The sequence below is a fragment of the Ovis canadensis genome, chromosome 8 (assembly GCF_042477335.2).
Source record: "Ovis canadensis isolate MfBH-ARS-UI-01 breed Bighorn chromosome 8, ARS-UI_OviCan_v2, whole genome shotgun sequence".
NCBI lineage: Eukaryota > Metazoa > Chordata > Mammalia > Artiodactyla > Bovidae > Ovis > Ovis canadensis.
This window is the reverse complement of record NC_091252.1, coordinates 12033423-12277215: the sequence shown is the minus strand read 5'-3', so window position 1 is coordinate 12277215 and position 243793 is coordinate 12033423. Positions and strand designations below refer to the sequence as shown.

General features: G+C 40.2%; 1 protein-coding gene and 2 long non-coding RNA genes across 7 annotated transcripts; 1 reads left to right on the top strand and 2 right to left on the bottom strand.

Moving 5' to 3' along the window:
* The first annotated feature begins 18107 nt into the window (after nucleotides 1–18107).
* Nucleotides 18108–140137, top strand: COL12A1 (collagen type XII alpha 1 chain). 5 transcript variants are annotated; one of them, XM_069598943.1, is made up of 66 exons: nucleotides 18108–18288; nucleotides 23228–23335; nucleotides 30310–30426; nucleotides 32204–32347; nucleotides 32791–32850; nucleotides 35101–35364; nucleotides 35554–35718; nucleotides 37027–37200; nucleotides 39296–39586; nucleotides 40034–40636; nucleotides 42981–43253; nucleotides 46010–46282; nucleotides 48334–48606; nucleotides 58200–58472; nucleotides 64436–64702; nucleotides 65152–65344; nucleotides 66741–66862; nucleotides 68568–68717; nucleotides 68799–68918; nucleotides 69016–69180; nucleotides 69782–69928; nucleotides 72593–72732; nucleotides 73267–73396; nucleotides 75268–75410; nucleotides 75716–75845; nucleotides 77679–77819; nucleotides 78890–79015; nucleotides 81539–81678; nucleotides 81890–82022; nucleotides 82128–82154; nucleotides 82488–82630; nucleotides 85161–85290; nucleotides 86286–86425; nucleotides 86848–86977; nucleotides 88390–88532; nucleotides 89875–90004; nucleotides 90305–90447; nucleotides 93273–93402; nucleotides 95887–96006; nucleotides 97084–97230; nucleotides 98962–99078; nucleotides 99225–99371; nucleotides 99862–99936; nucleotides 101744–101883; nucleotides 103536–103659; nucleotides 103825–103968; nucleotides 105432–105596; nucleotides 106892–106930; nucleotides 107027–107165; nucleotides 109727–109869; nucleotides 110170–110279; nucleotides 115497–115646; nucleotides 117543–117620; nucleotides 118965–119051; nucleotides 120463–120516; nucleotides 121592–121687; nucleotides 122938–122991; nucleotides 123342–123395; nucleotides 127502–127555; nucleotides 129190–129261; nucleotides 133456–133491; nucleotides 133600–133666; nucleotides 134760–134948; nucleotides 135895–135963; nucleotides 136724–136894; nucleotides 139087–140137. In XM_069598943.1, exons 2-66 carry the CDS (start codon nucleotides 23263–23265, stop codon nucleotides 139260–139262), a joined length of 9363 nt encoding a protein of 3120 aa, XP_069455044.1. In that variant the 5' UTR covers nucleotides 18108–18288; nucleotides 23228–23262; the 3' UTR covers nucleotides 139263–140137. The 5 variants fall into 5 exon arrangements, with proteins under 5 accessions (XP_069455044.1, XP_069455042.1, XP_069455041.1 ...); XM_069598941.1 differs by lacking the exon at nucleotides 18108–18288 and adding an exon at nucleotides 19527–20306 and having other exon boundaries at nucleotides 77679–77815; nucleotides 78886–79015; XM_069598940.1 differs by lacking the exon at nucleotides 18108–18288 and adding an exon at nucleotides 19527–20306.
* On the bottom strand, nucleotides 22479–23378 carry LOC138445201 (uncharacterized). The gene is made up of 2 exons (XR_011258748.1): nucleotides 23172–23378; nucleotides 22479–22708 (listed from the first exon to the last, which is right to left on the bottom strand). It is a non-coding gene; the product is annotated as an uncharacterized lncRNA (long non-coding RNA).
* Nucleotides 140138–166820: 26683 nt separating the features above from the next.
* Nucleotides 166821–196579, bottom strand: LOC138445199 (uncharacterized). The gene is made up of 3 exons (XR_011258747.1): nucleotides 196448–196579; nucleotides 194334–194490; nucleotides 166821–169353 (listed from the first exon to the last, which is right to left on the bottom strand). It is a non-coding gene; the product is annotated as an uncharacterized lncRNA (long non-coding RNA).
* Between the last annotated feature and the right edge of the window lie 47214 nt (nucleotides 196580–243793).

Sequence of the window (243793 nt, the reverse complement as noted above, 5' to 3'; positions counted from 1 at the left end):
GTACAACAAAATGGCGCTTCTTGAGCTGCAGTTCCCAGAAGGAGAGGTACAGAAATCTGGACATTTTTTAGTGTGTTCTTGCCCAGTTTTCAGTGATATTCTAGCACTTACTCTGCCAAGCACTGTCCTTAGTGCTTTGTAATCTGTGAAGCTCCAGGTAATGCTAGGTGAAAAAGCAAATAGTGCCCAATCAGGAGAAAATTTTGACAATTAAATTCTAGAGTCCATGTTTTAAAATGCATTATCTCTGTGAGCCCAGTATTCTGAGGGATAAGGGGATCTCCTTTTTGATTCAGGGACCACTGGTTATCCTGTAATACCCTTCCTTTTCATTTCTAGCAGCTGGCTCACGACTTCTTGGAATAAAGACTGTATTTCTCATCATCCCTTCCCACTAGGCATGGCCATGTGACTACATCCTGACCAGTGGAATAGATCTGGGAGTATTTGGGGGTAACAAGCAGTAACCTGCTTTATGAGACTATGTATATGCTTTACTTAGGTCATTCAGTTCAGTTCAACTGCTCAGTCATGTCTGACTCTTTGTGATCCCATGGACTGCAGCACACCAGGCCTCCCTGTCCATCACCAGCTCCCAGAGCTTGCTCAAACTCATGTCCATCGAGTCGGTGATGCCATCCAACCACCTCACCCTCTGGCATCCCCTTCTCCTCCCACCTTCAATCTTTCCCAGCATCAGGGTCTTTTCCAAAGAGTCAGCTCTTTGTATCATCAGGTGGCCAAAGTATTGCAGTTTCAGCTTCAACATCAGTCCTTCCAGTGAATATTCAGGACTCATTTCCTTTCGGATGGACTGGTTGGATCTCCTTGCAGCAGTCCAAGGGACTCTCAAGAGTCTTCTCCAGCACCACAGTTCAAAAGCATCAGTTGTTTGGTGCTCAGGTTTCTTTATGGTCCAACTCTCACATCCATACCTGACTACTGGAAAAACCATAGCTTTGACGAGACAGACCTTTGTTGGCCAAGTAATGTCTCTGCTTTTTACCTTATGTCATTAGATTCTACTGTTTTTGTTGCCTCTTAACACACAGTGCTAAACGAGTCCTGTGTGTCCCACAGCGATGCAGCATGGCAGTCAACTAGGTTTTTGTGCACTTAACTTTTTATTTAAATGAAAACAATAGGAAGATGAAAGTCAAAGTCAAGCTGTTAAATCCACAAACTGGAGTAAACGGGACAGAAAGTGGTGAAGTAGTGGATGTTAGAAATGGAACAATCAGTCCTTGTGCTGATCCTTGAGTCGGTGAGCAACTGACAGCTCATGATGCTAAAGCTAAGGACCCTTATTCTTACTGTGGCACAGCCCTGCTTATTTATGAACTTGGTTTTCTGGATGCTCAAGATCATCTACCGCTTCCTCGGAAAGAACAAGTCACATTTCACTATATCTCACTGCCATGGAATTTTTTTTCTGGCATGTTGTCTGAATTATCTCCTATTCATTCATTACAGTATTCATTTTGGCAGTTTTCAAAAGTGGAGCTGATCCATGAAAACTTTCTGTCTCTCTCTATTTTTGTATTTTTACTTCCTTAGCTAAGGATGTCCTCTTCTGTTATCTGGCTGACTAACTCCTGCACTGTCTTGGTGCCATCATTTCCAGAAGTCTGATTTAGACACCCTACTGTGTCCTTCTGGCTCGCCTGGTGGTTCAGAGGTAAGGAATCCGCCTGCAATGTAGGAGACTTGGGTTCCATCCCTGGATCAGGAAGATCTCCTGGAGAAGGAAATGGCAACCCACTCCAGTATTCTTGCCTGGAAAATCCCATGGACAGAGGAGCCTGGCAGATTAGAGTCCGTGGGGTCTCTAAGAGGCAGACAAGACTCAGAGGCTAAACAATACTGTCTGTGTGCTCCAGCCTGCTCTGTGAGTCTCCACCAAGGCACTTATTGCCCAGTGTCATGCTCTCCTCCACTGGACTATAAACTCCCTAAAGTCATCAACTAGGTCTTCTTGTATTCCTAGATCCCAGCAAGCACATAACTTAGAGCAAATATGCACTATATTCTTTTTTTAAACATATTTTTCTCAGATCTGAAATTCAAAAAAATCTCAACCACCACATCCTGACGAGGATATATGACATTTCTATCACTCCCCCAAAGTTCTGTTTGTTTCTTTGTAGTCAATCCCCCACCCCTACCTTCCTGGAAATCTCTGTTCTGAGTTCTGTCTCTGTAGTTTTACTAGTACTATGCTGCCATACAAATGAAATCATACGTAGCTTGTATTCCTTTGTGCCTGACATTTTACATTGGGTCTAATGAGTTTGAGATCCATCCATGTTGCCAACAGTAGTTTGTTCGTTTTTGTATCTAAGTCATATCTCTTCTATGCATGGTCTAACTGTCTTTATCCACCAGATGATACTAAAGTTGTTTTCAGTTTTTATTGTTGTGGATAATACACCTATTGACATTCACACACCGGTCTTTATGTAGACATATATTTCCATTTCTTTTGGGTAAGTACATAGGATAAGGATTTCTGGGTCATATGGTAACCGTGTGTTTAACCTTCTAGTAATAAATGCTGAGTTTTCCCGAGGCACTTGCACCAATTTACATGTCTACCAGCAGTATACGCAGTGTTCATTTCTCTAGCACTTTGGAAGTAAATCTTGTAAGTGTACTTGTACTAGATTTTTGGTTTTAGAGTTATAAGATTTTACTGAGTTTCAAAAAAAAAAAATTGTCAAAGTGGATGGATAGATGTGCTGAGGTCTAAATTTTTTGGTTGCCAGGGGAGAAAGATATTGAAGAAGACCAATCCCTCCCCCAATAATTCCTCCACTGTTTTGGTTAGCAATACTTGAAATTCCTTCTTTGCAGTGTCATTTTTCCTCCTCAATTTTTCATTAGAATTTGGCCTTCAGGAAGCTGATCTGCAGGATCACCCCATCAGGGTTTATCAGGATCACTTTCCAAAGGCTTGGCAAGAGTTGAGTGGTGACAGCCATTCCCAGAATGGAGAGTCTGAGTCTGGACAAGAGACCAAAGTGGGGAGTGGGGTGACGGCACGAGGGAGACAGAGCAAACCACCAAGAGCCAGGCTGCAAGGAGTCCGGGCTGGAAGCCTGTTTCCCTCTCTCGCAGCTGTGGCAGATTCGGAGTCAAGAACTGGCTGTGCCACTTTCTAGTGAGGTGGCTTTCAGCAAATCATGTCATCTCCCTGGTAGCTCGGTTGGTAAAGAGTCCACCTGCAATGCAGGACACCCCGGTTTGACTCCTGGGTCAGGAAGATCCACTGGAGAAGGGATAGGCTACCCACTCCAGCATCCTTGGGCTTCTCTTGTGGTTCAGCTGGTAGAGAATCTGCCTGCAATGTGGGGGACCTGGGTTTGATCCCTGAGTTGAGAAGACTCCTTGGAGAAGACAAAGGCTACCCACTCCAGTATTCTGGCCTGGAGAATCCCATGGACAGTACAGTCCATGGGGTCGCAAAGAGTTGGACAGGACTGAGTGACTTTCACCTATTTAAACATTAGATTTATTATTATTATTTTTCCATATGCATGGCATGACTGTTGTTGTGGGCACTGCACTGAGATGTAAGGGTAAGTGTGATGTCTACTTCATGGGTGTCTTTTGTTTGGTCAGTTTTGAACCTGCTTGCCCTCCTTTAATTCTCTTCTGTTGAATCTTCTTTTGACTTTTACCCCTTGCCTACCATATCCATGGTGTTTCACTTCAGATTCATTGACTCTCTTTTCCTGCCCCCACTGAAACATCCTACACATTTAGGAAGCAACCAGCAGCCTTTGCATAAGTTTCCTTTGACTTGAGCCCATCTCAGACCCAGAGAACAAAACTGTGAGGTTTGAGATACGACTGGAGTGTGCCCTTCAGTTTCACGGTCCATGATCAAAGAATACTCCAGTTACGTTTCAATCAACCTGCGGTGGGATTCAGATTGATCTGAAATGCTAGAAGGCAGCATCTTAATTTCTGAGGGTATACAGGTATCCTTCTGTGACTTTTCTGTGGCTTCTAAGGCAAACACAAGCTTTTTTTATTTTTTAAACAAAAGACGCTAAGTCATAGTCATTTATAAAATGCCTACATTTTCCTGGAAGTTTTCCTATATTCCCTTTCTATTTATAACTGCATTTGTTTTGCCTTTTTGTGTGTTCCAGAATAATGTTTATAAAAGCAATGTCGTGTAATCCTTTCAATGCCCTCTATGATAGGAAAGATGAAATGAAGTTTTAATGGAGTAAATGACTCGCTGGGGAAAACACATGTCTGTGCCGTGATGTCACCAGTGATGACTCCACGGCCTCATTGTTCTCTGGGGACCTGCTGTTTCCATAGACTGTCTAGCTCACAGGATGCTTTTGCTCTCAAGTAAAGCCAATTCTCCAAATTATGCTAAGTGTGAGGGCCAAAACTTAGTAGGAGTTAAGGAATTTCTGAAGACAATAGTGCAAAGGAGATTCCTCTGTACTTGGCAGCTAGTTCTCCAGACTGAGTGGAACAAGTCCAAATTTTGAATATAGTCTTGTTAAACTTGATATCAGTGACCAGGACTGTTTGCTGCCTTGGATAGGGCTTGGCCTAGCTTACTTATTGGCTACCAAGTGGCCAGTGCTGATGATCACAGATGGTGGACATTCAACACCGGATTGCTGTCTAGCAGCGGTCAGCCCCACCCCATTATCTGTTTTCTCTTTCTTCCCTAATAATACTCAGAGGCGTGACGTTGCTCAGTTGTGTATGACTCTCTGCGATCCCATTGACTATAGTCTACCAGGCTCCTCCGTCCATGGCATTTTCTAGGCAAGAGTACTGGAGTGGGTTGCCTTTTCCTTCTCCAGGGTATCTTCCTGACCTGAGGATTGAACCCAGGTCTCTCGCATTGCAGGCAGACGCTTTACCCTCTGAGCCACCAGGGAAGCCCCTCAGAGTTTTATTCCTTTTTTTTTTTTTTTTTGCCAAGCCAGGTGGCATGTGGGATCTTAGTTTCCCCACCAGGGATCAAACCCAAGCCATCTGCTGTGGAGTCTGGAGTCTTAACCACTGGACCTTCAAACGTTTCCCAGTAGAACCTCAGAGTTTTAAATGGGTACCTGGATGATCAGAATAAACTACACCATCAAGCCTTGCTTGCAGCTTGATGTAACCGAGGGACTAAGTTCTGGCCAATGAGATATAATCACAATCATCAAAGAGCAGCTTATGGGAAGCTTCTTCAGAAGACTGCACAGACCACCTTGTGACTCCTCCCACTTTTTATTGCCCTTTGTCTTTACCTTCTGGCTAAAATGTGTGTTTCATGTCTTGTATGTATTTATTTTGACACAGCGGACTCATCTGTGGTGTCATAAGATGAGAGGAACCCAGGTATCTGAAACTCCATAGAGCCAAATCCACATCTCAGCCGTGGACTGCCGACCTCTTGCTTTCATGAGTGTTTTAATCCCTGTTATTTCTGTTCTCTATTGCCAGCAGCAACCCCACCCTCCCCGCATGCAATAGAGGGCCAGCTGTAAAGAGACTCACAGACATAGAAAACAAGTCATTGTTTACGAAAGGTGAAGGGGTTGGGGAAGGGACAAATTAGGAGGTTGCAACTAACAGTTTCATCAAATAAGGACCTACTGTAGAGCATTGGGAACTATACGCAATATTTTGTAATACCTTATAAAGGAGAGTCTAAATAATACATATGTGTCAGTTATACAAAATATATATGTATTACATGTACATCAGTTCAGTTCAGTCACTCAGTTGTGTCCGACTCTTTGCGACCCCATGAATCGCAGCACCCCAGGCCTCCCTGTCCATCACCAACTCCTGGAGTTCACCCAAACTCATGTGCATCGAGTCAGTGATGCCATCCAGCCATCTCATCCTCTGTCGTCCCCTTCTCCTCCTGCCCTCAATCCCTCCCAGCATCAGGGTCTTTTCCAATGAGTCAACTCTTCCCATGAAGTGGCCAAACTACTGGAGTTTCAGCCTCAGCATCAGTCCTTCCAATGAACACTCAGGACTGGTCTCCTTTCTAAAACCAGCTTGAACATCTGGAAGTTCACGGTTCACGTATTGCTGAAGCCTGGCTTGGAGACTTTTGAGCATTACTTTACTAGCATGTGAGATGAGTGCAATTGTGTGATAGTTTGAGCATTCTTTTGCATTGCCTTTCTTTGGGATTGGAATGAAAACTGACCTTTTCCAGTCCTGCGGCCACTGCTGAGTTTTCCAAATTTGCTGGCATATTGAGTGCAGCACTTTCACAGCATCATCTTTCAGGATTTGAAATAGCTCAACTGGAATTCCATCAGCTCCACTAGCTTTGTTTGTAGTGATGCTTTCTAAGGCCCCCTTGAATTCACATTCCAGGATGTCTGGCTCTAGGTGAGTGATCACACCATAGTCATTATCTGGGTTGTGAAGATCTTTTTGTACAGTTCTTCTGTGTATTCTTGCCACCTCTTCTTAATATCTTCTGCTTCTGTTAGGTCCATACCATTTCTGTCCTTTATCGAGCCCATCTTTGCATGAAATGTTCCCTTGGTATCTCTAATTTTCTTGAAGAGATCTCTAGTCTTTCCCATTCTGTTGTTTTCCTCCATTCCTTTGCATGGATCGCTGAGGAAGGCTTTCTTATCTCTCCTTGCTATTCTTTGGATCTTTGCATTCAAATGGGAATATCTTTCCTTTTCTCCTTTGCTTTTCTCTTCTCTTCTTTTCACAGCTATATGTAAGGCCTCCTTTGACACCCATTTTGCTTTTTTTCATTTCTTTTTCATGGGGATAGTTTTGATCCCTGTCTCCCGTACAATGTCACAAACTTCCGTCCATAGTTCATCAGGCACTCTATCAGATCTAGTTCCTTAAATATATTTCTCACTTCCACTGTATAATCATAAGGGATTTGATCTAGGTCATACCTGGGTGGTCTAGTGGCTTTCCCTACTTTCTTCAATTTAAGTCTGAATTTGGCAATAAGGAGACCAGTATATATAATAACATATGGAGCTTCCCTGATGGCTCAGATGGTAAAGAATCCACCTACAATGCAGGAGATCCAGGTTCCATTCCTGGGTCAGAAAGATCCCCAGGAGAAAGGAATGGCTACCCACTCCGGTATTCTTGCCTAGAGAATTCCATGGACAGAGGAGCCAGGCAGGCTACAGTCCATGGAGTTGCAGAGAGTTGGGCACATGGATGGAGGAGCCTGGTGGGCTGCAGTCCAAGGGGTCGCACAGAGTCGGACACGACTGAGCAACTTCACTTTGACTTTCCACTTTCATGCATTGGAGAAGGAAATGGCAAGCCACTCCAGTGTTCTTGCCTGGAGAATCCCAGGGATGGAGGAGCCTGGTGGGCTGCCGTCTATGGTGTTGCACAGAGTCGGACATGACTGAAGCGACTTAGCAGCAGCAGAGTGACTCAAACACACATAACAACACACACACACATATATATATAACTGAATTGCTGTGCTGTACACTTGAAACTAACATATTATAAATCAACCACAAATCAATTAAAAAAATTTTTTTTAAATGGGTGTGGCAATGTTCTCAAGGATTCCCAGAAGAGGATCCTCGCAGGAAGAAAGCAGACGTTGGCTGTCACGGGACACGAGTCACCGCGCTGGGCCTGTCTGTTCACCTGCACTCAGAACACACACAGACTGCTCAGGCGCTGAGCAGCATGTCTGCAGCAAGGAGGGAGCTACCTCCCCTGTCGCTCTGGGAGCAGACTCACGGCCCCAGGCATCTGATCTCCTTCAGCTGGACCGCTGAGCCCTGGGTGGGCCAGGCACATCTCATTGCAGATGTCACTGTCTATTCGTGGCAAGTTTTGTTTTGCTTTAACTTTAAAAGATTGCAGATGCAGATATGTTGTGATAGGCGGTGGGCAGCTTTCCACTGCTCTAGTCCAGCCTGTTCTCGAGACAGTGAGGTGATGAGTCCCAACATGTTTTGCAAAATTAATGACATGCCCAAGAATAGGGTACCCAGAGGAATGGAAAGAAGACCAACCAGGCAGCTGACACCTGGATTCCAGTCCTGTTACCACTGATCCTCTGGGATGAGCATAACCTTGAGCCAGCTGCTTAGCCTCTCTGGTTCCCAGGTTTTGCACGTGTGAAATGAGGGAGTGGGTTACAGGATTTCTAAGATCCCTTTGCTCGCATCACTCTGTGATAATCCCACCGTCATCTGGGTCCACCGTACAGTTTCATGTGTGTGTGTGTGTGTGTGTGTGTTAGTCAGTCAGTTGTGTGTGACTCTTTGTGACCCCACGGACTGTAGCCGGCCAGGCTCCTCTGTCCATGGAATTCTCCAGGCGAGAATACTGGAGTGGGTTGCCATTCCCTTCTCCATACAGTTTCATGGGTTTCTCTGCTGCTGCTGCGCTGCTAAGTCGCTTCAGTTGTGTCCGACCCTGTGCGACCCCAGAGACGGCAGCCCACTAGGCTCCCCCGCCCCTGGGATTCTCCAGGCAAGACCACTGGAGTGGGTTGCCATTTCCTTCTCCAATGCATCAAAGGAAAAGTGAAAGTGAAATCACTCAGTCATGTCTGACTCTGTGCGACCCCATGGACTGCAGGCTACCAGGCTCCTCCGTCCATGGGATTTTCCAGGCGAGAGTTGCCATTGCTTTCTCCAAACTATTCAGTTAAACAGTTGAGTACATTATTTATCTTTTAAAACTGACATATAGTGAATTTACAATGTTGTGTTAATTACCGATGTACAGCAGAGTGACTGAGTTGTACAGCTACGTACAAAAACTTCTTTTCATACTCCCTTCCATCATGGTTTAGCACAGGAAATGGCATATAGTTCCCTATGCTCTACAGTAGGACCGTGTTGCTTCTGCGCTCCATACACACCCGCTCGCTGCTGCTGCTGCTCCCAAGCTTCCGATCCGTCCCTCTGCCGCCCCTCCCCCTTGGCAACCGCAAGTCTATTCTCTAGGCCCCATATCGTTTCTGTTTGCCAGCTAGTTTCATTTGTGTCCTATTTTAGACCATCCAGTATGAAAACAGGAAAAAAAAAAATGTTACCAATAGTTTCATCGGAAGAAATAAAATGCAGATTCTCACCTTTGGACATTTACTTTAGCATCGGCATCAGCAAGAACAAGAGATACATAACATCTTGAATATCCTTCAGCAAATGATGTTGGACCATGTTTTTGTCTGATTTAGACTTTGGAGCCACTGACAGATTCTCTGCAGCTGTGATGTGGAGCGGGGGCTTGTGGAGACTTGTGAAGCTGGTAGGCTGGGTCTGATTCGATGCCCCACTTTCCAGCTCTGGCCCATCAATGTTTCCTCTATTTGCTGCTTTCATCATGACACTTTTTCTAACTGCTACTTTCAACACTGAACCCAAATTTAAACATCCCCATGGGCCTTGGTGGCTCAGACGGTAAAGAATATGCCTGCAATGCAGGAGACCCAGGTTTGATCCCTGGGGCAGGAAGATTTCCTAGAGAAGGGAAAGACTACCCACTCCAGTATTCTTGCCTGGAGAATTCCACGGACAGAGGAGCCTACCCTCTGTTGAACATGACTGAGCAGCTAATACTGTCACTTTCTTGTGAGTGGTTAGTCCTCCTTACCTGCCAGTTCTAGGTGATGACTCTCTATCTTCTGCTGCTCTTTGAGTTCCCAGTATTTCCTTAACACGAAGGGGGCTTGGCTTAGACAGATGTGTGTAAACTCTCATTGACCATCGGAATTACCCAGGTAGTTTCAAAAACATGCAGATGCCCAGACCCTAGTCTGGATCAGTTAACTGGCGTAAGGGTGGTGCTCAGACATCAGTATAGAGATGGACAGAAATTGGTCGGTCTCTAAGAGTGATTAACTCGTGCAGGCAGACTTGAGACCTATTGGCTTAGACGCCCCGGGGCCACCTCCAGCCACGTGGTGGCCATGCAGTGTGGCAGCAGTGGAAGGAGTATGGCTGAGCCAACCACTGAGCCCACGCCGTGACCACCCTGTGAAAGCCCATGATCCTTGTGCCAAGATCCTCACCTCAGCTGCCAGCACTTAAACAGTATTGGAGCCTGCTCGGAAATGCAGAACCAGACACGGCAACTTCACTTTCATAGCTCGTAATCAAAATAGTAAGAGTCCAAGACTTCATTTCAGAAACATGATAATAAAAACACATGCATGCAATCCGAAATCCTTAGTGTTTTAATTACATCCCTGTTTCAAACACAAGTCTTCAGTGTTCTAACACCAGAATCTTTTATTTTGGGTGCAATTTGTGGTTTTGCTCCAAAGCTGCTACCAGAAAAGAAAACCCCAAAATTGCAAAAAAAAGAAGCCACTCAATAAATAAAACTATAGTTTCTTTTTTAAAGGCAAAGCTAGGCCATATGTGAGTTTGAAGTGATTATTTTCTCGATTTAAACAAGAAGTGAAAACTTCACTTTCAGCTTGATGAGTCCAATACTCAGGCAGCAGATAGACAGGGGGAGGATGGAGAAATTGTTTCAGCATTTTCCAGATGCTTTTGTGTCACAAGCAGTGTTCTGCGTTTGCCCACCCATGAACAAGCTTGCAGGAGGCCAAGGCCCAACAATGCCGTTCTTTTCCTTTTGAATGACTGCCTGTCTCAGAGTGCAAATGTGACTCCTAGTTTTTCACAGTTTGCAAAATCCCGAAAAAAGAGAGAAGGATACACCTCTATCTTAAAAAATAAAAAAAAGGATTCATGTTTGTATCTGAGATACTGTGCTGTGCTGTGTAGAGTTGCTCAGTCACGCCCCACTCTTTATGACACAATGGACTGTAGCCCACCAGGCTCCTCTGTCCATGGGGATTCTCCAGGCAAGAATACTGAAGTGCGTTGCCATGTCCTCCTCCAGGGGATCTTCCCAACACAGGGATCAAACCCAGGTCTCCCACATTACAGGCTGATTCTTTACCATCTGAGCCACCAGGGAAGCTCAAAAATACTGGAATGGGTAGCCTATCCTTTCTCTAGGGGAACTTCCTGACCCAGGAATTGAATCAGGGTCTCCTGCATTTCAGGCAGATTCTTTACCAGCTGAGCTACCAGAGAAATCCTTTTAATCTTATTAATACAATAGAAAGTTACCTGCTGCTGCTGCTAAGTCACTCCAGTCGTGTCCGACTCTGTGCAACCCCATAGATGGCAGCCCACCAGGCTCCCCCGTCCCTGGGATTCTCCAGGCAGGACCACTGGAGTGGGTTGCCATTTCCTTCTCCAATACATGAAAGTGAAAAGTGAAAGTGAAGTCGCTCAGTCGTGTCTGACTCTTAGCGACCTCATGGACTGCAGCCCACCAGGCTCCTTCGTCCACGGGATTTTCCAGGCAAGAGTACTGGAGTGGGGTGCCATTGCCTTCTCTGAGAAAGTTACCAATAAACATTATTAGGAAAAAACCTACAAGGATTTTGATTATATAGAAGGCACGTCTAATCCATGTGTCCTGTCCTCCTGAAGCTAGCTTGTCTGCCTCACTTCCCTAATTTTCCCAGGTTTCATCGTTTTTCCAGTCATCTGATTTTGCCTGGAGGAACTGCTTTTCCCATCCTTACTTCCTCCAGCCAGTCGTCTTCCTCTTTGCCCACCACTGCTGTGAGCACCGTGATGGAGACCCTCTGCTTCTCCTACCCGGCCTCTAACATGGACCCTCCTCCCCCAACTGGTCTCCTGGCTTGAGGCTGTCTTCCCAGCAAGTTACCATAAGCTCCATTGCCAGATTAAGCTTTTTTTATAATACATTTTTTCTTTAACAAGCATTGATTTTCATATAATAGAAAAGACCATAAGCTTAGATATCAGAGAACTGAATTTAGATCCTGGGGTTCCAAAATTGGCTAGCAAATCACTCGACTCTTCTGAGCCTCAATTTCTCATCTACAACATAGACAGAAAACTCAGATTTCGGGGACTAATATGTTCAAAATGTTTTGTGCATTGTCTGGAATACACTCTGTAAACGATTACATTTAAAGGATTAAATGCAGAATCACAGCTACTTCCAAGTTCCACTGCTATTCCAAATTGCGTTCACACACTTTGTGCTAAAACAACTCAGCTTTATTTATTGCCCAAGTCGTTTTCTGACCTTGCCTCATTTTTCAGCTTCTCGTTTTGAATCTGGTGCTAGGAAGGCTCAGTTCTAGTCCTTTAAAGTCTCCTCCTCCAGAAATTCTTCAGAGACTGTCTTGACACAGGGCTTTCTCCCTTCCATGAACTCCCAATAGTTCTTACTGCTGAGCCATTTCTCCGTGGGTCTCTCCTGTGTCTTGCGTGTCTTTTGAGCAGAGGCACCAGGAGGGGGACTGCTTTTGTTCCAGATGAGGAACACCCTTCTAGGGTGTTTGTACACTAGCAGCTTTGGAAGAGCAAAGGGCAAGTTTGTTTACTGTCCAGAATAACAAATATAATGTCTCTTTTCAAGGCAAAAGTCAAACAGGCTTACTGTCCTTGTAAAAGTCTTGGGTTCCCCATGCTCAGATTTGGGTTCTGCAATGCAGTTACTGTGAATGTGAGGTTGCTGGCTCTCCTTGCATCACCCAGTGGGAACCGGAGCTTAGGGAACCTTGCGAAGCACCCTATTCTGGCTACTGCTGCTGCTGTGAGTAATATATTCCTTTGTCTGGTTCCTTGGGTTTTCTGCCAGCACCCATGAAACTGCAGCTGGGTAACTGGTTAGCCTGCAAGTAAGATAAAACTCCAGACCCTTCCCATTTCTTGCCAACTATTGTTGTCATTGTTATTGTTACTTTTAGTATTAGAAAAAGTATCCTAAATACTTTTTCATAACAATCCACTCTTTCCTCCCCATTTTTCTTGTCTTTGGTTTGTGGAAAGATTGATTTATAGAGAAACTGGTTTGCGCAAAAAAATTTCTTTTCTTGTGGAATATTCTGAATCATGGATTGAGTTGATTGTTTCCTGTGATGTCAGTTATCTTGTTTCTCTGTACTATGTATTTCTACCCAAAATATTTTTCATATTGGTCTTTTAGCTTCCAATGACAGAATCTCCAGACCTCTCTTGAAGCATTTGACTGTTGGTTATGTTTGTTTCTAGTCTCTGTTACTACATTAAATTTTTTGTTTTATTTATGGACAAGACTTCTTTTGATTTGTCTTAAGGAAAAAATTCTCCCACCCTTCCCAGTGAACATCATGGCTAGAGCAACAGCAATTGCTGAGTGAAAGTTCACGGTAAAATGATTGAAGGATGCGTCTGATCAGACAGGGCTTCCTGAGCGACACAGTGGTAAAGAACCTGCCTGCCAGTGCAGGAGACGCAGGGGACTCAGGTTCGATCCTTGGGTTGGGGCCATCCTATGGAGGAGGAAATGGCAAACCAGTCCAGTATTCTTGCCTAAAATGGACAGAGGGGCCTGGTGGTCTCCAGTCCATGCGGTTGCAGAGTTGCACGGGTCTCGGGGCCTGAGCACACGCTCACTGATCAGCAATAGCCGCCTTTTCCCCTCTCTCCACCAGGGGGCGCATTCCACAGCAGGACCATCCTAAATTTGAGCTCTTGGCTTTGAATACCTGGTGTCTGTGCACCATACATTTAGCTAAGTGAATTAGTAGGTGTATAAAATGTATTATCAAGTGGAGCCTTCGTCTGGCTACACTTCTTTCTGCACAGGAGCTCCAACTGAACCTGAAGTTGCTCAGTCGTGTCTGACTCTCTGACCCCCTGGACCGTAGCCTACCAGGCTCCTCTGACCATGGGATTTTCCAGCTAAGAGTGCTGGAGTGGGTTGCCATTTCCTTCTCCAGGGGATCTTCCTGACCTAGGGATCCCACACTGCAGGCAGACGACTTTACTGTCTGGGCCACCAGGGAAGCGAGGCCAATGAAACCTCTCTTTCGACTGTGATTTTGTTAGGGGAAGCACACTGATTGACATTGCCCACTCTGGCCAGGCACCATAGCAACCATCTGCATGAGCTGTTATAGGACAGGAGGTCTTGGTAAGGAACATGGAACTAACAAGCCACCACCAACCGGGAGAGTTCAGGAAAGGTCAAAAAAGTGACACCGCATGTCCAGCTGCCTCCCAGAATCCTCCTCCCGGGCATCCATCTTGGCTGAACAAGGCGTGCACCACCAACCAAGAAGGACCGAGTCAGAATGATTGGCTAAAGACAACCCGGAAACTAATCCCGTCACCATAAAACCCGAGACTGCGAGCCACGTGGTGGAGCAGATCTCATGGGTTCCTTTACCCTGCTGCTCTCCACCCAGGTGCCCCTTCCCAGTAAAATCTCTTGCTTTGTCAGCACGTGTGTCTCCTCCGACAATTCACTTCCGAGTGTTCTAGAGCCCACTTTCGGGCGCTGGAAGGGGTCCCCCTTCCTGCAACAATCTCATCATCACTGCATGTCACTCTACTGTGCAGTGCATTTGAAGGCCGAGACCAAATCTTGAGCATTGGGTTCCTATGATTTTTCACACTTTTCCACTAATCTGAAAGTATGTCAAGCACACAGTCCTCACTGCTGACACACAGTTCAGTGACCTGGCTAGAAGTTCTGGACCTTCTGTTACTTGGACAGTTGCAAGCTAAATAGATTCCCAGTCCCTTGAGGTCTAAAGATGACTCAAACAGTGTTGAGTCTTATGGAAATGAAAAAGCGAGTGGGAGAATGTTGCTTTCTGAACGCTTAAGAGAATGTATTGTCTTCCATCTTTTACACTTTGTTTAACGAGTTTAGAGCTAACCAAATAATCCACTTCCCGCAGCACTTGACTTTCATTAAAGCTAAAGGGTTCATCCCAAACAGACGCTGTATTTGGATACACTGGTTTTTTGGTTTCACAGCTTTCCATACAACGCAACTTTTTGAGGTCATGTGACATTGACCTTGTGACATTGAATATAATGAATAAGATGAGTTACTGTTTTCTGCTCCAGAGTTGCTCATCCTCTGATGGAGGTGGCGGGGCAGGGTGGGGGTGGGGGTTCTGTAATGAAAGTGAGAAGCAGCACCAAGCCTGTGGGCTCCCCTGAAATAGTCCTTTGTGAGGAAGCAAAGCCTTTCAGGATGGCACGAAGACATGGCTTCCCTCTTCCTTCCTTCAGGAATGCCTTTGGTCTCTGATCCTTCAGCTTTCCTTCCTCCTGGTATGGGTCTGTCTGCTGCGTCATGCTTTTTTTTTTTTTTCTTTTGCATAATGTTCACCACATAAGGGAGAGGGATCTGGGTAAGACCCCCAGGCCATTGGGTCTGAGGCCATTACCTGCAGGATCCTTACCCAGATCCAGCGATTGGTGTATCCCTTTAAGTCACTGCAAATTTCCATTGTTATGGCCCCACTGAACACCTATCCTTAGTATAGGTGAACTGTCAGTGTGAAACCCAGCTTTGTGTTAAATCCTCAGTCCTGAGAGGAAGTGCTGCCTTTAGGGCTGTTTTAGCAGGCCTTTGTTAGACAGTGAACCTCTCCAATTACTGGTGCCTCCTGCCTTTGTCTTCCAAAGCACCTGCCTGCGGAACAACTGCTTAATGAAGTGAAAGTTCTCTATGAGATCAGCTATTCAGTAACTCACTCAACTTATGCCCACAGCTTTAGGCACACGGAGACTCAGTTGATATACTGCTGCTTTGCAATTTTAATGTTAAAACATTTTGGAGGCAAAATCTCTTGGGAGATTTGAGGGGACGGATGGCCACACAAGGATTTTTCAAGTGCCCCAGGTATTGCCTGATAGAGTTTTGAGGGGTAAGCCTCTGTGTAGTTATCTTGTATCCACTACTGTGAGCTTGCCTCTATAGACACATGCAAGGCTCTGCTTGGTGTGATTCAACTTGCCTGCTGCTGCTGCTAAGTCGCTTCAGTCATGTCCGACTCTGTGCGACCGCATAGACGGCAGCCCACCAGGCTCCCCCGTTCCTGGGATTCTCCAGGCAAGAACGCTGGAGTGGGTTGCCATTTCCTTCTCCAATGCATGAAAGTGAAAAGTGAAAGTGAAGTCACTCAGTCGCGACCCCATGGACTGCAGCCCACCAGGCTCCTCTGTCCATGGGATTTTCCAGGCAAGAGTACTGGAGTGGGGTGCTATTGCCTTCTCTGCAACTTGCCTAGAGAACCCCAATCTAAGGGAGAGGATTTGGATACCTTTTTTTAAGAATCCATGCAGGTGCCTCCTCTCTTTACACCCTTGGTGATTGTGGTGGCTTATTCACTAAGTCCTATCCAACTTTTGTGACCCCATGGACTGCAGCCTGCCAGGCTCCTCTGTCTATGGGATTTTCCAGGCAAGAATAGTGGAGTGAGTTGCCATTTTCTTCTCCAGGGGTCTTCCTACCCAGAGATAGAACCCGTGTCTCCTTCATTGCAGGCGGATTCGTTACAGACTGATCCACCAGGGAAGCTCTTTCCCAAAGGAATTGCAAGGGCTTTCTTCACCAAGACCCTTAAAGGCTCACTCTGGGGACAGCTTGCACACAGCTTAAGAGCTGGAGCATCCGTGCTGGCTGAGCCCAGGTCTCTCCTTCCCACAAAGGAAGTCATCAAGAACTTGCGAGGGAGACAACTCTAGCCTACGGCCGGGAATTCCGGCTGTGCTGACCTCAAGCAAATCACCGAGGAGGCCGCTTTTGTGCTTTTATAAATTAAGAATGGAGCTGTACTCTGCTCTTCTTCCTGAAATTAGCACCTCCTCTTTTGCCTTCCACTGACCTGAACCTCTCAGCAGCTTGGGAGGCAAGAATTTCTAAAGACGATTACTTCATGGGCGCACAGAAAATTTATGTCACCTCCACAGACGTTCCTCCGTCCTGTCGCTTCGCTTCTCAGTCAATCCTGGGAGTCTGATCCATGGATGACACATTTTCCCAAAACTCGCCGATACCCGTCAACTTGCAGCCTGTATGTGTCTACGTTCTGGAATTTAGACGGCAGGGACCGCGCTGACCGCTAGACGGCGCTGTCGGACAAGAAATCTGAACCTCGGGACCCGCCAGGAACCCAGGAGTCGAAGGGAGAAGAGGTGGGAGCAGTGGATGGGAAGAGTGAGGTGAGGGAGATTCCGGGATGCAGCCCGAGGAATAAAAGCCAGGGGGAAAAAACAAAGCAAGCACGATAAATCCAACCGGCGCTGCCTCAGTTGATAAATATCATTCAGTTCAGTTCAGTTCAGTCGTTCAGTTGTGTCCGACTGTTGGCGACCCCCATGAATCGCACTCCAGGCCTCCCTGTCCATCACCAACTCCCGGAGTTTACTCAAACTCATGTCCACCGAGTCGGTGATGCCATCCAGCCATCTCATCCATAAATATCATCAATTTATTGCAAAAACTAACAGGTTCCAAGGCGGGTATTAAGAACTGGACGCACTACTGAAGGGGAAGATGGTTTACAAGTTTTTTTTTTTTTTTTTAACATTTGTCAGCTCACCATACTGGGAGCCCAGCAAAAGGGCACCCTGGGGCCAAACAGTGCAGACCGCCCGCGGGGATCAACCCTCCCCCTTCTCCCCAAGAGCGCCTTTGGATACATTTGAATTGCACTCGTGTCCCCAGGTGTGCGTGTGCTTGGATTAGTTTATGGATGCGCGTTTGTGCACTTCCCGACCCGGGTGTCCCCAACCTTCTCCTCAAGGGGAGAGAGGACTTTTGCAGCCGGTGGTTTCCATTACCTATACTTCTTTGCAGCAACTATTCTCGAGTGTATTAAACCTAAATTTGGGAACGAGACTGCTTTGAGCCAGCGAGGACTGCCTTGAGGGTCCCCAGCCGCCGACAGGAGCGTGGTCTTGGGCGGACGCCCCTTCCACAGACCCTGCCGCCTCCAGCCTCCAGAAGGGGAAGCCCGCCTCTGCGCTCCGCTCCCCGGCTCGATCCGCGGGCTGCTAGATGCATTTGCAGCTCTGAGTCAAATCAACAGCGGAGAACTCTTGTTTAATCCCCAAATATCAACACCTAGGTTAAGTAGCTTCCTAGGCAACCTCGCCATCACAACTTTAAGAAGGTACGCAATGAAAAAGAGCGCGCTCGAATGCACGCGCGCGCGCGCGCGCACACACACACACACACACACACACACACACACACACACATTCCACCCGGGCGAAATGAAAACTCCAGCCAGCCTGGGCTAACTTGCAAGAGAGCAGTTTTCCTTTTCTAGACAGAGGTGTGGACTTCCCAGGGGCATCCCCGGCAGTTCCAGGCCACCGGCAGCACCGCTGGGTGCCCGGAGCCGTGGGTGCCGGGGCTTGTCTGCTTCCCCGCTCTATCCCCAAGGCTGCCACCCGCCTAGGAGCGGAGTGAGACAGAGTGAGGGTAAGGGCTGCTTCCCTGGCGATCACCGCGCACTGGGGTGTTCACGTTGGGTTATTCACGCCTGGGGCGCTGGAGGTTTGTGCCAGACACTTGGGCTGTGAGAGTTTGAAGGGGAAAAGGCCTGCGCACTGTGCATGTGTGGGCTCTTTGTGTGAGCTCCCAGCTGGACTTCCAGTGGGCTGTGTGTGTTCGGGGAATGTGCAGAGGTGGCGATTCCCATTTTCCTCCATCCCCGCGCCCCCCTCCCGTCTTCCCTCGCCCCAGTCTTCTCTCTGGCTTCCTCTAGAGCAGCCTGTGCGTGGGGCGGAGTGCAGGGGACCGCTCGCCCTGAGAGTTCTTGCCATTCTGAAGGCAAGTTCGGAGGCTATGGAGCCCGGTTGGCGGGGCATGGGGGGGGGGGGGCGAGAGACAAATTTACAGGGAGAAGAGGTTATATTGGCCACTCAGCCTCCTCCTCTACTGCGGGCGGTGAATTCAGGGACAGCGCTGCGGCGTTCCCCTCCGCGCTCTCTTTCCATCCCCGGTAGCTTAAATGAGGCAGACTAACCCCTGGGCTCCTAGAGGCCAAAAGGCGCAGGGCTTGCGCTGAGCGCACTGACGTGTGTAACTCGAACGTTTCCCGAAGCGCTTTTCGGATGCCACAGTGTAAGAGTGTCTCACCTCCTCCCGTGCGTCTAATACGGTTTGGCAGCCCTCAGTGCCAGGCGCCCCGCTCGGGGCCAAGAGGTGGCGCAGAGCGGGGAGGGGGCGGCCAAACCTGGAGAAGGCGCTGGCAGAACACGAGCGCCCATGTGGCCGCCAGCTCCCAGCAGTGGGGGTTGGGGGGGGAACTCACTTCCCTCCGTCTCCTTGACCCCGCGGGGTTTGAAAGGCAGAGCTTTTTTTTCCGAAGCCTCGACTCGGAATCAAGTTTTGTTCTGGCTCAAGTGAGACATTTCGACGGCGGATGGAACTTGTTCCCGAGCCGGCTTCCAGTTCGGAGGATCCCTAGGTTTCATAGCATTCCTTCGCCCTCTCTTTTGGCTCAGATGAAGCCTCCCAGTTCCGTCCCGGAGCACCGGAGGGGGGAGACAGAGACAGGACTGGGAAAGCCATCCCACCGCTGAGCCCGGCGCAGGCGGCCATCCGGGTTTCCAATCGCCCGAGATTGAAAAAGACAGAAGGCGCGCCGCGTGCGCAGACAGTTAGTTAATGGAAACGCTGTAAATCGGTTTTAAGTGCACCCCAGGACGGATGGGGAGAAAGGTGCGGGTGGCGATGGTGGGGGATGGGGCTAGCAGTGGGGCGGGGTCGGTCACATTCTTGCAGTTCTATACAGGAGAGTCGCTACTTCCCTCTTCCCTCCTTAATTTAGAAAAACAAATTTATTAAAGAAGATCGCCCGGAGAGGGAAACCCGAGCTTCGCAGCCCGCCGCAAGCGGAGGAGTGAGCGGATTCCCTTGGCAGGGAACGCGGCCGCGGCTGTCGTCTCCCCTCCCGCCCCTCCCTGCTTCCTCGGCTTCGCCCCTGCCCCCTCCCCTTCTCCCCTCCCCGCCGGGGCGCTGCTACTACGGCGATCGCCACCTCACGCCGCAGGAATGCTCGAAGTATGCACACGTTCCCAAAAGTAGACCTCCACCGCCGGAGGAGCATACATCACCCCGTGGCAGCCGTCCACCTTCTCAGGCGTTTCGTAACCGAGTAAACTGAGAGCTGGGAACAGCCCTCTATTAAGGAGCCCGCGGCGCGGAGCCTCTTCCCACTCGACCGAGGCGAGCCGACCCAGACGCGTCCGCGCGCCGGCAGCTGCGGTCCCGGGCCGTCTCCGCCCGTCCGGCCGCGCTCGCCGCTCCGCCCGGGCTCCACCGCCTCCGGCTCCCCGGCGGCCCCGCGGCCGCTCCCCCTCTCCGCGGCCGCCAGGTGCGCCCGGAGCGCAGCGCCGACCGCCCGGGCGTGCGCGGGGGTCACACCGAGCGCCGGCTTCCGCGACGCCGGGAAGCCGCTGTCGCCGCCGCTACCTCGGTCACCACCGCCTCAGGTCGGTCTGGCTGCTAGCCTCCCCGCCTCGCCTCGTCCCTTCCAAAGAGATCTGGGGAAACTCGCTTCGAGCCCCTTCCTCGCTCGGCTCTGAGCCATTCAGGAGCCCGAGCGGGGGCCGTTGGAACGTGCGCCTGGGCTACTCGGAGATATTTTTGGGGGTTCATGTGTAACATGAAGGGGGAAAGAAATGTAGTTTTTTTCTCAAGAGAGGATGCCGGGCGGCTGTGCGTGAGTAAAGCACCCCTTCACTGTTCCAGCTGGGGGAGGCATTTCGTCTATAGATGCTTGGTTGAAATTGACGAGGGGTGCGCGGGGTCCTGGAGCCTCTGGCCTCGCGGCTGCCGGCGTGCAGGAAAGGTGACTCCCGGGGCGGAATTCTTTAGAGCGCCCGCCGACCCTTCTTCGAGGCTGCGCTGGCGCGTTTGGCATCTGGAGACAGATTCCGGGGCTGGTGTTCCAGCTCCTTCCTCCGCGTTTCAAAGCATCCCGCCGTTGGGGGTGGGTGGGCGCTAGTTCAGCTCTTGGGGACTTGGCTTTGGCCCGACGTTACCCAGCTTCTCCCCCAGGCTAGACGGGGTGGCCCTCCTCAGGGTCGTGGAACCTTTGCGCGAGTTTCCATCCTCTGTCCTAGACAGTGTAGGAGTCGCAGAGGGTTTTAGGGAGCGGGGAGTGTAGCCAGGGAGCAGAAGAGGTACACCGCGCCAGGCACCCTTAGGGGCCGCAGGTGGTTCTTGCGGGGCTTGCCGGGGACCCCTTTCCCTTTCCCTCAACCCGATTCTGTGGCCTTCTAAAGCGTGCTGGCGCGCCGGGGAGGGATGGGGCAGAAAGGAAATGACCGCTAAACTTGGTGGTCCTTGGGTAACTAATGTCGAGGATTCAGTGGGTTAGGTCGGCGGTAGGTGACGCGCAGGCAATCTGGAGGGACCCCTCGGGGTGGGGGTGGGGGTGCAATTGCCTTTTTAAACTTGGCAATAATTGGGCTCTTCCAGCGGAGTGGGGGGAAGGGACTAGTTGGCCCAAGGAGATGAATCCAAGTTTCCAGCCCCCCGCCCCCGCCCGCCCTACTGGTTTTCATTCATGAGTATGTGAAAAGGCCCCGCTGCCACGTAGGGGCGGCCGATTTCAGACTTTTTGTGTCTGAGAATGCTCAATGAAGTGTTGCTGAACATTCAGATAAATGTTTGGGCTAAAAGGAGAGAGAACTTTTCTTTCTTCTTCTTTTTTTTAAACATGGGTGTAATGCCTGCCTGGCTGGCTGAACTGACTTTATGTTCAGATACCGCGACGAGATAGGATCCATTGTGCCGCTGAGTTAAGACAGCCGATAAGTGGCGCTCTAGATCCGCAATAGCCCTGCCACAACTTTTACAGCGAGTTCAGCGGTTTAAAAAAAAAAAAAAATCTGCACACAGTTTTTCGGTGGGTCGATTGTCAGCCTTTAACTTTTCGTGAGCACGACTGCCAACTGAGTTGGAAATTATTATAGCGAAGTTAAGGCCAGATGATGGGAACAATGGACCGGTCTCACCTCTTGCCTTTTACTGATGTAGAAGAGGGTTAGACATGTCAGACTGTTAAGCAGGAAGAAAGAAATTGCTAGAGTCCTTGGATCTCCAGAGCAGCGGGAAAATTTTAATCTTGGCTTATAAAAAGGAGCTCCGGGCAATCTGGCAAGCCTGTTCATCAGACATTTAAAATGCAATTTACACTCGGGCCCAGGAAAGCTGCCCTGATACATCATGCCAATAATTTGGAAAGACACGGTTGGAGCTTGTCAGTTTCTTTTCTCAAAGAGGGCTCAACCTTTGGCTTCTTTTTGGGTTCCCAAGCATGACTTCGTTTTTCAAGAGGCCTGGTCTGTTGCCTTACAATAATTTATGTATCTCAGAATCAACTCTTTTTATGTTTGCCTCTGGCAGTCTCCCACTTTTAAATTCATCGCTGGTAGCTTTTGTTCCTGAGTTGGACCTTAGAATAGTTCAGATTTCCTTCTACCAACATGGATTAGGCACCTACTTACTATGTGTTATTTGCCACAAAAGGTGAATAAGTTTCCTTGTCTTGAAGGAATTAATAGCCTAGTTAACAGAATCAGGAAAAATCAGAGTAGGATATATTCTCCTCTGGAGCATGTAAACCTGTAATCTTCTGGAATAAATGAACAGTTAAGTGAGAAGAGTAATCATCACTGAGAATTTTATTTAAAAAAATCTTGGGAAAACAGACAAGAGTGCTTTGTCCCTTCGATTGCCTTTCCCTTTTATTATGTATTTCAGAGTTGTTTTTTCCTCATCTTGAGTGAAAGATTTATCAGATGTGAAGACAACACAGCTAGCAGGAGGGTCAAGTTTCTCTTGGGCTGTACATGTTTCTGTATAATCCATTTCAGACCTTCAAGGGCTGCATATTTGTAGGCAGAACAAAATGAAGAAAAAAAGAGAGTAAAAGAGGTTTATTATACTTTTCCAAATTACCCTGAGACCACTAAAATACAGTTACCTAAAGAGTTCCGCAGCTAGGAAAAAAAAAAAAAAACCTGGCCAAATAAAAACCCCAGCTGGAAGAGACATTTAGTTGACTTAGGGATAAGATGATCTCTGAATTAGCCATCACCCAGGCAGGATGAAGTCATGTGGGGCCTGGTAAGGCCCTTCACCGGGGATGCTAAGCAGGTCCGGCCTCCAGGCAAACAGGACCCTCTTTAAACTTCAACTCGCTCTCAGTGCCCCGACTGAACTGCTGCAGACGAACTTGACTTCTTCCACTGCTCCACAATAGGGCCCATTCTTTGCCCGGCTGGGCCCTGTGGTTATTAAGGCAGAGCGGGTCGGGTCCTGGCCCGGGTCCAGGCTCCAGTTCTAACCTGGTTCCAGGCCCGCCCGGACCCGGTTCTGATGCGGTCACTGTTTCCTCCGGCAGATCCCTTCATGTGGCTGTGAGCCCCGAGGCGGAGCATGCGGACCAGGCTTCCCCCAGCGCTCGCCGCCCTGGGCGCGGCCCTGCTCCTGTCTTCCATCGAGGCAGAAGGTAAAAGGCTTTTCCCTCCTTCTCCCCGTGACAAGGTAGAAGTCTAGAAAGGAAAGAAAAAAAAGCAAACCTTTCTTGCCACTGTTGCTCCATCTGTTTCCCCTGCACTTCGTGTGTTTTCTCCCGGGGTTTCTCTGCTTCGGAGAAACGCCCCCTTCTCTGAGGTTCGTCCACCTCCCAGCTCTCAGGTCCAGCTCTTTCCCGTCCTCCGCTTCCTCTGCTCCGTACAGTGCTGTGTGCTCTCCTTGCGCTTGTCTCTGCGGTGTGCTGTCCACACCGCCACCGCCGCTGCCGCCTTCGGAGCGAGGACCAGCCGTCCGGGAGGGGGCGACGGCTGCACCCGGCTCTACGGACCGGACGCCCCGAGGGTGGTACCCAGGAGCCCCGGAGCGCGCGGCGCGCTCGCTCGTGCGCGTGGCTGGGGGAGCCCCTGGCTCGGGGCCGCGGCCTCGGTGACAGCACCAAATAAAAGACTCCAACAGCGCCGGCTCTGCGCCTCTGTGTGTTTTGTGGGGAGTCCGGTGGGCGAGGCGGGCGGTGCGGGCACGTGAGCAGGCAGATCGCCCCGGGAGTGGGTGGTCGGTAGCGATCCGGGACCCGCGGTGTGTTGGCAGTGGCCGGGTTGGTGGGGGTGGGGTGGGGTGGGGTGCGGTGGGGTGGCTGCTGTCCCTGTTTGGTTCGCTGCGCCCGGGGACGCCTGGCCCAAGCCCAGCCCCAGCCCCTCAAGCACAGGTTGGGTCTGGGCCAAGGTTCTCAACCCAGGGAGCTGGTGGGAGCCTGGCACACCCGGCATCACCTCCTCCAACCCTCCTTCTCCCAGCATCATCCCTGGGCGCTCAGTCTTCTGAGCCTCAGAGATGGGCTCAGGGCCCAAGGGTCTGGAAAAGCTCTATAGGCTCCACCCCTTAGAAAATGTTAAAAGTTTTCAACCTTATTTCATTCTTACTGTTGTGTGCATTTGATGCCTTCGTTTGTCAGGATTGGTGGAACAAGCCCTTTCTGGATATTAACCCAGTAGAGGCTCCTCTGTTTCCTCAGTTATCATGGGAGATCTGACACACTAGATTTATTGTTCTGCAAGGTAAATGGGGTACTACCATAAAAGACAACTTAAAAATATGCTCTCTCTCTTTCTCTCTCTTTTTTTTTTTCCAGTAAAGAAATGCTCCTGATGGAGTTGAGGGAGAAAAGCAATATTTCTGGGTGGGGCAGTGTGGAAGTTGGGGATGGGGTTCAGAGGGTGAGGATTATTTAGAGGTTGTGGTGAAGTAGAAGGGTTTCAAGACAACAGTGAGATTTTCCAAAAACTTTCTGTTGTGTTCGATTCTCTGGTTCAAGACCGCAAGGACAAAAAATTAAGATTAGGAAAAGCAGAGTCTTCAAAATGTACAGCATGTTCATAAAAGTAAGGGAAACTTGCTGGCTCTGCTTATCTGATGAATACTTCATGGATGTAGAGGCTTTTCAGAGTGGCTTCTGTGAAGTAATATTCAGATGAGAGTGCTTTTAATGTTCCTTTCTATGTCGTTATTAGGAAGGAATTTCACTGGAGGAACTTCTGGAAGCCCCACTCAAGATATTTTTAGATAATTCACTAAAGTGGCCTATTTATTGCTCATTAAGAAAATAGTTATTTGAAAATCAGAAAGAGTTGTGAATTCTTAGGACAAGAATTGGATTGGAAATGATGTAAGTGGAAAAAAATCAGTTCTCAATTGGATAATAGATAGTTAGCAAAGTGCAGTTGAAAAGAACATTTTGCTATCTACATTACTGATTATTTCCGTATTTCTCATAAATTATCTTTTAAGTTTGTATTTATTTCCACATGGTATAGCTCTTTCTTTTGCTTTCTTAAGCTTCTGGTCTCTCACCCGCTTAGGTCAGCATTTAATAATGATATTTTAATAAGATTTTTTATTTGAAGGGGACCTCATTCTCTGGTTTGGCACTGTCAGATAGAAATATATTGTGAGCAACAAATGCAAGCCACACATGCAACTTAAAATATTCTGATTATGACATTAAAAAGGGAAAAAGAAACAGGAGAAATTAGTCTTTGCAACATATTTCACTTAACCTAATATATCCACTGTGTTGCCATTTTAACATGTAATCAAATAAAAATTATTAGTGAGACATTTTGCATTTTTGTATTTAGTCTTTGAAATTGGGTGTGTATTTTACACTGCAGTGCGTCTCATCCAGACTGGCCACATTTCAAGTGCTTGATAGCCGCATGCGGCTTGTGGCTCCAGGGTTGGACAGGCCTGGTCCAGTGTTAATTACCAACTAAGTGGCCCCAGGAGGCTGGGAAGGGCTAACAAAATTTGTAGCCAAGGCGTTTCTGGGGACAATGGGCTGCAAACAGAAGTTCTCTGAATCATTTCTGTTGATGCATTTCAAAACTTCAGCTGGCAAGCCCTGCTTCTTGAGATGTCATTTTGACCTTAATTTTAAAGTAGCCATTGTAACTTTTCTTTCCCTTTTCCAACTTGTACTCTTGTCTTCATACTATTTTCCAATCAATTTCTACTGAATTTTTTTTTTATGTATAGAAAGTTCCATACCTTTAATTAAAAGATTTTGACATTCACTTTTTGCATTTATCCTTTTTTTAAAATATAGGGAGTACCACCTTTGTCATGTTATTTTATTCTACTTACTTATACAAGAAACTTTATTTTTCATAATTAGTATTTTCTCGCATAGAAATAAGAGTGAAATGATTTTTTCTTTTATTTATTTCTTTTTGATTTTTTCTTTTAATACTTTTTAGCTGCAGCATAGACTTTATTAACCTTATAACTTGGCCAGCTCTCTGTAAGATCTAAAATGTGTGAGTTATTTTTGGTTCCTGTATCATACTGTACATTAATTGCCATTTAGGAAATTTAACACTTAACATTTAAAGGTCAATGGCCAGTGTTCCCTGAGAATTGGACACCTTTCTAATTAATCTAAATTTGAGGTGATTGTATGTTTTATGAAAAACAGTTGTAATTTTAGTAACTCTGATTTGTAGTTCATAATACATAATGAAATATTGGGTATTTTTAATTCAGAACTGAGTAGATGCTATAAGATTTAATTATCTTGTGTCTAGGTTAAGAGGCAAGTTAATGCATATTTCTATAATCCTGTGTCTAACTTGCAGCAGAAATTTCAAACTAGATGGGAATGTATAGTTATCTATTCTAGTTTTTCTCATTCTCCAAATGAGAAAATGAGGACCAGAGAGGCTGAACGGCTCAGTTAACGAACGTGATACCTAGGGGCAAGGCACAGGCAAGACCCAGGTCTAGTCCAGGGCCGTGCTAGCCTGCGCCCATTGCTCTGGTTTCTTGCTTGGCAGTGGGTCAACCCAGCCAGTGTAATGAAAGAATGCATTTGGTAATCTGCACAGAATAATTTATTACTTGTCTGAAACATGAACTTTTCAACTGCTTATTTTTGGTATCTTATAAACACAAATGAAATAAATATCTGTATCATGGCAAAGGTCATTTAATTTATACTAGCTTTGGACAGAAAATAAAAATTAGTGCCTACTGAATATAGTCAAACTACACTTTGCTCGCTTCTCAAAGTTTCTACCATTAAAGTAGTACCCTTCTCAGTATTGCTATCACAAACATTAGACTAAAGGTCTTACTGGTTCATCAAGATGATATTTTAGCAGTTTGTTCTTGGTTTTCCTTATCTTTAATACACTTCATACACTTACCAAATCTTATTAAACTAATCTCCTCCCACCTGTCCATCCATCCTTGCACTGTTTTAAACTCTTGGACATATCTTCCTTTTGAGTGCCATAATGAATAACAATGATTTGTACAAACTATATATCAAGATAGACACTTTGGTTTTAAAAGTGCTTAAACAAGTTGTAAAGTTAATATACCAAACTTTATCTGTATCTGAATTGGAGATGTCTGAATAGCACATATTTATTGTTGATGAGGCATGAAATAAAGGTTTTTCATAGAGTGAGTAAAATACTTATGTATATTTTAATAGCCAAATTCATATCAATATTGGTTTCTAAAGTTAATCTTTCATGCAAATATTTCTTATCGAATAAGCCAGTATGGTAGAAAACTGTATGCTCTGGAGTCAGACTATGGGGGTCAAAGTTTGGCTGCTTATTTGCTGCTGTGTTAACCCTTCTGAATATCACTGATTCATCTGTGAATCAGATAATAAGGCCACTCTGCTGGGTGGTCATGAGAGGAGAGAGAGACAATATATAAAGTGACCAACTCTGCCTGTCATAGAAAAGACACTCAGCAAAAGCTGGCTATTATTATCATTGCTAAAAAGTCCCAAATCCTGCCAATTTATGTGAAAAGATATATCAGAATGTAGCTTTGATAGCATAGCCTTTTGATAACAAAGAGCATTATTCATAAATATGAACTTAAACTGTTAGTGTTATGAATATTTAAAACTTTAGTTTCTTCACTATCAGAACTTAGTTTTATGAATGTAGTAATATACCTGATTTCTACCTTATTCATTTATAATTACACTTCTGTTTATCTTCGTTCCCGTTCATATTCTACACGACTAAGACTGTCTACAATCACAGTCCCTATGTGGGTAGTTTTCTTAGAGCTCTTCTGGCATCTGCATTCACTGTGTATAATGATGCAAAGGCAGTTGTGAATTACTTTTATATAAAATAGAAGACTTTTGAAGTTAATGAAAATATATTTTGCATTGATTCAAGTCAACGGGGGTCCACACTCACACCTGCTTTATTATGTTTTTTTCATGAAAAAACAAACAAACAAAGTACACAGAATGGCAAGCCTAAAAGATTTTGCAAGTGGTAAAGGCGGCAAAAAGGAAAGTGCAAAGGGCTGTCTGTTGTACACATGCTGGTCAACCGTCCTTTATTACTTCTGATCCCCAAGTACCACATCTGAGTTTCTATGAACACCTTAAAATCCAATTGTTAAAGACTTTTCCCAACAGTCAATTTTTCAGTTTTTCTGGAATCCTGGTCATTTGGAAATCAACAAGGTGGGCTGCTGCTGCCCTTCAGCAGTTTTAACCTAGTGTCTGCTGCTTCAGGTCAATTTCCTTGCAAGGTTGGTGGTACTGTTTTTCCATGTACTGATTTTTCAAAAGCATGCTCAGGCCAGTTGCGTCTGCCTTTGCATTAAATTTGTCCTGAGCCATTGCTACTGAAATAATATTTTATAATGATATTCTTAATACCTGTTGTCCTATTAACATCTGTTGCATGCTTGTTATACTAAGTGATGGCTACCGGGAAACCTCGCAATACGGTTACAGACAGCAGAATGTTGAATAATTAAACTATGCATGTAGATTAATAGTCTAATCTCACTGCCTGTGTATGGATAGTAGGAAAATAACATCCATTCCATGACTAGTGTATACAGTAGAAATAAAAAGCCATCTCCTACAGCTGGAAACAGCAGTTCCTTAAAGCAAATGGTTGCTTAATTTGTATAATTTCCATTAAAATGTGCTATTAATATTACATAAATCCCTAACCCCAGTTAAATTCTATGACTCATGTCTCCAAGCTACTACTACAGTTCAATTGACCTTTAGGAAAACCTGAAAGGAGAGTGTAATCTCTCAAAACAGAAAATTCTGACTCACAAGGAATACGTTCACTCTTAAAACGCAGAAGAATATGGCAGAAAGTCATTTTATTGTGTTGACCCGCTTCCAGAGTCATCATTTTGATGCATCGACCATGCACTGACAGTGAGTCAGTCAATGCTGCATGATGAGGCATGAGCCCTGCAGGGAGAATATCATTATAAAATACTTCTGGACCGTCTTTGTGTAATGACTACTGTACATGGAGGCTTTCGTTCATTGTGGGAAACTAAAAACCAGCCAACATTTCATTGACATGTGCATGATGCTGAACAGTTTTGTATGTAAACTATTGCTTTCTGTACTTTTCAATTATTCCTGTCATTGACTTCTCCAAGATTTATGCGGTCATGTCTTCAGATTGCTTTACTAGTTTCTTTAAGTTCTGTAAATAAATGTCCATAAATATACATTGATGTTGTCTTTTCATAATTAACCATTGTTTTTGTAAAAGGACCATACTGGCATTTTAACTTAAAATGCCACTTCTAGTATGGAATATACCTGCTGCAAAGGAAAATAAGTGTTGGTTTACACCTTGCAAACATACAGAAAATTGGTGTAAACAGGCAGAATATTAATTTTATAAACACCTGTATATCATTCTTATACATTTATAAACGATTGACATTCCTTATGACTATTTTTGAGTATTGGTCCATTTGAATACAAATATACATTTAAATGTATATTTCCTTGTAAAACGCAACAGTGCTAAGTTTCCCAACAGTGCTTCTTCCTTTTTATTAAAATACATTTCTCATCTCTGCCACAGACTGAGAATTACCCAACAAAAATTACTAACAAGGCAATGATGCAGAGAATGAACCAAGATATCATTGATTCTTTCCATATTATGAAAAAAAAAGTGTTTTGTCAGTGTTCTAACTTAACTTCTGTGGTTGTAAGCAGGTTGTGATTTGGCATGCTTATTCAAAATCCACTCAGCATGTATTGAAATTTCCTTAATTGTTATGTGAATTGTTTGCATATGTGGTTATTATATGTGATTTCATTGTACCTGTATGTACTTGTATCCAAATTTGTTTCTATTATGCTTGATTTTGCTGGCCATTCTTGGATGACCTAGCAACTCAAGAATCCAAAGCGTTTTGTGCTGTCTTCTGTAATATGTATACTCTCTGATGTTTCGTCATACCGTGTCAGCTTTTAATTTTATTCTTGTCCAACAAGATATCTTTTATATTTGTTGGAAACAAATTTATGCAAAGACAATTTTAGTAAGCTTTGCTCAACACAATTCTTTATTAATTAAATTGACCATTTTGTGACATTGGAAAGTGTAACATACCAACTCTCTCTTTTTGCAGTTGAACCTCCTTCAGACTTGAATTTTAAAATTATAGATGAAAATACTGTTCATATGTCATGGGCAATACCACCTGATCCAATTGTGGGTTTCAAAATAACAGTGGACCCTACAACGGGTAAGTTTTGGGATGTTGGGGTTTTCGGACAGACATCCAAGATGATATAATCTGATCCTTCCCCCACCTTCTGCTTCATTATGAGGAAACCAAGATTTAGAAAACCAGAGGGGTTTACCTAATGTCACAAGATATTTGGTGGACTCAGGTCTCCAGATTTCCAGCTCAGAACCCACTCTTATATTTTTATAGTGTTAGCTTTATTAACTTGGTTTGCTGTGTAAAGCTGTTAGACTTTATCCCCTGATCGGAATATTGCTGGTAATCTTTGATTTTATAAAATAGAACGATCACTGCTTGACATTCTTCTTGAATCACTTAATCTGTCCAACACTTCAGTGACAAGTGATGAAGTGAGGTGTTTCGCTTTGCCCAGTGTCCTGCGTACTTCGGTGCTCAGGACACAGTCTTCTGGGATCGTGGTGAGCTGCCATGATGGAAGACAAGGATTTACTGGGTAAATTCTGTATCCTAAGGCTGAGAGTCAGTATCCTTGATGTTGTTTGAGTAGGGAGAACCAATCTCTCTTGACTAACTTTTATTTCTAACATGGAATGGGAAGAAAACCATTTTTATGAGCACTGGCCAAGTGGTAGGGAGGGGTCTTGATTGGCTGATGGAAGAGATAGATAATGTCAACATAACTTATCACCAGAGCTGTGTTTGCATACTTATGGCCTTTAAAAATGCCAATGATTTTAAATGCTGATGTATCAGGGGATTGAGAAACTGTTATCTGTTTTTAATATGATCCAAGAGCTTAAAAAGGGGTCAGGCATTTACTTTTTCTTCCTTGAATCTTCTCTTCCCAAATATATGTACAGTTAACTGTTTCATTGATTCCAAAGCCAAAAAGCAGTTGAAAAAGAGTTCATCTGGTTTCCAGATGTTGGAAATGACTGGCTGTAGAAACGAACACTGGGACCCTCCATACCCGCAGAGCCCTGGGGTCTTATTTTCCCATGGTGGGCCCTGGTTGGTTCTGCAATGGTCCACATATTAACCTGGAGCATTTCTCAGGGTTCTGTCATGCTTGTTGCTTTTCTTGATTATGTTTTGATGAAAATTAATATGGTTAAGAATTTTAAAAGTCATTTAGTCTCTAACAACTACTGTTTCCTGTTGAATTGAGCATTAACATAATCTAAAAGGAAATACATAATTGTCAGCAAGTAAGGAAATGCTCAGTACACTGTGCTTCGAAATATTTGATAGTTAAGTCAGATCAGAGGACCATGGTTACCCTTTAGAGTATGCCTCACCCCTCACTGGAATATGGAGGATACACCTCTCCTATAAAAGTGAATGCTGTTTCCCAGTAGACATTCATTTTAGCCAATGGGGTTTGTTGTCTTTGAGTTGATTTTTAGCCCTTCCTTTTCTTTTGGTACTCTCTGATACATAATTTAAAATTAAATTGTTTTCTGCTTTATGTCTCACTTATAAAAATTTTGTTATCTACCATTAGTATTCAAACACAATGAAAGATTGTTTTTGATATTCTGATATATCTTTAATCTAGAGGCATACTTGAGTCCTCAAACAAATATGGAATATGATTGTAACAGGTAAAGGCAATGCCAGTTCATTTATTGAATTTCTAGAATTCAAAGTGTTAGTTTTGGAGGACAGTAAAAACAATAATGCTTGGCTATTCTGAGAAAAATGTATTTTGAATTTTCAGGTTTTGAGTATATCTGGGAATTACATTCTATTGTATTATGTTAAATGTGAAAAAAGTTTTGTTGCATTGATATTTTCCTTTCTATATTTCCAGATGGGCCCACTAAAGAATTTACCCTTTCAGCTAGTACCACTGAAACTTTATTAACAGAGCTTATACCTGAAATAGAGTATGTGGTGACAATCACTTCATATGATGAAGTAGAAGAAAGTGTACCAGTTATAGGCCAATTAACAAGTAAGCGCACATATACAGTACTTTTATACCTTATATTTTGCAGAAGGTTTCTCCAACTTTCAATTTAATTTGTTGTTATGCAGAGTTAATTTACATCAGCACTAAATATTCTTGCTCTGATCCTAGTTATTAGTAGATGTGAATAATTTACTCACATTTATAAGCTTGGACTCTGCAAGCAGCAGGAATGTTATGAATGAAAACTATTAAAAAGCATTAGACTTTGCCAAGCTACAGAGTTAATATCTTTTTTTGAAATATATCTGAAGCCTCACTGAAAATAATTTATTTGCAAGGGAATGCTTATTTGGCTGTATTCTCTGACAAGCTGGGAATACACCACACACTGGAAAGACAATGGTGAAAGACAATATGCTTATTTTCTTCTTAGGAAGTATTTGTATGGGTTCATTTCCCCTTGTAATAATCAAGTTTTGACTCAGTTCAAACAGGTGGCCCGACAAAGCCAGGGGAGAAGAAACCCGGAAAAACAGAGATACAAAGTAAGCATTTTCCTTAATATTTGTATGTGGTTTTGCAGAAGTAAGTTATACATGTAATATATAAAGGAGATGTTCCAATTGGATCCATAGTTTGATCTCACTCCTATATTAATTTCTATAAGTTTTATCCACAAGTATAGGCAGTATAATAGTAATGTATGCCTAAGTGCTTATAACACCTCCGTTCTTACTTTCTAACCATTCTAGGTACTCAATCTTCTTTTTACTGGGGGTGTATTAAATTTGTGTATGTTCAGGTTTCCCTACAGTATTCTGGCAGTAGGTGAAAAACAAAGCTCATCACTGGACTTAAATTGTAGAAACAGATGGTAGCTTAGGAACACGTGGGAGATAGAAGGTTGGACCACAAGGGAGATGGCCTCGTGGTGTCTTTAGCAGTTCCATTTCCATGAAAATCGCTGTATATATTCTGGTCATCTCTAGGGTGTTTACGTGGGCTTACTTGGTGTGACTGTAAACATTTCCAGAGTCTCTGTAGGATGTCTCTGATGAATTGATGCATTTGTAATCAAATGAAAGCAATTTTATGGTCTGGTTTTGTGGTTTCTAGGCCCTTTTTGTCCTACACTGCTCTGACTTACTGGGATGAAGCCTTAAGTGGTTGGACTTCTAATTTTGCCACCTTATAAGTGGGATTTATGACTCAGGATAACAATAAAAATATTGTGAACACAAAGTTCCCTTTATCTGGAATTTTCCCCTCCAAATCACTGTTTATAATTCTTTCTAATGTCTAATAATCTGAAGTGAAGTTTATAGCATGCAGTTACAATGCAAATATTTTCCCTGAATCATCAATATTTATTCTAAAGCAAAGTATTATTCCAGACATTGACTTTCAGTAGACTTATGTTGGCCCATTAAATAGTATGCAAAAATTATTTAGGCAGGCAACTTGTATTGGCTTGCAAATTTTTCCAGGACCCTTTCCTTCTTTTCTGAGCCAAATACTTCTCTTATTATCCACCAACTGACTGCAGGGACAAAAATATCTTCAGAAAATTTACTCCGTTTTGCCTTACGAATACAGATTTTCATAAAAACCAACCTGTTTCCTACTCACCAACTGACCACAGAAAGAAGAAAAAATGTTTGATTACAAACACCAGTTGTTGTATTTTGGGGGATTTAAAGATACCACATGTGTTTTTACTTTTGAATTAAAATAGTTTCCCTGCCTTTTCTTTAGTGAAAGTAGATTTAGTTGTGAAATTTAAATACATTGATGATTAGGACAAGATGTTATGAGTATTTTGCATTGTATTTATGATAGTTGTTACTTCTGTTAAGATTTCATTAACCCTCTGGACTAACCAGCTGCCAACTTTAGACCATTACATTGTCAAGTGCAGGAGAATGTTAAAAGATTTGCTTTTTTCTTCAGCTCTATTGCATTTGCTTAAATGGCACAGCAGTTGTTCTGTAATTTTAAAAAATATTTATTTGACTGCACCAGATCTTAGTTGCGGCATGTGCGATCTAGTCCTGATCAGAGATGGAACCCAGGCCCCTGCACTGGGAATGCAGAGTCTTAGCCACTGGAGCACCTGGGAAGTTCCTGTTTTGTATTTATTGATCTAAAAGTACCAAGAATGAAAACACTTTGCTTATATTTCTTTTGTATGTCTCCTAGATAGTTTATATAATTTTTACTTGGAGAAAAGAGTGAGGATATAGTTACAAAAATAGATAAGTCAATGGCACAAATGCTTGGGTCATAGGCTCTTGGAGAATCAGTCATATATCTTTTCATCTTGTCTTGCGCAATGTCTTCTATGACAATTTAAAGACACAGCTGCAGAAATGCATCTTCATGAAGGTACTGAAAATACTTCTGTGTGTGTGTGTTAAGTTGCTTCAGAAGTATCTGACTCTCTGTGACCCAAGGGGCTGTAGCCTGCCAGACCAGCCAAGAATACTGAAGTGGGTTGCCATGCCCTCCTCCAGGGGATCTTCCCAACCCAGGGCTTGAACCCATGTCTCTTATTCTCCTGCCTTGGCAGGCGGGTTCTTTACCATTAGCGCCATCTGGGAACCTGCCCGAAAATGTGTGCCAATAAAATGTTGTGTTCTTTTGTGCATGTCACTTGTGGGGGAAGAACGATATGAAATGTTCTAAAGAACAAAATGATTTTAGGAGCCAACATTTTTGCAATGTTAGTTTGTATTCCTTAATGCTAGATAAATTTAATAGCGTGTCATTTAAAAATTGTATCACATATATTTCAGAATGTTCTGTCAGTGCCTGGACCGATTTAGTTTTCCTTGTGGATGGCTCATGGAGTGTGGGAAGAAACAATTTCAAGTACATCTTAGACTTCATTGCTGCTCTCGTGTCTGCTTTTGACATTGGGGAAGAGAAGACAAGGGTTGGAGTTGTTCAGTACAGCTCTGACACCAGGACGGAATTTAACTTAAATCAGTACTACCAACAGGAAGAGCTGCTTGCTGCAATTAAAAAAATCCCATACAAAGGTGGCAACACAATGACAGGTATTTATTATTATTATTTTTTACAAATTTTGATATTGTTTAAGATAAATGAAGTGTCTGTTTGGGAAAGGAATGATGGATTGCACAAATGATCATATGTTAAATAATTTTGAAAGTAATCTTGTAGTTTTTGATTTTAGTGAAACTGTATAGTGCGGAGTGACTGGACGTATCTCTTTTTCATTTCAGGGGAAGCCATTGATTACTTAATTAAAAATACCTTCACGGAATCTGCTGGGGCAAGAGTTGGCTTTCCCAAAGTGGCGATTATTATTACAGATGGCAAGTCCCAGGACGAAGTGGAAATTCCAGCAAGAGAGCTTCGAAATATTGGGGTTGAAGTTTTCTCTTTGGGTAGGTCACGTTTGGTGAAGTGTTTTCCTTTTAGAACCACTGTACTACTTCATGCTCCGAAGATGAAGGCTTGATTCCTCAAAAAGGATCCTTCCTCAAGGAAGGAAAGCAAGGTTTGCTGCACCTTATAGTGTAGTGTTACTCCAAATCATTTTGGAGGACAGTTTTGCTTGTCTATTTCTTTCATGTAGCTCCTCCCTTTTTTAAAAAACTTTTTTATTGGTGTAGTTTCAGGTGGATAGTAAAGGGATTCAGCCATACATGTACATGTATCCATTCTCCCCCAAATTTCCCTTCCATCCAGTCTGCCATATAACTGAGCAGAGTTCCATGTACCATACAGGAGGTCCCCATGTCCCCCTCCCCTCTTTTTAAAAGAGGCATTAGAGTTGCATATGTATTAAGTAAGGCGATATTCACATTCCTGGTCAACCCTCTGCTTTTCAAAGAATTCTGAGCCTCTGGTTCTCATAAAGGTCCTCCTTGTATTATCATTAAGTGTTTTATATGTGTTTCCTCTATTATGTAACACTTGAAGAATTCAGAGAGCTCCAGCTCATTCAGGACTCTGGAAGAAAAAAGTATTATCGACACAGATGGCAGCAGGGACGAATGATGGCGTGGTTGGCATGAGAGCCTACTCTGTTTTACCAACCACTCATTTGCCTCTGTGGCCACATTATGTGAAATGAGAAAATGTCATTCAACCGTTTTTGTCCTTTCAACAGTTGCACATTCGTTAGGAAACAAAGCAATTCAGTTTATGACTGAATAAGGATTCGAAAATGTCTTCACTTGGGAAAGACTAAGAAAGCAAAGAACTTCCTTGATGTGACCCATTTCCCTTTTCAAAGATCCTGTGTGTATGTGTTAGTGGCCCAGTCGGGTCCTACTCTTTGTGACTCAGTGGACTGTAGCCCACCAGGCTCCTCTGACCATGGGATTCTGTGAGCAAGAATACTGCAGTGGGTTGTCATTCCCTTCTCCAGGGGACCTTCCCAGCCCAGGATTGAGCCTGGGTCTCCTGCATTGCAGATGGATTATTTAATGTTTGAGCCGCTTTTGAAGGGAAGCCCCTTCAAATATCCTACTCCCATTTTTTTAAACTTTATTTTGTATTGGGGTATTGCTGATTAACAATGTTGTGATAGTTTCAGGTGAATAGTAAAGGGATTCAACCATATACTTACGTGTATCCATTCTCCCCCAAACTCCCCTTCCATCCAGGCTGCCATATAACATTGAGCAGAGTTCCATGTACCATATAGGAGGTCCCCATTGGTTATCCATGTCTCTTCTGTTTTAAAGGCATTAAAGCTGCAGATGCAAAAGAACTCAAACAAATTGCCTCCACACCTTCACTCAATCATGTGTTCAACGTGGCCAACTTCGATGCAATTGTGGATATTCAGAATGAGATCATCTCCCAGGTGTGCTCAGGTGTGGATGAACAGCTCGGTGAACTGGTCAGTGGAGAAGAAGGTGAGTGAATTGTTGGGCGTTCCCATGTGTTCACCTTTTCCATTATTTGAGAACATCTATGGTTTTTCAAACAGGGGGACATTTAGCTTAGTGCTCTGCAACTTAAACTCATCACAGCGCTGTTTCTATTCAGTGGCAAAGAGTTTTCTGTCACCATAAACTGTGTAGCGTTTTCAAAGCTCTTAAGATTATTTCAAAGAGCAGTCAGTTTGATCCTCCCACTTTTGCAAAATGTTCCCATTTATCAGTAATTGCTTTTAAATACATGGGAGAGAGAAAAAAAACATTTTATAAACATCCTTTGGGGCGTTAAAAAAAATCACAGTTTCCACGATTGTTCTCTCAGTCTGAGAATTGACAACTGCTTAAAGATAAGTTCTAAATAACTCCATCTTCAATCATGTAGAATCTTTCATCTCCAAACCCCAAGCATTTTGGCAGTGTTCATGGGCTGTAATCCAGTTTCAGAGCTCCTTCTTATTACCTCACGGGCTCTGAATCTCTTTCTTTGTTTTATTGCCTAGTGTCTGATTTTTCGCTCGGCACTGTTACAAAATGCACCCCCGTCTGACTTTCCCCTGGTCATCTTCTCTTACTCAGCCTTTTAAAACATTTGAGTTTTCATCCTCACTAGGGTGCATGTTCGAGGTTAGGCCAACTTTGGTTCTGCCCCTGTTCGCACTCTCCCTGGCAGGGGACATGGGCTTCATCCCAGGTGTCCACAGTCTTAACTTTGGGGTCTCCTCTCTGTGGCTGGCGATTACCTGCGACTTCTGTCCCCTAGGCTGCCCGTTGGTGCGTCCACTCCTGTCCTCCCATTATTTCTCATTTCTTTAGGCATCGCTTTTATGGACTGTGTCTGATAGCCTTTCAGAGAAGACAGTGAGTAACCCTGTGCATGTTCTATCACCCAGTGTCTCAGGCTGACTTACAGAAACGTAGAACCATATCTTCTGGGAAATAGGTTCCATCGACAGATCTAAAACGTCGAAGATTTGGTCTGAAATAGCTTGAGATGCTTTGGTATTAGCTGAGTACATGACTTTGTTCTACATTGACTAAGGACAGAACAGTTTTAGATGATGAGTATTTGCTTATCAATCTGCATGTTATACACCGTGGTTTCACCTGTTTGGTGGTATTCTGAACAAAGCTGAGCTTTTTCTTCTAAACCTTTGATGAAGTAAAAATACAATTATTTAGAATTATAAGAACCTGTCATTTAAGAACGGCCGACTTCTTATCTTTCTTGGCATACTATAAAGTATCTTTAAAATATTATATTATTATGTTTAAAGTTTTATGAAAAGGGGAAAAATTATTTCTAAAATACTGAGTAAGCCATTGATTTAGCAAATATTTATCAAGTCCTTCTTTGGCACCTGAATAAAGGCCATGACATGCAGGCATGCTAAGTCGCTTCAGTTGTGTCCAACTCTTTGTGACCCCATGGACTGTAGCCCTCCAGGCTCCTCATGTCATGGGATTTTCCAGGCAAGAATACTGGAGTGGGTTGTCCTGCCCTCCTCCAGGGTGAGAGCCCATGAATGTAATGCCAAAACCAAAATGGAAAATCTTGGTCCCAGAAATGAATTAGGCATCTGAGGTCCTATTGTTAATTTTTTCAAGGATTTCTTTGCTCTGAACTTCTCATCTCCTGGATTAAAATTCAGGTACTGAATCTCTGGTTTGGTGGGTACAAGTGGAAGTGGGTGTCTGTGACTGGAAACTTTTTCTGATACGTGCACGTGACGTGTGTGTGCTAAGTTGCTACAGTCGTGTCTGACTCTTTGCAACCCTATGGACTGTAGCCCGCCAGGCTGCTCTATCCATGGGATTCTGCAGGCAAGAATACTGGAGTGGGTTGCGATGCCCTCCTCCAGGGGATCTTCCCAACCCAGGGATTGAACCTGCGTCTCTTAAGATCCTGCATTGGCAGGTGGGTTCTTTTACTGCTTGTGCCACCTGGGAAGCCCTTTTCCTGATTCGATCATGATTCATTTGAATAAGGAAAACTGAGGTGTAACAGTAAAGACCTCATTAATGGGGCTGCATCTCACTGTTTTTAATCACTCTTCTGCGTGTTGTTTTGCAGTTGTTGAGCCTCCTTCAAATTTGATTGCCACGGAAGTCTCGTCGAAATACGTTAAGCTAAGCTGGAGTCCATCTCCTAGCGCAGTGACTGGCTATAAAGTTCTCCTTATACCCATGACCACGGGAAGCCGACAGCATGCTCTGAGTGTGGGGCCTCAGACGACCACGCTCAGCGTCCGTGACCTCTCAGCAGACACAGAATACCAGATCAGTGTTTCTGCCATGAAGGGGTTGACATCCAGTGAACCTGTTTCAATAATGGAGAAGACTCAACCAATGAAAGTCCAAGTGGGTGAGTTAATAGGGTTTGAAATATGTGGAGGCCCATTTGGTAGTAGACCTTTCTGGTTCAGACTTACTTTTAAACAAAACAGTTGTGATAAGTTTCCTTTAGAGAAGCCTGCTTACTAAGAAAACCAGATGTCTTTGGCTGTCTATGTGCATGGGTTCTATATGCACAGATTCAACCACCTGTATTGTCTGACATGGGTCGAACCTGCAGATGTAGAAATCTGCGAATCTGGAGGGCCAACCTCCTTGTGCTGTTTTATAGAGTGGGCTTGAGCATCCACAGAGTTTGGAATGGAAAAGGAGGTTCTGGAACCACTCCCACCCCTAGGATGCAGAGAAACTGCTGTATTTATATTTTTATGATTAATTGATACTTGTTTATAAATTTGTTTATTTCCTATGATTAATTGATGCTTGAACTTTAATGGGCTTTCTTTCTTTTTTACAGAATGCTCACGTGGTGTGGATATAAAAGCCGATATTGTGTTTTTGGTTGATGGTTCCTATAGCATTGGGATTGCAAACTTTGTTAAAGTTAGGGCCTTTTTGGAAGTTCTTGTAAAAAGTTTTGAGATTTCACCAAATAGGGTGCAGATAAGTCTTGTCCAGTACAGCCGGGATCCTCATACTGAATTCACATTGAAAAAATTCACCAAAGTTGAAGATATAATTGAAGCAATAAACACTTTCCCTTACCGAGGAGGGTCTACCAACACTGGGAAAGCAATGACTTATGTCAGAGAGAAAATATTTGTGCCGAGCAAGGGTTCAAGAAGCAATGTCCCAAAGGTCATGATTCTTATCACAGATGGAAAATCCTCAGATGCTTTCAGAGACCCGGCTATAAAACTGAGGAATTCAGATGTTGAAATCTTTGCCGTTGGTGTGAAGGATGCTGTTCGCTCAGAGCTGGAAGCCATTGCCTCTCCTCCTGCCGAGACCCATGTGTTCACAGTGGAAGATTTTGATGCTTTTCAGAGGATATCATTTGAACTCACACAGTCTATCTGCCTGAGAATTGAGCAAGAATTGGCAGCCATAAAGAAAAAAGGTTAGTAGGCTCTGTAAAGTAAAAGTTATCCCTTCATGAACAAAGCATTTTTGGTTCTAAAATAGAGGATAATCTGCTCTGTCAATTCTATCTGTAGGAAAAGTAACTTTCCTGTGTTATTGAAAACTACTGGGTTTAGCTCATTTACCTTTGCTACATGGCTTTCTCCTGCTATGGGTCAGATGTTTATTGGCGAAAAAGCTGTTTATCTTAAGAGTCATGCAGGACTGGGAACCAGCTTTATCCCTCCCATTTGTCATGTCCAATTAAATAACTGGGAATTGAGTGTCTGGAGGGCTGAGCTAGTTCCTTTGAATCAAAGGTAACTGGAGTATAGTCCTGGATCTTTGAATTCTTTTTCCTGAACCATTTTTGGGCATCATTCCTCACAAATGAATTCCCTATTCTCTTCTCTTCATTTGCTCAAATTCTGTTTTTCAACGTTTGATTAAAAGTCCCATCTCTTGCATCAAGCCTCATAACTGTTCTCCTGCTCTCATGCTGATCACTTGTAGTCATTTGGCATTCAAATAGACTACATTTTTGTTGATAACCTTGCACTCTCTTTTCACTCCAGTTTCATTGTATGTCCCCCAAGGATAGGGAGTTTGCCTTAAACATTGTGTCTTCCTATGATTTGGTTTAATAAATATTCTTTTGTTCAGTTCAGTTCAGTTCAGTTAAGTTGCTCAGTCGTGTTCGACTCTTTGCGACCCCATGAATCGCAGCACGCCAGGCCTCCCTGTCCATCACCATCTCCCGGAGTTCACTCAGACTCACGTCCATCAAGTCAGTGATGCCATCCAGCCATCTCATCCTCTGTCGTCCCCTTCTCCTCCTGCCCCCAGTCGCTCCCAGCATCAGAGTCTTTTCCAATGAGTCAACTCTTCGCATGAGGTGGCCAAAATACTAGAGTTTCAGCTTTAGCATCATTCCTTCCAAAGAAATCCCAGGGCTGATCTCCTTCAGAATGGACTGGTTGGATCTCCTTGCAGTCCAAGGGACTCTCAGGAGTCTTCTCCAACACCACAGTTCAAAAGCATCAATTCTTCAGCGCTCAGCCTTCTTCACAGTCCAACTCTCACATCCATGCATGACTACCGGAAAAACCATAGCCTTGACTAGACGGACCTTTGTTGGCAAAGTAACATCTCTGCTTTTGAATATACTATCTAGGTTGGTCATAACCTTTCTTCCAAGGAGTAAGCACCTTTTAATTTCATGGCTGCAGGCACCATCTGCAGTGATTTTGGAGCCCCCCAAAATAAAGTCTGACACTGTTTCCACTGTTTCCCCATCTATTTCCCATGAAGTGATGGGACCAGATGCCATGATCTTTGTTTTCTGAATGTTGAGTTTTAAGCCAGCTTTTTCACTCTCCTCTTTCACTTTCATCAAGAGGCTTTTTAGTTCCTCTTCATTTTCTGCCATAAGGGTAGTGTCATCTGCATATCTGAGGTTATTGATATTTCTCCCAGAAATCTTGATTCCAGCTTGTGTTTCTTCCAGCCCAGCGTTTCTCATGATGCACTCTGCATAGAAGTTGAATAAGCAGGATGACAATATACAGACTTGACGTACTCCTTTTCCTATTTGGAATCAGTCTGTTGTTCCATGTCCAGTTCTAACTGTTGCTTCCTGACCTGCATATAGGTTTCTCAAGAGGCAGGTCAGGTGGTCTGGTATTCCCATCTGTTTCAGAATTTTCCACAGTTGATTGTCATCCACACAGTCAAAGGCTTTGGCATAGTCAAGAAAGCAGAAATAGATGTTTTTCTGGAACTCTCTTGCTTTTTCGATGTTCCAGTGGATGTTGGCAATTTGATCTCTGGTTCCTCTGCCTTTTCTAAAATCAGCTTGGACATCTGGAAGTTCACAGTTCATGTTCTTTTGTTAGGAAAACATTTTGAATTATTACTTTGAAATATCTACTTATGGTATGACAGAAATATCCGTCAAACCATTTGCTTGATGGTTCATTTTAGATCTGATACTGTTTAAATATTCAGAGTTGTAGGAATGACCGTTCTGTTACTGCGTTGCCTTATGAAGCTGAAAACTCTAATTCAGTTTTTTTTTTAACTAGTTACTTTTACTTAAACAACATAACTTAGTGTTATGAATGATCAAGACAAATGCTCAAGACTGTGATCATTCGCAGGGCTGTGAGTGAGTGGCTTTCTCTCACTGGTCTTGTGTGGACTGCTCACTCAGTGCATTGGCCTCAGTGACCACTCTCCCAATAGAACGGAAGCCATTTCAGAAAACGTGTAGCCGTTGGGTCCGTGTGTGCTTTGTAGATTTAAAAATGATTTTAACTATGTTCTTCTTTTTCTCTTAACAGCTTATGTGCCTCCAAAGGATATTAATTTCTCTGAGGTGACTTCCAACAGTTTCAAAACCAGCTGGTCTCCTGCTGGAGAAAACGTTTTTTCGTACCACATCACCTACAAAGAAGCTGCTGGGGATGATGAAGTGACGTTGGTGGAGCCAGCCTCGAGCAGCAGTGTGGTCCTCAGCAACCTGAAACCAGAGACCCTGTACCTGGTCAATGTGACTGCAGAGTACGAGGATGGCTTCAGCATCCCCTTAGCTGGAGAGGAGACCACTGCAGAAGGTGTGAGGAGGGTTCCCCACCGTTTCCCCCAAACTAGTGGTCTATGATAAAACAGAGTCACCATGGGAAATGACCATCTGCTTTATAGTTTAGCACTGTGAACGCCCTTGTAAGAGTCAGTTCCTTTAAAATACAGCTACTCATAAATCTTTTTCAAAAAGGAAAAAACTTTGAAGTGAAAGATCCTATGTTTATTTTGATGAATTTGAGGTTGAGACATAGAGAACCATTAACAATTATGGAATTAGCTCTTGAAATACTGCTTATCTAGCATTTTCTGTCCCATGTTTCAAATACTTCTGAGCTACCAAACCTCTGATGACAGATATATATTACCAGTTTTTTCTCTTTTTAAAATTGTGGTAAGATATACCTGTAAGTAACATTATAGCGACCATTTTAACCCTTTTAAAGTGTGCATTTCAGGGGCAGTTAGTGCATTCATATTGTTGTGCTAACATCACCACATTCGTCTCCAGAACATTTTTATCTTGAAAACCTGGAATTCTACTTGTTAAACAACAACTTATCATTCCCACTGCTACTCCTAAACAACTCCCCCTTTCTCCCTGGCAACAGCCATTCTACTCTCTGTCTCTATGAATTTGATGACCCTAGGTTCCCATGTGACTAGAATCATACAGTATTTGTCATTTTGTGACTGGCTTCTTTCACTTGGTTTAGTGTCCTCAGGGTTCATCTGTGCTCGAAGCGTGTGTCAGAATGTCCTTTCTTCTATGATTGAATGATATTCCAGTGTATGTATAGACCAACTCTTCTTTATCCATTCACCCATCAGTAAGCACTTGGATTGCTTCCATCCTTTAGCTACTGTAGATAAACTGCTAAAAACCTAGCTGTGCAAAGTTTACCAGATGTTTCACGTGATACTTGTTTAGATGTGTCTACTTTACTGGAAAGAGGTGAATACTTTCTGATACATTTTTCTTCATCTGATATTGACAGTATTCTGAAGAACCTTGTTAGAAGACTAGCACCAGATATTTACTCTTTAAGATAAATACAGTGAATATGATAAGAGGTATCAGTTGTTCTCCATTTTTATTGGGTATAGAAAAGGCTGAAACAACAGCATGAGGAATTTAAGATAGTTACAAACAAAGTCGTGTTTGCTGACAGGGAAGGCATGTGCAGGCCTACTTGCTGATAAACGCTAGAGAATCTTTGAGTTTTTCGAATATGATTGATTTTTCTGTTGTGCATGGTTTAGGTATATTCCTTTCTGAAGGTTAGTAGATACACTAAATGGCCTAAGTTGTCTTGTCTTATGATTTTTGTGATGGTATAACCTAGCAGGCCACACTTAGCTATTTCTGACTTTCTGCTGATTTCTCTCTAATGTCAAATTGTGGTTTGATGAGCCTGGCCCTTTTTCTTCAGCACTTTGAGATGGAGATGGAACTTTGTCTCAAAAGGAAATTGAAATCTAAAGGGTTTTCGAGTACAGTCAACTATATTTGTATACACTCTAATTTTTCCTCAGTGAGCTACTACAATAGAATTTGGTAATGCCTTTCCAGTTCTGTTGTTTGTAGTGAAATCTGAGATTTGAACTTTTTTCTGTATAAGGAAGTGTCTGACTTAATATCTTTATTAAACTAGCAGTTATTAAGCTTCTGCTATATGTCAGGTACTATGATAATTGTTTCCAAGGATTATCTCATTTCACCACCTCAATAACCCTACAAATAGTCACGTTTTCGCTGTTGGCTAAGCTGAGACTCAGAAGTACATCTTAATTAAATTTCAGAGCCAGTATTCAGATCCATCAGTTTTGTTTGCTCGGACCAATGTAGCCTTTTTCCTTGCCATATGAAATGAATCATGGATATAGGTCTGCCAAATTGCAAATTAATTTGCAATTTGCTTTGTTTTCTTGAGATATGCAATTCCTTTTCCTTGCTGGAGTGGTCTATTGATATGTTGGACATTTAGATAAACTTCTCATTGTGTGAAAGGTCCATGCAGATATAGTGCACTGTGGTTTTACCGTAGTGGATTTAGTTCATCTTTCCTGACCATGTTGTCCATATGAACAATTCGCTTCTCAGACAAAAAGGTCGTTAAACCACAAAACCAAGTGATGTTCTCATTTGGACTTAATGAAAATTTCATTTAAGACGTAATGAAAATTTCATTTCATTTAAATTACATTGCAATTTAACTTCAAGATTTAGATTCAGCTAGTATGGTGCGGCAGCAGTATTCATTAAATACCTACAAATGTCTTTGGTTTAATACATGTGTGGTCTAATTATTCTCAAGTCAAATGATTGTGCAGATAAAAAAGTTAATGGTGTGACTGATTGGATAAGACAGTTTGTTCAAGTGGGTAAATATGGTAGACCTCAGTGTTAGTATTACTTTCCTGCTTTTTTGAGAAAATCTTTAAGAGTGAAAGTCTTGTTACTTGTACTTGAAGAAACAGATTGTCTTTATTTTTGTTTTTATGTCAATATTAATTTGAATTTTATAGAGTATGAATTTAAAGGTTTACTGATATATGCCTCTTTATCTGATTAAACAGTTGACAGTACTCAGTTTCCTTCTGGGTATTGTAGTATGTTTGCCATTTCAGAATGTAGTTAATATCTGGCCAAATATGTTCAGGAACCAGGATGTCTGTCAAAAAATGCTCATGGATTTGCTTAGAAAAATGCTGTAATTTAGTGATCAAAAACTGGCTTTTTATTCTTCACATATAATACATCAACTTATTATTTTTAAAATTTTAGTGAAAGGAGCACCTCGAAACCTAAAGGTGACGGATGAGACTACGGATAGCTTTAAAATTACCTGGACTCAAGCTCCGGGGAGAGTCTTAAGGTACCGAATTATTTATAGACCTGTTGCTGGTGGAGAAAGCAAAGAAGTTACCACTCCAGCCAATCAGAGGAGGAGAACGCTGGAGAGCCTGACTCCAGACACAAAATATGAAGTCTCTGTAATTCCTGAATATTTCTCAGGACCTGGGTCTCCGTTGACTGGAAACGCAGCCACTGAAGAAGGTAGAAGAAATATGCTCACTCTCTGGTGACAACTGAAACCTTAGGCTGGGAGAAGCTTTGCACAGCTATTCAGACACTAGAAGCCGTGAGACACTCTGTCTCAATTACTGGAGTGTCTAAGAAGTTAGTCCTGTTAGATTTGGTTTACTCAAATATTTGACTTACTTGTGACCCCATTTATTGGGCTTTCCTGGTAGCTCTGATGGTAAAGAATCTGCCTGCAACACAGGAGACCTAGATTTGATCCCTGGGTTCGAAAGATCCCCTGGAGGAGGGTATGGCAACCCACTCCAGTGTTCTTGCCTGGAGAATCCCATGGACAGAGGAGCCTGGCGGGCTACAGTCCACGGGGTTGCAAAGAGGCAGACATCACTGAGCGGCTAAGCACAGCACAGACCTCATTTATTGGTATCAGCAGAAACTTGAGTTGTATGATATGGTCTAAATATTCTTTTAGAATAATATTATTAAATATTCTAATATAAATTGAAGAATGACTAGGGATTAAAAATCATATTATGCACCATTGAGATAGATTACCTGTTATTTCTTCAGGAAGATTTAAAAATACTCACCTGTTTTTATTTAAATGGAATGATTAGGCTTTCTGGACAGATTCTGATATTAGTTGCAAGTTATTAATATTTAATGTATCATTTCATGAATGCAAATTAAGGCATTCATATTTTTCATTTTATTCCTTGTCTTTAAAGTTTTAAAAACATAATAATAATTCCATGTCAGCAATAATGAGCATTTATTAAGTACCTGGAGTAGGAAATGGCAACCCACTCCAGTATTCTTGCCTGGGAAATCCCACGGACAGAGGAGCGTGCTGGCCTATAGGCCATGGTTCACAAGAATGGGACTCAACTGAGACACTAAACCAGCACCACCATTAAGCACCTATTCGCATCAGCTTCTGTGCAAAGAGCTTTTCATGTATTAGCTCACTTAATCCCTGCAAAAGACCTAGAATATAGTGTTGCAAAAATGTTGGGGCTAAGGAAACTGAGTGTTGCTAATAAGCAGTGAATGTGAGTTTGTTGCCCTCCTGTAGATACTGATTGCTCCATGACTCCCATCCTGGTGCAGCCTAGCTAATTAGTCTCTCCTGCAAAGACCCTCTCCACCTGCCCTCTTCTTTTCTTCCACTGGAGAAGTCACTACCCTTATTCTTTCCAGTTGGAGGTCTAAGGTTCTTTGTACTGGGCACCAAAAAAAAAAAAAAAAAAGACCCAGTGATGCTTCATCCTTCTGTTTTTTTGAGTTAAAGCTGGGGGATGTGTGCCTGGTGAGGAGAGTGATAGAGTTGGGAGCCTTGAGACCCTTCAGAGACTACATGGCCCCGTTACCAGGAAAGGCGTGAAAAGCCAGACATCACAGTTGCAAAGCGATGGGCGGCCCCTGAGTGGAACCGAGGCTCATTTCCTCTCATATATATTTTTCTAGAGACAGCACTATTTATCATTTTTATCAATTAACATAATTCATGGGCATCACATTTCAATGTTCTTAGCTTTCCTCCAATAAAGTCTTTTTATTGACTGTTTCTTAGAGGAATTAAAAATCTTCATTGTGTTACTAATCAGCATATATACATTTTATAGTACTTTGTTCCAGTTTTAGAGAAAATGTAGGTTTTTTACATGAAAGATTCTAACATGGAAGACTTTAACCTGTGTGACTACTGTACAGAAGAGAAATTGGATGGGTTTTGTTTTGTTTCTACTAACACATAGGGCCCGATTTAGAAACGCTTAAACTCTGTTGACTAGTCAGCAGTTACAATAGTCATAATCTCACCTGGGATGCAAATTTGATTACATATCTATCTAATAGATAGATAGATACGGGTTTCCCAGGTGGCACTACTGTAAGGAGCCTGCGTGCCAGTGCAGGAGGTATGAGAGACGCGGGTTTGATCTCTGGGTGGGGAAGATCTCCTGAAGGAGGGCATGGCAATTGATTATATATATATAAAGCAGCAAAATGTTTTTAAGTCATTTTATTAAATACTGAGTTTTGATGTTGTTGTTTCTTTAATGAAGTTAGAGGGAACCCAAGGGATTTACGAGTTTCTGACCCTACGACATCAACTATGAAACTGTCTTGGACGGGGGCACCAGGAAAGGTGAAACAGTATCTCATCACATACACACCGGTGGCAGGAGGTGACACCCAAGAGGTCACTGTGAAGGGAGACACAGCAAGCACCGTCCTGAGAGGGTTAAACGAAGGGACGCAATATGCCTTATCTGTGACTGCCTTGTACGCCTCTGGAGCTGGAGATGCCCTTTTTGGAGAAGGGACAACACTTGAAGGTAATTGCTGTCATATTTTATAGAAATCTCTGAGCTTGCTTGTGATTGCACTTAGGAAGCTTAAAATGTTTTCAGAGAATGAAATCTGAGTGTGTGCCATCGTCTCTCTTAAAAGGAATTTATATTAAAAAATAAGTAGTCATAAAACTGCTTCTTATTCAGAGATGTAGGCTACCAAAAAAATTAAATTTGATTGGGAAGCAGTGTACTGGGGAGCTGAGTGTGTAGTAAGGCTGTAGGAATGTGCCTATTGTGCCATGGGTTGGTTAAATGGAGAATAGGTGTGTGACTCTCGGAATGGACAGGGGGAAACATTAATGGAGCAAGAGGGTTTGGTGTGCCTGAGATAATGTGGTTGGTCTGTCACCCAGGAGCAGAAAAGAGCCCTTTTCTGACTAATAGCCTCTTCTCCTGCACCGTGCCTATCAGTATCAGTATCAGTTCAGTCGCTCAGTCATGTCCGACTCTGTGTGACCCCATGGACAGCAGCCCACCAGGCTCCCCCGTCCCTGGGATTCTCCAGGCAAGAACACTGGAGTGGGTTGCCATTTCCTTCTCCAGTGCATGAAAGTGAAAAGTGAAAGGGAAGTCGCTCAGTTGTGTCCAACTTTCAGCGACCCCACGGTCTGCAGCCTACCTGGCTCCTCCGTCCATGGGATTTTCCAGGCAAGAGTACTGGAAGGGGGTAGCCTCCCTGCCCATCACCAATTCCCGGAGTTTACTCAAGCTCATGTCCATTGAGTTGGTGATGCCATCCAACCATCTCATTCTCTGTTGTCCCTTTCTCCTCCCACCTTCAATCTTTCCCAGAATCAGGGTCTTTTCCAATGAGTCAGTTCTTCATATCAGGTGGCCAGAGTATTGGAGTTTCAGCTTCAGCATCAGTCCTTCCAATGAATATTCAGGACTGATTTCCTTTAGGATGGACTGATTGGATCTCCTTGCAGTCCGAGGGACCCTCAAGAGTCTTCTCCGACTGTGCCTACAAGCATTTATAAAAGCTTGAGAAATATGAGAGTCCAAGTTACTGTTTGTTTTCTGAATGACTTCTAACATTCAGTTCTGTGTTAGAAGTTCAAAGTTAATGCAGTACTTAGTAAGAACCATCAACAAGACTGAATCTGTTTCCTTGGTTCTCTAGAGTTCATTGTCAGAGGGCTTCATATTTCTTAGGCTCTTTTGAACTGTAATGGAAGCTTAGATTTAACTCCACAGCCGGAAAGTAAGTCATACAAGAGAGAGAAAGCACAAATTTAATGTAACTACAATGAGAATGGATTGTAGTGTTGAAAAGCAGTATCAGTGCATGTTTAAAATGATGATGCATTTCCGTAGCTGGGGCCTAAATGGGAGGTTGGGTTTCCTTTTGTTATCACCACCTTTTCTATGCCTTATTTGAAATAATTGTAGGAAGAAAATAAATCTAAAGTATCTTTTGTCGTGTGAGATCACAGTGATATTCGGGAAATATCCATATCAGATTTAATGGGTCCAAGAGCTTGGAGGACGATAGATGTTGTAATTCACAAGGATGAGATCTACAAGAGGCAGTTTTGATTAAAACTTTGACTTAGGTAAGAAATAAAAGCTGATTGACGAAAACAGTCTAATCAAAGTTCTGTCTCTAATAGTGATTAAGGGTTTAATCCAATACTCTGTGAAATTTATTATTAGAAGAGGGTTTAAATTAAAGTTTAAATCCCAGTGTGCAAAGTACTGATTATTCGAAGAGTCCTGGTTTGGCTACCATGTGACTTTGAAATAACCTTTTAACCCCTCTGAACCTCAGTTTATCCATCTATAAAGAAGGGATGACCATTTTCCCTCCTTCCTCCCAGACTTACTGTGGAGATCAAATGGTAGAGTGTTAAGTGAAATGCTTCAGGATCTGGAAAATATTCCACATATATGAAATTCATCAAGGGGAAACAACATTCAGTTTAGAACTGATATCTAAAGATACAGCTTTTGTAAGTATATCAAAGATGTTGACTGGTTACTCTAAAATTTTGAAAATAATAAGAGATGGAAATGGAAATTGCCTTAATTAGGAAGACACAGTCCAAACAATGGAAGCATGTGATCTTTATACCTAGAGCAACATTCAAAATTTCTGAGAAATTTGTCCTTTTTTTTTTTTTTTTGACCTTTAAGTTCTTTCTCATGTGCTCTCTATAGGCTTTCAACATAGGTTGCTCCTCTAGGATTTTTAAAGGATCGGCTTTGAAGCTTTTGTTTTTTTATAGAATAGTTGTAGATTGTTTATATTTGCAAACATTTCTCCCTTATAAGGGATATCTTGGAAATAATAGGTTTACTTGTGCTTATACTTTTTAAACTTCTTATATTCTTTTGCATTTCTTACTTTATAAATACACTTAACATTTTATCAAAACGTTGCCTCTAAAGATTAATGCATTTTTACTAAGAATAATATATTATCAATTTTTAGAAAATAAAATGCACATTTTAACATCACAGCAAACATTCTATTGGGTAGTGACTTTTCTAGGCCAAGTGTGTAGCTAAATTCTTTATAATTTTATGGGTTTGCACAGGAGGTATAGAAAATCTACAAATCTGAATGTGTGTGTTAGTGTGCACACCCATATATCTGGTCAGAAATAATCTCCAAGGGAGATACACAGATAGTAAAATAAATGAAAAAAATTACTATTTCCCATTCCCTAAGATGGAGGAAAGCTAGATGATTTGCAACTTCACTTTAAAAATATAGTTAATTCATAACTAGATTGTAATAGTAGATTTTTTTTCCCATTGACACCAAATCTTTTCACTTTAGTGAAGGATTAGAGAATATGCTGCCAGCCTGATTTTGTTAACATATTTATCTCATTGCATGATGTGTGGTAAACTTATCAAGTATGTGAAAGCATAGTTGTGACTAAATTAAAATAATAGATATTTTTTGCTTATGGTTATTCCATTTCATTTTATTATATTAACTCAGCCAAATCCACATACCATATACAGGAATAGGATATGATGGTAAATGCAGAGAATGGAAAGCCCAGAAACACAGCCAGCCAACTGCTCTTGAGGGTTGCTGTTTTTCTAATTTGTTTTTCTCTTGGGAGAGGAGGTGGTTAGAGCAGACCTTGAAGGGATGTTTCTTCCATCCAGAGGCATGGCTCAGCCAGCCAGGGCATTCTGTGGCTTGAAAATTTTATAGATGGACTGAAGTGCATTCTATTCAATTAAAAAAGAATTAAAAAAATATTTAGCATGGGCTATAACCATCCCTAACTTGAATCTGTTTCCTAGTGCTTTCTTGAAATGCAGCCAATGATCAGAAAATTCCCCTGTCCCTGGAAGAGAGATTTATTAGCATTGGCGTTGGGGAGGTTCATGGTTGGCCCTAGTACTGTATGAAATAGAATCACAAAGGCTGAGTTTATTACTATTTCAGATCCAAACTTCAGAGGAATCTGAGCACAAGCTATTAGGTTTGATTTACATTGTTTTTTTCTCCTGTTGTTGTTAAAGTAGATTTAATGTAATTACTAAAACACTGCTGTGCATGTAAATGAACTTCAAATCTTGAATTCTTAGTTGTCACTGCTGCTGTTTACAGAGGGAAACCTGCTCTTTTAAACTAAGAAATGAATTCCCACTTTAATTCAGAGATTTACTGCAAATGAATGCAAATTTCAGCATTGGAATAATACAGTACTTTTATTTTTGAATGTGTTTGTTGGCTGTGGGAAAGATGATTTTTCAGAATTTCTATTGTTTCAGTTGCTATAGCAACCCTCTGGTGTCCTAAACATGAAAGGCTTCCTATACATCAAACCAAGCTAACTCAGCTGACATTTGGTTACCATGAGGTTTTTAGCACATCACAGGAATTCTTCTGCAAGATGTTGAGTAACATGGGGTGCCTCCAAGATGGAATAAATAAGGCCTCTGTGTGTTCCTAGATTTACTGCTGTCTCATAATTCGAAAAATCATTCATTCTGTGCATAACAATTCTGATGTTTCCAGGGAACTTTAGTCCAATCCCACAAATTGATGGCTTATCAGAGAAAAATCTAAACTATGTTGGAGAGGTGACAATTATGGCAGAAATCTCATCCAGGCTTTGAGGTTGAAGGGCAATTTGCTTTTTAAGAACTATGTGTTACTTAAAGTAAGTTAACTGATCAATAGTGAACTTTGTCCTTTGGAATGGTGATTTCAAGTCGTTGCTTGTAAATCAAGTGTGTTTCCACATGAACATTATCCAGAGCAGGTCTTCCTTATTCTGCTGTGGAAAGTTGGATGACTTTGAGTTGAGCTCTATCGGAAAAGACAAATTGATTTAGAAGGGGGTTACATTACATTTTCAATTTAATTTCTATTTTTGAAAGTGGTATGTGAAACTCAATGAAAGCCGGCTGGAACAATCTATAAGATGAAAATAGAGTTTCATTTCATAATGATTAATTTTTCAGTTATCACTGGCTAATTTGTGTTATAATTATATTTGAATTGGATGATGGTCTGCTTTTCAGAAAGCAAATGGAAAACGGCTAAGGAAATGTAGGAAAGTTACTTAAATGAGGCCTCAGTTCTTTGGCCTCGTGTGTGGAAAAAGTAGAATCAACCCCGTGTGGATCTTCAGATCATGAGAAATGCACCTGTCTAATTACTTGCCTCAGCAGCAGCACAGGGATGCATGCACGCAGGCCCCAGCAATGCTGCCTTTTGATATATGTGACTGTGCTTTGTAATCCGATCAGAAATACTGAGTATCAAAATTTCAAAAACTGATGAATTTTGTTTGTTTAAATTTCTGACAGAAAAGCTTTGTTATTTCTTATACTTACCCTAGTACTACACTGGAGAGAGCAGAGCAGAAGGGAAAACTATTGAGAGGGATTCAGAGGAATAGAGATGAAGGCTTACCATCGTTACAGAAGATGATGGTATGACTTGTTTGAAATGATTGCCAGCAATTCCATTCCCAGAGGTAAAAGTAACATGCAGAGTACAGGCATGTGGTTCAAAATGGCAGAAAACAAGTACAGTGAGATTATATGTATTGAAAACCACATCACTTATGTGAAAAACGTGAACAAGCCCAAACATCATGAAACATGCATTTGTGAGTCTTGCAGGCAGACAGAGAGGAGGAGCCCAAGATGGGGGACCCTTTGCTAGAGCAGAAGTGGGTCCATATTTAGGGACACGTGGACTTCCCTGGTGGCTCAGACGGTAAAGCATCTGTCTACAATGTGAGAGACCTGGGTTCGATCCCTGGGTTGGGAAGATTCCCTGGAGAAGGAAATTGCAACCCACTCCAGTACTCTTGCCTTGAAAATCCCATGGATGGAGGAGCTTGGTGCAGGCTACTATCCATGGGGTCACAAAGAGTCGGGCACGACTGCTCGACTTCACTTTCACTTTCTGAGACAAGGTGGCAAGAAGTCTGCTGGAATTGGTTTCCGCGCATGCCGCTGTTCCTATGGCTTTCTCTTTTGAAGAACAGTAACCTTTGTGGTCTTTCCTTAGCTCAAACAGTATAGAATCCTCCTGCTTGCAGGAGACCCAGGTCTGATCCCTGGGTCTGGAAGATCTTCTGGAGATGGGAATGGCAACCCGCTCCAGTATTCTGGCATGGAGTATCCACGGACAGAGGAGCCTGGTGGGCTACAGTCCATGGGGTCACAGAGAGTCAGATGCACTGAGTGACTAATACTAACCTTTGCTGGATAGAGGCTCTATATTTCTTATATACTGGTCTTATATTTCTTTCTTTTTCCTCTCTCTGTCCTCTTCCTTCCCAGGTATATTAGAAATAGACTCTCCCAAAACCAGTCCAAGCCAAATAATTTCTTTCAGTAGCTACTGATGTCTGAACTTCTGTAGTTTGAGAAAACCTGAAATTCAATATATTAAACTAAAGCAAATGGCTGGCTGGGTAACACTAGAGTGGAATCTCATTCACAGGAAACTGTGATCAATGCTTGAAGAAGCATTGAAAAGCCATTTCCTTTCGACACAGGATGGAGGGGAAGAGAGAATGGGGAGTATCCCACTCATGCAATGGGATGGAAAGGATGTGATGAGAACTTCTCAGTTCTCTGTGGGTCGGCCTTGGGCTTACACCGCTACTACCGAAAGGGTGACTTGTGTGTGGCCATAGACCCATGTGATATAGAGAAACCATCACACCATGCTACCCAGCGTCCCCATTTCCGCCAGTTTTGACCAATTTCGCTTTCACCCCTCGGGGTTTTACTTCACCACACCTGTCTCTCATTTCTGAATGAAAGCAAGGGTGAGGGTTCCCTCCCACGCTGACCAAACACAGCTTCCAAATAAATAAATGTCCCCTAAATGAGAAAAGAGGCCAGAATCGTGGAGGAATCCGTATCACAGAGGAGGCTGAAATGATTTTTAGAAAGCATCAGGGCTCAGGCGCGTCTTCAGACTCCAGTTTAATTGATCTGGGATGGGTGGGTTTTTAGTCCTCCAGATGATTCCTGTATCTGACCAGGTCCAGTCCCGGTTTTATTCCTGAGGGTCCCAGGGCTCCAGGAGGTAGCGGCATGCTCATCCTGTTGCACACCTAGTCCCCAGGCCAGCGTGGCCCCTTGGCAGACTGCCAGTTACATCACAGGGTGCAATTCAACTGCTTTTTTGGGTGACTTAACATTTGGCCAAGCCAAGATTCTATTTTTAAAAACTTCAAGGGTTATAAGTCTGATAAAATATACTTGTCATGAGAACATCATAGTCTCAAGATTCTTGGATGTAATGCAACAGCTTGAAAACCCAACCCTCCTAATTTTTGGAGAAAAAAGGTGTTTCAATGTGTTTGACAACAGTGTACACTTAATATTTCAGTTTGGTTCAGTTCAGTCACTCAGTCATGTCCACTCTGCAACCCCATGGACTGCAGCATGCCAGGCTTCCCTGTCCATCACCAACTCCCAGAGCTTACTGAAACTCATGTCCATCGAGTTGGTGATACCATCCAACTATCTCAACTTCTGTCGTCCCCTTTTCCTCCTGCCTTTAATCTTTCCCAGCATCAGGGTCTTTTCAGATGAGTCAGTTCTTTGCATCAGGTGGCCAAAGTATTGGAGTTTCAGCTTCAGCGTCAGTCCTTCCAATGAATATTCAGGACTGATTTCCTTTAGGATGGACTGGTTGGATCTCCTTATATTTAGGATTATTCTTATCAAACTGACTGACATATAAGAAACCCACTGAAGCAGTTTATATTTTCAATCTTGGCTTCTGGTTTGAGGTGTCTCTTCTTTCTCTGGATTTCACATTTCTTTGTCACAAACATGGAATGTTGCAGTGCCAGTACCTACAAGTAATGCCTTTCTGTGCCAGGCAGAAATTATCAGTTTTTTGAGGACCTTTTTCTTCTGTAATTGAGAATATAATTAATATTCACTTAAATTAGTACTGTCATGCCATTAATGGGAACTCAGGAATATTTTTTAGTTAGTATTGTATTTGGATCTTAAAAAGTGTTTTTACAGATTCTTTCCAGGACATTGACCAGTCTTACAGAGGTCTTCATTACAATTTTATTAATATTTTGTTCTAGCTTTCCAGGTCTTGAGGGTGTTAATGTAGTTGATTAAAATCCATGGGAATACATATCTAATGAGCTCTTTTTGTTTGTAGATCAGAAATATCTTTGTGAATGTATTTTTGCTTCAACCACAAATTTCATTCCTATTATTTTCTCACAGTGAAACCATTAGCCTGTGTTTGTGAGACTGATGTCTGTTGCCATGGAAATAAACAATGTCACAAATTCAGAACTATAGAAAGTAGGCAGAAAAATAGGCTGAGGAGCACAATCTTTGGGAAAACTAGAAACTGAAATTATTATTTGTAAATCTCTCCAGTATTAATTTGGAAGATTACCCCTATGTTGTAGCTAACTTTGTCTTATACTTTTGGGGAATGTTCTTAATGTAGCTTTTAAGCTTATTTAAATTCTGAATCCCTTTCAAGTACTTTCAAGTATTATTTCACAAAAGCTGTTGCTAACTGCAGCCTGGGAAATTTAAGAGAAGTGCACATGAAAAAAGGATGTAGTATATATTAAGCAAACGAAATATGCTGCGTATTTAAAACTTAGAGATGAGTAGTTGGAATATCAACCATCAAAACAAAATAAAAATCAAAAAAACAACAGGCAAGTCAAACCCAACCAACAGCCCAACCCAACCAACTCAGCCCAACCTAACCAAAGAAACAGTTTGTTTAATTCCTGTAAGTAGAAAAGATACAAAGATGTGTGACCTTAGTAGAAATACAATTAAAGAAGAGCTTCAATTGAAGATGAGCCTCAGGAACTGAGGGAAAGAAGTCAGTATGTTCTTGAAAATAAATATTCTTGGTTGCAGTGAAATATGTAACTAATTTCCCTCTAGAGATGAGATGTCCTGTCAGCAGTTAAACTTATTTATAATAGAGTTAAAAATTTCCATTTGGTTTTGGGGTCTGGTAGTATGCCCAGCTTCCATTTTATTTTTTCCTCTATAATCTGACATATATGATAGGGTTTTGTCCACCAAGATTTCTTTGTCATTTATTGTCATCTTTATGTACTTGAAATTTAAATAATTATGAGTATTTTTAAGATACTAATTTTTACTCTGATTCAAGTAGAATAGCAGCCTTCAGCATTCTTGTAGCAGCACTGTATATCATTTTCTTGAATACACAATAATTACTGGTAAAATGTATGCTGGAGAGGCAGATAGTTTTATATTTATGTCATATTGTGGCATAAACCCTAGTAAAGGTAGCCAGTATAAAATGACTTGTATATTTATCTTACATTTAAATTATGGAAAGTTAGGGTTTTATTGGTAGACATCTGTGCCTCCTATTAAGTCGGGGTTTCCATATTTTTTCCACTTGAGTTGTGTTTTTATTTTGAATGAGAGAGCCAAAATTTAGTAGCAGACATTTTTAATCAGTTAGAGCAAGTGGTGTGTTTTATTTTGATGACTAATCATTTTTAGGTTTTCCAGAAGAATTGTTGGTTTTTATTTTCCTTAGGGTTAAGCCATAATTGAAATTTTGCATTTCTGGATTTTTAGCTTTTTGAACAAATAGACTGTGAAAAAAAGACTGTTGAAATTAAGATTTGCAAGTGATATAAGATTGTTGAAGTAACTGGAAGTGGTACATTGAAACTGAGCTTATTTAAAGCAGATAAGAGAGGAAAAGATGATGGTGAGGAAATAGAGATCTTTATGAATAATGGATGAAGGGAACTGAGTAAAACTGGGGGATTTAGATGCTTTTTTTTTTCTCTTTGAAATTTTCTTTAGGCATTTACTTCTTTGTATTTGAATGTCATTCTTGTCCTGAAGGACACTTCAATCTGACTGGACATACGGGGCAAGGGTGATAGGCAGGAATCAGGCATAATTATTCAGTTTAATCCCATCTTCTATTCCCCTGACAGAATAGGACAGACAGCTCAGAAAGAAGAAATGGGTAAGTCAGACAAATTGAGTCCACGTCAGGGTGTCTGCCAGGATGAAGGAGTATTTACATATCTAATAGACATAAAAAAATTATCCCCCTTTCTTTTCTTTTCTAGAGCGCGGTTCCCCTGGAGATTTGGTTACTAAAGATATCACGGACACATCGATTGGGGCTTATTGGACGTCGGCTCCAGGAATGGTTCGCGGTTACAGGGTCTCTTGGCAATCACTTTACGATGATATAGAGGCTGGAGAAAAGAGTCTTCCTGCAGATGTAATTCATACTGTGATAGAAAACCTGCAGCCAGAGACCAAATACAGAGTCTCCGTATTTGCAACTTACAGTAGTGGAGAAGGGGAGCCCTTGAGTGGAGAAGCCATCACTGAATGTAGGTAACATTCTGCGGGGGGTTGGCAGTGTGTTGGTGCTACCTAATAGCTATCAGCTCATGATAACCTCTTGCATTTTTTTTTTTATGCGACGGACGAGGACTAAAAACTTATGACCTTTAATGAATGTGCTTTAAAATCAAGTTCATTGTGTATCTAAACTTGTATCAAATTTTGAAATATCGAATCCCTGCCAACTACCTACACAGTTTACCCTTGAAAATGTGGGGGTTAATCTGAGTATAATTTATAGGCAACCATTCTTATCTGAGGTTCCTCTGCATCCCAGGATAAAACCAACCTCAGGTCATGTAGTCCTGCAGCATTTGATAGTGAAAAAGAAAATCCATGTATAAGTGGACCTTCAAAGTTCAAACCTTCGTTGTTCAAGGATGAACTGTGTTTCTCTCTGTCTGTCTCTCTCGCTTCTTCTTTTCTGGTGGAAAGATCAACTAGATAAGAGACTCAACTAGTTAAGAGACTCAACTAGTAAAGAGACAGGAAGCTATGGAAACAGAATTCAGGGGCATTTATAACTACATGGCCTTGGGCAAGTTCTTGAAACTTCTTTGAGCTTCAGTTTCCTAATATGTAGAATGCAGCGTCAGATTGTGTTGAGCATTAAATAAAATAACAATGGGCAAAGCACCAAGCATAACGCCTAGCCACTCAGAGAAGACTGATGTATCATGCAGCTGTTGAGACAATGTATGTTGGACAACCAGGACTTATCCTAAATTATTTTTACTATGTTTGGGGAGGCTAATTCAAGTCTACTCAGTTTTCTGATGGCTAAAATTTACCTTAATCTCATTAATATTCTTTCCTGTGAAAAGTTTTGAATGACTTCTCATCATTTATTATCAGGTGGCTAGGGAGAAATGTGTCTGTATTTCATAAGTGTCTTTCCTAAAAAGCAATTTATTAAAAATGGGCATTTCTAAGAATTCATAGGAAAGTTTATTCTTTTTGTTTGGGAGGATTTAGGAAAAGGGGAAAGAGTGGGGGTATTCTTGCACTTCTTTCTTTAGGAAGAAGTGGAGGAATTGGGTAACACTTAGGCCACATATTGGGTGATTTTTCTGTCAAAAGAAGAGAGGAAAACGCCAAGGGCAATTTCTGTGAAGTCCTGTATCCTGATTTTAAGTTGTCCTTAAATTAAAATCTTCTGGTCTGAGTTCTCATTTGGATATGTCTGAGCTTAAGTCTGTATCAAAATTAACAGATTCAAAAAAATCTAACTCCTTATAGGAGATTAAAATACATGAAAAGGCATATTTCTCAGATTTTGACATGATAGGTTTCCATGATAGTGAATGAAATCTTGTGTCTGAATATATTGACTGACATAGTTTAAGAACTTGGCAGAAATTCACCTCTATTTCCGGCAGTTATTCATTTGTTGTAAAGAGAAGTCATGTTGTAAATTTAGGCCACATATGACACATCTAGCTAAATTTATTTGTAGGCGTAAAGATACAATTCACATGGCTGAGAAATGATCAAAAAATACATATTTAGAGGGAAACTTTTTCAAAAATTCTCCTCCATCCTTTCTCCTTCTGAAAAGATTGAATCCTCAGATATTTATTTGGGATTTAAAATCTCCACAAGGGACATGTTTTAGCTCAAAGCAAGTATGTTAGTAGAAATTCTAAATAAAATTTCTAAAAGCTGAGCATCTAAGACATTTTCCATATTTCTTGGCCAATTGATTGGTTTAAAGCTTAGTAAATGGAAAGGCCTCTTTTGAACCATGAGCAGAGTAGGTAGGAAAGAAAGGCACATTGGCTAGAGGGTATAAGTCACCTGCTCAAACTGCTCAGCAAATGAGATGAAAGACAAGAACCCTTCTTTGCTCTGCTACCATTTTTTAAAACTTTTATTTGGAGGACAATTGCTTTACAGTGTTGTGTTGGTTTCTGCCTTAGAGCAACACAAATCAGCCACAAGTGTATATACATTGCCTCCCTCTGGAGCCTCCCTCCCCACCCCCCATCTGCTACCATTTTTAGCTGTGTTTTAGTTTGCTCTCTTTGTGGAAAGTAAGGTAGTTTCGAAAATACTTTGAGAAATCTGAGCCACATGTAGTGTCTTTGGCTGGTGGACAAGTCCAAAATGGTGTGTATAACTGGGCCATGCTCTTAGAGTATCTTATCAACTTCCAAGGGGGACATTTTGGAAGTATTTTCTGCTTTCACCTGATGTTCAGAGACATGGTATGCAGACTGTCGATACAATGACAACCATGAATTGTGGCTAAAAAGCCAGCAGGTGGGAAACTCTCCTGGCCCTCCAATTATGGCAGCTAATTTAGCCGAGGTACAGCGAGTTTTGGAGAGATCCTGTGAAAGGCACTAACACTTGAAAAGAACTTAGAATGGCAGTGTTACAGCATTTTATAGCATGTGCAGACCAATGAATGGAGTGACAGATCTTGCCTTTTACTTATGGGAAGCCAACAAGGAAGGATTTCTTTTCCCACCTTAAAATCCAGAGTTTCCCATTAAAGCTAGGATGAGATATGTCATACCTTATTTAACTTCAATTCCTTTATTTTAAAGAGTTAATTATAAAGCAGGAAAACAATTGAAATCCTTGAAGCATTTCAAAGTATGAAGTACAGTATTTGAAAGTTATTAACATATTTAAATTTGGGAATATTTTCAAGTTTGTGATCCCACTTTTTGGGGACATAGGCTTCGTTTTAGACCAATACTCATAATATTTAAATGTCCATTTTTCTCAATTCTAAGTGGTATGAAATGGGTTTGAGAATTTTGTGTAAGGAAGAAATGTCTTGTTCTACTGAACAAGAGTTGAAGAGATGGAAACAAGAGGTCACTAAACATATTTAGCAGAACTTTTTCTAAAAAAGTGTTAGAGACACATGGATTTACTAAACACTTGTGATAGATTGTTCTGTGTACTATTCTTTCTCATATTCTTTCAAAAATCCTATGTAAGGTCTTTACATTTTTTTCTTTTTGGAAAATATGTATTTTTTTGTTTTAACAGTTCACTTACCTAGAGAATAGTAATGGAGGACTGGAGATTAATTAAACACATTTTAATATTCCAGAAACTAATGGAATTGGCTGAGATTTCTCTTACTTTCTTAGCCTAAATTGAAAAAATGCAACCAATATACTCTTAGTTGAAATTATAGTTGCATCTTTCAGAGACATAATTCATAACCATATATTGATTTTCTTTACCTGTTTTGTCATTCTTAGCTTTGTCCTCTATACGTAATGTATCTTTTGCTTATATGGCTGCTGTCAAGATTTTCTTTTTATGCTGATTTTAAGTAATTTGGTAATAATATGCCTGGGCGTAGTTTTTTCGTGTTTCTTGTGCTTAGAACTATTGAGATTGCTGGATCTGTGGGTTTATAATTTTATAAAGTTTGAAAATATTTAGGCCGTTGTTTCTAAAATATTTTATCTAGTGTTCTTGACTTTCTTCAGGCATTCTGGTTCCACATGTGTTAGCCTGGTTGCAGTTGTCACATGGCTCACTTCTGTGCTTTGTAGGTTTTCAGTCTTGTTTCTTTTATTATGTTTCAATTTGGGTAGTTTTTTTCTCATGTCATCTAGTTCGCTAGTATTTTTTTTTTTTTTTGCAGTTTCTGATTCGATGTTAATATCACCCTGTGTGTTTCTTGTGTCAGGCACTGTACTTTTCACTTCTAGAGGTTTGGTTTGAGTCTTTCTTGTATATTCTATGTGCTTACCTAACATGCTTAATATTTCTTGTACCATCATTAACATATGGAATATGGTGCATATAATAGTAATAATAGCTATTTTGATGTCCCCTTTGTCCCCCTTTGTTCTGTCATATGTGTTATTTCCAGTTCTATTTCTGCTTGCAGAACTTGATTTCTGGGGAGAGCTCTCTTCCTGGTTTGCAGATGGCCGTGTTCTTCCTATGTCCTCACGTAGCCTTTCCTCAGTCTGTGCATGTTAAGGGTAGGGAGGGGAGAGAGAGAGAGAGGAAATGAGCTCTCTGGTGTCTCCTTGTCCTCTTATAAGGATTCCAGTTCCATCAGATTAGGGCCTTACCTGTAGAATCTCATTTAATCCTAATTACCTCTCTGCATGCTAAGTCACTTCCGTTGTGTCCAACTCTTTGCGACTGTAGCACTCCAGGCTCCTCTGTCCACGGGATTCTCCAAGCAAGAAATAATTGAGTGGGTTGCCATTTCCTCCTCCAATTACTTCCTAAAGGTCCAAATACTATCACATTGGAGATTAAGGCATTAACATATGAATATAGGGAGGCACAATCATTCAGTCCATGATACAGGTTATTATTTTTTTCTTTATTTGCATTTCTGGTAATCTTTATCAGAAGCCAGACTATGAACTTTACCATTTTGGATGTCAGATATTTTTATGTTCTTACAAATATCCTTTAAAGGTTTGTTCTGGGATGTAGTAAACTCACCTGGAAACAGTTTAATATTTTTGAAGCTTTCACTAACATTGTGTTAAAGCTAGACCAGAGAAACCTTTAGTTCAGGGCTTTTTTTACTCCACTGCCGGGGCAGTAACTCCTTCTTAGTACTCTATATGATGTTCAGCGAATTTTGAGATTTTCTACTCTGAAGAGGGGGAATATTTCTGGCCCCACATGAACTCTAGGAACTTTTTTCTCTCTATTCCTTCTAGGTGGTTCTTTCTCTGGTTCTGAGTAGTTTCCTTATTCATATACACTGAGTAGTACTGGGTTGAAGACCCAAGTAGGACCTTTTGCAGATTTTTGGAGCTTTTTCTCCACCAAACTATCTCCAGGACTTTCTCTGCAAGTTCTAAGTGCCTTGGACTCCCCGAACTGACAAAAGTACCTCCTCAATTAAGGGAGACCACCAGGCTCCATCTGGGTTCCCCTTTCCTGTACTGGTGCTGGAAACTCTCTCCAAGCAGTAAGTCAGGGCAATGATCAAGCTCCTTCTCATTTGTTTCTCTCAGGAATCATGGTCCTATGCTGCCTAATGTCCAGTGTCTGAAAAATGTTGCTACGTCTGTGTGTGTGTGTGTGTGTATTTTTTAAAGCTTTCCCAGGTGTTTTTTTTTTTTTTAGTTTTTTCAGGTGGTCCTTGCCTGTTTGAACATGAAAATTTCTTTTAGAATAAAAAAATATTGTCTGCAGTGTTTCCTTCAGCTTTGTCCCTCTTTTTAGAAGATGCTTATGATTTTTGAATGCTGAGATTACTGAACTGAGTGAAATGATCCTGATTATAAGCTCTAATTATATATAAAAAGAGGACTGTATTGGCTATTTGTGGATGTTAGGTGACTAGTTTCTGATATAGTTATTACTAAGACATAATTTAATAAAGTTTGTTGTATATTAGTCAAACCCTTCTTACATACAGTTTTTTCTAAAACCACCCAGTGTATACTGGTTTATCTCCAGAGCCCGAGATATTTTTGTGTGTCAGAGTTTCCTGTTCCGTTGTGTTGATGGTCTTATGTGTTCACGGCAATCACAAAGGACGGTGTTAACTATAGTCACTCTGGCTAGCACTGTACTTTTTTCTGAAAGGACTCAAGGAATATATCTGACCCTGTATTTATGATTTTTCATATTCTGCACACTGTAATTTCTACAGGAATTCTTTACAGATGGAAATATAATAAGAATTCTAAAAACTCATCTCCGGAAATGGATGTTTTCTTTACTAAAGTCTCTGGAATGCAAATAGGAAATCCTTGCAATATGAACTTCCATTTTTTTTAGTTATAAGCCAGATAAAGAGAAAACATGTCACTATAACCTCACTGAGATTAGGTTCACACGCCATCCTGAATTTAAGCGAGATCGCAATGCGAAGTAAAGGAAGGGTGTACGTATTTAAGAAACCACACCTAGTGTCTTTCATACAAATGCAGTGGTGGACATAAGCATTTTCTTCCAGTGTGATATACACTGTAATCTTCTTTTCATCTCACAGTGTCTGAAGACTCGAAAACCTTGAAAGTGGATGAAGAAACAGAAAACACAATGAGAGTTACCTGGAAACCAGCACCTGGGAAAGTTGTCAACTACCGTGTTGTGTATCGCCCCCGCGGGGGTGGGAGGCAGATGGTTGCCAAAGTGTCACCCACAGTCACCTCAACAGTGTTAAAGCGACTTCAGCCCCAGACCACGTACGACATCACAGTTCTCCCAGTTTACAAGAAAGGAGAAGGAAAGCTTAGGCAAGGATCAGGAACAACAGGTATGAAATCATAATAATTCTGGGGGGAACGTGTAATATTTTAATGGGGGATTTTAATATATCTGCTTCATTTGTGAATATCGAAAATGAACTCTAATAAATTATGTTATAATAAATAGTTGGATAAGATGCCTAATTAGCATATATGATTTTTACCAATCTGGTTCCTTGTAAAATGATTCTACATATTAATGTTACTCTAATCTGAATTGTGAGTGCTATTTATACTCGCACTTGGCTCACACTCTAATATTCTTTTATTGGGCATTATAGTTTGTGCTTTCTGACTTAATATAAAGTAAATATTTATTTTGAAATGTTTTCCTTGTGATGATTGCCATGCGTGCCGCTTAGATATTTAGAATTCAACTTATTATTGTAGGGGTTAATAAAAAAAACTCCATAGCCTAGGCTTTTGGATAATACTTTAGTATTTATTATCTCTACAGCGTCTCGATTTAAATCACCCAGAAACCTCAAAACATCTGATCCAACCATGTCAAGCTTCCGGGTGACTTGGGAGCCCGCACCTGGTGAGGTCAAGGGTTACAAGGTCACGTTCCATCCCACAGGAGATGACAGAAGACTGGGGGAGTTAGTGGTTGGACCGTATGACAACACAGTTGTTCTAGAGGAACTTAGGTAGGAGTGAACTCTATTTCATTTTTGTTAACAGATTGCATAACCGATGTAAATTGGTAGGCCTTCCACACACGATCACTTAATGTGTCTGTTGCCGGCAGAGTGTTTAAAATCAGCCCAAGTTGCTTTCTCACTCTTGTTGAGGCTGAAGTTGAGGTTTGGGTTCAGACATTCAAATTTAGGCTTGAACAAGTGTACTGTTTTAATGATGTTAGTTACTAGGAGATCAGGTGCTGCTCCTGCTGCTGAGTCGCTTCAGTCGTGTCCGACTCTGTGCGCCCCCGTAGACGGCAGCCACCAGGCTCCCCCGTCCCTGGGATTTGTTTTTCTCCATACCACCCCGCTTTTAAAAAATTGACATCCACGTCGCACTATTTCACCAAGAGCAGCTTGTCCCCAACCAGCCCCGTGGAAATGTGGGTGTTCCTGTGCTTCAGGAAAGGCCTAGGGGCTGACTCAGAGATGCCCGTGTACATCCCCTCCCAGGAGCGAGGGACGGAGTGGGCCTTTATGCTTGGGGTCAACTGTGAGGCTTGGGGAAGTGGGGGCTGATGGAAGGTCTTGCTGTAGGCTCTGCAGTGGAAAAGAAGGAGGTTTGACTTTGAACAGCAGCCTACATCCTTTATAGTGAAAAAAAAACAGAGTGCTCTGCATTCATTGCCGGGTGGAAAGTTGACTTGTTTTGACTATTCATTCAATGACACTGAAATCTGTTTGAATGCACAATAGTTACTTTTATCAGAACAGGGAGGATAAAATTGAATGAGCCTACTATGTGCCAGGGGGCTTCCCTGATGGCTCAAACGGTAAAGTATACACCTGCAATGTAGAAGACCCAGATTTGATCCCTGGGTGGGGAAGATCTTCTGGAGAAGGGGATGGCTACCCACTCGAGTACTCTTGCCTGGAGAACCCCATGCACAGAGGAGCCTGGTGGGCTGCTGTCCATGGGGTCACAAAGAGTTGGACATGACTGAGCAACTTTCACACACTATGTGCTGGGCACTGTGCCAGGGCTTTATGTTTCCTTGCAAGTACAGCATTTTAAATTGTTTTCTTAAAGCCCATTACTTAGCAGTAGTAAAAGTGAGACCTTGATCCTTTCCTGACTTGCTCAGTAGGAAGGTGGGAATTCTACATTTGATGGAAAGGCAAGGTGGAAACTGGTGCCCTGAACCCCCAGTGTTCTCTAGAACGCTAGTTTCTCTAATACCTCACAGTGTGAGCTTAAACTGGAATGTGATGGAAATTATTTTTCTTCTCTTGCAATGTTATGTATTATAACTTCCTCTGAGTGAAAGTTTGTAAATCAAGATGAATATTTGTAACAAAACAAAACAAAAATGCTACCACTTGAGCCTATTATACATACAGACTGTATATTTTAACATTTCAGGGCAGGTACCACCTATAAAGTAAATGTTTTTGGAATGTTTGATGGAGGAGAAAGTTCACCACTTGTTGGACAAGAAATGACAACTCTTTCTGACACAACTGTAATGCCAATTTTATCCTCTGGTAAGAAATGGAATTGCATTCTCCTAAGAAAAGTCAGTACCATGCAACTTTTTCAAATGTAAATTGTTAGATTAATTATACCATGAAAATCAACCGTTAAATTTTACATTAAAATTTATTTCAGTAATATATACTTAAAAAATTCTATAGACATCCAGCTAAGCACACTTTGCCAATATCTTTTTAAGGCTTTCTTGTCAGCACTACATTAGTTCCATAGTACTGTATTATTTAAAGCTGAGTTTTTCAATGGGTAGATGATGTACATTTCTCTCTTTGTAAAGATTCAAATGCAGTTTTATTTTGCTAAAGTAATTGTAGAAAGGATTTATTTGGGCTGAGCAAGTGGTATTTGATTACTGATACGTTAATAGGTAGGCAGCTAAGACTTGGGAAGCAAAATGGTATCGTAAACCCCTTAGACTTTCTGCTGCTGCCACAACTACAGCTTTGATACACATGAAGCCAGAATTGAACATTCTTAGCAGTGAAGGTGGTGGGTAGAGTTTACTTCTAAATATTTATTTTCATCATTTGCTTATAAAGAGTAGGTCTTGGCAGAGCAGGAGGAGACTTGTAAAGGTGTAGGTACTTGGATAGTGTTGGGGAATCCTCACTCTGATGGACCATCCAGTATACCAGTGATGCTTTTGTAGTATAATGAGCATCACTGAGTCTTTCTCAGTTTTTTTTTTAATAATATAAAGATCAGATGCTAACATGGCAAGTAGTTGAAAAATTCATAGCTGGTGACATAAGCTCTTGGAAAAGAAAGCATTTGAAAATATGGATGTGGATAAAATAAAGTCTCAGCTCTTGCTGTTTTACATTGATGTTCTATTTTTTCTCTTATGATGATATTAACTGACTTATATTTTTATTTTGTAGCTTGTGCACTGAGGAGTTGGGATAATTCTCTCTTTCCAAAGCACCCTAGCTTTGTGTCAGTGTTTGTGCTTGTGGTCTCTGTAGCTCTCAATTTGTATACTTCTTTGCATCTTTTTTCCTAGATTGTCTTCCTTCTCTCTTGATTTTTTAAATGTGCAGATTTCACCATTTCCATTTACCTGATTCTTATATGTAGTAGATGATTAAGTTATTTAAAACTAAATAATAGCCATCAAAGTTTTAAACAATATATCTTTTACTTCAGAAGGGTCGAGAGTTCTGTGCCTAATCCTTAATAATATATGTATTACTGCGAGTTTTCATTAATTCAAAAGATATTTTTGGCTCACTGAACCTTTTTCTAGCTTGCACATTTTAAAGTTCATCTCATACGTGTCTGCTAATGACCACTGAAAATTGAGAAAAATGCGAACTTTTATTAAAACTATTATTTCCTTATAGTCAGAAGGCTGTACATTCCCTCTTAGATATTTCAGTGTTGGGGTTCGTGAGCCTATTCAAATTTATAATGACAGTTTAAGTCTCCATGTTCTATGATTGTGTCAACGCTGAAGGAAAGATTTTCCATCAAAATGATTATTAGAGGGATGGATAGCTCCTGCGATTCTTATTTGAAGCGCTAAGTCATATGGACATGTTTTCAAAGTCTTGAACTCCCAATCACCTCGCTGAGCCACAGAACTGAGATTGTTAGATGACCCTGGCCCCCGGGGGTGGGAGGCCACCAGTGTGCTGGGAGGTAAGCTGACGAAGAATGCGCCCCTGACTCTGTGCTGTCTCGTGATTGCCGCGTCAGGGATGGAGTGTCTCACCCGGGCTGAAGCAGACATCGTGCTCCTGGTGGACGGATCGTGGAGCATCGGCCGGGCAAACTTTAGAACTGTCAGGAGCTTCATTTCTCGTATCGTGGAAGTCTTTGAGATTGGCCCCAAAAGAGTACAGATTGGTAGGTCTCACAACATTGACGGCATTTAGATGTCTTCATCAGGTTCGCTTACATATGCTAATGCCAGTGGTGTCCTTTCAGCCCTCGCTCAGTATAGTGGGGACCCCAGAACAGAGTGGCAGTTAAATGCTCACAAAGACAAGAAGAGCTTGCTGCAGGCTGTGGCGAACCTGCCTTACAAGGGAGGCAACACCCTCACAGGTGAGCCAAATGGTCCAGGGCGCTGTCAACTCTCGCTTTTGTTCGAGCTCATGGCTGAGTAATGATGCGACTGATTCTCTTTTAACAATCCCACTAGGGATGGCCTTGAATTTCATTCGCCAGCAGAGCTTCAAGACCCAAGCTGGCATGAGACCTCGAGCTCGAAAAATCGGAGTTCTTATCACTGATGGGAAATCCCAGGATGATGTTGAGGCACCTTCCAAAAAACTCAAGGATGAAGGCGTGGAACTGTTTGCTGTTGGTAAGTACGGATGAGAATAGCCACGCCTCCATGGGTGACAAATATTTTTGCCAAGGATAATTTTGTAGTTAAAAATATTTTCTGAAGCGTGAAAAATACAGAGACACACTTTCCCTATCACATGATTGATTAAAATAATGTGTTAGGAAGTTCATCTATTTTCTTCTTTTCTCCTTACAATGGGACGAGACTACATGGCTTCTTGGAAGAGATAATAAATCAAGAGGACAACTGTATTATTAATAGCATTCAGGAAAATTCCTATTTGGTTTTCCACAGCATCATTTTTGTTTTTGATATCCACTATTTTATTATTATTATTATTTTTTTTTTACTTGATACTTTCCAGAAAAAAACACTAAACAAACTCTTTCTGGTGGGGAATTGGTGCTAGAAGCATTGAGAAGAAGCCAAACAAAATAACCTTCAGTTTGTATTATTTTTTGTTTCTATTTATGTAATCATTTTATTATTGGGGAAAATCTTATATACATTCTAGTTAACATGGAATGCATAAGGGTAGCCTATGAAATATTTGCTTCATTTCATGAATTTTTTTCTGAGACATGCTTTTAATTTGTGTATATCCATTTTCCCCAAGGTATTAAAAATGCTGATGAAGTTGAATTAAAGATGATTGCAACAGATCCTGATGATATCCACGCATACAACGTGGCAGATTTTGAGTCACTTTCTAGGATCGTGGATGACCTCACCAACAACTTGTGTAACAGTGTCAAAGGTCCAGGTAAGGTTAGCCCAGGTTCTCATCCTCAGAACTGTTGGTATTTTGGTCCAGATAATTCTTTGTAGAATGGAGGGAGTGGATTACTTTGTGCATTGTGAGATGTTTAGCAGCATCCCTGAACACTGCCCACCAGATACCAGTGGTATCCCCTGAGTTATGACAACTAAAAATACCTTCAGAATGTGCTGAATGTCTGCCGGGGAGAACACTGCCCCCAGTTGAGAATCATTGATTTAGTCCTTGGATTTTCTCTGATGGCATCAAACTGTAAATGACTTCTAGTTTATTTGAGGATACATTTAGTTTAAATGTGCCTGTACCAAACACATGCTTCCTAGGTGTCTCAGTGGTAAAGAATCCTCCTGCCAAAAAAGGAGATGCAGTTTTGATCCCTGGGGTGGGAAGATCCCCTGGAGAAGGAAGTGGCAACCCACTCTAGTATTCTTGCTGGGATAATCCCTTGAACAGAGGAGCCTGGCGGGCTATGGTCCATGCGGTTGCAAAGACTTGGACGTGACTGAGCAACTGCACACGTGTGCACCGCACACACAGACACACACACAAGTCAGATTAGGGAATAAAGGGGTGCTTTCTCTCCTGGTGTATGCCTATTCTCTGGTAAAGCACCTTCACTCCATATCACTACTAAGTTACTGTTAAATGCCCCAACCAGAGATGATCACATTTGATACTTTGCACTTGTAACCTCTAAATATCAAGACCAATTACAGTGTTAGAGTGTGGAGTTTTAGAAAGGGTATCATCTCTCTTTACCACTGAAGAAATAGATTTAGAGAGATACAGTTACTTACTTAAAGTCAGATGGGTAAAGATGTTTTGAGAGGTCCTTGAAAAAAGGTAGCTATCGATAAGGAATTAAGATTTAGAGATAAAATTATAGAAGTGAATTTGTAGTGACAGTGGTATAAAATGATTACTACCTGTGTAAATTGTAGGACGGACCATGGTAAATACTAAATTGAAGGTATTTTGAAAATTAATGATAAAATGATAGTTCTTATTGTATGAGAAAAATTTTTTAAGTAAAATGTAGATTCTGGTAAAGACTGTCTTTCATTAATTTACTCTGGTTTTGGAAAGTTGGAATGAGTTTAACAAAGTGGTAGACATGGTTCACGTGCTTTGGATACTAAGGATACATTTATTTGAATGTTCCTTCTTGAATTTCTCTCTTCAAAATTTTGCAGATTTTCTTTTTGGATTTTGAACAATCGACTGACCTTTTCCCAGGAGAAATAGACCAGCCAGGAAGCCAGAATCTGTAGGCGTCTGGCTTTGGATTAGCTGAGAGAGTTGTAGTTTTGTTTAGTTGGAGAGAACTTTGAGTGGGGATGAAAACATCTTTTATCTGTTTTACTTTCTTTTTTTTTACATCAGCTATGTAATAGTTGCATTCATTTAGTTTCCGAGACAGTAAAGTTGCTTGATAATTTTGTAGGCTTGATTATGACCCAAGTGCAATAAAGGTTAGGATACTAAGAATGGAAATGCTTTTTCCCAGCTTTGGCTGACAAAGAAAGTGGGAAGAGTTCATATGAGAATGACTTGCCATGCTCATGGAGTCTGCATTAGCTCTTCTGTAATTATTATTTGGGATGTCTCTCTAATGGTCATATTGAGCCCAGTATTTCTATTTTCATTTATATTGATTCCAAATATTTTTCTATATTAGTCATTTCACTTACACTTATGAACAGAAAAAAAAAAAAACAAACCCAAATACAAGCAGTAGGATATTCCTAAATTTTAGAAGACTTGGTTGTTTCTCTCTTAGTAGATCCTGAAAAGGAACTAAAGATGAATAAGAAATCACTTCTGTCCTCACAGAGCATAACTTATAGTTAAGAAGATAAGAATGTAAAGAATGTAAAGAATCAGCATGATAATGAAGGCAGTGAACTTGGGTGGTACCAATAGTGATAGGGGCAATAGAGTTGTCAGGACCCATGTGGTCATTTACCGATACATGTAGAAGGTGGGAGAGCAGAGAGAGTATCCAAGGACGAGTCCAGAGGTTTTGAATCTAAGTGATAAACTGTGATGCTGTCAGGATGAGGGGAGCAGCTTTTAAAGAATGACAAGAGCTCAGATTTGAATTTCCTGAGCGTGAAGAATCTTAGGCCACCCATTCAGAGAGGACTTAAGGGCACTGGGCTGATTTACTGGAGAAGACTCTTGAGAGTCCCTTGGACTGCAAGGAGATCAAACCAGTCCATCCTAAAGATCAAGCTTAAATATTCATTGGAAGGACTGATGCTGAAGCTGAAGCTCCCATACTTCGGCCACCTGATGCAAAGAGCTGGCTCATTAGAAAAGACCCTGATGCTGGGAAAGATTGAGGGAAGGAAGAGAAGGGGGCAGCCGTGGATGAGGTGGTTCGATAGCATCACCAACTCAATGGACATGAATTTGAGTGAACTCCAGGAGATAGTGGAGGACAGAGGAACCTGGCATGCTATGGGGTTACAAAGGGTCAGATATGATTTAGCAACTGAACAAGAACAACAACTGTAACTTCTTAGTATATGAAAGAATGTGTATAAAAGCTTGAAATATGGAGAGGAACACCACTGCAACATAATTTAAATATCATCATCTTGCTATGATAATGAAAAAGTCTATGTACTTCATTTCCACGTGCAGGTGACTTGGAAGCACCTTCCAACCTAGTTCTTTCTGAGCGGACCCATCGGTCTATGAGAGTGAGCTGGACACCTCCTTCTGACAGCGTGGACAGGTACAAGGTGGAATACTACCCAGTGTCAGGAGGGAAACGGCAAGAAGTGAGTAGACAGTCCTTACAACCCACTCCTTCCTGTCCTGAGATTGGGTCCTCCTCCTTAGGGCTCTGGGAGGAATGCCAGGGGGAAGAAGGGGGCAGAACTGGGTCTGTGGTGGTGTTCTCCATTTCTTGCAGGGCAAGCACTTCCATTTGGGCTTAATTAGAGGGAAGAGCCTTTAGTTTCTTATGCTTTCCAAGAATTGCACATTATCAATACAGTTTTTAATTAGGGATTAAGAGAGTGTTTAATTTGTTCATGAGTTTATACCAGAATCATCCAGTAGAAAGAAAACATTGAGGACCTTCTAGTTTTATGCACTCATCGCACAAATAAGGAAACAACAGCTGGGAGCATAAACTGTATGGATTATCCAAGATCTCACTGTAATCTGATAGTTTTCAAAAACAAAAGACAATGGCCTCATTAAAGAATATTTCCTAAGCTCATTGAAGTTAACTACTTCACAATTAACAGTAGAAAAGAGGGAACTGATTCTAACAGAAATTGTTATTATTTGTAAATTTTCCTCGCTAGTTTTATGTGAGCCGATTGGAAAGGAGCACGGTCCTGAAAGATCTGAAGCCTGAAACTGAATATGTTGTCAACGTGTATTCTGTAGTGGAAGATGAATACAGTGAGCCTCTGAAGGGCACAGAAAAAACATGTGAGTCAGATTAAAAAAAAAGTTCATTGTTTAATTTATTAAGGTAAAGAGGTGACAGGCCATGTGGGATTTTTTTTTCATTTTCATAAAAAAAATTTTTGAGATATTGTTGATTTACAGAGTTGTGTTAGTTTCAAAGGTACAGCAAAGTGATTCAGTTATATGTGTACATTCTTTTTTTTCAGATTTTTTTTAGATTCTTATAGATTATTAAAAGATACTGAGTGTAGTTCCCTGTGCTATGCAGTAGGGTCTTGTTGATTGTCTATTTCACATATAGTTGTTGTTCAGTCGCTAAGTCATGTCTGACTCTTTGTGACCCCATGAACTGCAGCACACCAGGCTTCCCTGTCCATCACCATCTCCTGGAGTTTGCCCAAACTCAAGTCCATTGAATCGGTGATGCCATCCAACCATCTCATCCTCTGTTGCCCTCTTCTCCTCCTGTCCTCCATCTTTTTCAGTATCAGGGTTTTTTTTTTTTTTTTTTTTTTTTTGTATAGTAGTGTGTATATTTTAACTGCAGCCTCCTCATTTATCTCTCCCCACCTCTGCCGCTATCCCCCTTGGTAACTATAAGTTTGTTTTCTATGTCTGTGAGTCTATCTGTGTTTTGTAGATAAGTTCGTTTGTACCATGTGTGATCTCTGTAAGCCTTCTGAATCATCCCTTTATTTGATATCTCTTCAACACACATTTACTGAATGTGTACTTTGTGCAGGTACTCAATAAATACTGTGATTTTCTGCTTTTACTGGCTGCTCCTGCCATCTTGAGACCCACTGGGTATTCATGGCCAGGGTTTACCTTAGAGGGAAGGGTACCTTTCACGACTGTCCTCCTCTTAAGGGAAGGTACCATGTGGGGAGTGGGACTCAGAGTATCCGGAGGAGCAGCTGTGCAGGAATCATCTGGTTCAGTTCTGCGTGAGGCCAGGTCTTCCAGCTGGCAGTGAGAGCTCCTTTTTTATTGACTTTTGGACTCTGGCCTTTACCAGAGAAGCTCTGATGGCTTTGGCTTTGAGCAGAGCTTTGAGGAAAGATATTCCTCACTCCTATTCCTGGTGGGGTTTCTGAGGCCATATGAAAATACTCTTTCCTTCTCCCATCTTCTTGGCTGACCTCCAGGAAGAAGGGAGGCCTCTTACAATAAAGAGGAAGGAATGGGCGTAACTCCAAGGCGAGAACTGACTCCACTGACTCCTCAGTCCCTTAGGTCTTCATCTCTCATATTTCCCTTCATATTAGACCATTAGGTGGGAAATAATATATTTCATAATGGGCAGGATTCATCTGACAATTCCTTAAAACTTTAAAGTCCGTCTTTGGACAAAAAACTAGAAAGCTGTGTGGATATTAGTGAAGAGGGGACTGTAAGCCCCCTACATGTGCCTCATGGGCTAATCTCTTTGAAGAATCCCCCGAGTTCCACTTACTAATAGACATCACTCTCACTTATTTTTTTTAAAGTAAAAATGAAATGAAATACTAGGTTGGCTTTTTATGTATGAAATCCTATGATTGAAATGAAAATGGTCAACTTACAGACGTTCCAGAAAAAGGGACTGGAACCTCAGGAAGTTAGTCTCTGTTTTGGCTTTCGTATAGACACTAGAGTGCCATTTTACATTCAAATGTTTTTTCTCTATGAAATAGTTATCACATGCAGCCCTAGTAGGTGTTGGCGGTAAACAGTGAGATTGGGTTTTTGAGGGGAGGGAGAGGGATTATATTAAATCTCACCGATTACTCACGGCAGCCCATTTTCTATTTACCGTGTACTGATATCAGTAACTGCGTTGCACTTTACCACTGAGCCACTGGAAGCAGTTAACAAATGAGGAGAATGTGTCTGCGTTTTCATTTCAACAGCGCCTGTGCCTGTGGTCAGCCTGAACATTTACGATATTGGCTCAACCGCCATGCACGTGCAGTGGCAGCCAGTGGGGGGCGCTACCGGCTACACCGTGACCTACGAACCAACCAATGCCACGGTTCCGACCAAGCCCAAAGAGGTGGGAGCCCTTTGTTTCTTTATCGTGCGTCTTCTTGAGCCTTCACTGTTGTCGAGTCCCCGTTTAGGGGCTCATTAGCTCATGTATAGCTTTACACACACAAAAAAAACCAGATTAGATTTGTGGCCTGTGACACATCTTAAAAAAAAAAAATCAGTATGAAAAGGGAAATGCCGTTCAGAGAAATGAGAAATAAAAGTTGTGTTCAAGTCTAGTGGTCACAGCTTGGTGTGATTGGCTGTCCCTCATTAGCAGAAATGCTTCATTTGGATGTGTTGTTTCCCCCCGGGCTCGTCCATCTGCAGATGCGCCTGGAGCCGACGGTGACGGACGTGCAGCTGAGTGACCTCTTCCCCAACACCGAGTACGCGGTTACAGTCCAGGCTGTCCTGCACGACCTCACCAGCGAACCCGTCACAGCAAGGGAAGTCACCTGTAAGATGTCGTGAGGTTTCCTTCTTCCCTCATTGCTGTGAACGTGGCTTGTTTGTTCAGCCTTTTCTTTTGCCCAATGATGCTGAGACTGATTTTGATTGTTTGTGCATAAGTTGTAGGGTTATTCCTTATGGCCAAGGTTGTTTCTAGACTTAGAGCAGCATCTTAAATCAATTGTTAAGATTTGAATTATTTTTCCATATTTAACATATCAGATTTTCAGATGGTATCTTACAACCAGTGGTGTCTTACAGTTGCTCTTGGTGAGGTGTCCGTCAGGGAACAGAGCATAAAATAAGGCTGCGTCTTACAGTCCATACTGTTGTTGACCATGAATATGGTGCCCACCGTTAGTGAGAAGGGGATGTTGGAGAAAAATACTAGATGTTCCAAGTTCTTGTTGAAGGAGAAACTATGTCACGTCTGAATCAGTCTGTTTATGTTAAGTAAATTAACTCAATCACCAAACATATTGATCAACTGTGATGTTCCAGTCTTGTGCCTAGGTTTTGGGAATGTGCTGATGAATAATGTAGGGCAGGGTGGAGGACCCTGACTCCTTCATGGTTTGCACTTCTCTTGTGTGTGTTGTTCAGCCTCCTGTGTGTTTCTGGTTTGTTTCACTAGTATTTAGGTGCTTTTTCTTGAAAAGTGATAGTGACGGCACTTAGGACCCTGGTCTTACCCAGCCGGTAGTTCTGTTTCACGCTTCTTGAGGTGGGCATGCTGGGATTCTAAGCATGTTTTGGCTTACATTTTGTGAGTCTCAGACTGCATTTCTAAGGAAATGAAGAAGTTGTAAGAAACCTTCAAGGGGGTACGGGGCTGAGATAGAAGCTTGAAGAGACAGAGAAGAGAAACGCTGCAAGCTAGGGCAGGATAGAGTCGCTGACCTCAAATAATCACCTTTTACGTGTCAGACCCTATCTGGAGCTTGTGGTTTGTAGAAGTGGGGTGATGATGGGTGGAAAGAGTGGGGATCCAGCCAGGCATGGAGACATATTTTGGAGGTGCTGAGTGAGGGGACCCAAGTCATAGTGGGATTAAAGACAGACATGGCTATAGATTTGGATATAGGGCTGGACTGCAGCAGTGGAGGGGGTGGAGGGCGCAGAGAGAGGCTGAGAGAGGAAGGGATGGAGGGGTAGGAGCATAGAGGTGGAGAGACAGATTCAGGAAGAGACATGTGCAGACTTGAAATGAGAGACAAAGAAAGTTGGTCAAACAGGCAGCTAGAAAGAGTGAGATACATCTCATGTGACAAGAGAAAAACTCCTTAGTTATCCTCCTCCTTGTCCTTTTTAAGGTAAAGATTTGTTTGACTTGGGGAAAATTTATTGTTGGATTTGCTCCTAACCATTTGGGCTTCTGTGGGTTTTTTCTTATGAACTTATTGGATGTGTAATTTTGAATCATCTTCATTCTTTACTCTTATAACCATTTTGCTATCACATGCTTCAGGAAGCATGACACTTTGATTTCAATCTCAACTGATTGAATATTTGTTAAAAAAAACATAAGCTACACATTTATGGCAAATTGTGATTTATTATAGCTGAACAGCAAGTAAGAGTTTATTTAAATAGAATGGGAGAAAGTTAAATATAAATGAGAAAGAGTTGTTATTAAAATTTAAATTTATCCTATTTTTAAAAAGCCTTTTTAAGAATCCAGCTATATCTCGTAGAATCAAAGTGCTTTTATCATCATAACCAGTTTGTTTAGTTACTTTGCCGCATACCTTGAAGTTTTCTCCAAGCGACTTCTTGAAAGCTTGTGTGGAAGCTGTAGAGCTTTGTGGTTGAGAGTAAATTCTGGCCCTAATTTATCCAGTGCCTCTGCCCACTCCTCGAGACCTGAAACTCAGAGACGTGACTCACAGCACCATGAACGTCTTATGGGAACCCGCACCTGGGAAAGTGCGCAAATACATTGTTCGCTACAAAACCCCAGAAGAGGAAGCCAAAGAGGTAGGTTGAGGTTGGAAGCGGTTTAGAAATATTTGTTTTCCTAGTAGTTTAGCAGAAGAATCTAAACAGGTATAGCGTGTATCGAATACTTGTCACTTTATGAACATAGTGTTGGAAACTTGTCATATATTAACAAAGCACTATTTGAATATTGATAATATATTGGACTGTTTTGCATTTAGTTTAGAAATGTTTTGCTGTGTGATATTAATCCTAAAACATCATCCCTTAGTAGATAAACGGTTACAGAATCTAGATGGTATTTCGCTCTCTGCCTGATGCCTAATATGATGCTCTGCATTCTACGAATGACTAACAATGTCATAATGATGTTCCTAAAAATGAAAGGTAGCAAGGGGATTCAGGAAAGAAGAGGGGGAGTTTGTCAAGGAATAGGGAGGTAGGACAGTCGAACGGGACAGAGAGAAAGAATGAATGTAGTGTCGGAAGGGTGTCTCTTTGGCTTTGAATGTTTCTGAATTGATGTTGGGATGAAAAGCTAGTTCCATGACAACCTGCTTCAGGGTGGGAGCAAACTGAGGGGCTTCACCAGCAAATGGGTTTAAAATGTATGTTTCCCTGAAGGGACACTAATGTAAGAACCTCAGAGGCAGTTTTGGAAGCTAGAAATAGTTTCTGTAAGCACCCAGTTGCAGACTGTGCTGGTCTTCTGAACTGCATGCAAGCTAATTTAGACCTGTGCACGTATTCTTTTCATTCTGGGTTTCAATTTTCAGAAGCAGTACAATGACCAGTGGGTCTTACAAGCTAAGGAGAATTTTTCTGAAAGCCATGAGGCAGTGACTCACAGGGAAATGGGGAGAAAGCGATTAGGTTGTTTGAATTCCTAGGCTGTCATCATTTAACAAACACAAGGCTCTAGTACATGCATCGTTTCCACTTTGGAAACTATAAATGGTCTTCGGTTCCTAGACTCTTAGGCAAATTGGAAAACTTTGCTGTTTTTTTTTTGTACTGCAGTTCTTATGCTCTCGTGCTGAGTGACACAGCCAGCAACAGAGAGATGTCAAAACTAACTTTGTAACAATAGTCCCACCGCTCTATTGCAGGTAGAGGTGGACAGGTCACGGGCCAGCACGCCGCTTAAAGACCTCTTCTCTCAAACCCTGTACACAGTCAGCGTGTCTGCTGTATACGAAGAGGGGGAGTCGCCCCCAGTGACTGCGCAAGAAACCACCCGTGAGTTGTGTTCGTGCTTTAATGATGATTGGGAGATAGCACTGCATGCGTGTGTCACTGACTAACTGGTTATTTCATCTCTTAAAATCAAAATAATTTTTCTGATGGAAATATAGTTGATTCTTCATGTTGTCTTAGTTTCAGGTGTACAGCAAAGCGATTCAGTTTTATATGTACCCCTGTAATATATACTATAGATATATGTAAATTCCTTTCTGGAATCTTCTCCTTTATAGGTATTACAAAATGTTGAGGATAGTTCTCTGTGCATTTCTTAACGTTATTTTTGCCAGAATTTAATACGATTTGGGATCGGGTGGTTTCTCACTTAGTCACTTCCCATCTTCTATCCTTAGGTTGGTATTCCTTTTGTGATGATTTCTCTCCTGTTATTCTACCAGCCACTGTCACTAACTCATCTTCCATATACTTAACTGGTGTGTGGGGTGTGTGTGTGTGGGGGGTGTGTGTGTGTGTGGGGTGTGTGTGTGTGTGTGGCATGTGTGTGTGTGTGTGTGTGGTATGTGTGTGTGTGTGTGTGTGTGTGTGTGTAGGGGGGTGGAGAGAAAGCATGTTACTTCCACAGTATTTAACTCAATTATTATTGCCGGTCGGTCTTTCTGTCTGTACCACTTCCCTCTGGCTCCCTCCTAATGAAGTCCGAGACATGTATTTTGCTCAACTTTGAACCTCCAGTTTCTAGCTCAGTGCTTAGCACGTCATTTTCTGGATAAATGGTGTTTAAGAAATTGAAGTCTAGAGCCAGCAGAGTTCCCAAGAAATATAATATATTGGGAGCCACGTAGGTAATTCAAGATTTTCTAGTAGCCACATTAGAAAAGGTAAGGAGAAAAATGAAATTAACTTTAATAATGTGTTGCATTCAACCCAGTGTATCCAAAATATTGGCATTTCAAAATTTACCAGTATAATAATTATTAGTGGGATATTTCACATTTTTTTGATAATTTTTAAAAAATCTGATGTGTCTTAATTTGGGGCTTCCCTAGTGGCCCAGGGGTAAAGAATCTGCCTGCAATGCTAGAGATGCAGGAGACGTGGGTTTGATCCCTGGGTCAGGAAAATCCCCTGGAGGAGGAACTGGCAACCCACTCCAATATTCATGCTTGGAGAATCCCTTGGATAGAGAAGTCTGATGGGCTACAGTCCATAGAACTTCGAAGAGAAGGATACGACTGAGCAGCTGAACACACACACACACACACACACACACACACACACACACGTGTCTTAATTTACGCTTTCAGTGCATCTCAACTCAGATGCCGCATTTCAAGTACTAAATAGCTACATGTGACTGTTGGCTCCCATGGGGGACAGCACAGGTCTAGAGAATTCAAACAACTTGCCCAGCCTCGCCCAGGAAGCTAGTGGTGGGATAAGTGCTGTGGTCCAAACTTTTCCAGCATCTCTATCACCAGAGGATCAGAAACTTCTACAGTGCCCCACTGTCTGTACATGATCAACGCATCTTGTCAAATATCACAGCCTCCTTAGCAACTTCAGTTGCCTCCTTGGAATCAGTTCTTACCTGGAAAGGGTAGTGGCTGGAGATGAACATTTGCCCATAGGTGCACACTGGCATAAATATAACAGGAATAGTAAAGGGAAGGACAGGTCAGGAAGAAAGACTAGTGAAAGCAGCTCATTTAACATACTAAATTAATACTTGTTTTTCATCTTTAAGATTTCCTAGGAACTTTTAGACACATCCAAAGTGCATCCTTCATGGTTGGTTTGGTCTGCAGTCATGCTTGTCAAAGTGGGAACAGTCTTTTTATCTCAATGGGCCTTTTCATTGTCATTATTAGAAATAAATTTTTTTATAGCTCTGGCTTTTGTGCAGTTGGCTTTGATTACCAGGAGATAGAGGAATAATTGACAACGAAAGCTCAGAACGGGTGGCAGGCGTTCCCACTTGCTTGCACTGCAAGGTCGCTTGGGTGCCTGGTCAGTAGTAAAATCCTTAGTTGGGATTTCAGCCATTGTCGGCACTGCAGGGCTATTCCTGTCTCTGAACAGAGTTGATACAGTCAGCTTCACGTTGCGTGTCAGCTTAGTAATCTGTAGGAAAAGCTTATCTGTAGGTTACTTAGATCGTAAGTAACGATCTTCATGAACCATGAAGGTTCATGCTCTCTCTGATACTACAGGCTAAAGTTTGCTTTCTGTGTTGCTGCGGAAAAGAGTCCAGGGTTTTCCTTAGATTCTCAAAAAGTGTGAAGGGCAAAACAATGAAGAACCACTGTGGTAGAATAGTATGACTAAATGGTACCTTAAAAAAACAACAACATTTTAATAGACTTAAGTATTCTGTTATATCCATAAAATACTTGCAGTTCTCAGGGCTCTCTCCCATATTTACTTTCAAATAAACTGAATTTGTAAGATACTTGGTTCTAATGTTGTCAGCCAGTTTCCTCATGTCCGTTCAAGGCACTTTTATTATATTGAGTTTGTAGATCACATCCAAAAACGTAGTCCTGCCTTCTCTCATGACAGACACTGTGCCAGCCCCAACAAACCTACAGATTACTGAAGTAACACCAGAGAGTTTCAGAGGGACTTGGGACCATGGAGCTTCTGATGTGTCTCTCTATAGAATCACCTGGGCGCCTTCAGGAAGCGCAGATAAGATGGAGGTAGTGTTAAAATTTTTTTTTTTTTAATATGTGACCTTTGTTGCCCGAAAAGCATCGTTTCCTACTAGTGACATTTGAGCTCATGGCATGCCTCAAAGCAGGAAGAACATCAGGCTAAATGATGTCAACCAACTGCCGTGGAGCGTGTGATGCACACGGTGACTTAATCTTGTGTCGGCTTGTTTTTTTTTTTTTTTCCTCTTTCCTTAAGACCATCCTAAATGGAGACGAGAATTCGCTGGTGTTTGAAAACCTGAATCCCAACACTCTCTATGAAGTTTCTGTTACCGCCATTTATCCTGATGAGTCAGAAAGCGATGACCTGATTGGCAGTGAGCGTACATGTAGGTGTTTAACCTTCAGTAGGACATTTTTTTTTTTTTTAATTAACAGAATAGAGCTTTGGCTGAATTAGTAATATTTTGCCACCTTCTTCTTTTTTTTTTTAGTGCGTTTGATACCCTTAACAACACAAGGTAAGAACTTAATTTGCTGATTGTATGAGTGACCAAAGAATGAACAAATGAATGAATGAAAAGTCCCACAAAATCCATCGCAAATAGGCCTTCTGCTTTTACAGTGAATTGTAAGGTGTTGATTGGGACCTCTTTTAAATAGGTCTCTTTTGCTCTTTGCTACTATCTGTTAAGGAATCCTTTGAGACTCAATGACCATCATTTGTTATGGGGTCAGATTTAGGTCTGAGTCTAGAGGTACACAACTCGGCTCATTTCCTTGGAGACAGTGCGTATTTGTGGGGGAAGCATTCTTCAGTTTGTTTACTCTCTTTGTCAACAATCTTTTCTCAGCTCCAAAGAGTGGCCCACGAAACCTTCAGGTGTACAACGCAACATCCAACAGCCTGACTGTTAAGTGGGATCCTGCTAGTGGTCGTGTGCAGAAATACAGAATCACCTACCAGCCTTCAACAGGGGAAGGCAATGAACAAACGGTAATCTGTTTGGAAAAAAAGATACCTGGTTACATTCTTTTTCTCCTCAAGCTCTCACTCCCAGTGTTTAGTAAGTCAGACTTACTGTTTTGAGAGTTATGAAATTTATTCTATTAGTTGGAATTATTCGGCTTCATCGCTAATGGAGCCTCATAGCATCAGGCTTGTGCCTCAGTGTATTCGTGTTTTCTTAAAAACTGTTAGGGCTGGGTTATCCATGAGGATATCTAGATTTTTGAGTCTATTTGTATTTTCATTTCTTACATCTCTGACTTGATCAAGTGTCAAGAGAGTTTGCTAATCTTCCATTATTCTGATTTTTCTGTTTTTTGCATGTCATGATGTATGTCTTAGTTCTGATGTTTCTTGATCTGGGTACCTGTTCAGCCTAACTTATAATACTATTTATCACATTTGCATTGGTCTGAATTGAGGTTCCTGAGGAAGATAGTAAGACTGTAAACTTGGCCTTCATCTTCTTTATCTTCCCAGCCTTCCCTTATTTAACAGAGCCCTTGTCCATTCACTTTGCTTACTTTGAACCTTCTCCAACTTTGTTTTACAAAAGGTGTGGCCCAAACTGCACACATTACCCTGGGTCAGGAAGCAGTGTGATTTTTATTTTGATAGAGTGATGCTTTCTGATTTATTTCAAATACTTCTTTTGGTGAGGTCTGGCATTTTGTTGACTTTTGCGGGACTGTACTCTTTCCTCACAAAGCCTTAGAGAGAGATGAGTTATTAACTTTTAATCATTTGACTCGGAGCTCCATATGGTCCATACCTGTTCCCAGTTTAGAGGTGTTAGGAGAGGTAGATGCTGGCAGTGGTTAAAGGTCTCTGAACCCACACAGTGAGTGGATTGTGCTGAACGTGTGCTGCTTGTGAGCTGCTCTGTTGAGGTTTCCGTAGAACCTGCCTTAGGGAGTGTGATAACATTTGGATTAAAAATGTCTTCGAGTTCATGATAATAAACTAAATACCAAGTGTCATCAAGTGGCTTTTATATAAAATAAGACATTTAATGGACTGATATTTTAATGGCAGAAACAGAACTTTCATTTGAGCTGGGCCAGATTTAGATAAAACTTGTCCTTAGCATTTCTGTTCTTGGTGAGACTGACCATCAAACTGCTGCCTCGAGTCTCTTTTCCTATCCCTCAGCTGTTTGTTGCAAGCAGGAGTGTCCTCAGCTTATCGTCTGTAAAGTATTAGCTGACAGTCCCTTAGAGTCTGTTATTCTTAGGGGTATTTGCCTTTTAATGCTGGCTCATAAAATAATCAAAGTAATGATTTACTGATGCTAGCAGTATTTTGAAGAATTGGATGTAAGAATTAGGCACACTCTTCTGTTTCCTCATGGGGCTAATTCTACTAAGTGGGTGCTTTCAGATTTGTTAAGTATCAAATATGTTGGTAGTTTGCTCTCATAATCTCAGATACTGAATTTGTTAAAATTAGCCACTGTGGGCTTCCCTCGTGGCTCAGACAGTAAAGAATCCTCCTGCAGTGCAGGAGACCTGGGTTTGATCTGCAGGTTGGGCAGATCCCCTGGAGGAGGGCATGGGAACCCACTCCAGCATTCTTGCTTGGAGAATCCCCATGGACAGAGGAACCTGGCGGGCTATACAGTCCATCGGGTTGCAAAAGTCGGACACGACTGAGCGACTGAGCAGCAGCAGTGGTTGAGTTTGCCCATGTGGAGGAGGAGTGCAGCGATTCACTGAAGTTTTCTGTGAAACTCACACCACTTGAGTGGATGGGTGCTAAGTGGGGAACATCTGGACCGGCCCTGGCATATGCACTCATGGTGGGCAGCATGCCATTTTCATGCGATTTTAATTAGTCTGGCATAAGTATCTGAATTCGGTAGACTGTTAACAAATCATACAAATTTCCTTTCAACAAGATAACGAGATGGCCTTAAGCAATGACTCTGTAATCAGAGGACGCTGAGAAAGCTTCATACCGCAAGGCTGGAATCCTGGAGTGTGGCCTGGCAGAGGGTCCCGTCACGTAGTTTACACAGCTCATGCTGTTAGAGGGGTAGTTTTTGAGGGGGAAAACCAAAAGCTTTAGATCTTTTGCTGAATCATTTTAATGTGTTTCTAAAGCAAATAAGAAACATCTGTAAAAAAGGTTAAGAATAATACTGAATGGTGTGGCACCTCCACTATAGTGCAGTTTTTTGCTATCTTAAAGTTCCTTTGCAGCTTGCTTATGATTAATGCCTTTTTTGGGGAAGAGATCTGTGAAACATGTTTTGGATGAAATTTCACAGTGCTGGCAGCTAGCACGTTGAAATATCTTCTTAAGGTCACCAGGTTTAAGGCTTAAAATCCTTTTTATGATTGAAGGTGCATCTTTCACATTTAAAATTATACCCAAGATATATTTCCAACTTTCACTGTGGGACATGTTTCCAGATCTTGGCAAAGGTCTCTCTATAACTACCCTGTAGAAAGAGCTTTCTCTAGCAGGTTAGTGAGACGGAGAGACAAGGCTGACACTTACCCTTGTTTCGCTCAAGACCACAATAGGAGGACGGCAGAACAGTGTGCTGCTGCAGAAGCTGAAGCCTGACACTCCTTACACCATCACCGTGTCCTCCCTGTATCCGGACGGCGAAGGTGGTCGCATGACAGGAAGAGGCAAGACCAGTAAGTGAACCCAGAATCCTGTGGCTTTAAAAACAAAAAACTAACTCATTTATTTACTTTGGCTTTTCTGGGTCTTTGACGCTGTGTGGGCTTTTCTCTAGTTGCTGTGAGGAGGGGCTGCTCTCTATTGCTGTGCTCAGGCTTCTCACTGAGGTGGCTGCTCTCGTTGCAAAGCACCAGGCTCTGGGGCTCATGAGCTTCAGTAGTTGCTGCTTCTGGGGTCTAGAGCACAGGCTCAACAGTTGCGATGTGTGTGTTGAATTGCTCCCTGGCGTGTAGGATCTTCCCAGATCAGTGCTCGAACCCGTGTCTCCCCCACTGACAGGCAGATTGTATGCCACTGGGCCACCAGAGAAACCCAGTTCTGTGGCTTTTTAAATAACCTTGGTGGAAATGGAGTCATATCTTTCTCTGGAAACCCTGGGGTGACATAGAGCTTTGCTGATCTTTTAAAATGCACGTTGATAATGATCTCAGTTGTTTTTAATATCCTTGGAATTCTCTGTCTCTGTTCACGGAAGAAAGACATTTATAATTATTCTCTCAGTTCAGTCGCTCAGTCGTGTCCGACTCTTTGCGACCCCATGGACTGCAGCACGCTAGGCCTCCCTGTCCATCACCAGCTCCGGGAGTTTACTCAAACTCATGTCCATTGAGTTGGCATTATTCTCTGCCGCTGCTGCTGCTGCTGCTAAGTCGCTTCAGTCGTGTCCGACTCTGTGCGAGCCCATAGACGGCAGCCCACCAGGCTCCCCCATCCCTGGGATTATGCTCCAGGATAAAGCAAATAAAAACTGCCTTGGAGCCAAAATATGTCTGGAGAGATGAGACAGACATTCATTAGATGATCACAGACACTGTTTCATTTATTCCCTACTTCGACAAATATTTATGACGTGCCTACTACAGGGGACCTGCTGTGTTCTAGGGTTCCTGGGAGACATCAGTGAACCTGTGTTTTGTGTGTGCTATGATGTGCTTTCTGTGCATTTCAGAACCTTTGAATACCGTGAGGAACCTCAGAGTGTACGACCCTTCCACCAGCAGTTTGAACGTTCGCTGGGACCATGCCGAGGGCAATCCTCGCCAGTACAAGCTCTTCTATGTACCCACGGCAGGGGGCCCGGAGGAACTGGTAATTATTTCCTGTAGGGAAGAATGTGTTTCAACTGCAGCCAAATGATTGCAAAGTAGGGCTAAAGAGTTAAAAATTTACCTTGGAGCCTAAGAAGTACATATTCATTTAGTAGAACTTGACTGAAGGTAGTAGGTTGCTGCCTGGGTGCCTGGGTGATTGGGGAGATTTGGGGACAGAGGATTGGAGCTGAGGGAAGTGATAATTCCAAGGAGTTCTAGGAGAAAGTCTAGGGTGAGCGTAAGAAGTCTTTGCAAATAGTTAAAACAGTTCATCTGGGGGCGCATCATTCTGTCCCAGTATTATAGAACTTGCTTCTTGATTTGGTCTTGACTTATTATTTTGAGTATTGTATCATTCGAAGCATTATTTCTTTTGCAAGTTTTTCAAATCAGTACTTTACATTTTATTAAAATCTTTAGGTACCAATCCCTGGGAATACCAATTATGCCATTCTTAGGAATCTACAGCCAGAGACCCAATACACTGTTACAGTGGTGCCTGTTTATTCTGAAGGTGACGGAGGACGCACATCAGATACTGGAAGGACACGTAAGTAAGAAGGCAGAAAATGTAGCTCTTTCATGATACACTTTGCTTTTCAATGTAAAGACCATATAGGCACATTGAAGAATATTTGGAAAATTCACGATAGCATAAAAATATAAAAGTTACTCATAGTTTACCATCTAAATTCCACCAACTGTTATTATTTTAGTGTATGAAACAGAAAAGTTATAATAGCATTCTTCTTCTGAAATGGTAATTTTAGAATTTATACATGTATATATAATCGACCGTATTCTGTTTCACTGGCAAAAATTCATGAACTTTGCTTTGTGCTTTATAAATTTATGTGGAGCAGTATTTTGTAACTGGCTTTCACAGTGTCAATTTTTGAAATCTGTTCATCACATTACTTAATTGCACATTTCTCTGGTATGCTGATGAAGTGCCTTTTGGCGTTGAAAATCTGAGTGCTTTCATTTGCCATTAACATCTTGAGAAACCAGTTTATAGTGGTTTTACAATTCTTTGTAGTATTGCTTAAAGGCTTTGGGGCATACCTATAAATATTTCTTTGGCTTTAAAAATACACTTGCTGATGGCTGAAAGGGAGCAAGTTCGGATGACTTCTTTTGGAGAAAGATTAGTGGTCTGGAAAGATGATAATATTGGCTAAACTAGAGTTTGGGGTTAATACATGGATTTAATTTGAATGTTTTTCTAAGTCCTGGTTGAAGCAGTTAACTGAGAACTGAGTGTATCTTTTCTCCTTCCTTTTGCCTTTTATTTTAATCACAGAAGACATTCAGTATCGATTTGCTGAATGAGAAGGAATGAATGGGTGAAGATAGCTATTTGGAATTAGACGGCTTCATCCACGTTGCCAGGTTTCCCTTAGAAGGCAGAGCTGTAAAATCATCTCTCTCTCCAGCACCTGTGTTGGGAAACTGACGCTTCTTTTCAGTTTCTTGTTCCTTGTCTGTCCTTTTATGGCCATGGTGCTCAGTGGCTTGATCGTGTCCTGTTCTTTGTGACCCCATGGACTGTAGCCCACCAGGCTCCTCTGCGCATGGAATTTTCCAGGCAAGAATACCGGAGTGTTTTGCCATTCCTTCTCCAGGGGACCTTCTTCCCAACCCAGGGATGGAACCCACGTGATTCTTGGCCACTGAGCTACCTGGGAAGCCCGTTTTATGGCCAACCCAGTACTATTGCTTTTACTTGCTTGTTTTTATTGGCAACAACTTTGCTTCCATATAGACCGAAGACATAGTTGGCTAACTTGGACTACACTTGGATTTGAAACTTTTTAATCTGCTTTTGTTTGTGGATAGTTAGACGTTTAAGGAGGACAATATTTTATCCTATTGGAGAGTGGACGTTCTGGAGAAGTGATAACAAAAACTCAACATAGATAAACAAACATAAGAAATGTGTGTTGGCTTTTCTTTCCTCAGTGGTGAGAGGGCTGGCAAGAAACGTCCAAGTGTACAATCCGACGCCAAACAGCCTGGACGTTCGTTGGGACTCGGCACCTGGCCCAGTTCAGCAGTATCGCATTGTGTATTCACCTCAGGATGGTACAAGACCCTCCGAATCTGTAAGTTACGCCTTGGAACTTGGCAAAAGAATGCTGCAGATTTCACTGCCTCTCCAGCTGTAGTAGCTGCTGGCCCCGGACGATAAATCAGTTGGTGTGGCACTGGGTCTCCTGGAAACTTCCTTTCTTGATAAGCTTAGTCTCATGTTTGTGCCCTGGTTGGTTGCCTGTGAGAACGCAAGCCATAGACAAGCCTGCGTGTAATGCTTAAATGATGGCTTTTCATGAATTAAAGTATTACCTATAGGGTTAGTTGGCAAAAATTAATTTTATTTTAAAAATGAAAATTAGCTATATAAGCTAAAAGCCCCAGTAGTTAATGCAAATCATTGCTAGGCCTTGTTAATATGGGCTTTTGTTATAACATACGCATGTCTTTGTTCAGAAAATACTTTGTTAAATTTGCCTCCATTGGCTCTTAACAGATTGCCCAATCTATCTTCAATTCATAGCACTGTGCTATTTTTTTAAAAGTAGATTAGTAGAGATCAGAAATTACTAATTTGACCTCGAATATGGGCTTCCCAGGTGATGCAGTTGGTAAAGAATCCACCTGCCAATGCAGGAGACACAGAGACATGGGTTTGATCCCCAGGTCAGGAAAATCCTCTGGAGTGGGAAAGAGAAATCCACTCCAGTATTCTTTCCTGGAAAATTCCACGGGAAGAGGCTCTAGGTGGGCTACAGTCCATGGGGTAGCCAAGAGTTGGACATAACTGAGCACGCATGCATTATCAGAATACCTATGGGAAAGTAAACTTATAAACTAGTTTAATTTACAAGCCTTTACAAAATAAACAATGATGATGAACAAAGATTAAACAAATGAGCAATGGCTGTGTTCTGTAAGAATGGCTGTGTGTATGGAGTATATTCAGACAACTTCGTCCTTACCCATTGCATGGAGTTGCTATTTTAATAGAAAACCTCTGCCCCGCCAGTGTGTGTGTGTGTGTGTGTGTGGTGGTGGTGGTGGTGGTGGGGGCGGGGTGGTCCCTTCTCTTTTGTGTACGTAACATTCAGGACACTTTTGGATAACTGTCTTGAGCCCTGGCTGTTGAATTTGAGAATCTTTTACAATAAACATAAATAGGAGATAATTGAAGTTAGTAAGGGTTCACTATGAACCCTAAGGGCTCCTAACATTTTTTGGGGAGGAGATTTCTGAGGCTAAATTGCATTGAATGCTATGGCTTGGGCATATCTCACGCGGTAGCACAGAAGTTGGCTTCTGCTGTGTTGGGCTCTGCTTTTGTTGTAAGCGTTATTATGCTGACTAATGAAGGACTTGGTAAGCGTTTCGGTTGTCATCAGACAGAATCTGGCATGTCCTCCCCTTCAGATTGTGGTGCCAGGAAATACCCACACGGTGCACTTGGACCGGCTGATTCCGGACACTCCCTATTCTGTGAACATCGTCGCGCTCTACTCGGATGCTGAAGGGAATCCCAGCCCTGCCCAGGGCCGCACATGTGAGGAGCAAATCCGTTCTCCACCGGGTTCTCTTGTGACTCAGGGTGGGAGGCCCGGGGCGGGCGCGGGTGGGGAGTGAGGGGTGCTGGGGGCTGCCTAAGTGAAGCCTGGATCGCTCTGAATACAGCATTTGCTATTCTGGTTTCACATGAGAACCATAGATGTGTACTTCATCATAAGGGAGTAAGCAACCTAGAGAGTGGTGAGGTACCTGCCCTGGGGACGTTTCTTTCACACCCCACACCCGACGTTCATCGTGATCACAGACTGGAAACTAATTGTTGCATTTATTTATTTAGTACCACGAAGTGGACCAAGAAATCTCAGAGTCTTTGGGGAGACCACCAACAGCCTCTCGGTAGCCTGGGATCACGCTGATGGGCCGGTTCAACAATACAGGATCATTTATTCTCCCACTGTTGGTGACCCGATTGATGAATATGTGAGTCTGATTCTCATTCACCTGAGCATTTTGTTTTGTGGTCTCTTACCTGTTGAAGGGTGAGCATCAGCTTTCCTCTTTAGGAAGTCCTGTGATCACAGTTGCACTCTTGTCTCTCGTGAGACGGTCACATTTTGTGTGACTTTCTCCGATGTGAACAGCTTTCCTCTTTAGGAAGTCCTGTGATCACAGTTGCACTCTTGTCTCCTGAGACGGTCACATTTTGTGTGACTTTCTCCGATGTGAACAGCTTTCCTCTTTAGGAAGTCCTGTGATCACAGTTGCACTCTTGTCTCTCGTGAGACGGTCACATTTTGTGTGACTTTCTCCGATGTGAACAGCTTTCCTCTTTAGGAAGTCCTGTGATCACAGTTGCACTCTTGTCTCCTGAGACGGTCACATTTTGTGTGACTTTCTCCGATGTGAACAGCTTTCCTCTTTAGGAAGTCCTGTGATCACAGTTGCACTCTTGTCTCTCGTGAGACGGTCACATTTTGTGTGACTTTCTCCGATGTGAACAGCTTTCCTCTTTAGGAAGTCCTGTGATCACAGTTGCACTCTTGTCTCCTGAGACGGTCACATTTTGTGTGACTTTCTCCGATGTGAACAGCTTTCCTCTTTAGGAAGTCCTGTGATCACAGTTGCACTCTTGTCTCCTGAGACGGTCACATTTTGTGTGACTTTCTCCGATGTGAACAGCTTTCCTCTTTAGGAAGTCCTGTGATCACAGTTGCACTCTTGTCTCCTGAGACGGTCACATTTTGTGTGACTTTCTCCGATGTGAACAGCTTTCCTCTTTAGGAAGTCCTGTGATCACAGTTGCACTCTTGTCTCCTGAGACGGTCACATTTTGTGTGACTTTCTCCGATGTGAACAGCTTTCCTCTTTAGGAAGTCCTGTGATCACAGTTGCACTCTTGTCTCTCGTGAGACGGTCACATTTTGTGTGACTTTCTCCGATGTGAACAGCTTTCCTCTTTAGGAAGTCCTGTGATCACAGTTGCACTCTTGTCTCCTGAGACGGTCACATTTTGTGTGACTTTCTCCGATGTGACATGGAGCAGCTGTCTGTGCCCAGCATGGCCTCCCCCATCACAGGCTGTCAGTGTCTTTGGGCTCATTTCTTTTCTAAAGACAGGTTGAAAGATTGTCTTATCTAATATAAATGCATATATTTTTATTCTATCATGAATTTCCCAAATATTCAGGTAATGTGACTCTTTAAATCTTAACCTTGCTTTGAATATAATTTCTTCACAATATCTCCTTTCAATCGTTGTTGTTTAGTTGCTGAGTCATGTGTGACTCTTTGCGACCACATGGACTGTAGCCCACCAGGCTCCTCTGTCCTTGGTATTCTCCAGGCAAGAATACTGGAGCGGGTTGCCATTTCCTTCTCCAGAGGATCTTCCTGATCAAGGGATCTAACGCATCTCCTACACTGGCAGGCAGGTTCTTTCTCCCTGAGCCAGCAGGCTAATCAAGCAGTCTTTTCTCTGCACTGAACATTTTTGGGTACACTTTGGTTTTGAGTATAAGTACTCTCATACTAGTCTTAAACTTTTTGAGTGTCGTATTTTGTCACTCTAGAACCTGATTCAAGTTTCTTCAAGCTTCTTCTTAGTTTTTAGTATGTATACCCATCTATTACAGAGGGACGAACTCACTACTTTCCTTAAAGTTTAATGGTTAATTGATGTGACACGGAATATGACACAGAATGTTGATTGTAAGGCAGTGAAGTCTGTGCTTTGTAGCCATTTTGTCACATGTGTCTTCTTTGACTCAATGGACGTGAGTTTGAGCAAACTCCGGGAGATAGTGAAGGACAGGGAAGCCTGGCGTGCTGCAGTCCATGGGGTAGCAAAGAGCTGGACACGGCTTAGTGGCTGAAAATCAGGAATTGTCTTTGATAGTTCTTCCTTCATGGTCCCCATGTTGTGACATTTGTTATCTACTTGAACTTGAAATATTAAACTCGAATTCAAGCCCCTACTTTTATTAATCAGAAAGTCGCATAACTGTCTTTTAAGTTTCTGCTCAAGATGAGATAAGCAGTATTACCACACTGAGTTTGCTAAAGCAGAGAGGCTCATGCTTTAGTGTTTATTCAGCTTTGCCACTGACAAGCATGCAATTTCCTGTCTTTTTCTGAAGACACTAAAAATGTAATTTCCCCCCACTTCACCATTTGGATTTAGGGGACACCATGCTGGAATTCACCATGCTGTTTTAAGTGATCCCTGTTGTTTGTAGAAGCAGAGCATAGGGTTGGAAGAGAGACTGAGAGTTCTGTCTGGTTCATTTCCTCTTCATGGGGGCAGTTGAATGCATCTTCCATTTCCTCTTTTTCCCCTAGTTAATATCAGCCAAGCTGATCCTCTTGAGGACAGAAGCTGAGTCTGCTTTTGCTTCCTGGGGCGCTCCCATGGCGGGCGTCACACCTGGCCCATGGTGGGCACCGGGTGCGCGTGTGTGGAAGGAGCACCATAAAACCAACACAGAGAGATGAGTGGGAAAGGAGAGGGGCACAGCGATGCTTGGTCACGCGTGTGCGAGATGCTGCCTTTCACTCTCAAGGCTTCCTTCCTTCCGGGAGGCTGAGCCGCAAGACAGGGACATGGCTGATGTAATATTTGAGCTGAGATGTACCTGACTCTAAAACCATTCCCCTTGCTGTTTGGTGGCAGGGAAGACAGTTTGCCCCACCGTGAACACTATACAACAAGAAGGAACCAGGAAGAAAACATTGCTGTTTATGGGAATACATATTGATCTGAAAATCCTCTAGCTGGTAATAACTTCGCAATTTAACTTCCCCTGCAGACCACTGTCCCAGGCAGAAGAAACAACGTAATTCTCCAGCCCCTGCAGCCTGATACCCCATATAAAATTACTGTTATTCCTGTTTATGAAGATGGAGATGGTACCCATTTGACTGGAAATGGAAGAACTGGTAAATGCCTTCTGCCTTTTATAATCTTTAAACTTGGTACTCTTTGAGTAGCTGCATCTCAGATACTATATTAATACTGCCTCAACGTTTGTATCATATAGTGCATTTTGTCAAAATGATATGACAACAGAATGTGTTTTTAGCTTTTTAAAGGTCCACTAGAAAAAGGAAAATGAGACCCAAGCCTGCGTACTTTTCTTTGCCTGAGACAGCTTTATCCTTTGGAAAGCCACTGCCTAGTCACTGAATATTTTAGTTTGTGTGTTATCAGTTATGCTGTGGCTGTTAATCAATTAAGTGTCAGCAAAAAATACTGTGTCACCATTGAATTTGTCATAAAAAGCAAGATGATTAGTAGTCATCTTCTGCCTTTTCAAGGTTAGATTTTTTTAAAAACATTTTTTTCTATTGTTCAGTTCAGTTCAGTTGCTCAGTCATGTCCGACTATTGCGACCCCATGGACTATAGCACGTCAGGCCTCCCTGTCCATCACCAACTAACTCCCAGAATTTACTCAAACTTATGTCCATTGAGTCAGTGATGACATCCAGCCATCTTATCCTCTGTCGTCCCCTTCTCCTCCCGCCCTCAATCTTTCCCAGCATCAGGGTCTTTTCCAATGAGTCAGTTCTTCACATCTGGTGACCAAAGTATTGGAGTTTCAGCTTCAGCATCCATCCTTCCAATGAATATTCAGGACTGATCTCCTTCAGAATGGACTGGTTGGATCTCCTTGCAGTCTAAGGGACTCTCAAGAGTCTTCTTCAACACCAGAGTTCAAAAACATGATTTCTTCAGCGCTCAGCTTTCTTTATGGTCCTAAGTCATTTATGAAGAATTACCAGGGTTCAGTTGTCTTTTCTAGCCCACACAGGTGGCAGTTTCTTATGATTTAGATCACAAGTTCTCCAGTTCGGTAGCTGGAATGACCTGAGGATCCTTAGAAAGGCTTATGCCTTGGTACCACGCACAGAGACACTGACGTAGTCAGTCTAGATGTGGCCTGGACCTGCTGAAGTTCTAGTGTGTAGCCAAAGCTGAAAGTCTCTGGCTGAGCTTGGAGGCAGGCTGGTCATCAGTCTGCTGGGTTCTGTTAACTGGGCGACATTGCTAAGACTTTTTTTTTCCACTTCATTCAGCAAAAATCCCCTTAAGTAACATGATTTCAGGGTCCTTGCTATGCTTAATTGCCCAGACTCTTTCTCTGCTTAAACAATCTTGACAGCATTACAGGATTTGGGAGAGGAAACATTTGAAGGCTCCCAAGAGAAAAGCAGGACCAGTGTTTCAGCTCTGTCTCTGGAGGCCAAGAATTTGTATTGCTTGACACTTTTCATCTACAGAACTGAGTCAACAGAGACTCCGTTTAGCAGCTCAAATAATTTTAATTGAGCAATTTCCCCAATTTTCACTCCCTCCCTGAGGTTTCAGAATATATTTAGATACTTTTCTGGAGGAAATGCCATATTTCAGAATTTTGTGCTTAATCACAGAACATGAAAAATCTCTCCTAGATCTTGAGTTTTCTAGGAAGGGCCAAAGCCACTTCTGGTTTCTGTTATTAAAACAGTTTTTAAAGTTGAAGTTCTTATGTGTGTAATGCTATGAATAATAACTCAGTGGCTGACTATCATGCGATTTCACAGCATTGCTCTTACTGGGAATGGAGTTAGCCTGAGCTCTGGAAGCCCGAGGATTTCCTCTAGGTCTTGCTGGTAGAGGTTATAACGGTGTTGGGAAAGAACCTTGTTTTAGTCAGTAGCTAGCTGTGTAATCTTGGACGAACCATAGTTTATTTTTGTGATAAGATGGTTGGGCTGCTGCTGCTGCTGCTAAGTCACTTCAGTCGTGTCCAACTCTGTGTGACCCCATAGATGGCAGCCCACCAGACTCCGCCATCCCTGGGATTCTCCAGGCAAGAACACTGGAGTGGGTTGCCATTTTCTTCTCCAGTGCATGAAAGTGAAAAGTGAAAGTGAAGTCGCTCAGTTGTTTCCGACTCTTTGTGACCCCATGGACTGCAGCCTACCAGGCTCCTCTGTCCATGGGATTTTATAGGCAAGAGTACTGGAGTGGGTTGCCATTGCCTTCTCCAGATGGTCGGGCTAGACAGTCTCAAAATTGCCTTTTTTTTTTTTTTTTTGCTCTAACAATCTTTGATCTATAACATTCAAAAACTGGTATGAGATATATTTTAGTCTCTATGATTCTGCATCATATAACATACTGGTTCTGGAAATCACCACTTCCTGAGTCTGTTTGATTTGCTATCTGAATTTGAAAAATTTCCAAGCTTTCTGTTGAACATTTCAGTGCTTATTAATTGTTTTTTGAATCAGAACATTATGAGATATTATTAATATGCTCTCATGGGGCTGCATTGCCAATATTCATAGCCAATACTCATTAAGTTCTATGCTTAATGTTTGTTAGTCCTTGTTTGTCAATAAAAGGTCAGTAATGTGTGTCAATATTTGTTTTCAGTGGGATTACTTCCTCCTCAGAACATACACATCTCTGATGAATGGTATACCAGATTCAGGGTGTCCTGGGATCCTTCACCCTCTCCTGTTCTTGGATATAAAATTGTGTATAAGCCAGTGGGTAAGGAAATACCTTTGCTATCTTAGAAATGCATTAGAGGGTTATTTGTTTATGAGGGTGTTTTTAATTGCATACTCCATGATTAGATCCTCCTGGTAGTTCAGTTATCACATCAAGTTCTCTCCTACCAAAGGTAACATTTCTGGAAATAGTATTTAAGCCAGTGGTTTAAAGTATCATTGTTACTATGGGTTTAGATGTTACTCCCATTAATTTGCATGACTAAGATATCTGATCTGGTTCATAAAATTCCACAAATTGAAATTGTGTTCAGACAACCTATATGTTATTATGCTTGTGAAATAATGGGTGCTTAATTAATATAAACTGTATTTCTGTATTTTTCCCATTCTGTCAAGGTATTATTCCATTTGGGGCATGTGCATTTTAGTTTATTCACAACAGGCTTGCTTTTCAACTTCCCACTGACACTTTCAACTAAATGGATGTCCTCTCTATTAAATTATTTGCCATCTTTGTTTCCATGTTCTATCTATATGTTTAGTAAAATGGAAGAAATATACTCTTTGTGCTAAATTTGCTGAGGTATCTTCCATGTACCCAGGAAGGGTGTGAACCAGAAAAAGGAAAAGGAGAGAAGGCAAGTGTCAGGATATGTGAGCTGTGCAAGAAACAAAGAGAGAACTTCAAAGTGGAGGAATGGGATGCAAGACAGATGTTTTAAAATCATCTCTACAACAGAAAAATGTTAATTGAGTACCTAGTGTGTACAGAGTACTACGCTGGCAAAATGAGACTTCAGAGAAGAAGCTTGAGAGTCTAGAGTAGTTGGCTGTGTGATGATTTAGTCTTTAAAGGAACATTAGTTGCACACATGCTGCATTCATTAGCACACATGCTAGGTATTGTGCAACACTTTGAGAGTAACTAGAAAAGGATTGTGTCTGCCTACAGTTTTGTATTCACCACATAAAGTAGCATGTATTACAGGGAGCAAGTGCATAAGGGCTATGAAATCAATAGTGTTCATACTATCGTTTAAGTCATTTGATTTTAAGAAAAAATTGAGACTAGGGATAACATATTTCTCTGTATTTTTTGTGATTGTAATAAAAGGTTCCAATGAGCCCATGGAAGTCTTTGTTGGAGAAGTGACGTCATACACATTACACAATCTCAACCCCAGCACCACCTATGACGTGAATGTCTATGCTCAGTATGATTCTGGACTCAGTGTTCCTCTGACAGACCAAGGCACTACACGTGAGTCACGTAGCTTTCTGTGGTTGTAAGAAAAAGTGTAGTATAAATGATCAGGCCAGTCTGTTTTAATTTTCTTTCTTAACATATGCATGTTTCCTCAGCATTGAGTAGGTAACACTTTTGTGTCCAGCTAAACAAATACTTAGGCCATATAATCAAAATTACAAAAAGTGTGTGTTGAGATATGTTTATTTCATATAAAATACATTTAAAAATTTGAAAGATAAAAATTTTGGAATTATCATTTCATCCATGAATAATATGTAAGATCACAGAGTTGAGAACTATGTGGTTTTTCCTGACATTTGATGTTAAACGCGGACTTCCCAGTTGGTTCAGTGGTAAAGAATTCACCTGGCAAGGCAGGAGATGGAAGAGACGCAGTTCAGTCCCTGGGTTGGGAAGATCCCCTGGAGTAGGAAAAGGCAATGCATTCCAGTATCGTTGCTTGGAAAATTCCATGGACAGAGGAGCCTGGTGGACTATAGCCCATGTGGTCACAAAGTCACGACTGAGTGACTGAGTAAACACACGCACAGTTGAAAGTTTTCATGTAAATGTCATGGTTACTGATTCAGCCCACAGATAGATTTTGTTATCATCAAATGCTTCAGTGACTATTAAAGAACTTAGCAGATAGAATTTCAGAAAAAATTCTCGTTATTTTTCATGAGATCTTGGACATTCATTGTGTTGAGAGGGGCTACAGACAGACCTCGTTTTATTGCACTTGGCTTTATTGCACTTTGCAGATGCTGCATTTTCTATAAATTGAAGTTTTGTGGCAACCTGGCATGGAGCAAGTCTACTGGTGCCATTTTTCCATCAGCATTTGCTCACTTCATGTCTCTGTGTCACATTTGGTAGTTCTTGAAATATTTCAACCTTTTTCATTATTATTATGTTTGTTATGGTGATCTGAGATCAGTGGTCTTTGGTGTTACTATTGCAAAAAGATTACAATTAGCTGAAGGCTCAGATGATGGTTAACATTTTTAGCAATCAAGTATTTTTAGTGAAGGTATGAACATTACTTTTTTTTTTTGTTTGAACATTACTTTATTTATACAAAAAGCTGCTGCTGCTGTTGCTGAGTCGCTTCAGTTGTGTCTGACTCTGCACAACCCCATAGACGGCAGCCCACCAGGCTCCCCTGTCCCTGGGATTCTCCAGGCAAGAACACTGGAGTGCGTTGCCATTTCCTTCTCCAATGCGTGAAAGTGAAAAGTGAAAGTGAAGTCGCTCAGTCGTGTCCAACTCAGTGACCCCATAGACTGCAGCCTACCAGCCTCCTCCCTCCATGAGATTTTCCAGGCAAGAGTACTGGAGTGGGTGGCCATTGCCTTCTCCATACAAAAAGCTACTTCACACTTAATATACTATGGTATAGTGTAAACATAACTTTTGTATGCTCTGGAAAGTCAAAATATTCATGTCACTTGTTTATTGAACCAATATTTGCTTTATTCTGGTGGTCTGGAACTGATGTGGAATTTGCTTCTCTTGAAAATCAGTGATAAAAAGGGAGATCCATTTTGACTGTACCATATTCTCATGTTTGTTTCATGTATATTTCTTAATAAGGAAACAGTGTGAACAATGTAAGACTTTAGGCATTACATTTTTCAGCCACAATGAAAGTTTAAAAAATGTGCTAGGATTAAAAGTTTGCTTTTTGTCTTTGTTTAGGAAGTAAGTCTATTTCTTCCTGCCTTTTTTTTTTTTCTTTAGTGTATTTGAATGTGACGGATCTGAAAACTTACCAAGTCGGGTGGGATACATTCTGTGTCAGATGGTTGGCTCACCGAGCAGCCACTTCCTACAGACTAAAACTAAGCCCTGCAGATGGTACGTGTGCAAAAAAAATACCTGGAGCACATAGTAGTCACATTTTAAACTTTAGTAAAGATGTTATTTTGCTTACTGAAAAAAAAAAGATGCATCAACATGCCTTTAAATATAACTATTGACAATGCTGGCATTGTCCTAACCAGGAACCAGAGGACAGGAAATCACAGTGCGTGGATCAGAAACCAGTCACTGCTTCACTGACCTGTCACCAGAAACTGATTATGGAGTCACTGTCTTTGTGCAGACACCAAACCTTGAGGGACCAGGTGTCTCGGTCAAAGAACGTACTAGTAAGTGCTTGAGTAATCTGGGGAGTCTCCGTAAGGCTTCAGAATAGGATGCTCTGGGTGTGGGAGGCTGAAGTGACTCCTGCGTGACCACTTCTCCTTGCGAACAGCAAGAGTGAGGTGATGGCAGGTCCTTGAGGTGGGGTCTGGGGTCGGCTTTATCTGCAGCAACCCTGTGTTGCCCCTGTTAGGCTTGGTGTAATAAGGAAAAAGACCTCAAAGAGGGAGCTGGCTCTAGCAGACCGTGAGAGGGTGAATATGTGTTGCGTTAGTGACCTTTGCCCATTCTCCCTCTGATTCTGGGCTTCAGTTCCTGCTGCAGTCAATACTGAGTGTCTGCCAATGGTACCAAATTTGGATGAAATAGAATTCCCAGCATCAGTGCCAGGGAGACTTAATTTGTTGTCGAGGGCTTAAATGGCTCTTAGATTTATTTTCTGTGATATGAAATATGCACTTGTTGTGGTTTTCTAATTATTGTTTTAAATACTAGCCCTAAAACCAACAGAAGCCCCGACAGAGCCACCCACAGCCCCCCCTCCTCCTACAGTTCCGCCAGCCCGGGAAGGTAAGTGATACTATCAGTCGATGCGTTCAGCTGGTGGGGGCTGAGCTCCTTCTTGCTTATGTACCTCATTTACAGCTGACATAGGACATTTCTGATTTATTATTCCTGCCGAAGCGTTCTTAGATCAAAGGCAGAAATTACCAGTCATTCGCTCTTCCCCTGCTCCAGACACGTTTTAGTGTGACTAAAATCAATCACAAACCACTGCAGCTCTTCAGTGAAACTCTGTTTCCTCAAGACGAACGTCTAGTGATGCCTTATATAACCCATAGTCACATGGTGGGCATTTCTTTCTTCTGCCTGTTGGCATCAACAAACACTGGGAACCTTTGGGGCTAAATCTGCACTGTAACTCCTGTGGCCTTTGACTTTGGAATTCCTGGCTTCTCACTTGAGAGGCCCTGGATTACACAAAGCTGAAAAACTTCCATTCACCAAAGCGGGAGACATAATTGTCACTTGCAGAGAACTGGTAAAAAGACATATACTGAGTATTCCTACTGGTCTCTGTAATTTGGGGCAATGCTCAGCATTTCATCAAATTAAGTTTCAGGTGATAGAGGTTGAGATGGTTGGATGAGTCACGGACATGAGTTTGAGCAAGCTCCAGTAGGTACTGAGGGACAGGAAAGCTGGCGTGCTGCAGTCCGTGGGGTTGCAGAATCGGACACGACTAAGCGACTGAATAACAAATTAACTACTGGTTTATTCTTTTCCTACGTTCTGTTTCCAGCATTTAACTGAAAGCATTTCAGACTTTAAAGTTTTTTTTTTTTTTTTTTTAATCTTGGAAGACTTAGAAGGCTATGATTTTATCTTAGCCTTTTTGATATGATTTTATCAAGTCTATTAAAGAAGTAAAATTAAAAGTGTAATATTATAGGATAAAATAGTAATGAGTTTCTTTAAATTAAACTTTTGAAAAGAATTCAGTGAATAATTTTGGCTTTAAGACATGCACGCTAGGGTCTTAATAGACGTTACATTTTATTTTAGAGCAGTTAAATTTTAGAGCAGTTTTAGGTTCACATCAAATTTGAACTGAAAGTACATGTAGGTCCCAGACATGCCCTGCCTCCTCCCATCCAAACCTCCCCCAACTCTCAACATCACCCTGCTGCCAGAGTGGGATGTTAGTTACATCCTGTGAACCTATATTGGCACATCATTATCATCCAACGTCCATATTTACTTTAGGATTCATTCTTGGTGTTAAATATTCTGTGCATTAAGTTTTTGTCACTAAAATGCTGTTAAATTCTTATTTTTGGAATTTTTTTAAGCCTTCAAGTCTGAAGATTTAAAGATGTTTATTTTATTCCTCCCCTTTCCTCCTTCCATACAATTCTAGTGGCTTAATTTAAAATTTAAAAGACACCTTATCTACATGCATGATTATGTATAGAATCTCCAAACCCACTGATGACTCAAGTTCTGTGAATAATTGTTTTTAATTTGATTTCCTCCACATTTATTGTTTGAAGCTTCTTGAAGAATTCTATATGGAGGGAGCATGTGTTTGCAGAGTGAATGTGAGCAGGTGGTGTAATTCCAGAGCAGAGATTGAGAGCACCTCTCAAACTTTGCTGTGCACTCGAATTATCTGGCACTTTGTTACCGCTGATTCTGATTCAAGAAGTCTGGGGTGGGGCCCAGGACTCCATTCCTATCAAGTTTCCACGTGATGCTGTTGCTGCTGGAACCACAGAAGAGTAGAGGGTGTTAGACTACATTTCTCAGTTTTGTAACTTCACTTGAATGAAAGAATTTATGAGACTTTGGGCTTCTTTTGTGTTTTCTCCCCCAGTGTGCAAAGGGGCCAAAGCAGATATTGTATTCCTGACCGATGCTTCCTGGAGTATTGGGGATGATAATTTTAACAAAGTTGTAAAATTCATTTTCAATACCGTGGGAGGCTTTGATGAAATCAGTCCTGCTGGAATTCAGGTGGGTGTCATTTCAAAGGTTATTCATCTGTAATGTCTTGCCATTTCCTCCAGAAGTCTTAAGTACAAAGACTTTTCAGTAAGAACTCCATTTTTACTTTATTTTCTATTTTCTTTACACATATACTTTTGGGAAGGGCTTGGGTGTAAATGATAAAATGAATAGAAAAAATAAGTATTCCTCTAGGTATTCTTTTGGCTAGATGATGTTCTTGTCGAAGATCTGAGGGAATTCTAACTTTAACTTGCTGCTTAAAACTTCTGACAAGGATCCATTTTCACAAAAGACCACTTTGTATTCTGGAAGTTAAATGCATTGTAACTGTCCTACCCTGTTATCTCAGAAGATCCAGGGATGATTAGTGATTGGTGGGGTGTAGAACCCTGTTGTCCCCTCTGCCATGACACTCAGGGCCAGTGGCTCTGTTACTTATAATTCAGATTCTGCAACCTTGAAGACCTACTTCAATTCCACCCTTACTGGAGAAGTTTCCTGGATAGTTTTAGGCATTCCAGACTCCTGAAGGGTTCTGTTTGTATTGCTCCTGTGGCCCATACCACTTTATATTGTCATTATTTGTGTGTTTCTCTTCTGTCTAAATCATTGACTCCTAAAGGCAAGAGACTGTATTGTTTTATTTTTTTTTCTTGAATTTTGTTCTTTCCTTCCACATTTCTCTTGGTGAGTTTTCTTCTTTATTTTGGCTGTTTGTACTTCTTCATTGTGACATCTTAGAGATGTTATGAAAATAAGAGCTTTTGACATAAACCACAAATAATTCTGCAAACAAATCATGTCTTCTTTTATGGAATAATGTTTTATGGAATATATTAAATTTCAAATCCCCAAATAATCCTGTGGATGTTATTCCAACCCAAGATGAGTAAAATGTCAGGCTAGTTATGTCCTTAATTTAATGTGTCAGCAACTAAGCCATTTTAAAAATCCTTTTAGAAATTAATATTTCTGATAAAATATAAGAATAAAAAAGCTACCATATTTTATTAGCTTCCATGTGCCAGCTACTTAGTATATATGATTCTTCTTCCTTAAAATGACTGTAGAAAGTAAGTATAATTATTTCCATTTTGCTGATAAAGAAACGAAGACCCAGAAATGTTGGGAATTTGCCCAATGTCATAAAGCTATTAATCGGCAGAGTTTTGATCCCATTGATCCTGTGTATAAAGCCTATAATCTTTCTACTAAATCGCACTGCCACTGAGTTTGTGATGAGTGATGATTATTGTCACACATGTGCCATTTTTATGTTACCATGAAGAATAGACGTAGTCAGCAGAAATGAGAAACAATTGCTTAGCCAACATTTGAGCTCAAGATGGTATGTTCTCATTTTTAATCCTGGAACCTCACTGCTCTCTAGCTTCACGCATCCCTTCTTACATCCTGGACAATAAATACGGTGCATGTACTGTATCAGTTATCAATTACTGATACTTTCACGAAGATCAGAAATTCGAGAATTGAGTGAGACAATGGTAGTCAGTGTTATATTAGCTATAAAGTGTTTATAATATTTCATCAGGTCTAATACACTTCTCTTTCCCATTCTACAACTAGAGGAGTCATTTGAAAATTGAAACATAAAAAGAGCGGATTTACCCTCACCACCAAACTACCTTCCTCTTCAGGTCTCATTTGTGCAGTACAGTGACGAGGTCAAGTCTGAGTTTAAGCTGAACACATACAACGACAAGGCCCTGGCCCTGGGGGCCCTCCAGAACATTCGGTACAGAGGAGGAAATACAAGAACAGGTACCGTTCATCAACATGTACTTAGACTTTCACTCTCCAAAGCCTTTGGAGTGATGGGCTGAGTATAACTCTAACATTCAAATTCTTATCCATTGGGTGTGACTAAGGGCATTTGGATAGTTTTCACTGATAAAACACGAGCATATTCCATGCCACATTCTACAGGCAAGGCTCTGACCTTTATCAAGGAGAAGGTGTTGACCTGGGAGAGCGGCATGAGGAAGAATGTCCCCAAGGTGCTGGTTGTGGTCACGGATGGTCGGTCGCAGGATGAGGTCAAGAAGGCGGCTTTGGTCATCCAGCAGTCAGGTAAACACAGGCATACATTTGATGCCCAGGGATTGCCCTCATTTATTTTACAGTTTCAAACATCCAGAAACGCTTGCAAAAGACCAAAATTATGGATTTTACTTTATTGTTTCTCTTTGAGTCTATTCTCCTCCACACCCTTCTAATGTTAGTTTACATTTAATCATGGAACAGTTGGATAATTGCTCAGCAACGACATGGTGTATTCTTTGTTTAAGACATGTGTGCCTCATGGTCTGTCCCCCGTAGTGGTTGGAATGCTACAGACAGCAGTGATGGGATGATCCTCACCAGGCTTCCTGCTGTAGCAGAAGTAAATCTTGATGCTGGTTCAACCCACTCTAAGGAGAGACATAGGTTTAGCATGACCTGGTAGACTCATGCCCCAAACAGATTGCTGGAAGGTTTACTGCAAAGGAGCGGAGAGGCATCTGGGGAGACGTCACTGGTGTAGATCCTGGCAATCAAACATTCTGAAAGCCTGTAGCAAGGATGTTACACTGCCCTTCAAATTAGTTATGTCAGATGATTAGAGATGAAACTAGATCTTTACAATACCTGCATTAACAACCTCACTCCTTCAGGCAGGGTCCAAGGTGGACATATTTTAGAAAGAATGCTATGCATGATTTACGGTGGTCTAAATTGTAAAGTACTTCATTATATGGAGTTTGTCATCTGCACATGTATGGGTCTTTGGCTAAAAGTCTGAGTCATGATTAGTACTAAGTCATACTGTCTTCTCACAATAGAGATCACTCTTTGCACTGATGTTTTTATAAGTTATTTCCATTGTGGTTAGGCACTTTGAACAGATTTCTTCATGTGTTGGGCTCCTCGCTGATTTAGCTTTGGGGTTATGAATGATTGCTCCTCAAGTTATCTTGTTTCTAGCTAATTATGTAACCAGTTCTTTATATAGCCTATTTTTTCTGCTGTCGAATTAAACTTTTGGAGTGAAAACTTTGTTTATTTGTGTTAGCCTAAATAAATGAAAGTTTATTGCCAGCGGGAGTTGTAGATTTCATTTTGAAAGTGGTCAAAGTGCTGACCTTGAGTCTGAGTTTATTGAGTAAATTAGTTTCAGGAATTCAGTTGAAAATGGGCCTATTGGTTTCTGAGTCAGATCGGCTTAAAATGCTAATGTTGCCTAAGATATCTGCAGAATTAATGGGTATTTTAGGATGTGTGGAAGAAAATGAGTGCCACATTAAACCATTTTGTTATTAAAATGTTCACCTTTTAATTGTTAAGATTTTATTTTAGGAAATTCAATTAACCGAACTTTATAAGCCAAAAAATAGGAAAAAAGTATAAATTAAGGAGACTTTATGTCAATTGAAAGAACTTGATGCATAAGCTGAGAAAGTTTGGCATCATTTCTGATGAGATCTTATTTTGAATTGTTTAGACAATAAAAGATGGACAAACGTTTGTGTAATTCTATAAACATTGCTCTGCAGGGTTCAGTGTCTTTGTAGTTGGTGTGGCTGATGTCGACTACAATGAACTTGCCAACATAGCTAGCAAACCAAGCGAACGGCACGTGTTCATTGTGGATGACTTTGAATCTTTTGAGAAGATAGAGGACAACCTCATCACATTTGTGTGTGAAACTGCCACTTCAAGTAAGTCATGGTCCATATGGATCCGTACTCTCACTTGTTTTGAAAAATGACTATTGAGTAGACCATTCCTTATCCTAACCAAGATCAAGTCTGTGCATAAATAGATCCTGGGAAACCACTTGAGAACCTGATGAATCACTGTTCCTATTGAGATCATGCTAACTGTGAGCTTGTCAGAGGTCCATTTTTAGTCTTGAAGATGCAATATTCCTTGTATGGAAATAAAATGTTTGTATATATCCTTTTCCCACCATCTCAATGCCTGTGACATTTGAGAAAATGAATCTTCAACTTAGAAATGCATTTATAGAAGCATTTCTGTGAGGTGAAGGTTTTCCCTGTTAGTAATCAATTGGTATTTGTTCTGTCAACATCTGTGCTTCAAGAGAGCCAGGAAAAAACAGCCTTATGCGCGTGTGCCCCGTAGAAATGCATTCGGTTCTCATTTGTTTCTTTGGGTATATTCATGGTATACCGAGACCTCCAGTTGAACTTTTAAGATGCAGTGAAGGACAAAAGATTTTAATCCATTTGTCCTCCTCCCCATTCATGAACTCTGATTTTTGGAGTATTAGATTAAGGAAATAGTTGAATGGCTTATCTAAACCCCTAATCCCAGGCAGAGCTGTGCTTTTTAAGTGTTGTTTTTTCCCCTATTAAACAGTATATTAGAATCTCCGGACTCTGGTTAGAGGCAGCGGAAGTAAACAAATGTTAATGGCTCATTGTGAAAATTAACACTGAAGCTCAGAATGGAGCTGCACTACTGGAATGAGCAGCGAGCAGCGGCTGCTCCATCCATTGCAGGGAGTCTTGCATGCAGCCTTCCCTGTTCCAGCTCTGGGCCCCAGGTTGAGACCCCCTGCACACCTGCCCCTGGACGGTTCAGTGATGAGCACGAGCCTCCAGTGTTTGGCCAAGAAGAGGATTGGCTGGCAGCAAATTCCTCCTGCCCTTGCACAAATTTAAAGTTCCCTGGGCGAAAAGTTCTTTAATCCATTGAAAAAAATATATAAATTTCCCCCTTTAATTAATTCTGTCTTACCATTCTTAAGAACGTTGTAACATTCCAGGTGGACTGGAGACTGTCCAGAAAACATGGTTACACTGCTCAATAGTATAATTTCTCCTACAAGTTGAAAATCTACACAAAACCAGTTAGAAAAAGTTCGATTGTTATGGTCTACAAATGAATGAACAGTTTTGTGACTTGCTGTACTTATGCAGGTGCTTTCTGCGCATGTGTAACTTTAGTATTCCTTGGTGAATTGTACTTAAACAACGCTGTGTTGCAGGTTGCCCTCTCATTTATTTGGATGGCTACACCTCACCAGGTAAGCGTTCATACTCTTGGGCTAATTTATTTCAGGATTTAAGCAATAAGATAATTCAGATAACTTCATTTCAATATTTTCTGTTCTGATGTGAAGGTTTTAAGATGCTTGAAGCATACAATCTGACAGAAAAGAATTTTGCTTCCGTGCAAGGAGTCTCCCTGGAGTCAGGCTCTTTCCCCAGCTACTCATCTTACAGGCTTCAGAAGAATGCCTTTGTGAACCAGCCTACAGTGTGAGTCTGACAACAGGAGGGTCTCTTTCTTACCATGGGCCAGAGGGTTTTGTGAGGTTGTTAGAATCTTTGCTGACTTCTTAGCACTCTGGTATTTTAGAATTGTTGGAAAAGTCTTATGGATAACCTGATTTGGTTTCCTTAAGTACAGTTGGGTTGTGTGTGGTTGTGTGTGTATGTGTGTGTGTGTGTGATGTGTATGTTCAGTTGCTCAGTTGTGTCCAACTCTTTGCGACCCCCATGGACTGTAGCCCCCTAGGCTCCTCTGTCCTTGGCATTCTCCTGGCATGAATACTGGAGTGGATTCTTCCTCCAGGGGATTTTCCTGACCCAAGGATTGAACCCGTGTCTCCTGCATTGCAGACAGATTCTTTACCACTGAGCCATCAGGGAAACCCCACAGCTGAGTTAAGGGTCTCTTATCAGGTCACATGGGAGACTAGTACTCAAGCCTGCTACTCTGAGAATCTCATTCTGTATCTGCCACGTGATGGATTACTAAGTCCTTTTGAATTTAAGGCTAAGACTGTAGGTATGCTTCTTCTAAGGGAGATTATTTAAGCAGGGAGGCACTTTCTCCTCTTGAACATTTCTCCGTGGGTCCAGAAGGGCAGGATGGAATCAGTGCAGAATGGGAACAGGCATTCTTCCTAGAGTTTCTGACTCCAGAAGATGAAAGCCTGCAGCAGTCTGTCTCTGATCTGTGATCTGACAGGCGGCAGTTAGTTTTTATTGGCTGGTGCTCCGGGGACCTGTTGGGCAGCTCTAGATGTTGTTATTTAACTTGATGAAAGTTTGTACCTGGTTCTGATAACCAAAATATGTGTTTGGCACCTTCTGGAGGGGAAAGAACACCAAGAAATAAAGTTTTCAGACACTTAGGACAGGGTCAGATGATGATGCCTGAAATTTGAAATGCTCTGGGAAAGCTGACGGAAAATTCAGACTAAAACCAAGGCTAATTTCTTGTAAGGAAGCACAGTTGTATTGTTGTAGTGTGACCACACTGTGAGTTCCTAACTCTTTTATGGTTAACCACACTAGTTTGCAGTTTTAGGTTTTGCGGTGAACTGAAATACCCAGTGTTTAACTCTGTCACCTCAAGCTATGATTCCTACATTTTCACATAATACAGCCCACTGTCCTCTTAAGATTCAGATCTTGTGGCTGAAAGAGGCATAAAATGCAGTTAAATACTTCTTTATTTTTTCATAATCATTCATTAACTGAAAAAGGAGAAAAATGGGCTAAATGACTGATGACTTTATATGGAGACGATATTATTTTTAATGTGGAATATTGAGAAGATTCCATGGACAGAGGAGCCTGGCGGCCTATAGTCCATGGGTTGGCAAAGAGTTAGATATGACTGAGCAACTCTCACTTCACTTCACTTCATCATGAAGATGGCTTTTGAACATGCAGAAGACATTGTGTCAGCTTGCCCAGAACATATGCTTTAAGAAGGAGGGCATTACAGAGTGTGGAGCAGAGGTCCCTCCTTGTACAGATGGGAGAAGAATCTAAAAAAGAGAGGCTCTATGTATTTGTATAACTGATTCACTTTGCTGTACAGCAGAAGCAAATGCAACATTGCAAATCAAGTTTATGCCAATAAAAGCCCAAACAAACAAACAAACATAGGACAGTGTTCTATTCCAGAAGTGCTGGCACTGTGGCACACTGAGGCTCAAAACCCCAAGAGCCATTCTGTGCCCTTGGTCAAATCTGTGGAGCAGTTGCTTTTCTGTCCGTGGGCCGATTATCAAGGCCCTTTTCCTATCTTTACGAAGAAAGTGTTTTTAAATGGTCTCAGGCGAAAATCCATTGATTCTGTTTCAGAGGTTCCCTTAGAACAATGATTGACTCAAGTCTAGAAGGACACATGGGTCCACATTTTATGTTCGATAGCCTTAGAGCCAAGAAACTTGAATCATCATATCCGTTTATCAACACTAAACATTTGCACATGTATGTGGCCGTCACATGTATTATTGGTTTTGTTTCTGGGAACGTGTGACCTTCTGGAGCTTATTTGATTTATTTGATTTTAAGGGAGGACTTTAGAAGTATATAGAGAGGGAGAAATTGAAACCTTGAGCCATCTTACTTATGATCTCATATCCCTGATGTTGGAAATTGAATATATTTAGTGAGATTTATGTACTTTAAATTACATCCATAGATACAATGTTTATCACTCTAAAATCATGATATAGTTTTATAATCATCTATGTATCTAGAAAAAATGATTTATTAACTGTAGGATGAAAGACCATTTGGCAGTTTCCCAGACTTTTTGACTTTATCAGATTATAAATCAACTATTACTGCTTACATAATGGGTCTTTAGTGTTTGCTATTTTGAGGTCTCATCCTTAAATTTTTCCCCTTTTAATAATGTATTATTAAAAAGACTATAATAATATAATTGGATTATTATAAATGGCTTCTAATACTAGTCATGAAAAGATTCTAGTCCAAAAATATTAAATATCATCTATTTCTGATGAGAAATCCTTACTAAATAGTTAATTAATTAATTTTGCTTTATCCAACAGAGAACTACATCCCAATGGACTCCCGCCTTCATATACCATTATATTACTATTCAGACTCCTCCCAGAAACTCCCAGCGACCCTTTTGCAATTTGGCAGATCGCAGACAGAGACTATAAACCACAAGTTGGGGTGATTGCAGATCGTAAGGATTTTTATCTTCTCTTAGGGCCCATGCATGCATATTTTTGATTATGTTTTTCCTTCTCTTTAAGAACCTTCTGGATGTATATATATATATACATATACATATACATATCTATTTCCTTGATTATGCTTTTATGTTTAAAGTTTTTTAAAAATATGTCAGTAAATACTTGAATTACATTTTATCTTAACTGAATTATTAATTTTTTAGAGATCTCTTCAACAAGAATTAATTGTTAATACTTCAGTATAGAATCTCCATGCATTTGATTTAATAACAATTATGTGTTGATTACAGCTTCTAGCAAGACATTATCATTCTTTAACAAGGATACAAGAGGTGAGGTGCAGACTGTTACATTTGACACAGATGAAGTGAAGGCATTATTTTATGGAAGTTTTCATAAGGTAAAAACGTAAGACTATCTGGTTATTTATAAAAGAAGTATGTGGACTTAAAACTTAAACTAATTTATTATTTATTAAAATGTATGCTAAACTGGTGGAAACATAGCTATGTCTTTTAAAAACAGTATCTTTGATTTCAGAGGATTTGATTAATTTTCAAAGAAGAAAATTTAAAATGATATTTCCACTAATCTATTAATGAGATTAACTACTGTTGATATTTCAATATATATTCAATGCAAATGTCTTTTTAGAATATGAGTTGTATAGTATATACAACATTGTACGCCCATTTTTCTACCTTTTATTTTGAACCTTTATGTAATTTTGTTTCAAAAGCTTAATTTTTGTGGATTGTATTTAGTTGATATTATTTTTTCTTTTATAGAGCATAGTAACCTGCTTCTGCTTGCTCATTTATTGAAGTTACAAACATGTCAGTCCAAAAGTTATCACTATCTACCAACATAATTAAGATAACTGTTTATGAGATTAACTTCTGCATGAACATATTTGCAACTTCTCTGAAACATTTTATTAAAACTTCTAAGATAAATTCTTAGGGGACTATCTATTCTTGATGATCTTAATTTTTTAATTTTAAGATCCAAGGGTAATACAGACTTGCTGTCAGACAGTTAATTGACAGATAAGAGCACTGACATTGGCAGAATCGGAAGTGAACAGTCTTGGTTATGAGTGGACTTTTTAATGGAATTTTTGCATCAATTGGATCAAATGAACAGGAGGAAGACTATTTGCTGCGCAAGCTTTAAAATTTCCCCAGTACGAGGCTCAGAAAGTTAGTCCCCATATGAAGGAAACAAATATTTCCAATTCAATCTGATTTCTCAAGTGAAAATTGAAGAAATTCCCTATAAATAGGTAGATGGAGCTGAATTTCTTGCTGATTTTCTTCCTAAGAATCTTGGTTTCTTCCCAGAATGTTTTCTTATTTATGAATCAGATTCTTGGTGAAGACAGCAAGGGACTCGCCTCATGGGATTTGCAGAGGCCTCAGGGTACACATTGCTGTTGCTTAGTCACTCAGTCGTGTCCAACTCTGTGGGGAGCCCACAGACTGTAGCCTGCCAGGCTCTTCTGTCTGTGGAATTTTCCAGGCAAGAACACTGGAGTGGACTGCCATTTCCTTCTCCAGGGGAGCTTCCTGACACGGATTGAACCCGTGTCTCCTGCATTGGCAGGTGGATTCTTTACCACTGAGCCACCCGGGAAGCCCAATGAGCACAATAGTGATAAGCCCCCCTCCTCCCAAACAAAACAAAACAATACAAACAAACCAACCAATGGTGGAGAAACAGAGATCTCTGAGTATAAAGCATATTTGCTCAACAAGTTACAGACTTTACTGGTAAAGTGCAGGGAAATAAATGCCTTATTGGGAAAGAAGATTCTAGTTTGACAAATTTTTACTAGCTTCAATTGCTTCTTGTCCAATAATAGATGCTGAATCTGGCGAAGTTCTTATGAACTTTTTTTGGATCATTGATTTGCCTATTAAACTTACATTTGAGTAACTTGCTAAAGAGGACTATTTTATTTTTCTTCCATACCCACTGAAGATATTGGAAACTCAGCCTGCTATTAACCACTTGACAATCATTTAGGAAATATTATTATTTTTTTAAACTTTTTATTTTGTACTGGGGTATAGCTGATTAACAATGTTGTGATAATTTCAGGTGAACAGAAAACTGACTCAGCCATACGTATACATATATCCATTCTCCCCCAAACTCTTCCCCCTGTCTAGGCTAGGAACTATTATTTTTTAATTTCCAACTTTCATTGAATGTTTCATTTTACTTGACAACAATAAGGCAGTATTTTTGAAGAGATCTATAGTGATAGTCATTAATTACTACATATCAAGAGAATTGTTTTTTGACCCTCCCCGTCTTAATTTGCCTTTATAGAGAGGTATTTGTGTTCTTAGGTTTTATGTAATGCCTCGTCTCTCTTTTTCTCATAAACTCTTTTCTTTTCAAATTCTCTGCCTTCTTTTTTCATAGCGTCTTTCTATTTTTTTAGTTCCTCCTCCACTTTTTCATTATGCTTTCTTCCCCCTCCTTCCTTCCTCTACCCCATTCTGATAACCTACTCTCATTTATCGCATCCATTCAAGTACCAAGTTCAGTCTCTATTGGATACTGATCCAAGGACTTGGAACACCCTTCTTTCATTTCCCACGTAATTTGGGAACTGAAGTTCTTCAGTCCTTGAGATAAGAACAAGTAGTTCTCTGAGAGAAGCAGCAAATTAGTGAAAATAACATGCAGGAGGCTCTTGGGAGAGAGGGGATAGACTAAAAGAGCTTATGTGGGGAAGGGCAACTGCTGCTTCTGGAGGATTCTCTTGAAAAATTCTATGTCTTCATCTTATTGTAACAGATGATGTAGATTCGAGTGAGAAAATTGTAATAAGACAAAAAGGTAGAATAGATGAAAAATAAGGGATGGCAGACCTTGGGAAGGATGATGAGTTGACAAGAGTGCTCCTGCTTTGTTCTACTGGTCTGTGACCAACACGCTTCCCAGTTGGGAAATAGTCCCTAATTACTTGGGACACTGGTGCCCAGATGAAGAGCCAATCTGAAATGTAATTATGCATGTGTTTAAAATGCAATAAACCACACTGGAGAGATCATAGCAAAATATATTTTTAGCATGTGTTTCTTTTTGGCTCACATTGAGTGACAAGTATATTTGGAATAATTTTGTTTCAAAATTTCAAAGCTTTGATTTTGAAATGGTTTTTCTGGATACTATGATTTTTCAAATAGCTTTTGAATGTTAGCCTCTGAGATTGTTCATATAAGATCTGATAAATAAGTTTCAATTCTTCAGTTCAGTTCAGTTCAGTTCAGTCGCTCAGTCGTGTCCGACTTTTGGTGACCCCATGAATTGCAGCATGCCAGGACTCCCTGTCCATCACCGACTCTCGGAGTTCACTCAGACTCATGTCCATCGAGTCCGTGATGCCATCCAGCCATCTCATCCTCTGTCAACCTCTTCTCCTCCTGCCCCCAATCCCTCCCAGCATCAGAGTCTTTTCCAATGAGTCAACTCTTCACATGAGGTGGCCAAAGTACTGGAGTTTCAGCTTTAGCATCATTCCCTCCAAAGAAATCCCAGTTCTTACTAGATAATAATAAATACCTTGGGAATGTCTATATGGTATTCATCTTGAATTCAATATTAGATGATTGCCCTGGGGTATTTAAAAATTATTTTTAGTAAGTCATATATCGCTTTTAAATAAAAGCAATATGTAATTCATAGTGCTTATAGAAGCACTAAATTAATGTTTTGGTGGTGATTCTATGTGGAAAAAATATCTACTGTTAAAAAAAAAATCTCTGGAGACTGTCCTTATGCTTATTTACTCTAAAGCATTTAATGGAATTTCTGTTCCTTAACTTGGAGCCAAACTTTTTAAAGTAATCATCATGAGCTTACTTGGGTATTTGGGCTGTGATAAGTAGAAACTATGGGCATAACTATAAAGCCAAAGATTGCCTGCAGCCATTCTTTACATTATTGAAATATAGATGTTTTATTATTTATCTGTACTAATAGATTTCTTAAGATTCTGAATATCTTCAATATCCAACAACAATAAATCAACATAACTTTGTTTTCTTATGAGGAAATTGAATCTTGAATTTGATTTCCAGAGCTGATTCTTTACAACAGATATGACCTAGCTCTTTCCTGTGTTAGGTGTCTACATGGTGTATAAGATCTTTTTGGCAAGGACTGTTGTTGTTGTTCAGTTGCCCAGTCATGTCTGACTCTTTGCAACCCGATGGACTGCAGCGTGCCCGGCCTCCCTGTCCCTTTATCATCTCCTGAAGTTTCCCAAGTTCATGTCCATCGCATTGGTGATGCCATCCAGCCATCTCATCTGATGCCCTCTTCTCCTTCTGCCCTCAATCTTTCTCAGCATCAGGGACTTTTCCAATGATTTGGCAGGGATTCTGGACTAAGAAATTAAAAACTGGATTTAGCAAAATCACTGGAAGACATTGGAAGCTCCTTTGTTATAAGTATAACAATTTATTAATGATTTATTAAGTTATAATAGTTCACTTTCTATAATTTATTTTTAATAGTTATTATAAAATATTGACTATGTTCCCCACTTTGTATAGTATATATTTGTAGCTTATTTTATGCAAACTGCTATGTACCTCTTAATCCCCTACCGTTTTGCCCCCCTGCCCTGCCACAGGTAACCACAAGTTTGTTCTCTGTATCTGTCAGTCTTTTTTTTTTTTTTGAAAAGCTCTCTATAGTTTAAAGAGTCATCTCATCTACTATATTATCTCTGGCCATCTCAGGAAGAATACATAGTGGGGAAAATAAGAAATTATACTGATGTATAATAGCGGGAGGAAACTGAGACTCAGAGAGGTTAAGTAGTTCATTTAATTTGATGTTGTTAAATTAAATGGCATTGACACTGCAGCCTGGTTCTTGAATTTTCAGTCCAAGGTTCTTGATTTGGGATGAGAATAGCTTTCAGTTCAGTCGCTCAGTTGTGTCTGACTCTTTGTGACTCCATGGATTGCAGCATGCTAGGCCTCCCTGTCCATCACCAGCTCCCAGAGTTTATTTAAACTTATGTCCATTAGTGATGCCATCCAACCATCTCATCCTCTGTCATCCCCTTCTCCTTCCACCTTCAGTCTTTCCCAGAATCAGGGTCTTTTCAAATGAGTCAGTTCTTCACATCAGGTGGCCAAAGTCTTGGAGTTTTAGCTTCAGCATCAGTCCTTCCAATGAATATTCAGGACTGATTTCCTATAGGATGGACTGGTTGGATCTCCTTGCAGTCCAAGGGACTTGCAAGAATCTTCTCCAACTTCTCAGTTCAAAAGCATCAATTCTTCGGTGCTCAGCTCTCTTTATTGTCCAACTCTCATATCCATACATGACTACTGGAAAAACCATAGCCATGACTAGACGGACCTTTGTTGGCAAAGTAATGCTTTTTAATAAGCTTTGCTAAAAAGCTCTGCTTTTTAATAAGCTGTCTAGGTTGGTCATAGCTATTCTTCCAAGGAGCATACATCTTTTAATTTCATAAATAGGTTTAAGTACACATTTTTTTAACGTGTGATCTGGTATATGTAGAAGTCAGCCATATGGTTCTGGGTAGAAATTTTGTAATGGAAACGAATGATCTTTTTAGGTTCATATCGTAGTGACCCCGAAAAGTGTTAAGATTTACATCGACTGCTATGAGATTGTAGAGAAGGATATCAAGGAAGCTGGAAATATCACCACTGATGGTTATGAAATTCTTGGAAAACTGCTTAAAGGGGAGAGGAAGTCAGCCACAGTAAGTAACACAGTTTTATTTTTCTTGGTACCTTGTACGAAGATAGAGATGACATTTTTCAAAGTAATTGGTACTTTTTCTTTTCCCTTGATGATGTTTTTAATTGTTTTATATCTTGGTTAGATTGAAACACTGGAAGTTACACTGAGGTAATACGCTACTGACAAAACATGATAATGTGCTTTACTGCTAGAAGCAAATTAAGATGTCAGGGCACCAGAGAACATCATGTAGTTGACTTGAAACTGAATCAAACTGGAGAGCACAGCACAAGTGGTTGCCAGGAGAATCAGTGAAATGTAAACGAATTCATTTTTTTGCTCTTCAAAAGTAGGGACTGTTGACACAGCTTTGTGCATTCAGGACATTTTGCATTTGTGGACTCTGGCAGTGACCGTCACAGAGCTATGCTCCCTCACAGAGGGGTCAGGCCAGCCGCCTCACAACTGTCATTGGCTTAAGTTGGAGGCGGGGGCTTGGCAACCCTTTTACAATGCTGTTTAGTAATAAACTGTTAAAACTTGAGGTTTTCACTGCACCAGGCTAAGTTCATAATAAATGTTGATTAATAATAACATTGTTCTGAAAGCAAGACTACTATTTTTGGCTTCTATTGTTTTTTAAGATAATTTTACTTGTTTATTTCTGGCTGTGCTTGGTCCTCATTGCTATTAGGCTTCTCCCTTGTTGTGACAAGTGGGGGCTACTCGCTGCTTGTGGCGTCTGGCTTCTCATCGCCGCGGCTCCTCTTGCGGTAGAGCACGGGCTCTGGGGCATGTGCTGCTCTAGTTGCATCACGTGGGCTCAGAGACTGTGACTCCCAGGCTCTCGAGCACAGGCTCGATAGTTGCGGTGAGTGGGGTTAGTTGCTACCTGGAATGTGGGATCTTCCCAGATCAGGGATTGAACCTGCGTCTCCTGCATTGGCAGATGGATTCTTTACTGCTGAGCCACTAGAGAAGCCCTTCTATTATGTTTTAAAATTGCTTTTACTGAGCTTAGCTTTCTTTCATGGACAGAATTTTCTTCTCTATTCAGAAATGAAAATTTTAACCCTCAATGTAGAACCTGAACTTGCAAACACTCTTAGCTTTCACCATGTAAAGTTGAAGTTAAGTTGCTCAGTCGTGTCCAACTCTTTGTGACCTCATGGACTGTAGCCTACCAGGCTCCTCCAGGTTGCAGGCAGATGCTTTACCCTCAGAGCCACGAGGGAAGAACTAGTTAGTACAAATAATATAATTGCAATTAAAATCATTTATTGAATATTGGGTTTAATATTTAAATAGAATAAGTTTATAAAAGAAAGAATGACTATATCTAAGTGACCTTTTCTTTTTTGTCCAAAGAATTCTGTTTTTTAAGTGTAGAAAGATAGAAAGTATATGTAGATTGAAATAGTTAAGCTGAAGGTAAACATAAAATTATTAGTTAGCCCCTAGGTAAGAATTTATAAGAAGCAGAGCATCAATTTAAGAATAAGTGAGGAATCTTTTAAAATGTTACTTTTTTTTTTTAAACAGAGGTAGACTCTTAAAAGTTGATTTAAATGTGTGTAGTCTTCAAATTAAAATTCTGAATTAAATGCACTCATCACTTTTAAGGATATAAAGAAATCAATGTTCTCTTAAAAAAAAAAAAACCTCAATGAGACACTTCATTTTAGCCAAGGAAATGAATCAGAAGTGGGATTATCAGATATGCATTTTGCTTTACTGTCCCTTTCTCTGAGGCATAGGTTTTTTTTGTTCTTAGGAGGTAAGGATCACATGGCTTTCATTGCCTGGACCCTCTAGAGAGTCTGCGTGAGAAGTTAGCAGAGGTTAAAATGTGGAAATGTTAATATGAAATGTTTTTCACGCATCTTTAGCTCATGTTACTGTTGCTTGTTTACAGTTCCAAATCCAGAATTTTGATATTGTCTGCAGTCCGGTGTGGACCAGTAGAGACAGATGCTGTGATATTCCCTCCAGAGTAAGTGAAACAGAATGGAATTTTGTCATGGTTTTATGAGTCTTCGAGGAATAAGAGATGTGGATGAGGATGGCCTGGAGAGGAAGTAGCCCTCAGCAGCTGCATGTTCAGGATGGAGCCAGGGACACACATGGTGTGCATGCTCATTAACGACCACAGCTCAGGCTGGGGACCCCCCCCCCCAAAAAAGCCAAGAATGTAGCGGACCGCATCTGGAAATTCTCCCTAACAGCCAAAGTGGTTAGGCATAGTCAGAAAAGTCCTGCTCATTTAATCAGCATGTCTGATAAACCCATTTACTGCAGAGTCCTCCTATTGCTTGTAAAATGCCAGCATTTTACAATAAATGCTTATTAAATCCTTTACAGGATCAGCCATCACACCTCTCTGGATGTCTAAGTAGAAATGCTCTGCTCGAGTGATGGCCTTCCCCCATATTATCTGTGTAGGTGGTGATGGTTACAAAGTTGAATGCTGAAGATGGATTTGAAGTTCTAGGCAAACAGTGAGATGCACACACCCACAAAATAAGTGTGCATTATTTTCTCAACAAATACTTACTGAACACCTGTTATAAGCCAGGCACTATCCTGTGTGCTGGAGTTACAGCAGTGAAAAGGAATACTCTAGTGAAAGGCAGAGGAAGAGGAAGAGTTAATAAGTAGGTATATACCATGTTATAGAGTGAAAAGTCATAGAAAACAAACCAGGGTACAAGGACAGGTAGCCAGGTGAGTACCCTCAGCCCTCAGGGATAAGGTGAGATTTAAGCAGAGACCTGAGTGAAGTAAGGGGACAAGCAATGTGGATAATGGAGAAAGAGCATTCCAGCCAGAGGTGACTGTAAGTGTAAAGGCCCCAAGGCCACAAGGTGACCTGAACATCTGAGAAGCAAGAAGTGGATGAGAGGGGCTGGGGCAGAGTGAAGGAGAGGGGAGGTGGTGGGCAGTGGAGCAGGCAAGGTGGTGGGGTGCTGTTTTGCAGACCGTGTAAGGCCTGTAGGCTGTGGAAGGGATTTTAAGTTTTATTCTGAATGAAATGGGCATCCATATCTGAAACACTCAGCATTTCTCTAATACCAGACTAGAGAGAATTGGATTAAATTACCAGGGGTCCTGATGATGGTTTTGTAAACATATCTTATGTGAGATTTCCTAAAGCAAAACTTTTAAAGACATAAAGGGGCATAGCAAGATTGGGCATAAGACTTTGTAAACATAATTAAAAATTATCCCTTTAAGTTGGGAAATAGATTTCCTTGTGTGTATAAGATCAGTGGGTGTGGCAGATAAGAGGCTATGTTTACTTTCAATTCAGAGATAAATATTCTTTTCCAAATTTCAGAGAGATGAAGCAAAATGCCCAGCTCTTCCGAACGCTTGCACATGTACACAGGACAGCGTTGGACCTCCGGGACCCCCCGGCCCTGCAGTAAGGAGTTTGAAATAGTCCTTCTAGTACTTCCAGTTAAATCTTTGGCATAATCATCCTTTGGTCAGTGTGTTGCGCATAAAATGCTTCTAGCCACTGGTGTGTTGTTGGACAGAACAAGATGAATTTCAGACCATTTTCACAGCTCATCTTGAGATCTGAACTGGAGTAAATCCAGAATAAAATCTGAAAGCATTTGAACACATTTCTCTACTCACATGAGAATGAATGATATGGGCTAGCATTCAAGAGCTTTTCAAGACATGGATTTGAGTTTCTCTCTTTAATTACATGATTTTGGAAATTCCTTACATCTCCTGAAAGCTTCTTGTACCTATGTTATGGAGCAATGATTGAGAAGCTGACCCTAAAAAACTTTAGAGCCTAGGATATGTGTATGTTATTAGCAAGCATATCATAGAATAACATATAGAGGATAATTATGTATGTGATGATATCATAAACTCTGGGTGAAAGTGTTGGGGTTAGGAATAACCTGAGTGAGAAGACTGACCAGGTCTTTCCATGGGGGGAGGGAAGACCAATAAAATGCAATGCAAAACACTGAAGAGTATAGTGTTAGATCTCGTTGATCAATTACATGTGACCCGGGCTGGTTTTTCAGAATGAAAGTGGTACCACTAAGCTTTACTGACCTCTTTTAAGAACATGGGTTAAGTAACATAGAAACAGCTTAAAGGGCCTCAGAATACCAGATTTTACTATACATGGTTGTTAACAAATAATGTAAATTGATTTTAGGTTAATTACAAACCAGCTCCTCATATATGGAATCAAAATGTATCTGGAATTAACATCATTTATTTTCTTTAATTAATAGTGACTTACCTGAGTTATATTTATAATCATAAAATTAGACCTTGGATGTGACTTCGATGTTTTTGAGAAGTAGGAATTTTTTTCCTAACTGTAAGATAATGTTGTTGGATATCAGTATCATGTTTATTTCCTCTTTGTTCAGTGAACAGGTCTCTGAATTCTTGTTACTAAATTACATGTTCTGAGACAGTCTTCTTATTGCATATTATTTTCCCTGAAGAATATACTCATATAATTCCAAAATAGATTTTTTTCCCTTAGGAATGCTTAAATATTGTATTTAAAGTAATGCTTTTTTTTTTAGTAAACCTCAAATTTTCAAATCAACTTCAAAATTTGCTAACAATTAAGGGAAGATCAGAATATAAAAATGAAATCCTTAAAAAGGTTTTGAAATTCTCCTTTCCCACACATTTGTATGATAGAAGGTATTTACTTCCATATTTCATAAATAGCTGTAGAATTATTGGTTGTCTGGAGTATGCGATGCTTCTTAAAGCAATTTTTATGTATCAGCTTCTTCCTTGTTTCCTATGTTTACCCTAAAATGTGCTCTTACCATGTATTTTAGGGAGGACCTGGTGCTAAAGGTCCGAGAGGTGAAAGAGGTGTCAGTGGGGCAGTTGTAAGTATATTTTAGAGTTCATTTACGTTTTCACCTATATGTTGAAGTCTCTTTATTCAAATTTCCGCTCACAGGGTAATGTGCCCTTGAACAAGCTGATTCAAGTTTAGTGAGCCTTAGGCAATATAATGATCTCTGTCTTGCCTCAGGATATCAGAACGGTAGATTAGATTAGTCAGATAAAGGGATGTGCAGGGAATGTCACTGAAGTGGGAATTGCCCATGGGAGACCTCTAGAAGCACCTAAGGGCTCTGCTCTCATATGGGGGAGCAGAGGGGGCGTCCTGGCCATCAGCTGGAAGACCCCCTCCAAGGAGCAGAGTCCCACTAGAGGGAGCTGGGGAGGGTTCCTCTCTCTCAGAGAAAGAGCCGAGCCCGCGACATCTGCCTTCGCTGGGGGTCACTGGCCTCTTCTACCGGTTCAAAACTGTCTCTGTAAGACAACTCCAGCATCTTGGGGGGATGTATTATGAAGGTGATGTGTAGTTTTTGTCATACCGTCATTAAGCTAACTCAGGAAAATGAGGCTGGGGTGCTGACCCAGGTCTGTCTAACTCCAGGTTTGTCCTTTTCTACCTGGACACCCTGCAAAGAAGCTCCTGCATAGAGTGAACATATCTGTTCTTTCCTTGCCTGATGTAGACATATGTTAGTCCCAGAAATCAGCCCAAGTCTAAGAGGCATCAGCACCAGCTTAAAAGAAATCAAATCTAGTGAATCTCAAGGTTTGATCTCTGAGTGAATCTAGGACTATAGATATATGAATATATTTGATGTATTTTGCTTTTTAAGAAACCTGTTCCCATGTGAAAATAGGTTGGGAAATTTAAGTGCTCTTGTGAATTTATTGTACTTTCCCGTTCTTTTAGTGAGTAGTCAAAGGAAGAAAGGGATGACATTAACAAATACTTTTATATTGGGTTGGCCAAAAGCTTCGTTTGGGTTTTCTGGTCAACCCAATAGATGGGGCGATTTCTAAAACGTTTGCAGATTCTAATTGGTATCTTAGAGCTGTGAAAACAGCCCTGGAAGGGTAGTCTATGACTCTGTGCTTGTTTCTCTGTTCTGTATGTAGGGTCCCCCCGGTCCTCGTGGAGATACAGGTCCTCCTGGGCCCCAGGGTCCTCCAGGCCCTCAGGGACCCAATGGCCTGTCTATTCCCGGTGAACAAGTAAGCACAAAGGCTTTCTGTATGAAATGAGGATGGTGGATTAATGCTGAATTTAACTGGAACATTTTCTACTCTATTTTGCCAAATTCAAGTGTTTTTTCAGAAAACTCAGCAAGTTTAGTCATTGAGATGACTTCCTGTGACTGTAATTTCAGATATGTAAATAGCATATGTAATAATACGTAACTATGTAGGAAAAATGGTTGCTACTTCTTTGACCTTTAAAAATTATTTTAATAAGTAATGCAAATATCCTTTAATATCCTGAAAGCTTTGAAATGGCTTTGAGTCTGTGGCAGGCCCTAAGGTTCTGTCTGATATTTATGACTTATTTATCTAGGTCATTACTTCAATAAAAATTTGTTTTATTCCAAATGCCAATCTGAACTTAGGAGAAGTGTCTTACCGTTTAAGGCTGGTGTTTCATTTAACTACTTTTTTCTATACTTTAAGATAAAACAAATACAGCATATGAATAAGAATCCAGATAATTACATAGTTTTAAATTTAAGTCTAAACTCCCTTTAAAGAAAGGTCTTTTTTGGCATTTAGAGAAAAAATAATCTATATCAGATATAGCTAGAGATGAAACATTTGAAGGAACTGGATTTTTCTTTTCACTCAAAAGGATTGAATGCAGGACTTCCCTGGGGGTCTAGTGGTTAAGACTGAGAGCTTCACTGCAGGGGGCACAGGTTCAATCTCTGGTCAGGGAACTAAGACCCTGTGTACCTCTCAGTGCAGCTGTGAAAAAGGAACAGGATTGAATGCATCTACTTTTAGCTTCGTACATCCACAGGGGAGTTTGGAGAGTTTTATTTCTATTTATTTTCTTATTACTACTATTAAATTATCAGCTTTAATTCAGATTTGCCTATTAACAAGTGTCTTCTAGCATGTTATACAGAACAAAATTATGTTACATTTCATTGGCTCTCCATTACAGTTAGCACCAAATTAAATATGTTAAATAATAAAAATAGTTTCCCCTTCAACTTGGGTTCTTTTAAAAAAGGCATATTATCCCATGATTATATAAAATGATCCCGTAACACGATAAATGGAAATTATAACAGCATTTGTAGTTTAAAAAGTGAGCATCAGTCCCCAAAATAATTTATTCATCTCCCTTCACAAATATGCTTCCTTGGATTTATGAAGTGATAGAGATTTCAGGAATGACTCATGTCTTCCCTTTTCACTGAATTTCTGTAAAATGCTGAGACCTGTTTTCCCACTGCTTGCTTCAGGGTCGCCAGGGAATGAAGGGCGATGCTGGAGAGCCAGGACTTCCAGGCCGGACTGTGAGTTGTTCTTCACCTTGCCTTTTCTTGACTCGTCAAGTGTTCTTTGCAAAGTTGCCCTTGTAGTGCCTCAGAAGGTGAACCAAGGTTAAGCCGCAGAGCAGAAGCCTGGCCGTTTTCCATTCCGTCGCCTGGTCTGAGGCTTCAGACTGGGGCTGTGCAGTCAGGTCTGGGCTTGTTGACTGAGCTAGCGTCTCGCTCTCAGGCTCACTCTGTGCTCAGTACTGAGTTTCTGTTCCTTCTCAGAGTCCCCTGACTTTTCTTCCAAACGTTTTGGAGAAGGACACGAATTCCTTTCCTCACACAAGAAGTTCATTACAGTGTTTTCTTGCTTGTTTCCTTTCGTGTAGGGAACTCCAGGATTACCTGGCCCACCAGGACCAATGGGCCCTCCAGGAGACAGAGTAAGTTTTCTTGTGTGGCTTCTAATGACGTTGGACATGATTATTGCCTATTAATGAACCGCCCCCCATCCCAAAGTTCAGTTGGTGTGGCTGGAAATAGAGTTCACATATCTCATAGGAGGCAGAAAAGCTAGTATCAGTGGACCAACTGACACCAGGGCAATCTCAAGGTCTATGAAACAAAATGGGGGGACTTTAAATGAGTCGTTAGAATTTTGGAAATTTTAAAAAATTCAGCATGCTCTGAAAACCAACAACTTTTGGTTCATTGGAAAGAGATTCAAGAATCCTAGAAAACTGAATCACATCTGAAAATTAAAAAATTTTTATGAGGCATGTTTTATGTAACTAAAAATAGTCTTGATTCCCGTGGCACTTTGCATGTGGTCAGGGACATCTTTTCTATGCCTTTAGAACTCAGATACCATCTGCAGGCCTCTGTGATGGATAGCAACTGGAACTTAGTAGGAATTTTGCTTATTTATGGCAGATCTCAGGTCTGTTGTTGAGTAATGAGGAAATCAGTGCAGGAAACCCAGTTTTTTCTAGGACAAGTAGGTGAGAAGCACAGTGAGTTCTGTGCTCTGTTTAATGTTACAGAAACATTTGGTTTCATAGGAGACCACAGATGCTTTAATAGAAGGTTTTAGAGCTGCTCAGAACCAAGGCACTAATGACTTCAGCACCTTCTGGTTTAGACAGCAGTCTGAGTGTTGTCTATATTCTGACTAATCAAGTCAAAACAGACTAGCAGCAGGCTCTGAGAGGGCCAAGGCTATAATAGTTGTCACTTACGCATTGATTTGTTAACCTTAACACCTCCAAGACACCATGGGGCAGAAGAGTTGGGTCAATCAGATGGAGCAAAGTTTTGCCCAGATAATACCAAATGTTGGATGATTTGCCAATGAAATTTATTTGTTCCAATGCCTACTTTTGAATTTCTGAGAAAATGAGGTCAAAGAGAAAACTGTTCTCTGGGAGCCTGGGACCCGCTGGTACTTATACATATTTTCTGACTCTTTTGAGACTGGCACTCTAGTTTTATTTGAATCCTTGTCTTATAATAAAGGACCACAATGATATTGCAAGGGTGACCAGTCGGTATATGCAATTAGTCAACAAAACCAAAAATATCACAGTCAGGAAGTAATAACGGATATTGAATATAGTTCAGTGTCCTATGATAAACCATGATAAGAAAGAATATGAAAAAGAATATATATGTATAACTGAGTCACCTTGCTGTATAACAGAAATTAAATACAACATTATAGATCAAATATATTCCAATTAAAAAAAAACAACAACAGAAGTAATGATGGGCTGCCTCACTTGCCACCGCTACTGCAGAGGCCGTGTTGGGTTGGCACGAGCTTCTGCATGGGTTCCATGCAGACTTGCTGGGTGGTCAGTGCCCACCCCACCAACATGCTCCTCCTGAGCTGGTGGTCAGGCAGCCGTCCCCACCATCACTGCTTCCCTGAAAAGTGAAGGGATGGGAAGGACTGTGTTTTTCACTCTCACATTTTAATCTGTGAATCCAGCTTTGTGGTGAGGCAACCCAGGACCCTCATGTTGAGAGGGAGGAAAGTTTTCAGGAAATTATTCATCTTTTTTCCATCAAAGCCTTGTACCTACAACTGTTTCCTGTCACTAATGCTGAGAGTAGGAGTCACAGCTGATGGAACATAAACGGTTTTGGAAAGTTAGACTTTGGGTGCAGGCATCTCAGCCAAAAGAGAAAGAAAGGGAGACAGAGAGAGGAAGGAAGGAATGAAGAAACTTGAACCCTGTGGTAGGAGAGAAGAGAATAAAAGCTCAGGAGAGCACGCCCAAGACCATGGTGATGAAGGAAGATGTCCTACCAAGATGCAGTTGGTAGAAGCAAGAGGTTTGGGTTGCCTTCAGCACAGATTGATTTTCAAATGAGCCACAGTTTTGGCGATGTTAGAAAGTAGCAAGACAAGTACATGTTCAGGCAAGTCGTACACGTGCATCTGTGAAAGCGACCACAGGTCCTTTTGGCCACCCTCCTATGGAGGGAAGCAGCAATAACTGCTGCAGCTTTGAAAATGGAAAGCAAAAAAAATAAAATTTGCAGCACAAAGTTCTGCAGATGGCTCAGTGGTAGCCCTTCTGAGGTCACCAGAATAGAATCCGCCTCATCCCAATTTAGGTATATGTTACTTCTAAGAGAAAATGGCTGGTTAGACCTAACTATCCGCTCATGAATGAGTGGATAAAGAAGATGTGATATTTTTGTATATGAATATATGTTTAATATATATAATAGAATATTATTCTGTCTTAAAAGAAGAGGGACATGCTATCATTTCCCAAAACATGGATAAACCTTGAACCTGGAGGACATACCACCTGAAATAAGCAAAGCACAGAAAGAGAAATACTGCATGATCTCACTTATGTATGAAATTTCAAAAAAGCTGAACTCCTGGAAGCAGGTGGCTGCCAGGGGCTGAAAAAGGGAGAAATGGGGAGATATTAGGCAAAGGATACAGAGTTTCAGTTATGCCAGAGAAGTTCTGGAGATTTAATATACATTATGATGACTATAGTTAATACTATATTGTGTACTTGAAATTTGCTAATAGAGTGTAAATAGTCTCACCACATAAAAAATGATAGCTCTGTGAGGTGATAGATGTGTTACTTTGATTGTGGTAATCAATACACAGTGTCTACATGTATCAAAACGTCACGTGTACACCATAAATATATATGATTTTGCCAATTATAGCTCAGTAAAGCAAGGAAAAAAGAGAAAATGGTTGATCAGGAAATTCTTAGGATGACTGAAGGAGGATTATTCATAGACATGATACTTACCTTAAAAAATGAAAGCAAAAGAGTGTTTTCTACAGTGGTTGGAGGACATTTAGATGACATTCAACTGTCCAAACCATACTCAGAGCATTTTTGCTTCTTAAGTGGCTCCCAGGAGTGGTGTTGATGTTACATCAGATGAACTTAGAGTCTGTTTTTTGTTAAGCAGGCCTAGATCTTCCAGAAAACAGTCTGAAATGTTTATCTCTATAAGTTTCTGAATTTTTTTGAAGGGACAGACTCTTTCTAATGCAATTTTAAAGAAATAATTTAAACTTCCTCTTTTGTAAAATCAATGGCATTGTGGATACTTAATGGAGGCAGTGATCCAAATGTTCTTGACTTTTTGCTAGGATCCAAGAATATGCATAAAATTATCACTTATTCTCAAAGGAGGCAAAATTTTCCTTTGACAGAGGAATGCAGCAACCATAAAAAACTGCCTGACTCAGAAATCCTCGGCTGGATTTCAGAGGTCTGCACTTGGGATGAATACTAAGCGGGCAGCGAGTGACTCATTCCAGGCAGAGGTCGTCTGGCACTGTGCAGGCTGCACAGAGATGCCCACTACTCCCGGGTAGATCTCTCCTCTCAACCCGATCTGGTATGGGTCTAGCCTGTATGTGAGATGAGGAGAGATGGACCACTAAACAATTAAGTGAGGACTGAGGATTTCCTTTCTTTCTGAGTGGTGGAGTTAAGGTGGTTTTGCCTCTTTCTTGGAGGGGAGGAGAGAAATCACCCAGGAGTGAAGCAACAGTGGTCCTGTCCTGGCTGTCTGGAAGCAAGGAAGGGAGTTTTCTAACCAGGTGGTTGGCCTCTCCTGCATCTTCTCTGACGTCACCTGGTTTCTTCAGCAACATTCCCTTCATCCTATTTTGATCCTTCCCAGGCCAGTTCGTGGACGTTGACTTTTCAGTAGAAAGGGCTAGTCTTCCTGTAGATTTCTTTATACTCTTATAAAAGGAAAGTTAGTGTCTTCATAATAGGAAACTGCCTTCTTTGGAGAAGACTAGTTTGATTCTTAAAATGATTTTATTTGTAGCCCTATAAATGACTGAGTTTAGAACTGAATTATTCAGTAAAAGGCATAACTTAAATGGAAAGCATTTTTTTTTGCATATTTGTCTTTGTATTGAAAAGTTACCTACAGTTGGGTTAAATCCCTCACCTGTCACTTTTATCATCCTGTTTAGTTTCTTTCCATTTTGCTTGGTCATTATTTCACTAATCCACACTTAATTTCATTTTTACAATAGGGCTTTACTGGAAAAGATGGAGCAATGGGACCCAGGGGTCCGCCTGGACCACCGGTAAGAATGGAATGCGTGACACTCATCTCCCTGTCCTGACCCCCTACTCCCACTTGCTAGGAAAACATTCAGTAACCTGACCTTTGAGGCATGTTCCATTTGTGCTGTGGACCACACTGTTGAGGGACCTGCTTGTTTTTATTCTCCTAAATCAAAATCGGCTAGAGAAAACAGATGTGTTAAAATAGAGAGTCTTTCTGTTTAATCAAGTTATACTTGAAAAACAGAAAAATATCCCTAACTTGTTAGTGCCCTAGTTCCTTCCATGTGTAGTGTACATTAAGTGGTGGGTTTTATGATCCTGCTGGTCATTTCCTCTTTTAGAATTATAAGAGGCTGTAGCTTTAAGTTATTTGAATTTTAAGGATATTAATTACTGAACAGCTTTAAGTCATTCAGAGGATGTAATTCTTACTGAATAGGTTTTCTAATTAAGATCTTTGGGAAAAATACTGAAGCCAGTGACTCTGAAAGAAGTATCTGTATACTTGCATCCAGGTGAGATTGCAATTACATTGTTGGAGGTAATGGATGCTCTTCATGGCTTCTGGCTGGATATGAATGATTTATGTTTAATATATATGTTCTCAAGTAGAGTTGAAAATGTATAGTAAACTTTTGCTTAAAGTATTTACTACAGAGATTAACATTTATATGATTGATGAATAGAAGAGTGTTTTACAGAAATCTGATGATTCCATTTTAAGGAAATTTTAGCTTTAGAAGATAATGTATTGTCTAGCAATATTATCCCATGGACGGAGGAGCCTGGTAGGCTGCAGTCCATGGGGTCGCTAAGAGTCGGACATGACTGAGCAACTTCACTTTCACTCTCCACTTTCATGCATTGAAGAAGGCAATGGCAACCCACTCCAGTGTTCTTGCCTGGAGAATCCCAGGGACGGGGGAGCCTGGTGGGCTGCCATCTATGGGGTCGCACAGAGTCGGACACAATTGAAGTGACTTAGCAGCAGCAACAATATTACAAACATTTTACTAAAATATGTGTGAAAGTCGCTCAGTCGTGTATGACTCTTTGCCACCCCACAGACTAAACTATGGCTAAAGTTTCTTGAAGATGTGCTAAAAGGGAGAAATTCTTATGGTTTTGATGGGGTTGAGGGTGCTGATATGATAGAAGAGAAGTACGCTTTATTCAAATGCACCAAAGAAAAAGTGAGTTTCTAGGCTGAGCTACAACTTCCTGGAGATAAGGGGAGCTCCACCACATGGTGCTCAGATACCTTCTCAATTTCTTCCCCAAACAAAGTTTTCACTCCTGTCTTTTGATGTGTTTTCTATTTTGATAACAGAAATAAACGAAAAGAAATTGCTTTCTGTAAATTCATTTAGTAGCCAATTTACTAGGATCTCAGTCTGTAAATGGTGAAACTGATTAAAAACAGTATATGTATATATTTTTCAAATGGTCTCAAGTGTATTTTTCAACTATACACTCCATAAAGACTGAATAGGAACTTTTGGTATTTTTTTCCTCCATGTTATCTTAAATTTAATTTTATTCTTCCTTAATATGCTGAAAGCTTTCAAAACCCGCCATGCTATGTTAGTTTACTTTACATGAGACTCCTCTTTCATGGTAACCTTTTGTTTTCTCTGCCTGTGTGTTGCAGGGAAGTCCAGGCTCTCCAGGAGTCACAGGACCAAGTGGGAAACCGGGAAAGCCCGGAGATCACGGCCGACCAGTAAGTGGATGGCTTGCATGCCTAGTCATTCCACTGTGAGTGATGAAGAGACTGCAAAACTGTGGCATATTTATGTTATCTCTGCTGTAATACGTTTGAAGCATTTGTTGAAACTATGCTAAACCCATGGATTTAACTTGGTACTAGTTCTAAAATTTTCTCTCCAAGTTATAACATTCTGGGATGAAAATTGTGGTCATAGGGTTTCTTTAAAAGGAGAATGGGATTATGAGCCAAGACACATATTTCTGCACTGTATAAACACTCAGAGCTGGGTCAGCAGAATCATTCTTTTTATTTAGGAGCGGTATGCAGCTTAAGACAGAAAAACACATGATGGTCCACGGCGCCCCTGTGGATGCTCTGCACGTTAACCCTTTGTGAGCGTTCTGTGGCCATGCCACTCGCTCTCCTTCTGTGGAGGATGCTAGAGCCTTAGCCCCAGAATGAAAAGGATTTATCTAATCCATTGTCTTACTTTTTTACACTGCCCTGCTCCAACTCATATCCAGTTTAACTTTCTTTTTATCAGATGTTTTGGTTAAAATAATAGTTGAGCTGGTATAATGCATATCTTCCATTTTCAAATTTGTAACTCCAAAACTGAATGCTTCCCAGGTGGCGCTAGTGGTAAAGAGTCTGCCTGTCAATGCAAGAGACAGGATTTTGATCCCTGGGTCAGGAAGATCCCCTAGAGTAGGAAATGGTAATCCCCTCCAGCTTTCTTGCCTGGAACATTCCATGGACAGAGGAGCCTGGTGGGCTACAGTCCATGGGATCACAAAGAGTCAGGCATGACTGAGCGACTGAGCACATATTTGTAATGACTTTTGGGTTCCATATTCTTCCTTACAAGCTCTTCCCTATTTATGTCTATGAAGAATAAATTTATTTTAAGCAGTTTTTTTCTGAGTAGAATTCTGAAATATAAAAATTTATTTCGAAGATCATGAAGTCTGAAATTAGTAATAACACACCTATCAGAGCTGTTCTCTGAATGGAACTTTACTCTTAAGTATTGTCCAAGTTAAAAAAAAAAAAGTATAAATCCAAGTTAAAATAAAAAAAGTTTAATGTCAAACTAATTTAGGGTAGATCTTTATGTGACATGGCATGCTTTCTACGTTTACATAAAATTAAGCAAGCAGCATAAAGATGAAAGGCCTCCTGATAGGCCTCATACACTGTGTATACTCTAGCACATGACCATATTACTCTCTTTTCGTTAATGAATCATGGCAGAAACTTCACAAGATCGGTTAAAAGTACACGGAACTTTTCAACCCATTCAGAATTCTGTTTCTTTTTATGATGACAAAAATAGAGTCTAGCATACGAATATCACTGATGTAATTGATGGCTGCAGCTAGAAACCTGAAAGAAATTTCTACTTTCTTTACTTGAAATGAGATCCCAAGATACTGGCAATAAAGATGAGTTCTAAATCATATATACTAGACCAGTCTCAGAGAGGCAGTAAATTAAAAACAAAACAAAACAACAAATGGGAACAGAGTAGCAGTTAATGCAAAAAAGAGTCCCTGAAATTTACAAAAGGCTCCAAGCTAAATAATGTTTCCATGAGAGTCCAGTACTTTTGGTAAAGGGAGAGTCAAGCTCCAGTTTTTCTTATAACTACAATTTGGTGACATTTATCTGGACGTTATCCACTCCATTTTCCTCCTTTCAGTTCAGTTCAGTTCAGTCGCTCAGTCGTGTCCCGATTCTTTGCAACCCCATGAATCACAGCACGCCAGGCCTCCCTGTCCATCACCAACTCCCGGAGTTCACTCAGACTCAGGTCCGTCGAGTCCGTGATGCCATCCAGCCATCTCATCCTCGGTCGTCCCCTTCTCCTCCTGCCCCCAATCCCTCCCAGCATCAGTCTTTTCCAATGAGAACTCTTCGCATGAGGTGGCCAAAGTACTGGAGGTTCAGCTTTAGCATCATTCCTTCCAAGGAAATCCCAGGGCTGATCTCCTTCAGAATGGACTGGTTGGATCTCCTTGCAGTCCAAGGGACTCTCAAGAGTCTTCTCCAACACCACAGTTCAAAAGCATCAATTCTTTGGCACTCAGCTCTCTTCACAGTCCAACTCTCACATCCATACATGACCACAGGAAAAACCATAGCCTTGACTAGATGGACCTTAGTTGGCAAAGTAATGTCTCTGCTTTTGAATATGCTATCTAGGTTGGTCATAACTTTTCTTCCAAAGAGTAAGCATCTTTTAATTTCATGGCTGTAATCACCATCTGCAGTGATTTTGGAGCCCAGAAAAATAAAGTCTGACACTGTTTCTACTGTTTCCCCATCTATTTCCCATGAAGTGATGGGACCGGATGCCATGATCTTCGTTTTCTGAATGTTGAGCTTTAGGCCTTTTTCGCTCTCCACTTTCACTTTCATCAAGAGGCTAAAGTGGTAAATTGCCCCTCCTTTTCTTCTCTCTTCTATTTACATTTGGTTTCTAAAACCAAAACTAGCAGTTGCATGTATAAAGGTCTTAGCAGGGAACTTAGCTCAGTCACCGTTAGCTTGTCATTAGTGCTTGTATGCAGAGTTGCCTTCCTGTTAACATATAAAACCTGATGTTGTATAGTGGATGTTTCCAAGAACTGCTGATGGAATATTTTTATTCATTTACTCAGCACCCTTCGGTTTGGTGCCTAACTGTGCTAGCTGGCATTCTAGGGTCTGGATAAAACCATAAACAGGGTGAAGTCCTTGCCCTCATGGAGATCCTAGTGGGAGATATAAACCAAAAATGTAAATACATAATATAGTTTCTGGTGATGATGAGTGATATGAAATAAAGAGACACAGAGTAAGGTTTTAGGGGCTCATTATGGTGGTGTGAATGGGCTGTTTCAGATGCAGCAGTCAGCGAGCCTGTCCAAGCAGGTGCAGCGAGGCTGGAGCATCTGTGGGAACATTATTCCAGGTGTGGGGAAAGATGAACAAAGGCTGAGGGAGGGTGAGTGTGGCATGTGGATGGAACAGCAGAGACATCCGAGCACCTGAAGCGAAGGAAGTGAGGAGAGGCGAGGTCAGGCAGCTGGGCAGAGGCCATCATGTGGTCTACCCAGACCACACTTATTCTAAGTGTGATAAGAAGCCCTTGGAGCCAAGGATGACTTGGGCCGATTTTCCTCCTAAAAGTAACACTCTGGCTTCTCTCTGGAGAACAGACTCGAAAGGGGCAAAAGTGGGAGAAAGGAAGACCAGTTGGATGGATGTTGAGGAGTTGAGGCAAAAGTCTTGGAGACGGTAAGATGCAGTTTGGGATGTTATCTGAACATTAGATTTTTCAGTGGTGTGGGTATTCCATTCCGGGGGTAGCCTGGAGATATACAGAAAGACAAAAACTTCTTGCATTAGAAGGAAGACTTTTTCCAAGATGTTCTCATGGCCAGTGAGAGGCCTGACAGAATAGGAAAGGGGGTAGCAGAGGATGAGATGGTTGGATGGCATCACTGACTCAATGGACATGAATTTGAGCAACCTCCGGGAGATACTGAAGGACAGGGAAGCCTGGTGTTTGCAGTCCACAGGGTCACAGAGACTTGGACACAGCTTAGCGACTGAACAACAAGAACAAATTCTGTAGTTGTGCTTGGATGTGGGACCACCATTTGGATTAAGTCCTTTAATAAGTGAGGCATATAGCCCTTTCATATTCAATGCACAAAATCACTAGAAGAAGTTAGAGACGCAGTTTAGTTAGGGAACTGATGGACGGTCTTACTATTACAAGGTCTTCTGGGTTCTTACTAGAACTGAACCAAGATTAACCTACAATCGCCAGTTGAGCTCCCCAGCCATACTGACATGATAAAAGGGTAGAATGTTAGCAAGGGCAATGTGACATGTATTTCAGTTCCCGATCTCTATTTCGAATGGGCATGATAAAATGAAGACGCAATACATAACTTCTAAACGTGATCATAAAATTCACATCTCAGCACTATTTTGGAGGACACGTGCTTCTGAGAGAGGGAGAGAGAGAGACAGGGAGACAGATTAGATTCCTTCTTACAGACAAGCGAAATGCGAGTAACTTCAGTGTGAACATGATGTGTGATTTTGCTAATTTGTTAGAAAATAGACCTTGCTGTCTTTCCTCATGTCCATTCATAAGTCATTTGAGACCGTGTTTGTCAGTTTGTAATATCTGAAATTCCTGTATTTCAGGGTCCATCAGGATTGAAAGGAGAGAAAGGCGATAGAGTACGTATTTCTTAAAATTTGACTTACAAGTTTGCTTTGTGTGTTAAACGTTGAACTCTGGAACTATGAGAATAATATGCTGACCGACTTGCTGCTTTACTTCACTAGGGAGACATTGCTTCCCAGAACATGATGCGAGCAGTCGCAAGACAAGTCTGTGAGCAGTTGATAAGCGGTAAAATTTCTCTGCCTTTGAATATATGTTTAAGTTAATTGCAGGAAAATGCAGAGTATTTTCTAAGATACATACTTTCTAAGACAAATGTTTCTATTTCATTTTCACAACCTCTTTTTTTATACATTGTCAGTTTTGTATCCTGTTAGATAAAGCTGATGATATTTTAATGATTGTGATCAAGATAAAACAGTAACCCAAGGTAAAATAATAGCCAGTTATCTTTATATTCAGTCTGATACAAAATCACATTTTAAAAGGGCCTTTCAGTTTCAGTATTATTGTTTTTTATTGGGTTTCCATTGAAGCAGCAATCATTGCATCTTTTAAGTTATGACGTTTGAGTTTTACTAACTCTTAAGGAAGGAGGACCATGGAGATTAATTTGATCCTGAAAAGTCCACGTTGATGGGGAACTTTTTATTGCCTCCTTTTGATTCATGGGCTCTTTCTCCTTATTCCATGAAATTTATTAAGTGATAAGGCCTAGTGCCTGCAAACTGAGTATGACCTCCAACTCAAGGCCCCCCTTTTCAGAAGATTTAGGCCAGCTGTCTCCCAGGGTGGTTCCAAGGAGCCCCTGCTTCAGAGTCACCGATGCTGCGTGTGAGAAATGAGTTCCTTGCTCACCCTAAATCTGGTGAATCACTCTTTGGAGATGAGACCCAGAAATTTGTAGTGTTTGAAGTATCTCACAGGTGACTCCAGCTTACACTAAAGCCTGATTATCACTGCTGTAGGCACACACACACAAATGCTGTCATTTATTAATTTTAAAAAAGGTTCTCTTTTGAGTGACATCTTTGGGCAAAACCTTGGGGCTTCATATCAGAACCATGTTAAACTTTCACAAGTGTTTTATGTTTAGAGTAATGCTGATGGCTTACTAGACAGTATTTGGTGTTCTTATCAGGGATCATTTTGTCTGGGATGACTGCAGTGTTTTATTTTAGGGTTGGGATTCTAATTAAAATGTTTGCCGGAAGGGGCAGGAACAGAGATGAATGTCACTAAATACTAAGAGAAATCTGTTTCATGTCCTCATCCACTCCTTTCTGTGTTTCTGACTAATAAGTCTTATTTTAATTTTTAGGTCAGATGAACAGATTCAATCAGATGCTGAACCAGATTCCAAACGATTACCACTCAAGTCGCAACCAGCCAGGCCCTCCAGGCCCCCCAGGCCCCCCCGGCAGTGCAGGAGCCAGAGGAGAACCAGGACCTGGGGGGCGGCCCGGCTTCCCAGGCACACCAGGGATGCAGGGGCCCCCTGGGGAACGAGGTAGGTATTCTCCGCTGCTGCCTAGGCATCAAGGAAGGAATCTGGAAGTGTAGAAGCTGGGTCGAAAAGCACGTGGAAGGCTGAGCTTGGCAAACGACGCTGGTCTTGTTTGGACAGCCCCAGAAGAGCTATGCATCCCTGAACCTGTTCTTCTTTCCAGGCAGCTGCAGGCTATAGAGATCCTTATCTTAGAACACAGGAAGATTTTGTCAGGAGATCTTGGTCAAGACAATGCCATTTTCTGATTGTTGTTGTTAGCGAGCAAAATTGTTTCTTGGCAAAGGGAATCAGGCACTAAAACCTTATTAATTGTTTTGACTGGCAAGAGCTGGGCAGCAACTGAATGTAAGCAGCCTTAGGATTTTAAATCCAAATTCTTCTGGTTCCTTTACTCAGGGTCTGGAACTGGTCTTATGTGTTTATTTGGCTTTAATTTCATGGTAGATAAGTGTAATTGAAGGAAAAGAAGAAAAACAAGATTATCTGATTCCAGATGGTTCAGCATGCTGGGGACTGACTTTGTGAAAGTAGTGGTTAACATTTTGGGGAAAACCTAGATGCTTCTATAATTCTAATGGTTTAGATGCCATCCTCATAGGGTTACTGAAGCTAAGGTAACTTTGAGATGTCTTCAGTGGGTTCTAATTCTTTATTCAAGATTTCTGTTCTTAATTACTGTTTCTAAAATAATATATTCGATGTGTTTGTTTTCTTCAAATTATTTTTCCCCTGACTTGTAGCCAGATTTGTTTCTTGGCCATGAATCTGGAATTACACAAATGTCTAGAAAGAATTTTGGCTTATAAAGTGGACTTCTGTGAAAAATTGGGTTCTGCTTTTACTAAGGGAAATGAATTACATAAATCAAGTATTATCGGTTCCGATGTAAACTACATTTTTCCCAGATAATTTTCCCTCTGTGTTTTACAATTTTGTCCTTGCTTAGGTTTGCCGGGAGAGAAAGGTGAAAGGGGTATTGGATCTCCAGGACCTCGAGGGCTGCCTGGCCCCCCAGGTAGGTTTTGCTGGTACATCAGACAAGAGAGCATGTAAGTACTGAGAGAGCACACAGCCCTCCTCAGAGGCACAAACTCATCCTGTGAGCTTCAGGCAGGCTGATCATCATGGTATATATTTGAGCAAGAAGTTCCTCTTGATCCTGCTCATTTTTATGTTTTGTTAAAAAAAAAGTTTCAGCACATTCTATTTAAGATTTACTCTTAACTTTAATATATGAGGGTCTGAGTTTTAGTGACAGAGGGATGCTGTTTTCTTTTTATGGGATTCCTATTTTTTTTTTTCCCCCTACATGTTTTGTTTGGCCTCACAGCTGTTAAGGATGGTGTCATTTCCTGTTCCTTCCGCTGTTCTTCAAGATGCTAAATAGACTAATAGACTACTGCTAATGGACTGAGGAAATATATCCTCATTAGAAATCCTGATACATCCCAGTGTTTCATTCACAGGCTTTTTATTGATGTTGTTCTATGCATTTTGTTTACTAGATTGAGAATGAATTGTTTTTTTCACTGTAAGGTCCATGAGACCCTTGCAACCATGGTCGGTTAAATCTTTACATTTGTGTTAACCATGAGTAAGTATCAGTAGCTTCAGAAATAACATTGGTTCATACTGGTGATTTCTAAGGAAATATTTTCTTACCATATGCTAGAGAATCAGCTGGTCTTGAAGTAGTGGAGATGCCAAAGTATTGCTGACCGCCTTAGGAGATGCATTTAACAAGAAGGGCAATATTTGTCTTAAACCCACAATAGGCCCACAAGGAGAATCGAGAACGGGTCCGCCAGGGTCCACAGGTTCCAGAGGTCCTCCAGGTCCCCCTGGTCGTCCTGGAAACTCAGGTATCCGAGGCCCTCCAGGTCCTCCTGGATACTGTGACTCATCCCAGTGTGCCAGCATCCCATACAACGGACAAGGCTATCCAGGTATGTGTTGCCATTATAGGGACCCAAATTCAACTGAATTTAAAAAACCTGTATGGAAATAAAGTTCCCTAGGATTGAAGGAAAGTTGATTTGAGGATTTCTTGAAGATAGCAACTCTTTCAGTTGTGTGTTTCGATTATGTAGTAATAGTCTCTCTCAAAAGAATCAATGTTAATTTTAATGACATTATTTCAGATAGGAGTTGAATAATTATTTCTCCTTCTTTCTATACTTTTGCATTTATCAAATCACAACATAACTTCTCTGTTTCTCCTGATAGTTCAAAGAATGTTATTGATTTTTTTTTTTTTTTTGCCTAAAGGTTGGGAACAGGGATTTGTTGAGTACAACTGTAGAATGCTAAGAATATATATAAAATTTGTTTTGGGAATCTAATGTGTAGGCAGACTATTTGATAACATAGTGGAGGCAACTGAAAATATTTCACTATTTCACTTTGTCCATGGAATTAGTATTTTATAAACTCTGGGAACTAATTTTTCAAGAGTTGGTCATGAAATTCTAATATTTGACAATTTGACAATTACAGGAGGCAGAAGTCTCTTAAGCCTGAATTTGGGGAATATGGGGACAGAGGCAATATGCTGATCTAGAAATTAAAAAAATTAATGCTGTGGGCAGTGGTCAGCAGTGCCCTTTTTCATCAGTGCACCCTCAAGCATCTTGCAAGTTATACAGATGATACTGCTGTTTGATATGGTTGGCTCCTAGCAAGTAGTGCATGAGTAGTTGAATACCTAAATATCTATATATCTATATATTTATGTACATACTTACATATGACCAAAAATAATCATGAATCTTAAATTTCTTATGCAAACCATTCACAAAATTGCAATTTCATTCTTTATAAAAGAAATTTGAATTACCTCTGCCTTCTGGTATGTATGAGTAACTTGAAATATATGGATATATACATATATAATTTAACCATTACATACTTAAATGAATGTGTATAGATATTTTTTTTTTGCATAGTAATTCAACTTTTAAAAACTATCATCTTTGACCTGTTTCAGGTTCCGGCTAACAAATTTTCTAAGTCGCCAGTGCTGCTTACAGTTTGAATACATGAAAATCCTGTTTCTGAGATGTTTGCGCACGTGCTTATTAGAAAATGAGTCTGTATGGAAATCTCACCACAGATCTGGTTAACGAACCGGGTGGACATCATAAAGGAGGGTGGAGACTCTTTATACTAACTTGAATGAGACAAAAGCAGTGATGTTAGTTTATAAGCCTGATGCATTTCAGTAATAATGTAGAAAAATATTATTTAAAAAAAAAAAAGTTCAAACACAGCTCATGAGGTGCCTCGGTTGTGAAAGAGGTGCATAATAAAACTACTAACCGCGGAGATGATGCCATTTTGGGAAAAACAATTAACCTGGTTAAAGAGAAGTACCTTATGTAAATAATAAACTAATTATGGCTTGTAAATGATTTGTATGTGATACTGTCCACTAAAATCACTTAACAATTCTACAATCAGCTTCTGCCTGCCGCTTGCTCTCTGCCGGAATAACATCGAATTAGAATCTCCTCATCTCTTGCTTGTTAGCGATGTCTGATTACCTTATGTACATGTATTCTCATTTGGGTTTTTGTAATCGCCCTTTTCAAACCAAAATTTTAGAATCCCTTTTTTTCTTCCTGTTTCGCTGTCGTCACGGGTGGTCCTCACCCACCAGTTGTAACTCAGGCTGTGGGCCAGACAGCCACAGAAAACGTCATGTACTGTATATTACTTGGTGATAATTGATTTTCACCTCCAGAGTTCAGTTTTAAGGAGCTAATATAACTTCCCCATCACCTCCTCATCTTTCCCAGTGGTTCTCTGAACTGAGGAATTCGAAGTCATGAAGTTACTTGGGGATGCAAAAAAAAAAATCCTATCTAGGTTGGTCGACAGTTTTCTTTGGCACAGTCGCTGACCCTCCCCAGGTGTTTGTGCAATGATTGTATTTACTGCTGGACCTCTGAAGGTTACAAACAAGTGCCATTTCAGATCACCCAGTGCTCTCTGCAAATGGAAGGAATCAGAACGTTGTAATTTCTCTGCTTTTATAGTCATGAGATTAAGACTGTAGTCCCCTCGGGTGATGGTTTAGCTTTTGGTGTGTGTGTATTCCTTCCAAATCATGCCGTAACTGTAATGTTGAATCGGACAGAGCCCTACGTGCCAGAGGGCGGGGCCTACTTGCCCGAGCGCGAGCCCTTCATCGTGCCGGTGGAGCCCGAGCGGACAGCCGACGAGTACGAGGACTACGGCGCCGACGAGCCCGCAGGCGAGCATCCTCCCCACGCGCGCTGGCGGCGCGCCCTGCCCCACCGCCCCCGGCAGTGACCCTGACCCCGCGCGCTTGCGCAGCGCGGCCGGGCTGCGGGGAGGTGTTCGGATTCCCATTTACAGGTCAGACGGAGCAGTGGACGTCTTACCTGCCACGTTTCTTCCGGCGTTGCTTCATCGGAGAGTACCCTTTCTGACTGTTAGCGAACCTTGTTCCTGCAGGAAGCCTAGCTCGCTGCCCGCGCAGTCTGTAGAAGTCTTTTGCCTTTGCCCTTGAAGTTGCTTGCAAGATCCTTTGTTCACAAAAGCTGCGGGGAGAGAACCTGCCCTGTGCCTTAATTAGGTAGCTCAGCAGGCAGCCTCAGTGAAACTTAAGCAGTTAAGTCCTGGAACCCAGAGCGACGGTGTATTTCGAGAGGGCAGTTTATCTTTTCCAATACTTACCTGCAATTCAGTTACACCCCCATCCAAGCAGTTTCCCTAGTAAAACCAAAAAAGAGGGAAAAGTCACTCCATTGCAACTGTTTATCTTCCTTTTCTACTCTCTGTCATACATTAGGGCATAGAATGCTCTTATACATCTCTTTTTAAAAACCACAAACCTTAAGCCATGTAGCTGAAGTTATTGTATCAACTGGATACAGTTCCATATTGCCTTAAACCTCCTTGTTTTAGACACGCTAACATTTATGCTAAATTGCAGATTATTCTGCAGAGATGGAATTGCATGTTTGTGTTGTATATTTAGTATGAACTTTTTTTTTTCCAGAACATAATGTTAGTTATCGAAAGCAGTTGGAAAATGTTTGCAAGACTATGAACATAGAATTGCTGCTTTTATATTTTAACTGCAGATTGTGAATTTCACTGCCTTATATTATTTATTTCTGAAACAAAAGAGGCATTTTTCAATAAAACTACTGAAAATTTGACATGGTATGTTTTTTCTTTAATGTCCGTTGGGACTATTCAGGCCGTTGTTACAACAAACAAGTTCATATCCTTGGATACGGTTACAAAGCTTGTTACTATTAAATTATGGTAAATAATGTTAGATTTTTAATGATATGGTGAAGTCATAGAAAGTAGTGAGAGAGCCTTTAAAGGCCCAGCAGATTTCAAAGGCTTTATTAGGAATGTAGAGGATATGTGGGTTGGTGGAAAAACAACCAAGTATCCTAGGAGACCCCGAGCAACCAAACAAGCTTTAACAAGTCACATGATTTCACGTGCACTTACTCACTCCCCTATACCGTGCTTTACCCAATAGCATGTTTAACTACAAAAAGAGTAACTCCTTAGTGATTCCTTCTTTTGTACATTTTATGAACACAATAACATCATTTTAAATACCAAAGAAAACAATGTTCATTTGAAAGAACCAACATCAATTGAAGAGAGAAGTATGGAAAGAAAATTTTCCACAGAGTAAAACATAAGGTTTAAGTACTTCCTGGAGACCAAGATCAAAAAGACTAGATGATAAATGATTGTATTGTTTGATTAGGAGTTTTAAGCAGGTCGCCAAATTCATAGTATTCACCTGTAATTTCTGATACATACATTTTAAAGTTGAAGGAGACCCCTGAGACCATCCCAGTCCAAGTCCTCACTTTAAGCGGAAGAAGCAGACTCACTTGATCAGAATCAGATGGAACCCTGGTCTCCTACATTGCAGGCAGTCCTCTGCATTGCAGGTGGGTTCTTTACTGACAACTATCAGGGGGGCCCTAAAACCTCAGATACCTCCTCATTAATCTGATTTTCCTCCACTGTCCCCATCAACCACCAGTTCCTGAGGCTAGAATTTTGAGTCATTGTAAACTCTTTTCTCCTTTCACTTTGCACATCTAATTCATCAAGTCTAACTGACTGAGCTCCTGCATACATATCTTAATCACCCCATTGTTACTACTGAATTTTAGATGCTTGGGATCTCTTATCAGGAGTGTAATCGCAGTCTCTTAAATGGTCTTTTTTCCCTGTAGCCTTTGTTGACTTAAAAAAATGTACAACAGGGGAATTGTGAAAAGCGAAAGTGAAATTCGCTCAGTCCGTGGAATTTGCCAGGCCAGAATACTGGAGTGGGTAGATGGATGACAGGCATGAATCCCACATGGTAGACGGATTCTTTACCTGCTGAGCCACAAGGGAAGCCCAAGAATACTGGAGTGGGTAGCCTACCCCTCCTTCAGGGGATCTTCCCAACCCAGGAATCGAACTGGGGTCTCCTGCATTGCAGGCGGATTATCAACTGAACTATCAGGGAAGGTGAGTTAAGCTTTATCTGGGGCAAAATGAGCCCTACCTGAGAGCACCTCAGCTCTGAGAACCCACTCCAGAGTGGCAGGAGGAAAAAACTAGGTTATATGTGATTTTGGTGAAGGGGGGGGCGGGTCTATGCAATCAAATACATATTTTCCCGCAAGGATTCTGCTAGTCTTGTGAAGCTTTCTTCTAGTCATGAGGAACAGTCATCATCAGGAAGGGTTTTAGTGCTTTTCTAGATAAAAAGGGATATAATAATGGAGCTCAAATATCGGCTCCTGAAAATACCTGACTATCTGAGGACCTGTTCTGCCAGCCCACACCTCCTCCTGCCCCAGACACAGAATTGCCTCACTTCTGCTCTCCGCCCTGAACTCTCTCAGGGGGCGCTGAAAGTCAGTAGCTGCAGCAGCACTTGTGATTCAGTCATCCTAGAGTTAAAGTGACAAGTGCCAATTTGTAGTTGACAGGTGCAAACCTGATGCGTCAAGAGCTCTGTATTCCATTGGTATGACCATTTAGCAACTGTTTTTGCATCTTTACCTTGGAGCCGTCAAAGAAGTACACAGGCCAGTGTGATTTATCTAGAATGCAAACCTGACCTTGTCACGTCCTCTGCTCAACCCTCTTCATGTGGTTTACCGATGTCTCTGCAAATCAGAGTGCCACCCTGGCACCCCCTGGCTTGACCCTGCAGATACCCATGAGAGACTATATGCCTCCGAGAGTTGGTGGGTGGAGACGTGTCCTCCTCACTCCTCAGCACTGTTTCCAGGCCAACAGTCCTTCCTTCTGTAAAGTTCCTTTATCCTTTGGGGCTCATACCCAGCTTCCCATAACTGTCATGTATTTTCCTTGTGTTCAGTTCAGTTCAGTCACTCAGTTGTGTCCAATTCTTTGCTCATGACCCCATGAGCTGCAGCATGCCAGGCCTCCCTGTCCAACATCAGCTCCCAGAGCCCACCCAAACTCATGTCCATTGAGTTGGTGATGCCATCCAACCATCTCATCCTCTGTCATCCCCTTCTCCTCCTCTCAATCTTTCCCAGCATCAGGGTCTTTTCAAGTGAGTCAGCTCTTCCCATCAAGTATTGGAATTTTAGCTTCAACATCAGACCTTCCAATGAACACCCAGTACTGATCTCCTTTAGGATGGACTGGTTGGATCTCCTTGCAGTCCAAGGGACTCTCAAGAGTCTTCTCCAACACCACAGTTCAAAAGCATCAACTCTTCGGCACTCAGCTTTCTTTATAGTCCAACTCTCACATCCATATATGACCACTGGAAAAACCATAGCCTTGACTAGATGGACCTTTGTTGACAAAGTGATGTCTCTGCTTTTGAATATGCTATCTAGGTTGGTCATAACTTTCCTTCCAAGGAGTAAGCATCTTTTAATTTCATGGCTGCAGTCACCATCTGCAATGATTTTGGAGCCCCCCAAAATAAAGTCTGACACTGTTTCCACTGTTTCCCCATCTATTTCCCATGAAGTGATGGGACCAGATGCCATGATCTTCGTTTTCTGAATGTTGAGCTTTAAGCCAGTTTTATCACTCTCCTCTTTCACTTTCATCAAGAGACTTTTTAGTTCCTCTTTACTCTCTGCCATAAGGGTGGTGTCATCTGCATATCTGAGGTTATTGATATTTCTCCTGGCAATCTTGATTCCAGCTTGTGATTCCTCCCCCCTAGTCAGTAGGAGCTTTAGTAGAGGGCCATCAGTGTTTATATCCAACCCAGTGTCTACCATCTTCTGGGTGTCTTAAGCATCTATGTTTGATGACAAATATAACATTATCTCAGCTATTTGAGCTTTTCATCTTCATGATCATTTTCTTTTAATCTCAGCTACTCGGTCTCTTGCAGTTCTTGGACTTGAATCAAACTGCCACTACTTTGAAATCATTGAATTCTACAGGTCAGTCTTCTTCAGTTTCCAGCTCACCTAGTCAAGTACCCTCACTGGAGCTCTTTTCAGCTTCCTCATGACACTCAGTGCTGTGAAGCCTCTATGATCGTCCATCCATCAGCACCTCCTCATCTTCACTCTCTTCTTTGCACTTTGGATTTCATGTCTGTGTAACATACCCAGTTTAATGAACTGCCTGAACTCCAAGTTTACTTTCCTTTATTTTTCAGTTATGTTCCACTGGATATTATTTTCCTGTCCCTTCACATACCTTATACAAAACCTATTGCTTTTAGATTATTTCAAGCATGAATACTTGATATAATGCATGAATAAGCATGAATACTCCAGTCGTGTCCAGTGTAATTTAATCCACTTGAAAACATTAATCTTAAATCTAATTTAGTATTCCTTTTCCTTTCTAACTTGAAGTCAGAACTTAGGATTTGAACTGTAGAGACAGTATGTCAGTGCTTTCACTCAGCTTCTTCAGAGTTCAGCTAGGGGATGAGAACTAGAGAAAAAGGAGGTTAAGGTTGTCTCCACTTAATGTGTGCTACGAGCATCCTCTCTTGAATGTCAACGCTCACTGCATGATGGTGCGCAAATGCTATTCCTCTTATTGGGGGCCTGTGTTTGCCCTTCAGAGGAGCCTTCTGGGTCTCTGTCCACTACCAGTTATCTCCAGAATGAGCACTCCCAACCCTCTGTCAGCCTTTTGTCTCTATGGAATATTTTATAGCGACTTGCTTCTCAGATCCTCTCCCCAAACCTAAAGTCTTATTAGGGGGGATTCTAGTAAGATGGCTCAAGTCTGGGTACCCATTTGACCACAGGAGACTCAGGCTTCCTTGTCAAGCCAAACGAAAAATAAAAGTCTGCTCCCACAAATACGACATCTTGTTTCCTTGCTGCCTCCCATGCCTTCCCCCCATCCAAGCACGTAGGCATGTAAGTTAGGTCTGCAAGTTCACTGTGTAATACATAACCACCGGTGGAATAACGTGCTCTTCTTGAAGACACACCTCAGCCTCTATGAACTGTGTCCTTAGCTCTTTTCTCCTGTGGTTCACTGGGTGAAGGTTGGAAGCACTCTTTCTGTAACAGAAAGTAAAAACCCCGACTCTCTGCCCTACATCAATGTCCCTCTGCTTCCATGGATTCTTCTTGATTCTTTCTTTTGCCAATGTAGGCTGCTTGGGTATGATGGAGTCACAGTTTGGGTGGCAGAGCCAGTTCTATAAATTCTTGGAAGTCCCAATGGAGTATGCTTTATGACTCTTTCTAGACCATGGGTGGTACTTAATGGTTATTTTTATCTTTATGACCATTTGTCAACTTCTGAGTCAAAAGGAAAAGTCCTATTTAATAGCCCAATTATCCAGATGAGCCAAACTCCCTTGCTCTTTATTCTTCTGTCATACCTATGTATTAAAACCTTAACTCCAGATTATCCTAACTGCTTGGGATCACCATGACTGTACCCAGGGTACTTAGCAGAGTAGGGCAAAATCAGCCTTTGGGGCAGATGGTCAAGTTTGTAAATTCATTATGACCAACCTCAACTTGCCTGACAACAGAGTAATTTGACTAGCCATATTCTCGATTCTTTTCAAAAATACAAATTCCAACCCTGTACCTCATCCTCCTCATATGATTTCTCTTTACTTCTTATAGAAACAGCTATTTCATATTGAAATGAGAAAGCCAAACTAGAACCTCACTTTTCTAACACTAAGTTTACAAAATCACTTGCGTCTGGACTCACCCTTTTCTCCTGTTTCAACGAAAGGAACATCTCTATCTACTTTTTGAGCTCTGAATCCCTTTTTATTCCTTCCACAGATGTGGATTAAGCGACTAGTCAGTGGTAGGTACTGTTAGAAATGGTGCTGGGATTCTCTAGTGAATATAGGAAAGAATAGGCAAAGTCCTTACCCTCATGGGGCACACATGTTTTTTGAGTGAGATTTTGTATATGCTTTACTTATTCAGTTCAGTTCAGTTCAGTTGCTCAGTCATGTCCGACTCTTTGTGACCCCATGAATCGCAGCACGCCAGGCCTCCCTGTCCATCACCATCTCCCGGAGTTCACTCAGACTCACGTTCATCGAGTCAGTGATGCCACCCAGCCATCTCATCCTCTGTCGTCCCCTTCTCCTCCTGCCCCCAATCCCTCCCAGCATCAGTCTTTTCCAATGAGTCAACTCTTCGCATGAGGTGGCCAAAGTACTGGAGTTTCAGCTTTAGCATCATTCCTTCCAAAGAAATCCCAGGACTGATCTCCTTCAGAATGGACTGGTTGGATCTCCTTGCAGCCCAAGGGACTCTCAAGAGTCTTCTCCAACACCACAGTTCAAAAGCATCAATTCTTCAGTGCTCAGCTTTCTTCACAGTCCAACTCTCACATCCATACATGACCACAGGAAAAACCATAGCCTTGACTAGATGGACCTTAGTTGGCAAAGTAATGTCTCTGCTTTTGAATGTGCTATCTAGGTTGGTCATAACTTTTCTTCCAAGGAGTAAGCGTCTTTTAATTTCATGTCTGCAATCACCATCTGCAGTGATTTTGGAGCCCAGAAAAATAAAGTCTGACACTGTTTCCACTGTTTCCCCATCTATTTCCCATGAAGTGATGGGACCAGATGCCATGATCTTCGTTTTCTGAATGTTGAGCTTTAAGCCAACTTTTTCGCTCTCCTCTTTCACTTTCATCAAGAGGCTTTTTAGTTCCTCTTCACTTTCTGCCATAAGGGTGGTATCATCTGCATATCTGAGGTTATTGAATTTTCTCCTGGCAATCTCGATTCCAGCTTGTGCTTCTTCCAGCCCAGCGTTTCTCATTAGTGTTACCTAATAAAGCAAAGCATAACAGTTAGAGGATAAGTGCTCTGGAGGAAGGTAGGGCAGGGCTAAAGGATCGATACTGCTGGTGTAGGTTCTGGTTTCGGTAGGGTGGTAGAATATGCTTCTTTCAACAGGGACCTGAATGAAGGTGCCTGAAAGCATGAAACTGAAATGTGACTGATAATTGTATAATCTGGATGCTTTCATAATTACATAGATTACCAGGCATATTCCTAGAGCTGTAACACTTGACTTCTGCCTACCCACCTGGGGAATTAAAAAAAAAAATCTTCATGTCTGAATACCACCCTCATAAATTCTGGTTAATTGGACTAGGGTGAGGTCTGATGATAAGGATTTTTAGACGTGCCCAGGTAATTAAGAAATATAGCTAATGAATCTAACAAGACCTAGAGATTCTGATTCTGCATGTTGGAGATGGAGGCTTAAGAACATGTATAATTTAAATATATTCTTCAGGTGAGTCATATGATGGGAATGGGAAAATTTTACACTCTCTTTGATTTTGGACATAATTTTTATTCCAAAACTGTATTTCTAGCCCAGACTTTGCTTCTGATCCTCAAGGCATGTGTATCCAACTGCCTTGATATGTCTCTTATTGGATGTTTTATAAGCATTTTGAATTTCTTATGCGTGAAGTGAAATCCCTCACTCTCTTTTTCACACCATCTTCTTTCTGCAAGTTTCCTGGTTTGGCAAGTGGCTCCACCATCCTCTCAGCTGCTTAGCCTGCAACCAGGGACTGACATGATTTCTCTTTCTCTCACCTCCTACATCCCATCAATCACCAAATCCTTTGGCTTCTTTCTGTTTCCCAAGCATCTTTCAGCTGCTCACCTCCCTGTAACCCCACTGTCATTCTCTGCCTGTGGGCTCCGGGGTCCTGTCTGGATTCCCCTGAAGTCTTCCACCTGATCATTCCACTTTTCCCCCTTCAACCCACTTTTGTCACAGCTTAACAGCCGAAATGATTGTGAAGAATGCAACTCTGGTCATATCATGGCATTTCTTAAGTTTTTGGTGGTATCGAGTTCGGATACCTTATCAAGACTTAGGTGCCAAGGATCTGGGCTCTTCGTACTTTTGCCATCATGATACCTCATTTATCTCAATTGATTTTCCCCAACTACACCGAACTTCCTGCTCTATCCCTTCTTAACCATGAGCCTTCATGGGCGCTATTTCCTTTATCTGGAGCCTGCTCTCTTGATGTTGTCACGTCTTATGTATCCTTTAATTTGATGTTGAAATAATCACTTCTTTCCAGACACCTCTTTGTCACTTTCAAGATCCTTACAGTGTGCATTAATACCGTTTATGTTCCCTTTGATGTGTGTATATGTCAGTTGCTACCCCACGAACTGTAGCCCATCAGGCTCCTCTGTCCATGGAATTCTCCAGGCAAGAATACTGGAGTGGGTTGCTGTTCCCTTCTCCAGGGGATCTCTCTGACCCAGGGATCAAACCCGGGTCTCCTGCATTGAGGGCAGATTCTTTTATCGACTGAGCCACCTGGGAAGGCTATCATACTGGTAATTTCGTACCCAATTTGCCTCTCCCACTGGACAGTGGTGGTGGCTTAGTAGCTAAGTCATACCCCATGGACTGTAGCCCACGAGGTTTCTCTGTGCAAGGGGTTTCCCAGGCAAAAATACTGGAGTGGGTTGCCATTTCTTTCTTCAGAGGATCTTTCTGACCCAGGGGTTGAACCCGGGTTCTCTTGCATGGCAGGCAGATTCTTTCTACTGAACCAGGAAAGCCCCTCCCACTGGATAGCAAGTTTATATAAGAGCAGGAACCATATTTATTTTGTTCACTCTATGTTTCCAGCAGCCATCAGAGTACTAGTATTTAGGTGGTGTTGAATGAATAGTAGCAGGTGGAACAAATTCTCTTCCTTTATACACCAGATTTTATTTGAAACATCAAAGTACTATATGAAGATTGAATAATGCACCTGTAATTGAACTTCATGTCTACCTTGTTGCAGAGCCAGGACAGATGGCACCACTGTCTTTTTGTCTGTTTTTCCCTCCGTAAGAGCCACAAGTGATAGGAAGCCTTGATTACTCCTACTTTGAGCTATTATACAGTTGTGTTAGAACACCATTGTTGGAGAAGGTCACCGGCAGATGTGGCTGCCAGTTGACCCTCCACTGGATCTGGGGAACTAGAGGTTCCTCACTCCATCCTCCATCTGTGGAATATATCCTTCACCCACCATTCTCACACTAGGAGCTATTTTCAGGGATGCAACTTTGAGAGAGTGAGGTGGTGTTAAAACCATCTGGACTGAATGTAAGTCTGTACCCAGTCAAGGCCTCTTATAAACTCTTATGATTCTGGTAGGTGGATGTGGAGACCTTCTGGTCTTGGGCCCACCCACGACAAACCTTGTAAGTAAGTTCCTTTACTTATTAAGCCTGCTCCCCCAGTCTGGAGTGCTCCGCCTCTATCTTTTGTCTCCCCTTGCCATCTGTGTACAGGGGCTAATGTCAGCTTTCACCTGGGAAGCTCTTGAGCTTTCAAACCAACCCTTGTACCTGTGGATTCAAGGCAATGTGAGCAATGAGGGGAAGATAATTGGCTAGACTTTAAGAAACATTTCGTGTTCTCTTCTTCTTTAGGATCATGCCTGGAAAATCAGATAAAGAGTTTGCTCCAAATTCTCATTGAATTATTAATGAAAGAAGCCTAAGGTGTTTAGGAAATGTGACAGAGAAGAAAGAATGCCTTATTTTCTTCCATTAAAATAAATTCTTTTGCCCAAGCCATGCCCTCAAGAGTCAGCACCTGACATGATGGTTAGATAATGGAGTTTATTATAAAAGTAATGTTTTGTTGAGAGAGGTCCTGGTAACAGCTGTTGTCAGTCACTGGAGCTTTTGACTGTAGTTCTGCTTACCTCAAATGGCATAAGCCAAGTGTGTCAAATGGGAAACACCTTCAATCAGAACATCTCCCAGGGTTTGACAATTCAAGGAGCATGTGATATAGTCACCAGTTTAAGTTTCTGCTTTTTAGATCCCTCAAGGCAAATGCCACTGGAATACATTGCTTTGATCAATTCACTCAAGTACATCTATACTAACAGAAAATTTACACATTTTTCTTCTATATACACTGTTAACTTTAGATTTTCTTATCATATATATATTTTTTTCTTGCTCTCTCAATTTCTTAGTTTCTCATTTAGCAATACTAATTTCAGAACAAGGCAAAATGTAATTGAGGCAAAGACATATTAAGTTAGATGGAACTTCTAATGAAGTTATGAAATATATTTCAGAGATATTTTAAAGACAGGAAATAAAACCACCGTGTAAGCTACCTTGTGTCTGACATGGTGCTAAGTGCCTTTACTTAGCTGTTCTTACATGTATTATTGTCTGCATTGTACAGATTAGAAAAAGTTTTTTAAAATTAAACTGCTGTTGAAGGTCATGCAATTAAGAGAGACTTCCAGTCTGTGCCTTTCTCCTGCACTCTGCTGTCATTACTGTTTATCTGTGGTAATTAAGTCATAATCTTGTGTATAACACCTGATGGTGGTAAGAGAGCTCTCAGATAAACCTGGGTTTGAACTCTGACACAGATGCTTTCTGACTGTCATATTAATAATTTTCTTAACTTCTCTGATTCCCAAGTTCTGAAAATTTGGGCCTCATACCCGTCTCTAGAGTTGTGGGAACATTCATGCCAATATTTGGCAACCCACTCCAGTATTGTTGCCAGGAGAATCCCATGGACAGAGGAGCCTGGTGGATTGCAGTCCATGGGATCACAAAAGAGTTGGACATGACTGGAGTGACTTAGTACATGGCCATATTAAAAAGTTAAGCCAGATACAAATCCACGAGGAGGTGTTAGAAACATCTCCAGTAGCTATTCCAGCTCATGCTATGGTTGTTCCCCTTCATTTTCCAGCTGAAGCTGTCTTACATTCTCCTCAGTTTTCATTCCATCACTGAAGTTCTAACATCTGTTTTTCCTTTCACATTTTGACAGCTGATCATCCTTTTCCTCCCTCATATCAATAGAATCAGAAAAGACAATGACCAGCTGTCTAGCGCTGGTCTTTGGATAAATGCTCTCTTCCCATTCTAGCCACCCAGTAGCTCCAGTAAATCAGTCTTGACGTGTGATTGGATTTCTCAATACTTCTTAGGGATTATGGTGAAGACTTTGCATAAGGTTTTAGTAAGGATTTTATGCCACAGGAATTTAACATGCCTAGCCTTGACTTAACCAGAGGGAAGAATGTGGAGGAGGAAAATGGAAGGGATGTATAAAATAGGAACATTTTGGGAGCATGAGGAGCCTTTATCAGAATTTGCTAATGAAAATAGTTTCACAACTTGTGAAAGTATTAGAATTATGACCTTCTTATATAACATTGTGTTCTTAGGTTGTGGAGCCAAAGGTTGCATTTTTAAGAACAAAATACCAAGAGAAAGCAGCCCGTTTGGGGATTGGCAGTGCAGTAGTGGAAAAAGAAAGGCTCTGGAGCCAGGAAGACCTGGATTAAGTCTAGAGTTTGCTGCTTGCTAGCTGCTTTGGGAAAGTAATTCAACTTCTCTGAGTTTTGCTTTTCTAATCTATAAAATGGGTATAATACTTCTTTTGTAGTGTAGTATTAGAGGTAGAATTAATACATGTATAAACACTTGCTATATAGTAACTGATTTTTAATTTAGTGGAAATTTCTAAATAGAATTGAAAAATAGAAATTTTTTTCTCTATATTTGATACAGAGTTATTTCCATGTGGATGTTCTGTCATTCATTATAATAAGTAGGATACCAGCAAACTGGTATGAGAGAGAATGTGCCAGGAAAAAAAAAATGTAGCTTTCCTCAAAACCAATCTACATCTAAATTATGGCTGCTCGGAAATTCCTCCTCAGCTCTTAAGTTAATTGGCTGTTTAGTAAGGTTATTTTTTGTCATGGCATATCTTTTAGCAGAGATCTATCTAGACTTTAGAGGTCTGTTAGTGAAGCTAATAACCAGCTTTAGAACTGATGTTAAGGATTAGATGATGTCATGTTAGTAAAGCATTTTGCTTGTTTAAGAAATGATACTTTTTGTTACTAGTGGAAATATCTTACAACACCTATCAATCACATAATGGCACCAAAATATTAATTACATGTATTAATACTATCCAAACTGGATGCAATCTAATTGTTTACTTTACCATAAGCATTTTGAGAGCTCCCTCAAACTGAGCTAGCCAGTAAGTGAATTGTTGACTGATTTATTCCTTCAATTTCTAGCATATCCAATCTGCAAATATTCCAACCTTCAGATGAATAAAATATATATCTACAAAATCACTTCAACAAATTTAGAGGTGAAAAATTTACAAACAAAACAAAGTCTCTTGGCCATCTCCTAAACCACAGAAAACATTCTACACTTTCAGAATTGAATAAAAAAAACAAACAAACACGTCAACTAGGAGTGAAAACACCCTTTGACACACTGTGGTATGTGGTTGGGTAAAGGGAGCAGGCACTCTGCTGTCCTGGGACACAAGAACTTCAAATGGATCTTGTTTGGGGTTTTGATTCTTGTGGGCAGGCAGCCATAACCACTGAGTACTTTCCATGTGAAATCTAAAGTCTGTTTCTGAAACTTGTGGGTAGGAAGAAACTTCCGAAAAAAATCTGGCCCAGATTCTCATTAAAATTTTGATCAGTAATGCACTGAAAATGAGCATTCATCTGCTGATTCTTTAGTGAAATCCTATTTAAAAGATTATTAAAATCAAGTGTGAAGAGTCATAGAAGATAAGGGAACAACTGAACAGGTTGGCAGTGATTATGGGGGATTTAAAAGGAGGGAACCTTCTTAGAGAAAGTTATGCCCGAGCTAAGTCAACAAAGAGACGAAGACTTCCCTTTTATTATTGTCAAGGATGGCACTATTCAAATCTCTTTGGTAAAATGTTGCCTCATTACTCCTACAACATACTTGGAAATAAATATGTAGAAAGCTTATATTCTGTAGTAATCTATAATTACAACATATTTATGATTATAATAATAAATACAATATAAGCTGGAATCAAGATTGCCAGGAGAAATATCAACCTCAGATATGCAGAAGATGCCATTCTAATGGCAGAAAGAAGAACTAAAGAGTCTCTTGATGAGGGTGAAAGTGGAAAATAAAAAGCTGACTTAAAACAATATTCAAAAAACTAAGATCATGGCATCTAGTCCCATTGCTTCATGGCAAATAAAAGGGGGAAAAGGGGAAATAAGACAAACTTTATTTTCCTGGGTTCCAAAATCACTGCAGACGGTGACTGTAGCCATGAAAGTAAAAGCTCTAACAAATCTAGACAGTGTATTAAAAAGTAAAGTCATCACTTTGCTGACAAAGGTCCGTATAATAAAAGCTATTGTTTTTCTGGTGGTCATGTATGGATATGAGAGTTGGACCATAAAGAAGGCTGAGCACTGAAGATTTGATGCTTCAAACTGTTATGCTGGAGAAGACTCTTGAGAGTCCGTTGCACTGCAAGGAGATCAAACCAGCTAATCCTAAAGAAAATCAGTCCTGAATATTCACTGGAAGGACTGATGCTGAATCTGAAGCTCCAATACTTTGGCTACTTGATGTGAAGTACTCATTGGAAAAGTTCCTGATGCTGGGAGAGACTGAAGGCAGGAGGAGAAGAGGGCAACAGACCAACTCAATGGACATGAGTTTGAGCAAACTTCATGAAATAGTGAAGGGCAGGAAAGTCTGGCGTGCTGCAGTCCATGAGGTCACAAAGAGTTGAACGTGACTTAGCAACTGAACAACAGCAACGAGATAGTTTTTATTGTGATAAAAGTGATAGACTCTTGTTTTATTTCTTCTTTCTAATTGATAGTCAAAATTTAAGTTGATTCACTAACACTACTAATAATAAAAATTATTTTTAAAGTTTTTTTTATCATGTGTCACCATGGTGATAATCATATGATAAGCATTAAAAGAGTTAATACATGAAAAGTACTTAGATCAGTTCTTGGCACACAGTAAATGCTCAAAAGCATTTTTGGCAATTATTATTATCACAAATCTACTGTTATATACAATCTATTACAAAATGAATGTGAGGACAGAGTTTGAAGAGATTTAGTAATTTACTTAAGATCACAGAGTTAGTAAATTTACAAATGTGGGATTGGAATTAAGGAATCTCTAACTCAGAGTGCCCAAACTGAATTATTGTGATTCAGTTTATTACATTATTCTCTAACAACCTGCAAGCTAAATTTACGTTAAGTAATAGTAAGGGGAACATGGGGCTTCCTTGGTGGCTCAGACAGTAAAGAATCAGCCTGTAATGTGGGAGACCTGGGTTCAGTCCCTGGGTTGGGAAGATCCCCTGGAGGAGGGCATGGCAACCCACTCCAGTATACAATGTTCTTGCCTGGAGAATCGCCATGGACAGAGGAACCTTGTGGACGACAGTCCATGGGATTGCAAAGAGTCAGACACAACTGAGTGACTAAGCACAACAATGCAACAGGGATAATGTGAGTTAATCCATATTACTTTAGTCTAGACTATTGCTAGTAGTTTTCTTTTAAGCCCTGATAAATGTTGTGCATTGTAATGAACAAAAATTTATTAATTTGTAATACTGAAATCTCTGGAGATAAAGCAGAAAAGTATTTACAGGGGCTACCAATGTGCCAGGAGTCTGATAATACTGGTAAAAGAATTTTCTAACTAGGTATAAGAAATGAATTTGTGTTGGTATAAGGAATCATATAGTGGGGGAAGAGACATCAACATGGGGGTCAGTAAAGGCAAGTGGCAGCCTCTGGGAAACCTAAGAAGCAAACCTGATAGTCCTTAGATTATATTGGGGATTTATATGGATTTCACTTTCTACAATTAGATGTGCATAAAACAATTTGCCAGTCAGCTACATTTACAAACTTCAGCAAACTAGAAACCTTCGATTTTGTTTTTATTTGTGTGCTCTCCCCTCTTTCTTCTAATTATTTTTGCTTTCCTCCATTCCTTTCTCTTTCAGCTCCTGTGATAGATTAGTGAAATATCAGGAAAGTCACTCAATCTGAAAGTAAAAGATTATTAGCAAATGTTTTATGAGAAACACAGTCCTCAATTTTCTGGAAACTGGGGGTACCCTAAGGTGGAACCATGGGTGCCAGATCCATCTTGAAGAGATGGAAAGTTTCTCTGTATACTTTCATCTAGGTTGAGACTGGTCATTTCTGGGGACCTAAGAAGGTGCCTCTAATACCCACCCCCAAACCTGCTCCCATCTGAAATTTCAGCATTAGGTTCTTCTCTCATAGCTTCTGTTGCAGTGGAGGGGCAGGGTCCCCAAGCACATGTAAAAACAGACCAGAGGAAAGATCCACTCCGTAAATGTGGTGTGAGGAGCTCTGTGGGTCTGCTCCCCAGTGAAGTCACCATAACTAGTGAAAATTACTGAAAAAGCAACCATTTAAAGCTTTTGGAAATTGTCTTAAGAGCATTCAGCAAATGAAGAAACATTTATGAAAGAAAATCTACTATATTTTGGTAAGAATAGCAAGAATCTTTGGCACCTGAGCCACGAACTGCTCTGTCACTTCCTCCTCGCTTCCCCAAGCTGAACTTGATTGCCATTTCAGGTGGGTGTGACGAACAGGGAGCTCTTTCCTCCCAGCTCTCAGTCAAGGACTATGGTATCTCCTGGGAGGGTCAGACAATCAGAATTTCTCATCCCTTCCAGGGTATCACTCGGTGATAAAGGGATCAATCCAATAAGGCATTTGAAATAACTGTACATAGGAACACCTAAATACATAAAGCAAATATTAACAAACATAAACAGAGAAGTTGATAGTAATACAACAATTATAACAGACTTTAATACCCACTTCTATCAATGGACAGATTTTCCTGATAAAAGCAACAAAGAAATACTGATTTTAAGTGACAAATAGGACTAGATAGTTTTAACTGATATATAGAGAACATACCACCCCAAAGCAGCCAAATACATATTCTTTTCACCTACACATGAAACATTCTCCAGGAAATATCATGTTAGGCCACAAAATAAGTCTTAATAAATTTAAGAAATCATATCAAACATTGTTTCCATTCACAACATGTGATCATCTCAATAGATGCAGAAAAACCTTTTGACAAAATTCAGCACCAATTTATGAAAAAAACTCTCCAGAGGGAACATACCTCAAACTAATTAAGACCACAAATGACAAACCCACAGCTTATATCATACTCAATGGTGAAAAACTGAAAGATTTCCCTCTAAGGTCAGAAACAAGACAAGGACACACTCTCACCGTTTTATTCAACATAGTATTGGAAGTCCTAGTCATAGCAGTTAGAAAATAAAAAGAGATGAAAATATCCAAACTGGAAAGGAAGACGTGAAACTGTCACTTTGCAGATGACATAATATTATATATAGATAACCCAAAAAACTCCTCCAAAAAGCTATTAGAATAAACGAATTCAGTAAGGTTGTAGGACACTTAGTTAATAACAGAATTTCATTGTATTCCTACACAATAATGATGAACTATCAGAAAGAGAAATTAAGAAGGCAACTTCATTTACATTTACACAAAATAGAATACATTTAACTGAGGGGGTGAAGGACTGTATTTTGAAAACTATAAGACACTGATGAAAGAAACTGAAGATGGTACAAGTAAGGGGAAAGACATGCAGTGCCAATAGATTGTAATAATTAATATTGTTACAATGTCCATACTATGCAAAGCAATCTACAGATTTAATGTAACTGCTATCAAAATACCAATGGCATTATTCATAAAACAAAACAAATAATTTTATAATTTTGTATGGAAACACATAATACTTCAAATAGTCAAAATATTCTTAAGAAAGAAGAACAAAGTTGGATATATTATGCTCCCTAATTTCAAACTATGCCACAAAGCTTATAGTAATAAAAATTGTATGGTACTAGCACAAAAACCACAGAGAAGGCAATGGCAACCCACTCCAGTACTCTTGCCTGGAAAATCCCATGGATGGAGGAGCCTGGAAGGCTGCAGTCCATGGGGTCGCTAAGTTGGACATGACTGAGTGACTTTACTTTCACTTTTCACTTTCATGCATTGGAGAAGGAAATGGCAACCCACTCCAGTCTTCTTGCCTGGAGGATCCCAGGGACGGGGGAGCCTGGTGCGCTGCCATCTATGGGGTCACACAGAGTCGGACACGACTGAAGTGACTTAACAATAGCACAAAAACAGACACATAAATCAGTGAGCAGAATAGAGAGTCTTGAAATAAACTCATGCTTATATGGTCAATTAATTTTTGATAAAGGAGGCAAGAATATACAATGAGGAAAAGACAATCTCTTCAATAAATGTTGTTGGAAAAACCAGAGAACTATTTGCAAAAGAATGAATCTAGATCACTTCCTTACACTATTAAATGAAACTGAACTCAAAATTGATTAAAGACAAATGTAAGATCTGATACTAGAAAACTAGAAGAAAATAGTAACCATACACTCTTTGACATCAGTCTCAGTAATATATTTTTTTGGATTTGTCTTCTCAGGCAAGGACAACAAAAGCAAAATAAACCAGCAAAACAATATTGAACTAAAAGCTTTTGCATATCAGATGAAATCATCAACAAAATTAAAGGGAAGTCTACTGAATGGGAGAAAATATTTGCAAATGATATATCTGATAAGGGATTAATATTCAAAGTATATAAAAACTACATATGTCAATGGGCTTCCCAGGTGGCTCAGTGGTAAAGAATCTGCCTGTCAGTGCAGGAGATGAGGGTTTGATCCCCGAGGAAATGGCAATCCACTCTAGTATTCTTGCCTGGGAAATCCCACAGAGAAGCCTGATCTTCAGTCCATGGGATTGCAAAAGAGTCAGCTATGACTTAGCAACTAAACAGCAACAATGATATACCTCAACATGAAAAACCTGATTAGAAATGGGCAGAGGACCACCAAAGATATTTTTCAAAGGAAAAAATATAGATGGCCAACAGACACATGAAACAATGCTTATCATGAAACATCAGGTAAATGCAAATAGAAACCACAATGATCTTGATTTGCATTTCTCTAATAATGAGTGACGTTGAGCATCTTTTCATGTGTTTGTTAGCCATCTGTATGTCTTCTTTGGAAAAATGTCTATTTAGTTCTTTGGCCCATTTTTAGATTGGGTAGCTTATTTTTCTGGAATTGAGCTGCATAAGTTGCTTGTATACTTTGGAGATTAGTTGTTTGTCAGTTGCTTCATTTGCTATTATTTTCTCCCATTCAGAAGGCTGTCTTTTCACCTTGCTTATAGTTTCCTTTGTTGTGCAGAAGCTTTTAATTTTAATTAGATCCCATTTGTTTATTTTTGCTTTTATTTCCAGAATTCTGGGAGGTGGATCATAGAGGATCCTGCTGTGATTTATGTTGGAGAGTGTTTTGCCTATGTTCTCCTCTAGGAGTTTTATAGTTTCTGGTCTTACATTTAGATCTTTAATTTTGAGTTTATTTTTGTGTGTGGTGTTAGAAAGTGATCTAGTTTCATTCTTTTACAAGTGGTTGACCAGTTTTCCCAGCACCACTTGTTAAAGAGATTGTTTTTACTCCATTGTATATTCTTGCATCCTTTGTCGAAGATAAGGTGTCCATAGGTGTGTGGATTTATCTCTGGGCTTTCTATTTTGTTCCATTGAGCTATATTTCTGTCTTTGTGCCAGTACCATACTGTCTTGATGACTGTGGCTTTGTAATAGAGCCTGAAGTCAGGCAAGTTGATTCCTCCAGTTCCATTCTTCTTTCTCAAGATTGCTTTGGCTATTCGAGGTTTTTGTATTTCCATACAAATCTTGAAATTATTTGTTTTAGTTCTGTGAAAAATACCGCTGGTAGCTTGATAGGGATTGCATTGAATCTGTAGATTGCTTTGGGTAGTATACTCATTTTCACTATATTGATTCTTTCAATCCATGAACATGGTATATTTCTCCATCTTTTAGTGTCCTCTTTGATTTCTTTCATCAGTGTTTTATAGTTTTCTATATATAGGTCTTTAGTTTCTTTAGGTAGATATATTCCTAAGTATTTTATTCTTTTCATTGCAATGGTGAATGGAATTGTTTCCTTAAATTCTTTTTCAAGACCACAATGAGGTACCAATTCACACCAGTCAGAATGGCTGCAATCCAAAAGTCTGCAAGCAATAAATGCTGGAGAGGGTGTGGAGAAAAGGGAACCCTCTTACACTGTTGGTGGGAATGCAAACTAGTACAGCCACTATGGAAAACAGTGTGGAGATTCCTTAAAAAATTGCAAATAGAACTGCCTTATGACCCAGCAATCCCACTGCTGGGCATACACACAAAGGAAACCAGAATAGAAAGAGACACATGTACCCCAATGTTCATCACAGCACTGTTTATAATAGCCAGGACATGGAAATAACCTAGATGTCCATCAGCAGATGAATGGATAAGAAAGCTGTGGTACATATACACAATGGAGTATTACTCAGCTATTAAAAAGAATATATTTGAATCAGTTCTAATGAGATGGATGAAGCTGGAGCTGATTATACAGAGTGAAGTAAGCCAGAAAGAAAAACACCAATACGATATACTAACACATATATATGGAATTTAGAAAGATGGTAATGATGACCCTGTTTGCAAGACAGCAAAAGAGACACAGATGTGTAGAGTGGACTTTTGGACTCTGAGGGAGAGGGAGAGGGTGGGATGATTTGGGAGAATGGCATTGAAACATGTATACTATCATGTAAGAAATGAATTGCTAGTCTATGTTCGATGTAGGATGCAGGATGCAGGATGCTTGAAAAAAAAAGAGAGAAAGAAAAAAATTATATTTCCCATAGCCTATAAGAATTTATAATATTACACATGATGATTTTTAATATTCATTTTACAATAGGAATGTAATTGAATACCAAGATTCATGTATCAAGAACTAAAATAGGTTATAATTAATACTGGGATATTTTACTTTAGAATGTTATTCTAAACAGTTATGGAGATTGTGAGTAGTTAATTAATAATTTGGTTGATGTCTCCTGTAGGCAGAAATAGATATTTCTTATCATCTGCTTCATACAGTTGTTTTTCACTCATGAGGTGTGCCAAACACTTGTGAAAATACTGTATTTTCCTTGTCCTGTATGTATTATTTCTTGGATAAGAGACACATTCATTTATGTAACAAACATACACACACATTTGTTCTTTCCTTAGCAAAAGGGTGGTCGTGTGAGTTAGAAAAAAAAAAAAAGAAACCACAATGAGATATCACCTCACACTTGTTGCTACGGTTATTATTAAAAAGGCAATGAATAATCAGTGATGGCAAAGATGTGGAGAAAAAAAGAATTCTTGTACACTGTTGGGGAATGTAAATTTGCACAGCCACTACAGAAAACACAGACTTTCCTCAAAAAATTAAAAATAGAGCTATCATATAATCCAACAATTCCACTTCTGGATATTTGTCAGAAGAAATGAAAACACTCATTTGAAAAGATATACACACCTTTATGTTCACTGCAGCCTTATTTACAATAGTCAAGATATGGATACAGCCTAAGTGTCCATAATTAGATGATAGGATAAAAAAGATGATATATATATAAAGGAATATAACTCAGTGATAAAAAAGAAGGAAATCTTACTATTTGCAACAACATGGATGGACCTAGTGAGTATTATGCTAAGTGAAATGAATCAGAGAAAGATAAATATTGTATAATTTAATTTATATGTGAATCTAAAAACCAAAACAAATGAACAAAAACCAAAACTGAAGCATAGTGATTGATTCAGAGAGCAAACTGGTGGTAGCCAAAGGAGAAGATGGTTGGCAGCTGGGTGAGGCAGGTGAAGGGAATTTAGAAATATGAGCTTCCAGTTATGAAATAGATAAGTCATGGATTTTATGAACAGCCTAGGAAATATAGTCAATTATATTGTAATAACTTGTGTGGTGACAGATGTTATTGGGCTTAACATGGTGATTAATTTGTAATATATATAAATGTTGGGTCACTATCTCACACACTTGAAACTAATATAATGCTCTATTTAGTTATACTTGAAAAAAGATACACAATTCAAAACATTTAAAAATAGGAAAAAAGATGTTTGCATTTGGGCCTGGTAATGGCACAGAGAGATCCCAGAAATCTAAGATGGAAAAGTAAAAATTGAGTCAGAGAGATCCAGGGCATTTGATGTCCAAGACTTTTTTCTTTTGGAGATCTTATCAGTTTCTGCTGATGTTTGGCTTGCTCCTTTCTTGTCAGACTTTGATCACTGCTTATAATCAAGTCCATTGTCTGTGTTTGTGTGGTGGTGGTGGTGGTGGTGGAGAGTGTGGTGGACAACACTTTGGGATATTTGTGACCTATATTTAGAGTAAATGAATTTTTGAAGATTTTATTAGAAAAACTAGGAAGAACCGATGAAGACACCAGATGTTGTGTAAAGATATTTGGTGAATGAAATTTTAAAGGGCTAAGAAAAGGAAGAACCAGAAGCTTCTATTGTTAAGGCCGCAGCTCAACCTAGAGCTCTCCTTCAGGCATTACATATTATATACATGAATTCTGCAGATAAAAACCCCAGACCATATGGGTCAGACAGGACAAGCAAATCTTTCTCCTGCTTTTATGTGGACTCCTGCAACCAGCAGCTGTACCAGATACACGTTTGTAACAGACTTAGTCTAGTTCAAGTCACAGAAAGCCAGAGGGAAACTCCTCCTGAAGAATGTGTTGGGAATACTTGCAGAAGAAAATTGGGCTATCAAAATAGAATCTAGATATCTTTAGCTTGAATGCTCTCCACCTGTGTGGCCCAAGGACTCTAGGTTAGTGATTCTCAATTGTTGGGGGTGGGGGGGACATTTTCTTGGGGATGGGTAAGGATGTCATCAGAATTTGAAGGGTGAGAATATGTATGTATTTCAAGATGCAAGTTCAATATACTAACTTAGTAACACAAATTGCAGAGAATGAAGCTCCAGAGTCCTTTAGGTTGGTGGAAATATACAGAAGATAAAATGAGAAAGCACTGTTTAAGAGACAAAGGGTAGGAAATATTGATAAATCGTGTTGAAGACCCATAGGATATAAAGGGTTTGGTAAGAAAACATTTTTCTTTGATGAGATCAAGGGTATTTTCTGTTGGAGCAGTGGACCGGCAGCGTGCGAGCACGGCTGAGAGGAGCTACCCTGAATGAGAGGTAAGGAGCAGCGGCTGCGCTTTGCTGGAGCAGCCGCGAAGAGAGACCCCACATCCAAGGTAAGAGAAACCCAAGTAAGATGGTAAGCACTGAGAGAGGGGATCAGAGGGCAGACAGACTGAAACTACAATCACAGACAACTAGCCAATCTGATCACATGGACCACAGCCTTGTCTAACTCAATGAAACTAAGCCATGCTGTCTGGGGCCACCCAAGATGGCCGGGTCATAGTGGAGAGGCCTAACATGATGTGGTCCACTGGAGAAGGGAATGGCAAACCACTTAGTATTCTTGCCTTGAGAACCCCACGAACAGTATGAAAATGCAAAAAGATAGGACACTGAAAGATGAACTCCCCAGGTTGGTAGGTGCTCAATATGCTACTGGAGATCAATGGAGAAATAACTCCAGAAAAACTGAAGGGATGGAGCCAAAGCAAAAATGACACCCAGTTGTGAATGGGACTGGTGATAGAAGCAGGGTTTGATGCTGTAAAGAGCAATATTACGTAGAAATTTGGAATGTTAGGTCCATGAATCAAGGCAAATTGGAAGTGGTCAAACAGGAGATGGCAAGAGTGAACATCACATTCTAGGAATCAGTGAACTAAGATGGACTGGAATGGATGAATTTAACTAAAATGACCATTATATCTACTACTGTGGGCAGGAATCCCTTAAAAGAAATGGAGTAGCGATCATAGTCAACAAAAGAGTCCAAAATGCAGTACTTGGATGCAATCTCAAAAACAATCACGGTAATCCAAGTCTATGCCCTGATCAGTAATGCTGAAGAAGCTGAAGTTGAACAGTTCTGTGAAGACCTACAAGATCTTCTAGAAATAACACCCCCAAAAGATGTCCTTTTCATTATAGGGGACTGGAATGCAGAAGTAGGAAGTCAAGAAACATCTGGAGTAACAGGCAAATTTGGCCTTGGAGTACAGAATGAAGCAGGGTAAAGGCTAATATAGTTCTGCCAAGAGAACACACTGCTCATAGCAAAAACCCTCTTCCAACAACACAAGAGAGGACTCTACACATGGACATCATCAGATGGTCAACACCAAAAGCAGATTGATTATATTCTTTGCAGCCAAAGATGGAGACGCTCTATACAGTCAGCAAAAACAAGACTGGGAGTTGACTGTGGCTTAGATCATGAACTCCTTATTGCCAAATTCAGACTGAAATTGAAGGAAGTGGAGAAAACCACTAGACTATTTGGGTATGACCTAAATCAAATCCCTTATGACTATACAGAGGAAGTGAGAAATAGATTTAAGGGATTAGATCTGATAGAGTGCCTGATGACCTATGGATGGAGGTTCTTGACATTGTACAGGAGACAGGAATCAAGACCATTCCTAAGAAAAAGAAATGCAAAAAAGCAAAAGGCTGTCTAAGGAGGCCTTACAAATAGCTGTTCAAGGAAGGGAAGCAAAAAGCAAAGGAGAAAAGGAAAGATATACCCATTTGAATGCAGAGTTCCAAAGAATAGCAAGGAGAGATAAGAAAGACTTCCTCAGTGATCAATGCAAAGAAATAGAGGAAAATAATAAAATGGGAAAGACTAGCGATCTCTTCAAGAAAATTAGAGATACCAAGAAAATATTTCATGCAAAGATGGGCACAATAAAGGATAGAAATGGTAGGGACATAACAGAAGCAGAAGATATAAAGAAGAGATGGCAAGAATACACAGAAGAACTGTACAAACAAGATCTTCATGACCCAGGTAATCACGATAGTGTGATCACTCACCTGAGCCAGACATCCTGGAATGTGAAGTCAAGTGGGCCTTAGGAAGCATCACTACGAACAAAGGTAGTGGAGGTGATGGAATACCAGTTGAGCTATTTCAAATCCTGAAAGATGATGCTGTGAATGTGCTGCACCCAATATGCCAGCAAATTTGGAAAACTTAGCAGTGGCCAGAAGACTGCAGTTTTCATTCCAATCCCAAAGAGAGGCAATGCCAAAGAATGCTCAAAGTACTGCACAATTGTACTCATCTCATACATTAGTAAAGTAATGCTCAAAATTCTCCAAGATAGGCTTCAGCAATATGTGAACCATGAACTTCCAAATGTTCAAGCTGGTTTTAGAGAAGACAGAGGAACCAGAGATCAGATTGTCAACATTTGCTGGATCATCGAAAAAGCAAGAGAGTTCCAGAAAAACATCTATTTCTGCTTTCTTGACTATGCCAAAGCCTTTGCCTCTATGGATCACAATAAACTGTAGAAAATTCTGAAAGAGATGGGAATACCAGACTACCTGACCTGCCTCTTGAGAAACCTATATGCAGATCAGGAACAACAGAGAGGTTCCAAATAGGAAAAGGAGTATGTCAAGGCTGTATATTGCCACCTGCTTATTTAACTTATATGCAGAGTACATCATGAGAGATGTTGGGCTGGAGGAAGCACAAGCTGGAATCAAGATTGCTGGGAGAAATATCAATAACCTCAGATATGCAGATGACACCACCTTTATGGCAGAAAGTGAAGAACTAAAAAGCCTCTTGATGAAAGTGAAAGAAGAGAGTGAAAAAGTTGGCTTAAAGTTCAACATTCAGAAAATGAAGATCATGGCATCCGGTCCCATCACTTCATGGGAAATAGACGGGGAAACAGTGGAAACTGTGGCTGAGTTTATTTTTCTGGGCTCCAAAATCACTGCAAATGGTGATTGAAGCCATGAAATTAAAAGATGCTTACTCTTTGAAAGGAAAGTTATGACCAACCTAGATAGCATGTTAGAAAGCAGAGACATCATTTTGCCAACAAAGGTTCATCTAGTCAAGGCTATGGTTTTTCCAGTGGTCATGTATGGATGCAAGCATTGGACTATAAAGAAAACTGAGCACCAAAAAATTGATGTTTTTGAACTGTGATCTTGGATAAGACTCTTGAGAGTCCCTTGGACTGCAAGGAGATCCAACCGGTCCATCCTAAAGGAGATCAGTCCCGGGTTTTCATTGGAGGGACCAATGCTGAAGCTGAAGCTCCAATACTTTGGCCACTTGATGCGAAGAGGTGACTCACTTGAAAACACTCTGACGCTGGTAAAGATTGAGGGCAGGAGGAGAAGGGGACGAAAGAGGATGAGATGGTTGGATGGCATTACCAACTCGATGGACATAGGTTTGTGTGGACAGTGAGCCTGAATCCCAGGGACAGTGGAGCCTGGTGGGCTGCTGTCTATGGGGTTGCACAGAGTCGGACACGACTGAAGCAACTTAGCAGCAGCAGCAGCAGCAGCAGCAGCAGCAGATGACTGGTTGGCCAGAAAACATGACTCTTGAAATTTTTAGAAGTATTTGAGGTTGTACGCTCATTTTATGTGTAAGACTACACAAGAATGAAATGTTAATTAATTGTTAATTAGACTCTTTTAAATGGGAGTCATTCATATCTCTAGTGTTATGAATTATACCTTGAAAAACAGAATCATCAATTCACAAATATGGCCTAAATAAAGTGTTCTGGCTTTTTGTTTTGTTCCTCACCCTGTAGTCCTAACCTCTAAATCTATCCTGCACTCCTGGCCTGTGGAAGCCTTGGTAGGAAATCATGTGGGATCTTTTACTGACTTTCTTTGGGTGGGACTCAGGCAACAGGAAGCACCAGTGGGAGCTCTGAGGGAGGACGAGAGTCTTTGATGTCTCATCTCGGGCAGTAGCCAAGTCCCACCACACTCTGCCTCCTGCTGAGTGTCTTCCTCTCCTCAGCCCCAGCTCCCACTGAACTCTGACAATACCATTGATGTTTCTTCCTGTGTGTCTCCAGCACTGGGAATGCTAATGCCTTCCAGTGAGCAATTTCCGATTGCCATTTTCTGAACACTTTACCATTCTAAATTAATTTTCTTTTGAACTTACTCACACCTATGTAAATCATCTCTTTATTCACGCTTAATATCATTTGCACCCTTTGGAGCTACTTCTTGTCTTCTGGGATTCTGACTGACGTGTGAGGGGATGAGACTTAAGAACACTGGAGTGGAATCTGAAGTAGATTGGCCACTAACTGATTCCGTGATCCCTGTAGAAAATGCTTTAGCTTCTCTGAATGTCTATTTCACCTGTGTAGAAAGGGCAGGACATCATTTCTTGACTCTAAACCATACATGGCATAAATGGTTGTAAGAGATAGTGGCAGGTTGGACTGAGTGACAAGCCTTGTCATCTTTAGATAGTGGAAACAGATCTAAGTACAAACATGCTGCGTTGGAAACTACTCAGGTGCTGTAGGGAAACGTTTATCTTTGTAAGGGAAAAAATACTAAGAAAATTCTCTCTCAAGCCACACATAATCTCAGGCTGGATTTCCTCTAGATAAGGAAAACTGATGCAAGGGCACAGGAAGCTGGGCAGAAGTAGAATTATAAGGACTTCCTGTGAGACAAGGCAGCCATTTCCTCGGTTCAAAGTGCTGTAGTTAAGGAGGGTTACGTCACTGCAGAGATGAGGGTGGGTTGCCATCATTGCCTAACAGCACGTGCAGGGAGCTGCAGCTAACTATGTGAGCAACCCTTGGACTCTAGTTTTAGACCCTTTTAGGTGCCCTTCTGGGGCCGCTGTTTCATTCATTCAGTTTTTAGACCATGTCAGGTTATACTTGCCACTCTTAATGAGTTCTTTAAAAAAAGAAAACAAACAAAACACAACAATTCTCCATTCACAGGTCTCAGAGAGCACAAAAATGAAAGGTTTAAAAACAACCGTGCTTTATATTTTTTTTGAAGAACCACATACATTATAAATAAAACTAGTTATTCATTCAGCTTACAGAGTTCCTCTTTCCTGGAGCGGTCTAAGGTGCTATTAGAGCTATTTGAGAAGGTAAGCTACTGAGATGTCAAATTTGGGGATGAATAGGAGATTATGGAGAAAAAAGTAAGTAGGGAAAAATAAATGAAGAAATTGATGGAGAGAAGAAATATATTTGTAAAGAGGGAAACTGAGAAAGAGTGGGGGACTGGGAGCTAAATTTTACTTAAATGAACAATGATGGCTACATTATGTTAGATTCCTGACTAAACAAAGAAGAAAGGAAAAACCATCTTAGTGATATTTTGAGCAATTTTCATTGAATATTTAATTTGAAAGTAAAATTTCCTAAAGCAATGCTGAAGATGACTCACAAAAAAATCTGTATATAATAGTGGATGAATGAATTTTTGAAAATCTTCAAGGATAGCTGTCTACCAAAATTTAATACATTTTGAAAAAAAAAAGAACAAATGGAATAGTATCCCCACTTGATTTTGTTCATTGTTTTTTATTCATCATGAGAAAGGAAAGGTCAATTGATATGAGCATAGGCATTCTTACTAAAAGTGAGAGCAATCATTTAATTGATGTCTGTGCTGGGAATAACTTTTCTAGGTATAAAAATCCTTCAGCTTCCAAGGCCAAGGAACATGCTCTATTACACCAATGCTATATGGCTTTCTTTCTGAAGTTCTTCCAACTTTTATTAGTTCTGTTTGATTTTATTTGGGATATTTTTTATGCAGCCAGCATCATTTGCACATTAAAGTTCCAAGCAATCCTTATTCCAAGCAGCTTGAATCAATTCAGGTTTGGCATATCAGAGCAAGGCTTAAATGTCTCATTCTATTAATATGTCATCTTTTGGCATGTATACTGTCATTATTCACGGTACTTAATTCTGTAGTCTTCTTCCTTTTCCTTGTTGCCTTATCCATAGCTCATGTCCCTCCTCTCCAAAAATACCAAGAAATTATCTTGGGAAAAGCAATAGATGGCCCAATTTTTTCACATAGAAGCCATCAAAATCTGGGATTGTAGAGATAAAAAATATATGAGAGAAATACCAAAGAAGAGACTGGCCCCCAATTCTCTAGATTCTGATGAATATCATTAAGATATTCCCTCTTGACATTTATCACATTATAAGAAACTCCAAGTGACCCCTTATCTTCATAAAACATTAGTGGCAAAAGATGAGGTGGTTGGATAGCATCACTGAGTCAATGAATATGAAGCTGGGTGAAATCCAGGAGATGGTGAGGGAGGCCTGGCATGCTACAGTCCATAGGGTTGCAGAAAGTTGGACATGACTTATTGACAACAAAAAATGAAATTGTAGATTATAAGTGATTTCCAGTTATTCTGATGCTTTAGCTTTTATAGACATGATACATCATTGTCATGAGAATTGATCTGAAATCAACTTCTTGAATCCCCAAGGGCCTCAATAGCTGAAATTATAGTTTCCTTTTAAATTATCGGCTTTAATTAAAATTTTTCAAATGACTTTTTGCTTAAAAATTTTTGTTTACACCTGTTGAGAATGAAAATCATTGTCATTTCAGCATTTCAGCTCTAAGTGAACAACAGTGACTGCAAATATAATGCATCAGTTTAGTTCAGTTCAGTCGCTCAGTCGTGTCTGACTCTTTGCGACCCCATGAATCGCAGCACGCCAGGCCTCCCTGTTCATCACCATCTCCCGGAGTTCACTCAGACTCAAGTCCATCGAGTCCGTGATGCCATCCAGCCATCTCATCCTTGGTCGTCCCTTTCTCCTACTGCCCCCAATCCCTCCCAACATCAGAGTCTTTTCCAATGAGTCAACTCTTTGCATGAGGTGGCCAAAGTACTGGAGTTTCAGCTTCAGCATCATTCCTTCCAAAGAAATCCCAGGGTTGATCTCCTTCAGAATGGACTGGTTGGATCTCCTTGCAGTCCAAGGGACTCTCAAGAGTCTTCTCCAACACCACAGTTAAAAGCATCAATTCTTTGGCACTCAGCCATCTTCACAGTCCAACTCTCACATCCACACATGACCACAGGAAAAACCATAGCCTTGACTAGACGGACCTTAGTCGGCAAAGTAATGTCTCTGCTTTTGAATATGCTATCTAGGTTGCTCATAACTTTTCTTCCAAGGAGTAAGCGTCTTTTAATTTCATGGCTGCAGTCACCATTTGCAGTGATTTTGGAGCCCAAAAAAATAAAGTCTGACACTGTTTCCACTGTTTCTCCATCTATTTCCCATGAAGTGATGGGACCAGATGCCATGATCTTTGTTTTCTGAATGTTGAGCTTTAAGCCAACTTTTTCACTCTCCTCTTTCACTTTCATCAAGAGACTTTTTAGTTCCTCTTCACTTTCTGCCATAAGGGTGGTGTCATCTGCATATCTGAGGTTATTGATATTTCTCCCAGCAATCTTGATTCCAGCCTGTGTTTCTTCCAGTCCAGTGTTTCTCATGATGTACTCTGCATAGAAGTTAAATAAGCAGGGTGACAATATACAGCCTTGACGTACACCTTTTCCTATTTGGAACCAGAGAGGCCAATCCACACCGTTAAACTGAAATTCAAATTGCACCTATCAGGTATATGATGGTGAGTATTTCTTTTGATGTTTTGTTGGTGTTATTCTTGTTTCCATTAGAATTCTAATGACTTATCAATTCAAAGTGGATTACCAAAAACAGAGTTTCAGTTCAGTTCAGTTCAGTTGCTCAGTCGTGTCGGACTCTTTGCGACCCCATGAATCACAGCACGCCAGGCCTCCCTGTCCATCACCATCTCCAGGAGTTCACTCAGACTCACGTCCATCGAGTCAGTGATGCCACCCAGCCATCTCATCCTCGGTCGTCCCCTTCTCCTCCTGCCCCCAATCTCTCCCAGCATCAGAGTCTTTTCCAATGAGTCAACACTTCGCATGAGGTGGCCAAAGTACTGGAGCTTCAGCTTTAGCATCATTCCTTCCAAAGAAATCCCCGGGTTGATCTCCTTCAGAATGGACAGTTTAGGCTTCCCTAAAAAAAATCAAAAGTAAAACTTTAGACCGAAACATAGTTTCATTTTATAGGTGGTAACAGGACTGGAAAAGGTCAGTTTTCATTCCAATCCCAAAGAAAGGCAATGCCAAAGAATGCTCAAACTACCGCACAATTGCACTCATCTCACATGCTAGTAAAGTAATGCTCAAAGTTCTCCAAGCCAGGCTTCAGCAGTATGTGAATCATGAATTTCCAGATGTTCAAGCTGGTTTTAGAAAAGGCAGAGGAACCAGAGATCAAATTGCCAACATCCGCTGGATCATCAAAAAAGCAAAAGAGTTCCAGAAAAACATCGATTTCTGCTTACTTGACTATGCCAAAGCCTTTGACTCTGTGGATCACAATCAACTGTGGAAAATTCTGAAAGAGATGGGAATACCAAAACACCTGACCTGCCTTTTGAGAAATTATATGCAGGGCAGGAAGCAACAGTTAGAACTGGACATGGAACAACAGACTGGTTCCAAATAGGAAAAGGAGTATGTCAAGGCTGTATATTGTCACCCTGCTTATTTAACTTCTATGCAGAGTACATCATAAGAAACGCTGGACTGGAAGAAGCATAAGCTGGAATCAAGACTGCCGGGAGAAATATCAATAACCTCAGATATGCAGATGACACCACCCTTATGGCAGAAAGTGAAGAGGAACTAAAAAGCCTCTTGATGAAAGTGAAAGAGGAGAGTGAAAAAGTTGGCTTAAAGCTCAACATTCAGAAAACAAAGATCATGGCATCCGGTCCCATCACTTCATGGGAAATAGATGGGGAAACAGTAGAAACTGTGGCTGAGTTTATTTTTCTGGGCTCCAAAATCACTGCAAATGGTGATTGAAGCCATGAAATTAAAAGATGCTTACACCTTGGAAGGAAAGTTATGACCAACCTAGATAGCACGTTAAAAAGCAGAGACATTATTTGCCAACAACTGTTCATCTAGTCAAGGCTATGGTTTTTCCAGTGATATGTATGAATACAAGAGTTGGACTGTGAAGAAAGCTGAGCCCCGAAGAATTGATGCTTTTGAACCGTGGTGTTGGAGAATACTCTTGAGAGTCCTTTGGACTGCAAGGAGATCCAAGCAGTCCATCCTAAAAGAGATCAGTCCTGAATATTCATTGGAAGCACTGATGTTGAAACTGAAACTCCAATACTTTGGCCACCTAATGTGATGAGCTGACTCATTTGAAAAGATCCTGATGCTGGGAAAGATTGAGGGCAGGAAGAGAAGGGGACGACAGAGGATGAGAAGGTTGGATGGCATCACCGACTCGATGGACATGGGTTTGAGTGGACTCCGGGAGTTGGTTATGGACAGGGAGGCCTGGTGTTCTGCCGTTCATATGATCACAAAGAGTTGGACACGACTGAGTGACTGAACTGAACTGAACTGAAGATGTACCAGTGACGCATTACCTTTGGGGGTTTGCTGTTTTCTCAGACAAGAACACTGCAACATAACCAAGCAATTTTTGTTTTCTAGAGGAAGGGCATTTTTGGCTAGTGAAGCCAGTTATAAAAAGGTGTGAAGGAACAGGGAAGGGGAAAGGGAGACCCGGCGGGCACAGAGATGTGTTGGGAGAGGGAAAAGGGAACCAGAGAATGGGGTTTGCCGTCAAGCTGAGAAATGTAACTTTTATCTTGAGGATGAGTGTGGAGATGATGGAGAGACGGAGAGGGAGATATTGACTCAGGGTGTGACATGATCAGAAGTGCCTGGATTTATTTAATCCAGGTTTCCCCTGGCACGGCCGAGTCTCCAAGTCACTCTGGAATTCTCCCCTCCAGTCACTGGCTGAGAAACAGACAGGCAGCCATGAGCCAGAAGGGCACTGGGTTACTTAGAGCTCCCTTCTTGCCTGGGAAATGACTCCTTTGCTTAATTCAAAGGAAAACTGAACTTGCTCATAAAATTTCTGTTAGATGACCTGTCAACATATTTGTTTGAATAGAATCAGGAGATCAGAAGAGCAATAGCTCTTCCTCATTATGCATCTGTTTCATGTCCTTTGCTGCACTGAAGACACGTTTGAATTTCCTAGCCAATTCTGACTGAATGGAAACTCAAATCCTACAAATATGGACAGAGGCATTATATTGTTATTAAGGAACTTTTCTTAATTTATTCCTCTTTCTCATTTTTCATTAGGATTATGCAGATGTGGACTTAAAAGAACTCTCTCAAGCAGGCAGCTATGTTCACTGTTCAAATGGGTGATTATTCTTCTAAGCCAGTCTTACCCTCAAGGAAAGAGGAAGGAGAAAAAGAGGAGACAGAGAGATTCAGTTGCTGCCCCAGGCGCAGTGTGTTCTCACTGGAGAATGCATCAAGATTTCCAAACTGGAGGACTGTCCCCATGGCTGATATTTTTAGATTAGTACTGAAAAATCAGAGACGTTATCTGGAAAACAATCAAACAAAAGAGCTTCTCAATCTACATTGATAGAAACCCACATTATAGACAGGGTTATTACTAAAATGCATAGTAGGCAATCAAATATTTTTAAAATAAATATTGAGCAAATATTCTCCTGGAAGTTGAATGACTTATGGACATACGGTGTTCCAGTGTAAGACTGAACTATCTGGCCGTGTCTCTTTGTGGGAATTTTGCGGCTTTGGTCAGGTTATGTTTGGTTTTGCTTGCTTCTGTTTGCTTGGTATCAAAGATTTGAAATCCAAGTGTAACTTATCCATTTTGAGACCTCTGACTCAACAGAGCATACTCACAATATGTTTTCACTGTTAATTTATTCAGTGGCACTGTGTTAGCCTGTTTTGGTAAACCAATGAAGTAAGATAACCCCTGGCCTTCAGGAATATTTAGTTCACAACAAAGGAGCATTTCTTAGAAAGTATGAAAGTGAGATCATTTGGAACACAGCTCTAACAGTAGTCCACTAGCTATCTACTCCTTTATTTCAATAAATTTCCAGCGTTCTCAAACATGGCACAATTTAGGTGTTTCTTCCTGTCTGCCTCTAAATAATATATTCAGGTTTCTCCCTTAAAAAGTCATGCCTTTGAACACTTTGTCTTGTTTGCAGCTTTCACAGAGAAACTTCTTGAAAAATGAGTCTCTGTTATTTCCATCTCCCCACCATCCACTGAAACCATCTTTCTGTCAACTGTTGATTATGACCAGCACCCCATCCCTGACTCTGCTCAAGTAGCCCTTGTGATGTTGTTAATGATTGCTGGATACAAAGACTTTTTCCTTTTTATGTTTTTGCTTTTTTTTAATGTTTGCTGAATAAAACACTTTGCCCCTCCCCTGTCCCTTTCTTATGAGTCTCTTTCCTGCTTCCTAGGATATTAGCACATTCTAGAAAACTGAATGGTTGCTCTCTCCCTTGCCTTCTCTGTGCCTTCCTTCCTTCATCTAGTTCTCAGTTTTCCTTCAGAGAATAAAATTTCCCATCATCCTCAGTTCACATGGTCCCAGAGAGGCTGGCCCAGCTTCTTGGGTCCAGGGCTGGGCACCTGGCCCTGGCCTCTACAATGGGCATATCCTATCCCGGTCCTCCCTGGAGGATGGCATGGCAACCCACTCCAGCATTCTTGCCTGGAAAATTCCATGGACAAAGGACCCTGGCGAGTTAAAGTCTATGGGGCCACAAAGAGTCAGACACCACTGAGGGATCAAATCTGTCTGTACTTTTATTTAACCATTTATTTAACATTCAGATCATCTGAACTTCAATAATTTTAACAACTTTAACCTTAAAATTTCTGAAGTTGTTAAATCCTCAGGAATTTTAAGTTCAAACAACTCCAATGCACAAATGCCTCTATTTTGAATATCCGTTTGTGTTTCTTGGCTGAATCAATTATTACTATGAAAACTGCCAAACAGTAAGTTTTATAGTTCAGTTCTTCCTTCTGTCCTTATTAGTTGGCCTTGTAAACCTAAAGAAGAGCTTATTTATGAACTCATTGCTGAACTCATTATGAATTATTGATACCTAGCAATGAGTATTGATACCTAACAATGAACAGTATGAAAAGACAAAAAGATAGGACACTGAAAGATGAACTCCCCAGGTTGGTAGGTGCCCAATATGCTACTGGAGATCAATGGAGAAATAACTCCAGAAAGAATGAAGAGACGGAGCCAAAGCAAAAACAACACTCAGTTGTGGATATGACTGGTGGTGGAAGTGAAGTCTGATGCTGTGAAGAGCAATACTGCATAGGAACCTGGAATATTAGGTCCATGAATCAAGGCAAATTGGAATTGGTCAAACAGGAGATGGCAAGAGTGAACATTGACATTTTAGGAATCAGCAAACTAAGATAGACTGGAATGGGTGAATTTAACTCCAATGACCATTAGATCTACTACTTTGGACAAGAATCCCTTTGAAGAAAAGGAGTAGCCATCATAGTCAACAAGAGTCCAAAATGCAGTACTTGGATGCAATCTCAAAATGACAGAATGATCTCTGTTTGTTTCCAAGGCAAACCATTCAATATCACAGAAATCCAAGTCTATGCCCCAACCAGTAACGCTGAAGAAGGTGAAGTTGAACAGTTCTATGAAGACCTACAAGACCTTCTAGAACTAAAACCCCCAAAAGATGTCCTTTTCATTATAGGGGACTGGAATGCAGAAATAAGAAGTCAAGAATATCTGGAGTAACAGGCAAATTTGGCCTTGGAGTACAGAATGAAGCAGGGTAAAGGCTAATAGAGTTTTGCCAAGAGAATGCACTGGTCATAGCAAATACCCACTTTCAACAACACAAGAGAAGACTCTACACATGGACATCACCAGATGGTCAATACCTAAATCAGATTGATTACATTCTTTGCAGCCAAAGATGGAGAAGTTCTATACAGTCAGCAAAAACAAGACTGGGAGCTGACTGTGGCTCAGATCATGAACTCCTCATTGCAAAATTCAGACTTAAATTGAAGAAAGTAAGGAAAACCACTGGACCATTCAGGTATGACCTAAATTAAATCCCTTATGATTATACAGAGGAAGAGAGAAATAGATTCAAGGGATTAGATCTGATAGATAGAGTGCCTGAAGAACTATGGACATTGTACAGGAAGCAGTGATCAAGGCTATCCCCAAGAAAAAGAAATGCAGAAAGACAAAATGGTTGTCTGAGGAGGCCTTACAAATATCTGAGGAGGAAGAGACGTGAAAGGCAAAGAAGAAAAGGAAATACATATCCCTTCTGAATGCAGAGTTCCAAAGAATAGCAAGGAGAGATAAGAAAACCTTCCTCAGTGATCAATGCAAAGAAATAGAGGAAAACAACAGAATGGGAAAGACTAGAGATCTCTTCAAGAAAATTAGAGATACCAAGGGAACATTTCATGCAAAGATGACTATGATAAAGGACAGAAATGGTCTGGACTTAACAGAAGCAGAAGATATTAAGAAGAGGTGGCAAGAATACACAGAAGAACTAAACAAAAAAGACCTTTATGACCCAGATAATCACAATGTTGTGATCACTCACCTAGAGCCAGACATCCTAGAATGTGAAGTCAAGTGGGCCTTAAGAAGCATCACTATGAACAAAGCTAGTGGAGGTGATGGAATTCCAGTTGAGCTATTTCAAATCCTAAAAGATGATGCTGTGAATGTGCAGTGCTCAATATACCAGCAAATTGGAAAACCCAGCAGTGGCCACAGGACTGGAAAAGGTCAGTTTTTATTCCAATTCCAAAGAAAGCAATGCCAAAGAAAGTTAAAACTACCACACAATTGTACTCATCTCACATGCTAGTAAAGTAATGCTGAAAATTCTCCAAGCCAGGCTTCAATAGTACATGAACCGTGAACTTCCAAATGTTCAAGCTGGATTTAGAAAAGGCAGAGGAACCAGAGATCAAATTGCCAACCTCTGCTGGATCATTGAAAAAGCAAGAGAGTTCCAGAAAAACATCTATTTCTGCTTTATTGACTATGCCAAAGCTTTACCTGTGTGGATCACAATAAACTGTGGAAAATTCTGAAAGAGATGGGAATACCAGACCACCTGACCTGCCTCTTGAGAAACCTGTATGCAGGTCAGGAAGCAACAGTTAGAACTGGGCATGGAACAACAGATTGGCTCCAAATAGGAAAAGGAGTGCATCAAGTCTGTATATTGTCACCCTGCTTATTTAACTTATATGCAGAGTACATCATGAGAAATGCTGGACTGGAAGAAACACAAGCTGGAATCAAGATTGTTAGGAGAAATATCAGTAACCTCATATATGCAGATAACACCTTGCTTATGGCTGAATGCAAAGAAGAACTAAAGATCCTCTTGATGAAAGTGAAAAAGGAAAGGGATAAAGTTGGTTTAAAACTCAACATTCAGAAAATGAAGATCATGGCATCCAGTCCCATCACTTCATGGAAAATAGATGGGGAAACAGTGGAAACAATGACAGACTGTATTTTTGGGGCTCCAAAATCACTGCAGATGGTGACTGCAACCAGGAAATTAAAAGACACTTGCTTCTTGGAAGAAAAGTCATGACCAACCTAGACAGCACATTAAAAAGCAGAGACATCATTTTGCCAACAAGGTCTATCCAGTCAAATCTATGGTTTTTCCAGTAGTAATGTATGGATGTGAGAGTTGGACTATAAAGAAATTGAACACTGAAGAAATGATGCTTTGAACTGTGGTACTGGAGAAGACTCTTGATAGTCCGTTGGACTGCAAGGAGATCCAAGCAGTCCATCCTAAAGGAGATCATCCATGAATATTCATTGGAAAGACTGATGCTGAAGCTGAAACCCCAATACTTTGAGCAGCTGATGGGAAGAACTGACTCATTGGGAAAGACCCTGATGCTGGGAAAGATTGAAGGGGGAGGAGAAGGAGACGACAGAGGATGAGATGGTTGGATGGCATCACAAACTCAATGGACATGAGTTTGAGTAAACCCTGTGAGTTGGTGATGGACAGGGAGGCCTTGTGTGCTGCAGTCCATGGGATTGCAAAGTGTTGGACACGACTGAGTGACTGAACTGAGCTGAACTGAGCACTGAGTACAAATTCATTGATACCTAGTTTTAGCCAATAGATTGCAAACCATTATTATCATAACTTATTTTGATGCTCAAGTTGTCCATAATTTGGCCAGTAGGAGGCTCTTTAAACTGGCACTTCTTACCTTCTCTGATGTTGGGAAAAATTGAGGGCAAGAGAAGAAGGGAATGACAAAAGATAAGATGGCTGAATGTCATCACCAGCTCAATGGACATGAGTTTGAGGAAACTCTGGGAGATGGTGAAGAACAGGGAAGCCTGGTGTGCTGCAGTCCAAGGGGTCGCAGAGTTGGACAGGTCTCAGTGACTGAACAACAGCAAGAACCTTCTCATATATCCTCATGATGCTCTATGGATTGCTTTTTAAGGATTTTTAGTTCCTGTGCAAGATGATTATTCTCTGTATACTTGCATATAGTCTACGTTCCCTGTGTAGGCAATTGTTCTCTTACTGCCTTTGCTGCCTATCCCCTTGTGTAGGGGCACTCCTCACCCTACTTTGGCTCTGGGATCTATCCCATCCTTGTCACACCCTTTGTGGACTTGGTCAGTAGGTATTATATACTTTTACATATTGCTCAACTCAACTTTGCTGCCATTTCTTGAGTTTTGTGTCAGGAGTTGGCCATAGAGTACATATTGTTGACCTTTGGACCACATATTTTCCATTGCATCTGCAACTGTTCGACTCTGTCATAGCAAATGAATGGATGTGGCTGTGTTCCCATAAAGCTTTGTTTACAGCCAGCCAGCCCACAGATTGCAGTTTGCTGATCCCTGGTTTTTGTTCATGAGAATTCACCCTTTTGGGCCATGGTTTTCTTGTAATGTCTCTATTTTGGTATCAGGGTGTTGGTGCTGGCTTCACAAAATGAGCTAAGAAGTGTTCCCTCCTCTTATTTTCTGGAAGAAATTTTGTCAAATTGTTATTATTTCTTCCTTAAATGTTTGGCAGAATTCACCGTGAAACCATCTGGGCCTGGAATTCTCCATCTGTCCACTGTTTCACAAAGCAGGCCCTAGTGACCAAGAGTTCATCTTATAACAAGCAGGAAGAATGCTTGGGGAGACCCCAGGAGTGAATCCTTCTCTGACCAACATTTTTTTATAAGCCAAAGTAACTGAAAGAGAATTTTTAAATTTTTTGATACCGTGCAAAACTTTCTCTGAAATTCCTAGTTGGAAGTTTGATTCATTTTGCATAGGAAATAAGCTGTTTTACTTTTGTAAATTGAAAAAAAGTGTAGAAAAGGAGAGTTAAAATTTTATTATCTATTATATAAATATTACAAACCTAACAAGCAGGCAATATAAAAGATATTCTGTCATATGTTTCATTACAGAGATATTAATGCATATGATATTCTTAGGTTAACAATTGAACTTATTGTTGTTAAGTCGCTAAGTCGTGTCTGAGCCTTTGTAACCCCATGGACTGCAGCATGCCAGGCTTCCTGATCCTCCACTATCTCCCGGAGTTTGCTCAAGTTCATGTCCATTGAGTTGATGATGCTATCTAAATGTTAAAATCTTGCAGTGACATTTTATCTCATGGTAATGAATCCTGGATGTCAGCTGAAATTACTCTTGAAATATTCCAATGAGAAGGAAGGAAGTCCAAACCCTTCATACAATTCTGATAACTTTCCAATAGCATACACTGAAAACTGAACCTTCTTGGACACATTGAATGATTAGTGGCCCAAGTGGATAACATCATAATTAGCTCATCTACAGGTAATCGGCAATGCACCTTTGACCTGCTGGAAACAAGTAATGATTAAAATGTATGTATGTGGCCTGTAGTAATATTAGGAACATTCATCTTCCTTACTTTTTGTCCCTAGCCAGCGAATTTTCTATGTCAGGTGCTGTAATGAAAGCAGCTAGGGAAATGGGGGTTCGGGTTTACATTCACACTGCAGTTATATATACTTATAGTATATTTTGCTCCTACCAACTGAGTAGGAGAAGCCAAGTCTAAAGTTAATGATCTTTTTGTTCTTGCACTGAATGAACCCCTGTCCTCTGACCAAACTGCCAAAGGCATGTTTATGCCATTCAGTTTGCACACTGAATGAGTTGTTTCTGTTCCATGGACTATGCCAAAAGATACTGTGTGCTTCCTTAGTTCTAAACCGTCATCAGTCTGGCCTGCTACAGGCATTGAGTGGAAAGACGGATGCTGTGCTGGGCATCTTTCTTTTGTCCCTTCAGAGTCACTCTTTCTTATTCTTTGCCCTTCTCTATGGCAAGCAGGCTGACTTTTAGGGATTGCATCAATGATCTCTCTTGCTCTCTCATTATGGGTGTGATGAGCCCATGGGAGGCACCCCTGCTTGTGGGTTTTCAACTGGTTGATTGTGTGCCTTTCAATTGGTTGATTGTGTTGATTGGTTGAGGGTGTGCCTTTCAATTGGTTGATTGTGTTGATTGGTTGAGGGTGTGCCTTTCAATTGGTTGATTGTGTTGATTGGTTGAGGGCGTGCCTTTCAATTGGTTGATTGTGCTGATTGGTTGAGGGTCCCAGACCCTTTAAGATGGTCTTCTCCACACAGTTCTCTTGATAGACCTGCCTCTCCTTCCCTCTTCAGGCTCAGGAGTGGTAACTACCCCCCAAGCCCTTGTGGTTTTCCTATGCCCTACCCACACCTCTGTCAACCATTTTTCTTAAAGTTCTCATATTTTCTTTATTGAGCATTCTATCTGTTTCTTGCTGGTATCTCAGCTGACACAGAGGATCACCACAACAAATCTCTTCAATCTTTTAATCTCTCTGATACCATGCCATAATAGTTCTTAGCTTGTCTTCCATAGATTGAAACCAATTCAACAGAAAATTCCTGCAATAAGAAAACTGGGAAGTCAACCTTGTGTTTCCAGTAGACATTAGTGTTCTATAACGTTTTGGAGTTCACTTTATCTCTGGCTCTATACACCTTAATGTCATGTTTGACTCTCTTTTTTTAAAAAAAAGTGGTGTGGTTTTTTTTTTTTTTTAAATTCAGTTCAGTTCAGTCGCTCAGTCGTGTCGGACTCTTTGCGACCCCATGAATCACAGCACGCCAGGCCTCCCTGTCCATCACCAACTCCCGGAGTTCACTCAGAATCACATCCATTGAGTCCCTGATGCCATCCAGCCATCTCATCCTCTGTTGTCCCCTTCTCCTCCTGCCCCCAATCCCTCCCAGCATCAGAGTCTTTTCCAATGAGTCAACTCTTCGCATGAGGTGGCCAAAGTACTGGAGCTTCAGCTTTAGCATCATTCCTTCCAAAGAAATCCCAGGGTTGATCTCCTTCAGAATGGACTGGTTGGATCTCCTTGCAGTCTAAGGGCCTCTCAAGAGTCTTCTCCAAAATTATGTATTTATTATTTGTATGGCTGCATTGGGTTTTAGTTGCAGCACAAGGGATCTTCAATGCTACATGCAGGATCTTTTGCTGTGGCTCACAGGTTCTCTAGTTGTGGCGTATGGGCTCAGGAGTTGTGGTGCTCAGGCTTAGTTGCCTTGTGGCACGTGGGATCTTAGGGAGTGAACCATACAGTCCCTGCCTTGGAAGGCAGATTCTTAACCACTGGTCTGTCAGGGAAGTCCCAACCCTCACATACTAAATAGAATGAGCTCTCCTTAAAGGCTAGTCCCCTCCAAACTAAAAGATGAGGAAGAATCATCCAAAGTCCTTTGTGTAGCAAAATATATGTTAGATCTAAGAAAGCTTCTGTAAGGATGATGCATGCTTTTAAAAACAGGGTGAATAGATAGCAGTTATAATGAGACATTTCTCTGCATCGTCCTTATCCAGTGGAAGTTCTTGTCCAACTCAGGCCTGCTGCAAATTGGTCTACTTGAAGCTGCGTGGTGCTGGCTCTCTTTTCCATCCCCTTGCTCTGGTACATGGGATAAAATATCTTACCACTGAGAATTGCCTCTAAATGTGTCTCTTGATGCAGGATTTAGATAATGAAGTCAAAGCTCATTGGCTGACAGCTCATTATCCTTGAACCATCCTAAGAATGAATGTTCCTTCGGAACACCTATGGTCCTGTCTATGCGGGGACCCCTGGCTGATCTGTTTCACCAGCCTTTAGAACACGCTGAGAGAAACATTTGCTACTCTCTAGGGGCTCTGCTATTCTATAGGGAAGCAAAGTGGGTTCCCTGATGGCCAAGCCAATTCTTGGTTGTATAGCTTTGCATAAATTACATACAGTCTCTAACCTTAGCGTCTTCATTTGTGAAATGGAGTGTATAATATTATCTACTTAATGGAATTGTGATAATGGAATGGAATAAAATAATATATGAAGCATTTAGCATGGTGTCTGACACAAAGTAAGCTTTAAAAAAGTGTTAGTAATTTTTTTATTATTATGAAAGGGCTTAAAAGTTTGTAAATTGTTCCTATTCGTTTTGCAATTGGAGTATAATTGGTTGTGTTAGTTTCTGCTGCACAACAAAGTGAATCAGCTATATGCATACACATAGCCATTCCCTCTTGAGCCTTCCTCCTCGCCTCCCCCCTCCCACCTCTCTAGGTCATCAGAGAGCACTGAGCTGAGCTCCCCACACAATAAAGCAACTTCCTATTAGCTATCTTACACATGGCAGTGTATATATGGGCTTCCCAGGTAGCTCAGTGGTAAAGAATCTGTCTCCTAATCCTGGAGATGCAAGAGATTGGGTTCAATCCCTGGGTCAGGAAAATCCCCTGGAGAAGGAAATGGCAACTCACTTCAGTATTCTTGCCTGGAGAATCCTGTGGACAGAGGTGCCTGGTGGGCTATAGTCCACAGTATTGCAAAGAGCCAGTCATGACTGGACAACTGAGAATGAGCGGAAGTGTAAATGCTAGTCTCAGTTTGTCCTATCTTCCCCTTCCTCTCGAATCCATAAATCCATCCTCTATATCTGGGTGTCTATCCTTGCCCTGTACATACTTTTATCAGTACCATTTTTCTATCAATTTTGAAAATTGTTCGCATTCTTTATTTTTTTTAAACTTAATTAATTATTATTGGCTTCTCTGGGTCTTTGATGCTATGCACAGGCTTTCTTTAGTTGCAGCGTCAGTTCAGTTCAGTCGCTCAGTTGTGTCCGACTGAAGGTTGGGACCCTCAGGGTTGCAACCCCAAGGACTGCAGCACGCCAAGCCTTCTTGTCCATCACCAACTCCCGGAGTTTACTCAAACTCATGTCCATTGAGTTGGTGATATCATCCAACCATCTCATCCTTTGTCATCCCCTTCTCCTCCCTCTTCAATCTTTCCCAGTATCAGGGTCTTTCCAATGAGTCAGTTCTTCCCATCAGGTGGCCAAAGTCTTGGAGTTTCAGCTTCAGCATCAGTCCTTCCAGTGAATATTCAGGACTGAATTCTTTTAGGATTGACTGGTTGGATCTCCTTGCAGTCCAATGGACTCTCAAGAGTCTTCTCCAACACCACAGTTCAAAAGCATCAATTTCTTCAGCGCTCAATTTCTTTATAGTCCAACTCTCACATCCATACATGACTACTGGAAAAACCACAGCTTTGACTTGATGGACCTTGGTTAGCAAAGTAACGTCTCTGCTTTTTAATATGCTGTCTGGGTTGTTCATAACTTTTCTCCCAAGGAGCAAGTGTCTTTTAATTTTGTGGCTGCAATCACCATCTACAGTGATTTTGGAGCCCCCCCAAGATAAAGTCTGTCACTGTTTCTACTGTTTCCCCATTTGCTATGAAGTGATGGGACTGGATGCCATGATCTTAGTTTTCTGAATGTTGAGTTTTAAACCAACTTTTTCCCTCTCCTTTTTCCCCAGACCAAGGATCAAACCCATGCGCCTTGCTGTTGGCATGCATATTCTTAACCACCGGACCACCAGCGAAGTCCGTTCCCATTCTTTAGTAAGTAAAACTTCATGAGTATTTGAGTATAAATATACTCATGTCAATGGATATGCTTTCAGATAATAATTTGATAAATAGCTGAGCTGGTTTGAGATTCCTTCCTACTAGGGCTAAGTTTTTAGAAGAGAAAGCTCAGATCACAGATTTATTTTTCACAGTTTTGAGGTGTTAAAATATCAGAAGCTTGGCTTACATTTCCTTTCCTCTTCATCGACTACTCACAAGAAAAATTAGGCTGAAATTTCCTTTTCACTACTAATTTTTGGGCAGCCTCTGTTAGGTCGTACTTGGGCACTGTCTTACTAAATAAAATACTTTGAATCAGCCTTATTCTTTGTCAGTTTATCCATGAATCACTTGTTTTGAGAGGCCAGATGGTAGTAGAGGGGACATGAATAAGCCAAAGAAGCAGGTGAAATTTTGGGTGAGAAATGTATCTGTGAACAATGTGACTATATTGCCTTATAATGTATAACAAATCTGACATTACCCTTCTCTTTCTGATTTTCAAAATTTCTCCTGCTCTTTGAAGTTAAAAAAAATTTTTATTCGGTTCAGTTCAGTTCAGTTCAGTCACTCAGTCATGTTCAACTCTTTCCAACCCCATGGACTGCCGGGCCTCCCTGTCTATCACCAACTTTTGGAGTTTACCCAAACTCCTGTCCATTGAGTCGGTGATGCCATCCAGTTACCTCATACTCTGTCGTCCCCATCTTCCACCTTTAATCTTTCCCGGAATCAGGGTCTTTTCCAGTGAGTCAGCTCTTCCCATCAGGTGGCCAAAGTATTGGAGCTTTAGCTTCAACATCAGCCCTTCCAATGAACACTCAGGACTGATCTCCTTTAGGATGGACTGGTTGGATCTCCTTGCAGTCCAAGGGACTCTCAAGAGTCTTCTCCAACACCACAGTTCAAAAGCATCAATTCTTTGGTGCTCAGCGTTCTTTATAGTCCAACTCTCACATCCATACATGACTACTGGAAAAACCATAGCCTTGACTAAATGTACCTTTGTTGGCAAAGCAATGTGTCTGCTTCTTAATATGCTATCTAGGTTGGTCATAACTTTCCTTCTAAGAGTAAGTGTCTTTTAATTTCATGGCTGCAATCACCATCTGCAGTGATTTTTGAGCCCCCCAAAATAAAGTCTGCCACTGTTTCCACTGTTTCCCCATCTATTTCCCATGAAGTGTTGGGACTGGATGCCGTGATCTTAGTTTTCTGAATCTTGAGCTTTACGCCAACTTTTTCACTCTCCTCTTTCACTTTCATCAAGAGGCTCTTTAGTTCTTTTTCACTTTCTGCCATAAAGGTGGTGTCATCTGCATATCTGAGGTTATTAATATTTCTCCCAGCAATCTTGATTCTAGCTGGTGCTTCATCTAGCCCAGCATTTCTCATGATGTACTCTGCATAGAAGTTAAATAAGCAGGGTAACAATATACAGCCTTGACATACTCCTTTTCTGATTTGGAACCAGTCTGTTGTTCCATGTCCAGTTCTAACTGTTGCTTCCTGACCTGCATACAGATTTCTCAAGAGGCAGGTCAGGTGGTCTGGTATTCCCATCTCTTTCAGAATTTTCCACAGTTTATTGAGATCCACACAATTAAGTAATTTGGCATAGTCAATAAAGCAGAAATAGATGTTTTTCTGGAACTCTCTTGCTTTTTTGATGATCCAGCAGATGTCGGCAATTTGATCTCTGGTTCCTCTGCCTTGTTAGAGTATAGTTAATCCACAAGGCTGTGTTAGTTTTGGTTGTACAGCAAAATGAATCAGTTTTTTATATATATATATCTCCACATTTTTTTCAAATTCTTTTCCAATACAGGCCATTAGAGAGTATTGAGTAAAATTCCCTGTGCTATGTAGTAGGCTATTATTAGTTATGTATTTTATGTATTCCTACTCTTTGAATTTAATGTTAGTCTTTTTGTATGTATGATTTCATGATTTTTTTCTGTTTATCTACAAATATACTCAGACACAAAGATTTTATTTTTAGTTTCAATATGCTACTATACACATTATTTGGTAATTTTTTTTTAACTTGAAGAATATAAGATGAATAGCTTTTCTGGTAAATATGTATCAGTAAATCTATACTTTCCAATAGCTATGTGATAGTCTATAGATTTTGTAGTAGTTTATCCCCCTCTTCCTATACTGATATGGATGGATGTTAACATGTTTTACTATTACAAACAGTGCTGCAGAAAGCATTCATGAACATTTATCATTAGGTACTAATTATCTTATTTCTATGAATAGAAGTTTAGATATGGAGCTGCTGAATCAAAGGTTACACACAACTGTAGTTTTAACAGATACACCAAATCACTTGCTGGAAATATATCAACTTATATTCTCATTGCCCATATATGAGAGCCTCTGCCAAGACCAGGCATTAGTGATTTCTAATATTTGCCCATCTGGTGAGTGAAAGATAGCCTGTTATTATTGTCATTTTTTTCTTTGCATTTTGAAGATGACCAGGAGCTTGAGCACATGTTATATGCTGATTGCTCATTCAAATTTTCTATTCTGCCTCTGTCACTTACCCTTTGGCCATTCTTTAAATGCTTAGTTTGAGAGGCTCTTTGTCTACAGATGTTTAACAATGGTTAATTACAGGGGCTGCAAAGGTCTTCCTCCTGTGAGAAAATGCAATTTTTATCAAAGACACACTTTACATTTTAATGAAGTCAGGTTTGGCAATCTTCTCTTCTGGGGAATTCTAGATTTCATCTTTCTGATGAAGGTCTACAAATATCCTGTGTTACGTATATGTAAAATTAGATCCTGTAGTATGTGACAACATGGATCAACCTTGAGAACTTTATGCTCACAGAGGGACAAATCCTGCATGATTTAAAATAGGTATATGAGGTGTTTAACATAGCCAAATTCATAGAGTAGAATGCTGCAGGGGACTGGGAGGAGTGGGAAATGGAGTGTCCCTAATTAACATGTGTGAAATTTCCATTATGGAAGATGAACCAGTTCTAGAAATCTGATAATGAATAAGAACTAGAGGCACCGCAGTGTGCCTTTGGATTAGAGGACCAAGTTGTACACTTAAAAGTCTGTAAAGGTCTCATGCTTTTATTTTGTTCTCACCAAAATAAAAGTTTGAAATAACTTAACACACACGTAATAAAAGATTTAATGCATCTGAAATTCTTTCATGTAAATGGCATGGCTTTTTTCTGGATAGATAATGGTTGTGCCCATAACATTGAATAGTTCATTCATTAAAAACTGAAAATTTTTTCATATATTAAGATTTCGTTGAACTTTTCACTCAATTCCACTTATCCACTTGTCTGTTTTCATGTCAATTTGTTTTGGTGGTAGAGATTTTATAGTCAATTTCAATATCTAGTGAGGCATGACTCTCTAATAAGTCTCTTCCCCCTCAACCCCCCTTTTTATGATTAAAAACTTGGCAAATTTTCCCTTATTTATTCGTTCATACATGTTTTAGTCATATGAAATACATGATTATTTTCATCAATTCAAAATAAAATCTCATTGAAATTATGCTTGGAATTTCCATAAATTGTATTTTATTTTGAGATAAAACTGCCATTTTAATCATGGTGAATTTTCCATTTATGAATATAGTATGTCCTTCCCTCTGATACTCATTCAGATTTTATTTTAAAACCTTCAAATAGTTCCCATGAAGTTATTGTAGTCTGTTATTATGTCCTGGATTTATACATAATATATAGAAAATTCATATTTTTTAAATTAATTATAGAGTTAGAAAGAAAGACTGATATGATTTTTCCAGGATGTTGTGGCTTGGAGACTGTTTGATGAGGGTGTTCCATATACTTAAGTAAGTTGTCAGCCTTTTCAAAGTAATAGACCAGAAATAGAATTTATTTATCTGGAAAAATGCTTGCATCTCTGGTACTCAATGGAATGCTAGTTTTGCCTAAGGATTACAGAATGCCAACTTTTGATGTGTGTTTGTTGGAACAAGACTGAATTTCTTCCACATTAACTTCCCTTCAATGGAGTTTTCCTATGTGGTTGAAATAATCTTGGGGGAAATATTTATTTAAAAACAGCATACATATTCTATTTATTTACCCATTAATATTACTTTGGATACAAAGATTTTTCCTGTTGCTAAAAAAATAGTCATCTTTTAAAAGTTTGGATATAAAAATAAAAAGTTATGTAAATTACTTTATGTAAGTTTTATACTTCTTATCCTATTCATGTTCTTAGAGTCATAAGAAGGCACAGTGACTGCAATGTGCAGAGGTGACCGTTCTTACAACCAGGAAAGAAAATTCTCCTAGCAGAGTCATTATTGTGCATAGATTTTCTCTTTTCTTCCTGTAGTTGTCAGCTGCAGAGAATATTTGAACACTCAGGTTTATGGAGCAGCATCTATAATGTTTCTTTTTATCTCAAATTATTAACCTTAACCTTAACTGTGCACATCCCAGTCCTTTACAAAGGGTAAAGGAGGGTGAGCCTTTGTTACTGTCAGTAGACAGAGATTTTCACTGGAGATCTCATTGCCTGCTATAGTCATATTTTTTCAGGGTGTGTGTGGAACAAGCTGCACATGTAGAGTTTTATGGATTAATTTAAACAGCATGAGGGGCAGTGCTCAGACTTTCCTAGTTATAGGGCCTCATTTATTAAAAAGCAGCTATAACCATTGCTCTCATTGAAAACTCATATTCTGCTCTCCACGGTCATGAGTTTGTCAGTATCTTTATTAATGCCATTTAATCCCTTTTTAAAAAGTCTTGAATAATTGAGGATTATTACTTTTCCAACAAAGGTCTGTCTAGTCAAGGCTATGGTTTTTCCAGTGGTCATGCATGGATGTGAGAGTTGGACTGTGAAGAAGGCTGAGCGCCAAAGAATTGATGCATTTGACCTGTGGTGTTGGAGAAGACACTTGAGAGTCCCTTGGACTGCAAGGAGATCCAACCAGTCCATTCTGAAGGAGATCAACCCTGGGATTTCTTTGGAAGGAATGATGCTAAAGCTGAAGCTCCAGTACTTTGGCCACCTCATGCAAAGAGTTGACTCATTGGAAAAGACTCTGATGTTGGGAGGGATTGGGGGCAGGAGGAGAAGGGGACGACTGAGGATAAGATGGCTGGATGACATCACTGACTCGATGGACGTGAGTCTGAATGAACTCCAGGAGTTGGTGATGGACAGGGAGGCCTGGCGTGCTGTGGTTCATGGGGTCGCAAAGAGTCGGACATGACTGAGCGACTGAAATGAAATGAACTGAATTGAAGTTGGTGGAGAATCTCTGTATTTAATTAAAATAGTTGTTTTATGAGGCTGAGAACTTAAGACTGCTGTCTGGAGTCCTTAAGGGATTCTTTATTGATTTGTGCAAGGCGAAAACCAGCTCAAGACATTTGTTTCTGTGTTCTTGGGGGCAAAAGTATTTGCTTTATCTTTTTAAAATTAATGACACCCATGAATTGGAACACCAACCCTCCTTTTCAGAGACAAGTACCTTGCTGAAAAGCATTTTTTGTATTTGTGTTTTTTTTGTCAAATAACACTTAAGAAGGTATTTGGGTCTGATTATATCAGGAAACTCAGAGATTTCAGAAGCTCAAGTTATTATCAATCTGAACAAGAGCCAGATTAAGAAGCATTAAGAAAAGTCACTAAAATACGTTAGAAACATGCTACCAGTTAACTCAAATTTCCACTGCTACTTACGTAATTGATGAAATATCAGTTGTCTTGATCCAGCAAATAGAGACAGTGCCTCTAAGTAGCAATCTAAACACTTTTCATCTATGCCTCTCCATCTCTGTTACAACTATGTGCAAACTTCATGGAGCAATTCCAAGCCACTCTACCAAGAGACAAGAAACTTCCCCCTTCCAAAGTTGTTAGGCACAGTCAGTTGTCACTCTGAAACTGAATAAGATATGGCATGAGGCTGTTTTCCAAGATGAATGGTTTGTTTTATTATCTAAAGTTAAACCCTTTCAAATGTCTCCCAAGCTGCTGACTAGCTCAGAAGCACATGAAGTTAATGCATGTAATAAATTCCTTATTTTCAATGTGAGCAGAGAACATACAATTTTTATTAGCAGGAAAACCCAATTATTTTTACCTGACTAAGCAAAGTTCAAAGGGATTTATGTATTTGTGGTTTGAAGGAGTACTAGATGTTTAACCTTCTCAGAGCATCCTCAAGTCTCCCAATATGAGGGCCAGCTAATCCGCTAGTTCCTAGTCTCTGACCTGCATATTGATCTTACTAAGCTGCAGTGAATTGAGCCTACTCAGTCTTTCAACCTACAAATGTAAATTTGGGCAAGTTCAGAAACTAACCTTTAAAGCAGATTTGGTCTCTACATCTACAAGGGAAAAATGTGTCAAGTAAAAGTTGTAGCACTGTAATTCAATATTGCTGTCATATCCATCTCCCCTTTGTAGCTTAATCCACTACCCACTGAGCCAGATGTGGCCACTGAACCAAAAGTGAACACTTGACTCCTTTGTGCTCCTAGAGGAACAAGCTGTGCCCAAGTATAGCTGATCTTCTCTGATCAGATTTCATTTTGTAAAACTTAGAAATGAAGGACACACAGGGAAGCCCATATCCTCGACAGCTGATGTTGAAGAGATTGGAGGGCATGACCTTGTACCATGTGCTTGACTAAAGTTTGAGTAAGTAAAGGAAGACTATGTGGGGATTCATTAGAGGGGATCAGAAGGAGGGACCATTAGCCTCACAAGCGGGCATGAAGGCTTTTAGGTCCTTACACTCAGGTTCCCGTGATGCTGGGAAATATCTGCTATGACCTAAATTTGTGAGAGCCCCTCATTCTTTTAACTTGACTTAGTTTGAGCAACTGCTGCTTCTTGTAGCCAAAGGAGCCTTGACTGAAACAAAGATAAAGACATGCTAAAATGTGAAAGACTTGGAGGGTTGACCCATAAAAGCATCATGATTTACAAAGAACCCTGTCCTATACCTGGCTTCAAGTTCTGGCCCTCTCATTCACAGAATGGCCTCTAGAAAGAACTTTAACCTTCTGGTCACAGTTTGTTTATCTGAAAAATTGAAGACAGGAAAGAGAATCGCATTTCACCATCTGTGAATTCCCCTTGAGATTCTACATTCTTGGAATCTACTGCTTTTGTTTAATTTCAACTGGATACAATTTCTTGGTTTCTGCAAATTCTAGAGAGTAAAGAGAAGAAGGTAAAGGTCAGGGAAACTGGTGGTCCAGGAGTACAGGCTTTTGGATTGAAGATGAAAGGACCCTCAGTCAGTTTTAAATGTGGCATCTGAAAGATGCTAGAGCCTCAAGAATTCTGATTTAAAATTTAAATTCTCCCTGGAGGTGGACTGGTTTTCCCCTTTCTCCAGGAGTGACTATTCTGGATTTTTCAGATGGGACAAATCTAATCACAAGAATCAAACACAGAGAATCATTCCATGCTACAGTCAAAAAAAGAGGGAAATATGATTATGGAAGAATAGCCAGAGAGATGTAATACTATAGGCATTGAAAATGGAGAAGGGGACCATGAGCCAAGACTTGAAGACATACTCTTATGGGCTGGAAAAAGCATGGAGACAGATTCTCCCCTAGAAACTCCAGAATGTTATGCAGCCCTGCTGACACTTTGTTTTTAGCTCAGTGAGGCCTGTCTTGGACTTCTAACCTACAGAACTATATGATAATAAATTTGGGGTTTATGCCACACAGCTTGTGGTAGTTTCTTACAGCAGCAATGGAAGCCAACGTGGTGAACGTGACTGAGTGTGGCTGTGTTTCACCTTTTCTCTATAATATAGAATCATATTCTTCACTCCTGATGATCAAAGTAATGTCAGCAAGCATTTGCGATTTGTGGTCTGGAGCTGTTTTCACTGAACCAGAATGCTCAAAAGGTCAGTGGAAAGCAGACCAGGCCTGAAGATGAGATATATGGGTTCAAGTTCAAACTCTGCACTTGGTGATTGTGTAACCTGGGATGAGTCACTTAAACCCTCCGGCTCCAGTGTCCTCAACTCTACCATGAAGGGTTTAGTCTAAGATAACCTCTAATTCCTTTCAGTGCTGCTCCTTGATGACTTTTCTCAGTGCCTAACTCACACTGAGTCAATGTTCATGGGCAGCTCTGTCTACACACTCACATCCACTAGGAGGTGGAGTTTTACCGAAGCTTCCGTGAGTAAGACTTCTATGTGTCATGCTTAATTTTCAAATGTAGTTTTCTTGTTTTGGTGAAGGATGGGTGTTTATACGTACTTGTCAAAGGGAAATATTTTATCCTAACTTTTATGATTTTTCAACATTGAGTGAGATTTGAACAGTTAGATTTAGAATGTGAGAGACAGTAGCTCAAATTCAGGACTAAAAACTTCCAATTTAATTTTAAGCGCAATAGCAATTATCTATTTTACAGTTATTGGAGGGTAGAACTAATTGATTTCACAACTTCTTTTTATTATTCAAGACAAATTTTTAAATAATATACCTTTTCCTTATTTTACCCCCAAGAGTTTTGCCTTTCTAGTTTGCAAAGGAATTCTTCTTCTTCTTTTTATTTTTAAGAAAATTCTATACTATGTTTTTGACATGATATTTGCTTTTATCAACCTCAATATATTTATTTACATTCTTGACTCATTTGATTACTTTAAATTTTTTGTTCACAGATTTTAAAAAACCTGTCAACAAAACCTAAACATTCCTTAAGTTCATTTTAGTTATTTTGCCAGTAATAATAATTAAATGGGTGCTTGTTTATTACATATCGGATGGCTTTGGTCACAGAGGTAAAGAAAGTATCTGTTATAGTTTTGGAGTTATTCTGATGCCAGTTACAAAGACTTCATTTTGGAAATTCTCATTCTTTTTTGTCGTCAGGCAAACGACAGACTTGACTGCATTCCAGAAAAATCCTCACTTTAATTATTTTTTGATCTGAAAACCTGAAATTTGTATGAAATATACAAAATATATCTAACAGTAGTACTGAGATTTATTTAAACTGTTATACAATATTCAAGGATGTTATTATAGAATGTCAGAGTTGGAAAGAACTCTAAATTATAGTTATTATCATTGTTATTATACACATTGCTATTATAGACATTCATTTCATATCTTTTTAAGTAAAATGTTTACTAAACATACTTAAACAATTGGATTAGAAAATAAAACCCAAGTATAAGATAAGCTTAGAATAGACAATTCATTATATACAGATAATAGAAACAATTATGGGTTTCCCTGATGGCTCTGATGGTAGAAAAATCTGTCTGCAGTGCAAGAGATCTGGGTTTGATCCCTGGGTCAGGAAGATCCCCTGGAGGAGGATATGGCAACCCACTCCAGTATTCCTGCCTGGAAAATCCTGTGGACATAGGAGCCTGGAGGAATATAGTCCATGGGGTCCAAAGAGTCAGATGTGACTGAGAGAAAATACTTTCTCTTTATATTTAATAATTTACAACCCACCTCCCTTTTTTAAATTTACACTTTGGATTGCTAAGCATTCATGGTGATCTCAAGTCTAAAACAAACTACTAACTTGGTCTATAGATTGACACAGCAGTGGAAGGAGTGCTGATCTCTAATGTTAAGTCTTTCTAACCTTGTCTGAGTTCTTTCATTTTGCCAGTCTTTAGTTTTCTTATAGTCCAAATAAGCCCGTTGATAACTGGCTTAGATATTCATCAGTAATACATTAATTAGAAAAAAGTGCCTAGAATATATCAAGCATTCAGTAAGTCCTTATTATTTGTACATATATTCCGTTTGATTCCTAAAACATTATGCTTGCATAGTGCCCTTTAAGAAAAATCTGAGGGCTATTCATGACATTCACTCTATTTTATGAGGCTTAAAGTTTTTTGTCCCATGATGTCCTGCATGTTAGAATCTACATTTGAGTAGTGTATTACCTCACCTGCACTGTAGGCACAAGGCCATTAATGATATAATCTACCTAAAAGTACTGAAGTAGCAGTGTTGTTCTTGAGAAATCTTAGTGCATCTTTGTTGTATATTGGTACCAAGTGCATATGAATTCAAACATATTTTGAAATATATTCAAAATGCATTTGAATATTTATATTCAAATATAGAGATATATGAAGTTTTGCATTTGCCTTAGTCCTAAGTTTATTTTTTTTCTCGTTTATTTCTAGTTTATAATATCTGGTTTATTTTCTATAACTTTGTGTAATGCCATCATTCAGAACATGGTGGGATGCTCACACACAAATATACATGTATATGTGTATATACATACATCAATATCATTATTACAGTTTTTAAAATTCTATACTATGAAAGAAGAAGTGAATGAACTCTGGAATTCTGTCTAATTTATACGTGGTGTACCTCTGATTGTTCTGATAAGCTGGATATAAGAACTTTGTGTTGAAGAATTTAATTTGGGCATCAGGCTGGAAAATTTCCCCTTTAGAACCACTGCATGCCTAAATTATGAAATAGAGACAATATTATTAAAGTTTGTTTATGTATGTCTATAACAGTGTTTGAAACATATTCCCTTAGATCAAACCAATTAGCATTTAATTGTGTGATGACAATTTCTAACTACATGAATGAAGAAATTGGACTCAACAGGCTTATCTGGGGTCTTTCCAGCTCTCCCAGGCAGAGTGCAATTCTAGAACTTGTTGCTCACTTGCATCTGGAATACATTGCTGCAGGAGAGCATGGGGATCTTTCTGAAAGCCTGGGTTTTTTCAGGGCCACTGTTTTAGGAAATATGATGCCTAGGGAAGTGATTTACCAGTTTAATACAGGATGGGTTTATGGATTGGCCCCAGTGGTATTTGTCGGATATCTATTAGAACCAATGCTTCATTCTCAGTAGCTTTTCTTTTCCTGACCATCTTTCCTGTACGCCCTCAGTTTATGACAGCAGATTGCTTGCGAAGGTCATTTACCTGGGTCAGAATTATTGTCAGAGCATTAGTTGTTGCTGTTCAGTTGCTAAGTCGTATATAACTCTTTGCGACCCCATGGACTTCAGCTCATTAGACTTCCCTGTCCTTTGCTCACATTCATGTACATTGAGTCAATGATGCTGTCTAAAAATCTCATCCTCTTCCCCTTCTCTCTTTGCCCTCAATCTCTCCCAGCATCAGGGTCTTTTCCAATGAGTAGGCTCTTCTTATCAGGTGACCAAAGTATTGGAGCTTCAGCTTCAGCATCAGTCTTCCCAATGATTACTAAGGGTTGATTTCCTTTAGGATTGACTAGTTTGATCTCCATAGCATTAGTATTTATGGTATATTAGAATCTCAATTTTTAGAAATCAGAGCATAGAATAGACTCTACAATAGAATCACTAAGTAGAGTCCAGGGTTGAAAGCACAGGGACAAACATCTACCTTAAGTACTTTTGTATTTAAGTTATTGCCAGATCTCAAGCTTGGGTATCATATATATTTGAAACTAATGTTTTAATTGGCATTGGTTTGTAAAAGTGAGTTTAGTTATTGACTTTTCGATGGGTTGATTCACTGAAGAATACATAAGTTAAACCATATCAACCAATGTTTATATCTGATATGGAGAGGAAATATAAATAAAGTTTCTTTAAACTTAAATATTTATTTAAATATTTTTCCTTAAATGTAACTAATATGTTAAAAAATCTCTAATCAAATCAACAAAATATTAATATAAGAAAGAAAATAAACAGAAGGTATAAAGGAGACACAGCAGAAATATTTCCCATTATGTAGAGGAAGTTAATATATGTTAAGGTTGGTATTTCAGGTCAATGGAAAATGACTACTTAGTTACTAAATAATGCCATTGCAAGACTGGCTACTCACATGAGAGCAAAGAAAATGAGCCATTATCATGCAGCACACACAGATATAAATTTCACATAGACTAGCAACTAAAACGGAGAAGACAATGGCACCCCACTCCAGCACTCTTGCCTGGAAAATCCGATGGACGGAGGAGCCTGGTGGGCTGCAGTCCATGGGGTCGCTAAGAGTTGGACACGACTGAATGACTTCACTTACACTTTTCACTTTCACGCATTGGAGAAGGAAATGGCAACCCACTCCAGTGTTCTTGCCTGGAGAATCCCAGGGACGGGGGAGCCTGGTGGGCTGCAGTCTATGGGGTCACACAGAGTCGGACATGACTGAAGTGACTTAGCAGCAGCAGCAGCAGCAACTAAAAAAAGCAAAGTAAAATAAATATTTGCAAAAAATCTGGGAGACTAGATATGTCAATTTAGAGGCAAGGCAGACCTTTTCAACGAAATCTGGTTGAGAAAATATAGAATAAAATCAAATATGTTGATATTTGAGTATACAAAAATCAAGACCTGTTTTAGAATTATACTGCTGTTCTTCATTTTCACTCTTGAATTCAATCCAGGAATGTTTGATTGAACTCCTTGAAAAACACACCACATCTGAAATTCAGCCCCCTATAGAAACTTGTGGCTAAATGCCCAAGAAAAATACTTCTATGACATATAGAAATGGACACAACTTTAATTAGCTTAGGTGGAAAAGAAAAGTAAATGAAGCCTAATTGCTTTACCTTCAAAGGGATGTTAAACTACATCTCTGGCCAATTGCTACGATTGATGTTAATGAAATATAGAGATTAATGAATCGTGTGCTGTAAATAACTATGTTTATTTCTGCTAATCATATGAGGAGACAGGCAAATATTGGAACTTCCTTGTGTCCCCCAGTTTGTGCCACTTAAAAAAAGAGGACTCATGTAAACATTGATGGTATTACCTTTGGATCTAAAAATAGTTAAGCAGAGTTCCCTTATACTGTGGTTTAAAGGTATAGCCAGATTCATTATGTAATAAAAAATCTTGGGCAGATTTCGTGGGCTATTCTGTATATGGGAAAAAATTAGTTTGTATGAAAGGCAGAAGAGATTCAAAGACCAGTTTTGAGAATTTGTCATCCCTGATTCTTTCTGATTCTTTTGCATTTTTATCTAAACTCTTTTTTCTTCCTTAACGACTTTCATCAGACAGCTTCCCACCTGGGACTACGTTTATCTTATCCAGTTGTGGCATCAATTTCTAGACACACACACATACTATATGAGTAAGTGTGCATACTGGAGAAGGAATGGCAACCTACTCCAGTATTCTTGCCTGGAAAATCCCATGGACAGAAGAGCCTGGCGGGCTGCAGTCCATGGGGTTGCAAAGAGCTGGACATGACTGAGCAACACAACAACAGCAGCGACAAGTGTGTGTACAATGGCGAGCATTCATACTTCTTTTAAAGTTCAAAAAATATATCTATAAAAGTAAAAGGACAAATGAGAAGGATTTTGTTTTGTCTTGATCTCCTTAAACCTAAACCACTTAAACAGGAGACACCTGATGTGATGTTCTATAAGAGCACATCTTGTTTACTTCCACTCCAGTATTCTTGGACTTCCCTTGTGGCTCAGCTGGTAAAGAATCTGCCTGCAATGTGGGAGATCTGGGTTTGATCCCTGGGTTGGGAAGATCCCCTGGAGAAGGGAAAGGCTACCCACTCCAGTATTCTGGCCTGGAGAATTCCATGGACTCTATAGTCCCTGAGGTCACAAAGAGTAGAACACAACTGAGCGACTTTCACTTTCACTATAAGATAAATATATGGATCTGTAAGCACATTTTTGTGGCACAAATTCTCTAAAAACTACTGCTTTGTTTTCTTTCCTTTCCTCCTGTTTTCCTGCCACCTATTATACTATTCCATTGACTATGCACTAATTAACTTGGAGCATGCATTAAAATGGCATATGCTGAATTTTTATGGATCTCTGAGAGCTTCATGAATAGTGTCATTCTAAAAGTTGGAAAAATAGCCTAAAGACTGCAAATGCTCAGTCAATTTAATCAATTCCAAGAAACTCAGCAACCAGAGAGAAAAGCAGAATTCATAAGATATAATTTCTTTAAAATCTCTGATGGACTTTGACCTGATACAAAATTTTCAAGTATTAAGTTCACCAATTTTCCCCTCCTCAAAACAATGAGCCTGACATCATTAGAAGCAGAGAACAGTGATGTTAGAAATATAAAAATCTTGACATACGTTTGTGGAAACACTTCGAATCTGTTAATCATTAAACTAAGAAGTAATTAAGAACATGAACTTACCTTCACTGTCCTATTTTGTCTACTCTGGTTCTTCTCAAGTCTAAGAGAATACTTGAGACTTTAGCCTTTTTTTCTTCTTAATATGGTTACAAAAAGTACTTACTACCCATAATGTCAGCCAACTCTACTTCCTAACTAGCTCTTTTGCCTTAAGTTTTAAAATATCAAAATATGTGTGTCAAGAGCCAATATAAATACTTGAAATTTTAGGAAAGAGATATTGGAAGTCCTTTGGGATGTATAAATGAACAGATGACTAAGCTTATTTGTAACTTCCAATTTGGTTGAATGCCCAGGCAAATTCAGCTTCTGTTTTGTATGAAGTGAAAATTTGGGAAGTGAAAATCCCTCTTATTGGGTCTATTTATGAAATTTCTTCATTTCTTTATGTTAGAAATAATAAGTACGGGAAATATTTTCATGAAAATAGACAATATAATAATAATAGTTTACATTTAGTGAAAGGTTACTAATTTGTAAAGCACTGCTGTGAAGGACTTTGAAGGCATCACTTCATTAATTTCTACAATGTTCCTGTAAGGATGTTAATTTGATCATCTTTATCTTATTGATGAGAAAATTAAAGAACAGAGAATCGAAACAACTTACTCATGGGCACTTAGAAAAGGCAGAGTTAGGATTCAAACACAGGCAATCTTGATCTAGGATCTGTGCTTTTTACCACATACAGTGCTGTTTCCCACATAATTCAGACTCAAAAACACTTAGATTCAAACCTTGGCTAGATTACATGTTAACTGAGTAACCCTAGAAACCAGGCCTCGGTCTTGTCATCTGTAAAATAGACACAATAACACCTATTCTACTGGGTTGCTGTGAATATTAAATGAGAGAATCTACAAAAAGGAACAACAAAGTTCCTGGCACAAAGTTGATAGCAAATAAATGCCAGATGCTTCTATTTCCTCTAATGCACTGGCGTTAAAAAAATTAATGGAAAAATCCCCCTTTTCTCCTCAAATATGATCTTTATAAAATCTAGTTGAAATACATAATAGCAGATAGTCTATTCATTTTTCCCATGTCCTATAAGATGATTGCATTATGAGCACAGAAAATTGAATCTTTTTATCTCCTTTCCTTTCTTTTACCTGCTAACTGCTTAATAGTGATGTTTTTATGAAAGGATGAGGTGGGATTAGAGCTGAGGCAGAAACAGCAGAATTTGTGGCTCTTTTTGGAATTTTAATTATAAGTCCAAAAATGTTCCTTTGATTAAATTCTGGTATAAATTTTCTTGAAAAGATCTTTGTTTATTGACTCATAAATGAGAAATTATATAATACAGATTCCACATCTTGTAATCCCATCTCTAAGAAGAAAGTTCCATATGTGGGAATTCATGGTGAAATTGGCATGTGGAGAGGGATCTATTTCTTAGACAGACATCACTCAGATATGCTCCTCCAGCCAGAACTGGGTCTGTTTATTTAGATGAAGGGTTCAGGCATCTCTGATATCTAAATCTAAGGGCCACGAGTAGAGAAAAGTACAATTCACTGGGCAAGCTGAAAGCCAACTCCTCCAGCTGTGGAGTGCCTCAGCGTCAGGGTCTCAAGAAGCCAAGGTTGTGGTGAATTTGGAGGCACAAACAAATCATCGAAGAATGTGCCCTTCTCCTTCCTCCGTTCTCTTTTAGAACCATCCAACTTGAATATCTTTAATGTATCCTACATTTATCTGGTATCGGATACGCGGAAAAAAGTCAGCACTGCACTCTGTGGTGCGTAGGCTGTGGTTTGGCTGGACACGTGCATGGGTTCCCATCCCAGGCCACTTCTATCCACGTGAATAATGGTAACAAAACCCCCTTTCCATTTCCCACCCGCACACATGTCTGCAGAAGAAAAGACTAAACAAGATGTTCTTTTTTTATCTTAAGTGAAAACAAATAGAAAAATGAGTGGGAGAGAAGGATCTGGTTAAATTTACTGTAAAAGCCTCCAGAAAGAGGCTCTATCAGAACAAGGAAGAAATCCTTTGTTCTAGTTTTTGAAATACCAGTACATTGTCCTTGAATATTTAACCTGTAAGCTCCTCTCAAAATAAATGAAGTTCTTACTAACTTCTGTCTTCTGCTTCCTGTAATAGGTGCTGTCCCCAAAGAACTTGCAATTTGCTTTTTATATAGTTTTATTTGAAAATTTGTATTTGTCTGCAGGGTAGACATAGCAGAAGTGAGACAAGTGTTTGTATCTGCTCTCTTTCAAAATTCAGCTAAGCTAATGGCACAGGTAAAACAGAATAAACCAAAGATGAATAAACGAAAAGGATAAAGAGGCAGAGCAAGGAGGGAACAGCAGGTGAGAGATGACTGCAAACTTTGGAAGCTAGATGTTAGAGGATTTGTAACTGATTTAAAAGAAAGATGCAGCTGAGAGTGTCTACAGAAGGAACTGCATAGGAAAGGAAGGTGATTTTTTCCTGCAGACCCCATCTCCATCCTGAGATGGAGGCACCAAGTACTTCAAAAATCATGGAGCTAAAACTGGGGGAGTGAATTGGGATTTTGTGTAGGAAGCAAACTCCCAGGTCTTGGTCCCTTCCTGGAACACTGGCGAGTACTTCTCCACCAGTGCAGAGGCTTGAGGATTTATTTCTGTGGGAACGTTACACCCAGATTAGTTCTTGATTTAGGGAGATAAGGAGCAACAGTGAACCACTAGGCTGAAAAAGGGAATCAAGATAAGTCTTTACATGGATGGTGAATCACATGATCCTTAGCTCCCAGGATGCTGGTTCTCAGGCATCCACTTCCCAGGCAGGAGATGGGAGAAACTGAAAGGATCTGGGCATTCTGATATTTGGAGAAATAGCAGTGAGAAATCCATCTTGTTGCCTAGTCACTCTAGTGAAAACCATTAACTGACAGCTCTTTTCCTCCTTGCGCCTGATACTCTCTGCTCTTCACCTCTGCCTGCATGGAGAACATCCAATCATTCTCGTTTGTAGCCTCACCTTAAACATGAACTGATATTCAAGGATCACCAGGAACTATTCAGTAAAAACCTCCTTCATTAAACAGAGGTTATGATAAGCAAACAGAAAAAAAAAAAGAAATAAATACAATGAAGGGTAAAGAAACAGACTTTAACTTAACATGATAGAGTTAATATTCTCAGAGAGAGAAAGTTCACTGCATCCCTAGTACTAGAATTGGATGCTGGAAAGAGTAATACCGAGAACCAGAAAAGTCACGGGTATCAAAAATACAATACCTCAAATTAAAATTAAGCAGAAGACAAGGTTTGAGAAATGTCCAATAAAGCAGAATAACACAGAGAGATATAAACAAAGGAAAAGAAAAATTGAAACTCAATCTTTTGGTGAAAAGATTGTTTTGTGAAATCTTTAAAGGGCAACATTCACTCAAGAGAAATTATAAATTGAGAACAGGAAAATTGGAACAATCTCAAATAACCAATGCAAGGACATAAATCTCCAGATTAAGGGGCCTATCAAATCTACAGAGTAGTAAAAAAAAAAAAAAAAGACCCACATCAAAATTTATTAGAAAATAGAAGATTCTGGAAAAATCTAGGTTGATGACATGTCATATTTTTAATCTAGGCCCAGGAATGCTATAGATTGCTCAAAGAAACTGAGCTGGAGAAAAATGCAGAAATGCTTTAAAAATTATGAGGGAAAATATATCCTTCCTAGAAATTATAGTACTAGGTTATTCAAGGTCTTGAAAAATCATCTGTCCTACATGATTTTAAAGGCAGAGGAACCAGAGATCAAATTGCCAACATCCGCTGGATCATGGAAAAAGCAAGAGAATTCCAGAAAAACATCTATTTCTGCTTTATTGACTATGCCAAAGCCTTTGACTGTGTGGATCACAATAAACTGTGGAAAATTCTGAGAGAGATGGGAATACCAGACCACCTAACCTGCCTCTTGAGAAATCTGTATGCAGGCCAGGAAGCAACAGTTAGAACAGGACATGGAACAATAGACTGGTTCCAATAGGAAAAGGAGTACGTCAAGGCTGTATATTGTCACCCTGCTTATTTAACTTCTATGCAGAGTACATCATGAGAAACGCTGGACTGGAAGAAGCACAGGCTGGAATCAAGATTGCTGGGAGAAATATCAATAACCTCAGATATGCTGATGACACCACCCTTATGGCAGAAAGTAAAGAGGAGCTAAAAAGCCTCTTGATGAAAGTGAAAGAGGAGAGTGAAAAAGTTGGCTTAAGCCAACTTCATTCAGAAAATGAAGATTATGGCATCCGGTCCCATCACTCCGTGGGAAATAGATGGGGAAACAGTGCAAACAGTGTCAGACTTTATTATTTTGGGCTCCAAAATCCCTGCAGATGGTGATTGCAGACATGAAATTAAAAGACGCTTACTCCTTGGAAGAAAAGTTATGAGCAACCTAGATAGCACATTCAAAAGCAGAGACATTACTTTGCCGACAAAGGTCCGTCTAGTCAGGGCTATGGTTTTTCCTGTGGTCATGTATGAATGTGAGAGTTGGACTGTGAAGAAGACTGAGCGCTGAAGAATTGATGCTTTTGAACTGTGGTGTTGGAGAAGACTCTTGAGAGTCTCTTGGACCGCAAGGAGATCCAACCAGTCCATTCTAAAGGAGATCAGCCCTGGGATTTCTTTGGAAGGAATGATGCTAAAGCTGAAACTCCATTACTCTGGCCACCTCATGTGAAGAGTTGACTCATTGGAGAAGACTTTGATGCTGGGAGGGACTAGGGGCAGGAGGAGAAGGGGACAACAGAGGATGAGATGGCTGGATGGCATCACTGACTCGATGGACGCCACTCTGAGTGAACTCCGGGAGTTGGTGATGGACAGGGAGGCCTGGTGTGCTGCGATTCATGGGATCGCAAAGAGTCGGACACGACTGAGCGATTGAACTGAACTGAACTGAACATGAGTTTTCACTGAAGCATATAAGAAATAGGTATGGAATGCAGAAAATTAAGAGATAAGGAATTTTCAGGATGATGGCCAGAGAAAGTGTAGAAGCAAAGGTTATTCCAGTCAATGATTCTTTGCATAAATTCTTAGCTTAAAATAGTTTATTATTTTTGATGATATTTATGAGTAGTGATTGTGGTATAAAAATGTAGCACCTTGACTTACCATACAAGTGTTTAAAATTGGTAAATTCAGAAATAGCAGTAGAAGCAAAAGATCTAGCAGTACAGAGTTGACTACCATAACATTTGCTAGAAGTGTGAAATAAGTTGCTTCTGGGGAATGGACCTGGTTTAAGTAAGGATGAAGTAAGATTTCTGTTAGGTAGCTTTTTGGTGCTATTCAAATTTTATATACTAGCTTGCATGAAATAAAACTAAATATTAAAAAGTAGTGTCTTTTTGTCATATATATCAGGATAGGGTAAGTTATGCTGCAGTAACAGACAACCTCAAATTGTAATAGTTCAGTGCAAGAAGAGTTATGCATATGCCCCTCGTGCAAATGAAGTCGGTAGACATCCCTGATTTCTTACTTCTGCGGTCACTCGGGAACCAAGGAATAGAGGCTCTGCATTGACGGAACCTTCACAACTATTGCCGTAGTGGGATGGAAACTCAAGGTTTCTAATTATCAGTTAAGTGCTCGGCTCAAAATGCCACACCTTACTTCTGCTCTCAATTGACTGGCCAGAATTAGTCACACGGACTTTCACAGCCTAGAAAAACCAGGAAGTTCAGAGCTTCATGCGTACAGAAGGGAGGAGAACCCAGCATCAGTGAGCAGAATAAGCGACCATCACATACGTTTTTCCATTTTGCTTTTTTTTTTTTTTCCTGTTTTCCCTGTCTCTCTTCTTTCAATTTTCTACCTTTCTGACCAAGTAACCAGTGTTAACCCAGTGAATGTCTTTCTACTTTTTATGCTTTAAATATTATCAAAATGCAGCCTTTTTTTTTAACATAGCTCTGTAGCTTGCTTTTCTTTCTTAGCAATGCACTGTATTTTCCAAGTTCAAAATACTTTGACAGAACTAACTATACATAATTTAGCATGAATGTACTACAATTCATTTCATTTACTCAAGAATTCATTTAAAAATAAGTAAGATTTAAAAAAATAATTCATTTAACCAATTCCTGCCGAGACATTGAGGGTATTTATGGTCTTTATCACAGAAACCAGAGCAACAGTGAGTGAACACTCTTACACATACATCTTTTTATGTAAGAACATTATTCCTTTAAAACAGTGATTCCCAGAAGTGTGATTGTTGGGTCAAAGGATAACTGTTAAGCTTTAATAGTTACCACAAGTTACTTTCCTTTAAGACCATCAGTTCAGTTCAGTTCAGTTCAGTTCAGTCGCTCAGTCGTGTCTAACTCTTTGCAACCCCATGAGTCACAGCACACCAGGCCTCCCTGTCCATCACCATCTCCCGGAGTTCACTCAGACTCATGTCCATCCAGTCGGTGATGCCATCCAGCCATCTCATCCTCTGTTGTCCCCTTCTCCTCCTGCCCCCAGTCCCTCCCAGCATCAGAGTCTTTTCCAATGAGTCAACTCTGCATCAGGTGGCCAAAGTACTGGGGTTTCAGCTTCAGCATCATTCCCTCCAAAGAAATCCCAGGGCTGATCTCCTTCAGAATGGACTGGTTGGATCTCCTTACAGTCCAAGGGACTCTCAAGAGTCTTCTCCAACACTACAGTTCAAAAGCATCAATTCTTCGGCGCTCAACCTTCTTCACAGTCCAACTCTCACATCCGTACATGACCACTGGAAAACCATAGCCCTGACTAGACAGACCTTTGTTGGCAAAGTAATGTCTCTGCTGTTGAATATGCTATCTAGGTTGGTCATAACTTTTCTTCCAAGGAGTAAGCATCTTTTAATTTCATGTCTGCAATCACCATCTGCATTGATTTTGGAGCCCCAAAAAAGATCATAGTAATTTATGTTTTAATCAGTAAAAATCAGATTTTCCAGTTAACCAGCATTTTCATGAGCACTTTGTAATTTTTCTTCCTTTTTTCTAAATTAATAGGTTACAATTTAATTAAGGTGATATTAAATGCTCTTGAAATGACTGGTGATAAAGAAAATGTAAACAAGAGAAAACTCAAGAAAATGCAAGTGTTAAGGCAGGGAGGGAGATTTTCAAAGGGAAGACAGCTCTTGAACTATAAAAAAATTCCAGAGGAGAACGATAGCACAAACAGTCTTCCAGAGGCAGGGATGCTTCTGCCAAGTTTACTAACAGCAAGTTATCCTTGCCAAAAGTGAAAACCACTCAGTGGACAGTGGGGGAGCAACAGTGCTGGACTGGTTGGGTGGAGGAGAGTTGTCCCATGTATTATGACACGGGAGAGACATTTAGACCTGGAAGGGAGTGAAAAGTCAGCTAGTGTAGATTTGCCCACAAAAAATGTGACATGATAGAAAGAAGTGCTCAAAAAGGCATTTTGGCAAGAGACTACAGGTAATGTGGAAAAGAGCTAGGATGCTGACATAATAACATAGGCATAAAGAGGATTTTAAAAGTCCAAATCTATCTTTCTGTGCATTTAGTAAACATGATTTTGCTAAAAGAAAGTATACAGTGACAGAGTTAAACTGTACTTTTTGTTTGTTTTAAAATCCTTGAAATTCAACCAGAATGGCAAAAAACAAAGGAATAGAAAAGTGAGTGAAACAGAGGCTACAAGAGGAAGTAAAGGAATGAATAGATTAATTCAGGACATGGGGTGTAGGAAGAAAGCAACTTTAAAAAGTAAAAGGGAACAAATAATTTGGCAAGGACATCCTTTAGGTAAACACAGCTGTCAGAGAAGGGGAACTCAGAGTAAAGCTACTTTCTAGGATGAATAATATAATGTAAAACTGCTATATGAGGGAAAACCTAACGTAGGTTAAAGTTTTAATATATTTTTGGTTTAGGAATACAATGTTAACTGTAATTCCTTCTTAATTTGGATTGTTTGGATAGAGTTTTAATTGTACATCTATTGTGAGGAAAACAGAAATGCTATTTTCAGAATATAGAGAGAGATAACAAAAATTAATACTTGATTATCCTATAAGCTTGTAAGAGAAAGTAGAAATGCAAATGGTGCAAATAATTTGTAAATATCTATATTACATGTGCAGACACACACACACACACACACACACACACACGAAAATACTTCTCATGTCAGTGAAGTCAGTCATAGGCTTGTTGGGGGAGTGTGTACTTTCCTCAGCTCTGTCTCGTCATAACAAAAATTTGAAGTGATGGACCAGCTCTCAGATGGACCGGTGTTACAGCTCAGTTTTATTTATTTATTTTATTTATTTATTTTTTTTAAATTTATATTTATTTATTTATTTATTTTTAAATTTTAAAATCTTTAATTCTTACATGCATTCCCAAACATGAACCCCCCTCCCACCTCCCTCCCCATAACATCTCTCTGGGTCATCCCCATGCACCAGCCCCAAGCATGCTGCATCCTGCGTCAGACATAGACTGGCGATTCAATTCTTACATGATAGTATACATGTTAGAATGTCATTCTCCCAAATCATCCCACCCTCTCCCTCTCCCTCTGAGTCCAAAAGTCCGTTATACACATCTGTGTCTCTTTCCCTGTCTTGCATACAGGGTCGTCATTGCCATCTTCCTTAATTCCATATATATGTGTTAGTATACTGTATTGGTGTTTTTCTTTCTGGCTTACTTCACTCTGTAAAGGAAAATACATCTTCCATGCATGAGGGCACGATGACCCAAAAGACACAAAGAGAAGAGAGAGAGAGAACCCCCTACCCCCGGCCCTTTGGCTCCTCTTTTTATGTTTTTCCGCCTACCCCTGGGCCTGCCCCATGTAAACTGGGCTAGCCAGAAGTGCTGTTCTACCTGAGGTCCTCACTCTGGTCCTCGACCTTCCTTTGTTCTAATTTTGTGGGCTTTTCTCTTCCTTGTCTTTTAGCCACCTCTACTCTGGACTCCTTTTTCCTATTCAAACTACCTAACAGGCTGATAAAAGTTAAGCAAATTAAAAACAACAACAACAACAACAACCAAGAAACAAGTTTTGGCTTTTAAAAACCTGAATTGCAACCCCTGACTTTCTGGAAGGTCTTTAAGTTTTCTGCATCTCTTTCTGGAACAATGCAGAGGGCAATTTGGCCCTCAATTTTTTAATTCCTCAAGGCCACTGAATTTTCAATTAAAATAGAATAATAAACAATTATTTTCAATAGGTAGTTTTGAAGGGATTTATTTGCCCAGTTCATTGCAACTTTTTTGCTGAAGAAAATATAGTGTTCATGATGACTGTTTCTGGTGTTCTTTCTCCAGACTAGTTTTGGGGAAGTTTATAAAATATTTAAAGAAGAATTAGTGTTTATTCTTCTCAAACTATTCCAAAAAATTGAAGAGGAAAGAATGCTTTCAATCTCATTTTATAAGGCCAGCATCATCCTGATAGCAAATGCAGACAAAGAAACAACAACAACAACAAAATTACAGGCCAATATCATCAATTAACATAGGTGCAAAAGTCCTATACAAAATACTAGCAAATGGAATTAAACAATAGATGAAAAGGAACATGCACCACGATCAAGTGAGGTTTATCCCAGGGAAGCAAAGATGGTTCTGTATCTGCAAATCAACCAATGTGACACACCACATTAACAAACTGAAAAATAAAAGTAATCTCATTAGACTTGGAAAATGTCTTTGACAAAATTCAACATCTGTTTATGATAAAGTTGCTCAACAAAGTGTGTATAAAGAAAACATATTTTAACATCGGGAAAGCCCTATATAACAAACCAACATCCCACATCATACTGAAAGTACTGCTAGTTTTATTTTTAATGTGGGTGCCACTTTTTCATTTGCTTTTTTGTAGATCTGGATAGTTATCATATAACTTCATCACATTAATTGTGCATATAAACTTGAAAGGAAATCCAAGAGACTCTTCCTGATAATATATCATCCTATAAATTAAAACAAATCAAATTAATTTTAAGTAAGGCTGTCAATGTAAATGTATTTCACACTGTCTGAAATAAATATGAAAGTTATTGCTCAATTATAGTTTTATTGATCTGCTATTCACAAAAGATTTAAACATATCAACCAGAAAGGAAGTATTTATTAAAGAAGTACAGTTATGGAAACATGGTACATGGATTTAGCCAAAAATATCATTTGTATTCAAAGTCTAAAAGTTTAAGGGTAGGAGAATCTGACTTACCCAGGCACTAACTCTCAACCTGTCAGAGTTACTGTCTTCTATTTAATCAAAAATTCCTGTATTTAATATAAGCAAGATTTCTAGCACTTCTGGTGGGAAATATGTGGTTGCTACTGTAAACTTATGCCCACTGTTGAGAATGGAGCCAGGCAGGATAAAAGAATTAAAGAGTGAATTCCTTCAATTCACCCTAATAGCTGGTAAATCTGAGACTTAATTACCACATGTATTTATACTGCCGTTTCACAAAATGGTAGCTGAAAGCCTTTAGGTAAAAAAGGAAATACTTATTGCAAACCCATATGGAGATTGTTAAATGTAACCTACTTACTTTCACATGAAAATTTCTCCTTGTTCTGCCTTCTTGGAAATGTATACAATTATGCATAGTCTCTGGCACTCTTATGAACATTTCTCCTCTTCTTAAACAAATGTCCTATTGTAGTATCTTAACATGCCTCACAATTGAAAAAATAGGTTTAAATGAAAGTTCAGCCAGCATACATTTGTTAGCTATAAGCACAATTTCAAAATAGAAAAACAAAACATCTTATATGCACTAGGTAAGTACAAAAAATTTTAAAAGCAATTTTTTTTCCTGTATTGAATCTAAAGAAAAAAAATTGCTTCACAAGTACATTGATAAAATGACACTTTCAGAAATCAACTTTATTTTTGTCTGTGTTTTTCTTTTACCTCTGTATTATTTCATGGTATTGCTATCAAATTATTTTCTAAACCTCTCTAGGCTCTTGGAGAATCACTGCTTGAGTAATCTACTTGGTTCTTGGCTGTCACTGGGTCCTCTGTGAGATCTGAGAGCTTTCTTCACAAGAAGTTTAAAAAATGGACTGTTTCCTTAGTAGACACGTGACTATTCACATTTTCTATTTCTTTCTGTATATGGTAGTAGTTGTTTTGCTTTTCCTTTGTTCTTGTTTATTTTTCTTTATTACAGTTCATTTAATTAATTTGTGCTCTCATTTTTTCATTTCTTTTTGTTTTCTAATTTCTTTGGGTTCTCAGTCTTTCTTTTTTTTTTTTTTAACTTTTTGAGTTGAGTGAAAGACAATCTGATTCTTTGCCTTTCTACATTTTCTAAAATATGCATTTGAGGCTAGAATTTTTCCCCTAAGCAAGTCTTTAGCCACATCTCACAAGTTTTCATATGATATATTTTCATTTAGTTCCAAGTGTTTTGTAATTTCTACCATGATTTCTTCTGTAACCAAAGTGCTGCTAAGTCGCTTCAGTCGTGTCCGACTCTGTGTGACCCCAGAGACGGAAGCCCACCTGGCTCCCCTGTCCCTGGGATTCTCCAGGCAAGAACACTGGAGTGGGTTGCCATTTCCTTCTCCAATGCATGAAAGTGAAAAGTGAAAGTGAAGTCGCTCAGTTGTGTCTGACTCTTAGTGACCCCATGGACTACAGCCTACCAGGCTCCTCTGTCCACAGGATTTTCCAGGCAAGAGTATTGGAGTGGGGTGCCATTGGCTGTTTATTAAATCAATTCATTTAAAATTTTATATTTTTTAAAATTAGCTTTTAGTTATATTATAGTTGTTTAGTTCAGTTCAGTCGGATCAGTCGCTCAGTTGTGTCCAACTCTTTGCGACCCCATGAATCACAGCATGCCAGGCCTTCCTGTCCATCACCAACTCCCGGAGTTTACCCAAACTCACATCCATCGAGTCAGTGATGCCATCCAGCCATCTCATCCTCTGTCGTCCCCTTCTCCTCCTGCCCCCAATCCCTCCCAGCATCAGGGTCTTTTCCAATGAGTCAACTCTTCCCATGAAGTGGCCAAAGTGCTGGAGTTTCAGCGGAGGAGGCTGCTCTTCATTGCGGTGCACAGGCTTCTCATTGTGGTGGCTTCTGCTGCAGAGCAGGGCCTCCAGGTACACGGGCTCCAGTAGCTGCAGCCTGCAGCCTCCATAGTTGTGGCGTGCAGGCTCTAGGGTTCATGGGCTTCAGTAGTTGTGACACAGGAGCTCGTTAGTTGTGACTCATGGGCTCTGGAGCATGGACTCAGTAGTTGTGCACGGTCTTTAGTTGTCCACAGCATGTGGAATCTTCCTGGATTTGGGATCAAAACTCATGTCTCCTGCATGGGCAGGCGGACTCTTATCCACTGTATCACCAGGAAAGCACATACATTTTTGAATTTATGCAGCTTCTCTAGTTATTTTTAGTGAAATGGTGAGTCTTCTGCAAATTAGATTAACATAGACCGAAGTTCTCCTTGAAATCAATTTAAGCTAAATATTCTCTTGTCCATCCCTCTTTCACCCCATCAACCCTAGCTGACACTGCCATAGGCTTCTCCTTCCCCTTTCCTCTTTGCTAACCACCGTCAAAAAGATGGAGGGAGGTGGATGAAGTGTACATGTAAATTCTTATTTGATTGTTAGCACAGTAAGATGACTTTATTCTCTCTGGGTCTAGCAGACATTTAAAATCACTTGTTTCCCCAGTGGGTATTTTGGTAGTTCTTTCTGAAGTTCCATTCTAAATGTTTGTCTGCCCTCCTTATATCATAGTCAGTACATCTTCCTCTATCTGAGCACTCTATTGTCATCCTGTGGTCTCTTGGCAGGTCTCTTTCTAGTTAGATTTCATTGCTTTTCTAGGTATTTATGTTTGGAAGAACTTTAGATCACCTCTCTCTCCCTTGTATCCCTCTCTTGTTCATAAGAGATAGTCAGAATACTTGCCTCTGATGTTAGTGAAAGTGCAACTGTTGTTCAATCGCTAAGTTGTGTCTGACTCTTTGCAACCCCATGGACTACAACACGCCGCTATCTCCCAGAGTTTGCTCAAATTCATGTCCACTGAGTCAGTGATGCTATATAACTATCTCATCTGTCACCCACTTCTCCTTTTGCCTTCCATCTTTCCCAGCATCAGGGTCTTTCCCAATGAGTTGTCTCTTCACACCAGATGTCCAAAGTATTGGAGCTTCAGCATCAGTTCTTCCAATGTATATTCAGGGTTGATTTCCTTTAGGATTGACTGGTTTCATCTCCTTGCAGTCCAAGGGACTCTCAAGAGACTTCTCCAACACTACAGTTCAAAAGCCTTAGTTTTTAAATATACTCTGATCTGTCTGTTTTGTAAACATATTCTGATCTGTCTGTTTTGTCAGCTACCTTGTGCTGATAGTCACAGACATTTGACTTTAGATTAAGTGTTTTAATGTATCATTTCATATGATAAGGAAGACATACCAATCCTTCTGCGTGGACTTTTTGAAGTTCTTCTATCCTTGGAGAAAACACATGCCCTTGCTAACTCATGGTACATTAGCAGGTTTCTTTAAAAAAAAAAAATTCGCTTAAACTCTATCTCTTAATCTTTTAAACATTTGCATTAGTTTCCTAGGGCTGCTAACAATGTATAACAAAGTGGGAGCTTAAAACAATAGAAATTTATTGTCTCACAGTTCTAGATGCTAGAAATCTGAAATCCGGGTGTTGGTAGGGTCATGCTCCCTCTGAAACCTGTAGGGAAGTCCTTCCTTGCCTCTGCTTGATTTCTGGTGGTTTGCTGGCAATCTTTTGCATTTCTTGGCTCACAAATGCATCACTTTGATCTTCTGTCTCCACAGGGCATTCTCCCTGTAGATCTGTCTCGCTTCACTAGCCATCTTCTTATGAGAGCACCAGTCACTTTCTGTTAGTGGGCCCCCTAAGCCAGTATGGTTTCAACTTAACTAATTATATCTGCAATACTCATTCCCAAATAAGGTCTTATTCAGAGATAGTGTGGTTAGAATTTCAACACATCTTTTTTAGTGAGCCACAGTTCAACTCAGAACCTAGATATATTTGATTTATCTAACTGATTTTCAAACTCTTGTGAATTCCTCCAAGTTAGTTTCATAACTCATTTTGATATATGATATCCATTGACCTTGGTGCTTTAGCTGACACTTCCAATTTAGTACCCTGTTAGAACTGAACTGAGTTGTGTTGTGTACTTAGTTGTAAAAATACTACTGGTGAACAGTGAACATTATTGGTGAATATGAACTTAGGCAGTATATGAAAACTGAAGAACTGCAAAACACTCAGGAGACACCTAGGTGAATTTTTTAAAAGTAACTTTATACTTGAAATTTTAAAATGAAGTCTGGATAATTTCAAATATGATATTGATCACATAGCAAAAATTTAAATATGTCAATGAGAAGTTGATAAAAGATATGAAAATACATTTGACCAAACATTTAAAAGAAAGTATTTAGAAAAAATTCTGAATTTACAAGATGAATTTCTGTGACCAGTGAGAAAATCAAGATGTCAGTGTTTACTTGGCAAAAGTTGAAAAGGGAATTTAAAAACTAGTTATTAGTGGACTTCCCTGGTGGTGCAGTGGATAAGAATTTGCTTGCCAATGCAGGGGACAGGGGTTCAATACCTAGTCCGGGAAGATTCCACACGCCATGGAACATCAAAGCCTGTGTGCCACAGCTTTCGAGCCCTCATCCCAGAGCCACACACTACAACCACTGAGCCCACGTGCTGCAACTACTGAAGCCTGTGTGCCTAAAGCCTATGCTCTGCAATCAGAGTAGCCACCACAATCAGAATCCCCCTCACTGCAATAAAGAGTAGCCCCCCTCTCCGCAGCAAGAGAAAGCTTGCAACAAAGATCCACAGCAACCAAAAAAAAAAAAAAAAAGTCAAGATGTAACACAGTTGGAAGGAAGAATTATTGGTTATGCTGCCATTTGCAGAGGAAGATTTTGAAATAATGAAAGCTTCAAATATTGAAGATAATTCAAAAATTTAAATAGTGCTATAAAGCTTGCAATGAAAAAAAGTAGATTCCTATGGGATTATTTTTTTTCATCCCACTACACTTAGAAGAGACAGCTACTTTTAATTTTTAGCTATCACTGCTTTAAGAAATTATCTTCATAATTCTAAATAATGTAGAATGCTTCCTCTTGATTAAGCATTTTTAATGCATTGTCTATTGACTTCCTATTTTGGTACATAAAGATTTTAACTCTATTGCCTCTCACTTTTTCCATATTTTTTTGTATATTTGTACTGTATGTTTTTATTAAATGCTTTCATTATTATGATATTAAATATTATTCACTGCTCAGCCAACTAATGTTGTTCTTTTTCCTTTACTGCTTTTTACTTTTCCTGGAGTTAGTAATTTTCCCTCTCTCTCACTCTTTTTTTTAAAATTTGCTATTTCTTTGAACCTAAGACTGAGTTGACACATATATTCCAATTGCTCTGTAGATTACCTCTCTCTACAATTTCCTATATGGTCAAGTTGGCCATGTAATCTGTAATTTCCATTCGTCCTTCCTGGGACTTCCCTTTAGGCGCTGTCTCTATCCTTGATTCAATCTAGATTTGCTCTGCAGGAGCATGCCTTTCCTCTTTAGACTCTAGCAGAAGTTCGAAGAATTCTCCACGTTTTCTTTCTGCATTGATTCTCATTTCCTGTTTCATATCTTGTCTTTCTTTTTTCTCTCCTATTTTGGTGAGGCACATTGTCCAGTAGATTCCCAAGAAGGGTACACAGGACATAAAGACCATGAATGTCTGAAGTTGTCTCCGTTCCATTCTTACACTTTGTTTATAGCTTAGTAAGACATAAACTTCCAAGTAGAAAATAATTTTCTTAAGAAGTTTGAAGATGCTATTCCATTATTTTGTTTCCATTATTGCTGTTAAGAAGTCCAGTGACATGCTTTTCTAAAGTCTTTGCTTCTAACTTATTTTTTTTTTCCTATGATCTTCTTTTTTACCCTAGAAAGCCATGGTGAGGTTTTTATGTCAATTGTTCTAAAAGTTTTCAATTGAGAACGTTGTGCTTTCCAGTTCTAAAAATATTTCTTGTGCTATTTTTTTTACATCTGTTCTGAAAATCTTGATAGATTTGACATAGCAACTCTCTAGTATTATTGTCTCTTCATCTTTATCTCCGTGTTTTACTTTTAGGAAGATTTCTTTATTTCATCTTCCCACTGGTGCTGATAATTTTTACTTTTGCTATATTTTAAGTCTCCTTTACAGTTTCTAAATGTTCCTTAAAATAATACCCTGTTCCTACTCCATGCATAGAAAATATGCTCTTACCCCTGAGGTTACATTATATAGATTTTTTCCTTTTCTTTCTGCTGTTTTATTTTCTTCTACTTGTAGTCTTACTTTCTACTGACTCAGATCAGTTCAGCTTAGTCTCTCAGTCGTGTCCAACTCTTGGTGACCCCATGGATTGCAGCACGCCAAGCTTCCCTGTCCATCACCAACTCCTGGAGTTCACTCAAACTCATGTCCATTGAGTCGGTGATGCCATCCATCCTCTGCCGTCCTGATTACCATACATGATTTATCTTCTACAGGTAGGAAATTTTACTCAAATATCTGTTGGTAATAGAAACCAAATATCTGTTGGTTCAAGTGTGACCATTCACACTTGAAAGTGAGAACTTGAAGGATCAGTTATAAATCCTTTCTATGTAGTTTATTTCATTGGCAGAGAGGATTCATTTTATGAAAGTGGGCAGTCAGACAGATTTGGGGTTATAAACCTACTTATCAGACATTTTTCTAGTTATTACATTTCTCCAGAGAAGGGTAGATTCTCCCATCTGGTGGAAGTCCAGAGATGATATAAGATTGGAAAGTGGCATTCTGGATCTACATAGGTGAAGGCTCCTGGCTGAAAGTTTCATCTCGCTCTTCAGTGTATACATTTTCACGGAGTACACTCTACAGCATGTCTTTCCTGGTGGCGCAATGGGAAAGAATCTATCTGCTAATGCAGGAGATATGGGTTCGGTCCTGGGGGTAAAGGCAGATCTCCTGGAGAGGAAAATGGCAACACACAGTGATACTCTTGCCTGGGAAATACCATGGACAGAGGAGCCTGGCAGGCTATAATTCATGTGGTCCCGAAAGGTCAGACACAACCGAGTGACTGAAGAACAGCAACACTAGCTTTTAGCCTACCACCTCCCCCTAGTCCTCCCCTGTTCCTATTGCCCAGTCCGTAATGTCTCAGTTTTCATATTTGACTCATCTAGAAAATATATTTCTTTCTCCTATAGTGAAGGGAAGTAGTCATTGACAGATGGGGGTTAGGGTGGAGGGATCTAACTGCTCCATGCTGCAGCTGCTGCTAAGTCACTTCAGTCGTGTCCGACTCTGTGTGACCCCATAGAGGGCAGCCCACCAGGCTCCCTCGTCCCTGGGATTCTCCAGGCAAGTGCTCCATAGATAGAGTTCAAGTCTCCACTTAATGGTTTGTGGCCTTATTTCACTCTTTCCTTCTGCCATCACGGATGTTTCAGATAACTAGATTCTGTAGTCTATTTCTAGCGGCTATCTCCCACTCCAGGCCTCTGGTTTAGAACTTCCTTTCCTCTGCTGACTTGTTCACCAGTCTTACTTCTTTTGCGATCTTTGTGTGTTGTGGTTCTTTCTTTGTTCATATATGGGAGTTTAAAAATGGGAGTTTGTTTTTCTTTTTGTTTTGGGAAGGTCTTCAAAAACTCTTAAATCTGAAAGGCCAGGTGACTATCTGAAGGACAACATTCATTTGCTTGATGCGATTCATGATTCATGAGTCGGACAGCAGCCTCTCGTTCAGTCATGGCTGACTATTTGCAACCCCAGGCTCCTCTGTCCATGGAAGTTTTCAGGCAAGAATACCGGAGTGGGTTGCCATTTTTTGCTCCAGGGCATCTTCCTGATCCAGGGATCTAACCTGGCTCTCCTGCATTGCAGGCATATTCTTTACTGTCTGAGCCACAGTGCAAATACAGGGTTAATTTTACAAATCGTATAAGAAAGTAAGAGCTAGTCAACTCTAGTTGTTAGAATGAAACAGGGAGCTTTAGGAAGATTTCTTTATTTCATCTTCCCACTGGTGCTGATAATTTTTACTTTTGCTATATTTTAAGTTTCCTTTATAGTTTCTAAGGAAGGAAACAGGGAGCCTTTCATTCTTGGGCTTGTTACTTTGCCATTGAATGTGATTAACTGTCTTTCACTAACACTTTTGATTCTTTATTAAGGACTCAGACTTTTGCTCAGAGTTACCCTGTTACTTGTCACTGTTTGTTTCTTTGTTCTGGAGTAAATTTTTCGAAAGAGTTGGCCATTCACACAATTAAAATACTGATAGTAATTCCATTTATTAAACTAAGTGGACTCTAAATTAGAACAGTCTTTTTCCTTCCAGAATTTTCTAAGTCTACACATCAATCCAATGGCCTCTCTCATCATAGTTTTTCTCAAACAGTATTTTTAACCTTGTCTGCCAAATCAGTTACAAAGTTTGAAACTCTATATATGCATTAAAAAATTATTTCACTATGACATCTGTTGACTTGGATATGATTCTTCCTGGCAGGATATGAGATCTCTTTGCTCAGAAAATACTCTAGCTCTTTTAACCTCCCATTTGAACCTCCCAATGATGCTATAAACTTCTCAATAGACACTTTATACATGTTTGGCAGCTGTGATTTGAAAAAGTAGAGTGGATAGCAATAAAGCAGGAATTCTGAGTAACAGAGTTCTTGGGTGATACTAAAAGTAATGAATGTAAAGAACATTTTATATGAGACAATGATTTGGGAGTAAATCATCTTTTTGAGATGTTAGAAAGAGTCTTTCCTTCATAGACCAGCCAGTGAATTCCCATCTAAGATAAACCACACTTGTGAACATCCAGATCACTACTGAATGAATGAAAGTGTTTCTATGAATCTAAACCAGTTAGACCTACTTGGTACTAAATCAACTCCTTGGAATAATTTTTGTTGAAAGGATTTCCTGTTGATCGTACAGATCTTCCTCTTCTCTCACCTCTTCTTTTTTTTTGCAAAGGCAATTGACTTTATTCTCTCTTTGGAAATCACACAGGCATCATTCCAGTTCAACTTTTATTTTCACTAATCAGGCTAATATGATAGCTTCTGAAATAATCTTCACACTTTTAAAGTCTTTTCTTTAAAACACTACTGCCAAACTGCCAAGTGTTAACACTGAACATATAATCTTATAAAAAAAAAAAGAAGAAAGAAAAAACCACCTCCGAACCCTTTGTAGGCTACTCATTTTCTACCCAAATTAAAATGCCACTGAAGGACATGTACATAGCTTTCCTTTCCACTTGTCCTCTGCTATTTCCCCAAATATAGTCTGTATTCCATTAAGCAAAATTGCATGCTCTTCTCTTGCAAATTCACATGTCTGCAGGATTCAAACAGGGAAGGATTTTTAGTGAAACAGGTCTATTCATTTTATTTTTAAAATTTTACTTATTTTTAATTGAGGATACTTGCTTTACAATATTGTGTTAGTTTCTGCCATAGTTGTTGTTCAGGCACTCAATCATGTCTGCGACCCCATGGACTGCAGCACACCAGGTTTCCCTGTCCTTCACTATCTCCTGGAGCTTCTCAAACTCATGTCCATTGAGTCAGTGCTGCCACCCAGCCATCTCATCCTCTGTCATCCCTTTCTCCTCCTGCCTTCAGTCTTTCCCATCATCAGGGCCTTTTCTAATGAGCCAGCTCTTTGCATCAGGTTTCTGCCATACATCATTATGAATCAGACACAGATATACATTAAGTCCCCTTCCTCTGGAAACTCCCTCCCATCGCCCACACCTTCCCATCCCTCTAGGTTGGCACAGAGTCCTGGTTTGTGTTCCCTGAGTCATACAGCAAATTCTATCCCTTTTTACAAATGGTAGTGTATATGTTTCCAGGCTACTCTCTCCATCAGGCCCACTCTCTCCCACCCTGTCCCCTGTATCCATAAGTCTGTTCTCTGTGTCTGCATCTCCACTACTGCCCGCAAATAGGTCCATCAGTACCATCTTTCTAGATCCATATATGCTGCTGCTGCTAAGTCGCTTCAGTCGTGTCTGACTCTGTGCCACCCCATAGACGGCAGCCCACCAGGCTCCTTCATCCCTGGGATTCTCCAGGCAAACACTGGAGTGGGCTGCCATTTCTCCAAGATCCACATATAGGTGTTAATAAATGATAGTTGTTTTTCTCTTTTTGGCTTACTTCACTGTGTATAATAGGCTCTAGGTTCACCCATCTCTTTAACACTGACCTAAATGCACTTCTTTCTATGGCTGAGTAATATTCCATTGTATATATGTGCCACAGTTATTTTATCCATTCATCTGTTGATGGATGTCTAGGTTGCTTCCATGTTCTAGCTTTTGTAAATAGTGCTGCAATGAGCATTGGGGTACATGTGCCTTTTTCAATTCCAGTTTTCTCAGGGTATATGCCCAGTAGTGGGATTGTTGGGATTGCAGTTTTGTTTCAAGTTTTCTAAGAAATGTCCATACCATTCTCCAGAGTGGCTGTACATTCCCAATGTACATTCCCACCAACAGTGTAGGAGGGTTCCCTTTTCTCCACACCCTCTCCAGCATTTATTGCTTGTAGGTTTTTTGATGATGGCCATTCTGACTGGTATACATTTTATTTAAATAGCATTGTTGAGCTATAATTTATATACACTATAGATACTTAAGGTATAGAGTAACTCCTCTATACCTCCTCCTCCTAAAGCAAGCACTGATCTGCTTTCTGTCAGTATAGATTAGTTAGCTTTTTCTACAGTTGTACACATAGAATCATTTAATGTATAGTATCATTCAGTATCCAGTATCTACTCTTTTTTTGGTCTGGATTTTTAAAATTCAGAATATTTTGAAATTTGGGTGTTGGATATTTTTGTACATCTATAAATATTCTTGAACTTTGTTCTGGAATGCAATTAAAACACTTGGAGGCGCTTGGATTCTCTTATATTTTGCTTTTAAAATTTGTTAGATAGGACCAGTGTAGCGCTAATTATTCCCCACCACTGAGGCAAGACCCTTCTGAGTACTCTACCCAAATTTCCATGAATTGTGTGGTTGTTCTATCTGCCTGGTAAAACCAGGCATTATTTATGTTTTGTGTGAGCACTGGTCTTGTTTTCCTCTAATCCTTAGACAGCTCTTCCTTTGGGCTAGGGTAATTTTTTTATATGCACATGCTGGTCAGTAGTCTACTAAACACTATAGGGGGATGCCTTCCCTCTGAAGCTCCTTGGAGTTCTTTTTCTCTAAGCTTTCACATTGTCAGCAGTCTGTCCTGCAAACTGTAACCACTGGGCTACCAGACTTCCAGTTCTTTCTCCTCAACTCAGAGAATCCACAGATCTCCATCTGGGTTCCCTGCTCGCCTAGAAACTCTCCCAAGGAAGTCAGGTTAGCAGCTGGCTCACCTTGGTTATTTCCGGCCTCTTCTGGATTGCTGTTCTTTGCCATCTGATAGAATGTCTTGTCAAGAAGCAAGTCTGAACCGGACATAGAACAACGAACTGCTTCAAAATTGGGACAGGAATACATGAAGGCTGTATATTGTCACCCTGCTTATTTAACTCATATGCAAAGTACATCATGCAAAATGCCAGGCTGGATGAAGCTCAAGCTGGAATCAAGATTGCTGGGAGAAATATCAATAACCTCAGATAGCAGATGACACCACCCTTATGGCAGAAAGCTAAGAGGAACTAAAGAGCCTCTTGATGAAGGTGAAAGAGAGTGAAAAAGTTGACTTCAAACTCAACATTCAGAAAACTAAGATGATGGTATCCGGTCCTGTCACTTCATGGCAAAGAGTTGGGGAAACAATGGAAACAGAGACAGACTTTTTTTTTGTGCTCCAAAATCACTGTAGATGGTGGCTGCAGCCACGAAATTAAAAGACGCTTGCTCCTTAAAAGAAAGCTATGACAAACCTAGCCAGCATATTAAAAAGCAGAGACATCACTTTATGGACAAAGGTCCGTCTAGTCAAAGCTATGGTTTTTCCAGTAGTTATGTATGGGTGTGAGAGTTGGACCATAAAGAAGCCTGAGCACCAGAGAATTGATGCTTTCAAATTACATTCTTGGAGAAGACTCTTGATAGTCCCTTAGACAGCTAAGAGATTAAACCAGTCAATCCTAAAGGAAATCAACCCTGAATGTTCATTGGGAGGACTGATGCTGAAACTGAAGTTCCAATACTTTGGCCACCTGATGAGAAGAGCCGACTCATTAGAAAAGACCCTGATGCCAGGAAAGATTGAGCACAGGAGGAGAAGCGGGCAACAGAAGATGAGATGGTTGGGTGGCATCACTGACTCAATGGACATGAGTTTGCACAAACTCTGGAAGATAGTAAAAGACAGGGGAGCCTGGTGTGCTACAGTCCATGGGGTCACAAAGAGTTGGACATGCCTGAGAGACTGAACAACAATCAAAGAATGTCTTGAAAATTATTGTTCTCTATATTTTGTTTGGGTATTTCATTAGCTTTAGGCAGGAGAGTAAACCAATCCCTTTTGCATTTTCTAAATATCTCAGCCAGATGTGACCTCTTTAGTTCTGGAAGCCTCAAAAAGCCTTGCATCTCTTAATAGCACTGCATGCTGTTTGTCATTGTAAGTATGCCTGTACTTGTTTTATTCCTCCTCTTAGCTTTCAAGTGCGTCTGTGTTGCTTCTCTTTTCCTACCAGTTATTGTCATCTATGAAACTGAAAAGTGAAAGTGAAGTCACTCAGTCATGTCCGACTCTTTGTGACCCCGTGGACCGTAGCCCTCCAGGCTCCTCTGTCCATGGAATTTTCCAGGCACTAGTACTGGAGTGGATTGCCATTTCCTTCTCCAGGGGATCTTCCCAACCCAGGGACTGAACCTGGGTCTCCTGCATTGTAGACAGATGCTTTACCATCTGAGCCACCAGGGAATGTACCCAATAAATAGATGTTAAAATCGAGGAAGGTAAAAGATAAGAGGGCTTAGTCTGTTACTTCAGAAAATGATTTCTTCTGTTTAAGCTCAATAAATCCAAGTATATGCTTAAATTATCAGCACCAGAATTTCTCTTTTGTACAATGGTGAAATAACGAAAGTTTTTATATTTGTTATGTATAAAATAATTTTCCGCATATTAAATGATCTACAATGCTAAGTTCTGGGTATTTTCTAGAACTGTCATAGTTGTTAGAAATTGTTCAGTCACTAAGTCATGTCTGACTCTTTGCGATCTCATGGACTGCAGCATGCCAGGCTTCCATGTCCTTCACTGTCTCCCAGTGTTTGCTCAAGTTCATTTCCATGTTAGAAATTAACCTGCTTTAAAAATTTATTACAGATATTAGTCAGACTTGCACTGAACAGCTATGTGGCTGATAAGTATCCTGACAGTTTCTTTTGCTGCTGTGCAGCAAGGAAGGTGACAGAGTTATGTCTTGTGGTTGAAAAACAAGGTTGCAAGGCTCAGTTTGTTGATATCCTTCATGTTGTAATTTTTTGGGAAGGGCTTGATTGTCCTTACCAAATTCTGTATATGATTTAAAAAATATTATTAAATGTATGAATCTCTGGCTTATTCCCCAGGATGTCTGTTGTTATAGGAGAGACTGGGGATGACAGAAAAAACAAAATCTGGATGAAGACCCATTTTCAAGTCCTGACTCTATCACTTAGTCACAAAGAGATTTTGGAAAATTAAATTAGAATATATGATTTTTATTCCTTTATTTAAAAATAAAGCTGATATTTTATTCTTCAAAACATTCCTTTGATGGTCTAATGAAAAAGTGTTCTGTAATTTGTAAGGCATTAAACAAAACCTAATTCCAGCTATTTTTTCAAGGCCTCTGTATCTTGTCTAGAGCTTGAGTCCTAAAATCTCCAAAGCTGGCTGTGTTTCTCAGGGTCCATATGAATCAGTCCCCCAGAAAATGGGGAAAATGGTTTTGAAACTTGTTTCTATGATTCTAACAGCTGTCAAGTTTCTGACTTCAGAGGAAATATTTGTATTTCAGTAATTCATTTATTAAAAAATATTTATTTCACAGCTCTCATGGTGCAGGCCCTGTTCTGGCACTGAAGATCAATCAGCCAATCAAATAGCAATTCCTGCCTTCACTGGGCTCACCTTTCGGAGGAGAGGGAGCAATAAAATCAACTTACATAAATCAGTAAATCAGATATTTTTGGAGGTGTGGCAATTGCTATAAGAAAAGATAAGCACACAGAGTATGAGGGGGAATCAGGAGTGTAGGGTCAGCGTGGGTGCTGAAACTTTGAATAAGGCCTCATAGAGATGGTGACAGCTATGTAAAAGCATGGAGAGGACGTATCGGGGGAGCACGGCAGGCACAGAGAATAGCTAGTGCAAACAGCTGAGGTGGGAGCATCCAGAGTGAGGGGAGAGGTTCAGTAGTGAGGAAGGAAAGCTACTGGCTTGCAGCCTGGGTGAGGCCTGGCTCTCACCCTGAGTGAGGAGGAAGCGAGGGAGAGTGCTGAGCGGAAGAGGGCCATGACCTGATATTTTAAAAGAAGTTCTGGCCTTCACCACTGTATAAACAGATTTAAAAACTTATTAAATTGAAACCATTTTAAAATTCCAACTTACAGTATAGCAGTCCGGTTCAGTAACATTGAATGATTCATTCTCAGAATTTTTCAAACTGAAGGTTTTTAATCTCTGTGTTTAGCCATACATCAGTGATGTCTAACAAGAAAGCCTTGTGATCGATGTTATAATTCTAGCCAGCTTTCAGACGTGAAGGCAGGCCTGAGATTGGTCTGGAGGACCAGAACATGCTCAGAGCAGCACTGCCCCCACCATCACCTGTCTGGTAGGTTTATCAGCCTCTGATGCTGCCCACACACTGTCTGCTGTGAGATGGGGCCCCAGCCAGAAAATGTCAGGTGAATGCAGCCAAGAGTTTGGCTCTCACCTGATGCTGGAAATGGATTTTGTTTCTCCCTTAACTTACTCTCTTGCAAGAGTGTGAACTTGTTTTCTATAGCCAAAACAAGCAGACTTGATGATGATGATATATATTATACCCAACCACAAAAGGAAGCGAGATTATTTGGGGCAGAACAAATACATTTGGCATTTGTACCTCGTACCTGCCTGTACAGCACACCTAATTACTGCAAAGATAGTTCTTGAACCATGCACCTCTCTTTCTCTCTCTCTCTCCTTTTCTTTTCCTTTCTGACTATAAATTTGGGTGTAGACAAAATAATTCCTAATGGAAGACCTGAATAAAGGGTCTTCATGAGGAGAGATTACAGGGGCCTACAATAACCCTGGGGTGTGAGCAAGCACCTATCTGTTGCAGACAGAACACAAATTCTGCAGAGTGTGCAATAACTTGGCATGAATATCAGCCACATTCATGTACAGTGAGTGTTAGTAATACCCACTGACATCCTGTAGCCTCCTAAAGAGGATGTACAGAAATACAGAACCCTATTTCACAGTTTTAATCAGAAAGATTTCTTGTCCCTGCATTGGAGTGCAATCAAGATTAATAGATTTTACATCAAATGTTTAAGGAAAATCACACTTTAGATAATTTTGAAATAAAAATACCTTGAGCAGGGGCTGATTCTGATCCCTGAAGAAGGTGAAGAGGAGTTTACTGGGCATTTTACTCTCAAGCAGGCATTTGAAGAGGAGAGAAAGATCTAACAGTCTTGGACCATTCAAGGGCCACTTGCAAGTTTGATTACAAAAGGTTAACAGAGGAACAACATGTATGGATTTGCAAAGACCATTGGAAATCTTATATTTGTAAAATCGTGAAACGAATAACATATGATTGCAAATAATCATCATGCCGGCATTTTTAAATTTACAACTCTTGGTTGAAACATAACATACAGAAATAAGAGTGTATAATTTTTTAGAGCATAGCTGGAAGAATTTTCACATGGTACATATGTCTGTATAATCACTTCCTGTATCAAGGTGTCAACCATTGCACCACTCCTTTTGTCCTCCTCCAATGAGTGAACCACTATGCTCATATGTAGCAACATTCATTAGTCTTATTTGTTTCAGAGGTTTATTAAATGGAGACAGAAATACTCTTTTATGTTTTAAAAATTCACCAATGCTATTGTTTGTAACGGTTGCTCATTTTTCTCATTGCTGAATGGTATTCCATCAAATGGATATGTCACAATTTATTTCTCTTTTCTTCTGTTGATGGCCATGAGATTTTTCCCCAGTACTTGCCTGTTTTTAATAGTGCTACTCTTCACATTTTCATACATTATTTTTGGTGCATATAAACATGCATTTCTGAGAGGGTTAGACTTACTAGTTCACAGAATATTGATATGTTCAACTTTAGCAAATATAACTACAAAGTAAATACTTATTTACACATCCCATTGTGTTTTTTTTATTGCTATTGCATTTCTATGTTTCTATATAGGATAATTTTCCTTTTACCCAGAGAACTTCATTTATATTTTTTCCCTTTGGCCTTCTAGCAATAGTGCCTTCACTTTTTGTTTGTCTGGAAATATCATTATTTTACCTTCATTTAAAAAGTTATCTTTGCTGGGTATTTAAATTTGGATAGTTTTTTTTTTCTTTTGGCATTTTAAAGTTATGATTGCATTTTTTTATGGTTTATATCCCTTCTGTTCAGAGGGGAGATGTCAGTCTTAATGTTGCTTCTTTAAATATAATGTATTTTTGATATGTCTTATTATAAATTTTTTTTTTACTTTCTTTGTCTTTAGTTTTCGTTTGTTTTATGCTGAAAAAGCTGTGCCTAGGTGTAGTCTTCTTTGTATATATCTTGCTTGATTTCTTGTACTTCTTAAATCTATGGTTTATACGTGCTATTAGTTTTGAAAAATCCTAACTCATTATTTCTTCATGAAATAAATAATTGGACTTTTCTTTATATAATACCATGTTCTCTGAATATGGGTTTATTTGTTCCATTCCAATTTGAATGCCTTTGTGTTTTTTTCTTGCTAATTGCCCTGGTTACAACCTCCACTACGATGCTGAGTATAAGTGGTGAAAGGAAATGCTTTGATTTGTTTTTCATCTTATTGAGGAAGCATTCAGTATTTCACCATTGGGCACTGTGTTAGTTGTAGGCATTGGTAGATGCCTTTATCAGGTTGAAGTTTTATTCTAGTCCTAGTTTGTTGAGTGCTTCTTTTTTTTGTCATGACGTGTTGTTGGGTGTTGTCAAATGCTTTTTCTTTGCCTTCAAAATGATCATTTGCTTTTTGCTTATTATTCTGCTAATATGATGTATTCCATAAATCGGACTTTTTAAAATTGAAATATAGTTGATGTACAATATTATGTTAGCTACAGGTATACTACATGATTTGACATTTGCACATATTATGAATGATCACCATGATAAATTTAGTAACCTTCTGTTCCCATATAATTACAATACTACTGACCATATAGCTTATGCTATCTATTATATCCCTGTGACTTTTTAATCATATGACTGGACATCTGTACCTCTTAATCACCATATTTTATCCATCTTCCTCCTGTTTCCTTTTTGGCAACCACTCATTTATTCTCTATATCTATGAGTGCTTTTGCTTTGAATATTTATTTTCTAGATTTCACGTATAAGTTAGAACATATGGTATTCGTCTCTCTGTGTCTGACTTATTTCATTTAGCACAACACCTCTCAATTCATCCACGTTTTTGCAAATGACAAGATTTAAAGAAATACTGAATGAAATATTCCAATGTTTATATATCAGTTCAGTTCAGTTCAGTCGCTCAGTCATGTCTGACTCTTTGCGACACCATGAATCGCAGCACGCCAGGCCTCCTTGTCTATCACCAACTCCTGGAGTTCGCTCAGACTCATGTCCATCAAGTCAGTGATGCCATCCAGCCATCTCATCCTCTGTCGTCCCCTTCTCCTGCCACCAACCCCTCCCAGCATCAGAGTCTTTTCCAATGAGTCAACTCTTCGCATGAGGTGGCATACAGCATCTTAATTCATCTGTGAATGGACATTTGGGTTGCTTCCATATTTTAGCTGTTCTAAATAATGGTGCAATGAACATTGGAGTCCATATAATTTTTTCGGTTAATGTTTTTGTTTTCCTAGGAAAAATATTCGAATGTAAAAATGCTGAACCCTAACATGGTTCCATTTTTAATATTTTTGGAGCCTCCATACTATTTTCCATAGTGATTGTACCAATTAATGATTTCATGAATAGTGCACTAGGGTTTCCTTTTTTCCACCTCCTCATCAAAACTTGCTATTTGTTGCTTTTTGATAATAGCTATTTGATAGGTGTGAAGTGGTATCTCACTGTGGTTTTGATTTGCATTTCCCTGATGAGACATTCTGGAATGTGAAGTCAAGTGGGCCTTGGAAAGCATCACTATGAACAAAGCTAGTGGAGGTGATGGAATTCCAGTTGAGCTGTTTCAAATCCTGAAAGATGATGCTGTGAAAGTGCTGCACTCAATATACCAGCAAATTTGGAAAACTCAGCAGTGGCCACAGGACTGGAAAAGGTCCGTTTTCATTCCAATTCCAAAGAAAGGCAATGCCAAAGAATGCTAAAACTACCACACAATTGCACTCATCTCACATGCTAGTAAAGTAATGCTCAAAATTCTCCAAGCCAGGCTTCAGCAATACGTGAACCGTGAACTTCCTGATGTTCAAGCTGGTTTTAGAAAAGGCAGAGGAACGAGAGATCAAATTGCCACCATCCACTGGATCATGGAAAAAACAAGAGAGTTCCAGAAAAACATCTATTTCTGCTTTAGTGACTATGCCAAAGCCTTTGACTGTGTGGATCACAATCAACTGTGGAAAATTCTGAAAGAGATGGGAATACCAGACCACCTGACCTGCCTCTTGAGAAATCTGTATGCAGGTCAGGAAGCAGAAGTTAGAACTGGACATGGAACAACAGACTGGTTCCAAATAGGGAAAGGAGTGTGTCAAGGCTGTACATTGTCAGCCTGCTTATTTAAATTCTATGCAGAGTACATCATGAGAAACACTGGACTGGAAGAAACACAAGCTGGAATCAAGATTCCTGGGAGAAATATCCATAACCTCAGATATGCAGATGACACCACCCTTATGGCAGAAAGTGAAGAGGAACTAAAAAGCTTCTTGATGAAAGTGAAAGTGGAGAGTGAAAAAGTTGGCTTAAAGCTCAACATTCAGAAAATGAAGATCATGGCATCTGGTCCCATCACTTCATGGGAAATAGATGGGGAAAAAGTGGAAACAGTGTCAGACTTTATTTTTGAGGGCTCCAAAATCACTGCAGATGGTGATTGCAGCCATGAAATTAAAAGATGCTTATTCCTTGGAAGAAAATTTATGACCGACCTAGATAGCATATTCAAAGCAGAGATATTACTTTGCCGACTAAGGTCCCATCTAGTCAAGGCTATGGTTTTTCCTGTGGCTATGTATGGATGTGAGAGTTGGACTGTGAAGAAGGCTGAGTGCCAAAGAATTGATGTTTTTGAACTGTGGTGTTGGAGAAGACTCTTGAGAGTCCCTTGGGCTGCAAGGAGATCCAACCAGTCCATTCTGAAGGAGATCAGCCCTGGGATTTCTTTGGAAGGAATGATGCTAAAGCTGAAGCTCCAGTACTTTGGCCACCTCATGCGAAGAGTTGACTCATTGGAAAAGACTGATGCTGGGAGGGATTGGGGGTAGGAGAAGAAGGGGACGACAGATGATGAGATGGCTGGATGGCATGACCAACTCGATGAACGCGAGTCTGCTTGAACTCCGGGAGTTGTTGATGGACAGGGAGGCCTGGCGTGCTGCGATTCATGTGGTCACAAAGAGTCGGACATGACTGAGTGACTGAACTGAACTGAACTGATGATTAATGATATTGAACATCATTTCATGCTTCTGCTGTCTATCTATATAGTTTTCTTACACAGGTCCACTGACCATTTTTTAATCAATTGTTTGATTTTTTGACTTTGAGGTATATGAGCTTTTCAATATTTTGGATATTAATCCCTTATTGTACATATTGCTTGTAAATATCTTCTCTTCAGTAAGCCAATTTTTCATTTTGGTGATAGTTTCCTGTGCTGTGTAAAAAGCTCTTTAGTTTGAGAAAGTCCCATTTGTATAGATTTTCTTTTGTTGCCCTTTTCAGAGGAGTCAAAACACCCTTCCCAAATATTGCTAACATTGGCATCAAATAGCATACTGCCTCTTTCTTTCTAGGCCTATGATAATTTCAAGTCTTACATTTAAGTTTTTAATCCATTTTGAGTTTATATTTGTATATGGTATGAGAAAGTCATCCAGTTTAATACTTTTAGTTATAGTTATCCAATTTTCTTAGCATTATTCATTAAAGAGGCTTTTTCTTATTGTATGTTCTTGCCCGTATTGTTATAGATGAATAATGGGTTATTTTTGAGCTCTCGCCTATGTTCCATTGACCTAGGTACCTTTTAAAATATCGTGCTGTTTTTATTATTGTAGTTTTGTAGTATAATCAGGGAGTGTGCTACATCCAGCCTTGTTTTTCTTTCTTACAATCATTTGGCTATTTGAAGGCTTTGTGTTTCTATGTAGATTTTAGAAAATTATTTGTCCTAGTTCTGTGATGAATGCCATTGGTGTTCTGCCTGCAAAGTAGGAAACCAGGGTTCAATCCCTGGGTCAGGAAGATCCCCTGGAGAAGGAAATGGCAAACCACTCCAGTATTTTTGCCTAGAGAATCTAATGGAAGAGGAGCCTGGCAGGTTACAGTCTCTAGCATTACAAGTCAGACACAACTTAGCAACTAGACCACCACTGTGATGAATGCCATTGGTGTTTCGATAGGGACTTAAATGAATCTGTAGGTTGCCTTCAGAAGTATGGTCATTTTAATATTAAATCTTCCTATTCATGAGCATAATACTTTGTGTCATCTTCAGTTTCTTTCATCATTGTCCTATAGTCTCGTACAAGTCTTTTACCTCCTTGGTTAGGCTTAGTCCTAACCTAAACCTAACACTAAATTGATCAAACACTAAATTTTTATTTTTATTTAGTTTATTCTTTTTGATGCAATTGTAAATGAAATTGTTTTATTAATTTCTAGTTCAGATAATTTGTTGTTGCTGCTGCTGCTGCTGCTGCTAAGTCACTTCAGTCGTGTGTGACTCTGTGTGACCCCATACACGGCAGCCCACCAGACTCCCCCATCCCTGGGATTCTCCAGGCAAGAACACTGGAGTGGGTTGCCATTTCCTTCTCCAATGCATGAAAGTGAAAAGTGAAAGTGAAGTCGCTCAGTCGTGTCCGACTCTTAGCGACCCCATGGACTGCAGCCCACCAGGCTCCTCCATCCCTGGGATTTTCCAGGCAAGAGTACTAGTGTATAGAAATTCAACAGATTTGTATATATTAATTTTGTATCCTGGAAATTTACTGAATTAACTTATTACTTCTAATAGCTTTTCAGTGTCATCCTTAGGGTTTTCTATATATAGTGTCATGTTATTTACAAATAGTGATAGCTTCACTTCTTTTTCAATTTGGATTTATTTCTTTTTCATATTTGATTACTGTGGTTAGGACTTCCAATTCTATGTTAAATAAAAGTGGTGAAAGTGGACATCTTTGTCTTATTCCTAACCTTAGAGGAAATGGTTTTAGGTTTTTAACATTGTGAATAATGTTAGCTATGGGCTGATCATATATTGTCTTTATTAATTTGAGGTATGTTCCCTCTGTACCTACTTTGTTGAGAATTTTTATGATAAATGGATGCTGAATTTCATCAAAAGCATTTGCTACATCTATTGAGAGATCACATAATTCTATTCTTCAATTTGTTAATGTCATGTGTCTCATTGATTTATTTGCGGATATTGAATTATTCTTCATCCTTGTTATATATATTACTTGATTATGGTGGGTGGTCCTTTTAATACATTGTTGAATTCAGTTCATTAATACTTTGTTGAGAAGTTTTGTATCTATGTTCATTTGTGATATTGGAGTGTAATTTTTTTTGTGTGTGTGTGGTGTCTGTCTGGTTTTGATACGAGAGTGAGGGAATGAGGGAATAACCATGGGGAATGAGTTTGAGAGCATTATTTTTCCTTTTTTGGAATAGCTTGTGAAGGGTAGATGTTAACTCCTATTTACATGTTTTTTAGAATTTACATGTGAAGCTGTCTCTGGTCCTGGAATTTTGTTTTTTGGGTTTTAAAAAACATTACTAGCTAAATTTTATAACTGGTAATAATATTTTCTATTTCTTATTCAGTCTTGGGAGATTTCACATTTGTAGAAATGTATCCATTTCTTTTAGTTTGTACATATTACTGGTTTTTAATTATAGAAATCTCTTTTGATCCTTTTCATTTCTATGGTGTCAGTTGTAACTTCATTTCTGGTTTTATTTTGGGTGGCCTTCTCTCTTTTTCATGAAGAGTCTGGATAAAGGCTTATACATTTGATTTATCTTTTCAAAAACTAGCTCTTAGTAAGCACTAACCCGTTCTATTTTTTTAAAGCATCATTTTATTTATTTCTGCTCTGATTTTTATCATTTCTTTTCATATACCAACTTTGGGTTTAATTTGTTCTTTTTCTAGTTCTTTATGTGTAAGGATGAAGTATTTATTTTATCTTTTTTTTTCTTTCTTTTCTTGAGGTAGGCTTGCATTATTGTAAACTTCCTTCTAAGAACTATGGTGTATCCCACGCATTTTTAATAATTTTTTCCCCATTTTCATTTGTCTCCAAGTATTTTTTGACTTTCTCATTGATTCCTTCAGTGATTCGTTGGTTGTTTAGTAGCATAATTTTTAGCCTCCATGTGTTTGTGTTTTTGCTTTTTGCAATTTTTTGATCTCTGATCTTGATTTCTAGACTCATTGAATTGTGGTTAGAAATGATGTTTGATATGATTTCAACCTTCTTAAATTTACTGTGACTTGTTTTAGGGCCTAGCATGTGATCTATTCCATATAATGTTTCATGCACACTTGAAAAGAACATGTATTCTGTTGCTTTTAGATGGAATATTCTATATATATATATATATTTACTTATTAAGTTCATCTGATCTAATTTGTTCTTTAAGTTTGGATTTTCTTTATTGATTTCATCTTATTTTGAACCCTCTGTGCTTTCTGGATGTAAATGTCTATTTTCCTTCCCAGGTTAGGGAATTTTTCAACTATTATTTCTTCAAATAGATTTTGTGCTCTTTCTTCTTCTGGGACTCCTATAATTCTTGATGTTGTACCAGAGGTCTCTTAAATTATCTCATAAGAATTGTTTTTTGGCTTTTTTTTTTAGTTCTGTTCCACATGACTAATTTCCAATATTCTGTCTTCTAGTCCATTAATTCAGTCCTCTGTTGCATTTAATCTATTGCTAATTTCTTCTGGTGTATTTTTATTTCAGTTACTGTATTCTTCAACTCTGTTTAGTTCTTTATAACTCTTTGTTAAATGTCTCACTGTTTTCATTTATTCATTTTTCTTTTTAATAAATTCATATTTATTCATATCTTCTCCCCTGTTTGTTAAGCATCTTTATAATCATTACCTTATATACAAGTCCCATAGATCTTCAAAACCAGATGTTCATCTTCTTGGTGGAGAACCCTGGGTTGAGGACTCATCTTCCTGGTGTAGAACCCCTGGCCTGGGGTTCTCCCTGATGTGAGAGTTGAACTTCTCACTCCTTGAGGAGAACCTCTGCAACTGTGATCATCTTTGGTTTGTGGGTTGCTTATCCGGGGAGTATGACTTGCATATACCGTGTCTCCACTTCTTCTACCCATTCCACTGTGGTTCCTTCTTTAAACCTTTAGTTGTGGAAAATATTTTCTGCTGGTCTTCAGGTTCTTCTCAAAGAAAGTTGCTCTGTAAATAGTAGTAATTTGATGTGCTCATTGGAGGAGGTGAGCTCAAAATCTTCCGACTGTACTATCTTGGTCACCCATTCATATTAATTGAATTTTGAATATTAGTTCTACCTTGAATTCCTGAAATAAATCCCATTTGATTGTGGTGTACAATCTTTTTTGTAGTTTGCTGGATTTTGTTTGACAGGATTTTCCCATATATATTTATAAAAGCTGTTGGCTTGTAGCTTTTTTTTCTTATTATAGCTTTGCCTGGTTTTGGCATCAGGATAATATTTGTTTTCATACAATGAGCTGGGAATTGTTCTTTTCTACCCTGTTTCATGGAAAGTGTTTGTGAAAAATGGTGTTAATTCTTCTTTAAATGTTTAGAAGAATTTACCAAGGAAGCTATTAGGATGTGGGAGGGTTTTAAGACTATTAATGGAGTCTGTCTACTTATTATAGTTCTGCTCAGATTTTTAAATTTATTCTTCAGTCATTTTTGGTAATTAGTATTTCTAGAAACTCTTCCATTTCATCTAAGTTATCTAATTTGCTGTACACTTGTTCTTAATACTACTTTACATATTTTTTCTGAATGTCTATAATAATTTCCTTCTTTCATTCATAATTTTTGTAATTTGAATTTTCTCTTTTTTACCTAGTCAACCTAGATAAGGATTATTACTCTTTAAATATTATTTCCACTTCATTCTTTCTCTCTCACCCAAGGCTTGAATTATACCATATAGACATATTCACTATGGCCCATGTATTTTACATTGTAATCTGCATTTTCTATTTTTTTCTTCTGTATGCTTACATTTATATTATACTGATCTGTCTTTTAATTCACTAGTTCCTTCTACAGTTACATTCTAAAAGTTAAATTCATTTACTGTGTTCCTAACTTAATTATCTTAAAGTTCTTGAATTTCACATTTTTTCTTGCATTTCAATTTTTGTGAAAAATCTCCATTTTCATCTCTTTTCTTAAAAATAGTAATCACAATTATTTTAAAATCCATGACTGATAACTCAAAAATCTGGATCACCTGTGAATTTTTAAAGTTTATTTATTCTCTAATTCTATTAATATTTCTTGAGAATACTGGTAAGTTGTGATTGACTGCCAGGAGTTATAAATATAGTGGTTTGGGTGATATTATCTTATGCCTCACAAGAAGTCTTACTCTATCTTTTGATGAGTGGTCAGAGTTGGGGCAGATCCTCTTGGTATAATCCGAGAGAACATTCTCTTCATTTTAGGGCATCAATGTATAATAATACATTTAGGAAATAGAATCTCTTTGTTTTAAATACAGTAGAGCTTAAATTTTAAGGGAAAGTATTGGAAATGAATCTTTAAAGAGTTAACGTCAATATCTGTGGCTGTAGAAGAGTCAGCACAATACTTGAATAGGAAAGATAAATAGGAAAGTTTGTTGTGTTCATTTTCAGCCATGGGGTGGTAAATACTGGGAATACTATAGAACATTTGGTGCATTGTCTCTTAGAGACATGATACTTAGCAGACAGTTTCTCGTAGAGTAGATGCTAAATAATGCTTCGTCATTAAATTGAACATCAATTGTGCTTGCTTTGAAGATATTATCTAATTCCTAAGATTGTTGTAAGGACTAATTATGGAACTAAGCAACCGCTGACTACCCTACAAAAAAATTAACTTTTATTGTATGTTTATGAATATCTGTTAATCAGTTTTTAAAACTTGTTTGAAATATATTAGCCTATTCTCCCTTCCCTCATTTCTACCTTTAACATACTTACATACATGCATTCATTGTTGCCTATTTTCCAGTTGTTTCCTTATTATCTGAGGCTCTGGGCACCAGATATTCCTTTATCTAACATCTCTACCCTCCTGAGCTTCCCTGGTAGCTCAGGCAGTAAAGAATCTGCCTGCAGTGCAGGAGACTCAGGTTTGATCCCTGGGTCAGGAAGATCCCCTGGAGAAGAGAATGGCAACCCATTCCAGTATTCTTGCCTGGAGAATCCCATGGACAGAGAAGTCTGGCCGGCTGCAGTCCATGGGGTCGCAAATTTGGACATGATTGAGCAACTAATATGCACTGTTAGTTCAACTTATTCTAATAATTGATTCTACAGCCTTATATCTGTCCAGTGCTATGCAATGCTTATATTTTTCAGGTCACTATAAATCTCTTGTAAGTTCTTATGCAAACTGTCAACCTGAGTGTTATTTGAGAAGAAACTATAAGATATTTTATTACCAAGTAAAAGTCAAAGTCAATCCAAATAAATTATAAATCGCTATTTATTTGGTCAGTGATGTTGGCTTTGAAGTTGTGGATTGATTAAACAAAGGCATTAAACATGCCGACAAGAAATGCTGAATATAGTTTCAAGGTCTCCTCTAAGACTTACAAATTGGATCATGAGAGAGAATTTAATCTTCTTTTTTTTTTTTTAATAAATAGAACTAATTTTCTTTCAGTTGCTTGCAAATAAAATGAAAAGAAGCTTATTGAATTCAGTTAAATAATGTTACATTTTTATTTTATAATTTATAAGTCTTAAGATTATTTATTAGAGTACCTGAAAACAGGCCACAAACCTCTCAAAGAAAACCAAAATCTTTTCTTTCTCCTTTCAAACACAGGGTTATTTTGAGTTAATCAGTGTTAATGTTTTTAGATGGAAACAATATCTCTGGAATATGAATTCTTAGGATTTCCTTACACAAGAGCCCTTACTAAGTTGGTGGAGAATGCTGACATTTAGATTGCACATACAGTCAGTCACTGATATGTTTAGACTGGATTAATTTAAGGGAAGAAAAAATTTGAAGTTTGTGCACTAGCCAATGAAGCTAAAGAAGTGACTTGGCAAGGTTTAAACATGAAGCTATCTGAAGAAGAGTATTTATTAGTGCTATTGTTATTAAAAAAAATATATGCTTGAAAAATGGCCATGAATGGAAATTTTTTTTTCTTGAAATTACCTGAGTCCCCTCCTCTGAATAGTCATCAACCTGAGAGAGCTGTAAATAATATTTTACAGCTGGTAAAATAATATTTTTAGTAAATAATCATAGTGTTCCTCCTTTTTAAAAAAAGAGTCATTATTGCATTTGATACTATATTGCTTCCATTTGATGTTCTGGGTTTTTCCGTGCAAGGCATGTGGGATCTGAGCTCTCTGACCAGAGATTGAACTTGCACTCTTCGTGCTGAAAGGAGAAATCCTAACCATTGGAGTGTAAGAGAATTCCCCCACTAGGCTCATTCTTATTTCCAGGGAGAAACAGCCTCTTAATACAATTTGTGACTATCAACTTGGTTTCATTTGTGAGTAGCAACATGAGAAATAAGTTCAGTTCAGTTCAGTCGCTCAGTTGTGTCCGAATCTGCGACCCCATGAACTGCAGCATGCCAGGCCTCCCTGTCCATCACCAACTCCCGGAGTTTACCCAAACTCATGTCCATTGAGTCGGTGATGCCATCCAGCCATCTCATCCTCTGTCGTCCTCTTCTCCTGCTGCTGCTGCTGCTGCTGCACTGCCTCAGTCGTGTCCGACTCTGTGCGACCCCATAGATGGCAGCCCGCCAGACTCATCCGTCTTTGGGATTCTCCAGGCAAGAACACTGGAGTGGGTTGCTATTTCCTTCTCCAACGCATGAAAGTGAAAAGTGAAAGTGAAGTTGCTCAGTCGTGTTCCACTCTTTGAGACCCCATGGACTGCAGCCTACCAGGCAAGAGTACTGGAGAGGGTTGCCATTGCCTTCTCTGCCCTTTCTCCTCCCACCATCAATCTTTCCCAGCATCAGGGTCTTTTCCAATGAGTCAGCTCTTCCCATCAGGTGGCCAAAGTATTTAAGTTTCAGCTTCAACATCAGTCCTTCCAATGAACACCCAGGACTGATCTCCTTTAGGATGGACTGGTTGGATCTCCTTGCAGTCCGAGGGACTCTCAAAAATCTTCACCAACACCACAGTTCAAAAGCATCAATTCTTTGGCACTCAGCCTTCTTTACAGTCCAACTCTCACATCCATACATGACCACTGGAAAAACCATAGCCTTGACTAGATAAACCTTTGTTGACAAAGTAATGTCCCTGATTTTTATATGTTGTCTAGGTTGGTCATAACTTTCCTACCAAGGAGTAAGTGTCTTTTAATTTCATGGCTGCAGTCACCATCTGCAGTGATTAAGGAGCCCAAAAAATAAAGTCAGCCACTGTTTCCACTGTTTCCCCATCTATTTCCCATGAAGTGATGGGATCAGATGCCGTGATCTTCATTTTCTGATTGTTGAGCTTTAAGCCAACTCTTTTACTCTCCTCTTTCACTTTCATCAAGAGGCTCTTTAGTTCTTCTTAACTTTCTGCTGTAAGGGTGGTGTCATCTTCATAGCTGAGGTTATTGATATTTCTCCCAGCAATCTTGATTCCAGCTTATGCTTCCTCTAGCCCAGCATTTCTCATGATGTACTCTGCATAGAAGTTAAATAAGCAGGGTGACAATATACAGCCTTGAGGTACTCCTTTTCCTATTTGGAACCAGTCTGTTGTTCCAGTTGCACTCATCTCACATGCTAGTAAAGTAATGCTCGAAATTCTCCAAGCAAGTCTTCAGCAATATGTGAACTGTGAACTTCCAGATGTTCAAGCTGGTTTTAGAAAAGTCAGAGGAACCAGCGATCAAATTGCCAACATCTACTGGATCATTGAAAAAGCAAGAGAGCTCCAGAAAAACATCTATTTTTCTTTATTTGCTATGTGAAAGCCTTTGACTATGTGGATCACAATAAACTGTGGAAAATTCTGAAATAGATGGGAATACCAGACCACCTGACCTGCCTTTTGAGAAATCTGTATGCAGGTTAGGAAGCAACAATTAGAACTGGACTTGGAACAACAGACTGGTTCCAAATAGGAAAAGGAGTACGTCAAGGCTGTATATTGTCACCCTGCTTATTTAACTTATATGCAGAGAAATGAGTAGGAATCACTATTTTGTGCTCTTTATACTAAAGAAGGGAACTATATTAGTCAAGTTATAATAATAATAGTCTAAACACTGTTCACCTTCTTATTTTATAGGACCAATTAACAAACAATATATTTTGTTGGATAGCTTGATGAAGAGGAAGAATTTTCATATTCAATTAAGGTTTATGATAGGAGGGCTCAAAATCAAAAAGATACCTGTTTAGTTTAGTTTTTATTGAAAACTTACAAATCCTTCTTTTGAAAGTTAGTCATTCACATCTTTTCCATGTATAGGTTAGGAAGCAGTGTGCTTGATGTGATACTTTCCTAGTCCAAGATGATTTGTTCTTTAACCACCTATATTAGGAAGATATCTGGGCCCTATCTTCCCATGACTCTATCACTAGGGAAGGAATGTTTACTAAGAACCAAGAGGTCACTTAGAAATCTTTGATGGCATCACTTGGGATCAAAGACTTGTATTTCCTACAGATGCTTTGAGAATTCAGTATGGGGATAGAGTCTGTCCCTGGGTATAAAAGCACTGGAAGTTCTAGATTTAAAACAAAAAACCACTAATGCCCTATGAGGCACTAAAACATTCTCCAAAGCTAGTCATTATAATGTTACTTTGCTAATAGCAGAATCCATAAACAGATCAATAGATAAAATAAAAAATAGAAAAGTAGATCTTAGTAGAGGCAGAAACTGTGTATTATCCATAAAAGCAGTCTCACAAATCAGTAGTAGAAGGCAATGTTGGGTTATAGGTTAATAAAATTGCATTGTGATGATTAAGTAATATTTAGAAAATACAAAGGTAAAATTTTACCTTGTCATATATTTCAAAGTTAGAAATGGAAAGATTTAAACATAAAATATACAACCAGGAAAATCATGTATAAAACTCATCTGATTAAGATTAGGGAAATCTTTATAACAATAAAAGCCATGAAAAAGTGCCAAATATTTATACTTCATTAACATTCTGATGTACAAAGTTTCACTGTACAAAATTTTAGTTATGTAAAAAATGTAAAATACCATCAAAATTAAAAGATAAATAAATGTGACAGGAGAATTAATATCTTTCCTACAGGGAATACCATTAAGAAAAACATCAAGCTTTTAATAAAATAATGGTCAAGCAACATAAAAACAAGAAATGTAAATGAGATATAATGAGTTCTATAAAGATTCAAATTCACTGATAAGTGAAAATGCAAGAAAAGTTGGATTCTTACGAATCACATGGAAAATACTACTAAGAATGCTTCCAAGGGCATGTACAGGGAGTTGGCCCCATCCCAAGTCAGTGGTAGAAATGTCAATTGGTGTTTTTTTTTTAACTTTATACATTTAATTTTGTATTGGGGTATAGCCAGTTAACAATGTTGTGGTAGTTTTAGGTGAACAGCAAAGGGACTCAGTCATACATATAGATACATCCAGTCTCCATCAAACCCTCCTCCCATCCAGGCACGTAACATTGAGCAGAGTTCAATGTGTTATACAACACCTCTTTGTTGGTATCAATTGTTACTAATTCTTGGAAAAGTGTATAGCAATGTGTGCTCTCTGGTGAGGAGCGTTTTAACACTATAATCATTCTAGGAAACCATTCTTAAGAAACTATAAGACTTAGAATCAAATGCAAATAAACAACAAGAACGTTTGCCTCACTATAGTGGCAAATTAGTTGGAAAGAACTCCCCAACAAAAATAAGATGATCAAATAAAATAAATAGAATATTATATAGTTATTATAAATTATGTTTTCAAGGAATTTTCAAGACATAGACTGTCCTGATATTGAGTGAAACATGATTGTGCAGGAAATTTATATAGAGTATGCTATAAATTTTGTTAAGAATTTGCTTGTGTGTGTGTATGTGTGTGTGTGTGTGTATGTGCATGTACGCATATGTATAGGGAACAAAGCTGTTTGGAAATATATTAAAGGGTCAATAGTACTTTTTTTCTGAGTGGTAGGATTATAGGAGTTTTAATTTTTGCTTTTTATATTTTACAATTTTCACAGTTTCCACATGAAGTTTGTTAATAAGGAGAAACACACGAAAGTTAAAAGTTTATATTTACTTTGGTAAAAAGATTAGTTTACTTGGAGAATTTGAACTTAAGTGTCTCATGATGAACTATGCAAAGTTGACTAATGGCTTGATGAATATCTCTGACTCAAACATTTAATCCATTCCTTGCAAGTTTCAGCAAGCAGGTGACATCCTTGCTCTTCTTTCTCATGTTTATCTCTTCAGCTTTAAAATGTGGCAAGAGTAGTGGAACAATGAATTTCTTCCAGTAAATGGAGCCATGCAAAAAGTTTAAAAAAAATAAAAACCAGACATTCCTATAGAATTTGTCACCTATTTATTCTTGGCAAGATGCTGTTGATTAGCAAATAGAGGAGCTGGAAATTCTCTCCTTTGGTTAAGGCAACATTTATCGCCTCAAAAGGGAAAACCAGTAAACTGGTGTTTTTGGGAAACTGCCTCATTAGCATTCTCTCTCCCCTTAATCTCTGTCCTACTTTTCTCTCCTGTGCACGGTCAGATCTCTTGAGCTGGTCTACTCCTGCATCAGGTTTCCTCACCACTCACTCACCCTCCCCACCTCCAGCAGCATGACCCTCATCAGGCCCATTGCACTGAAAGTGCCCTAGTCCAAATGGCCTTGCTTCAGTCTTCTGTCTCCTGAACCTGTACCCGACATGCTAAACCTCATCACTTCTACTTCCAAACAGCCTCTTCCTCTGCTCTTGTGACCCTGTATCACCTCTACGAATCACGAATACCTTTCAGGACTTCACTGGCTCTGTATACTTTTGACTTTGTTGTCTTTGGGATGGCAGAGGGCAAAATGCGTGCATGCAACCCCAGTTGTTTCAGTCGTGTCTGACTCTTTGCAACCCCAAAGACCATAGCATGCCAGAATACTGTAGTGGGTTGTCATGCACTCTTCCAGGGGATCTCCCCAACTAAGGGATCAAGACCACGTTTCCTGCATTGCAGGCAGATTCTTCACCGCTGAGCCACTGGGGAAGACCAGGGGGCAAAGTAGCATCCTCCTATTCTAGCTGTCACTTCCATGAAGACTGTTAATTATGAATTTATTCCACAAACAGCATATCTGATGTGCTGTGTCCTTAGCCAGACACTGGATTTGTAGAGGTGGTATGATGATGATAATGAAGAGTACCATTCTTCAAAATATCTAAGATGGATTAACTAAGTTCATTTCCTCAATAATCTTATGTGCTAAATGTTATTATTTCCTTCATTTTACCAATGAGGAAACTGGGAATTTAAATGACTTGCCCAGATCAGGGAGTTAATAAGAGCAGAACCAGGGTTCAAACCCAAGAGATCTCTGCTCTTAACAGTTTGTTGTAACACAGTCCATGGGCTCAAATAAATTCTTACTCAAGTTAGGCAGTCAGAAAACTAAGAAAAACTACAACACAGAGTGAAGGTAGTTATTACAAGGTGCGGGAAAGGTGCTGCAAGCACAAAAGAAAGGCACATTGGCCATTGTGTGGATACAGGGGAAGCCTCCTGGGGTTGAGTTTGCAGCTTGAAGATGTGTGTATGTGCTGTTACTCAGCCTTATCCAACTCTTTGTGACCCCGTGGACTGTAATCCACCAGGCTCCTCTGTCCATGGAATTTTCCAGGCAAGAACACTGGAGTGCATTGCCGTTTTCTCCCCCACGGGATCTTCCTGACCCAAGGATCGAAGCCAGGTCTCTTGCATTTCCTGCATTGACAGGTGGATCTTTTTTTTTTAAACCACTGAGCCATCTGGGAAGCCCAACATGAAGATGAGGGGAGAGTAAAGATGTAAAGATGAGCACAGCAGACAGAGAGGAAATAAGCATGTGATACGAAATGAGTTTTTTTGTTTTTGAGGAACTGTATGTTATTTGGTTTTGCTCCCTGTAGTGGGTTCTCCAGAGCAGCAGAATACGAAATGAGAGCTAGGCAGTGAGCAGGGTAATATAAACTATGGATATCAATGCTTAAAATACTGGCTATTGTTCTGAAAGCTATAGAATGCCACTGAGATTTTAAAATGGGTAGAGGCATGATGAGGCTTTCATTTTATAAATGTCACTCTGAAAGCAGTAGAGAGAACGGAACAACTAGGCTGCACACAGGGTGAGTGGGTAGTCCCCAGTGAGAGCCGAGAGGGCTACAACCAATTTACCACATTTAGAGTGGAGGGGAGGGCCTGGCACATGCTTTAGGAGGTAGAGTTCATAGAAACGGTATTTGATTATACACGAGAAAAGAGTATAGGGAGGAGTAGGAGTCAAGGATGACCTTTATGCTGCTGGCTTGGGTGATAGGTGATCGTAGTTCCTAAAAGGAGGAACACAGTAGGGGAAGGAGGTCGGTGAAATGGTGAACTCCATTAGGTGACTGAGGAAGAGACTGAAAGAGAAACTGCAGATGTAAGTCTTGGGGTAGGACGAGAGGTCAGGGAATACAGATTTGAATGTTCTGGATATGTGAGGAGTGGTGATGGTATCATCTTAGGGGAAGTATGGAGCAAGAAGAGAAGTTGGGAAAGTGATTTCCTAGAAAATATGGATATTTACAGGATGAAGAGAGGTCAAGACAGCAGCAAAGCAGTCAGAGAGAAAACTGAGAAATGTGCATGCAGTTTCGTGAAGTCCTTCCAGATTCTTAAGGAGCCGACTAGTTTCCTGTTACTTAAAAGAAGTCTAAATTCCATGAATTTCTAGTGGAAAAATGTGTCAGGAGAAAACGCATTAGAGATAATAAGGGATAAGGTTGGATTTCTTGCTTTCTTTGTTTTCTAAGGGACAACGAGAAAGCCATTCTCAGAGGATAGACTGGAAAGGATCTAGCTGGTGAAGTGCAGTAGTTTTGCTGGGCTGACCATCAGAGAGAGAACTGAAAATGTGAAAATACACAGTGGGCTTGCCTGGAATGAGCATGGCAATTCGGGAGAGAAATTTGGCTACTTTTTATTCTTTGATTCTATGTTTTATTCTTTGATGCTATTCTATTCTTTGATTTCTATGCTTTAATGACTTTTCAAACTAAACTCAGGAGGATAAAGTACACTTACTGCCTAATACTAGATCACTCAGAGATGACATATTTTGAGATAAAATTACATTAAGTTTTAAAAATAAAAGCATTAAGAATTTTGGAACATATTCCCACAGTGTATGCATGAATATGTGTGTTTGTCTATGTACAGAAGCACACACACTAAATTAAGGCCATAGTAGACATGCTAGTATGTTTAACAAGAAATATATGCATTTTATCATATCACTATTTTTCAAAATATTGTTTTTCATGAATATAAACCTAAATCAATTTTTTAGGTCAGATACTTCATGTTTTCTCTCAAATCATCATAATTTTGAATTGAAATGATAATGGCTTAAAGACCGTGATGCTGGGAAAGATTGAGGGCAGGAAAAGAAGGGGGCCACAGAGGATGAGATGGTTGGATGGAATCATCAACTCAATGGACATGAGTTTGAGCAAACTCCGGGAGATGGTGAAGGACAGGGAAGCCTGGAGTGCTGCAGTGCATGGGTTCGCAAAGAGTCGGACATGACTGAGCGACTGAACCACAGCAATGGATCAAGCACTGATTTTTAAAAATGCAAACCTTTCCTATCTTTCTGCCTTCTCTGATGTTTTATAGAAGGCTGGGGACTTACTCTGTTGTCTGTTTTTTTTTATGATGGTAACTACATTTATCCAATTATAGGTAAAAATAATTATTTGGTATAAATTATAGGAGGAAAAGCCCAAGATGACTTGTAAGAAAATCTGAATTGTAGATTATTTGAAAATAGATTTAGTGTTATTTCTAATGGCCAAAAATAAGTAGAATTAGGATAATAAAAACTGTTTATAATTGTTCAAGAATTTAGTGACAAGAAGAGTAAGGGGTTGTGTGGAATCCGTTCTGGTGCAGGGTGGTGGTGAGTTTTGGTGGTGTCAGTGGATGACCCGGTGTTGGTTGTGTTCCTTCACCAGCAGAGCAGTTCTGCTCTGTGATATTAGGCATTGCTCTGACTCTGTAGCTTGCATTCCTGGTTTTGCAGCCATTTTAAAGATCCTATGAGCTAGGTCCTTTAAATAAATTTCCTAAATTCTTTTTTTAGCAGGTTTCTGTTGCCTGCAATTGGGAATACCAATAGAGTTATATATCTCATTTATCAGTAGAATATAGAATGTATAAAACCAATGGATATTTTTGTTAGTCACTCAGTCGTGTCCAACTCTTTGCAACCCGTGGACTGTAGCCCTCCAGGCTCCTCTGTCCACGGAATTCTCCAGGCAAGAATACTGAAGTGAGTTGCCATTTCCTTCCCCAGGGGATCTTCCCAACCCATGTCTCCTACATTGCAGACAGATTCTTTCACCATCTGAGCCACCAGGGGAGCCCAGTGAGCATTTAAAAGCATGAAGAGATCCAAGGCTTGGCAAGCTGATTAACTTATTTATAGACTTGCAGGCAGTTGATGTGACTTTTGTCATGATTTTAGGGGAAGGAGGTGTAATGATCTGGAATAATGGAAGCTGCCAGGTCCTTTCGGTCATGTAATTTTGGCCTTGAGTGACTGAGGCAACTGTTCCCTCATGGAAATGGTAGAAACAGATTAACTTTGCTTACTTTCCGAGTTTGCCTAGGAAGAGCCTGTGAGCTGATTGTAGACTTCACTGGTGTACTCCGTAGCCATTATGGATGGGGTCCATGCCTTTGTGGAAGGCGCATGCATGGAGGTGGTGAAGCTGGTGCTGCACTGTCCGCTGTAGTCAGCCTTCCCAATGAGGTCATAGGAATAGAAAAGACCTTCTCATGCTTTTAAAGACAGAGGCTCCAGGCTATAGAATTTAATACCACTGTTCAGGAGCCAGGCCAGTGTCAGTTTTTGAAAGCAGGTTCCAGATACAGTCTGCCTTCTTAATAACAGTGTGTGCATGTTCAGTCATGTCCAGCTCTTTGCAACCACATAGACGGTAGCCTACCAGGCTCTGCTCTCCATGGAATTTACCAGGCAAGAATGCTGGAGTGGGTTGCCGTTTCCTTTTCCAGAGGATCTTCCCAACCCAGGGATTGAACCTACGTCTTTTGAGTCTCCTGCATTGATTGGCAGGCAGGTTCTTTATCACTGATGCCACCTGAGGAGACTTCCATTTAACAGATTACTCAATAATTACAGCATGGAACTGGGTGCACTCTCTCCATGACAGAGAAAGAGGTTTTCTTTTTGCCAAATTGTCCAGAGGGGTTCACCATAGTCATGACAGGTGTTTTTATTTCACTGCAAACTTCTTTGAAAAGACTTTGGCATGAATTTGTTCTTGGCATGCCAACTTAACCTGAAGGGAATTCCAAGTTGCAGAAGCCTTTTCTTTGGCTAATAAAATTCCTCCACCTCTTTCATGACCAATCTCCTCCCTCTGCTTCCAGGAACATCTTATTTTGAGAATTTGCAGATTGGCTCCCGTCAACATCTACAAGTAGAAAACTTGATTCTGTACCTTTGAAGATTGCAAGTGGAAAATATATAGCCTCTCTTCCTATTTCCGCCTCAAATCTGTGCCTTCCTTTCAGGCTCTGGTCCCTCCATTCCCTTGGTCAGCCTAGAGCCACATTTCTGTGTAAAGCAGAAACTGATAAGGTTTGCTTATCACGTCAGTGTTGGGACATTCATTTTGAAGTTGTTTTTTTTTTTTTTTTTTCACAAATCACTTGCTCATCTGTCTTAACTTCTGCTCCTTTCCTGGTTGGGTACCTCCTTCGCTTCCTGTTTCCTTTCTTTGTCCTCTGCATGGTTATCACTCTTCCAGGTGATGGAAGAGGATTATATTGACCTTGCTCTTCTTTGTCCATTATGGTGTTTCCAGTTCCATTAAACAAAAGAACAAACACTTAAAAGACTATGACCATGAGCAGCACAACAATCTCAGTACAGCCTGAGGCCAATGTTTGGTACTGAACCATCTTGGTCCGGAGGGACTTTCAGAGGGCCATTTCCTCCCGCAAGGCAAACTCTCACTTCAGCCCACACAGATTCTTTGCCAATGGGAATTTTATAACCTCTTCTGTAGCATCTTAATGATACCTCTTAAGATTCTTCCTGCTGTTCAAAGGTGCATATGGATGATATGAACTGACAAGGTGTGAAATCCTTTTGTCTCTTTCATTTCGGAAGGTAATTTGACACTGAAATTGACTAGGAATTCCAGATTCGGCCCCAGGTCAAATTTCAGAGGTTGGGTTGTTAAGAACTCCTCAGGTTTACTTTGAGCAAACTCTGTTCTGAACTTTAATTCCAAGGTGGCTTTAGAACTGGGTGGCCTACAGAGGTTTTTATGCTGGGTGCAAAGACTGGGG

Excerpts from the sequence above, each read along its gene's own strand:
- COL12A1 (XM_069598943.1), top strand. The coding sequence starts at position 23,263 with ATGCGGACCAGGCTTCCCCCAGCGCTCGCCGCCCTGGGCGCGGCCCTG. Across the intron at positions 32,348-32,790 it reads AGTTATAGGCCAATTAACAA|TTCAAACAGGTGGCCCGACA; the intron begins GTAAGCGCACAT and ends GTTTTGACTCAG. Across the intron at positions 82,023-82,127 it reads GATTGGCAGTGAGCGTACAT|TGCGTTTGATACCCTTAACA; the intron begins GTAGGTGTTTAA and ends TTTTTTTTTTAG.